General features: G+C 46.4%; 5 protein-coding genes and 2 long non-coding RNA genes across 45 annotated transcripts; 2 read left to right on the forward strand and 5 right to left on the reverse strand.

The window, feature by feature from the left end:
• Positions 1-831: 831 nt before the first annotated feature.
• Positions 832-30,388, reverse strand: GLTP (glycolipid transfer protein). The gene is made up of 5 exons (XM_055358998.2): positions 30,118-30,388; positions 8,574-8,632; positions 7,417-7,550; positions 5,508-5,658; positions 832-2,628 (listed from the first exon to the last, which is right to left on the reverse strand). The coding sequence occupies exons 1-5, from the start codon at positions 30,218-30,220 to the stop codon at positions 2,446-2,448; spliced, it is 630 nt and encodes a 209-aa protein (XP_055214973.1). The 5' UTR covers positions 30,221-30,388; the 3' UTR covers positions 832-2,445.
• Positions 30,389-30,734: 346 nt separating this feature from the next.
• LOC134756587 (uncharacterized) lies at positions 30,735-31,124 on the reverse strand. The gene is made up of 3 exons (XR_010129413.1): positions 31,099-31,124; positions 30,954-31,013; positions 30,735-30,846 (listed from the first exon to the last, which is right to left on the reverse strand). It is a non-coding gene; the product is annotated as an uncharacterized lncRNA (long non-coding RNA).
• Positions 31,125-51,845: 20,721 nt separating this feature from the next.
• TCHP (trichoplein keratin filament binding) lies at positions 51,846-70,143 on the forward strand. 10 transcript variants are annotated; one of them, XM_055359016.2, is made up of 14 exons: positions 52,504-52,695; positions 54,031-54,217; positions 55,308-55,495; positions 56,217-56,427; positions 57,017-57,073; positions 58,859-58,927; positions 59,816-59,989; positions 60,880-60,992; positions 61,165-61,231; positions 63,353-63,525; positions 65,259-65,340; positions 66,685-66,870; positions 67,490-67,633; positions 68,678-70,143. In XM_055359016.2, the coding sequence occupies exons 3-14, from the start codon at positions 55,308-55,310 to the stop codon at positions 68,708-68,710; spliced, it is 1,497 nt and encodes a 498-aa protein (XP_055214991.1). In that variant the 5' UTR covers positions 52,504-52,695; positions 54,031-54,217; the 3' UTR covers positions 68,711-70,143. The 10 variants fall into 10 exon arrangements, with proteins under 10 accessions (XP_004053922.2, XP_055214991.1, XP_055214990.1 ...); XM_055359015.2 differs by having other exon boundaries at positions 52,555-52,695; positions 68,095-70,143; XM_055359017.2 differs by lacking the exon at positions 52,504-52,695 and adding an exon at positions 52,797-53,329.
• Positions 70,144-81,818: 11,675 nt separating this feature from the next.
• GIT2 (GIT ArfGAP 2) lies at positions 81,819-152,191 on the reverse strand. 23 transcript variants are annotated; one of them, XM_063694313.1, is made up of 20 exons: positions 152,000-152,191; positions 143,631-143,764; positions 141,695-141,807; positions 140,974-141,079; positions 135,631-135,717; positions 135,396-135,526; positions 132,971-133,065; positions 119,471-119,516; positions 117,543-117,591; positions 113,665-113,737; positions 113,330-113,427; positions 111,900-112,011; positions 105,149-105,291; positions 103,226-103,375; positions 99,313-99,561; positions 97,320-97,409; positions 91,224-91,306; positions 90,439-90,627; positions 86,051-86,114; positions 81,819-85,221 (listed from the first exon to the last, which is right to left on the reverse strand). In XM_063694313.1, the coding sequence occupies exons 3-20, from the start codon at positions 141,805-141,807 to the stop codon at positions 85,009-85,011; spliced, it is 2,091 nt and encodes a 696-aa protein (XP_063550383.1). In that variant the 5' UTR covers positions 143,631-143,764; positions 152,000-152,191; the 3' UTR covers positions 81,819-85,008. The 23 variants fall into 23 exon arrangements, with proteins under 23 accessions (XP_063550383.1, XP_063550382.1, XP_018894452.1 ...); XM_063694312.1 differs by having other exon boundaries at positions 117,543-117,594; XM_019038907.4 differs by lacking the exon at positions 152,000-152,191 and adding an exon at positions 148,209-148,425 and having other exon boundaries at positions 117,543-117,594.
• Positions 151,234-191,513, forward strand: ANKRD13A (ankyrin repeat domain 13A). Of its 6 annotated transcripts, none has more exons than XM_004053877.5 (15): positions 151,234-151,832; positions 164,039-164,171; positions 165,156-165,280; positions 168,420-168,465; positions 170,382-170,525; positions 171,175-171,364; positions 176,081-176,147; positions 177,780-177,861; positions 179,744-179,805; positions 180,551-180,681; positions 181,517-181,674; positions 182,685-182,798; positions 185,834-185,994; positions 188,354-188,421; positions 189,451-191,513. In XM_004053877.5, exons 1-15 carry the CDS (start codon positions 151,737-151,739, stop codon positions 189,644-189,646), a joined length of 1,773 nt encoding a protein of 590 aa, XP_004053925.1. In that variant the 5' UTR covers positions 151,234-151,736; the 3' UTR covers positions 189,647-191,513. The 6 variants fall into 6 exon arrangements, with proteins under 6 accessions (XP_004053925.1, XP_063550392.1, XP_055214994.1 ...); XM_063694322.1 differs by having other exon boundaries at positions 151,267-151,367; positions 180,548-180,681; XM_055359019.2 differs by having other exon boundaries at positions 151,455-151,832; positions 180,548-180,681.
• A 1,609-nt stretch (positions 191,514-193,122) lies between these two features.
• On the reverse strand, positions 193,123-203,493 carry C10H12orf76 (chromosome 10 C12orf76 homolog). Its single transcript, XM_019039046.4, has 2 exons — positions 200,455-203,493; positions 193,123-194,409 (listed from the first exon to the last, which is right to left on the reverse strand). Exons 1-2 carry the CDS (start codon positions 200,699-200,701, stop codon positions 194,324-194,326), a joined length of 333 nt encoding a protein of 110 aa, XP_018894591.2. The 5' UTR covers positions 200,702-203,493; the 3' UTR covers positions 193,123-194,323.
• Positions 203,494-204,989: 1,496 nt separating this feature from the next.
• LOC101138289 (uncharacterized) lies at positions 204,990-219,339 on the reverse strand. Of its 3 annotated transcripts, none has more exons than XR_010129415.1 (5): positions 219,205-219,339; positions 217,469-217,642; positions 210,603-210,778; positions 208,725-208,870; positions 204,990-207,432 (listed from the first exon to the last, which is right to left on the reverse strand). It is a non-coding gene; the product is annotated as an uncharacterized lncRNA (long non-coding RNA). The 3 variants fall into 3 exon arrangements; XR_010129414.1 differs by lacking the exon at positions 219,205-219,339 and adding an exon at positions 218,368-219,060; XR_010129416.1 differs by lacking the exons at positions 210,603-210,778; positions 219,205-219,339 and adding an exon at positions 218,368-219,060.
• Positions 219,340-275,249: the final 55,910 nt, after the last annotated feature.

The following is a 275,249-nucleotide window of genomic DNA, read 5'->3' on the forward strand; positions in this document are numbered from 1 at the left end:
GTTGTTCCCCTTCCTGTGTCCATGTGTTCTCATTGTTCAACTCCCACTTATGAGTGACAACATGCAGTGTTTGGTTTTCTGTTCCTGTGTTAGTTTGCTGAGAATGGTGGCTTCCAGCTTTATCCATGTCCCTGCAAAGGACATGAACTCATTCTTTTTTTATGGCTACAGAAACCCAAGATTTTTTTTTTTTTTTTTTTTTTGAGATGGAGTCTCGCTCTTATCAGCCAGGCTGGAGTGCAATGGTGCGATCTTGGCTCAGTGCAAGCTCTGCCTCCCGGTTCCAAGCAATTCTCCTGCCTCAGCCTCTGAAGTAGCTGGGATTACAGGCACCCGCCACCACGCCTGGCTAATTTTTGTATTTTTAGTAGAGATGGGGTTTTACCATGTTGGCCAGGCTGGTCTCGAACTCCTGACATCAAGTGATCCACCCACCTCGGCCTCCCAAAATGCTGGGATTACAGAAGTGAGCCACGGCACCCTGCCGAAACCCAAGATTCTTATGTGAAATTCCTGTTTCTCCATGCAGCAACCAGTTCTGTTTTTTAAGACCATGGAGGCCAGGCCTGGTGCGGTGGCTCATGCCTGTAATCCCAACCCTTTGGGAGGCTGAGGCAAGAGGATTGCTTGAGGCCAGGAGATTGAGACCAGCCTGGGCAACATAGCAAGACCCCAATCTCTACAAAAACATTTAAAAATAATAAATAAATAAAATTTTAAAACCATGGAGGCCAGAAAATACATTCTTGGTAGGATTTGTAAGGGTCCCCAGTTGTAACTTCTGATGCAGGAAAGAAAAAAAAAATCAAGAACCAATACAGTGCACAGATGTGATTCCAAAATAGAGATTTATTTATTAAGGATTATTTAGTTTCTGCATAAAAATCTCCAATTGTTCCTCATTGGGTTTTTTCTTTTAAAACACACATCAACTCTTTTGGGGTTGCTTTGTTTGCCCCAGCACTTTAAAAAATACAGCTCTTTTTAGCGCCAGGAAGAACAGTTAAGGTTAAGGCAGTGAGGCGTTTTCTTGGATCTTAGCAGCTGAAGGGTTCATCTCTCCCCGTCAAGAGAATACACACGGTAGGTAGTTTCTTAGGTTGGAAAATCTGTCCCTGAAGGAAATAATTCTGCAGAAGAATGCAAACGGAGTCATCTATGGTCAATTGTTTGTGCCCTATAGCTTTGAAAGAAACGCCTCTTGGTCATCAAGGGCTTGCTGGTTGGTTTCAGCTGTAAAACAACAACAACAACAACAACAAAAAACAACCAGAAAAAAGAAAACAAACAAAAAAATCTGTCTAGTGAGACAGAAAGAGCAGGGTTTATAATAGTGCTGTGAGGCTGGGCTGTGCAAACCACATGAGAATACACACCAGTTTGCTTTTTAAAAAAATCCCACATAGGGGCCCTGCATAATTTTAAATCAAACTCTTTATAGTCCTTAAAATAACAATACAGCGAGAGCCTCATAAGGTCACGTGCTTTTTTCCTTTTTTTTTTTTTTTTTTTTTGAGACAGAGTTTCGCTTTTGTTGCCCAGGCTGGAATGCAGTGGCGCGATCTCGGCTACTGTAACCTCCACCTCCCAGGTTCTAGCGATTCTCCTGCCTCAGCCTCCCAAGAAGATGGGATTACAGGCGTGCGCTACCATGCCTGGCTAATTCTATATTTTTAGTAGAGATAGGGTTTCACCATGTTGGTCAGGCTGATCTCAAACCCTGACCTCAAGTGATCCACCCACCTCTTTTTTTTTTTGAGACAGAGTTTCGCTCTTGTTGCCCAGGCTGGAGTGCAATGGTGCGATCTCAGCTCACTGCAACCTCCACCTCCCGGGTTCAAGTGATTCTCCTGCCTCAGCCTCCTGAGTAGCTGGAACTACAGGCGTGCGCCACCATGCCCAGCTAATTTTTTATATTTTTAGTAGCAATGGGGTTTCACCATGTTGGCCAGGCTGGTCTCAAACTCCCGACCTCAGGTGATCCACCTGCCTCAGCCTCCCAAAGTGCTGGGATTACAGGCATGAGCCACGGCGCCCAGCCATCTTGTGCTTATTTTTAAAGCGAGGTGGATGACACCATTCCCCCAGAGCTGTGTTCCTCATTGGCAACAAAACAAAACCAAAAAACCCTAGGACTTGACTCATTAGAAGTGTTAATCAATTTTTACCACGCTGAAATGAAGGTATAAAGTCAGTCTGTGCTGTCATGAAATTCCAAGGAGATTTGGAAGTAAGATCATTATTTACTGGTCCTTTAGAATAGACCAAAAAAAAAAAAAAAAGACTTAAAAAACGAGGGCTGTCCCCTGCAGACTCTGGTAGGACCCTGGGCTGCTCTGGGGGACGCAGGCCAGGGGCAGCTCACCGACTTGATTCACAGTGATTCTGGTTTGCCTGTTTCTCCATGTGGCCACGAGTCGGGGACGTGTCCAGCAGTGGGCATGCTTACACCTTGTAGTTAAGCTCAGCGTTCATCTGGGTGTACATCTCATAGATGACATCGATGGTCGCTGTGTAGTTGACTAGGAAGAGGCGGATCTTCTCCAGGCACTCCTCCTCCGTCACATTCTGCCCCTTGGAGAGCGCTTTCAGGAAGTCAGACTTATAGGGTGCTGCGTACAGTGCTGCCTTGAGACAGGCAAGAAGGGAGGTAGGCACAGCGTTAGCGGGGGCTGAGGAGCCAGGCCAGCAGGCCAGGGTTCTGGGAGGGGTCTTCCCTGGGTCTGTGCTGGACAGGGGGTTGTGCTATTTGAGGTGTTGGAAGGGAAAGGAAAAGGGAGGTGTATTTTGAGCGACAGCAGGAAGGACATCAGCTTTCGGGACAGACAAGCCTAGATGCAAATGCCAGTCTGGGCCATCAACTAGCTGTGAGCCTGAGCAAGTCAGTTAGCCTCTCTGAGCTTCAGTTTCCTCATCTGCAAAATGGGGATAATGGCTGCCACCTAATCGGGTTGCTTTTATAAGGATTAGGGGGCTTGTACAAAGTGCTCAGCACAGCACCAGGCATACAGTAGGCACTCAGCACAACACCAGGCACACAGTAGGTGTTCAGCATGGGTGAGTCTCTTCCCTCTGGGTTCCCTGCTCCAGAAAAGGTGAACTGCTCCTTCGGAAAACCCACTTTCTGAGTTGGAGAGACGACTGCTAAATATGCTGTGGTCTCTCTTTTGTCCTTAGGGGGGCGATACTTCCCTAAATTTCAGAGCTGCTCTCATACTTGAAAAGTACAGAGAATTCAAAATTCACAGAATTTCAGAGCCAGAAGAAAAAAGGTACAACTAGATAAAAAGCTTAGGCTAGCCAAGCGCGGTGGCTCATGCCTGTAATCCCAGCACTTTGGGAGGCCGAGGTGGGCAGATCACAAGATCAGGAGTTCGAGACCAGCCTGGCCAATATGATAAAACTCCATCTCTACTAAAAATACAAAAATTAGCCAGGTGTGGTGGCTGGCATCTGTAGTCCCAGCTACTCGGGAGGCTGAGGCAGGAGAATTGCTTGAACCCGGGAGGCAGAGGTTGCAGTGAGCTGAGATCACGCCACTGCACTGCAGCCTGGGTGACAGAGCGAGACTCCGTTTCAAAAAAAAAAAAAAAAAAAGTTTAGGCCATGAGTTTGATAGGATGAGGAAAGTATAAATATTATTTTTAAAATTTTTTTAGACATAATCTCACTCTGTCCTCCAGGCTGGAGTCAGTGGCGTGATCTTGGTTCACTGCAACCTCCGCTTACTGGGTTCAAGTGATTCTCCTGCCTCAACCTCCCGAGTAGCTGGGACTACAGGTGCCCGCCACCATGCCCAGCTAATTTTTTGTATTTTTAGTAGAGATGGTGTTTTACTATATTGGCCAGGCTGATCTCCAACCTGACCTCAGGTGATCCACCTGCCTTGGCCTCCCAAAGTGCTGGGATTACAGGCATGAGCCACCGCGCCTGGCCAAATATTATTCTTTCATAATAAAAGCAGTAATAGCTAGGGTGGTGGCTCACACCTGTAATCCCAGCACTTTGGGAGGCCGAGGTGGGAGGATTGCTTTAAGCTCAGGAGTTCGAGACCAGCCTGGGCAACATGGTGAAATCTCGTCTCTACAAAAAATACAAAAATTAGCTAGGTGTTGGTGGCTCGCACCTGTAGTCCCAGCTACTCAAGACACTGAGGCTAGAGAATCGCTTGAGCCTGGGAAGTGGAGGTTGCGGTAAGCTAAGACTGTGCCACTGCACTCCAGCCTGGGCAACAGCGACAGAATGATACCCTGTCTCAAAAAAAAAAAAAAAAAAAAGTAATAGCTTTGATGTACTGAGTGTAAACCATGTGAACCATGTGTCAAGCACTTTATAGTGATTAATTCATTTAATTGTCACAATGACTCTGAGTAGTGCCTATTTTATACCCATTTGAAAGATGATATTGAGGCTCAGGGAGGTAGGATCACAGCCCCCCATTTCTGTGTTGTGTGACCTTGTCTGAGCGTCACTGTCCTCATCTGGGAAATGGAAGTGAGAACAGTGCCCACCTTGTGGTGCATCTGTGAAGATTACAATTCATGGGCAGCTGCCCTGGGCCAGGTACACAGGACACACTGTTACTACTGACGTGGTGGTTTGAGGATTTGTAGGGGCAATGCACTGTGGAGCTCTCGAGGGGCCCATGGGAATGGGCCCTGTCTACAGCTCTTCCGGGGTGGATGGCCCAGGGGCTGCCACGCATCTCACCCTATGACCAGCTCTTCCTCTCTGGAACCATACTGGCTTCTGCCCCAGCCTGCTTGCAGACTGTACCCCACAGGAACATTGAACAGGGCCCGTCAGCCCCTCGTTCTCATGGCCGCCAGGGTGGGCAGGCAGAGGGAGCTGCAGCAGAAAGGGTGGCCAGAACAGGCCGGGCAGGAACACGTGGGTGAGATGAGGGCAGCAAGCAGCAGGTGAAGGGCATGGCGCAGGGCAGCCGGAGGGCCTTCGCACGTCTCCTGAGCAGGGCTCTCTGCCTGGTGATCAACTGTAGGGCCCTCACCTAACCAGGCAGGTGCTGAAGCCTCACCTCCAGGAGCCCTGGCCAATGTCACCCCAACACAAGCCACCAAGAACCCAGAGGGCCGGTGTCCTTTCAGCAGATGCTCCCAGGGGAATGGGAGCTGAATTTGAGGGGTCGAATTTGAGGGGTAAATTTGAGGGGCCATCAGGCTGGGCCACTTTTGACCTGGGGTCCTCCAGGGCTTTCCCTGTGGTTTCTCGTCGCCCCACCATCAGGCCTTGCAGGCCAAGGCCCCTAAAGAGAAACACCGTGGAGTAGCTACAGTGACACCCGCTGCAGCTGTGAATGGGGCTGGCCAAGGGCACGGGAGGGGGACCTCTCAGTACACTAGCCTCACCCAAATAGATGAGGGAGCCCTTCCTGAGCCCGAGGGGGTAAACACAGCCTCACAGGCCAGGAGGCCTCGGCCAAGCAGGGGCAGAGTGGGGAGCAGAATCTGCAAGCTGGTGGTCCTTTGGGGCTCATGGGGGTGGCTCACCTGGAAGATCTTCTGCACGATCCAGCCGTGGTACTTCTTGAGGGCCATCTCGTAGGCCTTAGTGGCGTTGACACGGATGAGGTTGGGGTGGTTCTCGTCCCGCTCCCCGTCGCAGATGCTCTGGAGGAAGACCTGGATGAAGCGGAGGCCTCTGTGGCCCAGGGAGGAGAAGGTTCGTTAGGACCCTGCACAGCCCTGTCGTGAAAGACCCTGACGGACTCTGAATTTGCCACCTACTGTGAGCCAGGAACATGCACAACCCAGAGGGAGTGGTTATTCCCTAATCATCTTTCCCTTCTGCTTACAAGTAACGTGACCACTTGGCTCCATTGACTATCTCCCAAGCACCTTCTCTCCTCCAGGCCTGGTGCTGGCCCATGACAACAGTCACACTGGCTGTAAGATCCAGGAGGGGTGGGTCTGGGCCTGCCTTGTCCATTTCTGTGTCCACATGACCCCCACAGGCTGGAACATGGTAGGCAACCATCAGGCTTGAGGAATGAAGCCACAGTGCTGGCCCTCAAAGGGTTCGCGGACCACAGACTGTGGATACACCGGGCACACTGGCGAGACTGGCCCCGCGTGTACCAGGCTTCCCGCCTCCACTCCCCAGCCCTCAGCATCTTTCTAAGTCTGCTACGGTGCTCCTCTGCCTGAGACCTCCCTGAGCATCCTCCAATGGCCACTCGAGCTTTTCCTCAAGGGGCAGGGTGATGTTTTGAGAGCCAGGAGAAGCGGATGGGGTACAACAAGGAGTCCACATTGAAAATCTCACCAGGGCCAGCCCCTCAGCACACATCATCTCATCTCTTGCTTCCCTGGGGCCTGTGAGGCTGAGCTTGGCACAATCAGCCCATTTCACAAAGGAAAGCGCTGAGGCTCCCCTAGAAAGGCTCAGTCACAGGCCAGGATGTGAACCCTGCCTGCCTCACTGACCCCCAGCAGGCTCCTTCCTTTGCTGCCCCTCACTGTCCCACTGGGGTCCCCAGATGAGCTGCTCTGCTCCCTCCCTGCAGTGGGGTGGGGATCAAGTCAGGGTGGGGTGCTCTAAGGGGCAGGAGCACTGGGTTTAAGGGCTGAAGAGTCTGTAGCTGGTAGAGAACAGCATGAGTTCAAACTAGCCCATAGGATGTATTTGTGCGAATTAGAATTCCTCCTCACGGCCGGGCACGGTGCCTCACACCTGCCTCACACGGATCACTTGAGGCCAGGAGTTCGAGACCAGCCTGGCTAACATGGCGGGCTTGTCTCTACTAAAAATACAAAAATTAGCCAGGCATGGTGGTGCACACCTGTAATCCCAGCTATTCAGGAGGCTGAGGCAGGAGAATTGCTTGAACTTAGGAGGGGGAGGCTGCAGTGAGCTGAGATTGCGCCACTGCACTCCAGCCTGGGTAACAGAACGGGATTCTAAAAATAAAAAATAAAAGAATTCCTTCTCCTCAAGATGGTGTACTTCTACCAAGAAACTGTCATAACATACAAATCCACTTTGTACGCGTGACCAGCCCTAAACAGGACACCTTTGTGCAGTACGCAACCTGCATAACTGTGCTGGATGACATGGGCACGTGATTTGGCCTCCAGAAGCGCCAGCTGCCTCCTCTGTGAGATGCGAATAGCTACCACACTTAACTCACAGAATATGAAACCTAATCAGGTGTATAAAGAGCTTAGCACAACTCCCAGATCAGGGTGTGCTCATATACTGATGCGACTGGAACCAGGAAGCGTCACTGTCAGGCAAGCCCTGGCCATTGGGAGGCCTTTTCCCAGCCATTAACTAGCATCACACTGGAAGGGCTCGGAAGTGACCTTCCCAGCCTGAGCTGACACTGCGGAACAGTGACAGGTTTGCTTTCCCTCCTCTGCAGCACAGAGCCCAGGCCCTGCCACCTGAGCCCATCACCTTTTCAGCCACATCAGCGCCAGTGTGGCCCCTACTTTGGGCCACTCTGCTCCATACATTTCTTTCTCCACCTCCAGGATGTTCTGCAGGGTCCGGAACTTGGCTGGGTTGGTGTCGTACACAGCTTTGATTTTCTGAAATGGAGCACACAGGATTTCCCCTTGGGTAAGCTGCCCCCATAGACATCTGGCCCGCACGCTGGGTGAAAAGCACCCTACCGGCATCTCCCGCTCCTTCCTGCCCTCCAGGAACAGCAGGGATAAGACTTGTAACAATAACTATGACTGTTCACATGAGCCAGGATTTGCAAAATGCTTTACAGGCACTACCTTATATGATCCTGGTGGCAACCCTGATGTTGCTGTCATTATCCCATTTTACAGGCAGAGACACTGAGGCTCACAGAGGAGCACGGACTTGCCCAAGGTCACACAGTTGGTACAGAGTTCATGTTCTCCAGCCACTACTGACACTGCCTCAGACACCAAGTATCTGAAATTTTGCTTTGGTGGACAAGTGGAAATAGGTTCCAAGGATTCCAAGAAGTCCAGGAACGAAGGCCTCTGAGATGGAGCCAGGTAGGCCTGGGTCTGAATCCCAGCTCTGCCACGTACTTGCTTGTGACCTTAAGTGAGTCCTTCAACCCCTCTGAGTCTCAGCTTCCTCATCTGTAAAAAGGGGATAACACAGGACCAGCCTCAAAGGGCTGCTGGGATGAAGAAATGAGATCATGCAGTGTGTCCCAAGCCCTTGGCTGGGCCCTACGTGGATTCTCACAGGCAGTCTGTGGCTGGGGAGGCGGCATCAGGAACTACCAGGATTGGAGAAGGGGAAGGCCAGACCAGTGCTGACTGTAGACTTTGGAGCTTACTTACTTGGTGGGGATAGATGAAAGAACCAGCAGGTTCCTTCTCAGGGTCAACCCTTTAATTAGACTTTGGTTCCAGTCAGGCTAGACTGGTGACCAGACGGCAAGACTGTGGAGGAGGGCAGAGAATATTGAGCCCTGATTGGACAAGCTTGGGGCCCATCTTCCATGTCTCCATTCCCTTCCTTGGGGTGGGAAGCTTGCAGCTGGGACCATGATGCTGGTAACCCAGGTGGGCTTAGATTCCTGACGCAAGTCTTGGGCTGTGGCTGCCCGGCCAGGTACGTACCGTGATGTTGCCGCTTATGTCTGCCTTGATGGGAGTAAACACTGGGGACCCAAGGCAATCTGAGGACAAAATGAGAAGACAGATTGAGATTCGCAGCAAGAGTGATTTTTCAGGGCCACCGCAGGCCATGGGGACATGGAAGGGTGGATTACATGGTGTGTCCCGGGGAGAGCTGAGTTGTTCTGGATGTTACTAAGGCAGCATGGGCTTGGGTGCAGCCCCCAGCTCCGTTCTCTGAGCTTCCTGTTTCCTATCTGGCAAATGAGGCTACAGCACCAACCACAGAGGCATGGTGAAGATGGCTTGAAATAATCCAATCCTAAGACACACATTTGATTCATCTCTAGAATCAGAATGGTATTTGTTTGTTCTTTGAGGTTTATCTTGAGACAGGGTCTCGCTCTGTCACTCAGGCTGGAGCACAGTGGTGTGATAATAGCTGACCACAGCCTCGACCTCCTGGGTTCAAGCCATCCTCCCACCTCAGCCTCTGGAGTAGCTGGGAATACAGGCACGCACCATCATACCCGGCTAATTAAAAAAAATTTTTGGCCTGGTGCAGTGGCTCACGCCTGTAATCCCAGCACTTTGGGAGGCCGAGGCGGGTGGATCACTTGAAGTCAGGAGTTCAAGACCAGCCTGGTCAACATGGTGAAACCTTGTCTCTACTAATACACAAAAACTAGCTGGGCGTGCTGGCTTGTGCCTGTAATCCCAGCTACTCAGGAGGCTGAGGCAGGAAAATTGCTTGAACCCGGGAGGTGGAGGTTGTAGTGAGGGGAGATCACGCCACTACACTCCAGCCTGGGCAACAGAGCGAGACTCTGTCTCAAAAAAAAATTTTTTTTTTTGCACAGATCTTGATGATCAGGATCTTGTGTAGACCTAAGCTAATGTGTCTGTTTTTAACAAAAAAGATTTTTTTTAAAAAAGTACTTAACTTTTATAATAGAAAAAAGCTCATAGAATAAGGATATAAAGAATTTTTTTCTAGAGCTGTACAATGTGTTTTTTTTAATTGTATAAAACATTTAATTTATTGGTCTTTGGGGGAATTTGATGCATCACCACTATATTAGAACTGAGCCATTAATTTTGTAGCTTCATCAATATTAACTACTTTATTTTCATGATGCTGCTGAGGAATCAGTTCTTTCTACAGAGGTTCAAGAGAAAGTCCTTTTAAGAAGTGTGCAAATCTCGTATATTTATTAGATTGGTGCAAAAGCAATTGCAGTTTTTGAATACAAAAGCTTTATCTACTCTGTTGACTTTTTCATCATTCATAACGTTTAACTTTTTTTTCCCCGAGACGGAGTTTTGCTCCCCTTGCCCAAGCTGGAGTGCAATGGTGCAATCTCAGCTCACCGCAACCTCCGCCTCCCAGGTTCAAGCGATTCTCCCGCCTCAGCCTCCCGAGTAGCTGAGATTACAGGCACACGCCACCATGCCCAGCTAATTTTGTATTTTTAGTAGAGATGGGGTTTCACCATGTTGGTCAGCCTGGTCTCAAACTCCCAATCTCAGGTGATCCGCCCGCCTCAGCCTCCCAAAGTGCTGGGATTACAGGCGTGAGCCACTGTGCCCAGCCTCGTTTATCTTCTTAAGATTAGTGGTAACTGGTTTTGCTTTGTTGGTAGCCTTAAAGTGTTTTCAGCTGGCTATGTGAAATACACTCCTGGACTCCTGCCCTCTTAATTTGTTCTCGCCATTGTCTTCAATAGTAGCATGCACCTATGTGTGTTTTTAAAGACAGGGGCCTTTGGCAACTGAAGAAAGATAAATAAAAATAAATAAATGCATAAAATAAAGACAGGGTCTTGTTCTGGCACTCAAGCTGGAGTACAGTGGCAAGATCACAGCTCACTGCAGGCTTCAACTCCTGGACTCAAGCGATCCTCCTGCCTCAGCCTCCCAAAGTGCTGGGATTAGAGGGATACACCATCACACCCAGTAGAATGTTCTTAAATGGAGGCATTTTCCTTTCTTGGTGGGTTATAATATATCGGAGCATCATATAATAGGTAACACCTTGGAGATGATAAAATGTAGACCTGGAAACTGCCTGGCAGTGCCTAGAACTGCTGGGATCTGCTGAAATGTGAGCAGCCTGCTGCCTGCCTCTCCTCCTCTCCCTCTTTTGTCACCCCCATGGCAGGCTGTCACAGGACATCTTGCCCCTTACATGCAGGAAGTATGCAGGTTCTTTACTGAGCAGGCTCAATGTGGACTTTACCTTTGAGCCTGAAGACAGATTACCGGGCTTCCATGACACCTTTTCATTGTCCTTGTTGCGGTCCAGAAAAGTGAGCTCGCTAAGCCTGCTACAGAGCCCAGGGGACAAAGATCCCAGAGCAGGCTAGAGGCGGGTGCCAATCCCACGGGAGTGAAAGGCCAATACCCAGGAGGCCAGACAGGGACCTCAGTGTGGGCGCCAAGGGACCGCATGAGGGCAGAGGGCTAGGGGTGGAACTTCCTTAAGCCAAATTCCACCCAGGGTGACCCTGCACACCTGGCCAGCCATCTGGAACATTCTAATTGCAGCTATGAAAAGAGGTGCATGAGAGAAACAGCATTAAACATTTAAGGAAACAGCCCATAGCCCAATGGAAAGAAGGTGGGCTAGGGATTCAGCCAGACAGGGTGAGAATCCTGCACGACCACTCCCCAGCCAAGCAAGTCTCCTCGCCGCTGTGTGCCTCAGTTTCCTCTTGTGTCAAATGAGGCAATAATAGTACTTATTTCATATGCTTCTTTAAGAAATTAAAAATAAGGCACCGAGGCCAGGCGCAGTAGCTCACGCCTGTAATCCCAGCACTTTGGGAGGCCAAGGCGGGCGGATCACAAGGTCAGGAGTTTGAGACCAGCCTGGCCAACATGGTGAAACCTTATCTCTACTAAAAATACAAAAATTAGCCGGGCGTGGTAGCAGGCGCCTGTAGTTCCAGCTACCCAGGAGGCTGAGACAGGAAAATCGCCTGAACTTGGGAGGCAGAGGTTGCAATGAGCCGAGATTGTGCCACTGCACTCCAGCCTGGCGACAGAGCAAGACTCCACCTCAAAAAAAATAAGGCACCAAACACATGTAGCAGAGTGCCCGGTGAGTGGTGAACACTCAGTACCTGAACTTCAATCATTTTTATGACCTCATATCATTACTAGGGTCATGTGCTGTGACCCAGCAAATGACATCATCGTGGAAGCCACAGGATTCCCCAGAACCTCCATCGAGTGGGACTCATCCTTGACCTGTGCCCCTGCTGCTTTCTCTGTGCTTCCCTGTGAGGCCCCGCTAGGGCCAGGGCTGCCACCTTGACCTGCTGCAAGCTCCGGGCATGCTGTCGTCATGCTAGGCCACGAGCAGTCTCCTCTCGGCAACTGAGCCTCTTTCCAATGTCTGCAGAGGCAAATCTCCCAGCAAGGGGCCATGCTGGAGCCTTCCCTAGGGTGGCCACGTCAGAGGCTGCTCAGAGGTGCTGCGCCAGGGGTGCGGGCAAAGAATCCAGGGTGCTCTGGTCTCCCAGACAGGCCTGCCAAGCATCAATGGGGTGACGACTCCATGCCACCCTTTAACCTCACCTGACGGATCACTGACCTCTGCTGCGTGTAGAGGCCAGCCTGGGGAGGTCATGCCACTTGTTAGCCCTGGAAGGTGTTCTCTTCCAGCACTGCTACCACTGCCTCTCTGAAAGGACCATGCATGCTCAACTTACATAATAACGCCAGAGCCAAGATCCTCTTTCCTCCGCCAGTGACTACAGTGCTGCCAGGGGGTGCAAATTCCAACCCTCACAGGGGGCCAGGCAGGTGCCATGGATGGGCTACATGGGGACTGGCAAAACCCATGCAGACGTATGGCTGTTCCTCAGCTCCAGCTGACGGCTTTACATCCTCATCTTCCCAAAATGTATAATGAGCTGGACGTGGTGGCATGTACCTGTAGTCCCAGCTACTCAGGAGGCAGAGGTGGGAGGATTGCTCAAGCCCAGGAGTTCAAGGCTGCAGTGAGCTATGATTGTGTCACTGCACTCCAGCCTGCGCAACAGAGTGAGACTCCATCTCTAAAAAAAAATTAAAATGTGGGCCAGGCGCAGTGGCTCATGCCTGTAATCCCAGCACTTTGGAAGGCCGAGGCGGGTGGATCACCTGAGGTCAGGAGTTCAAGACCAGCCTGACCAACTTGGTGAAACCCCATCTCTAATAAAAATACAAAAATTAGCCAGGTGTGGTGGTGCATGTCTGTAATCCCAGCTACTGGGGAGGCTGAGCCAGGAGAATCACTTGAACCCAGGAGGCAGAGGTTGCAGTGAGCCGAGACTGCACCACTGCACTCCAGCCTGGGCAACAAGAGTGAAATTCCATCTCAAAAAAATAAATAAATAAAAAATAAAAATGCATAATGTCCAAAGGCTTACATTAGACTGATGGATGGATGGACAGAGATATGGATAGATAGGCACAGTAAAATATTAATGGTAACATCTAGATGATAGGTGTATGAGTACTATTTGCTGTAAAATTCTTTCAACTTTGCCACATGTTTGAATTTTCTCATAGAAAATACTGAAAAAAGTAATGTCAGGTTTTTTTTCTGCTCATAAAATCCTATTTCTTTTTCTACTTTTTCTTCCAAGTCTGTTTCACTGTTACAGTGATGATAGTCACATGTGTTACACCTTTGTTTTTTAAACCAACAATCTTGCCACCAGACTTGAGCTCTGAAGAGGGCAGGGACAAGGTTCCCTGCTATGCCCCCAGCACCCAGCAGATGCCTGACCCCAGTTGGTACTTGTATGTCATCTGTGGAATGAATGAATGAGTGAATGAATGGACTGTGGGAAACGTGGAATCTGTCAGCGTATTTCCCTGCCAGGCTCTCCATCTCTGCACCCTCCTATGGTTCAGACTGACCCAACACACTGGTTTTAAACACCTATCCAACCCAGATGACAGAGGATATGTGAAGGGACTTGGGCCTCAGTTCCCCTGTTTATAAAACGGAAATCCTTCTAGGATGTTCCTCTGCAGGGCTGCTGTGAGAGAAAGGTGTCACACGTGCAAAGTGAGGGCTCAAAGCACTGACCACGATTGTTTTTACTGCCACTGGCTGGTTTTCAACCAAAGCCTTCCAGTGAAGAAGAGATGACGGCAGGGCTTGATGACAAATCACCATCGACCATGGGTGGCTTATTAGCTTTTCTCAATGACTCGGGTCATTCAACATGCATTTCAGAGACGCAGAAAAATGTTATGCAGCATCCTTGTGCAGTTCTGAGCGGCCCTGCCCTGGTGGCAGGGAGAAAGGCTTTTTGTTTTGTGTTCTCCTGACCATGAGCTACGAGGGTCACGAGGCCGCCATGGTCAGCAGAAGCTGGGCCCCAACAGCAGCTGTTATTGTGTGTGCGGCTACCACACAGGGCCAGAGCTCCCGCTCAACAGTAGGGGAGGAATGTGGTGCCTCAAATGCACTTCTGGGGCTGAGAGCCTAGCAAAAGAGAGGGGAGGCGAGGCAGGGGCTGGGAACAAGACCCCAGACTCTACCTCCATGCTCTACCCACAGGGAGCCACCAGCAGGAAAGGCAGCTCTGCATGCATCTCTATGTTACATAAACAAGCACGCTGAAGTGGGTTTGGAAGCATCTGGAGGTGGGCTGCCTGCAATTAGCAGTGGCGTCAACCTGGGCAGTGGCACCGAAGCAGTGGCATCCACAGTCCTGGGTTTGAATCTCAGCTCTGGTGTGAGTTTGGCCAAGTGACTTAACCACTCCAGGTTCAGGCCCTTCGGTTTCTATAGACCAGAGGTGCTGTGCAAACAGGAAGTGCTCTGTATATGGTTGGGCTGAAGCCTGTTTCAACATCACCCACCCAAGGCTCTGGGCTTATGTTTGCCTTTGGTGCAGTCCAAGGACATCAAGTCACAGAAAAGCCAAATGACTTGCCCAGGTTACACTCCAGGGAGTGCCAGGAACTCAGACACAATTCCAGAGCCAAAGCTGCTTCCACTACACCCTTAACCTTTCTGTCTAGAATGTTACCATTCTTTGAACTCAAAGAATGTTTCTTTGAGGTCCTGTGAACTCAGAGAAAATAGGAAACCAGAAGACGATTTTAATTCCCAAGCATGTGGTGGCTTTTCTAATAGTTTATTTTATTTATTTATTTTTATTTATTTATTTATTTTTCTGAGGCAAGTCTCACTCCGTTGCCCAGGCTGGAGTGCAGTGGCGCAATCTAGGCTCACTGCAACCTCCGCCTCCCGGGTTCAAGTGATTCTCCTGCCTCAGCTCCCCAGAAGCTGGGATTACAGGCGTGTGCCACCGCACCCAGCCTCTAAGAGTTTAAATTCAAGCCTGCGCCTGCTCTGAATACAGCATGACATGTTTCTACCAGGCTCTCAAGCCTTCCCTTTCCTACAGAATGCAGCCTTAACCCCAAATTACCCTTCTTGTTTGACCAGTTTTGCAGTTACTCCAAACTTGTTTTTTTCAATTGTTGTCAGCAAACAGCCTCTTTGAAATGCCACCCAGAACCTGTCTGCCTGGAGGGAGGGAAGGGACTTGGAGGGTTTTCTAGTTCATGACCTTCAGGGAGAAAGGAAGCTGTCTTTTAAACATTTTTTATTTATTCTTCTTCTTCTTATTTTTTAATAGAGACAGGGTCAGGCCGAGCATGGTGGCTCACGCCTGTAATCCCAACACTTTGGGAGGCCGAGGCGGGTGGATCACCTGAGATCCGGAGTTCAAGGCCAGCCTGACCAACATGGTGAAACCCCATCTGTACTAAAAATACAAAAATTAGCTGGGCGTAGTGGTGCACATCTGTAATCCCAGCTACTTGGGAGGGTGAGGCAAGAGAATCACTTGAACCTGGGAGGCGGAGGTTACAGTGAATTGAGATTGCGCGTGAGATTCTGTCTGAAAAAAAAAAAAAAATAGAGACGGGGTCTTACTATTTTGCCCAGGCCAGTCTCAAACTCCTGGGCTCAAGTGATCTGCCCACCTTGGCCCCCTCAAAGTGCTGGGATTACAGGCGTGAGCCGCCATGCCTGGCCTGAAGCTGTCTTTAAAAAAAGAAAAATCAGATGTGGTCCCACCATCTTCTTTCACAGACCCAACTAGAGTGAGCAGATTCCAAATACAGTAAAGCCTTGGTTATCTGGAACAGCTGGCAAACGGCCCCTTCTGTTTAACGGAGAAGGCTTTTTCCAATGCACGCTACTCAACTCAGAAGGCACAAGGAAAGAAACCAATAAATCTAATTATAAAAAACAGAAACCTCCTATATGGGGGAGAGGAGAAATCCTACCACCAACCAAAGCCAAACAACTTGGGGGGCAGAGAGTAGAGAGTCTGTGTAACAAGCATAACAGAAAAAAGGCTAATATCCCTAATATGTAAACAGCTCTTACAAATCAGTAAGAATAAAACAACAGCCCTATAGAACAATGGGCAATTCACAATAGAAATGAAAAGATGCTTAATCTCAATAATAAAAAAAAAGTGAAATATTTTCCATCTACCATTTTTTTAAAAAAGAGTCTTGCTATATTGCCCAGGCTGGAGTGCAGTGGCCATTCACAGGTGCAATCCCTCTACTGATTAGCATGGGAATTTTGACCTGCTGTTTCTGACCTGGGCCAGTTCACACCTCTTTAAGCAACCTGGTGGTCCTCTTTGCATATTGATGCCAAACTTAGTGCAGACACCCAATCGGTGTAGCACACTACAGCCAAGAACTCTTGGGCTCAAGTGATCTTCCTGCCTCAGCTTCCTGAGTACCTGGGACTACAGGTGTGCACCACTGTGCCTGGCTCTCAAATATGAATATACCATCAGCATTCTAGTTCAGCCATCCTGGATGGAACTCATCAAAATGTAACACAAATGTCACTGCTTTCATAGTGGAAGCCATTCGTAGCTTTCTAAACAGGGCCATCATCAAAAATACGAGTTATGATAAAGATGTAGCCCAGAAATGTCACTGGTCCCCTCAAACCGTCACTAAATGACTCTAGATGGTGTGCCTTTAGGCTTTTAGGACAACTAGACAGACAGCTTTGTGTATTTTTTTTTTTTTTTTGAGACAGGGTATCACTGTGTTGCCCAGGCTGGAATGCAGTGGCACAATCATGGCTCATTGTAGTCTGGAACTCCTGGTCTCAAGCAATCCTCCCACCTCAGCCTCCAGAGTAGTTGGGACTACAGATGTGCACCACCATGCTGGGCTAATTTTTTTTTTTTTTTTTTACTTTTTATAGAGACTGGGACTCACTATACCATTGCCCAGGCTGGTCTTGAACTCCTGGGCTCAAGCAATCCTCTAGCCTCGGCCTCCCAAAGTGCTAGGATTACAGGCATGAGCCACTGTACCTGGCCAACTTTGTGTATTTTTTAAAAACTCCTGTTGATGGTTGACAGCTACTTTTTCCTGCAGTGCTTCAATTATTTATTATTCTTTTTTTTTTGAGACAGAGTCTCACTCTATAGCCCAAGCTGGAGTGCAGTGGAGCAATCTCGGCTCACTGCAACCTCCGCCTCCCAAGCTTAAGCAATTCTCGTGCCTCAGCCTCCCGAGTAGCTGGGACTACAGGCGCACGCCACCATGCCAGGCCAATTTTTTTTTATTTTAGTAGAGACAGGGTTTCACCATGTTGCCCAGGGTGGTCTCAAACTCCTGAGCTCAAGCGATCCACCCACCTCGGCTTCCCAAAGTGCTGGAATTACAGGCGTGAGCTACCGTGCCCAGGCAAATTCTTATAGATACTTAAATACCAAATAGCCACCAGAATCAGAATCTCCTGCAAAGAGAAGGTATGCACCAATGAGGGGTTTCATGCATGGCCTCTGGGACAATTCTGACTAGACAAGGGCTATCTGGGGCCTCCTGCCTGGATCTCTGCCACAGTTCAGATGGGTGACATTGCCCAGAAAGCAGAATTCCCTGTAAGCCAGCAGTGACCATATGCTACACAGAATCACACTAATTTCTTTTTTTTCTTTTGAGATGGGGTCTCATTGTATCACCCAGGCTGGGGTATAGTGGCACAATCACAGCTCACTGCAGCTTTTTCTTTTTCTTTTTTTTTTTGAGACGGAGTCTCGCTCTGTCGCCCAGGCTGGAGTGCAGTGACGCGATCTCAGCTCACTGCAGCTCCGCCTTCTGTGTTCATGCCATTCTCCTGCCTCGGCTTCCTGAGTAGCTGGGACTACAGGTGCCTGCCACCACGCCCGGCTAATTTTTTGTATTTTTAGTAGAGACAGGGTTTCACCGTGTTAGCCAGGATGGTCTCGATCTCCTGACCTCGTGATCCGCCCGCTTTGGCCTCCCAAAGTGCTGAGATTACAGGCGTGAGCCACCGCGCCTGGCCTCACTGCAGCTTTGACCTCCCAGGCTCAAGTGATCCTCCAGCCTTAGTCTCTGGAGTAGCTGAGACTACAGACACATGTCACTATGACCAGCTAATTTTTTGTTTTTAATTTTTTATAGAGATGGGGACTCACTTTGTTGCCCAGGCTGGTCTTGAACTCCTGGCCACAAGTGATCCTCCCGCCTTGGCCTCCCAAAGCACTGGAATTACAGGCAGCAGCCACTGTACCCGACCTCATTTCCTCTTTTTCTGGCCTCAAGAGAGTTGGACAGTACTGGTCGTTATGCTCTTAGCAAGACCACAGCATATACCTGGAAGTTGCCATCCAAGCTGCCTCTCCATGCCTGCCTCTTCAAACAGCCATCTCTTACAACATGGGATGTTCCTGACACTGAGTAACAAGGTGACCAAATTGCCCTGCCCTGGCCTACCCTCTCGTTTCATCTCAAGAACAATGTTCAGGAAAAAAAAGGACTCTTTGAGATGCACAGCTTGCTTCACTTTCAGCCTGTGTGATTCAGGACAGAACACACCTAACCCAATTCATAAACAGTCATTTCCAGAAAGGAAGAACAGGATGCCCGTGTCGTGATGCTACAAGCCTGGTGTGGGGAGGTTCTATTGCAAATTCAATGGTTTTTTTCATAGCTGGATAATAAAGTTCAGTTGTTAAACACATGAGGCAGATTAACTTTATAGGTCTTGGGTTACAAGGATCATAATGTAAGACACTCAAATTACAGCTGATGGAGATGAATCATTTATTAATCTGGGGGTGCGGGTTGTCATGGCTCTGCTTACAATAAGGCCTATTTTTAAGGATACGAGCCTTGAGATTACCTACATTTCTAAAACAGGTTCCTGCTCTGAGTCTACTACCTAAAGAGGAAAGAATGTTTACAAAACAATTCAAAATACTTCTTTAAAAACTTCACCCCCGGGCCAGGCACAGTGGCTTACGCCTGTAATCCCAGCACTTTGGGAGGCCAAGGCGGGTGGATCACTTGAGGCCAGGAGTTCAAAATTAGCCTGGCCAACATAGTGTGAACCCGTTTCTACTAAAAATACAAAAATGAGTCGGGCATGGTGGTGCACGTCTGTAATCCAAGTTTCTCGGGAGGCTGAGGCAGGAGAATCACTTGAACCGAGGAGGGGGAGGTTACAGTGAACCAAGATTGATTGCGCCACTGCACTCCAGCCTGGGCAACAGATTAAGACTCTACCTCAAAAAAAAAAAAAAAAAAAAGAAAGAAAGAAAAAGAAAAAAAGAAAAACTTCACCCTCATGACATGCCAACTATTTGTCCTATAATTGCTCCTGGTTCAGGAAAAACCAGTCTTGAACTAAGAATGATGCAGTTGGGAAAATTCTTTTTTTTTTTTTTTTTTTTTTTGAGACGGAGTCTCACTCTGTCGCCAGGCTGGAGTGCAGTGGCCTGATCTCGGCTCACTGCAATCTCCGACTTCCGGTTTCAAGCGATTCCCCGGCCTCAGCCTCCCGAGTATCTGAGACTATAGGCAAGCACCACCGCACCCAGCTAATTTTTTTTTTTTTTTTGTATTTTAGTAGAGACGGGGTGTCACCATGTTGGCCAGGATGGTCTTGATCTCCTGACCTTGTGATCCACCTGCCTCGGCCTCCCAAAGTGCTGGGATTACAGGTGTGAGCCACCACACTCAACTGGGAAAACTATTATCATTATTTTGAGACTCTCGCTCTGTTGCCCAGGCTGGAGTGCAGTGGCGCGATCTCGGCTCACTGCAACCTCCGCCTCCCAGGTTCACACCATTCTCCTGCCTCAGCCTCCTGAGTAGCTTGTGCCACCATGCCTGGCTAATTTTTGTATTTTTAAAAGAGACAAGGTTTCGCCATATCTTGAACTCCTGACCTCAAGAGATCTGCCTGCCTGGGCCTCCCAAAGTGCTGGGGTTACAGGCATGAGCCACCGCACTCGGCAAGTTTCCTCATTTTTAAAATGAGGCTCATAATGGACCCTTCTTCAAAGGGTTGCTGTGAGGCTTAAATAAAGTTGTATAAATAAAGGCCTAAGCACAGTTTCTGGTACCTAGTAAGTGCTCAGTGAAAAGGAAGGTATTAGGCTGGGCACCATGGCTCAGGCCTGTAATCCCAGCACTTTGGGAGGCTGTAGCGGACAAATCACCTGAGGTCAGGAGTTCAAGACCAGCCTGGCCAACATGGTGAAACCCCATCTCTACTAAAAATACAAAAATTAACTGGGTGTGGTGGTGTGTGCCTATAATTCCAGCTACTTGGGAGGCTGAGGTAAGATAATTGCTTGAACCTGGGGGGAGGGTGGAGGTTGTAGTGAGCTGAGATCATGCCACTGCACTCCAGCCTTGGTGACAGAGCAAGACTCTGTCTCAAAAAAAAAAAAATAAAATAAAATAAAAAGAAGGTATTATCATTTATGCTTATTATTATAAATTATATCATCATCACCTTTCCCAACAGACAAAGCTTTTCTTTAGAGAGGAAATCCAGAAAAAAATTATTCCAATGATTAAGAAATCAAAGCAGAAGGAGAGGAAGGAAGGGAGGAGGGAAAAAAAGAATTATTGACTCATTGATTGATTGTTAGGGGTAAAATTAGCAGAAATCTCCCCATCATAAAATAATGACTTCAAATGTATTCCAGACCATTAAGACAGAGATCTCAGAAGGGAGTGAAGTAAGGAACTTGGAGGAACAGCAAGGCAGAAAATGAATCATTTCTGAACACAGGGAAGTGTGAGTTGACTGCCTAACTGCCAGGGTGGAAAGCAGAGGCTTCTAGAAGACCCTGGAGAGGGCTGATCCACTGCAATGACTTTGAAAAGCTCAGATACAGTTAACACTCTAGCAAGAACCACAAAAAAGGCCTCCATATAAGTACCACTGTAAGTACGTAATAAAAGGAGTTAACATTCACTCTGGCAGGTTTTTACTGAAACAATGAAACCTAAGACTAGGACCCAACATTTCCATTCTTTTTTTTTTTTTTTTTTTTTTCTGAGACGGAGTCTCGCTCTGTCCCAGGCTGGAGTAGTGGCGTGATCTCGGCTCACTGTAACCTCTGCCTCCTGGGTCAAGCGATTCTCCTGCCTCAGTCTTCAGAGTAGCTGGGATTACAGGATTGCGCCACCACACCCGGCCAATTTTTTTTTATATTTTTAGTAGAGACAGGATTTTACCATGTTGGCCAGGCTGGTCTCAAACTCCTGACCTCGTGATCTGCCCGCCTCAGCCTCCCAAAGTGTTGGGATTATAGGCATGAGCCACTGCGCCCGGCCCCAATATTTCCATTCTAAGAAGCTCATTGAAATAATCACATTGTCATGCCAGCCGGGAACTTCCTATCATTTCCCCTCCTCCCCTACAAGGGACATTTCTGCCCTAGAGATGACTTCCAACGTCTTCCTGTTTCCTGATGTGGTGTTGGTCTCCCCTGTTACAGGGCTAGACCTGCTGCAAAGTCCTGTGGACCACTTCCTACCTTCATGACCTGATCAAATCGCTTCACCTCCCTGCACATTGGTTTCCTCTTCTGGAAAATGGTGCCAAATTCCTCCTAAGTTCATCATGAGGATTAGAAATGAGTTACTGCCTAATTCAATGGCATATCCTGGGAGCCACTCAAAATAGAGATGACGCTAGTTATGATCACGGTCATACGTTATATTTTATAAAGCCCTTTGTCATGAATTCCTCCCATTCCTTTTCACGTGGATATAGGCTGGGCGCCCACGCTGCAGAAGCCCATTGGTGGGTCCTGGGAGGGCCTGACTTCTGCCCCAAGGGATTCACAGTGGAGGGCTGTCCCTCCAAGCATCCCTGTGCAGCAGAGGAGGGGCAAGATGAGTTAGCAAGCAACTGTAGTCTCTCCCCTCCTACTCAATCCTCGTCCTTCTGGCAGCAGAGAGGCCAGACCTCAGGCTCTGACCTCAAGGGCCAGATTTTTCTGAACACAAAGATCTAATCACCACCATCCCAGGACCGGGTGGGCGGGTGCCACTGGTCTGTATGTACTCTGGCCTTTGGACATTATAAAGGAGGCTGCTGGAGCAATTGTCAGACTTAAGCAGCCATGCAGCTGGCTCTGTGCCCTGGCAGTCATTCACCAAGTCAGGCATTGATTTTGGTGCTCCTGCCCGGACTCTCCACATCTTTCCACAGGTAGGATGGACGGCCCTAGACCTTTAGGAAGTGGGCCTTTTGCCACACAGCTGTTGGGAAATGGAGCTGCCAAAAAGAAGCCACCTCGGGGCCTCTCAAGCTCAGGCTGGCTCAGATGGATGCCAGTCTCCGTGTTTCCTTCCACTCATCTGTCCACGGTGTTCAGAGCATGGATGTCAGAGGAAGAGAATCAGACTCAAAGTGACTTCTCCCCTCTGAGCCTCAAAAACAGGCGACTCATGGGCTGTTACACACATGGACAGAAAAACACAATAGGGCCCTCCATAGCCCTCCTTCCAGATTGTTCTCTGGCCAGGTGGGATCAAGAGTGGGACCCACCAGCACGGCACCAGCACACAGCAGCTGTTCCTGAAGGCTAAGAAAGCCTCACTTACTACTTGCAAATGCATCTCCGAAGTCTGCCAGCAGTTTCAAAATTGTACAGCTATTGCAGAAAGTGTCTCTCTGGCTTCTTCCTCCAACAAGACATTATTTGTTTCATCTTCTCAGGGTCCCTCCCAGGCACACAATCTAAATCCCATTCCTCTAGAATCCAGCTCTCAACAGTCAATCAAAATGATAACTCACCTGCTATATTAGGAGGGTTAATACAGTTTCTTGTCTTTCTTGGGATATTCTTCACCAACCTTGTCCAACCCGCAGACCGCAGGCTGCATGTGGCCCAGGACCGCTTTGAATGTGGCCCAATACAAATTCATAAACTTTCTTAAAACATTATGAGATTTGAGTTTTGTTTTGTTTTGTTTTTTAGCTCATCAGCTATCATTAGCATTAGTGTATTTCATGTGTGGCCCAAGACAATTCTTCCAGTGTGGCCCTGGGAATCCAAAAAATTGTACACCCCTGTTCTATACAAAACCAAAAATAAACAGGTATTAGCATTAACTTTAAATTAAAAAAAAAAAAGCAGAAAATATTGCAAGGCTGTGGTAGGTGGTCCCAAATCTCAGAGGATGCCTGTTGCAGTGGGGGAGCTTCTAACTCACAGATCAAGGGGTACAGGTGGGGCTGGTTCCCAGTTAGCCTGATGTCCCAGATGAAGGAAAAGCCAGAGCTGAGGCTGGGCGCGGTAGCTCACGCCTGTAATCCCAGCACTTTGGGAGGCCGACGTGGGTGGATCATGAGGTCAGGAGTTCAAGACTAGCCTGGCCAGCATGGTGAAATCCTGTCTCTAGTGAAAATACAAAAAATTAGCCAGGCATGGTGGTGCACATCTGTAATCCCAGCTACTGGGGAGGCTGAGCCAGGAGAATCACTTGAACCCAGGACGCAGAGGTTGCAGTGAGCCAAGATCGTGCCACTGCACTCCAGCCTGGGCAATAGAGCAAGACTCTGTCTCAAAAAAAAAAAAAAAAAAAAAAAAAAGCAATAGTTGAGCGCCGTGGCACACGCCTATAATCCCAACTACTCATGAGGCTGAGGCAGGAGGATCACTTGAGCCCAGGAGCTGGAGGCTGCAGTGAGCTGTGATCACCCCACTGCATGCCAGTCTGGGCGATGAAACAAGACCTTGTCTCTTAAACAAAACACACACACACACACACACAACCAGCCAACTTGTTTGGGGCTTTTCCCACAAGACGATTTCAACACTCCAGTCATTTTCTAATTTACATTCAAATAAACAGGAGTTATGGACCAGCTTGGCGGGTGTTTATGAGTTACACACCTCGGAGCAAACCTGCATGTCTGGTCTGTGGCACCCACACCACTTGTCATGTGGACAAGTCACCATGGTGCCAGCAGAACCACTGGAATTCCTCAAGTACCCAACCAGGCTGGCTCCACTGGAGGTCTTCTCCTTTGCCAGAGAGAAAGCCAGGACAGCAGGCATGACAGCAAGAGCACCACATAAGGAGTCCAGAGGACTGAGTTCTAGTCTGGTGCATAAGAAGTCCAGAGGCCCAAGTTCTAGTCTGGCTTTACTGGTCACTCACTGGCTGTGTGACCCTGAGCAAGTCACCTAACCTCTCTGGCCTCGGTTTCTTTGGCTGTAAAATAAGATAAATCTCTGATTCTAGGCTGCCACTGCCACCCTCCCCCAAAATGGAACAAGCACTGAACCAAAAGTGATGGAAAACCACTCTTTCTGGGTTCACTCTAGGACTATTTAATGCATGCCGGATACCTAGAAGGCCACATTCCACAGACATCCGTTTAATTAAGGTAAGAGGCATGAAGAAAAATCAACCCCAGAATTTGGATCTCAAGAACCGAGAGGTAATGAAGAATCATTACCTTCAGCTCTTCCGTCTCTAGACTCTCCCTAAACAGTGAGAGCAAATAGGTATCATCTCATGCAGCACTCTAACTGACCTGGAGTGGCTGTGTTAATAAAGATGCCGAGGCTGTGTTTAGGCTCAAAGGGGAAAACAGCATCATCATTGATTAATGATGTCTGCCACAAGTACAGGCTATGAGGGGGTTATGTATTTTAATTTAGTCATGTATCTTATTTTAGTTTAGTTTAGTTGATTTATTTTGAGACGGAGTCTCACTCTGCTGCCCAGGCTGAAGTACAGTGGTGCAATCTCGGCTCACTGCAACCTCCGCCTCCCAGGTTCGAGGGATTCTTCTGTTCTGCCTCAGCCTCCCGAGTAGTTGGGATTACAGGAGAATGCTAAAATGCCCGACCAATTTTTTTTGTATTTTTAGTACAGACGGAGTTTCTCCATGTTGGTCAGGCTTGTTTCCAACTCCTGACCTCAGGTGATCTGCCCGCCTCAGCCTCCCAAAGTGTTGGGATTACAGGTGTGAGCCACCATGCCTGGCCTACTCATGTATTTTAATTTGGAAAGAGAGAGAAGGGCCCAGCATCTTCAACAAGAACCCAGAAGAATGAGAATGGAATGAAAAGCAGTCATTCAGGGAACAGTACTAGCACCGAGTGTTACACACTGAAATAACTCAGAGTCACAGAATATGATAGGGTCCATGGGAGTCTAAGAGAGTTAGGAGAGACGTTCTGGATAAGGTAACTCCTTAAGGATAAGTAGAACCCAGACAGGCAAAAGGAGGGAGGTGGGCTGAAGAGTAGAGTGGTCCACCAGGCAGAGGGGCTGATGTGGGGAAGCTCTGGAGGCAAGAGTATGACAATACTGCCATGTGTGGGGCTACAAACCATTCACAAAGGCTAAAGCACAGGTTTCAAGCTGGGATGAAAGGGAACCACAGAGGCTTCTAGACAGGGAATGTCAAGAACTAGATGATACCTAAGTCTCCATGCCCCTGCCCTCCCATTGTTAATGCTTTAGAACAGCCACAAAATTGACCTTCAAAATGAGAAAGGAGACCTCCCAGAAGTCAGTCTTGCAAACTGATCAGTCAGGAAAGATCTGATTACTGGGTCAAGGTAGAGAGAGAAGATAAACAAAGGGCTGGCCTCTAAGTGGATGTAGTAAAACCTGTACAACTGGGAGATTCCAATTGGAGATAAGGAGGAAGGGCAGGCCCAAGATATGGATGCGCTAAATCAGGCAGGCAGGAGGCTGGCCCGCAGCCAGTGCCCACTGAATGAAGCAAGCCCAACTAATGCTGTCACAAACCACACCTAACAAAGGTTTAAGAAATGTGGCTGCTCTAACAGGTTAAAGCACTCTTCAACTCAGCAGTTTCACTTCTAAAAATGAGAAATAACCAAAGGAGTGCACAAATAATTGAATACAAGGATGTTCACTGCAGCACTGTCTACCAGAGCCCAACATAAGAAGCAATGTGAATGTCCAACAGTAGGGGATTGGTTTAATAAATTGTACCACATTGAGATGATACAATCGGCCAGGTGTGGTGGCTCACACCTGTAATCCCAGCCCTTTGGGAGGCTGAGGCGGACAGATCACTTGAGGTCAGGAGTTCAAGAACAGCCTGGCCGAAATGGTAAAACCCCATCTCTACTAAAAATACACAAGTTAGCTGGGCATAGAGTCATGTGCCTGTAATCCCAGCTACTTGGGAGGCCGAGGCACGAGGATCACTTGAACCCAGGAGGTGGAGGTTGCTATGAGCCGAGATCATGCCACTGCACTCCAGCCTGGGCAATATAACAAGATCCCCATCTCTACAAAAATAAAAATTTAAAAATTAGCTAAGCATGGTGGCACATGCCTGTAGTTCTAGCTGCTCAGGAAGCTGAAGTGGGAAGATCGCTTGAGCTCAGGAGTTCACATCACTGCACCACTCCAGCCTGGGTGACATAGCAAGACAGAAAGAAAAACAGAAAAGAAAGAAAGAGGGAGGGAGGGAAGAAAGGAAGGAAGAAAAGAAAGGAAAGGAAGGAAGGAAAGAGAAAGAGGAAGGAAGGGAGGAAGAGAGGAAGGGAAGAAGGGAGGGAGGGGGAGGGAGGGAAGAAAAGAAAGAAGGAAAGGAAGGAAAGAAAGAAAGAGGAAGGAAGGAAAAGGAAGAAAGAAAAGGAAAGACAGAAAAGGACTGACATGAAAAGATGGTTATGCTATATTGTTGGGTAGAAAAAAGCAGGTTATACTTATTTGTTTATTTATTTATTTGAGACAGGGTCTCACTCTGTCAACCAGTAATCAGCAAGAAATAGGCTTTATGTAGATTTTCTTTCTTTCTTTCTTTCTTTTTTTGAGACAGGATCTTGCTGTGTCACCCAAGCTGGAGTACAGAGGCATAATCTCAGCTCACTGCAACTTAGGCATCCCAAGCTCAAGTGATCTTCCCACCTCAGCCTCCTGCGTAGCCGGAACTACAGGTGTGCATCTCAACACCCAGCTAATTTTCTGTACTTTTGGTAGAGACAGGGTTTCGCCATGTTGCCCAGGCTGGTCTCAAACTCCTGACCTCAAGAGATCCGCCCACCTTGGCCTCCCAAAGTACTGGGATTACAGGCGTGAGCCACCGTACCAGCCCATACTTTTTTTTCCCCAAAAAGACCGATGTAAATGAGTTTGGAAGGAAAATATTGTGAAATCCCAGCAGAGATTCTTTCTTCAAAACTCAACCTCAAATATTGTCAGACAATTGAGTGAACTAATCTACATAGAGTACTTAGCACATAGTAAGGGCTCAGTGAGTGACAGGGAAATTTTTATATATCATTTGTATTTGCTCAGTTTTCCTCCAATTGACAGATCTTCCTTGCAGAATTAAATACTTTTTAAAAACACAGCTTTTGGCTCTTAGTCATATTTATATCTAGAGCTATGGTTCTCAGAGGTGATTTTGCCTCCCTGGGGATAGTTTAGGTTGTCACAATCTGGGGAGGGGGGTGCTACTGGCGTCTGGTAGGTAGAGGCCAGGGATGCTGCTAAACATCTTACAATGCACAGGACAGCCCCACCACCACAAAGAATGATCCAGCTCCAAATGTTGGCAAGTGCCACGGTGGAAAATCCCTGACTTGGAGGAAACTGTAGCTGCAAGGCGTTTCACACTCCTGGTGTCCCTCTCCCCAGAGCAGCTCCATTCAAGAGACACACACACCACCCAGATCATCCTGGTGACCAGATGCTCCCAAGATCTAGAAAAAGCCCCTGCATCACAGCTGACAAATGATCTTGATCAGACGTCCCAGAGAAAAGTCACTCGTGGAAGAATCCTCCTAAAGCTTAAGTCTTCAACCTTCAGAAGCAATTCTCCTCCCCCCACAGAAGAGAATAATGGTTCAAATGAACTATCACTTTTTTTTTCTTTAGAGTCCTAAGAATTAGCCTCTTTGGTGAACAGTAAACAGCTCTGGTGGGCAGAGGGCCCTGTGGTGGTTAACCCATTGTGGACCAACCCCACTGCGGCTTCTGTATAAATGGTACTTCTGTCAACAGATGTGACACCCCACAGCACAGGGATTGCAACAAAGACAAGGGTCCTTTGAGACCAAGGAAAGGGAGGAGGAGATGCTCTTTAGCCCTGGCACCAGATGACTGCTGGCTCTGGCTTGCCACCTCCCTCTTTCCTCCAAAACCAGCCAGATAATTGCATCAAATGATGATACCCCCAAATACAGAACGGATGTGCAACCTCGCTGAAAATAAGGAAAGAAAAAGCCACAGAGTTTAACCTGGGGTTTCTCCATCTTTGACACTGCTCATGTTTGGGGCTGGATCATTCTTTGTTGTGGCAGGACTGTTCTGTGCACTGTAGGATATTGAGCAGCTCCCTGGCCTCTACTCACAAGACACCCCGTGCCCCATCCCCCAACTCAGTTGCGACAAAAATGCCTCCAGGCATTGTCAGATGTCCCCTAAGGTGCAAAACTGCCCTCAGTTGAGAACCACTGGCTTAAATGGATTCTGAATCCCTGTCCAGGGCAAGCTGGCTCTGACTTGGAACTATTCCTGGAACCAAAGAGGAAACAAGCAAGCAAAAAAAAAAAAAAACAACCAACAACATCACAAAATTGAACAACTTTTCAATGCTAGAGCTGGTTCGCTCCCAAGTCCCCACCTGGAGAGTCAGTATTATCTCAAGACTGTGACACTGATAATAAGAAAGTTTTGTGCATTCAGCAGTATTGACTGAGCATCTGCTATGTGCCAGGCACTGTTCTGGGCACTGGGGACACAGAGTGGATGTAAAAAACCAAGCCCTTGCTCTCAGATTGCTTACCCAGGTCTGGGAATCATACACACCAGACAACTGCACTCCCTCAAACACCGATTAATCACTCTAGCAAGGAACCAAAACTGGATTCAGGAACTTATAAACACACCCTGTACAGTGAAGACCTATTTGGCACTTACGGCCTCGGTACTTTACACACACCACCTCATCGACTCCTCACAGCTGGCCTAGGAGATCAGCATCCCTGTTTCACAACTGGGGACACTGAGTCTCAAGAGGTGAAGGAGGGCAACTATAGCCTCCAGGTAACCACAACCATCCCAGAGCTCAGGACACTGTGGGAACTACCACCCCCAACAAGCCTTCATTGCCCACTAAGTCGGACTGTCTTAAGGTCTCTTGTCTTTGGGTTTCAGGTGGACTCTGCCCTGGGGGCTGGTATCTTCCTGCAAGGCCACCAAGTGAACCAGCAGGGCAGGACAGAGCCCACATGGAGAAGAATAGAGGCTCAGGTTGCACCCTTTACCCGGGACCCAAAAGGCAAAGGGCAGGGGCAGTTGTGCTGGCTTCTAGTTCCCATTTTCCATCTGGGGCCTTGGCTGGACTGGGCTAGGCTGAGGGAGTGGGGGAAGAGGGTCTGAAAGTGGACCGCCTTCCCAATGCGCCCAGGAACTTCCACACGACATACAGGGGAGGGGCTTCCTCTCGTAGAGCCCAAACTGAGGGAGGAATTGGTGCCAAGCTCTGTATGTCTGATGTCACCTCACAAAACAGCTCCCCCGACAACCCTCACCCCTGTCCTAAAAGGAGGAAAAACTTTAGGTGGTTTCCCCTAGAAAGAGGCCCTGGAGTTTTGCAACTCCATCTTCAAAACCCTCTCCTTGTCCCCGCCTCACCAGGCTTCCTACCCTTGGAGGGGGAGATGGGAGTCTTTGATCTGGAATGGGCGAATTCTGAGGGAAGAAGGAAGGGTTCGTAGGTCCCATGAGGGAGAGGCTGGAAGCGTTTAAAGAGAAGGCTTATGAAATGGGGGGATTCATTGTAAGGGGAGCGAGTTGAGAGCCATCAGAAAGCGCCAGGGATGAAGGACTTTGGGGAAGAAGGGACTGGAGGCTTTAGGGGAGATGGTGGATTACAGAATGCCTAAGGGAGATGGAAGATCATCCGTGTTGGGGGCACGGATGATCGGGGGCATTTGGGGGATATGTAGGACTGCGAGGTGTCTAGGGAGAGGGAGGATTTGGGGAGGACAGGCAGGATGTGACATGTTTAGAGCGGAGAGGACTTGGGAGTGGTCCGGGAAAGGGAGAATTTAGGGTGAGTGGAGGGAAAGAGGATCTTGGGTGCCTGGGGAAACAGTACTTAGGGGTGTCTAGGGCAGAGATGGTTAGGGGATGCTCGGGGGAAGGAGGATTCGGGTGCGCGTGGGGCTGCGGGCTGCCTCCCCCCTCCATTCCGGCTCACCGAAGAAGGGCGGCAGGTGGGACACCGCCTCGAGGAAGGGCCCGGTCTCGATCTGCTTGTCCGCGGGCAGCGGCTTCAGCAAGTGTTCGGCCAGCAGCGCCATTTCGGGGTCGAGGCCCGCGGTGATGCCCCAGCCGGCGCCGCGGGCGTCGACACCGCCCCCCCGGCCGCCGCCGTCAGCGCCGGGGCCGTCACAGCCGCCCGCCGCAGGCTCCGGGGACGCCAGCGTCGCCACTTCCGCCCGCACGGCGCCCTCGTAGCCGAGCGCTCAGCGCCGCCCGCCGGCCGAGCGCCTAAGCTGCCGGGCGCGCCGCCCCGCCCCCGCTCACCGGCTCCCAATCCGCGCCCGCCGCCGAGGTCTCCGCGCCCCCATTGGCCCGGGGGCCGGCCGGGGGCGGGACGCAGAGGAGGCGCGCCGGTTTATGGGTCCCGGAGGGCCCAAGTGAGCCGCTCCCAGGTGAGTCTTCCCCAGGTGGGCCTCCCGCCGCCCCCGGTTTGGCCCCCCAATCCGGGCGGGCCGGCTCGGGCCAGGTCACAGCTCACAACCCGCCCACCAGCTCGGGTTACAGCCCCACCCAGCCAACGCTCCCCAGGACCCCCGTTTCCCCCAAAATTGTCCCCCAGTAACCCCAAGTGACCTGGGTGGACACTGCTCTCCTGTTGGTCACGGTTCTCTTTCGCTACAACCGACGAGGACGCTCGATTGCTTGATTCTTGGTCTTCAATGACCTGTTGAACACGGCTGAAGTCACAGTCTAACTCAGCCACTGCCCTGCTGGACAACTCCTGCTTCCCGAAATCTGGGGTCCAGTCTGCCCTCAACAGTCTGATGTTACCTGTTGTGAGGCAGAAAAATAGGGCCTGGAGTCAGGGAACATAAGGCTGACGTCGTAGACCTAAATCAAAAAGCACCTTAGCAATGACAGGAATGTGAACGGCTTTGCAACTTCACTTCATCCTCTCCATTCACTCCCTTTACACTTTGTAACTTCACATTCATCCTCTCCATTTACACAGACCACACACTCCAAGAAACATCCTCTCCATTTATACTTTGTAACTTCACATTCATCCTCTCCCTTTACATAGATCACACACCAAGTAACATCCTCTCCATTTGCAATAGGGCACATTCTGAGTAAATGACTCTGTGACTTCACTTCATTCTCTTCATTTACATAGAATATTCACCAAGTAACCAATGGGAAACCTCTAGAGTATTGAGACCCTAGAAAATTCTGTAAGCAGAGCTCTTGAGCCTCTACGCTCAAGCCTGCTCCCACACTGTGGGGTGGACTTTTCGTTCTCAGTAAATCCTTGCTTTTGCTTTCCTTGCTTCGTTTGTGTGTTTTGTCCAAGACACCAAGTACCTGGACACCTTCTACTGGTAACAGCTGGAGCCAGCCCAGTTAATACCAATTCAACCACAACCTGGACACTTGTTTCCCAAACCTAATGTCTCTCCAACAGCCCAGGGTCCAGCTTCTCACACCTTGAATCACAAGTCATCTCAGCCACAACCCACCTAGATGCTTATGTCCTAAACCCAATGCCCAGCTTATGCAAAAATCTAACACACCATTGTCGAGAGCCTCTTATTCATTCCAGAATAAACATTTGCCATCCTTCCCACCCCTCCCCCACCCTCCGCCACTATGTGTCATGCACTGCACTGGGCACTGAGGATAAAGTGAATGATACAGCAAAATCCCTGCCCTTGTGGAGCTGACAACCTGGTTGGGAACACAACACAATGCCATACACAAATTGGTAAGACAACTTCAGACACTGATGAGTATGTGAAGAAAATAAAACAGTGTAGTGATGGAGGATGACTGAAGCCTGTTGGCTGAGATCGGATGTGGGGGTTTGGGAGCAGTACCTCTGAAGAGATGATATTTGAGCTGAGACCTAGAGGAGAAGTAGGATAGAGCCAGGTCAAAGACTTGGGGTGTGAGTCTGGCCAACATGGTGAAACCCCATCTCTACTAACAAATACAAAAGTTAGCTGGGTGTGGTGGCAGGAGCCTGTAATCCCAGCTACTCAGGAGGCTGAGGCAGGGAGAATTACTTGAACCAGGGAGGTGGAGGTTGCAGTGAGCCAAGACCGTGCCATTGCACTCCAGCCAGAGCGAGCGAGACTCCATCTAAAAAAAAAAAAAAAAAGACTTGGGGTGTGAGGCACATGAGCAAAAGCCTTAAGGTAACAAAGAGCTTAGTGTGGTGCAAGGAATCGGGGGGCCAGGGGAGGAAATGGGAATGGGTAAGTGAGGGCAAGAGTGAGTAGGGTGATAGGAGTTGAGGTCAGGGAGGTGAGCAGAGGCTGGAGTATATTGGGGCAGGAAGGGAGTGGTGAAGAGTTTGGATTTTTTTTTTTTTTTTTTTTTGAGATGGAGTCTCACTCTGTCACCCAGGCTGGAGTACAGTGGTGGTGCAATCTCGGCTCACTGCAACCTCTGCCTCCCGGGTTCAGGCAATTCTCTGCCTCAGCCTCCCAAGTAGCTGGGATTACAGGCATTCGCCACCATGCCTGGCTAATTTTTTTGTATTTTTAGTAGAGATGGGCTTTCACCATGTTGGCCGGGCTGGTCTCAAACTCCTGACCTTGTGATCCGCCCGCCTCAGCCTCCCAAAGTTCTGGGATTACAGGTGTGAACCACCGCGCCTGGCCAAGAGTTTGGATTTCATGTTAAAGGCAATAAGAAATCACTAGTGCATTTCTGCTGAATCTTATAGAATGTTTTCTTTTTTTTCTTTTCTTTTTTTTTTTTTTTGAGAGACAGGATCTCACTCTGTAGCCAAAGGCTAGAGTGGTGTGATCACAGCTCCCTGCAGCCTCAAACTTCTGGGCTCAAGGGATTCTCCCGCCTCAGTCTCTCAAGTACCTGGGACTACAGGAACATGCCAACATGCTACCCTATTTTTTTTTTTTTTTTGTAAAGATGGGGTCTTGCTATGTTTCCCAGCCTGGTTTTGAACCCGTGGGCTCAAGCGATCCTCCCACCTTGGCTTCCCAAAGTGCTAGGATTATAGGTGTGAACCATTGTGCCCAGCCTGAATGTTTTAATCTTTCAGAGGGCAGGTGAGAGAAGAGGTTGTTTCAAACCATGACCCAGGTAGAATCAGGAAGTGAGAGGGGCTGGGGAAGATAAAGCTAACATCAACTCTTGCTCATACCCAGACCCTGACATGCTCCATCAAGTCAGATCTCCTACTGATAGGATCCCAAGCCATCAACTATGCTTGTTCCCACCCCACCCAACCTCACTACCTCGAGCATCCTATGATACCATCTCCTTGAAGCCTCACTGCCCCGCTCCGCACCCTGTCCTAGTGCCAGAACCCCACCCACCTGTCAGACGCCTCCATCAATTCCACACAGAGATTGCACCCTATGTGGGGACCTCTGGCATCAGACAACACCCTGATTTCTCAACACTTTCCATTCCAAACAAACCATTCAGACACTATGGCTGATTCAAGAAGCACCTTGCCATAGAACATAGGCTTGATGCACTGAGATAGTTCATTGCTCTGAGATAATGGAGCATCTTGAAAGTTCATCCATCCATTCATCTACCCCTTCATCAATCCAAAAAATATGATTAGTGCCTGGCCTAGGGTGGATTTTTGCTTTCCCGTAGCTTGTGACAGGGGCCAGGCTAGTAGCATAAATGGGTGCTGTGGGCTGAGTGTGACACAATGAGGAGTGGTGGAGACTTTGGAGAACTGGGAGCCACATAGCCCATCAAAAGGGCACTATTAGTCATGCATCATGGCAAGTGCTTGTAGTCCCAGCTATGTGGAAGGCTGCAGTGGGAGGACCCCTTGATCCCAGGAGTTGGAGGCTGCAGTGAGGTGATTGTGCTACTGCTCTCCAGCCTGGGTAACAAAATGAGAAAAAATCTTTTTTTTTTTTTTTTTTTGAGAAGGAGTCTCATTCTGTCACCCAGGCTGGAGTGCAGTGGCACAATCTCAGCTCACTACAAGCTCCGCCTTCCGGGTTCACGCCATTCTCCTGCCTCAGCGTCCCGAGTAGCTGGGACTACAGGCGCCCGCCACCACACCCGGCTAATTTGTTTGATTTTTAGTAGAGACAGGTTTCACCGTGTTAGCCAGGGTGGTCTGGATCTCCTGACCTCATGATCCGCCTGCCTCAGCCTCTCAAAGTGCTGGGATTTCAAGCATAAGCCACTGCACCCAGCCGAATCCATCTCTTAAAATTAAAAAATAAATAAACAAATAAATGGAACTATCAGGCTCTTCACCTGACTACTCATCCCCCAGAGCTGCTAGCTTTTCCAGTTCTTCAAGGGAAACCAGAAAACTAGATCCGTAGGTAAAAATTGCTTGATTTTTAAATGTTGGCAACTAACTCGAATTTGTTAAGAACAAGATGTCAGCCACACAAAGCATTTTTTCTTCTTTTTCTTTGACACAATCTCAAACTCACAGAAAAGTTACAACTACAGTCACAAGGTTTCCTTCCTGAACCATCTGAGCATAAGTTGCTGAAACAATGCCCGATCACCCTAAACACCTGAACGTGTATTTCCTCCAAACAAGGACGCTCTCCTGCAGAATCACAGTACATCCATCCATGCAGGAAATTCACCCTGATGTACTGCTACCACCTAATCCTCAGACCTTATTCAAGGTTTGCCATTTGTCCCAGTAATGTCCTTTGTTTTTGTTTTTGTTTTTTGGGACGGAGTCTCACTCTGTCGCCTAGGCTGGAGTGCAGTGCTACGATCTTGGCTCACTGCAACCTCCGCCTCCCGGGTTCAAGCGATTCTCCTGCCTCAGCCTCCCGGGTAGCTGGGATTACAGGCACCTGCCACCACACCCTGTTAACTTTTTATATTTTTGGTAGAGATGGGGTTTCACCATGTTGGCCAGGCTGGTCTCGAACTCCTGACCTCAGGTGATCCTCCCGCCTCGGCCTCCCAGAGTGCTGGGATTACAGGCGTAAACCACCGAGCCCAGCCCCAGGACAGTAACTTTGTGGAATATCCCTCATTTTGGTTTTGTCTGATGTTTCTTTATGATTGGATTCAAGTTGTACATCTTAATACTAGAAGCAGCTATAGATTTTGTGTGTCACAAACTATCACAGAAGTGATGCTCTATCCTTCTCATTGTGTCATAACAGATGACACAGTGATTTTTATTTGTCCTATTATTGAAAATCTGATGGTTTTTTTTTTTTTTTTTTTTTGAGACGGAGTCTCGCTCTGTCGCCCAGGCTGGAGTGCAGTGGCACAATCTCGGCTCACTGCAAGCTCCGCCTTCCAGGTTCGCGCCATTCTCCTGCCTCAGCCTCCCGTATGGCTGGGACTACAGGCGCCCACCATCACACCCAGCTAATTTTTTGTATTTTTAGTACAGACAGGGTTTCACCGTGTTAGCCAGGATGGTCTTGATCTCCTGACTTCCTGATCCGCCCTCCTCGGCCTCCCAAAGTACTGTGATTACAAGCGTGAGACACCGCACCCCGCTTTTTTTTTTTTTTAAGAGGCACAGTCTTGCTCTGTTGCTCAGGCTGGCATGCAGTGGTGCGATCATAGCTCACTGCGGCCTTGAACTCCTGAACTCAAGAAATCTTCCCACCTCAGCCTCCTGAGTAACTGGGACTACGGGTGTGTGCCTATTATTGCAGGTCTTAACTTTGATCATTTGAATAAGGTGTCTTCACTCTTCTCCACTGTAAAGCTATTCTCTTCCTCTTTGAAATTAACAAATACTTCACAGGGAGGCATTAGGTAAAGTAAATATCTCTTCACTCATAAAACCTTCCATTTATTTATTTACATCAGTGGGGACTTGTGATTCCATGGGTTACAATCCATTACTATTTATTTATTTATTCATTTTTAGACAGAGTCTTGCTCTGTCGCCCAGGCTGGAGTGGAATGGTGCAATCTCGGCTCACTAAAACCTCTACCTCCCAGGTTCAATCGATTCTTCTGCCTCAGCCTCTTGAGTAGCTGGGATTACAGGCGTCTGCCACCACGCCCAGCTAATTTTTGTATTTTTAGTAGAAACAGGGTTTCACCATGTTGGCCAGGCTGGTCTCGAACTCCTGACCTCAGGTGATCGACCCACCTCAGCCTCCCAAAGTGCTGGGATTACAGGCGTAAGCCACCATGCCCGGCCTATTATTATTTATTTAGTGGCTCAAATTGTCCAAGATTTGGCCAGTGAAAGCCCCTCCAAGCTAGCTTCTGTGTGTTTCTGTCATGTCCCCATCATTAAGTCCTTCCTTACTCGCTAGCACAAGATATTCCAAGCTTATCTTGTACTTTCCCTGCCCTGGTCTCCAAACCAGCCATTTCTCCAAAAAGCCCTGGTTCTTTTCGGTGGGCAATGGTATTTCGAAACCAAGATCTAGATGTGCTTTTTGTTTTTTGGGAGATTTTTTTGTTTGTTTTTTGTTTTTTGTTTTGAGACAGAGTCTTGCTCTGTTGCCCAGGCTGGAGTGCAATGGCATAATCTTGGCTCACTGCACCCTCCACCTCCCGGGTTCAAGCAATTTTCCTGCCTCAGCCTCCTGAGTAGCTGGGATTATAGGTGTGCACCGCCACGCCCGGCTAATTTTTGTATTTTTAGTAGAGACGGAGTTTCACCATGTTGGTCAGGCTGGTCTCGAACTCCTGACCTCGTGCTCCACCCGCCTCAGCCTCCCAAAGTGTTGGGATTACAGGCGTGAGCCACTGCGCCCGGCCTAGATGTGCTTATTGTTATTGGGGTGTCCCTTCTCCTAGATTCACTCAGTTTTATATGCACACATACACATTCATGTCTATGTTTATCTATATTTGTTCCTATAGTCTTCTATCCGTATTGAAAACCATAGTTTTGGCCGGGTGCAGCAGCTCAAGCCTGTAATCCCAGCACTTTGGGAGGCCAAGGTGGGTGGATCACCAGGTCAAGAGATCAAGACCATCCTGGCCAACATGGTGAAACTCTGTCTCTACTAAAAATATAAAAATTAGCTGGGTGTGGTGGTGCACGCCTGTAATCCCAGCTACTCGGGAGGCTGAGGCAGGAGAATCGCTTGAACACAGGAGGCAGAGGTTGCAGTGAGCTGAGATCACACCGCTGCACTCCAGCCTGGTGACAGAGCAAGGCTCTGTCTCAAAAAAAAAAAAAAAAGAAAAGAAAAGAAAAGAAAAGAAAAAAAGAAAGAAAAAAGAAAACCATGGTTTTTCACCCTGATAGATCCAATTCTAATTTGTCTCTATGGGGTTAATTCTACTTTTCTCCCTTTTCTTGTTTGTAGTTCCCTTCGCCTGCAGTGAGAAACCTGGTGTTCTCCTTGTTTTTTCCTCATTTGATCAATCCCCAATAGGTTACAACTTCCTATCATTGCTGCCACTCCCTCCCCAGCAAGGATGCCCCTCATGCCGTGCTCACGCTTCTGTAGCCCCTGCCAGTCTGCCTTTCCATGAGGATGCCCTCCTCACTTGCTGAGCTCTGGCCACCCCCTCCCCATGCAGACCCTTTCTTATTCCATTTGGGATCTGACACCCACCTTTGTTGTTTTTGTTGTTTAGAAACGGAATCTCACTCTGTTGCCCAGACTGGAGTGCAGTGGCATGATCACAGCTCACTGCAGCCTCTACCTCTTGGGCTCCAACGATCCTCCTGCCTCAGACTCCCAAGTCGCTGGGACCACAGTCATGCATCACCATGCCTGGATAATTTTTAAATTTTTTGTTAAGACAGGGTCTCGCTATGTTGCCTAGGCTGGCCTCGAACTCTTGGCCTCAAGCAATCCTCCCGCCTCAGCCTCCCCAGGCACTGGGATTACAGGTGTGAGCCACTGCACTCAGCCTGACACCCCTCTTTGGACCAGCATGTACCCTCCCCAGTGCCCCCCATTACTGACATTTACCTTGCTGGGACCCACCTATTGGCTTTTGGATTGAATTGTTCAAGAATAGAAGGGCGAGGAAGAGAGAAAACAGGGTGGGGGAGAGGTGGGAAGGAAAAGGGGAAGAGCCACAGAAACCTTCGGCAAGTTGGCTTTGGCTATGGGCCATCAGTTTCTCCCCTTAGCTTCTCGTAGTGTCAGGGAAATACTACCAGGCACAGAGGAGCCGCCTCATCTTTTTGGATTGTTGGGTCACTGTACTTCTCCATGAGTTGCAAACCCTCTCTGCAATTAATCTGTAGGACCAGCTTGACCAATGGAGTTGTAATGTTTGGAATCAACTCAGTGTGGGTGAGGTGTTCACTTTGCAAAGTTTCGTCATTTTCCTAAACCAGCTCCACCCAGTGTTAATAACATCTTCCCCAACTGAATCATCAAATCCTTGTTACACAGGCCGTCTTTCCCCCAGCGGTGTCTGTTGGGATGGGCGAAGTAGGCTGAGTTCGTGGTCTTGCTGACATTTTATCCAATAAACGCACCTTCTTTATTGCAGCATAGTAATAATAATAATGACAGCTAACATTTATTGAATACTTACTATGTTTAAAGCTCAACACTTCTACTTTCTAGCTGTGTGGCCTTGAGCAAGTCACTTCCTGTGTCAGTTTCCTATGGCTGCTTGATGATTTAAAACAATCAAAATGTATTCTCTCACAGTTCTAAAGGCCAGAAGTCCAAAATTAGTATCACTAGGGCAAAATCAAGGTGTTGTCTAGAACACACTCTCTCCGAAGGCTCTGAGCTGGGCACGGTGGTACGTGCCTGTAATCTTAGTTACTTGGGAGGCTGAGGTGGGAGGACTCCTTGAGTCAAGGAGTTTGAGACCAGCCTGGGCAACATAGCAAGGTCCTGTCACCAAAAAAAAAAAAAAGACTGGGCATGGTATCTCACACCTGTAATCCCAGGACTTTCAGAGGATGAGGAGGGAGGATTGCTTGAGCTCAGGAGTTTGAAACCAGCCTGGGCAACATAGCAAGACCTCATCTCTACAAAATTAAAATTAAAAGACGACTCTGGGCTGGGCACGGTGGCTCACACCTGTAATCCCAGCACTTTGGGAGGCCGAGGCAGGCAGATCACGAGGTCGGTAGATCGAGACCATCCTGGCTAACACGGTGAAACCCCATCTCTACTAAAAATACAAAAAATTAGTCGGGTGTGGTGGCGGGTGCCTGTAGTCCCAGCTGCTCAGGAAGCTGAGGCAGGAGAATGGCATGAACCCAGGAGGCAGAGCTTGCAGTGAGCCTGCTGCACTGCACTCCAGCCTGGGTGACAGAGCGAGACTCCATCTCAAAAAAAAAAAAAAAAAAAGACGACTCTGGAAGAAAATCTATTCTTGCCTCTTCCAGCCTCTGGTGGCTCTAGGCATTCCTGTCTCACTCCAGCCTCTGCCTCCATCTTCATGTGAGCTTCTCCTGTGTGTGTGTGTAAAGTCTTCCCTCTGTTGTTTCATCTGTAAAGTTAGGACAGTAGCAATGCTAACTCCCTGTCAGGGCTGATGTGAGGTTTCAATGGGTTAATGTAGATAGAGCAGTTTGCATGCTGGCAGGCAGGCGGCCCTCGATGAATGGTGTGGCTATTATGAATCGATTTACGGAGTTATTTCTACCCAGGACTGGCAATTGTGGGGATAATTGATTCCAGTGATGTCACCTCCCCCACTGCCAGGTTTTCAGCAGGACTAAATGTGCCAAATGGGCTTTGTTGAGCCAACTCCTCTGGGTGTTAAGAGCCACCGTGCCAATTCTCCTTGCTGTTTCTCGGGGCCCGTCTGCTGCCTCTCCCTAATTAATGTGAAGGCGCACCCGCCAACAGGCCCACTTGCTGTCATCCCAGGAAACACCCAAGTGGGATACAGCCAAGTTTTGGACATTTTTTCAGTTACTGGATAAAAATAGTATTTTGGTCATTTAAACAGCACAGAGAAGAGGGGGAATGCCACCTTGTCCTCCATCTACAGGGGCAGCCTCAGGGGCTGAGAGGGCCTGGCCTTTGTAGTCTCACATGGATAAACTGTTCTAAGGAAGCCTGACTGTGTCACAATCCTAAGACAGTGTCATAGCACACTACCATTGTCATTAAATTGAAGAAACATAAAAATGAACCAACCTGTGCAACACAAAAGACCTCATCTCTACAAAAAAAAAAAAAAAAGTTAGCTGGGCATGGGGGCGCATGTGCCTGTGGTCCCAGCTACTCAGGAGGCTGAGGCCAGAGGATTGCTTAAGCCCAGGAGATAGAGGCTGCAGTGAGCCATGATTGTGCCACTGCACTGCAGCCTGGGTGAGAGAGCAAGACCCTGTCCCAAAAAGAAAGAGAGAGCAAGCCAACCTTTTTCTTTTTTCTTTTTTTGGAGACAGGATCTCACTCTGTCACCCAGGCTGGAGTGCAGTGGCATGACCTCCGCTCACTGCAACCTCTGCTTCCCGGGTTCAAGCGATTCTCCCACCTCAGCCTCCCGAGTAGCTGGGACTACAGGTGCATGCCACGACGCCCAGCTAATTTTTGTATTTTTAGTAGAGACCGGCTTTCACCACATTGGCCAGGCTGGTGTTGAACTCCTGACCTCAGGTGATCCGCCTGTCTCGGCCTCCTAACGTGCTGTGATTACAGGCATGAGCCACCGTGCCCAGCTGACCTTTTTCATTCCATTCAGTTCCGCAATCACTACTGGAACTTTTCTCTCAGACCAGGCTTTGCCAGGCAATGTGGGGTCAAAGATGGAGCTCTCTCAAGGAGCTCACAGACTGGTGTTAATGGCAATGAATCATGTATGAATCTGAGCATTCAAAAATGAGGACAGGCGTTAGCCCACAGCCTCTGCCTGGCGATAACGAGTCCGGGTAATGGTTTTGAACCCCTAGGGTATTTGTTCCTTTCTTCTCTTATTAACTTCCCTGGGTGAAAATGTTTTGAATACGGAAAACGAAACAAATCACATTGGAATTTGTACCTCTATGGTAAACTACCTGTACAGTTTTGATTCCATGGGAACACTTAGGTTTAACTTTGAAGCAAAATCTAAAGACCAAAGTTCCTCACTGAATTAATTTTATAGTAAGCACAGTTTAAACATCCTTCTCTATAGGAAAATTGTAACTTTCGCTTATTTTTATTGGTACTTCTAATGCTGTGTAGTTGAGTGAGTAAATGTGCTATAGTCAATTCTAACTAAAGGAGAAGATATAGTAATAGGCTTTCTTAATATTTCCTTTTTTTTTTTGAGACAGAGTCTCACTCACTCTGTCGCTCAGGCTGGAGTGCAGTGGTACAATCTCCCCACTCACAGCAACCTCCGCCTCCCAGGTTCAAGCAATTCTGCTGCCTCAGCCTCCCAAGTAGCTGGGATTACAGGTGCGCAACACCATACCTGGCTAATTTTTGGGGTTTTTTTTAGTGGAGACGGGTTTCACCATGTTGGCCAGGATGGTCTTGAATTCCTGACCTCAAGTGATCCACCCGCCTTGGCTTCCCAAAGTGCTGGGTTTATAGGCGTAAGCCACTGTGCCCAGCCCCAATATTTGCTTTTTTTTTTGAGACAAAGTTTTGCTCTTGTCGCCCAGGCTGGAGTGCACTGGCGAGATCTTGGCTAGGCTCACTGAAAACTCTGCCTCTCAGGTTCAAATGATTCTCCTGCCTCAGCCTCCTGAGTAGCTGGGATTACAGGCGTGCACCACCATGCTCTGCTAATTTCTGTATTTTTAGTAGAGACGGGGTTTCACCATATTGGCCAAGCTGGTTACCAACTCCTGACCTCAGGTGATCCACCCGCCTCAGCAAGTAGAAACCTTGTCTCAAGGTTTCTACTCAAGGTTTCAGTAGAACCTTACTCAAGGTTTCAGTAGAACCTTACTCAAGGTTTCAGTAGAACCTTACTCAAGGTTTCAGTAGAACCTTACTCAAGGTTTCAGTAGAAACCTTGTCTGTACTGAAAATACAAAAATTAGCTGGGCATGGTGGCGCATGCCTGTAGTCCCAGCTACCCAGGAGACTGAGGCATGAGAATTGCTTGAACCCAGGAGGTGGAGGTTGCAGTGACCTGAGATTGTGCCATTGCACTCCAGCCTGGACAACAGAGCAAGATACCATCTCAAAAAAAAATCATTTATTTAATGCTTCAATGAAAGCTATGGAAGAAAAATACAGTATGTCCTGACACCAAGTGACCTGGTCAGAGGGAATCAGGAGGGCTTCTCCAAGGAAGGGACATTTACACTGGGATCCTGAAGTCTGAGTAGGAGTTAGCAGAGGGGAAGGGTCTTCCAGACAGAGGGAATAGCATAGCGGGAAAGGTGGTGGTGAGAGATAAAGAAATGACCAGTGTGGCCAGTGATGTCAGCAGGGGACCAGACCAAGCTGGGCCCAGTGGTATGGGCTTCATGCCAAGGGAAATGGGGAACCATGGAAGGTTCAAGGCTGAGCAGATGATGGAACTGCTCTGATATAGTCTACCAGTCATTTTGAACTTTGGGACTTAGGAAGTAGAGGCTGTCTGTCATCCAGGAATGGCCAGTGGGTGCTGTGGGCAGGAAAGTCACAGAAAACACAGGACTGACCTGATGCCCCATTTTGGTGGACTGTGCCCCATACCTGACACCCCAGCAGAAGGGAATTGGTGCAGGATTTGGGATGGGAACCCTGATGCACTGTAAAGACCACATCAGAGTGCTCTGCCCAACTACTCTAAGCCTCAGTGGGGTTACTCTAACTCATACTCCTAGAGACACTGTGAGGATGAAGGTGGTCACCCAGGAACAGGACAATCAAGTTTCAGTAACTGGTAAGCAGGTGTTGGCTGAGTCTCCTCCTCTTTGTGGCTTCAGTTTCTGCCTCTATACATAGAGTCTACCAGCTGCTTTCACTATCACGCTGGCTCTGCCACTTACCTCATTTAGGCACACACTCTCCATTTCTGAGCCCCCATTTCCTCCTCTATAAAGCAAGGGCTTTGGGTGGGGTGAGCTTCAGCAAGCTGGAACCTGTGGTCGTAAATTGTGAACATCAGGCCGGGCGCAGTGGCTTATGCCTGTAATCCCAGCACTTTGGGAGGCTGAGGTGGGTGGATCACCTGAGGTCAGGAGTTCAAGACCAGCCTTGCCAACATGGTGAAACATGGTCTCTACTAAAAATACAAAATTAACTGGGTGTGGTGGTGCATGCCTGTAATCCCAGCTACTCAGGAGACTGAGACACGAGAATCGCTTGCACCTGGGAGGCAGAGGTTGCATTAAGCTGAGATCTGCACCATTGCACTCCAGCCTGGGCAACAAGAGTGAAACTCCTTCTCAAAAAAAAAAAAATTGTGAGCATCAGATCCAGCAGGGCATCTTGTCACCAAGGATTGCTCTTGGGCCCAGTCCCCAGAGAGAACTCTAGCTCTGGGGAGGAAGTTGGATGTTTATCATGTGTCTTTCACAGGATCCTTCTTTATGCTGGTGGCTTGCCTAATGCCAAAGTGTCCCATGACCCATGACCAGGTGTCCTTCTCCCAGGAAACATGTTGAGATCGGCCGATGCCCTTGTGGCTCTTGTTTCACCTATATCCAGTTTATTCCAAAGAAGACAGCCACTCTCTAGGAGAGCCTGACCGGGAGGGGTGAGCACTGGGTTCAGGTGTGTTGGTCGAGTGAAACACAGAGGGAGCAACTCAACAAAAATAGCAGAAGCAGTTTATTACTCACAGATCCAGAGAGCAGCGAGCAGGGTTTGCATAGCCAATGGAAATGGGAAGCTATCTGGGACATGTGTGCTTAACCAGTGGGGACAGAGACAGACAGAGAAATATGGGCTAAAGACTTTATTGGAGGCCAGGCACGGTGGCTCACGCCTGTAATTCCAGGACTTTGGGAGGTTGAGGCACGTGGATTACTTGAGGTCAGAAGTTCAAGACCAGCCTGGCCACTATGGTGAAATGCCATCTCTACTAAAAATACAAACATTAGCCAGGCATGGTGGCAGGTGCCTATAATCTCAGCTACTCAGGGAGGCTGAAGCAGGAGAATCGCTTGAACCCACGAGGTGGAGGTTGCAGTGAGCCAAGATTACACCACTGTACTCTAGCCTGGGCAACAGAGTGAGACTCAGTCTTAAAAAAAAAAAAAAAAAAAAAAAAAATGGCTCTCCCTCTCCCTCTCCCCCTCCCTCTCCCCTCTTTCCACGGTCTCCCTCTGATGCCGAGCCGAAGCTGGACGGTACTGCTGCCATCTCAGCTCACTGCAACCTCCCTGCCTGATTCTCCTGCCTCAGCCTGCCGAGTGCCTGCGATTGCAGGCGCGCGCCGCCCCGCCTGACTGGTTTTCGTATTTTTTTGGTGGAGACGGGGTTTCGCTGCATTGGCCGGGCTGGTCTCCAGCTCCTAACCGCGAGTGATCTGCCAGCCTCGGCCTCCCGAGGTGCCGGGATTGCAGACAGAGTCTGGTTAACTCAGTGCTCAATGGTGCCCAGGCTGGAGTGTAGTGGCGTGATCTTGGCCCGCTACAACCACCTCCCAGCCGCCTGCCTTGGCCTCCCAAAGTGCCGAGATTGCAGCCTCTGCCCGGCTGCCGCCCCGTCTGGGAAGTGAGGAGCGTCTCCGCCTGGCCGCCCATCGTCCGGGATGTGAGGAGCCCCTCTGCCTGGCTGCCCAGTCTGGAAAGTGAGGAGCCCCTCTGCCTGGCTGCCCAGTCTGGAAAGTGAGGAGCCTCTCTGCCCGGCCGCCATCCCATCTAGGAAACAAGGAGCGCCTCTTCCCGGCCGCCATCACATCTGGGAAGTGAGGAGCGGCTCTGCCTGGCCGCCCATCATCTGAGATGTGGGGAGCACCTCTGCCCTGCCGCCCCGTCCAGGATGTGAGGAGCGTCTCTGCCCGGCCGCCCCGTCTGAGAAGTGAGGAGACCCTCTGCCTGGCAACCGCCCCGCCGGAGAAGTGAGGAGCCCCTCCGCCCGGCAGCCACCCCGCCCGAGAAGTGAGGAGCCCCTCCGCCCGGCAGCCACCCCGTCTGGGAAGTGAGGAGCATCTCCGCCCGGCAGCCACCTCCTCCGGGAGGGAGGTGGGGGGGTCAGCCCCCCGCCCGGCCAGCCGCCCCGTCCGGCCAGCCGCCCCGTCCAGGAGGGAGGTGGGGGGGTTAGCCCACCGCCCAGCCTGCCGCCCTGTCCAGGAGGGAGGTGGGGGTTCGGCCCCCCGCCTGGCCGGCCACCCGGTCCGAGAGGTGAGGGGCGCCTCTGCCCGGCCGCCCCTACTGGGAAGCGAGGAGCCCCTCTGATCGGCCAGCCGCTCCGTCCGGGAGGGAGGTGGGGGGGTCAACCCCCCGCCCGGCCAGCCGCCCCGTCCGGGAGGGAGGTGGGGGGGTCAGCCCCCCGCCCGGCCAGCCGCCCCGTCCGGGAGGGAGGTGGGGGGTTAGCCCCCCGCCTGGCCAGCCGCCCCGTCCGGGAGGTGAGGGGCGCCTCTGCCCGGCCGCCCCTACTGGGAAGTGAGGAGCCCCTCTGCCCGGCCAGCCGCTCCGTCCGGGAGGGAGGTGGTGGGGGTCAGCCCCCGCCCGGCCAGCCGCCCTGTCCGGGAGGGAGGTGGGGGGGGGTCAGCCCCCCGCCCGGCCAGCCGCCCCGTCCGGGAGGGAGGTGGGGGGGTCAGCCCCCCGCCCGGCCAGCCGCCCCGTCCGGGAGGGAGGTGGGGGGGTCAGCCCACCGCCCAGCTTGCCGCCCTGTCCGGGAGGGAGGTGGGGGTTCGGCCCCCCGCCTGGCCAGCCGCCCCATCCGGGAGGTGAGGGGCGCCTCTGCCCGGTCGCCCCTACTGGGAAGTGAGGAGCCCCTCTGCCCGGCCAGCCGCCCCGTCCGGGAGGTGAGGGGCACCTCTGCCCAGCCGCCCCTACTGGGAAGTGAGGAGCCCCTCTGCCCGGCCACCACCCCGTCTTGGAGGTGTACCCAACAGCTCATTGAGAACGGGTCATGATGACAATGGCGGTTTTGTGGAATGGAAAGGGGGGAAAGGTGGGGAAAAGATTGAGAAATTGGATGGTTGCCGTGTCTGTGTGGAAAGAGGTAGACATGGGAGACTTTTCATTTTGTTCTGTACTAAGAAAAAATTCTTCTGCCTTGGGATCCTGTTGATCTGTGACCCTACCCCCAACCCTGTGCTCTCTGAAACATGTGCTGTATCCACTCAGGGTTGAATGGATTAAGGGCGGTGCAAGATGTGCTTTGTTAAACAGATGCTTGAAGGCAGCATGCTCGTTAAGAGCCATCACCACTCCCTAATCTCAAGTACCCAGGGACACAAACACTGCGGAAGGCCGCAGGGTCCTCTGCCTAGGAAAACCAGAGAACTTTGTTCACTTGCTTATCTGCCGACCTTCCCTCCACTATTGTCCTGTAACCCTGCCAAATCCCCCTCTGCGAGAAACACCCAAGAATGATCAATAAAAAAAAAAAAAAAGAAAAAAAAAATGTAATCTCAGCACTTTGGGAGGCCGAGGCGGGCGGATCACGAGATCAGGAGATCAAGACCATCCTGGTTAACACGGTGAAACACTGTCTCTATTAAAAAATACCAAAAAATTAGCCAGGCGTGGTGGTGGGCACCTGTAATCCCAGCTACTGAGGAGGCTGAGGCAGGAGAATGGTGTGAACCCGGGAAGCCGAGCTTGCAGTGAGCCACCAAGATTGTGCCACTGCACTCCAGCCTGGGCAACAGAGCAAGACTCCGTCTCAAAAAAAAAAAAAAAGGCCGGGTGCAGTGGCTCATGGCTGTAATCCCAGCACTTTGGGAGGCCGAGGTGGGCAGATCACCTGAGGTCAGAAGTTCAATACCAGCCTGACCAACATGGAGAAACCCCATCTCTACTAAAAATACAAAATTAGTTGGGCGTAGTGGTGCATGCATGTAATCCCAGGTATTTGGGAGGCTGAGGCAGGAGAATCGCTTAAACCCAGGAGGCAGAGGTTGCAGTGAGCCAAGATCGCGCCATTGCACTCCAGCCTGGGCAACAAGAGCGAAACTCTGTCCCAAAAAAAAAAAAAAAAGACTTTGTTGGAGTCCAGGGCATTCCCCTAGCAGGTTTCCCTCAGGGAGTTCTAATTGTTGGGTTTAGAGCTAGTGGGCATGTGTTCCAGGAGGTCACACTGTGACTGGGACTGGTCACTGCAGCATGACTGTGCCATCCAGGCAGGGGGTGGGGTCGGGGGGTGAGTCGAGTAGTTTGTATTCAGCTGTCCCATAGGGAGGGGGTCAGCAGGAGGCGGTTGCATAAGACAGATACCTGGGTTGACCACCTTGAGGAACTGGGAGGAGGTGGAGAATGGACTATGTCAAGGGTTGACTGAGACCTGCTTTTTATATGAGAAAGTCTAAAATGTTCAAAATGGTTGCCCAGGCAACATAAAATTACAGGAATTCACTACGGTTCCCCAGCTGAAGTAATGGTATGGTTCAAGGTTCAAGAATTACTTTTTTTTTTTTTTTTTTTCAGAGACAGTGTCTCAATTCTCTCACCCTGGCTGCAGTGCAGTGGCTCAATGATGGCTCACTGCAACCTCGACTTCCCAGGCTCAAGCAATCCTCCCACTTCCACGTCCCAGGTAGCTGGGACCACAGGTGTGCACCATCACACCCGATTAATAAAAAAAAAAATTTGGGTGGAGATGGGGGGGGTCTCTCTATATTGCCAGGCTGGTCTTAAAACGCCTGGGTTCAAGCGATCCTCCTCGGCCTCCCAAACAAAGCGCTGGGATTACAGGTGTGAATGACCTCACCTGACCCCATTGTTATTTTTTTAAAACACAAAGCTGGGGCTCTGAGAAGCAGCCTAGTAGCCCCAGGGTCTTTGAGCACACCTGTCTACTTCTGCGGTCTTGTCTTCAGGTGGGGTGGGGTGTGAAGCAAGAAGCTGGAGTGGTTGGTGTTGAAATGTCATACCTTCACAATGGTACCTGCTAATTAAATGATGGCATTGTGCGGCTTCCAGTACTGTCATGTTTCATCTAATGGAGAGCGGCTCCCATAGCGTCACCCCCTCTCCCCGTTCTTGTTTTCTTCTCCCATGCTAGGATACCTAAAATCACAAGTCCTGGAGCAGCTCCAACCTGCGGGTTCCTACCGGGGCTTTCCCTCTCAGCCCCCTGCACGCCATAGTCATTGACCTGCCATTGAATATTTCATATTGCCAAATTCTTTGTATGTTCACATTTGCAGGCCTCTTTTTTTTTGAGATGGAGTCTCACTCTGTTGCCCAGGTTAGAGTGCAGTGGCATGATTTCGGCTCACTGCAACCTCTACCTCCCAGGTTCAAGTGATTCTCCTGCTTCAGTCTCCTGAGTAGCTGGGACTACAGGCGCGCACTACCACACCTGGCTAATTTTTGTATTTTTGGTGGAGATGGGGTTTCACCATGTTGCCCAGGCTGGTCTTGAACTCCTGACCTCAAGTGATCCACCCGCCTTGGCCTCCCAGAGTGCTGGCATTACAGGCGTGAGCCACTGTGCCCGGCCGCAGGCCTCTTTTAAGAGCTACATTTGCAAGCCACAAGCTCCCAGAAAAACACACTGAAGAGGGATTCACAGTCTCAGAGGTTTGTTGTAAATCCTGGCTTTTATAGTCTTTGCTGTGTGACTTCAAGAGAGTTGATTCACCTCTCTGAGCCTCAGCGCCCTCATCTGCAAAATGGGGGCAGGAACAAGCTCCTCCCAGGTTGGAGGGAGGCTTAAATGAGATAATATATCTTAAAGCACCTGGCACATAGCAGGTGTTCAAGAAATGCTCGTTCCTTTTCTTCTTTTTGCTTTCTCATAACACCATAGATTCCTTTTTCCTTTGGAGGAGAAGAAGGTACTCAAAATAGGGGATCCATTCACTTTTTCATTCTCAACACAAATATTGATTGAGGCCGGGCACGGTGGTTCATGCCTGTAATCCCAGCACTTTGGGAGGTTGATGCCTGAGGTCAGGAGTTCAAGACCAGCCTGGGCAACATGGCAAAACCCCAACTCTACTGAAAAAAAAATACAAAAATTAGCCGGACGTGGTGGCGGGCACCTGTAATCCCAGCTACTTAAGAGGCTGAGGCAGGAGAATTGCTTGAACCTGGGAGGCAGAGGCTGCAGTGAGCCAAGTTCGTGCCACTGCACTCCATCAGCCTGGGTGATAGAGTGAGACTCTGTCTCAAAAATATATATAGATAGATATAGATATATAGATAGATAGATAGAGTGCTTATCACATACAAGGCATAGCATGGGGACTGCAGCAAGGAACACGATGATCCCTGCTCTTGTGTTGCAGCAAGAGGGCTTAGGCACCGGGATCAGGCAGAACTGGTTTCAAATCATGGCTCAACCACCTATCAGCTGCGGCTCCTCAGGCAAGCCATGCCACCTTTTTGAGGCTTAGTGTAAGCAATTCTAAAATGGGGGCAATAAGATATCTCATAGAATGCCCAAGAGGAGCAAAGGAAAAGGTACTTGTAAAGTTGCTTAATAGCGACAGCCAGCAGCTGTGTAATCAAGAGGTTCAGAGTTGAACTGTGGGGGCCGGTGAGGATGTCTGGCCAGCAAAAGAGAATGGAGGCTGTAATCTGGGGACTTCAGGCTTCCAGGATCAGGCCACCTAGGAATGGTTGCCCTCCGGCATGCTGGTCAAGCCCTAAGCCCTAAAGTTCTGCTAGTGGAGCTTATCTGGTCATTATACAGATGAGGAAACTGAGGCCCAGAGAGTGGAAAGGCCTTGCCCAAGAGGCACAAAATCAGGATCAGGTCTCCCTTCCCTTGCCCCAACTCACATATTTCTTTTTCTTTTCTTTTCTTTCTTTTTTTTTTTTTTTTTTTTTTTTTTGAGACAGGGACTCCCTCTGTTGCCCAGGCTGGAGTTCAGCGGTCAGATCTCGGCTCACTGCAACCTCTGCCTCCTGGGTTCAAGTGATTCTCATGCCTCAGCCTCCCGAGCTGGGATTACAAGCGCATGCCACCACACCTGGCTAATTTTTGTATTTTTAGTAGAGACAAGGTTTCGCCACGTTGGTCAGGCTGGTATTGAACTCCTGACCTCAAATGATCCACCTGCCTCAGCCTCCCAAAATACTAGGATTACAGGTGTGAGCCACCACGCCTGGTCCAATTCATGTGTTTATGAAGTTCCTGTCGACAGACATTTATGTGTTGGTCTCCTTTGTTGGGTGGGCATCTCTGCTGAGTGACTGCAGTGGGCTGCTGCCACCCCTCTGCACTGGGGACACAACATGAAAGAGTGGCCATGAATTTGCCCAAGGGGGTAGGGATTAATGGGAGGGAAACTTGAGGACTCTTATGCACGCAGTGGGACAGACCCTGATTAAACGGGTGCCAACTAAAGGGGGATGTGAAGGAAGGCTCAAGTTTGGGCTCACCTGGGATGCACTGGATGCTCTACTCCTGGGCATGCTCCATTTATTCTCACACGGGCAACCCTAGAAAGCTGCACTATTTTTTGTTTTGCTTTGTTTTTTGAGACAGAGTCTTGCTCTGTTGCCCAGGCTAGAGTGCAGTGGCATGATCTTGGCTCACTGCAACCCCCGTCTCCTCGGTTGAGGCGATTCTCCTGCCTTGGCCTCCCAAGTAGCTGGGACTACAGGTGCCTGCCACCAAGCCCAGCTAATTTTTATATTTTTAGTAGAGACGGGGGTTTCACCGTGTGGCCAGGCTGGTCTGAAGCTCCTGACCTCAAGAGATCTGCCAGCCTTGGCCTCCCAAAGAGCTGGGATTACAGGCATGAGCCACCAGGCCCAGCCTGAAAGTTGCACTATTTTTACTCTCATTCCATGGACTAGGAAGCTGAGGCACAGACAGATGAAGTGACCTGCCCAAGACTACACCAGCATGGTATAGCTTGAAACCTGGGCGTTCTGATTGTAGAGACCATGTTTTGAGACAGGGTCTCGCTCTGTCACTCAGGCTGGAGTGCAATGGTGTGATCACGGCTCACTGCAGCCTCCTTGTCCTGAGCTCAAGTGATCCTCCCACCTCAGCCTCCCAAGTTGCTAGGGCTATAGGTGTGCACCACCACAGCCTGCTAATTTTATTTATTTATTTATGTATATATTTATTTAATTTGGAGATGGAGTCTCACTTTGTCACCCAGGCTGGAGTGCAGCAGCGCAATCTTGGCTCACTGCAACCTCTGCCTCCCAGGTTCAAGCGATTCTCCTGCCTCAGCCTCCCCAGTAGCTGGGAGTACAAGCATCTGCCATCATGCCCGGCTAATTTTTGTATTTTTAGTAGAGACGGGGTTTCATCATGTTGGCCAGGCTGGTCTTCAACTCCTGACCTCAGGTGATCCACCCTCCTCGGCCTCCCAAAGTGCTGGGATTACAGGCGTAAGCCACTCAACCCAGCTGAGGCCATGATGCTGCATCCAGGAAAAACAGAGATGAATAAAGAATGGAGAAATGAAGGGAAGAAGAAATGAAAGAATGGGAAAATGAAAGAAAAGAGAACAAACAAGTATTTTTCTTCATTTTCTTTTTAATGGAATAGTTGGTATGTAATACTTGTAGCACACGTGAGTTATAAAACATACTAATAGAATGAACACTTTTGAACTCACCACCAATATAAGACTATAATAGAAAGTTATCGGCCGGGTGCAGTGGCTCACTCCTGTAATCCTAGCACTTTGGGAGCCTGAGGCAGGCGCATCACGAGGTCAGGAGATCGAGACCATCCTGACCAATATGGTGAAACCCCATCTCTACTAAAATACAAAAAATTAGCTGGGCGTGGTGGCGTGCGCCTGTAGTCTCAGCTACTCGGTAGGCTGAGGCAGGGTAATCGCTTGAACCGTGAGGCGGAGGTTGCAGTGAGCCGAGATCACGCCACTGCACTCCAGCCTGGCGACAGAGCAAGACTCCGTCTCAAAAAAATTAAAAAGTTACCAATAACTTCCATCTACTTATGCCAGCAGGCCTCTGCCCAAGTTGTACATTGAACACACCTGGGGAATTTTGGAAAACACTGATACTGTCAGATGGGATTTGGGGTTTGGTTTGGGCATCTGGATTTTTTAAAGGTATCTGGATTTTTTCTTCTTTTTTTTGAGACAGTGTCTGGCTCTGTCACCCAGGCTGGAGTGCAGTGGCACAGTCATGGCTCACGGCAGCCTTGATCTCCTGGGCTCAAGTGATCCTCCCGCCTCAGTCTCCCGAGTAGCTGGGACCACAAGTCCCACCATGCCCGGTTAAGTTTAAAAAATTTTTTAGAGACAGGAGTCCCTCTGTGTTGCCCAGGCTGGTATCTGGTGATTCTCACGCGCAGCCAGGTTTGAGGACCACTGACTTATATTCTCTTCCCCCTGGTTTCCACCTTCACCTTCACGTGATGGTAACCACCATCCTGAAATACGTGTAGTGCACGGACGGATTCTTTGCCTCCAAGCTTCCCTATTTCAAGGAGTAGCGACGTTTGCTATTTATCTCCCGCTGGCCACGACGGGGCACCAGAGAAAAACACATGCTCTCTACGCGCTGAAGGAGGCTTGGCCGTTGCGACGCTCCGTCGTCGGGCTCGTTGCCGGCGCAAACAGGGAGGAAACTGCCGGCGTTGCTGTAGCGCGTCTGGGAATTACACCGGGGGACTGGCCGGCCCGCTTCGTGCCTGCGGGAAGTCGGGCCGGGGCACTCTTCGGAAACTCCGAGCCTCAGAGAAATGTGAGTCGGGGGGTTGGACTAGGCCGGATCCGGCGTTAGGACGGGGGCCCGCAGGCGGCCCGCGCGGGCGGGAACCGGGGCGGCAGTCAGCGGGCGCGAGCTCAGGGCGCCTCCGGGGTCCTCACTCCGCTCCCCACGCGCTGTGACCCCATTTGTTGCACGTGCATGTTCAGGTTGAGAGAGGGATGCGACGTGTTCGGGGAGCAGCCCACCTTGTGGGTGGCCAATCCGGGACGGGAATCTTAAACTTTTGACTCTTGGTGCAAAGACTGATCCACTGGCGGCTTTACGGGAGCGGGAAAAAAGTATGTGAAGCTTGCCACGGTCTCGAGACCGAGGTCACACGTTAGCAGCCCGCCGGCTACATTTGGACCATAAGACGCAGAGTGTTTGCCCCCAAACCTGGAGGACCTCCAGAATGAGATTCTTGGCGTGCACCAGGCCTTTTCGCTCATTCAACAGGCGTTCCTACCCAGGCACTGCATCGACCCTGCACTTGAGGACAGCTTTTGGGTCAGGGGAATTGGTGCCTGGAGTGAGACTGCTTTCTGCTTTCAAGGCTCCAGCTGTATCCCTACATTGCTCAGGCAATTCCTCTCTCTAGGTCTCAGCTTCTTCATCTGCAAGATGAAAGGTCTGTCCTCCATGGTAGCCCAACATACTTCCGAGTGTTATTATCAGGCTAGGCCCCTCCCCGGGGACTGCCAGAGCCAGGGCAGGTTGGTCCCAACAGGTAGCCCCTTGCAGCAGAGAGAGCCTGGGCTCTGGTCTCAGACGGACATGAATTAGGAACCCAGCTTGTTTATTTCCTTTACTTCCTGGCTCTGTGATCCTGAGCAAATCACTTTGTAATGCCTAACGTTGTTTTTACTAACCTTGTTTTTTAATGCCTAACCTTGTTTTTACTAAGCTTGCTTTTAGACTCTTTTTTCCCCTTAATCACCTAGCCTTGTTTCCACGTGAATAAGCTCTCCCTTAGCTGAGAAAGCCGGATGAACTCCATCTGGCTCCCTCATTTACAAGACATGAAGGACTCCTTACCCACCCCTTTCCTCAAGGAGTTAACTTGTGTAAGCAGAATCTCAACATATCAAAGAGTCCAATTAACTGATAAGGTACTGAAACAAGCAATGTACGAAGTTCCCAGGATTTTGCTCAAAAGATAACACCATAAAACCTTGAGTTTGTGTCGGGCAGAGCACCCATATCTAACATTTTATGAAAGATTTAGAGCCCCTGCACCTGGAACTGTTGTTTCTCTGTAACCGTTTGTCTTTTCATTGTTTCTCTGTGACTATTTGTCCTTTTAATTTTTGCATGTTTTTACTTATGTAGAATTGTTGCATCTGAGCTCCCCTCCCCTTCCTAAACCAAAGTATAAAGGAAAATCAAGCCTCTTCCTCGGGCCGAGAGAATTTATTAGCCGTCTCTTGGCCACTGGCTAAATAAAGGACTCTTAATTTCGTCTCAAAGTGTGGCGTTTCTCTAACTCGCTCGGGTACAACAACTTTACCTCTTCAACGTAAGTTTCCTTACCTGCCAAATAGCGAGGTGATTGTAAGAATGAAAAGAAGTCATATGTATTGAGTGCTTGGCACATACATGTGTTCCTTACATTATTGTCTCTGTTTAAGCAGAGCATAAATGCCCCCAATGTGCCTAGTCTAGGAATCTTAGGACAATCCCTGTGTCTGTCTGTTGTGTCCCTGGTGATGGCTGGCCCATAGCTGGGTGCATGCAGTCCAGAATTTTTGATGTTTTTGTTTTTTTGAGACAGAGTCTCACTGTCACCCAGGCTGAGTGCAGTGGCGCTATCATGGCTCGCTGCAGCCGTGACCTCCTGGGCTCAAGCAATCCTCCTGCCTCAGCCTCCTGAGTAGCTGGGACTACAGGCGCACCACCACTCCTGGCTAATTTTTGATTTTTTATAGAGATGAGTCTCATGATGTGGCTGGTCTCCAACTCCCGGCCTCAAGTGATCCTCCTGCCTCAGCCACCCAAAGTGTTGGGATTACAGGCATGAGCCACTGTGTGGCTAAGGTTTATTTGTTTTGTTTTGTTGTGTTTTGAGATGGAGTCTTGCACTGTCGCCTAGGCTGGAGTGCAGTGGGACAATCTTGGTTCACTGCAACCTCCACCTCCTGGATTCAAGTGACTCTTCTGCCTCAGCCTCCCAAGGAGCTGGGATTACAAACGCCCACCAGCATGCCTGGCTAATTTTTTGTATTTTTAGTAGAGACAGGGGTTTCACTATGTTGGCGCAGCTGGTCTCGAACTCCTGACCTCGTGATCTGCCCACCTTGGCCTCCCAAAGTGCTGGGATTACAGGCGTGAGCCACGGCAAATTTAAATTGATAATTTGCAGCACTAGTGGCAGATCATTTTAAAAAATGCTGGTGCCTGGGCCCTACTAAGTTTTTTTGATTGAATTAGTTTGGAGTGGGGCTCAGACACGGTTTTTGTTTTTTTGTTTTTTTTGTTTTTTAAAGTTCCACCAGTTGATTTCACTGTGCAGCCAAGGGGTGGTGACCACTCGTTAAAGGGATGAGGCCAAGCTGGTGAGGGTTCCTGGGATTTGCAGTGGCTCACTTTCCTCCCATTCCTGTTCTCAGATGGCGCTCCCGACGCTGCCGTCCTACTGGTGCAGCCAGCAGCGCCTGAATCAGCAGCTAGCACGACAGCGAGAGCAGGAGGCCCGGCTTCGGCAGCAGTGGGAGCAGAACAGCCGTTACTTCAGGATGTCTGACATCTGCAGCTCCAAACAGGCAGAATGGAGCTCTAAAACCTCCTACCAGCGGAGGTAATTGTGCGGTAACTGCCGACTGGATGGAAGTGGGGGCCACTTGGTGGTCAGGGGATGAGGCCTTAAGGATTTAGGGAGCATAGGATTTGCCAGGCAGTATGAATTACCTGCATGGTGATGTTTTTCCAGCTGGAAATGGAAAAAAAGATCATCAGTGCAGCCATACATTGGCATTGAAAAAGATAAAATGATGCAGAAGCATATGATAGAATTTGGAAGCCTGGTTGTAACCCCATATCCCCAGAGACAGCCACAGTTAACAGTCTGGCACATATCCTTCCATGCTGTTTCCCATTGGTATTTGTGCTTAAATACACACACACAAAGCTACTTTTATAGAAATACGTGTAAAAACATGGAGGCCAAAAGCATAGGCTTTTGAAGTCAGACCTAGATGGAAATCCTGACCGTGTCTCTTGCTGAATGTATGAGCTTTGGTTTCCTCATCAATCAAGTGGGGCTACAGCAGACCTATGCTGTAGGATTTATGTGATGGGTAATATATACATTATTTATACATTTATACATTTTCTTTTTGCAAAAAACAAGATTTTCTCTTACACATACTATTCTGTGACCTGCTGTCTCTGCTTTGGCTGGGGACACATTCCTGTGTCGTCATGACACATCTACCTCAGCCTCTTTTACCGACAGCAGAGCAGAGCACGTTGCCTGTGGCTGTAGCATGATTGATTCAGGCAGGACCCCTCTCACCCAGCATGCATGCCTATCAGCGGGAGAAGATGAAGGAGGAGAAGAGGAGGAGTCTGGAGGCCCGAAGGGAAAAGCTCAGGCAGCTCATGCAGGAGGAGCAGGACCTGCTGGCCAGAGAACTGGAGGAGCTGAGGCTGAGCATGAACTTGCAGGAAAGAAGAATCCGGGAGCAGCACGGGAAGCTGAAATCAGCCAGAGAAGAGCAGAGGAAACTGGTAACTCCCCAGAGGGCTTCAGGAGGCTGTGGAGCAGGAGTGTTCCCAGCCCGAGTGTGTCGTACATGTAGGATCATTCCTGGGTGCTCCGGTCTGATGAGATGCCAGTTAACTCCAGAGCAAGCAGGAAGAGAGCTTAGGTCCTTGTGCAGGGACTGGGTTTTGGATCAGTTAGCTGTAGTCTCTTTAGCCCCTTCAATCATTACATCTGAGTGCTTTTCCTTTCTTCCAGTTCTGTGGGTCCACAGAGATCTGGGACTAGTCTATTTTACCTTCCAAAGTAGTTATGTGAAACAGTGAGCCCTAATCTGTGCTTTTCAGCCTGCTGTATTATTTTGAGACCCCCTAGATAGGACCTCTGTGTAGCATCAGATTTTGGCCCCCTTTTGTCATCATTGCAAGAGTCACTTGGTAGTGCCGTGTGGTTCTCAGAGCTGTGCATGTGAAGCATGAGGGTTTGAACAGTGGGTGCAGTGGCGGTGTGAAGGGAGGCACTCATAGCCTAAGCTGACTTCCACTGTGTGTCATCCAAAATGTGAATGGATTTGAAAAATGACATCAGGCTTTCCATTTTGTGTTTTCTTGATAGATTGCTGAACAACTTTTGTACGAACACTGGAAAAAGAACAACCCGAAACTTCGAGAGGTGAAAATCAGAGATCTCCATTGATTTACCTAAGTAGATGAAATCATGTTTCCAGACACTTTTTTTTTTGAACACGTATCTTGTACTGGGTTGAAACAGAGGAGGGAACCTTGAGCCACCTGAAAAGAGCTCCAGGCAGAAGATCTGGCACAGGCTACACTGAGCGGCTCATTCGGTTGTTGAACAAATGTTGATTGAACCTCTGCTGCCTGGTCTGCCAGGTGCGGGCATGGAGATTAGACATGGTTTCTGCTCATTAGCTTGTGTCCAGCGTGGGAGACAGTGGGTAGCTCATTACAGGGCAGGATGCAGGGTGCTGGGCCAGCCTGAGAGGATGAGCATGGGCCAGCGCACTCAACTCTGGAGGGGTTGGGGAGGCTTCCCAGAGGAGTTCCTGGGGTGGAAGAGTTTGAAGGGATGTATGTGTGTAGAGGTGAGGAAAGGATGTTCTAGGTTGATGTGACTGTGAGAACCAGGCTTGAGACTCGAGAACAGAGCGAGCCCTGGGAGCTGAAAGTGTCTGGGTGAGGCTAGGATGTCAGATAGTGAGGGAGAACCCCAAGAAATGACGCTGGCGAGGCAGAGGGTGCCAGACATCGGAAGAGCTTGTGTGACCTTCCTCCAAAGGGGCTGGGGGCAGCATACAGGATCCCAGCTGCATTTCAGAGAGACTCCTCTGGTAGCAATGTGCCGGCCGACAGGGAGGGGTGCTGCGACAGCCCAGCCGGGGGTTGGTGAAGGCCTGAACTGGGCTGGCAGGGGAGGGGGTGGCCTCTTGGCTTGGGGGCCTTGTTCAGTGGAGATTTGGCTGCAGGGAGATCATCCCTCACTGTTATTCATTTATTTTCAACTTACAGTTTTTATATACATTTGGTGCCTTCATGTTATTCATAGTTACATTTAGAAATCGCCAGGCACTAAATAATGGAACATCTGGTGCTTTTGTGCAGTTTGCACTAATCTGTGGGAGGACTCCTTAGCCCTGTTGGCTTCAGTGGAATCATCCAGAGCCGTTAAATCAGAAAAGTTTATTCAGAACATTCAAGTTAATTGCCTATGTTCACAGCTGTAAGTTGGGAAAGATTATTTTAAAACTTTTTTATAGAGATGGGGTCTCCCTATGTTGCTCAGGCTAGTCTCAAACCTGAGCTCAAGTGATCCTCCCACCTCAGCCTCCCGAGTAGCTGAGACTACAGGTGGGCGCCACCATATCCAGCTAATTTTATAAACAGTTTCCCAAACAAAAGATTTGGATTGAATGTTGTGATCCATTTTCTAATCCAGGAGATTCTCTGCGCTCAAATCTCTAACAATCCTAAACTTGTTGCACCTACTGGTGCATCACTTGATACAGGGAGTACGTAGTCCATCTGCTTTGCAGAGGAAACTTCGGGGAGCCAGGCACAGGGTTGAGTCTTCTCACTCAGCTGTCTCCCAGGGCCTGGCATGCAGTAGATCAACCCAAGGTGGCCTTTGAAATTGTATTTCCATTTCAGCGTCCAGCCCAACCCTAGGGCTAGTGGGAGGGAAGTCTCTGTTACTTTGTACCAGCTCAAAAGATTGGTGTAGGAGTGCCTGGTCCTTTGGTCTTCTGATTGACATGCATTCACACTATACATGTTGAAGTCACCCCACGCTGTCTACTAGACGCATGTGCCACTGAGTCCCCATGAAGGGAAGTCATGGCCACGTTCCAGCAGGTGGCACAGAGGGCAGCAGCACACTGTCCCCACAGTGCCCATCTGTCCGGTGAGGAAATTCACATCGTCCCCTTTCCATCCTCAGATGGAGCTGGACCTTCACCAGAAGCATGTCGTAAACTCTTGGGAAACGCAGAAAGAAGAAAAAAAACAGGTGTGGTATATGGCTCTGGGAATAGCCGCGTATTCTGCTGTGCAAGACTGTTCACGTCTTTGCATTCATTTACCGTTTTCAGCATCAGTGACTCCAGTTAAGGAGTATAGTGTACTCTTTTCTTAGTTTACTTGACACATGTGAAAACTGAATGTTTGCTCTTACATATACCAGAATCCTATGTGATAATTCCCAGGGCAGAATAAGGCCAGGTGACCAGGGCTGGGAGGTGGCACATACAGCATGCATCTTATTTTTTTCTTTTGGAGGCAGGGTCTTGCTCTGTCACCCAGGCTGGTGTGCAGTGGCGCGACTCACAGCTCACTGCAGCCTCGACTGGCTGGGCTCAAGCAGTCCTCCTAACTCAGCCTCCCGAGTAGCTAGGACCACAGATATGCACCACTGCGCCCAGCTAATTTTTTAATTTTTGTAGAGATGGGGTCTTGCTCTGTTGCTCAGGCTGGTCTGGCCTCCTGGCCTTAAACGCTTCTCCCACCTCGGCCTCCCAAAGTGCTGGGATTACAGGCGTGGGCCACAGGGTCCAGCTAGAACATGTGTCTTTAAGGGCATTTTTGTCTCTCTTTTGATGAAATCTGCATCATAAACTCGCAGCCCTGGCTTACTGTAGCCCCTTTGGGGTTAAGCTTCCACACCTCTGTGCACTGGTCGCTTTGCTGCCTGGTTCATTTTAGAAAGTGTTTTGTTGAGTGGGGAGGAAACCCAACATTATTGAGTCCCTCCCTGACTTGGCCTCTGAGGGCGTTGTCATTTGGGATTCAGGCAGGATCTGCCTGGGCCCTGTGGCCTGCAGAACGGCGGCAGGAAGCTAGGTTTTTGTTGGCTTACGGTACAGATATTGACCTCCTGTGTTCATTTGGTCCCTTGTAGCAAGAAGCCACCGCAGAGCAAGAGAACAAACGGTATGAAAACAAATATGAAAGGGCCCGAAGGGAGGCACTAGAACGGATGAAAGCCGAAGAGGAGAGGAGGCAGCTGGAGGACAAGCTCCAGGCCGAGGCACTGCTGCAACAGATGGAGGAGCTGAAGCTGAAGGAGGTGGAGGTGGGCACAAGCCCCTCTCAGCCGTGACCTCCTCCACAGCTGCTCGTTAGCATGAGATGGGCACTTGAGAGGCCGCCCTAAGAAGAGGCCATAGCAGGGCTGAGATTCTGCAAAGGGCGGCAGCAGCCGGGTTCTCCCTCTCACATGCATCCCCATCTGCCGTGTGCTTTCCCATCCTCCTCATTTGCGTGCCTGAATTCCAGAACATTAACGACATGGAGCCAGTAGCTGTTCTCTTAGAGGTGGTTAGCGGCCTGCTGTTGGAGAACCTTCTTAGAATCTGGATTTTCCAGTGCACTGAGTAGACACAGTTTAATCGGGTGGTCTAGCACCCAGCTCTCCGTGGGGAGCAGGTTTCGGGTCTCGAGGCATAACTGAGGGTTTTTGGTCCAGGGGCTGTTTTTGGAGAACATGGCACAGTTTCCTTGAAAGAGTTAGATCTTTCTATTTAGAAGAGGGAGGCCCATGCTCCTGTGACCTTGCTTCCCCTTGCCCAGGCCGTGATTTAGCAACTACATTCTTAGTGCCTACTGCTTATTCTAGGTGCTGAGCACTGGGTTGGGAACTAGAGATAGAGCCTGACCAAGGCCCACAGTCCTGACCTCCTGGTGGGGGCTGTGTCAGGTGGAGGACAGTTGTTAAGTTACAGTAAGAGTGGACCGGTACAGGATCCTGTGGGAGTTTAGAGTTCAGGGCTCAGAAAGGCCCTTGCAGGAAATGGCTCAGAGGGGATTGGATGAGTAAGTGAGTGGTGGGAGGGGATCGTGACCACCTGCATGGCCAGGCCTCTGTTGGTGTAGTGTCTGCGAAAAATGGAGATGGAGAATGAAGGAAGATCTGATTCCCACGATCTCAGATCTCAGTCGAGCTTACTCTCATCATCACCACAGGCGACCAAACTAAAGAAGGAGCAGGAGAATCTGTTGAAGCAGCGGTGGGAGCTAGAGAAGCTGGAGGAAGAGCGAAAGCAGATGGAAACCTTCCGGCAGAAGGCAGAGCTGGGGTGTGTGTCAGAAGGGCCCCCCACTCTTCCCAGGCGGGTGGGCCTCTTGCTTTTTCAGACTTGCATTCATGTTGCTGAAACCATAAAGGAGACAGCCTGGTCAGCAGTTATCTAACTTCTATTTAATTCTTTCTGAGATACTGAAGGCAGCCCACATTTGATTCTCCTTCAGGCGTTTCTTGAGACATCAGTATAACGCTCAACTCAGCAGACGCACACAGCAGATCCAAGAGGAGCTGGTAAGTCTGAAGAGACAGCCTGACATCTTTCTTAGCCTCTTTTGAAAAAAAGGCCTTCCATTGCTTAGTATACGAGTGCATTCTCGTAAGAATGAAGACAGTGAGGGGTTGGGGGGAAGGGGAGATGTTGGTCAAAGGATACATCCCTTGGTTGGGAGATCTGGGAGTAGTGTCCATCATGTTGATCATAGCTGATGATACCATATTGTATTCTTGAAATTTGCTAAGAGAGCCAATCTTAAGTGTTGTCACCATGAAAACCAACTGTGAGGTGATGGATATGTTAATTAGCTTGACCGTAAGGATCCTTTCCCAGTGTCTGTGTATACATAGATGGATAGATACAGGTATCAAAACATCAAATTATTTTTCAGTAACTGTGTTACTTAAAGAACAGCACAACACAAAGAGATCACCCCCTTGACCAGCACCTGCAATCTCTGTCTATCCCCAGAGGTGTCTGTTTAGTTCACATCTTTCTAGATGTATTTACATACAGAGAGGTGGAGGTTTTTGTTTTTGTATTTAAATCTAATTGAGGTTGCATTCCTCAGCATCTTCAATTAACACTAAATCTCTTAATTTTTAAAAAGATCGGCCAGGTGCGGTGGCTCCCGCCTATAATCCCAGCACTTTGAGAGGCCAAGGCAGGCGGATCACCTGAGGTCAGGAGTTTGAGGCCAGCCTGAATGACATGGTGAAACCCCATCTCTACTAAAAATACAAAAACTAGCTGGGCATGGCCGGGTGTGGTGGCTCACACCTGTAATCCCAGCACTTTGGGAGGCCGAGGCGGGCGGATCACCTGAGGTCAGGAGTTTGAGACCAGCCTGGCCAACGTGGTGTAACCCTGTCTCTACTAAAAAATACAAAAATTAGCCGGATGTGGTGGCAGGTGCCTTAATCCCAGCTACTTGGGAGGCAGAGACAGAAGAATCATTTGAACCTGGTAGGTGGAGGTTGCAATAAGCTGAGATCAAGCCGTTGCACTCAAGCCTGGGGGACAAGAGTGAGACTTCTCTCAAAACAAGAACAACAACAACAAAAACTAGCCAGGCATGGTGGTGCACGCCTGTAATCCCAGATACTCGGGGGGCTGAGACAGGAGAATTGCTTGAACCCAGGAGGTGGAGGTTGCAGTGAGCCGAGATTGCACCACTGCACTCAAGCCTGGGCAACAGAGTGAGACTCTGTCTCAAAAAAACAAAAAAAGGTCATTATGCTTAGATTGAACCTGTTCTTTTCAGATAGCTCCTTTGTATTCCTAAGTACTTTGATGAGCTCCCTTGAAGTGAGGGGGACAGACCTAAGCTGCCCTTCCCATCCCTGCCCACTGCGGTCAGGGCAGGACATGGGGCGCAGTGGCACGGTTGGTCCTGGTGTGCAGCTGTTTTTTATGGGGTCTTGCTCTGTTGTCCAGGCTGGATTGCAGTGGTGCAATCACGGCTCACTGCAGCCTCAACCTGCCAGGCTCAAGCCATCCTGCCACCTCAGCCTCTCGAGTAGCTGGGACCATAGGTGTACATCACAATGCTTTGTAGAGATGGGGTCTTGCTACATTGCCCAGGCTGGTCTTGAACTCCTAGGCCCAAGTGATCCTCCCACCTCAGCCTCCCAAATTGCTGGGATTGCATGCATGAGCCCCAGTGCCCAGCCTCCTGCATTATTTTAATGCTTCAATTATGTCGATGTACATAGTAGCTAATTCCCCACCAAGGAGCATTTTGGTTGTTTCTGGTTTTTCCCTCTTACCTAAAAGCTGCAACGAGTGTTTTGCACTTTTGTGTCACTGTGGTCTTTGTTCTTATAAGTGGGATTTTTGCCAAGTTGTATTCCAAAAAGTTGTGCAACCAGGTGTGTCCAAGGGCATGTGGTGGTGGCTGGGTCTCCCTTTAGCCAGAGAGAAGCTCCTAGGCCTGTGCAGTGTCTGAACCACCCCTCGTGATTATCCCCGGTCTGTTCCAGAAATAATCCAGGATCTTCCCATCTCTGTCTTGAGAACACTGTGTAGAATCACGAATGTCTACGTAGAAAGGAAAGGGAGGGCAGGCCCCTCTGTAGGCTCTCACTGCAGAAGGGCTCTGTCCAGCCCAGCCACATGCCGCCTTCTGCTTCCTCTAGGAGGCAGACAGGCGGATCCTGCAGGCCCTCCTCGAGAAGGAGGATGAGAGCCAGCGCCTCCACCTGGCCAGGCGGGAGCAGGTCATGGCCGATGTGGCCTGGATGAAGCAGGCCATTGAGGAGCAGCTGCAGCTGGAGCGGGCGCGGGAGGCAGAGCTGCAGATGCTGCTGAGGTGAGTGGCAGCTGCTGACTGGGCTGGATGCTCCTGGCCTCAACTCTGATACCTTGAAATGCCCCATGGGTCACCTGTTACTGAAATATCTATTGGCTGGGCGTGGAGGCTCACACCTGTAATCCCAGCACTTTGAGAGGCCGAGGCAGGTGGATCGCTTGAGCCTAGGAATTTGAGATCAGCCTGGGCAACATGACAAAACTCCAGGCTCTACCAAAAATACACAAATTGGCCAGGCGTGGTTGTTCATACCTGTAGTTCCAACTACTCGGGAGGCTAAGTGGGAGGATCACTTGAGCCCAGGAGGTTGGGGCTCCGATTAGCCATGACTACACCACTGCACTCCAGCCTGGGTGACAGAACGAGACTCTGTCTCCAAAAAAAAAAAAAAAAAAAGAAGAAGAAGAGATAGCTGTGTATGTTGTCCATCATTCCTGAGGAGCACATCTTCATAATGGACCTGGCCTCTGGGGGTGTTTCCCTTGTATTATCTGAGGTGGAAATCATTAAGGTTTAAAGTAACGATGTGTTCATCTGAAATCTTAGAGGTTTAGAAGGAAATTCTTTTTTTTTTTTTTTTGAGATGGAGTCTTGCTGTGTCACCCAGGCTGGAGTGCAGTGGCATGATCTCGGCTGACTGCAATCTCTGCCTCAGCCTCCCGAGTAGCTGGGATTACAGGCGCCCGCCACCACACCCGGCTACTTTTTGTATTTTTAGTAGAGATGGGGTTTCACCATCTTGGCCAGGCTGGTCTTGAACTCCTGACCTTGTGATCCGCCAGCGTTGGCCTCCCAAAGTGCTGGGATTACAGGCGTGAGCCACTATGCCCAGCCAGAAGGAAGTTCTTATAGAGATGTTGAATGCTGCTTACATCTATAAAACTGAGTTTGGGTCCTAAAGACTAAACTAGTAGATTGAAATCATCGAATAATAAGTAGCATACATTGAGCACTTACTGCATGCTGGACACTGTGCCAAGTGCTTTACAGGCCTCATCTTACTGAGTCCTGACATCCAGCCAAGTGGTGGCTTGTGAGACCCGGAGACTTGAAGAGGTCACTCCGTCCAGGGTGAGCTATCAGTGACACAGGCATGTGGTGGCAGGGTTCAGGCACAGGCAGCGCCCTCCTCCTCTCCATGTTCTGATGGTTTCATTCATCTCTGTGTTAAATAGCCACAGTGTAAGTCATCCCAATTCCTTTTTATAAGGAGATGGGGTATTAAAAGGGTAACTTAAAATACTTCCAACAGGGCCAGGCACGGTGGCTCACGCTTCTAATCTCAGCACTTTAGGAGGCCAAAGCAGGTAGATCACTTGAGGTCAGGAGTTCAAGACCAGCCTGACCAACATGGTGAAACGCCGTCTCTACTAAAAATACAGTAATTGGCCAGACATGGTGGCACACGCCTGTAATCCCAGCTACTCAGGAGACTGAGGTACTAGAATCGATTGAACCTGGGAGGTGGAGGTTGCAGTGAGCCGAGATCGCACCACTGCACTCTAGCCTGGGCAACAGAGCAAGACCCATCTCAAAAATAAAAAAATAAAAAACTTCCAACAGTACTTTCCGTGGATGCTGTCCTTAATTGTAATCTTTTCAAAGTGCGTGTGGATGTTTATCTGCAGTGTGGTCCTGCAGAAGCCATGTGCCCTGCAGCCCTGTCTGTTCCGTAGCTCGCTTCCTGCCAGGGCGGGGAGGAGCCTGCTGTCATCCCTTTTGTGTTTGCCCAGGGAGGAGGCCAAGGAGATGTGGGAAAAGAGAGAGGCAGAGTGGGCCCGAGAGCGCAGCGCACGGGACAGACTGATGAGCGAGGTAATCCCAGCTGCGGCGATGTGGACCGGCTGTTGGGTCCTGGGCAGGTGTCTGGAAGTCCATGGTCAGTCACCCTGCCAGATGCTCTGGGAACAGAGTCTTCTCTGGTCATTTTAAGTGGGCTTTAAAAATCATTGAAAAAGTAATATGAGCTTAGTAGAAAAGAATTCAGAAGTACAGAAAGTAGAAATGGAAAAAAGTCCCCCAGAGCCCATCCTGTATGCAGCCGTAGCCCATCTTCCGTCTGCTCTTCTGTTTCTATGCCTGACATTTTTTCTACATGTATTTCTTACTGTCTTGTGCTATTTGGCTTCAAGCGTTGTGACATGCTGTTACATCTTTATAAACAGCATGTCGGGCTGTATCACAGACTGTCCTCTGTCACCCGCTGCCTTTCCATTCCCTCTTATGGGTGTGCTGTGTTGTTCTACTTGCAGAGAGCCTCTTGGTGCCTGAGGCTCTTCCCACACGTTTCCCCCCTCGGGGTAGACGACAGCCGTGACCTGGAAGACATAACTGCTGTCCTGGTCAGCGTGTACACTGTGCGTGGAAGACATACCCCAACCGCAGGGAAATCTGGGAGGAGAAGAGAGAGTGTTATCCATGGGCTGAAAGCTGTTGTAAAGTGGTTTCAAATGAGAAACTCTACGTTGTGTCTGGTAGTACGCTGTATTTTGGAATCCACAGGAAATCAGGTCGTGATTGGTGATGTTTTGCTCTTGTAAATACCAATAATTCTCCAGTGCCTTTTGATTTTCCTCATTTAAATTTCCCTCCTGATGGCAGCCACTTTCTGTTCCCCCCAGCCCTGCAGCCTAACTGTTGAGAGTGTCAGGTGGTTTTCTGCTCCTGACTGTGGCCTGGGCTGGAGTTCAGATGTCACACGGCTCTGGGGCCAGGTCTCAAACACAGCAGGTTCAAAAGGTTAGAGGATCACCCCAGCGCCACCTCTGGTCATCTGTGTGGCTTGTGGCTCTCTTGTTTTTGGAACCCGCTGATAGGAGGGAGACTCACCTTGTTGCTGCAAGGTTTCTGTGCCCCCGGGGAGAGAGCTCCATCCCCATCTCCTTTGATTTCTTTGGCACTCAGCTGTCTCTCCATAGTACACAGTCTGGATACATTTTGTGTGTCTTGGGGTGCGAGGGAAACGTTTCTTGTATACTGGCAAGCGTGGCCGACATTGTGAGAGCAAATCCTGTCATCTGGCTCTGCCTCTGCGTACCTGGGCCTGAGGCCCAAGGATGAGGCTGGGCCTTGCTGTGGCTGCAGCCTGTCCAAGGCTTGTAGAACTAGGATCTGTTAGGGTCAACCTCAAAGCTGCCCTTTTCTTTCTGCTGAGGTTAGGTTCTGACAGGGAGACAACAGCAAATACAAGAGAAGATTGAGCAGAACCGACGGGCACAAGAGGAATCCCTGAAACACAGGGAGCAACTTATTCGAAATCTTGAGGAGGCGAGAGAGTCGGCTCGTCGCGAGAAAGAGGAGAGTGAAAAGCTGAAATCGGCTAGGAAGCAAGAGCTGGAAGCCCAGGTAGGGCTGAGCCCGAGGGCGGGAGGCACCAGGCCTGCCGGGTTCTCTGCATCATCATGGGACAGGGTTCAGAGGCCCTGGACTGCCTGGCAGGGCTTGCGCACGTTTGAGAGCACAGTGCTCCCGTTTCCATCCCAGCTGCAGTCCTCATCCTCTTGACTGTGGCTTCTTTCCCTCCACATCCTCCATGTCGTGTGGGTGAGGCCGGCACTGCTGTCTGTTCTCTTTACTCTGTCTGCTTCTGCAAGCAGTTGGCTTACCGGGGGCCATAGTTCTCTCTTCATTTCAGTCCCTGATACATAAGACAGAACAGTCCTCCAAACACCTGGCCACAGGCCGAGCTTTTCACGAGGTACACGCCACGCATATGTATAGCCTCTCCAGCTGTCCATGAGGTACACGCCACGCATACAGCCTCTCCAGCTTTCTATGAGGTACACACCATGCATACAGCCTTTCAAGTCCTGCATGCTCCCTTGCATTCCTTGGCACGTGCATTGCTGTTGCTCAGCTGGATTCTCCAGTCTGGGTAGGGCCGCAGGCTTACCTTCCTCATCAGAGGCAGGGCTCTGCCCTGTGGGCCTTGTCTTGGGGTGGTGACTTTGCTCTTGGCACTCAGGTTGCAGAGCGCCGGCTGCAGGCATGGGAAGCAGACCAGCAGGAGGAGGAGGAAGAGGAGGAGGCCCGGCGGGTCGAGCAGCTCTCAGATGCCCTGATGCAGCAGGAGGCGGAGACTATGGCCGAGCAGGGCTACCGGCCTAAGGTAGGAAGTCTGCCAGGATATAGGCCAACACCGGCAAGACAGACTCTGCCCAGCCCCTGCTCCCCTGGGCCTGCTCATCGCCCCGCGCTGGGGTCTGCTCTCCGGCCGTCCGGGTTATTCCTTGTTCCTCTTCTCTTGTATTCCTCTCTTCCCTGACCAGCAGGGAGCCCTGACACAGGGGCTGTTCCATTCCTTGGTTGGGCCTCAAACCTTGAAGTGATTTTGCTCTGGCCTTGCCTACTAAGCTGCATGCCTGTCCACCCTCTTAGGTCAATCTAAGAAGAGCTGTGGCCACAGCTGCTGAGAGGGGTCAGAGCAGTAGATCTAGGCCTCAACTGTTGAGACAGCAAAGCCTGATGAACAAGAGACCAGTCCTCCTCCTCACCTCCCCTCCCTCCCTCCTGTGGGTGTCCTCTTCCTCCCCTCCCTCCCGTGTGTGTATCTGTTTCTCTGCCTCTCAGTGTCTTTGTTCCCGGACCTGTCTGCACAGCACCGTGGGGAGCACAGAGAAGCAAATGCTGCCTTCCCTGCTCTGAGGAAGCTGATGACTGAAGCACCTCCACTGCTGGCTTGTCCCCTCTGCCCTCCTTTACCTAGGGCCACCCTGGCCACCCAGTGCCTAGAGTGCATTCCCCAGGACACATGCTGCAGAATGAGGGCTGGCTCCCTTGTGGTCAGATGACACTGGGAAACTGAGTGAAACATAATTAGAGCAGGTGCTGCGTTTGCCATAGGCCACTCGCCCTCAAACACTGACTGTCACAGTCGCAGGGAACAGCATTTTCTAAACCCGCTTGGCCGTGGATCAGTGAGAGTGTCAGGGTCAGGGTTTCACAGATCATATGTGAAAGTGTTTCTTAGGGCTAGTACTCAAAACCAAAAAGATATCAAGTGCCTCATTTATGGCTTAGGGTCAGATTTTTTCAGCTGGAAATGAAACAGCCATTTATATTGTTCTTTTAGCTTGTAGTTAAAACAAGGCTAATTCCTCATGCTGCAGATACTGCTGATCTGATCACTCTTATGTTTTCTTTCTTTTCTCAGCCTTACGGACATCCAAAAATTGCTTGGAACTGACTTCATGGGTACCATAAGTACAGAGAACAAGGGATGCTGAGGCTTCTGATCCCAGCCGCCAGGCAGTTTTACAGGGCTCTGTTACAGTAAGTGCCCGGGGCACTGTCAGATGGCTCAGCAGTGCCTGCTCAGGTTCATAATTGAAGCATCCAGTGTTTGGCCAGACATTAAGGTGTCGTGAGAGTCCCTTTCATGCCTTTCTTACCCAAGCAAGGGTCTTTGATGGGCACATGTTTACAGCGCTGCCGCATAGTCTTGTAATATATTAACAGTCACATCAACTGAAGGTCAATACTAAGAGCCACAGGTTGTACCTGTGATGGGGCATGTGGTTTCCTGTTGTCTCACCTTTAATTGTCAACCTCCAGTGTTGACTCTAGAAATATGAGGAAAGCTTTTCAGTTTTTAAAATTGCCATTTAAATTTAGTCTATTAAAAACAAGCCTAGAGGTCTTGGTGCAGTTGATTTCAGAGTTTATTAATTTAGTGGTCCCAAAAGTATTACATCTTTTATATTCTGGAAGAAAAGAACTGTGAACAAATTAGAACCCCGGAACACTCTGACGTCCATGGACGCATTCCAGAAAAGTGGCAAGAGATGAATCTTTCCTCCTCCAGGAAGCATTTTGGTAGAATTTCCATAGAGCATTGTCTGTGAGTGAATGATCCCAACATGTATGTTACCAAGCCCCAAAACGAACTTCAAACTGGGTGTGGTGGCACGTGCCTTTAGTCCCAGCTACCCAGGAGGCTGCGGCAAGAGGATTGCTTGAGCCCAGGAGTTCGAGTCCAACCTGGGCAAAAGAGTGAGACCCCATCTCTAAAACCAAAAAGGTGCCTTAGAAGGTCACCTGGTTGGCTAACCTTTTAAAGGCAGGGGCACGTAGGACACATTGGGAATGTCTTGGCTACACGTAGCCTTCTGGGATATATGTGCCCAGAGGGAGAAGCACTGAGCCTGAAGAAACTAGATGAGTCTCAGAACCACAGACCGGCCAGAAATCTCTCCCACCATTATATCAGCGTGATACAGGTCTACATTCATTTCTACAAACAGGAACAAGTTCCTTGCAGCAATAATATTATTTTATGACTTGTATTTTTACTATACTCTTCCTCTGAGGTTTAGTTTTCATCACATTATGTTCAAGATTCCATATCTCCGTAAATTACAGCTAATTACAGGGCATTGTTCCATGATTATTAAAAATCAGAGTTTATTAAAAATCCTGAGTCTCAAGGGCTGTCTTACCTTTCACTTCCACTGTCCTGTAGAAACAGATCAAGCTGCAAACCACGTCCTTCATCTGTTGTTCATTTTCTTGCAACTCTTTGACTCTGATCCCCTGAGCGGCACATTCATCACGCATGCTCTCTGTTGCGTTCCCCATTTCAGATGTCCAGTAATGGTGAAATAAAATCCTGCTTCGAGAGCATGGCTTCCCGGCTTTGTTACGGATTTTCTGATAGACTGCCATTAAGTGCATTGTTGGTGACAGGCTTTTTACTGATTTAATCCACATCTCCCACATACAGGCTTGGCTATTTTCTATGACTGATCACGTTTTATAGGTTATATTCATTTTTCTTAGGAAAGTAGTTTCTCCCTTCTTTTGATTGGAACCACAGTGAACTGAGTTTAAACCTTTTTTTTGAAACACAGCTTTGTTCTGTCACCCAGGCTGGAGTGTAGCAGTGCAATCTCAGCTCACTGCAACCTCCACCTCCCAGGTTCAAGTGATCCTCCCACTTCAGCCGCCCCAGTAGCTGGAACTACAGGTGTGTGCCACCAGGCCTGGCTAATTTAGTAGAGATAGGGCTCTTGCCATGTTGCCCAAGCTGGTCTCGAACTCCTGGGCTCAAGTGATCCGCCTATCTCAGCCTCTGAAAGTGCTAGGATTACAGGCATGAGCCACTGTTCCTGGCCTGAATTTTTTTTTTTTTTTTTTTTTTTTTGATACAGAGTCTCACTCTTGTTGCCCAGGCTGGCGTGCAATGGTGTGATCTCGTCTCACCGCAATCTCCGCCTCCCGGGTTCAAGTGGTTCTCCTGCCTCTGCCTCCCGAGTAGTTGGGATTACAGGCGTGAGCCACCACGCCTGGCCAGTTTTGTATTTTTAGTGGAGACAGGGTTTCTCCATGTTGGCCAGGCTGATCTCGAACTCCTGATCTCAAGTGATCCACCTTCCTCCTCTGTCTCCCAAAGTGCTGGGATTATAGGCGTGAGCCACCACGCCCAGCCTAATTTTTTGTTTTTGAAGCCTGGTGGTAATCATTAGCATTAAAATTATGTTACACTGGTTCACTGCCCTAATTAAATGTTTCTGCTCTACACTGGTCCAAAATAATTTGTTTTCTAAACTTAAAGTTTCCACTGTCTTACTATTTCTACTGTGGCCCATACACCTCTGGGCCCAGGGTATTTGCATTTTGTATTTTTATTGTGTTGTAGTTACAGATACATATATGGGTTTTATTGTTGCTAAGCACCTTTTTCTACTGACTCGAAATGAGTGGTTTCTAGATTATTCTTTGGCAGTTTCTTCTACAAAGGTCCATTCCTTTGGTACAGATGGTGCTGAAACCACTGCTAGGAAATGCTTCTTGCGCTGTTATAGAAGTGATGACTTGGCTGGGCGCAGTGGCTCACGCCTGTAATCCCAACACTTTGGGAGGCCGAGGCAGGCAGATCACGAGGTCAGGAGATCGAGACCATCCTGGCCAACATAGTGAAACCCCGTCTCTACTAAAATACAAAAGATTAGCTGGGCATGGTGGCGCTTGCCTGTAGTCCCAGCTACTCGGGAGGCTGAGGCAGGGGAATAACTTGAACCGGGAGGCGGGGGTTGCAGTGAGCCGAGATCATGCCACTGCATTCCAGCCTGGATGACAGAGCGAGACTCCGTCTCAAAAAAAAAAAAAACCTCGCTTTCTGCTCCTCGTTTAGCACACGTTCTCTCTAGGGACGGTACTAGGCCTGGGAAGTCCCAGCTGACCATGAACAGTGACAAGAGTCAGACGCTCGAATCGGACACATGGATGAGCAGACGTCACTGGCAGACAGCCAGTTGTCACTCATGGGGCTGAAGAGATGTTTGTGCAATATGTACAGTCTATACATCCATATTTATGGATACGACTTTTTCATCTGGGTTTTTAGGTAGTTTTTGGTGTTCATAAAATATAGAGCAATCATTTAAAAGATATTGTAAAGCCTTTAAAAACACTGGCCTTAGCAGTTCTTGATGACCTCGACTAAATTCAGCCATGAAGCTCTGTGGAGTTGGATTTTAGGAAACTGATTTTACATTGTAATGTCTTCTTTTTAGAGGGATGTTTATGCCTTAGTATCACTCAAAACACAGTATCTACCTCAAAGGATACATGCATGGTTTTTTCTGCAGGTAGCTGGAGTTTTTTACTGCTGTAAGAAACTGATTGTATACATTCACTATCGTTCGTTTGTTCATTGTCACTTGTTTAGTTTCCAGTTTTTTCTATTAAAATGGAGTTGCTGGAATCCTCTATGCACGTAACTTCTAGTTCAGGTATTCTAGGTGATCTCCAGCAAAATGACTAGAAAGGGGCCACTTTCCATATTACAGCCATCAGGATCATGATGGAAAAGCCTGGATTTATGTCAGGGTACTGCTTGACGCTGCCCTAGCGCTTTTCTTCTCATTTTCTCCCAATTAACTGCTCTAGACACTGCAGCTCCCTTTCTTCATTTCCCCACAACACTCCCTCTTCCATTTCCATATGGAAATGCTTATAGTAGGAGGCTGGCGGGCGGGGATCCCCCACGTGAGGGTGCTCAAGCTGTGCGGCACTGTGGTTCGTGCCGCTGACTCCTGGCTCCTGAGACAAACCAAGCATCTGGACCTAAGCAGCTGGGCCACCGATGCTGGCTTCCAGTTCACATGTACAGCTCTTCTTGATCCATCGGGGTTGCTGATACACATGGGGTTCTGTGGATACTTTGCAGTTACTGTGGCCTCTGCTGGTCATAATGGAGCAGTGCTAGTTTTCTGGGCCCAGGCCTCACCACACAGGCCCTCCTAGGTGATGTGAGCCAGGCCTCTGCCATCCTCACGTCAGTAACTCCTGGCTCTGCAGCTCTAGTCCAGACTCTGATGTCCCTACCTCTTTGACATCTCCACGGTGTCTCAAAGGTGCCTCAAGCTCAGCATAGCCAAGACGAATGAGTGATCTCCCCCAAACCCCCATCAGAAAAAAACCCCAGATGCATCTGGCCCTTCTCCAGTGTTCTCAGATAAGCGCCTGGTGATGCCATCTATCCTGCCAGTTGATTATGCCTTAGACCGAGGGCACCGGGTCCTGGTGGCCTCCTGAACCTTTGGCCATCCACTTTGCTCTTTAATGTCCACCCTTCATGTCACCGAGCCAGCCCATTTTTTTCTTCATCGTACAGTCAGAGATCATTTACAAATAAACACCTGAAATGAGAACCGTTCACCTTCTTCAGTGGCCGCTCACTGCACTTAGTACCAAGAGCCAAATCCTTTCCTGGCCTACAAGGCCCTGTCCTGACCGGCCCTGCAGAGCTTTCCTGAAATGTACTGCTCTGCCTTCTGGCCCAGAAGATAGAAATACCAGATTGGTACAAAGATGTTGCTCACAGCATTAGTATGGTAACAGAGACCGATAACCTAGGCATCTAACACCAAGAGGCTGTTTGAGCTTGGGATGTTATGCAGTGAATTAAAGTGGAGTGGAAAACAAAGTTATGGAGAAATGTTCTGCCACATTAAAAAGTTAAGGCCAGCACTTTGGAGGCCGAGGCAGGAAGATTGCTTGAGCCCAGGAGTTTGAGATCAGCCTGGCAACACAGTGGGACCCTGTCTAAAAAAAAAAAAAAAAAAAAAAATAGGCATGGTGGTTCACACCTGTAGTCCCAGCTACTTGGGAGGCTGAGGCAGGAGGATCACTTGAGCCCTGGAGGTTGAGGCTGCAGTGAGCTATGATTGTGCCACTTGCAACGTAGCCTAGGTGACAAAGGGAAACCCTTTCACTAAAATAAAAGATCTGTGGTATATTCATTCAACGAATACAACATTGACATTGAAAATGAACTAGGCTGGGCACGGTGGCTCACGCCTGTAATCGCAGCTACTTGGGAGGCTGAGGCAGGAGAATCACTTGAACTCGGGAGGCGAGGTTGTGGTGAGCTGAGGTTGCACCATTGCACTCCAACCTAGGCAACAAGAGCGAAACTCTATCTCAAAAAAGAAAAAAAGAGAAAAGAAAATGAACTAGCTACACACATTGACCTAGTTGAATCTTGCAACATTAAGGGAAAGAATTCATCAGTAGGGTTCTGTTTGCATGTTCAAAACCAGTCAGAACCCTAAGCTGTGACCTAGGGATGCACACAAAGGTTTGGTTCAGCTAAACACAAGGAAGTGATAGGCACCAAAGTCTAAGGGAAAGAGGGACCCTGTGCCACCCAGGCTCTATTCCTCTAAGCCTCCTCCTAAGGCAAGGAGAGGACCACACAGGAAGCAGCCTTCCCAGGGGCCTCCCTCCTCTGACACTCCCAGGAAGGAGGACCGGGAGGAGATGGGAGCCCCCGAGTATCTGCTCCATACCTCCCTCCCGCCACACCACTGCCAGGGTTGCAGCCAGGGTTGAGAGAAAGGCACTGTTCTGTTTCTTAACCTGGTGGTAGTTACACAGGTAGCCACTTTATAATTGCACATAGATGCATCAGACATATTTCTTTGTTTATAGGTCACAATAAGAGAGAGACTGAGAGAACATTTGAGTCAAGTGTGAGGGGAAGAACAGCCTGCAGCCCACACTGGCCCGGGTTCTAGTCCTGATGCCCACTACTTAGTGGCTGGGTGACCCTCCTGGCCCAGTTCTGTGAAATGTGGAGAAGGGAGATGTGAAGATGTGAAAAGATAGAGTAAGGAAGCATGGAGCTCAGGCCAGGCATGGTGGCTCATACCTGTAATCCCAGCACTTACGGAGGCTGAGGCAGGTGGATCACCTGAGGTCAGGAGTTTGAGACCAGCCTGACCAATATGGCAAAGCCCCATCTCTACTAAAAATACAAAAATTAGAGGCCGGGCACGGTGGCTCACACCTGTAATCCCAGCACTTTGGGAGGCTGAGGTGGGCGGATCACCTGAGGTCAGGAGTTCGAGACCAGCCTGGCCAACATGGAGAAACCCCATCTCTACTAAAAATACCAAAAAATAGCCAGGCATGGTGGTGCATGCCTGTAATTCCAGCTACTTGGGAGGCTGAGGCAGGAGAATTGCTTGAACCCGGGAGTTGGAGGTTACAGTGAGCCGAGATCAAGCCATTGCACCCCACCCTGGGCAACAAGAGCAAAACTCCGTCTCAAAAAAAAAGCATGGAGCTCAGAAGGCCCTACTGTTTCTGCCAATAGGATGCTGCCCCAAGGAATCCACCTGCCTGGGGTGGAACTGGCCATGGCTCTGCCTTTGGACTGGACTTGGGCAGGATTTCCATTGCTTCCAGCAGAAGCAGGTCAACTCCTGGCTGTGCACCTCATTCCCCAGCACTCCCTGGACTGGGAGACTCTCCCTCAACTCTGGGGATGGGGTGAACCGGCCTGTGCCATGCCCTGAAGGGAGACTTCTTCCAGCAGCACGCACAGGGCCGCTCCTTTCAGAAGGGCCGCTGTGGGGGAAGTCATTGTGCTTGTGAATGAGGCTCCTTGAATCATTCCAGCAGTGGAACTGGGCAGCGTCCTCCACACAGAGTTCAGAGTCTTACCTGAGCAGTGGTTACTGAAGATCTCAATTTGAAACAAACAGAAAAGACAAGAAATATTTGTGGCAGAAGTAAGGAATTGAAAGATAAAATACAAACCCGGCCACCCAGGCTCTATTCCTGTGAGCCTCCTCCCAAGGCGAGGAGAGGACCACACAGTAAGCAGCCTCCCCAGAGGCCTCCCTGCTCCGACCCTCCCAGGAAAGAGGACTGGGAGGAGATGGGAGCCCCCAAGTCTCTGCTCCACACCTCCCTCCCACCACACCCCTGCCAGGGTCGCAGCCATTCCTCACCCTCTCCTGGTTCCAGAAGGCCTGTCGTCCTTGGCCTGGATGTCCACCTGTGCCAGTCGAGCCCTGCGGTTAAGAGCACAGGCTCAGTGCTCTCACTTGCTCCAACATGAACTGGGCTCCAAGGGCCGAGCCTTGGTTTCTTTATCTGCAAAATGGGGGTAGTTTTAATTCCTACTTGGGGAGCCTGCTTTCATAACTGACTGGGAAATGCCCAGAGCACTTAGCCCAGTGGCTGCTCGGAGTGCAGGTGTCAGCTCAGCCCCTCTGGTCTGAAAGCAACAGGCCGGGCTGGGGAAGAACCTGAAGTGGGGTCCTGGGAAGGGGTGGCGGGAAGAGGGAAGCAGAGAGCAGTTTGCATCCCCGGGCCCAGAGGGGAGGACAATTTGCATCTCCTGGCTCGGAGGGGAGGGCCAAGGTACCACTCAGGCCTGGGGATGCAAATTGCAAAACCAAGTTAGACTTCAAAACGCCCCCATGAAGGGCCAGGCACGGTGGCTCACGCCTGTAATCCCAACACTTTGGGAAGCCAAGGTGGGAGGATCACCTGAGGCCAGATAATCGAGACCAGCCGGGCCAACATGGCGAAACCCATCTCTATGAAAAATACAAAAATTAGCCTGGTGCGGTGGCACGTGCCTGTAATCCCAGCCACTCAGGAGGCTGAGGCAGGAGAATTGCTTGAGCCTGGAAGGTAGAGGTTGCAGTGAGCTGAGATCGCGCCACTGCACTCTAGCCTAGGTGACAGAGTGATTTAAAAAAAGTAATATGAAAAAGATGACAGCCGAGCGCAGTGGCTCACGCCTGTAATCCCAGCACTTTGGGAGGCCAAGGTGGGTGGATCACCTGAGGTCGGGAGTTTGAGACCAGCCTGGCCAACATAGTGAAATCCCATCTCTACTAAAAATACAAAATTAGCTGAGCATGGTGATTCATGCCTGTAATACCAGCTACTCAGGAGGCAGAGTCAGAATAATCGCTTGAACCTGGGAGGCGGAGGTTGCAAGCCAAGATCGCACCATTGCACTGCAGCCTGGGAAATGAGAGCAAAACTCCACCTCAAAAAAAAAAAAAAAAAAGAAGAAAGAAAGAAAAGAAAGAAAAAGATGAATTGCTAAACAGTGTTGGAGCAAGTGGATAGTCATCTTGGAAAATAATAAAGTGGAATCCCTCCCTACCTTTAAAAAAAAAAGAAAAAAAAGCACTCCTGTATGTAAAGTGTTCTGGGAGAGATGGGGCTTACAGGACTAAGCCAGGCCAAGAGGCCAGGGCTAGGTGAATGGGATTCTGAAGGGAAGGGCAGTGGAGAGCCAGGCCCAAGGGGGCCTGTGGGATGATGCAAAGGAGGGGGAAGATGAGCCCCAAGAAGGGAAGGTGGGGGTTGTGTGAGAAGAGGGACTTTAGAGAAGGAGACGTGGTCTTTGGTGAGAAGCCTCCTTTGGGAGAGAAATGAGGCTGAGAAGTTCTGAGCAGGTTTGAGTGGTTTGAGGAACTGGAGATATAGCAGCTGGGGAGCTGTGAGCCCAGCAGGGGCCTGGGTGTGGGGCAGGACGGACGGTGGGGCAGATGGGAGGATGAGGCGAGGGTCCAGGCCAGCCTCTTCTCATCTCCAGCACCCCTCCCTCCCACAGCTGGAACCACCGGGCCTGGACTGGAGTTCTGGCTCCTGGTTCCATGGCTGGCTAGCAGACGCTGGGACCCCCAGAGTCCATAGACCACAGGGACCTGTTTCTGGGCAACCTCACGTGCCCGGCCTGCTGGACAGCGAGCAGCTCCTCAGATGGTCGCCGAGTGCACTTCTGCCCTATCAGCTTCAGGGGATGGAGACTGCTGCGGTCACAGTGTTGTGAGCAAGGGGACAGGCGCTCAGACAGTCCTTCCAGTCAGCCATTCAACAAACGCTAGAGAGGTCCAGGCGCCAGGGACTCAGCCTCCTGCTCGAGGGCCTCTAGGCTGTGAGGGCACCAGCTGTCAGGGCTGTGAAAGTTATCTGTTTACATAGCCTGTTGCGCACCTGCCCCCCCATATCTAGACTCATGGGGAGGAGCCTTTGAGGCGCTGCAGTGCAGCCAGCCCAGCAGTCCCAGCTCCACGTGGAGCTCACCTTCCCTGACTCCATTAGTTTTTTTTTTTTTGAACCAAAGTCTCCCTCTGTCGCCCAGGCTGGAGTGCAGTGGCGCGATCTCAGCTCACTGCAACCTCTGCCTCCCAGGTTCAAGCGATTCTCCTGCCTCAGCCTCGCGAGTAGCTGGGATTACAGGAGCCTGCCACCACACCTGGCTAATTTTTGTATTTTTAGTAGAGACAGGGTTTCACCATGTTGGCCAGGCCGGTCTCAAACTTCTGACCTCAGGTAATCCACCCGCCTCGGCCTCCCAAAGTGCTAGGATTACAGGCATGAGCCACCGCGCCTGGCCCCGACTCCATTGTTGATGGTAGTGGCTGCTGCCATTATGCCAGCTGCAGCAGGGAAGCACAGCTGGGGCTGCACACTCCATGGAGCCACTAGGAGCCTTACCCCTTCTGGCTTGGGATGGGAGCTCTCCGTGCCTCTGCAGCCACCAAAACTGCAGCTGCAGACCCAGGCCTCCCGCTCCAGGAGGGTGGGGCTACTGCCGCCCAAACTGCAGTTGTGGATTTGAGCCTCCTTGTGCTCTTGGGTTCTTGGGGGATCCAGAAGAGGCAGGATCTGCCCTCCTGGGTACAGCTGCAGCCACTGGACCTATGACTGCAGACCTGAGCCTCCCGCTCCATGAAGCAGGCAGGAGCTGGGGACAATCGGGAACCCTTCCTCTTCTCAGTTGGTGGGGCGGGAGCTCCCGGGTGCAGCTGTGGCCGCCCTCCCAGGTGCGGGACCTGGGTGTCTCTGCAGCCTGCATCCTCGGGTGCCCCAGAAAGGACCCCCCAGTCTCTGCAGGCTCAGGGGTGTCTGTTCCCACTGCCTGGCCTCTCTCAGCTCCCAGCACCCTCTCCCATCTCAGAGCAGGGTTGGGGCCAAGCCCTGGGGCCATGAATGGCAGCAGGAGGCAGACAGTCCTGGGTGGGAGTGGGCAGGGTCCCCAGTAAGGCCTCACCTACAGGCCAGGGAGGGCCTGAAGGCTGGGGGCCAGGCTGCCAGTCCTGCAGACCTGAGTGGGGACTTGTGGTACCTCTTACGGGCCTGCCCATGGCCACCCATGGACCAGTTGGCAGGCACTTCCTCCCCCTGTGGTCCATAAAAGCCCTGGGCTCAGCCAGAGTAGACCAGAGGATGGAGAGGGCAGAGAGATGATGACGGGACAACCAGCTGCAGAGAGGAGTGCTCTCTCTGCTGACAGCTGCAGATGATGGGACGACCAGTTGCAGAGAGGAGTAGTACCCTTTCCCCTGAGAGCTGCAGAGACAACCTGCTGGTAGAGAGGAGCTACCCTCTCTACTGAGAGCTTCAGAGACCTGCAGAGACGTCCGAATGACTTGCCTGTGGAGAGGAGCCACCCTCTCCAAGGCCTCCTCTCTGCTGACAGCTGAACACTTGACGGGACAACCTGCCTACAGAGAGGAGCTGTTCTAACACTAAATAAAAATCTTTGGCCATTCATGGTGGCTCACGCCTGTAATCCCAGCACTTTGGGAGGCTGAGGTGGGTGGATCACGAGGTCAGGAGATCGAGACCAGCCTGACCAACATGGTGAAACCCCGTCTCTACTAAAAACACAAAAATTAGCTGGGCATGGTGGCACGTGCCTGTAATCCCAGCTACTCAGGAGGCTGAGGCAGGAAAATCGCTTGAACCCGGGAGGCGGAGGTTGCAGTGAGCCGAGACTGCGCCGCTGCACTCCAGCCTGGGCAACAGAGCGAGACTCTGTCTCAAAAAAAAAAAAAGAAAAAAAAAGTCTTCACCCTCCACTTGTCTGCGTACCTCATTCTTCCAGGATGCAGGACAACAAGAACTCAGGCAAAGGCACTGGCCAGATATTTCCAGCCAGAAAAATCGACACCCCAGAGATCTTGTAACATTGTGACTCCGCCGGAGGCTGGGAAGCGCACCCTGGTGGTGAAGAGGAGTAAGGAGCGTGACAGCAACTGACACACTCTCTCCTTGGATGTGAGGCTCGGCCTCCTGGGCTGTAAACATCCTTATCTGAAAAATGGGAAGAAACCACTCACTTCATCCGGCTGTAGTGAGGATGAAATGAATGAACATGTGTCAAGAACTCAGCACAGGCCAGGCGTGGTGGCTCACGCCTGTAATCCTAGCACTTTGGGAGGCCGAGGCAGACAGATCATGAAGTCAGGAGTTGGAGACCAGCCTGGCCAACATAGTGAAACCCCGTCTCTACTAAAAAAAAAAAAAAAAAATACAAAAAAATTAGCTGGGCATGGTGGCACGCACCTGTAGTTCCAGCTACTCAGGAGACTGAGGCAGGAGAATTGCTTGAACCCGGGAGGTAGAGGTTGTGGTGAGCTGAGATCACGCTGCTACGGTCCAGCCTGTCTCAAAAAAGAAAAAAAAAAAAGAACTCAGCACAGTGCCTGGCACAGAGGAAATGTCAGCTAAAATTATAATGATGACTTCACATGACTCTCCTACACTAAAACATGTTTAAAAGCAGAAGCCAAGGAGCTGTGTGGTGGGAAAGGCCTGGAAACAGTCTACAGCAGAGCTTCGCAGAGTGTGGTCCCTGGAACCTGTTAGAAATGCCTACTCCTGGGCCCCACCCCAGAGCTGCTGAACCAGACTGTGGGGACCCGGCTTGGTGAGCCCGCCAGGGTTCCAGGTCTGCTGCTGGCTCTTTTGAGCCTCCTTGCCTGAGGAGGTTGCTCTGGGTGTGAGCTGTGTGAGACACTGGTCCTAAGCCTGCACAGACGTCCCCTGAACAAGCAGGATCACAGCGAGGACGTGGCATCTTTCCGACTTCTCACTTGGAAAAGTACCCGTGGTGCTCAGGCCCTACCCCACCCTTCTTCCATTTGGGAGAAGAGTCCCAAGTCACCTAACCAGAGGACAATCACTGGTGACCATGGGCAGCCCTGATGAACCCCCATGCAAACCTATACCAGCTCCCCCTAGGAACCTGCACAGGGGGCCTTTCTCTGAAAATAAAATAAGACCAGTGGTTTTAAGACACTGAGCTCATTCCAGGACCCCATCACCTGTTAGGAAGAAGGGAGGGCATCTGTGCTGGGCTGGCTTTCACTGCATTAAAAAAATTAAACTTAGGGGCCAGGCACAGTGGCTCACATCTGTAATCCCAGCAGTTTGGGAAGCCGAGGCGGGTGGATCACTTGAGGCCAGGAGTTCGCACCGGCCTGGGTAACATGGTGAAACCCCATATCTAAAAATACAAAAAATTAGCCAGGGGTGGTGGTGCATGCCTGTAATCCCAGCTACTTGGGAGGCTGAGGCACGAGAATCGCTTGAACCTAGGAGATGGAGGTTGCAGTGAGCTGAGATCACACCACTGCACTCCAGCCTGGGTGACAGAGTGAGATCCTCTCTCCAAAAGAAAAAGAAGTTAAACTTAGGGAATAAATATATTATGATAAGATGCATGGAACTAGTATCTTGATGCAGCGTTCAAAGAAAGCTATTTGCTCTGGGTGCCATGGCTCACACCTGTAATCCCAGCACTTTGGGAGGCCGATGCGGGCAGATCACCTCAGGTTGGGAGTTCAAGACCAGCCTGACCAACATGGTGAAACCCTGTCTCTACTAAAAATACAAAATTAGCCGGGTGGGGTGGTGCATGCCTGTAATCCCAGCTACTTCTGAGGCTGAGGTAGGAGAATCACTTGAACCTGGGAGGCGGAGGTTGCGGTGAGCCGAGATCGCGTCGAGCCGAGATCGCGTCATTGCACTCCAGCCCGGGCAACAAGAGTGAAACTCCATCTCAAAAAAAAAAAAAAGCTATTTGCTAAGCACAGAGGAAGAAAAAGATAGTCATTACTGTAAAACTGCGGAGCCCCAAAGCATATGAAACACTGCATCTCACTAATGATGGTGTTTTGGGAGAACTTCCTCAGACCTTTTACAGAGTATCTGGAAACATCAACTCATTGATGGGGAGCACAGCATTACCACAAAAACACTTGTAGAGCCTGTTTATTGCATAACTAGCAGGCACAAATTCCAAAACGATTTTACAACACTTAAAGGGCACAATAATTACAGGAATAGAATGTACAATAAAAACTACAGAATAATGAGTGACAGGGATCAAACACATTGGAATAAAAGGCATCTCAGTTTTCCTGTGCAGCATTTTCTTTTCTAGGAACACATGTTACCTTCAACCAGGACAAGGAAAGAAAGAAAATTATACTATTGGAAAGCTCATGGGTGCCACTGAGGACAAAAACAGGCGAGTTTTGCTCTTGGTTCTGCAACTGAATCACTTGAGAAGCCGTGCACAGCTCCCGAGTTGTGCGTTTAGAATTCTGATTACATGAAATGCTGTGTTTGATCTTTGGGCCCAATTCACTGTTCTTTGGCAAATAAGAACTATTTGCATTCCAAGGCAGATGACGATTTCTGTGAAAGGAGCTTAGAGGTACAGCTGTTTCCTTCTGTTCAGTCAAGTGCCAGTTTCATAAAGTGCACCTCTGCCCTATCAGCTTTGGGGGAAGGGTGGCATATGGGAAGGAAGGGATCATTGAGAATACAGGGTAAAAAAGAACGATGTTACCGAAGGTAGACATTGCTAGTGCAAGGTACGGAATCCATGTGCAAAAGGTGGCTGGAACAAATGTTCAGATAAGGTGCGATTTGCCAACAGGAGCAGAGAACTCTGACACCAGATCTCAGATGAGGCCAAGGAAATGCGCGGGGCACATACAGAGAGGACGACCTGCAGCCCTCCAATGGCCACATCATTCCACCGGGGAACTTGTTTGGAGTTTTGGCACCGTGGGCTAACCGAGCACTCTTCTGACATATTCTTACAACTGGAAATGCTTTGTTGGTCCCCATGTTCCTTGACTTTCTCTAGGGCCATAAAGGCAACATCTTCTATTGCAGGTCCTCAAACATTCCAAGGAAAACACTGCTTCACCTCCTGCAGACAGCTCATTTCCCAGAAGCCTCTACAGAAGCCCGTCCTCCCTGGGACAGCAGGGGCAGGGGTTTGCAAGAAAAAGGAGGGTCAGCTAAGGACAAGAAGCCTGCAGAAAAGGCTATCAGATGGCGCCTGAACTTAAGGTAGGAGGCCCCCTTCTAGAAGGCATCCCGGGAGCATCCAACAGCAATGTGGCACTTAGGGCTGTGGGACAAACAAGTGGAAGAGTCTTTTGGAGACGTGGACCCTTTTCCCATGCTACTCACAGTGTAGCAAAATGTGACAAAAGCATCCACACACGGTGACTTAGTAAAGCAAGCACCGTCGGGGTGCTACTTTCATGACAGCATACGGTCAAGCTATAAAGGTGTGCATCAATCAGTCCTGTGAAAATAGAAGCTTAGTTATTAGCATGTATTGAGGCAACTTGTACTTTGATTCTTGTGTCTTCTTCACATGTGTGAATGACCACTATGGGACAGAACATATGGTTAAAAACAGGAGCGACAGCAACGTAACACACAGGGTTGGCCGGCTCCATTACGGGTAAGACTCAGAGGCTGCTCCAGGTATGTCCGGGGAAGCCAGGCCCTCACACTGCACAGCTTACAGGGCCCTGGGGTGGGGGCTGTGAGCTGGCAGCCTAGAGGACACAGCTCACCTGCACATGGTCTCTGAAAGTGTTCAAACTGGTTGCCAACATTTATAAATGGAGAGATGGCACCAAAAAACATCTAGGCTTCTTGTCTCTTGAAAAATCAAAGCTGTGGCCACCCTAGGCCCACTTTTCCACAAGGCAACAGGCGTGGAGCTGGGGGCTACTGCCCCTACTGGGTAGGCCGTGGGCTCCCCATAGTCTCCTCTGCCCTGCTGCCGTGTACCTGGCTCCCTTCACTCATCCACATCAGCAGCCCTAGGCCAGGGTCTGAACCACACACACAGAATGGCTGCAGTAAGCAGGAACGGGAAGAGCTTTCACATTCAGAACAAGAAGGGGCTTTTTAGTAACTAAAAAACAATCTGAGCATGTTCCAGCACTTCAACCTTACTCTTTCAGAGCTTTGGGGTAGCAGGCAGCCAGCTAGAGCACACTCTCTAAGGAACTCTTGAAAGTTGATGTCTAATTTTTAAGTACTCATGAGGTGATGGAGGAGAAACTAACTCAGATGACTGCGATACGATACATCTTCCCTTATAAGAAGTCCTTAAAGATGATGAAAAATGTGAAGCAACTCATGTGAGAAAGCTGTAAGTGGTCAGAGAAGCAAGCTGACTTTTGGATGAAGGGTACAACACAATGTCAGGGAGTAGGTGATGTCTTTTCCCTATAGTTCATGGTAGTGATACCTAAATGGGTGGCACAAAATGAGTTCTGGCTTGTTAGACTGATGCTTCTCTTTGCTGCAGGTTTTGAACAAACTGTCTGGCTTACAGGGGTGAGGGAGAGCACCTGACAATGGGTGGTGATGTGTGTGGAGCTCCTACCCTGAACATGGCTTCATGAGATGTCCTGCGGTGGGTCAATGCTTTATCTCATTCCATGGAGCCTTCAAGATGACAAGAAAATATCAAGAGATAGGAGCTTGAGATAACAACATTAAATAACAGAACATGTAACAGGGTAAAACACTGAGAAGAAATGGACCAATTCATTGTTTCCTCCCAAGAGAGACTGTGACACTAGTTTTAAAAAGCGGCAAAGTCCTTTCTCTACATACATGCTTGGAGATACCCCAAACTTAGAGATTCTGAAGTAGGCCAGGAAATTCACTTATTGCACGGTGCTTGGCAGGGAACAAATGACATTGATTTTTTTTTTTTTTTAACTGAACTCTCTCAAGAAAATGTTTTATGAAAAATTTCATTTACAGTTTTAGCCATAGGCAGGGAGTTTTAAGGGATGGAAAAGTTTTCACAAACTTTAGACAATGAAACTATACTTTTGGATGTATGTGATCAACTCAACAGTTGTTGACAACACAACCGAACATCAGAAACTAAACCAGCAAATAGGCACAAAATAAGGCAAGTGGGTTAAATAGTTGAAAATTGGTTAGAAAACATGCAAAAATAATACTGAGTTTTCTTTTAAAAAGTTTTAAACCGTCATTAAATGTTTCTTTTTGTAGAAATCTGAAGAGTTCTGCGTCTGAATTTGAAATTGGACTTTATAAAGCCTAGAAAACAGAGGAGGCGGTGCCCTGCCCTTGTCAGTTGTTGTTCTCTTTGGTGGTGATGGTAACCAGCTGCTTGGCAGCCTTGGCGATGTCATACGCACACTGGATGACCTGCTGCGTGACCAGCTGAACGTCTGTGGGTGAGCCGGGGTCCCCTGGGAGGGTCTTCTTGCACTCTGACTGCAGTCGGTAGGCACTGGACGTCAGTAAACGAAGGGAAGTCCTCACCATATCAGACTTGGGTTTCTAAAAGGAAAAAGACAGCCGTTTACCCTGAACTGCAAGGCAGACATCCAAAAGCAGGGGACAAACATTCTTCTAAAGCAAACCAAGCTGCTCCCCAGAGTGAAAGGCGGTTTGGTCCTGCCCTTTCTCAAAGGGGTGCTTCACACACTCCAAGCTTTGCAGCCCACAGCGTAAGAGATGCTGAAATATTCTGATTCAAAGGTCAAAGTGCATGCGGGGTAATTTTAGTAGTATGTGGTATTTTGAGGTAGTTTTTGAAAAATATTAATCCACGTGGGTAAAATATTCCAGAAAATCCTATAAATTTTAAAATTTGCCTTTTAGCACGACTTGTATATCCTTGTCTTATTAAATCAACATTCATGCAGAACAAAAATATTTCAAAGCTCTATACGACTGCATATTTTATTTTATTTTACTTTTTTTGAGACTGAGTTTCACTCTTGTTGCCCAGGCTGGAGCGCAATGGCACGATCTTGACTCACCGCAACCTCCGCCTCCTGGGTTCAAGCGATTCTCCTGCCTCAGCCTCCTGAGTAGCTGGGATTACAGGCATGCACCACCACGCCTGACTAATTTTGTATTTTTAGTAGAGACAGGGTCTCTCCATGTTGGTCAGGCTGGCCTCGAACTCCCGACCTCAGGTGATCTGCCTGTCTCGGCCTCCCAAAGTGCTGGGGTTACAGGCGTGAGCCACCACACCCGGCCTCGACTGCATATTTTAAAACTGCATGTGCTACAAAAAAGCTAATGTAATATATAGGTCATAAAGAAATTTCTTGCTGTTCATTTAAAAGGATTTAAACCAAGTGAGTAGGAAGTGACTTACTTTGGGGAATAATGCTGCCATTTCTGTAACAGCTACGTGTATCCTCTCTGAGCAGGGAATATAACTGCAAGAATATTGAAGAAGTTATTCAATGACAGTAAAAATGATTCGGAGGCAAAGAGTACTCAAGTGCTAGAAAAGATTCTGTTTACATTCCCTTCATGAAGGGGCTGAGGCTGCAGCCAGCCGTGCATCCCACACCACCAGAGGGCACATGGTCATAAAGCAGGACTCTCATTGCTTCCTAAAAGTTCAGTCTGATGAAAAGTCTCCAGGTATGAAATATGGCAACATACACTCTTGGTCAGGTGAGGCCACACAACAGTACAGAAACATAATTCACCCCTCCTCACGTCAGTCATTTACTTCTCATGTGTTTCATCGTCCCAATTTCTAGAAAGAGAAAGGACCTCCATGCAAAAGGCCACAGAAGTGAAAAATAAAGGACTGAAAAAATTCCTTAAAATTAGAATTGGAGTCTCTCAAGTAGCTGGAACTTCAGGCATGCACCGCCATGCCTGGCTGATTTTTAAATTTTTTTTTGTAGAGGAGTCCCACTATGTCGCCCAGCCTTGTGTTGAACTCCTGGATTCAAGTGAATCTCTTGCCTCAGCCTCCAAAGTGCTGGGGTTACAGGTGTGAGCCACGGTGTCCAGCCCTTTCCCCATTTTTTAAACCATGAAGTTGGCTTCTGAATAGATTGTCATAAGCAACTTATGTACTTCACCTTCGTAACAAATCTAGTTTCAAAACTATTATAATTAAAACTGTCGGCCGGGCGCAGTGGCTCACGCCTGTAATCCCAGCACTTTGGGAGGCCAAGGCGGGCGGATCACCTGAGGTCAGGAGTTTGAGACCAGCCTGAACGACATGGTGAAATCCCGTCTCTACTAAAAATACAAAAAAATTAGCTGGGCATTGTGGCGCATGCCTGTAATCCCAGCTACTCAGGAGGCTGAAGCAGGAGAATCGCTTGAACCCGGGAGGCAGAGGTTGCAGTGAGCCAAGATTGTGCCACTGCACTCCAGCCTAGGGGATAAAAGCGAGACTCCGTCTAAAAAAAAAAAAAAAGACTGCCTACATTTTAAATTAAACCATTACATTTCAAGAAAATGGTTTATAATATCCAAAAATGCCTTCATAGGAAATCCTGACTTCTACCTTTGTGAGCAATTAGAATCACAAACCATTTAATAACAAAAATTCCAACATATATGGAGTTATTTAACTTGTAAATATGACGGGGCAACAACCTATCTGGTCACACAGATTTCAGAAAGAGAAAAAAGCAATGTCCACAGCCGTCACATGTATCATGCATACTAATAAACTGTGTGTCTGTTAATATCACAGTGACTGAGAACCACACTGAAGTTTTCTGTTTTTGTTTTTTTTTTTGAGATGGAGTCTCGCTCTGTCGCTCAGGCTGGAGTGCAGTGGTGCAATCTCGGCTCACTGCAACCTCCGCCTCCTGGCTTCTCCGCCTCCCGGCTTCAAGCAATTCTCCTGCCTCAGCCTCTCGAGTAGCTGGGATTACAGGCTTGCGCCACCACACCCGGCTAATTTTTGTATTTTTAGTAGAGATGGGGTTTCACCATGTTGGTCAGGCTGGTCTTGAACTCCTGACTGATCCACCCGCCTCGGCCTCCCAAAGTGTTGGGATTACAGGCGTGAGCCACCGCGCCCAGCCAGTGAAGAGTTTTATATTTTGTTGGTTATGGTTTCATTTTTGAGAAATACGATTCACCCTTTCCTCCTGCTACACAGAGAAGGAATCTTTCCTAAGGCTATCTCTCAAAAGCTCACTCATTATGAACTATTTGGGGAAGTCCTAGACAAGATAGAAAAGCAAGCACACCCAGATTAATGAGGAAGCCCTCCTCCTCTAACAGGAGTCCACATTCACAACTTCACATTGGTATCTTTCCTCAAAAAGGTTTTCGTGCATAATATGTCATAATCCCTGAATTGTATGTGTGCCTGTGTGAGGGCAGGAGTGAGGCTGGAGGCCCAGGAGACAAGACCAGACTTCAGGAAGGTCAGGGGCTGGGGTTGCTTACATGGATCAAGAGGAGAAAACAAGAGAAAAAGGCATGGGTTTAATTCGTACAATTCAAGATTATAAATAAAAGCATCTTGGGTATCTAAGTATCCAGAAATTTTAATAGAGCATTGAACAATTTATGAAATATAAATTCTCTAGACTAATTATGGTTTTAAACCAAAAGAATGAGCTAATGATTAAAATCTCTGCATAATTCTCTCATGGTCTTAAAAAAAAAAGGAAATCAGATCATTATATGTGTTGTTGAATGGATTTGTAAATTTTAAACAAAGAAAGGAAAAAAAAAAGAAATTTCCCAAATTGTACCAAGCACCATATTGCATCTTTGAAGTAGAAATGGCCTCAGGGCAGATATTTGTATTTTTGACAAAGACAGCAATATAAGGCAAGCACATTTTAGTTTGAAATACAAGCACAGCACTTCTGAACTAGAGGAAATGAAAAGCAAAGCACATTGACAAATGGGGTCACGGTGCTCGGGAAGGAAGTGTTATTGAATCATGATTACATTAAATGCTGTCAAAAACTTTGGCCAAGCACGGTGGCTCACGCCTGTAATCTCAGCACTTTGAGAGGCTGAGGCGGGTAGATCACTTGAGATCAGGAGTTCGAGACCAGCCTGGCCAACATGGTGAAACTCTGTCTCTACTAAAAATACAAAAAAATTAGCCGGGCATGGTGGTGTGCACCTGTAATCCCAGCTACTTGGGAAGCTGAGGCAGGAGGATCGCTTGAGCCAAGGAGGCGGAGGTTGCAGTGAGCAAGATCGTGCCACTGCTCTCCAGCCTGGGTGACAGAGCAAGACTCTGTCTCAAAAAAAAAAAAAAAAACTCTGTACTTTGGAAAGCCACGGGACACTTTGCTTTCTGTAATCAAATATGAAGTCACTCACTGCCAAGACTATGGTCCTGAGCAAAGTGAGTGTGCTTGTAACCCGTGGGGTCCCAAAGGCGTGGTATGAAGAGAATGCCTGGGAAAGGAGGGAGGAGGAAGCCAAATAATTAGACAGTTTTTATCGAAGGAGGCTTAAAAGTTATGCATGTTTCTCTTTTTCTCTGAGGAGCTTCCAGCAGTCCCTCCAGAAGACTAACTCTTATCTTTCAATAAACATGGATTATTCCCTTCTTTCCTAGTGGGAAATAAGGACACTGGGAGATGTGTGAGCCATATAAAAAAGGGTACAGAAAGGGGAGGTTGGCCCAGTAGTGCCAGGACTACAAAAGGGAATACAAAGGCCCAGATTCATGTCTGTGTGGAAGAAGAAAACAGAAGAGTAAACAGCACATCATCCCTTGAATACTTTTTGCTCGTGCAAGGCGTGAAGAAAGTTCTTCACTGAAGTCCTAAACTTTGCTGACCTAATGAAAAGGATGAGATTTTTCTTGGGTTTGACTGAACTCTGCTGGTTTAGCTAATGTTTTATGAGTGTCTATATCCTGCCAACCATGGGAAGCTAGGATGTTACCCCAAGCAGTTCGCAACTCACCGGAAGTTCTCAGAGAATTCTCTCTCAAAGAACAAAAGGCTAAGTTGGAGCAAGAGCCAGTGCCTTCCTCAGGGTAAGAATTAACCACAGGACGTGCTTCTAGTTAGAGTAAACAGCCTCCCCTCTCATGTGCAGAGATGGATTTGGGTGATGATGAGATCAACTTTATTTATTTTGAGACAGTTTTGCTATTGTTGCCCAGGCTGGAGTGCAGTGGCATGATCTTGGCTCGCTGCAACCTCTGCCTCCAGGGTTCCAGAAATTCTCCTGCCTCAGCCTCCTGAATAGCTGGGACTACAGACACATGCCACCATGCTCAGCTAATGTTTGTGTTTTTCATAGACACAGGGTTTCACCATATTGGTCAGACTGGTCTCGAACTCCTGACCTCAGGTGATCCACCTGCTTCGGCCTCCCAAAGTGCCAGGATTACAGGTGTGAGCCACTGTGCCCAGCCCAGGATACCTTTTGTGTCAGCGGCCTTGTCCTTAGCCAGGCCAGGGTATAGCCATGGCCAGAAGCCAGGTGTAAGGTAGCCCCTTTCCCCCTCCACCTAGAACTAGCATTGTCACCACCCTAACTATGCCGCAATCCTGTTTCTAGAGGCATTTATTTTGGGAGCTTCATAACAAGATGAAAAAAAAGAAAATACCATGTAAATCAAACAAGACAAAGCAAACCAAAACTGACATTGTTCTTAAGCCTGTTATGTAGACTTGTTTTCAATGACCTTGAAGTCAGCATGCTGGGAACAGCTGCCATTAGGAACATGGGCATCATCCCTTTCTGGGCGCATAACTCATGCTCTCCCAAAGCAGGGTCTTCAATCCTGCTTACCTGTCATGTTTATTTTCTTGGGCTGCTCTTAAGAGCTCCTGTATGTTTTTGGTGATCTGTTCAGTCTTCCTGATGACATCTTCGGTGCTAGGGAGAGTGGGGCTTGGGGCCACATGGGGTTCTGCTGTGTCTGGTACCAAGCCATCACCTGGCCACACCATACTTCTTTGCCGTCCCTTTCGGCTTGACCTGTGAACATTAAAGATGCAGTTAAATACAGCAGGTGCTTATCAGCTGCCCCTCTGCTTCTAGGAGCCACTTTGTTTGCATTGGCTAAATGCATGAGCAGGCTGGTCTCGTCATTTCCTTTATCCTGTCTAGCAGGAGACTCATGGTAAGGCTCTAAAATCGGCTATTTCACTCTACCATAGGGCTGGAAGTGTTGACTCTCACAGGAAGGGTGAAGGAGGGGAAAAGGGAGGGAAATACCTGGAGCGGGGAGGGTGTTTGTTTATAAAGCCATCCCCAGGTGGGCCAACTCCTTGGGTACAAATGCAGAATGTAACCTAATGTTGTCTTCATGATGAAGTGGGGTAATGACTTTAAACACACTACAGACAGCTAGAGACACATAACATGCTGGTACAAAGAAAAAGGCCTTTCGGCAACAATGTGAGATGACAAGACATGTAAACTATGAGCATATGCTTGAATACTTTAAGACTTTATGAGTCTGAAAATAGAGAAAAGAGGTGTGTGTGGTGAACTGCTTCTGCTGGCCCAGGCCTGCCAGGTCTCTGGCCCTGGGGAGCCCCTCCCCTGGCACGCTCGTCCTGTGCATGTACCCCATGCCATCTGGCTCCATGTCGTTGGGAGTGTTGTCGTAGTCACTCTCAGGTGTGCTGTTCTGCTTCTCCAGCCTGGATGCCTACAAGAAAGAAGAGGGACCCTCATGAGTTTGTAACATGAGACCCTTCTCAGGAGTCTTCCCCAGGAATTGTTACCTGTTAGGCTACTGGCCTTCACATCCCAAATCTCATTTGGGACAGGGGACAACTCTCTAGTGAAAATTTAGTAAAAGATGAATATTGGATCCAGAAATGGCCTCTTTCCTTCTTTGCACCATTTTCTTCTTAGCTCAGTGGCCACTTACTAATCAGATCCTTAGTACAAACTAACAGACATGCAAGGCAACACATCCTCATTTAGTTCTCAAATTTATAACATAATGAGATGCAGTTAAAATACAAGCAGGGTATGGTGGCTCACACCTGTAATCCCTGTATTTTGGGAGGCTGAGGCAGGACGATTGCTTAAGGCTAGGAGTATGAGACCAGCCTGGGCAACATTTAAAAAATAAATTAAATAAATAAATAAATAAATAAATAAATAAATAAATAAATAAATCAGCCAGGCATGGTAGCATGAACCTGTAGTCCCAGCTCCTCAGGAGGCTGAGGGAGGACTGCTTGAGCCCAGGAGTTCAAGGTTGCATTGAGCCATGATCGCACCACTGTACTCCAGCCTGGGAAACAGAGTAAGATAAGACCCTGTCTCAGAAACAAACAAAAAAAAACATGCCAGCACTTATATGACCACAGACTCAGCACTGGAAGCCACCTTCAGATTATCTGATTGAACCCCATATGAGAAAATGAAGGGCCAAAAAAGCTGGGTGGCCCACCAAAGGCCACAAAGTCTGCAGAAAAACAGGACCAAGCACCAGGTCTTCTGCCTCCTGCTACCTCCAATATTTCATGCCTGGGCTCAAATCTACCCCTTAAAATGTAAAGATTTGGTGCAACTGTGGTGATCAAAAATGGGATACAGATTCAAAAGAGGAATCCTAAAAATGTTTTGAACAAATGGCAGCACTGCTAAATACACTATCTTCTAGGGTGACGAAATTTGAAGGGGACTTTATTCCTTCGAAGGGGACTACGTTCTGAGTATTTCATGAACGTTATTTTCCTTATTTATTTCACCCATAATGCTTGAGAACTTCTCTGGAACAGAGATCAGTGGAGGCTAATTTAAAACCTAAACCACTTACCTTATAAAATACAAGTGTGAGCTATTTCTAGCTTTACTCCTTGAATTTCATCCAAGTTAATCAAAACATGTGACTAAGGAGTTTTATTGATGCTGCAATAAAATGTGGCTAAGGACACAGATGTAAACTAAGAGCTTTGTTTAAACATATGGAAACCCTGTAGCTTCATCCAAAAGAGTGGCTACTTTTGAGTAAGTTGGTTTAAGAAGGTCTACATGGCCAGGTGCGGTGGCTCACACCTGTAATCCCAGCATGTTGGGAGGCCGAGGTGGGCAGATCACTTGAGGCCAGGAATTTGAGGCCAGCCTAGGCAACATGGTGAAACGTCATCTCTACTAAAAGTACAAAAATTAGCTGGGTGTGGTAGTGCACACCTGCAGTTCAGCTACTCGGGAGGCTGAGGTGAGATGATCTCTTGAGCCTAGGAGGCGGAGGTTGCAGTGAGATGAGATCGTACTACTGCACTCCAGCCTGGGTGACAGAGCTAGACCCTAACTCAAAAAACAAAACAAAACAAAACAAAACAAAATAAAACAAAACCAAAAAGAAAAAGAAAAAAAAACCCCACAAAACTCTACATAAAGCCTGTCACTCCTTACTGATAACACCTGGTGGGTACAGGCAAGGCAGCCGGACCCACGTGGAGGAGCCCCCCTTATTCACACCACACTTTGTTTGCTATCCCCATACACTCTTCTGCTCCCAGGGCGCATGTTCTCTTCTCTGTCGGCTGAGGTCTTCCATCCACACCTCCACGCATGCTGTTTAGTTCCCAGCTGCTCAAATACAAGACACTTGCTGTGGGCTCCTAAAATTCACTATGAACTCGTGCAACCTGCAGCCACTCAAATCCATCTGGCAAATGATTAAACGTTGGCTTGGAGCCATATGGGGAGTCTGTAAAGCTAATTTCTGTAGAATCTACAACTTTGATGATCCCTTTGTTTATATCTCCTACCAATAAGTAGTTCTGCTTCTCTTGCTGCCTTGTTTTGATCTGGCTTTATGAACAGTCAGTGAGTTTGGCTGCTAGAAGTCTATAGCAGGAAGATCATGGGCAAGCACTGTGGTCTTCCAGAGATGAGCTTAGAAAATGAAAAAGAAAGAAGAAAAACCCAAAACCCTTCTTATCTTTCACAGGGAATGCCTAACTTTTTTCTTTTTTTTTTTTTTTTGAGATTGAGTTTCACTCTTGTTGCCTGTGGAGTGCAATGGCATAAGCTAGGCTCACTGCAACCTCCGCCTCCCAGGTTCAAGCAATTCTCCTGCCTCAGTCCCCTGAGTAGCTGGGATTACAGGCATGCACCACCACACCGAGCTAATTTTGTATTTTTAGTAGAGATGGGCTTTCACCATGTTGGTTAGGCTGGTCTCAAACTCCTGACCTCAGGTGATTTTCCCGCCTCAGCCTCCAAAAGTGCTGAGATTATAGGTGTGAGCCACCTCACCCTGCCAATTTTTTTTCTTTTTTTTTTTTTGAGACAGGGTCTCACTCTGTCGCCTAGGCTAAGTGCAGTGGTACAATCTCGGCTCACTGCAGCCTCGACCTCCCAGACTCAAGCGATTCTCCCACCTCAGCTTCCTGAGCAGCTGGGACCACAGGCCCGTGCCACCACGCTCGGCTAATTTTGTACTTTTTTGTGGAGACAAGGTCTCACTATGTTGCCCAGCCTGGTCTTGAACTCCTGAGCTCAAGTGATCCTCCAACTTTGGCCTCCCAAAGTGCTGGGATTATAGGTGTTAGCCACCACACCTGGCCCCAACTAACTTTTAAGTTTTATTTTGTTTTTTATATATACACCCACACAGAGGTGTGTGTGTGTATACATATACACATATATGAATAGATAAAAACTTGCATTTACGTAATTATACTGAAAAATTTGCCCAGAGCTGCTCCAGTGGAAAACAAACTAGAAACAGAATTAAACCCAGAAAATTCTACATTTTTATAATGAATCTTTTTTATTTATTTATCTGGAGACAGAGTCTTGCTCTGTCGCCCAGGCTGGAGTGCAGTGGTGCAATCCTGGATCACTGTAACTTCTGCCTCGGCCTCCCAGGTGCAAGCGATTCTCCTGCCTAAGCCTCCCAAGTAGCTGGGACTACAGGCACCCACCGCCACACCTGGCTAATTTTTTGTATTTTAATAGAGACAGGGTTTCACTGTGTTGCCCAGGATGGTCTCAAACTACCGAGCTCAGGCAATCCACCTGCCTCGGCTTCCCAAAGTGCTAGGATTAGAGGCGTGAGCCACCATGTCCGGCCTTTATAATGAATCTTTTTGCCTTCCCTGATGAAAATGTGATAAATCGCAAATCAAATGCATTACCCTCAATGATCAAAAGTACCAAGTTTCATTTAAACATTTTAGAAGAGTAGTGACTCATATACCTAATAAATGCATTTGGTAAATGTTTTTTCAAGTATGGAGAACAACATATAGCAGCAACCACCCAGGAAATCAGTTACTTACACGTTAGTTAAGTCCTTCCATCGTTGTCAACAAAAGCATATGTACAGAATTTCAGTGTGGCCAGCATTTAATTGTATCAAAATTATTATAAACATGCAGAGCCAAAAGCTATTGGTTAAGAGTGCTGCTCTCTCAAAGCTGTTAATAGGAAGGTTACCTTATAGCTGGTGCTGGTTCAATGTTTAATAGGTTTGCAGTTTTCTCTGAATAAAGACACGCCATAAAAATCTAAACTCATGATGAAGCTGTCAGGAACAATCAGGGTGATCAGTTTAAATGATTTTTGTACAAAACTCTGTCTCAGCAAGCAGTCCTTGCAATGATTTTTAAGGCTACCATACAAATTAAAAAACAAAAATTTCACAGTAGACAAAAGAGGTTTGACTTACAAAATTTCTAATGAGATATTTAATCACTGTCTAACTGTCCTTTAGTTGTATCTGGGCTATTTTAATGAAACATTACAGTTCAATTTCAGAACTGCTCAGGAGACTTTTTTTTTTTAAGACAATCTCACTCTGTCGCCCAGGCTGGAGTGCAGTGGTGCAATCTCGGCTTACTGCAACCTCCACTTCCCAGGTTCAAGGGATTCTTGATTCTCGTGCCTCAGCCTTCCAAGTATCTGGGATTACAGGCATGCGCCACCACCCGCCGCTAATTTTTGTATTTTTAGTAGAGACGGGTTTTGCCATGTTGGCCAGGCTGGTCTCAAATTCCTGGGCTCAAGTGATCCACCCACCTTGGCCTCCCAAAGTGCTGGGATTACAGGCATGAGCCAGTGCACCCAGCCGAGACTTTAAGTACAATGTACCAAGAATTCTTTTTTTTTTTTTTAGTACAGTAATTCCTTTTTTTTTGAGACAGGGCCTCACTGTGTTGTCCAGGCTGGAGTGCAATGGCACAATCATGGCTCACTGCAGCCTCGATCTCTCATGGTGGGCTCAAGTGATCCTCCCATCTCAGCCTCCCAAGTACCTGGGACTACAGGTGCACATCAACACACCCGGATAATTTTTTATATTTTTTATAGGGATGGGATTTCGCCATGTTGCTGAGGCTGGTCTTGAACTCCTGGGCTCAAGCAATCCACCCGCCTAGGCCTCCCAAAGTGTGTGAGTCACTGCACTCGGCTGAGAATTCTTAATAGACTGAAAGTGAATTGAAGAATTCCAAAAGGGTCAGGGCATGGTGGCGCATGCCTGTAGGCCTAGCTACTCAGAAGCCTGAAGTGGGAGGACTGCTTGAGCCCAGGAGTTTGAGGCTGCAGTACGCTATGACCATGCCTGTAAATAGCTACTGTACTACAGATTGGGCAACATGAGACTCTGTCTCTAAAAAATAAAAAATAAAAAAACGAATCCTGAAAGGGCCTTGGTAATCCATATGCCACTGGAACTAGGAAAGAAAGGCTCTCCATAATTCCTAGGTGTGGAGGGAATGGCAAAGGCCCAGTGCAAACCCCACCTTGCCTGTAAAGGTGGTCCCTTACCCACAGCCACCTTCCTCCTCTTACCTTACATTACCCTTCCATTAAAAAAGAGATGGAGCCAGAACTGGGACGTGGATTTTCAAAGCCTGTGCTCTTTCCACGGCTTTCCCAGGTTGCGGTCACGTACCACTCTTTATGCATGAAAGTATTTTTTAATTGACAGTGCCTTTGGGAGCAGGGGCTGTGCCAGCTAAGTCCTTAGGACCCTTTCATTGACTTACCAAAACGCTGTGTATGGAGGAGGTGCTCAATACTTACTGCCTGACTACTCTAAAAGGGGCTTACCTGAATCATGCGCTGCTATTGAGACCATAAATTATACACCAGTAGGTGAGGTTTAACCAACCCGTACAAGTGAACAGCTTTAGGTTAACAGCTGCTTGCATAGCTCCAATGCCACAAGGTGTTACAATTCTGATTCAAGATGCAGGGACTTGTAAACCTTGGTTTATCAGCACTTGTGGTGCTGACATAAAATGTGTCACAGGTTAAAAAAAAAAAAAGGCATGACATTTTAGTACTTCAGCGAGTCCACATACAGCAGTTTCAATCTGACAACTGGAGCCCTGAACAAATTGAACAAATTTGGCCTATTATAATATCTAACCAGCAGCCAGCTAATTTTCTGGTTGTTTAAAAAAACAGTTTGCTCAGAATAAATGCTGTAGGGTGATTTGCAAACTTTGTTAAATATGATGTGAACATGAGCAGTATGGGGTTAGAGAAAGGGAGGCGCCCTCGATGGGTGAGCGTGCATGTGCACAAGTGTGAGCCTGATGCACTGTGAGAAACCAGGAGGAAGTGCTGCCTCATGCAGGACGGAAGGGCAGTTAGCGAGGGACAGGAGGGCCAGAGCCCAAGCACAAAGCGCCCAGGAGCTCGGCCCCTCCTCCAGAGAGCAGACCATTCAGAATGTACTTAACCCTTCGGGCGCTTTCGTCCCTCGACCAGGAAAGTGTGGAGGGGAAGGAAGGCAGAGATGAAGAGGAGGTCACAAGTGCACTCCTCCCGATCTGGAATGGGAAAGAGAAACACACTCGGGAAAATACAAAACAAACCAAAAACCTAACACCTTGCCAGCTTCAGTAAAAGAATCCTGGAACACCACACATTATGTGACGTGAGTGCTGCAATCTCAGTGGCCACCAGTGACAGGACCCCAGAGATGCTTAAACCTTTGGTGAAACACCTCCTGGAAATTACTCTGAATTTAATAAGGCTGCTTTTCCATAAGGGAAATACCTAACATAATTTGTCAAACTTGTCAATAATTTTTTAATGGATACTATGAAATGCATATTTGTTTTTCAATCAGGACTGATGTGAAATGAGAAACTAAAAATGATTCTAAGTTGCTATACGCTATCAATCTAATTTTTAGTACAATTACAGTGCCTTCCTGATATATCTTTATATTCTAATTTTTTCTAAAATAAGAAAGTACACTGAAAAATAACAAAGCTGCTTTTCCTAAATTTTGTCTTCAGCTATACAAAAATAAGATTCTTAACTTAGGGTGGGCGCGGTAGCTCACACCTGTAATCCTAGCACTTTGGGAGGCTGAGGCGGGCGGATTGCCTGAGCTCAGGAGTTTGAGACCAGCCTGGGCAACATGATGAAACCCCGTCTCTACTAAAACACAAAAAAATTAGCCAGGCACAGGACCATGTGCCTGTAGTCCCAGCTACTCAGGAGGCTGAGGCAGGAGAACTGCTTGAACCCAGGAGGTAAAGGTTGCAGTGAGCTGAGATCACACCACTGCACTCCAGCCTGGGTGACAGAGCGAGACTCCGTCTCAAAAAAAAAGATTCTTAACTTAGTTCAATGGCATTCCCATTACATCAAATGTATCAAATCAATTGCCTTAGAATGTTAAACCCAAATATCTTAAAAAGAATCTGAGATAACAGACTCCCAATTATAGTAAAACAATATTGTAATTTTACCACACTGAAAATTGACAAAATTAAACTAGGGTTTAATTTACGAAACCATGTCCTTGCTTTGCATCTACCTTGAGAATTTTTTTGGAAACTCCCATAAAATTTGACTGAAGAAATAATAAACTTTGACACTCAAAAAGACAAATACTACTCTCTGAAAAAGCATCACATGAAAAAGTTTAAATGTAACATCTTGGCAAAACACATATTTTTATAATAAAGTAATCCAGAAGAAATATATTTGAAAACCTTATAACACAGTATGTATCCCAGTGCAAAATAAGATTGTAAGAACCCTGCTGCAGAACACAATCTCTGGAATTCAGCGCTTCTAAGACTGATGTAGAGTATTACATTTCCTTTTCTGAGACAACAAAGCCACACTTCCCCACCACGGGGGGAGGAGCAGGATGCAGAAGCGAACCTAGCAGGCACACTGAGCACACATGGAGAGGCTGCGGAGGCCTGGAGCCTTCCAGCCTTGCCTGGGTACCTGGGCCACAGACTCAAGGCCACCTGCTTGAGGAGGAGCTGAAAAGACGTCTTGGATTCTAAGGGCTCCAGTACTTAAAGGGGCACATCCCTGTCTAGCTCCAAGAAGGCAACACTTCCTTCTGAGAGTGAACTTTATGATTTATTTTTGTTTTTGGAAGTGAAGAAGGAAGGAAGCTTTACCAAAAAAAGTTCCAACACTGGCTGGTTGAGAAATAATCATGGATGTGGGGGAGAAAAAAGCATCAGTTCGGGCAAGAGCCAGAATCCCCAACTTGGTTAGGAAACCATCAGCCCATGGCCCTGTGTGCTTGTGGGAATATCGCAAGCATCTGTGGACATGTTAATACAGCAAACACAATGGTAACTCTCTTAGTCCAATTTGGCAAAGCAGAGGTGTGGGGACCTGAGGTTCAGAAGAGGGAACAGAGTAGTCAGGCTGCATAGAGTGAACAGCAGAAGCGCCAGTGGTGTTACTTACGTGCGCGGGGAAGGGCTGGAGTCTCGTCCTGCTCTCTTCGGGGCGGCTCGCTTCTCCCATTGGGAGATACGGTTTCTGACCTGATCCGGTCTCGTACATGGACATGGGCCTACTGCCCCGGGCAGACGGACGTCTCTTTAAGGAAGAGTGGTTGGAAGTGTCTGTGTACTCAGAACCAGTTTGCACCTGATATACATTGGTTGTGGCCTGTTTCCTGAGGTTCGAATTTTCACTCTGGAGTGTTTGAAGCTGAAAGAAATGTTTGGCAGTGGGACTGTGTTTTTTTACAGCAAGCAGAAAAAGCAAACACCAAGTAAATGAATACAACTACCAGCTTTAAACAATAAGGACAGTAACAGCTAGCCGGGCTGAAAGTAAAAAGCCAATACAAACAAGGACCCTTTCTTCTGGATTGGGTGAAACACAATCAACTCCCTTCATCACGTAAGCAAATTAAATAGCTTCATTTCTGAATGCGGAAAAGTTGTGGTTTGGACTTCCTCAAAACAAAATGTCTAACCACTTAAAAATTTGTCATGGTGGGGCTGGGAAATGTTTGCAGGCAAGCTGTACACTGGATTATTCTAAGGCTGTTTCAAGCAAGAGTTCGAGATCATTAAAACATCATTTAGATAACTTGCTTTTCAAATGAGCCCTGAGCAATTTGCAAAGGCCAAAAATGACAGCAGACACCATGGAAGCAGCACAAAGATGACTAGGGTTGCTTTGCAAAGCAAGAAAGACAGAAGTTCAGCTTATGAAAAATCAGATCGCCTATTGCTTTCCAAAAAGCCAACAAGAAAAATTATGATCAACAAGTTTTTATTACATAATACTCTTGATATTCCAAACAATTCAGCACTTTGTAAAAAAAAAAAAAAGAAAAAAGAGAAAACCAGATCATGGTAAGTTTGCTATATTAACATATCACGAAGAAAACTGGAAACCTATTGATCTATGGAATTGACATCTTCGCATGGATGCTCCACGCAGCACGTTTGCTTCCGTCTGGTGAGTGATCATCTTTCGGCCAGGGCTGGAATATTTGGCCTTTCTCTCCTTTGGCTTTGTCACCCAAAAAACACGACCTCAGTGGTGTCAGCTTTGAACATGCTAATCTGCCTGGCACCACCCCATTTTAGAGACTGTCACTTGGAGGCCCTGAATGCTCCTTCCATTCCTCACATGCAGGCTGCTCCATGGTGCTGGATGGATTAGAGTTAAGGGGTCAGCAGGGAATCGTGTTACTCTTTGGCATCTGGCATTTTAAACACCATTCACCACGTCCATTCTGCGCAGGGTCCTTCCCTTCTGGTGCGCCTTCATCTTCCATGGACATTTTATAAGCTGGGTGTGGTGTGAGTTCAGCTGTCTACTCTTTGACAGAGATTGTAAAATCTGACCAAATTCCCCACCACTGCCAAGGTTTAAGTCCACAAGCAACTGTTTGCACCAGAAGATCATTACTTTTTCAGTAGCAAACCCATTCAATGTTAGGAGTTACTTTCAATTTTTATTTAGAAAGCACCAATCTGTGAAAAATACACCAATAGTAGTTGCTCCTCTTCATTAATTAGCATCTTTTCCAAGCAACTGTTAAATGTGAAAGATCAGATACAAATCATGCTACTTTGTCAACTTTATGTATATTAAAAACTTTACCCAACTTTGAAATATAATCAATACATCTTTGCTAAATAAACAAATTCCATATACTTTATATTAATCATGCCAAACTGCTGTGAAAGTGTGACTTACTGCCTCTTCCACAAAAAGACCACTCATTCTGTTTCCTTGAAGAGCAAGCCATTAGAGAATGATAGAATGCTTTTATATCACAAAGGCTGGCAGGGTATAGCTCATATCTGCAATTCCCTTTCCAGGGAAAGAACAGCTGCAAAGCAGCTGACAAAGCAGCCCTGAACATTTCTACATTCCAGGATACAGACAGGCATGAAGTGCCTGTTGAAACTATTCATTAGAGAACCCAGGGCCTAGAGTGAAATGGTCAAGGTTCAAGGACTGAGGTGTGTAACTGACACAGGTCCCTCAATGGGGCACTGGTGCATGTGATCATGTGTTTGTCTGTATAAAAAGCCTCTGTGGCAGTTATTTAGTTAAGGCCTTGAAATCTGAAACTTTATCCTAACACTTTTCATGCCTGGATTTTGTCTGAATGTGTTCTCATGAGCACAAGTTCTTGGTTTCAATTTTTAAAAATGTTAGTACTCTGTATTTAGAGAGATGTCTTCACATAAATTTTAATGATGTTTATCGTAATAAGAACCAGGCTACACTTTTTTATTTGGAAGGAGTATAAGGGAAAATAAAAAGTTATAGACAATTCAATAGTTTCAGAAATCAAAAGCACTTCTAAGAATTGATGAGATAATCAATAAGCAAAAGCAAATAATTTCACTTTGCATTTCTCAAAGAAGCTCAAGACATTTGCTTTCAGAGATAATGAGGCTCTCTCTGGTGATTTCCAAAAATACTAAAAGAAGCATTGTTAGATTTTAAAAGGTGATGTGCAGCAGACTGATTTACAGTGGCAAAATCAGCATGTTTCAGAAATAGTCACCTGGTCAAAATTATTAGTCCAATTAATGGAACAAACTATAACCCACTAAATAAAATATATTCCAAAGAAGGCAAAGAAAATACAGGTCCTGTATGTTATGACAAAGGGGCTCTCGGTCTGTCTCGTTTACAGCTGCACGGCAGCCCTAGACAGGGCTGGGAGACACAGAACAAGTGTCTGTTCGTTTAAGGCTAGCTGATCTTAAGCATTCTTCATTCCCTGCTACTATAGGCATTAGAGCCATTTATTTCAAAAAGTCTCAAAAATGCTCTAGAAGTCAACATCGAAAGAATCCTAGGCCAAACCCCAGGCAAAAGTGCACAGCAATTTCCTTCCCTAGTAAATAGAGGGGCATGGGCCCCTTTTTAGTTCTTCCACCTTCCTTTAGGAAGCAGTACTGAAAAGAGTCCAGGCACACATGGAGTGTACCACGTCCTCAGGTCTTGAAAATGATTTGAAAACCTTACTTCTCAAATGACAGCCTAAAGACATAGATTATATATTTCATTTTGTTTCTGGTTAAGTAAAGTGTCCAAATCTCATTTTAGAGCTGAATGATGAGTGATACCCACAAAGTCATGGGCAAAATTTGCAATTTTTCGAATTCCCTTACTTAGCCTTCTCATAAAGAGTTGCATACACAATCCCCCTCCTACTAAGGGTATTCCTTGCTACCATCAACCACACTCCTTTTAGGGATTAATATATTCACACGGTTCTGATTCTCTCAAAAGGTAATGAATGAGAAAATGCTGAGCAAATGAGATTGTTTTTTACCAGTGTGCAGCTCTTCCTGGTACAAATGAAATGTTTTTTCTTATTTTTTGAGAACCTACTCTGTGGCAGGCCCTCCTGTAGGCTCTGGGGATAATACAAGTTAGTAGTAAAAACTGGTGAGCAATAAGGTGGGGATGTGGGATAGGGCTGCCAGGGTGGGAGCAGGGTTTGAATGCTGATAAACATGCCCCTGCCCAGGGCTCTCATTGGCTCTGTCTCCATGGTGTGATCATCCTTCCCTAGCAATGGGAAGAATCACATCCATGGAGCCCCATCCAGGTTTCCAGGAAGCACAGAATAGTGCAAGGGTTATTCTAATGGGCACAAATGCTTAAATAGATGTTAGGTTTCTCCTACCTGGGGAACTTACTCTGGATATATTTCATTTTAAATATCCAAATACATCCTGCTTCAAAAAGACAACTTGGCCCAAAGATTTCTAAGGCTGTTACAATAACTGTTTTTCTTTCCTCGGACCACATCACAGTGCCTGAGATTCTTCCTTGTACTATGGGATTAAAGCGTCAACCGTCCTGGCATTTATTAACATGTTACCTTTTTCTGCATAATTCTCAGCTCGTCACTCAAGTTGTTATTCACCTTCATTAGCTGCTGTATCTTGGCCTCAGAAGCCACTAGAGCGTTTTTGACCTCCATAAATTCCTGTACAGTGACTGGTCCATCTGATAAATCTGAATCTAGGCTCTAAAAATAAATTGGGAAAACGTTCACAATCTGAGATGACGAGAACATTAAAGACTAACAGCTCAAGAATTTCAAATTCTGACCAAGCCAGCTGAATTGCAAAGTTAGTCAAACCAAATCAAGGCCTCTGAGAGTAATGCAAAACTAAAACATAAAAGTAGGGTCACTATCCTATTTAAAAAATTTGAAAGTCAGTATTTTCTAATAGAACAGGCAGTGAGGCTACACATCTATGCTGACAATGAATGTCTAAGGAGGTCTGTCCTGTCTTGTAAGCCTTTCTCTCGTTCACTCTTGTTTTGTTTTTATTCATTCTTTCATTAATTCATTCATTCCAACATTTTCATTGAACATTAGGCAGTGTTCTAGGTGCTTGGGATATATTAGAAAAGAGACAAAGATTCCTGCTTCCATGGTGTTTATATTCCAACAGCATGAGAGAGTATATATATTGCATGATTGAGGGTGATGAGTGCTGTGGGAAAAGATAAGACAGAGCAGGGTAGGGGGCTGCATGTTAAGCGGGGAGCTGGGGTAAGCCTGTGAGTGGGTGAGAGGTGAGCAGAGGCCCAGGAGGTGAGGGGATGAGTCACATGAATCTGGAGGAAGAACATTCCAGCCTGCAGTGGAGCTCAGCTAGAGGGAGCAGGTGTGTGGGATGGATTGGGCAGGAGGCCAGGTGGTTGACAGAGGGCCTGGTCACAGAGGGTCTTGGAATGACCTCGGCTCTCACTGAGTGACCAGGTGGCTTCCGGTAAGTCTGCGCAGGGGTGTCCCCTGCATCTGCTAATGACGCCATCTTTCTCACAGTCGTGGGCCGAAGAACTCCAAACAAATCTTCTATAAGTCTATCTCCCCACTTCAACCTTCCGACTTATTGCCAAGACTTTTCTATTCTACCTTCCTATTCATCCATTCTCAAATGATTGCCAAGCCCCTCTGTGGGTGTGTCCTGGGGGTCAGCAGAGGGTGCACAGCCTGGGGTCCTGCCGCCCTCTCCCCCAGCTCACACTCTGGTGCTGAGGTCTCTCCCACCCGCACCATCCTAGCATGGGTCCTTGGGTGGCCTGCATCAGCTCCAGTATGGATCTCTCCCTCCACTCTCTAACCCACCAGAAGAGTCCTCCCCAGACATGGCATCCTGGGCTCTGCACTGCCTGTGAGGCCCACTCTCTTCCGTCGGGTGTCATACCCCTCCTGCTGCAGCTTCGAGTCCCAACCTTTTTAGGCTGTCCCTATGCATGACCAGCTTCCCCTTAGATGCCCTGGTTTCACTTTCTTTCTGACTCCTCCACATGCCCCAATCCCAAGCATCCCTTGAGGCGCATCTTAAGAGCTGTCCTATGACACAGCCCTACCTGATGCTCCCAGCCATAGGTTCTCTCTCTGCTCACTCCCTCAGCCTGTGTGTGCTTCGTATGACACACATCACTTTGTGCCTTCTCCTGCAGTTCTCTCTCTCCTAGGCAATGAGAGCCTCACAGGAAAGGGACGAGGCCTCATTCAGGAGAGTAATATCCAGAGAAGTCACTCAGTAAACACTTGTTGAATGAATAAAACACACCAATCACTCCTCACAAGTTTTATAAAGTCTCAACTGCAGCAGGGCTGTGATGCAGGGACAAGGATCCCTATTTTAATACCATTTAACCTTGTTTCACCTTTGCTTGGCCTGAGCTAGTAACAAACCCAACCTCACTGCACAGCAGCTTTGGCAGGGCTAGCCCTCAGCTGATGCGTGCTTGCCCTTCCATGGGACGCATGGCCTCTCACCTTCTGCCGGTTTGTTTTGCTTGCAGTGGTTTCCAAATCTGTGTCTTCGTCTGATGCCACACTGTCATAGTCGGGCTGATCGTTGTCTTGACTCTCAACGCTGTGCTGGTTATTGATGGTTTTCAGTATGAGCTCCACATTGTCTATCAATAAAAGCAAACAACTTTACTTCAGGCTTAAAACATTGCTTTTCTTCCAAAAAACTATGGAGAGGATTTTTTGGTTTAGCCATTTAAAGGACTTAAAGGACTGAATGCTGTGCTCTTGCCTGTAATCCCAGCATTCTAGGAGGCCAAGGAGGAGAACTGCTTGAGGCCAGGAGTTTGAGACCTACCTAGGCAACACAATGAGACTCCATCCCTACACAATAATTTAAAAATTATCCAGGCCTGGTGTCACAGGCCTGTAGTCCCAGCTACTAGCTACTCAGGAGGCTAAGACAGGAGGATTGCTTGAGCCCAGGAGATTGAGGCTGCAGTGAACCATGACTGCACCACTGTACTCCAGCCTGGGCATCAGAGTGAGGCCCTGTCTCTAAGAGCAAAAACAAAGACAAAAACAAAATGAACAAGGACTGAAAGAAAATGACAGAAATGGCAATGTTATATTCACACCAATACAGAGATAACAGAAAAAGTTTTCAACCAGGTGGACAGCTACATAAGAGACTCCAGCATTCCTCTCATCTACCTGCCAAATATGGGCAAATTAAACAGATGGCTTAGGAAGGAACTGCTCAGATAAAGAAGGCAGGTTCCCAAGTTTCTAGAGATAGAGCCTAGCTCCAGGTCATAAAGATAAGGCTGTAGGTAATGGAAGATAAACTGTAATTCTATGAATACCTATAACATATTTACAAGGTAATGTCAATCAAAACAGAAAGCAAATTGTTAAACTGGAGCCAGAACCTAGGCACTCAAAGAATAGAAGCATCGGGCCAGGCGCGGTGGCTCACGCCTGTAATCCCAGCACTTTGGGAGGCTGAGGCGGGCGGATCACGAGGTCAGGAGATCGAAACCATCCTGGTTAACATGGTGAAACCCCGTCTCTAATAAAAATACAAAAAATTAGCCGGGTGTGGTGGCGGGCGCCTATAGTCCCAGCTACTCGGGAGGCTGAGGCAGGAGAATGGCATGAACCTGCTTGCAGTGAGCCAAGATCACGCCACTGCACTCCAACCTGGGCGACAGAGCAAGACTCCGTCTCAAAAAAAAAAAAAAAAGAATAGAAACATTGGCATTTAGTCAATTACCTGCATCTCAGTGACAGAAAGAGATAGAGGAGAATGAATCAAACAAATACACATGTGCATGTTACAGGGAGTGTCTATTCCATAGGGAGCAGGGATTATTCTAGAGGATCTAATACACTTTGAACAAAAGATTTCACAAACTACCCAAGTCTCTCTGATTTCTTTCAGGCAACTCAAACTCTGACTTCTAACATTGTTTCCCAGAGATGTTGAGGAAACAATGGATGGATGATATCTGGGTGATGAATTGTGGTTATTTAAAAGGACTAGGTCCTAGCTGGGCGCAGGGGCTCACATCCGTAATCCCAGCACTTTGGGAGGCTGAGGCAGATGGATCACTTGAGGTCACGAGTTCGAGACCAGCCTGGCCAACATGGCAAAACCCCATCCCTACTAAAAATACAAAAATTAGCTGGGCGTGGTGGTGCACATCTGTAATCCCAGCTACTTGGGAGGCTGAGGCAGGAGAATCGCTTGAACCTAGAAGGTGGAGGTTGCAGTGAGCCGAGACTACGCCACTGCACTCCAGCACGGATGACAGCGAGACTCTGTCTCAAAAAAAAAAAATAATAATAATAAAGGATAGGTCCTATTTTAACTGTTTAAATATTTTAAAACACATAAATATAATTACAGAATAGTCAATATATTCAATTTAGAAACTAATGAACAAGTAAGATAATCACTTATAGCCATTGTTATTTGTTGATCTATTTCTAGGTTTTTCTCTGAGCACTTATAGCCACACACAGTCAATTCTTGTTATGCTTGGTAGTTATGTTCTTTTCTTTTTTTGAGACAGAGTCTCACTCTGTTGCCCAGGCTGGAGTGCAGTGGCATGATCTTGGCTCACTGCAAACTCTGCCTCCCGGGTTCATGCCATTCTCCTGCCTCAGCCTCCTGAGTAGCTAGGACTACAAGCGCCCGCCACCACACCCAGCTAATTTTTTTGTATTTTTTAGTAGAGACGGGGTTTCACCGTGTTAGCCAGGAAGGTCTCGATCTTCTGACCTCGTGATCTGCCCACCTCAGCCTCCCAAAGTGCTGGGATTACAGGTGTGAGCCACCGCACCCAGCCTCTTGGTAGTTATATTCTAAAAAGTTGCTGTGACTTGGCCAATATTAGATCAGTGCTTCTGGGGTTATCAACCAATCAATATATAACCTTGTTCTACGTGTGTTTCTGTTTAAAGATACCTTATTTAATACATAGTATTGATTCATTAACATTGAACTCATGGCCAACGGCACTATAAATCATGCCTGAATGATGCTTATTTAACACACATTTCTCCGTAGGGCACATCACAGCCTTCTTGCACTTAGAAACACTAGACAGCACTTCAGGACTATGCTTGGGGGCCACTTTTTTTCTTTTTTTATTGAGACAGGGTCTCGCTATGTCACCCAGGCTGGAGTGCACTGGCATATAATCATAGCTCACTATAGCTTCTAACTCTTGGGCTCAAGTGATCCTCCTGCCTCAGCCTCCTGAGTATGTAGGACTACAGACACATGCCAACACACCTAGATAATTTTTAAATTTTTTGGTAAAGATGGGGCCTTGCTATGTTGTTCAGGTGTGCACTTTTTTTTTTTTTTGAGATGGAGTCACTCTGTCATCCAGGCTGGAGTGCAGTGGCACGATCTCAGCTCACTGCAACCTCCGCCTCCTGGGTTCAAGTGATTCTCCTGCCTCAGCCTCCTGAGTAACTGGGATTACAGGCACGCATCACCATGCCTGGCTAATTTTTCTTGTATTTTTAGTAGAGACAGAGTTTCACCATGTTGGTCAGGCTGGTCTCGAACTCCTGACCTCGTGATCAGCCCACCTCAGCCTCCCAAAGTGCTAGGATTACAGGCGTGAGCCACCGCGTCTGGCCAAGGAGACACTTTTGAGATAGGGTCACCCATGCTAGGGTGCAGACGTGATCATGGCTCACTGCAGCCTCAATCTCCTGGGCACTCAATTGATCCTGGGCGGGAGGGGGCCATTTTAAAACAGTGAAATGACCAATGAAAAGTACACAAATATGACTAACATGGCACTAAATAGACCACAGACACTTGTTTATAGCATGAGTGCAGAAACAAGAAGTCAAGGAGTCTCCTCCCTGTTCAATCTCAGCTGGAAACATGTGCTTTTGGTGACTCAATTTTTTTCTCTGCTCTGTACATTTCTTACAGTGACCTTGAAAATGCTGTATTAATTTTGAGGTCACAAATTTTAGCAAGTAGATGAATTTGTAAATATGGGATGTGCACATGAGGATCAATTGTGTATTTATATTTACATGTAGTATACTCACTTGTACACATATATTTACATAAATATGTTTTCCTTACAAAACTGGGGTTATACAAAACCTTTTAAAAACTTTATTACTTGGCCAGGTATGGTGGCTCATGCCTGTAATCCCAGCACTTTGGGAGGCTGAGGTGGGCAGATCGCTTAAGGCTGGGAATTCGAGAATAGCCTGGCCAACATGGAGAAACCCCGTCTCTACTAAAAAATACAAAAATTAGCTGGGTGTGGTGGTGCACACCTGTAATCCCAGCTACTCAGGAGGCTAAGGCACAAGAATCACTTGAGCCTGGGTGGCAGAGGTTGCAGTGAGCCAAGATCGCGCCACTGCACTCCAGCCTGGGCGACAGAGTGAGACTCGTCTCAAAAAAAAAAACAAAACAAAATCAAACTTTATTACTTTGTCTCATATAATTACTACTATAGTATAAATGTTTCTTCCCTCCAAATCTCATGTTGAAATGTGATCCTCAATGTTGGAGGGGAGGACTAAAGGGAGGTGTTTGGGTCATGGGGGTGGATCCTTTATGAACTGATCAATGCCCTCCCTTTGTAGTGAGTTCTTGCTCTATTAGTTCCTGCTAGGACCTGGTTATTGAAAAGAGCCTGGCACCTCCCTCCTCGCTCTCTTGCTTCCTCTCTCACCGTGTGATCTCTGCACATGTAGCACCCCTTCACCTTCCATGAGTGGAAGCAGCCTGAGGTTCTCACCAGATGCCCAATCCTCCAGTCAGCAGAATCATTAGCCAAATAAACCTTTTTTCTTTACGAACTACCCAGTCTCAGGTATTCTTTTATAGCCACAGAAAAGGGACTAAGACAATTACATATTCTTTTAAAAAAAGATAAGTATGTATTTTTTTTTTTTTTTTTGAGACGGAGTCTTGCTCTGTCGCCCAGGCTAGAGTGCAGTGGCGCGATCTTGGCTCACTGCAAGCTCCACCTCCCGGGTTCACGCCATTCTCCTGCCTCAGCCTCCCGAGTAGCTGGGACCACAGGCATCTGCCACCATGCCCAGCTAATTTTTTGTATTTTTAGTAGAGACAGGATTTCACCGTGTTAGCCAGGATGGTCTCGATCTCCTGAACTCGTGATCCGCCTGCCTTGGCCTCCCAAAGTGCAGTATGTACTATTTTAAAATGTGACTAATTGTTCCTCTTTATTACTTAGTTGCTTCTAATGTTTGTGTTGTTCTACATATAACATCTCTGATGATTTCCCTTCAGTTAATACCTAAGAATGGAATTATCAAATCAAAGAGCAGGTATTTTTTAAGACTTTGTTTTTTAAGTTAAAATTTTTTTTTTTTTTGAAACGGAGTATTGCTGTCACTCAGGCTGGAGTGCAGTGGCACAATCTTGGCTCACTGCAAGCTCTGCCTCCCAGGTTCACGCCATTCTCCTGCCTCAGCCTCCTGAGTAGCTGGGACTATAGGTGCCCACCACCATGCCTGGCTAATTTTTTGTAGTTTTAGTAGAGACGGGGTTTCACCATGTTAGCCAGGATGGTCTCAATCTCCTGACCTCATGATCTGCCCACCTCAGCCTCCCAAAGTGCTGGGATTACAGGTGTGAGCCACCGTGCCTGGCCCCCAATTTTTTTTTTTTGAGACAGAGTCTCACTCTGTTGCTCAGGTTAGAGTGCAGTGGTGTGATCTCGGCTCACTGCAACCTCTGTCTCCCAGGTTCATGCAATTCTCCTGCCTCAGTCTCCTGAGTAGCTGGGATTATAGGCGCGTGCCACCACGCCCAGCTAATTTTTTTGTATTTTTAGTAGAGATGGATTTCACCATGTTGGCCAGGCTGATCTCGAACTCCTGACCTCAAATGATCTGTCCGCCTCAGCCTCTCAAAGTGCTGGGATTACAGGCGTAAGGCACCACACCCAGGCCATTTTAAGACTTTAAACTTATCCAAAGACTCTTGTCACTGTGCCTTCACCAAAATTTAATAAACCTTTTCAGAACTTCCTTATTCCTGGTTGAACAGATAAAATCAAATTCCTGAACAGGAAAGAAGAACGAATGAGTTGTTGTCAGTTAATGATTACTGTCTTTGGGGAATGTGATACTGACTGAAAACTTAATTTTTATGGTACATATTTCTTTTGCTTAAATGACTTACAATGAAAAACGTCTAATTTCTATAATTAGAAAAAACCAATATGGATACAATAATAGGGCTGGAGAGGAAGGACATTCCTAAGCATGCAGACAGGACCTGGGCTACTGAACTAGACTCAACAGGGCACCGGTGAAACAGATGCTCAGAGCTCTCCTTATAATTGTATATCACAGTAATTCTCACTGAAGACATTTAAAGTTTATGGCAACAAATTTTAATTATGTTGAACTCAGTTTTGTAGGTAAGCAACAGCAGATATTATGCAGTTTCAATCAGGGAGAGTTTTTCCTTTTTTTTTTTTTTTTTTTTGAGACGGAGTCTTGCTCTGTCACTCAGGCTGGAGTGCAGTGGTGCAATCTCGGCTCACTGCAACCTCCGCCTCCCAGGTTCAAGTGATTCTCCTGCCTCAGCCTCCTGGGTAGCTGGGATTACAGGCGCCCGCCACCATGCCTTGCTAATTTTTGTATTTTTAGTAGAGAAGTAGTTTCACCATGTTGGCCAGGCTGGTCTCGAACTCCTGACGTCAGGTGATCCACCCGCCTTCGGCCTCCCAAAGTGCTGGTATTACAGGTGTGAGCCACCACGCCCGGCCAAGAAGAGTTTATTTTCTTATGTCCTTTAACAAGATCTAAGCCAGAGTTTTGGGTTAATTTCAGGATGCAATTTTACAGGGTAGGTTAAGTGTCCCAAAACAAAACAGAAATCATATATAAGATAAATATGTGTAGCAGTTAATAACTTTGAAATATAGTTAATTCATCAGGGCTCAGACAGGTAAACTATTTATCACAATATACTACCAATAAAACTTACAGGGGTTGGGGCTGAGGGGAGGGAACCTAGAGGACAGCTCAATAGGTGCGGCAAACCACCATGGCACACGTATACCTACGTAACAAGCCTGCACATTCTGCACAGGTATCCCGGAACTTAAAGTAAAAAAACAAACAAAAAACCAAAAACCTATAGAACTGTCATGTTGATGACTGCTTTAATTAGTTTATAACTTTAACACCTGAGTCAAATTTAGAGGGCCAAAAAATGCAAGTGTTTGGAGGTTTGAGCAGTTACCTTTTGAACCCGAGAGAGAACTGCCCTGCTGTCTCCTCTTGGCGTCACTGAGAATGTCAATGACCAGCGTGGCAAACTCATGGGCGTTGAACCGAGCTAACTTCTGTCTGCCCTAAAGGTGGGAAAATAATTGGAAATATTTCCCAGTGTAAAAATATATACATAAATAGTCACATAAAACTAGTCAGACTATTGACAGACTTCTGCAAATACTTTCTTCTGGCATGATCAAAGTACAATTAATCCCAGCCATAATCAAACCAAGTTAATGCTTGTTTTCCATATGAACAGTTTAAAACCATTTATATAAGAGAATTTCATAACAAATGTTATGGCATTTCTCACATATGCATTGTTCTCACAGTGCAGGTCTATTTTGGTAAGCAAAAATAAAATGGGTCTACTGAATGCTTTTCTTCTATTAATGCTTCAGTTTGGAAGTAGACCCAGTAATAATAAATTAATTTTGAGGGGAATTTTTAAATTTTAAGTTAAGGCCGGGCGCAGTGGCTCACGCCTGTAATCCCAGAACCTTGGGAGGCTGAGGCGGGAGGATCACTTGAGGTCAGGACTTTGTACAAAAATTAGCCAGGCATGGTGGCAGGTGCCTGTAATCCTAGCTACTTGGGGAGGCTGAGGCAAGAGAATCGCTTGGGTCCGGGAGGTGGAGGTTGCAGTGAGCTGAGATGGTGCCACTGCACTCTAGCCTGGACAACACAGCAAGACTCCGTCTCAAAAAAAAAAAAATTTTAAGTTAAACAAAATCATAGTCTAGATATTCCCTATCCTTATATATAGCTGCTAATTATAAAGACTAAAACACCTTCATAATTCATTCAACATTTCTCCTCTTGATGGATGTGTTAGCTGTTTTTAATGCTCTATTGTATACAGTGGTGCTTTGATGAAAATCATGTGCATAAATCTATTTTTATTTTATTAGAGCATATTCTCAAATGAGGAATTCCCATGTAAAAGGATGTACTTAATTTTGAGGCTTCTGAAACTGGTAAACAAATTGCTTTTCTAACATCTACAGCAATTTAAAGTTCTATCTGTTGCAAGAGAAAGCTCAGCTTACCACATCCTTACCGGTCTGGAGTATCCTTTATTATATATTTTATTAATTTGACTGATAAAACTTGCACTAATGCTTTTAAGTTGCTTTCTTAGATTACTGACAAGGTTAAACATTTCTTCACATTTGTAAGCCATTTATATTTCTTCTGTGAATTGTTTCATATTCTTTCCCAGTCATTTATTTATAGTCTATTGTTTTTCTTATCAATTTGGGGATTGTGTGTGTGTATATGTATAAAGGATATTAAATTTTAATCAATCAAAACATTTAGAATAGTTTTCCTGGGAAAAATGAAACATGACATCAGCCATTCCCCAACTACTATTCCTTTCCAAACTGAGCCACTTGCCTGATTTCGTGTTGATGAGTACTCAGGATTGACCGGAAGAAAGGGGACGACCGTTGTCTCAGTTACCAGGGCGCTGTGGTTTTGCGTGGCAAGCCAGACTAGTCAGAGGAAAGAGCCAGAGACAAACCTCATCACGCCTGTGTGCCACTGCTCCTGGGAGGCACAGCTCACGCACTACGAGGGGAAACACACTCTGAAGCCAACACACGCAAAGGCAAACGTCGACACTCGCACCATCAGGACAGCAGAAATTGGACTAGTAAAACACTGAGCCTGGCAGCTTTTCACTGCCCACTGATAACAGAAACTTATTAGATAAAGCCACATCAAGTCACCTGCATCCGTCTCTCGCCTGTCAACTTCATCGTACACATCCATGGCAAGTTCTTCAAACAAATGATTACTTAGCTGAAAATAAAAAATATCAGGAACACAAGGGACAACGATTAACACCAGGAGGATGAGAGGGAACTGCGACTTAGTCACCCTTTTATTGCCTACGTCTTATCCAATGCCAGTGCTTGGTACATACCCACTGTTAAACAGACATAACATTTTCAAAATCGTACAGGGCCTCTAGAAATGTCTGCCAACCACAGCAATTTCACTACTTTATGACACAGACAGAGCTGCTGCTATTAAGGAGCTAAGAGGCATCTAAAGTGCATCATCTCAGAAGTAGGTTCCAGTTCTCTACTCTTCTTGTGATATCATCCTGTAAGCCTCCTTTTCTGCACTTGAAAGTGCTTATCAGTTCCCCAAAGTATAAGGGATCCTATACCCTTGCAAAAACAGCCAGGCTCAGTGGTGCACACCTATAATCCCAGCACTTTGGGAGACTGAGGCAGGTGGATTGCTTAAGCCCAGGAGTTCGAGACCGGCCTGGGCAACATGGTGAAACCCTGCCTCTACAGAAAATACAAAAACTAGCTGGGCGTGGTGGTGCACACTTGTAGTGCCAACTACTCAGGAGGCTGAGGCAGGAGGATCACTTCAGCCCAGGATATCAAGGCTGCAGTGAGCCAAGATCACACCACTGCACTCCAGGCTGGGTGACAGAGTGAGACCCTATCTCAAAAAAAAAAAAAGAAAAGCAAAAGACATGCTGTTTTGCGAGGATAAAATGTGCCCTTGCACAAAAACGTGACCCAGACCTCAGCTGAGTTTCTTTGCTCTCTTTCTCAGTAGCAGTCCTACTGCTTCAGTCTCCAGAAGGAAGCTTCCTACCAAAGCACAGCCTGACTCTTCAGCACACAACAACCACCTCACAGCCTGCAGTGCCTCCCTGGGCACATGGAGGATAATTGAGGTCTTCCTGGCCCAGATGAGGTTAAGCCTCTTCTGGGGTGGCTCCGCCTCTCTCTGCACTTTCTGCCTCATGAAACACCTTGACACGTGGTAGTTGTGACTCTTAAACTGTCTGACATCTGCTTTGGGAGGGCAGATGCTGAATCTGTTATATTCCCTATTGGGTTCCTTACATCCACACATGGTACCTCACACTTTAAAAGGGGCCAGAAAAGAGGCACTGGCTGGCCAGAAGGGATTTAATGCAGCAATTTAAAATGCTGGCTACAGGCTGGGTGTGGTGGCTCATGCCTATAATCCCAACACTTTGGGAGGCAGAGGCAGGAAGATCACTCACTTGAGCCTGGGAGTTCAAGGCTGCAGTGAGCCACGATGGCACCACTGCACGCCAGCCTGGGTGACGGAGTGAGACCTTGTCTCGAAAAAAAAAAAAAACAAGTGCTGGTTACAGAGACCTCATAGGAACATGTTAAAATGGGTACCATATATTACTGAGTGAAAAAAGCAGGTTATAAACGTCTACAATTATGATTAAGTTCCAGTTTTAAAAAAAGATATGCATATAAAATAAGAACTGAAAGAAATGTACCAAAATATTGAGCCTGACTCCATTAAGAGTATAGCAATGAGGATGGTCCCCTTTCTCTATTTTCCAAATCTTCCCAAATGTGGTCGCACTATAATTAAAAACAAACCCAGAGAGCCTGTTGCTAGACAAGATGTTGAAGGATTGGGAGCTTGACTTTGCTTCATAAATATCTAGTTTCTTCCTCCATGGGACTACAAGCTAATGTTATTATTACTAGCAACAACTACAATGGCCAACGCTGATTATGGGCTTATATCCCAGGCACTGTGCTAACAGTATCATATTTCACTTATAACACCTCTATGAAAACAGGAACTACTATTGTCCCATTTTTAAGACAAGAAAACTGAGGCAGAGAAGATAGTAGCTTGCCTAAAGTCACAAAACTAGTGACAGACCTGAGATCCAAGTTTACATCTTCGAAAATGCTAACATTTACTCATTCAAGGAATACATTAGCCTTTGTTATATTTCTCTCAGTTCTTCATCAGGAGGGAGGGAAGGAAAAGAGAAAGGAAAGAAAGGATGAAGGGAGGAAGAGAGGGAGGACAGGAGGAGGATACTGGAGGATAAACACTGACCTGGCGCTGATAAGATGGTCACCTGTGAGGAGGAGACCACAGGGTGAGGGTCAACAAGTAATGGTGGCAGCCCATTCTGAGCAGTTCTGGTCGGCAGCCCCTGCAGGATCCTTATCTCCCTCTTCTATGAGAGGATGCCAAGGCACAGGGAGGCTAGGAAGCTTGGCAGGGCTGAGATATGTACTGACCAGTCTGACCCAGAGCTGCAGCTCTTGAGAGCTATACGAGACTCTGTTCCAGGTCTTTACTTCATGCCTGCCACGTGCTAGAGATATTACAAGCATAATCTCAGCTTTCATGCAGCTTCCAGTGAAGCAAATGTAGGATAGTCTAAGAAAATGTGGGTTTTTATCTAGGTTTGAATTATTTATAATAAAATTTACTTACAGATTGTAATTAAAAGGAAATCACACAATATTTAGTGCTATCTGACTCCAAAGCTTATCATCTTGATCATCTTAGTTTACAACTTTCTTAAGGCAATAAAACACAAAGACACACAAAACTGTAGATACAGAACACAGAGACACCAAACAAATTGCATAAAACACATTTATTTCATAATACAGTTAAATACTAGTAAGGATAAATTCATTTAATGTAATATTTAATACTATTATATGAAGTTTTAGTAAAGGGTCTTCTGTGAAAACAGAAATGAGGAGAAAGTCATAAATGAGGGAAGCTGCAATGTCAGAGTCAGGCTTTGGGAAAGCCGCTACCTACACTGGTCAGATTTCAGGTCCTTGAATCAGAGAGATGGAAGCTGGGAAAGGCAAACGCTGTAGGCAAACGAGGATTCCTGGAAGAGGACTTGAATGTGCAGCTTATGGCCTCAGAGCGTGTTAATCTAAAGACACATACACACACACACACACACACACATGGAACCAGATGGGAAGCAGGGCAATCTCTGAAAGGTGAGAGCTGAATGATGCTCTTACAGGTTACAAAAAGAAGTTAAGAATCTTGGTTCTGATCCAAAGAGCAATGGGAACAGCTGAGGAGTATACTTTGGTGGTTAAAGTGGAGAGAAGTGCCCTGGTGAGGCTTCATGTGAGAGAACTAGACAAAGAGAAGTCAATCCCAGAGAAGTAGATTTCCCAGGGCCTTGAGGCCTTGGGCCCTTAGGCCTTTCCTAAGGCTGAGGTGGGCAGTCTGGAAGAAAGACACAGGCTAAAGGGAGGTTGTGGCGCAGAGCCGGCAAACTCTGAGCACACACGTGGGCCAAGACCACCAGCTTTTAACAGCAGAAATTTAAAAAGCACTGATGAATGGCATGGGATGGGAAAGAGGGTTACAATATGGCTGGATCCAAATGGCAGCCAGTGAATCTATGGGACTCGCCACCATTTCAGCATTATCATTTACCAGCTCTAGAACCCTACGTGGCTAAGTCACCCCAAGAACGCGTGCCCTACTTACTCATGACACTGAGAGGAACTAGGGAACTCTCCTGAGGAGAACAACTGCCTAATGCCAAAGGTGCCATCTGCACTTGTTACATGATAGAGAAAAATGAGATTATCTGAAGCAGAACCAATGAACTGAATATACTGAACTTAATAGTCCTTGTGGCCGTCACTGCTGTATACTCAACAGTCTGCTTCTAGTTTAACAAATAAATGTATGAAATAAAGTCATCAGACGCAATAGGTAACCTGCATTGAGAGTAGGTATCAGCAGGGTGCACTGATTCTCATACTAGAGAAAACCAGTACAGAGAAATACTCACAGATTGAAGTTTCTTCTTAGCAGCTTTTGCCAATTCAGACAAATCCAGGCTGCTAAGAAAACATACAAAGCTAATAAGCAAATAAATAAAGCCAGACTTGTGAACTCTGTAAAGTTTAAGACACCCGAGAGATAAAAATATTAATTACAGTTCATGGACCATGTTAGAACCAAGCATTCTACAGCCCAATAGAGTCAGTGAGGAGCTCTAAACAGAACAATCTGGTGAAAGTAACTCCTTCTGAACTACCACAATCATGTAAGTGTTAAAGAGGAAAAAAAAATCGTCCACCAACTAAACGACAAAAGCTATTGCCAGGTTACCTTCCAGGCCCTTATGTGAGGAGTCACAATTTTTGAAGTATTAAAAAAAAAGCATGATATAAGAAAATATGTCGGGCTCGATGGCTCCCGCCTATAATCCCAGCACGTTGGGAGGCCGAGGTGGGAGGATCACAAGGTGAGGGTTGTTTTTTTTTTTTTTGAGATGGAGTCTCACTCTGTCACCCAGGCTGGAGTGCAGTGGCGCAATCTCAGCTCACTGCAATCTCTGCCACCAGGGTTTAAGCAATTCTCCTGCCTCAGCCTCCAGAGTAGCTGGGATTACAGGCGCACGCCACTGTGCCTGGCTAATTTTTGTATTTTTAGTAGAGACAGGGTTTCACCATCTTGGCCAGGCTGGTCTCGAACTCCTGACCTCGTGATCCACCCGCCTCGGCCTCTCAAAGTGCTGGGATTACAGGTGTGAGCCACTGCGCCTGGTGAGGTCAGGGGTTTGAGACCAGCCTGGCCAACATGGTGAAACCCCATCTCTACTAAAATTACAAAAAATTAGCCTGGTGTGGTGGCACGCACCCATAGCCCCAGCAACTCGGGAGGCGGAGACAGGAGAATTGCTTGAACCTGGGAGGTGGAGGTTGCCGTAAGCCTAGACTGCACCATTGCACTCCAGTCTGGGCGACAGAGCAAGACTCTGTCTCAAAAAAAAAAAAAAAAAAAGAAAGAAAAGAAAATACAAGGCCAGATGTAGTTGCTCGTAGGGAGGCCAGGGCAGGTGGATTGCTTGAGTCCCAGAGTTTGCAACCAGCCTGGGTAACATAGCAAGACCCTGTCTCTACCAAAGCAAAAAAAAAAAAAAAAAAAAAAAAAACAAAAAGGGAAGATGTAAAAGATCGGGATGGCAAGATTATATCTGGAATAGCAGTTAGTCATTTCATAAACTCTTGACAGTTTCCGTGCAAAGGTAACTTGCAAAACAAGGGTTTAAGGATCATTCCTGTAGCAAAGAACTCATCTGCTCTTATAGACCAGGGGTCAGCAAAATTATGGCCTTCTTTTTGTTCAGTTGAGCTAGGAATGGTTTTTACGTTTTAAAATGTTTGGGGGCAAAAAGAAAAAACAATATTTCATAACGTGAAAACTATTTGAAATTCAAATTTCAGTGTCCAGAAATAAAATTTCACTGGAATAGACACACCCATTCATTTATAGAGTGTCCACAGATGCTTTCATCTACAACAGTAGAGTTAAGCTGTTGCGAAAGCGGCCATATTACCCACAAAGTCTAAAATATCTATTAATTGGCCCTTGAGAAGAAAAGTCTGCCAACCCCTGTCATAGATAATGTAATCTCCTATAATACAGAAGTATTCTGTAAATAAATAAATACAAAATACTGTCACAACTGGCTAAAACAGTGACAATATCACTGGTTTCAATTTTCCTATTAGTAAAATTGCTACTTGTGTTCTTTGAAACTTAAGTTTTATATAGTGGTTTACTTACAGCCGTCTTATTTCCAAATGGTAGAGCCATAAAAGAGAAAAATGTATGGGCTTTGTTAAACACAAAATATAATATACTTAAACATAATACAACCAAGGAAATATTAGCGATAGACAAAACTAACTGGTATTTCAATGAGCTTACCTGTCTGCCATTTGAGGTATTATAAAGTGCTGTCCATTTTTGTGATCTGAAACAGAAACCAAGTCAAAGTTTTGTTCATAGAAATGTTGATAAGATCTGTAAAGGAACATCACCATTATTTCCTCAAACTAAGTTTTGCTATTAGTATTTGTGCATAATGACGAGTCATGTTGTTAGACTAGCTAAAAATTCCTGAAGACCCAGCTAGTAGTAAGGCTCATAGCCTTGTTTTTTTCTGGTACAAAGGTCCAGGCATCATTTAGCAGAAACCTATGCTCACCCCAGTCCTTACGATTAGTTTGCCCTCAGTGTAACTGACGATCTTTGGCCATGGAAAGTATGCTGAGGGAGCTGAATCAGCTCACAGCAGGTGTCCATCAGCCCACGGTGTGGGACAGTGGATGAGCTCTAGGCCTTGCTCAAATGAATCTATTAGTATAAAACAGTCAGGGCTGGGACAGGTGGCCTTTGCAGATCCAGACAGGGACTCCATCTGCAAGGAAGCTTACTGACTCAGCCCTAATCTAGCTCCTGGAGAACACTGATCCATGTGCCAACGAATAACGCCACTATCAGCACTCCTATGTAGGTTTTTCTTTAACATAAGTCTATCTTTCTTCTGGGTAAAGACCCAGGAGTAGAAATGCTGGGTTATATGGTAAATGTATGTTTAACTTGGTAAGAAACTGCCAGACCTTTTCCCTTGAGTAGCGCTATCACTTTGTTTTCCAAACAGCAATGTGTGAGAGTTATAGTTGCTTCCTGTCTTTCCCAGCACCTGTACTTTCAGTTTTTGTTTTTAAAAGTTTAATCATTCTAATAGGTATGCTGTGGCATCTCATTGTGCTAATGACTAATCATGCCACGCTTGTCTTCATGTGATTTTTTTTTTTTGCCATCCCATATCTTGTCTTTGCCCAGTTTTTACTGGGTTGTTTTCTTACTGTTGAGTTTTAATTTTAATTAATTAACTTATTTATTTATTTGAGACAGAGTTTCACTCTTGTTGCCCAGGCTGGAGTGCAATGGTGCAATCTCGGCTCACCGCAACCTCCGCCTCCTGGGTTCAAGCGATTCTTCTGCCTCAGCTTCCTGAGTAGCTGGGATTACAGGCATGCGCCACCACACCCGACTAATTTTGTTTTTTCAGTAAAGATGGGGTTTCTCCATGTTGGTCAGGCTGGTCTTGAACTCCTGACCTCAGGTGATCTGCCCGCGTCGGCCTCCCAAAGTGCTGGGATTACAGGGGTGAGCCACTGTGCCCAGCTTATTTATTTATTTTGAGTAAGGGTCTCACTCTGCCCCCCATGGCTGGAGTGCAGTGGCATGGATCTCGGCTCGCTGGCAACCTCCACCTCCTGGGTTCAAGCGATTCTCATGCCTCAACCACCTGAGTAGCTGGGACTACAGGTGTGCACTGCTACACCCGGCTAATTTTTTTATATTTTTAGTAGAAACAGGGTTTTGCCACATTGCCTAGGCTGGTCTCAAACTCCTGGGCTCAGGTAATCCACCTGCCTAGGCCTCCCAACGTGCTGAGATTACAGGCGTGAGCCACCGTGCTTGGCCTGAGTTTTTAAAATTCTTTGAATATTCTAAATATGAGTAATTTGCTGGATATGTGATTTCCAAATACCTGTATTTTCTCCCAGTCTGTTGCTGGTCTTTTCACTTTCCTAACTAGTTTTCTCAGAACAAAACTTTCCTTTTTTTTTTTTTTTTTTGAGATGGAGTTTTGTTCTTGTTGCCCAGGCTAGAGTGCAATGGTGCAAACTGGCTCATTGCAACCTCTGCCTCCCGGGTTCAAGCAATTCTCCTGCCTCAGCCTCCCAAGTAGCTGGGATTACAGGCATGCACCACCATGCCTGGCTAACTTTTTGTATTTAGTAGAGACGCAGTTTCACCATGTTAGTCAGGTTGGTCTTGAACTTCTGACCTCTGGTGATCCACCTGCCTTGGCCTCCCAAAGTGCTGGGATTACAGGCGTGAGCCACTGCACCTGGCCAAAAATTTTCAATTTTGATGAAGTATAATTTATCAATATTTTATTTTATGCATTGAGTTTTGGTGTTATATTTAAGAAGTTTCTTTTTCCCCCTTGCAGAGGCAATGTCTTGCTCTGTCACCCAGGCTGGAGTACAGTGGCATAGTCATAGCTCACTGCAGCCTCGACTTCCTGGGCTCAAGTGATCCTCCTACTTCAGCCTCCCAAAGTACTAGGATTACAGGCGTGAGCCACCATACTCAGCTGATAGCTAAAAGCTTTCATCCAAGATCACAAAGATTTTCTCTTATGTTTTCTTTTTTTTTTTTTTGAGACGCGGTCTCACTCTGTCGCCCAGGCTGGAGTGCAGTGGTGTGATCTCAGCTCGCTATAACCTCCGCTTCCTGGATTCAAGCGATTCTCCTGCCTTAGCCTCCTGAGTAGCTGGGACTACAGGCATTCACCACCATGCCTGGCTAATTTTTGTATTTTTAGTAGAGATGGGGTTTCACTATGTTGGCCAGGCTAGCCTCAAACTCCTGACCTCAGGTGATCCACCTGCCTTGACCTCCCAGAGTGCTGGGATTACAGGCGTGAGCCACCGTGCCCGGACCTCTTACGTTTTCTTCTAGAAGTTTTACAGTGTCAGGTTTTACATTTAGATCTATGATCCTTTCTAGTTTCGGGGTAAGGTGTGAGGTTTAGGTTGAAGTTCACTTTCCTGCACATGGATGTCCGGTTGTCCCAATGCATTAAAGAGACTATCCTGGGGCGGGTGCAGTGGCTCATGCCTGTAATCCCAGCACTTTGGGAGGCCGATGCAGGCAGTTCACGAGGTCAGGCGACCAACACCATCCTGACTAACACGGTGAAACCCCATCTCTACTAAAAATACAAAAAATTACCTGGGTGTGGTAGAGTGCGCCTGTAGTCCCAGCTACTCGGGAGGCTGAGGCAGAAGAATCACTTGAACCCGGGAGGCCGAGGTTGCAGTGAGCCAAGATCCCACCACTGCACTCCAGCCTGGGTGACAGAGCGAGACTCTGTCTTAAAAAAACAGAAAAAAAACAAATCAACAACAAAAAACTATCCTTCCTCCACCACTGAACTGATTACCTTTGCACTTCTGACAAAAATCAATTGAACATATTTGTGTGGATCTATCTCTGGATTCTCTATACTGTTTCAGTGGTCTATATGTCTATCTCTTCATCGATATCACAGTCTTGAGAACTGTACAGCTTCATAGCAATTCTGAAAAATTGGGTGCTGTACTTCCTTCCACATTATTCTTCTGCAAAATTGTCTGGGCTACTCCAGTTCCTTCACCCTTCCATTTGAATTTTTAAATTATTATTATTATTTTTGGAAATGAGGTCTCACTCTGTTGCCAAGGCTAGAGTGCAGCGGCACGATCATGGCTCACTGCAGCCTCAACCTCCTGGGCTCAGGTGATCTTCCCACATCAGCCTCCTGAGTAGGTGAGACCACAGGCATGCACCATCACACATGGCTAATTTATTATTTGTAGAGATGAGGTCTCACCATGCTGCCCAGGATAGTCTCAAACTCCTGGGCTCAAGTAGTCCTCCCGCCTTGGCCTCCCAAAGTGCTGGGATTACAGGCGTAAGCCACTATACCTGGCCTCCATTTGAATTTTAAAATCAGCATGTCTATGTCTAATAAAAAATCCTCAATTGAAGTAAATTTATACATTTATTAACTTGTGGAGAACTGACATGTTATTGAGTCTTCATATCCATAAGCACAGTACATCTCTCCACTTATACAGGTCTTCATTGATTTCTTTCATCAGCAGTTTTTGGCATATAGATACTACATGTATTGTGTATTTCATTAGATTTATACCTAAGTATTTAATTTGGAGCTTTTTAATTTTTTTGAGACAGAGTCCCACTCTGTCGCTCAGGCTGGAGTGCAGTGGCGAGATCTCAGGCTTACTGCAACCTCTACCTCACAGGTTCAAGCGATTCTCCTAACTCAGCCTCCCGAATAGCTGGGACTACAGGCGCCCACCACCATGCCCAGCTAATTTTTGTATTTTTAGTAGAGACAGGGCTTCCCCATGTTAACCAGGCTAGTATCGAACTCGACCTCAGGTGACCCACCCCCGTCTGCCTCCCAAAGTGCTGGGATTATAGGTGTGAGCCACTGTGCCCAGCCAATTTGGAGCTTTTATTACTGGTATTGTTTTTCCAGATTCAGTTTCCAATTGCTCACTGCTAGTCTAAAGAAATGTGATGGATTTTTGGCAGGGTGCGGTGGCTCACACCTGTAATCCCAGCACTTTGGGAGGCCAAGGCGGGTGGATCACCTGAGGTCAGGAGTTCCAGACCAGCCTGGCCAACATGGCGAAACCCTGTCTCTACTGAAAATACAAAAAATTAGCCAGGCATGGTGGGGGGCACCTGTAATCTCAGCTACTTGGGAGGCTGAGGCAGGAGAATTGCTTGAACCTGGGAGGCGGAGGTTGCAGTGAGCTGAGATCACACCACTGCACTCCAGCCTGGGTGACAGAGCAAGACTATCTCAAAAAAAGGAAAAAAAAAAACATATATATATGGATTTTTGGCTGTTGACCTTGTATTCTTGCAATCTTGTTTAACTCAAGGTTCTGGAAACCTTTTTGTAGGTTCCTTGTGATTTTCTACGTAGAAATCATCTCATTTGAATGGGGACAGTTTGATTTCTTCCTTTTCAATCTGTATGCCTTTTATTTATTTTTCTTGCCTCTTGGCACTGGTTAGGATTTCCAGTGTGATGCAGAAGAGAAATGGTAAGAGTGGACACCCTAGTCTTTCTCCCAATTTGAAAGCAAACACAGTCTTTCATCATTAAATAGATACTGTTTATCAGATCAAGGAAGTCTCATCTATTCCTAGTTTGCTAAGAGTTTTTTAAAAACATGAATGGATGTTGAAGTTTGTTGAATGCTTCTTCTGCATCAACTGATATGATTACATAGTTTTTCATTTTTACTGTTAACTTGATAGATTACATTAACTGATTTTTTTTTTTTTTTTTGAGACACAGTCTCGCTCTGTCGCCCAGGCGGGTGTGCAATGGCTCAATCTCAGCTCACTGCAACCTCTGCTTCCCGGGTTCTAAGTGATTCTCCTGCCTCAGCCTCCCAAGTAGCTACATGCATGCACCACCATGCCCAGTTAATTTTGTATTTTTAGTAGAGACAGGGTTTCACCATGTTGGCCAGGCTGGTCTCAAACTCCCGACCTCAGGTGATCCACCCACCTTGGCCTCCCAAAGTGCCGGGATTACAGGCGTGAGCCACCGCACCTGGCCTGATTTTCAAATATTAAATCAGTCTTGCCTATCTGAAAATCCCACTTGGTTATGTTGCATTTTTCTCTATTTTTTTTGAGACAGGGTCTCACTCTGTCACCCAGACTAGAGTACAGTGGTGCAAACACAGCTCACTGCAGCCTTGACCTCCTGGGCTCAAGCAATCCTCTCACCTCAGCCTCCAGAGTAACTGGGACTACAGGCACGTGCCATCAGGCTAGGCTGATTTTTTTGTTGTTGCAGTTTTGTAGATGGGGTCTTGCTATGTTGCCCAGGCTGGTCACAAACTCTTGGCCTCAAGCAATCCTCCTACTTTGGCCTTTCAAAGTGTTGTGATTACCACTGTGAGCCACTATGCCTGGTCTGTATTACTATTATTATTATTATTATTATTATTATTATTATTATTAGAGATGGAGTCTGACTCTGTCGCCCAGGCTGGAGTGCAGTTGCACAATCTCAGCTCACTGCAACCTCTGCCTCCCAGGTTTAAGCAATTTTCCTGCCTCAGCCTCCCAAGTAGCTGGGATAACAGGCGCCCACCATCATGCCCAGCTAATTTTTGTATTTTTAGTAGAGACGGAGTTTCACCATGTTGGCCAGGCTGGTCTCTAACTCCCCACCTCAAATGATCTATCTGCCTCAGCCTCCCAAAGTGCTGGGATTACAGGCATGAGCCATCGCACCCGGTCTGCTTTGTATTTCTTTTTAATTATCCTTCAATGTCTGTGGGGTTTATAGTGACAACTCCATCTGTACGCTCTCCTTTTTGTCAGTATTGCCAGACATTTATGAGTTTTACTAATCCTTCTGAAAAACCAGCTTTGGTTTCATTGATTTTTCGCTACTGTTTCCTTCTTTCAGTTTCATTGATTTTTCGCTACTGTTTCCTTCTTTCAGTTTCATTGATTTCTGCTCTTTACTATTTGCTGCCTTCTGTTTGGTTCAGGTTTATTTTGCTCTTTTTTTTTTTTTAAAGTTTCTTAAGGGAGGAGCTTAGATTAATAATTTGAGGCTAGGCGCGGTGTCTCACGCCTGTAATCCCAGCACTTTGGGAGGCTGAGGCAGGCAGATCATTTGAGGTGGGGAGTTAGAGACCAGCCTGGCCAACATGGTAAAACTCCATCTCTACTAAAAATACAAAAATGTGCCAGGCATGGTGCTGCATGCCTGTAATCCCAGTTCCTCAGGAGGCTGAGGCAGGAGAATCACTTGAACCCGGGAGGGAGAGGTTGCAGTGAGCCAAGATCGCATCACTGCACTCCAGCCTGGGTGACAGAGCAAGACACCGTCTCAAAAAATAATGATGAGAATGATTTGAGACCTTTCTTCTTTTCTAAGGTAAGAATTTAATACTATAAAGTTTCCTCTAAGCATTGCTTTGGCTGCATCCCAGAAATTCTGATATGCTGCATTTTCATTTTCATTCAGTGGAAAATATTTTTTCCCTTAAGACTTCCTCTTAGATCGATGGATTAGTTAGAAGTGTGTTGTTCAGGGCCGGGCACGGTGGCTCACACGTGTAATCTCAGCACTGTGGGAGGCTAAGGTGGGTGGATCACCTGAGGCCAGGAGTTCGAGACCAGCCTGGTCAACATGGTGAAACCCCATCTCTACTAAAAATACAAAAATTAGCTGGGTGTGGTAGCACGCGCCTGTAATCCCAGTACTAGGGAGGCTGAGACAGGAGAATTGCTTGAACCCAGGAGGCAGAGGTTGCAGCAAGCCAAGATTGCGCCACTGCACTCCAGCCTGGGCAACAGCGCGAGGTTCTGTTTCCAAAAAAAAGCAGCATGTTGTTCAACTTCCAAGCACTTGGGTATTCTCCAGTTTTATTTGTATTACCTATCTGTAGCTTAATACTATTATGGTCTGAAAATATACTTTATAGAATTTTAATTCTTTTAGATTTGCTAAGGTTTGTCTTATGACCCAGGATATGGTCTATCTGGGTGTATGTTCAATATGTACTTGAAAAGAATGTGTATTCTAGTGTTGTCAGGTAGAAGAGTCTAAACATCAACTATATCTAGTTGGGTTTTGGTCTGGTTTAGTTCTATATCCTTACTGATTTTCTATCTACTAGTTCTATCTATTACTAAAAGATGAGTGTAGAGTCTCCAACAATAATTGTAGATTTGACCTTCTCTCCTTTTAGTTCTATCAAAGTTTGCTTCATGTATTTTGAAGGTCTGTTGCTGGATGTGTACACATTTAGAACTATTATGCCTTCTTGATGAATTGACTCATTTATGATAATATTATGTCCCTCTCTATCCGTGCTAATATTCCTTCCTCTGAAGTCTACTTTGTCTGATATTAATATGGCCACCCTAGCTTTCTTTTCCTGAGCCTTCACATGGTATATCTTTTTATACTTTTGATTTTTAACTTATTACCTATATTGTTATATTTAAAATGGGTTTCTTGTAGACAGTATATATTAGGCCTTATGGTTTTTTGTTTATTTCTTGAGGCAGGGTCTTGCTCTGTTGCCCAGGCTGGAGAGCAGTGGCATGATCAGCACTCACTGCAGACTTGACCTCCTGAGCTCAAGTGATCCTCCCACCTCAGCCCCTCCTGAGTAGCTGAGACTATGGGCATGCACCACCATGCCTGGCTGCTTTCTATAAAATTTTTTGTAGTGAAAGGATCTTGCTCTGTTGCTCGGGCTGGTCTCAAACTCCTATGCTTAAGCGATTAGGAGAATTGCTTCAGGCTCCCTGAAGTGTTGGGATTACAGGTGTGAGCCATAGCTCCCAGCCCCTTTTGTTTTTTAATCCATTCTGAGAATCTCTGTTTTTCATTGATGTGTTTGGGTCATTAACATTTAATGTAATTATTGATATGTACGGATTTAAGTCTATAATGTTATTATTTATTTTCTATTTGGTCCTTAGTTTTTTGTTCTCCCCCTCCTCTCTTTTGAATATTTTGAATCAAAATATCTTTTGATGATTTGAGTAATTTTTAATACTCCATTTTCATTTACCTCTAGCGTTTTTGATCACATATCTTTGTAGTCTTTTTTTTTTTTTTTTTCAGATGGAGTCTCACTCTATCACCCAGGCTGGAGTGCAGTGGCATGATCTCGGCTCACTGCAACCTCTGCCTCCCGGGTTCAAGCAATTCTCCTGCCTCAGCCTCCCAAGTAGCTAGGACTACAGGCGCGTACCACCATGCCTAGCTAATTTTTGTATTTTTAGAAGAGACGGGGTTTCACCATGTTGGCCAGGATGGTCTCAATCTCTTGACCTCATGATCTGCCCACCTCAGCCTCCCAAAGTGCTGGGATTACAGGCGTGAGCCACCGTGCCTGGCTTGTAGTCTTCTTTCAGTGGTTATGGTAGAAATTACTATACATACACACACACACACACACAACTTTTCACAGTCTACTTAGAAATCCTATTTTACATTTCCAGTAGAAGGTAGAAATCTTACCATTATATTTTTTACCTTATCCCCTTTTATATTATAGTTGTCAAATATATTACACTGATATATGCTGAAAACCCTACTAGATAATTTTTTTTTTTTTTTTTTTTTGAGACGGAGTCTCACTCTGTCGCCCAGGTTGGAGTGCAGTGGTGCAATCTCGGCTCACTACAAGCTCTGCCTCCCGGGTTCACGCCATCCTCCTGCCTCAGCCTCCCGAGTAGCTGGGACTACAGGCGCCCACCACCACGCCCGGCTAATTTTTTGTATTTGTAGTAGAGACGGGGTTTCATCATGTTAGCCAGGATGGTTTTGATCTCCTGACCTCGTGATCTGCCCACCTCGGCCTCCCAAAGTGCTGGGATTACGGGTGTGAGCCCAGCGTTTTTTTTTTGTTTTTTGTTTTTTTTTTTTGAGATGGAGTCTCCCTGTCGCCCAGGCAGGAGTGCAGTGGCACGATCTCGGCTCACTGTAACCTTTGCCTCCTAGGTTCAAGTGGTTCTCCTGCCTCAGCCTCCTGAGTAGCTGGGTTTACAGGCATGTGCCACCATGCCCGGTTAATTTTTGTAGTTTTAGTAGAGACAGGGTTTCACCATGTTGGTCAGGCTGGTCTCAAACTCCTGACCTCAGGTGATCCGCCTGCCTCGACCTGCCAAAGTGCTGGGATTACAGGCTTGAGCTACTACACCTGGCTGACAATGTTATAGCTTTAAGATATGTATGACAATTTCAACTTTTTGTTTGTTTCTTGAGACAGGGTCTTACTCTGCCACATCTTTAACATTTCTGTTGTTTTTCTTTCATTCCTAAAGTTCCAAGATTCCCTCTGGCATCATTTCCCTTCCACCCAAAGAACTTTCTCTAGCATTTCTGTTAAAGTAAAGAATAATTCTTTTTTTTCCTGTTAGAATGTCCTTATTTTGCCTTCATTCCAAAGGTTATTTTCATTGGATATAGAGTTCTGGGTTCACAGCTCTTTTCTTTTAGCACTTTAAAAGTATTGTTTCTACCATCACAAAGAAGATGAGAAAAAATAATAATAATAAAAAAGGAGCAGTGGCTCATGCCTGTAATCCTATCACATTGGGAGGCCCAGGTGGGTGGATTACTTGAGCTCAGGAATTCAAGACCAGCCTGGGCAACATGGTGAAACCCCATCTCTACAAAAAATACAAAAGTTATCTGGGCACAGTGGCACACACCTGTAGTCCCAGCTACTGTGGATGCTGAGGTGGGAGGATCACTTGAGCTCAAGAGGTTGAGCTTTCAGTGAGTCGAGATCACGCCACTGCACTTCAGCCTAGGCGATGGAGTGAGACCCTGTCTCAAAATAATAATAATAATAATAAAAGTATTATTCTGGCCGGGTGAGGTGGCTCATGCCTGCAGTCCCAGCCCTTTGGGAAGCCGAGGTGGGTGGATCACGAGGTCGGGAGTTCGAGACCAACCTGGCCAACATGGTGAAACCCCATCTCTACTAAATATGCAAAAATTAGCTGGGCATGGTGGCAGGCACGTGTAATCCCAGCTACTCAGGAGGCTGAGGCAAGAGAATCGCTTGAACCTGGGAGGCGGAGGTTGCAGTGAGCCAAGATTGCACCACTGCACTCCAGCCTGGGCAACAGAGAGAGACTCCATCTCAAACAAACAAACAAAGTATTATTTCATTTCCTTCTCATCTCTATGGTTTCTGATAAGAAATCCACAATCATTCAAATCACTGTTTTTCTATATATGTTATGTGTCACTTTTTCCTGGCTGCTTTCAAGATGTTTTCTTCAACTTTAGTTTTCAACAGTTTGATTTTGATGTGTCTCAACTGTGGACTTGAGTTTATCTTCTTTGGAATTTCCTAAGTTTCTTGAATCTGTAAGTTTATGTCTTTCACCAAATTTAGAGGTTTTTTTTTTTTTTTTTTTTTTGAGACGGAGTTTCGCTCTGTTGCCCAGGTTGGAGTGCAGTGGCTCAATCTGGGCTCACTGCAACCTCTACCTCCCAGGTTCAAGTGATTCTTGTGCCTCAGCTACCTGAGTAGCTGGGATTACAGGTGCGCACCAACATGCCCGGCTACTTTTTGTATCTTTAGTAGAGATGGGGTTTCACCATGTTGGCCAGGCTGGTCTCAAACTCCCAACCTCAAACGATCTGCCTGCCTCGGCCTCCCAAAGTGCTGGGATTACAGGTGTGAGCCATTGAGCCTGTCCCAAACTTAGAGGGTTTTTTTGGCCAATATTTCTTCAAATACGTTTTCTGCACACACCACTCTTTCTCATCTCTTATTGGGAATCCAATGACATAAATGTCAGACATTTTAGTATTTTCCCACAGGTCCCTGAGACTCTGTTCAGTCTTTTCTTCCTACTCTTTTTTCCTCTCTGTTGCTTAAACCAGGTAATTTCTAGTGATCTGTTTTCAATTCATTGACTTTCTCTGTCATCTCTATTCTTCTATTAAGCCCATCCAGTGAGTTTTAAATTTTTAGTGTTTGTATTTTTCAGTTCTAATATTCCTATTTGGTTCTCTTCTGTATCTTCTATTTCTCTGATGGGACTTTCTATATTCCTGTTTGTTTCAAGAATGTTTGCTTTTACTTCTTATAGCATGGTCTTACTAGCTGCTTTAAAATCTTTGTCTGATAACGCCAACATTTGTGTCATCTTGGGGTTGGCATCTGTTGGCTGCCTTCCCTGGCAAGTACATGAGAATTACTCAGATTTCAAGTCATTATGGATGATATCCTAGACACTGTGAATGTTTTGTTATGAGACTCTGGGTCTTCTTTAAACTTTATGCAAAAATGTTAATATTTTTGTCTTAGCAGGCAACTGACCAGGTGAGGTTCTGCCTCCTGGGCAGATGGTGAGAGAATAGAGAGAAAAAGACAAGCAATCAGGATCCCCCCTCATCCCCTTGCTCAGAGATTTAGGAACCTGTGCTGCCACTGCTGCTGCTGCTATTGCAGCCACAGGCTTGCCTAGGGGCTGGATGGGAGAGATCAGAAAAAGGAAGGAGGAGGAGGAAAAAACCCCAGGGGAATCTCCTTCCTCTCTGTCCTGTAGAAGTCCCATTTCCTGCTCTTTAACCAGAAAAAGGCTTTTTTTTTTTTTTTTTTTTTGAGATGGAGTATCATTCTGTCACCCAGGCTGGAGTGCAGTGGCGCAATCTTGGCTCACTGCAACCTCTGCCTCCTGGGTTCAAGCAATTCTGCCTCAGCCTCCCGAGTAGCTGGGACTATAGGCGCCTGCCACCATGCCCAGCTAATTTTTTTGTATTTTTAGTAGAGACAGGGTTTCACCATGTTGGCCAGGATGATCTGGATCTCCCGACCTCGTGATCCGCCCACCTCAGCCTCCCAAAGTGCTGGGATTACAGGCGTGAGCCACCGCACCCCGCAGAAAAAGGCTTTTTTGCACTCATTATGTACCTCCAGGTTTCAGGCTGTCATTGAAGTCCTATCAGAAGTAAGACAAACAGGACACTCACCACCAGCTGATGACACTTTGAGTTCCCTAATCTACCAACCAGGATTTACTTTTCAGAGTCTTTAGCTAGCTACTCCAAGCATTTGATCCAGGTCTGTTAGTTCTATTTTGCAGGAGACACGGTGGGGTGTGCTTACTCCATCTCACCCAGAACTGAAACTACACCAGAGGCTCTTAACTCTATCGTACAACCAGGATGGAGAATCACTGCATACATGTATGTGTTGGCCAATATTTTCTTTAAAGGGCCAAATAGTAAATATTTTAGGCTTTGTGGCCATCTGGCCTGTTGCAATGACTTAACCTATTCAACTCTGCTGTTGTTATGTGAAAGCAGCCATACACAAGGTATAAATAATTGGGCGTGGCTTTCTTGCAATAAAACTTTATTCATTTATTTTTTAGAGAGATGGGGGTCTTGCTTTGTCACTGCACCCAGGCTGGAGTGCAGTGGCACAATCATAGCTCACTGCCACCCTGAATTCCTGGGCTCAAGTCCCAGCCTCCCAAGTACGTGGGACTACAGGCGCACACCACCATGCCTGGCTGACTTTTTAAAAAACTTTTTTGTGGAGACGGAGTCTCACCCCTCTTGCCCAGGCTACTTTCGAATTCCTAGGTGCAAGCAGTCTTTCTGCCTCGGCCTCCCAAAGTGCTAGGATTACAGACACGACCCGTTGCACCCGGCAGAAGCTTTATTTATTTATTTATTTATTTATTTTTATTTATTTATTTTGAGACAGAGTCTGACTCTGTCACCTAGGCTGAAGTGCAGTGGCACGATACAAAACTTTGTTTAATAAAACAAGTAACTGGCTAGATTTGGGCTACAAACCATGGTTTGCTGACCCCTGTTCCCTATCACAAATAGCCAAGTTGGCTTTGGCAAAGTTTACTTCTGGACTTTTTTTCCATTCCTTAAGAAGAATTTTTCAAATAACTACAAAGGTTATTGCTTTGCTCCTACATTCCTAGTCCCACCATGTTCAAGAACTGTGGTACCCATTCAATTTTGCTTTGATTATTCAATCTGATTCTTGAAATAGTCATTTCTCTAGAGCTACTAAAAATGAAAAATCTAAGGAGTTTTGTCCAACTTTATATCTTTTACGTGTAACTGACAATTCTGTAGTTATCCTTTCAAATTAAAAGCCATATGTACAGCTTTATCAGTGATATGTTACAGCAGAGGAGTAATAACAAATAGTGTCCCAACTTGTTTTTCTAGAACCTTCCCAACTGGAGATGTGAAACAGTCATTCTCCATCCACTCACCTGGTTTCCTGCCACAGAGATAGAAGGCTAGTCTGTCCGTTAGCTCATACTGTATTTCCACGAGGCGCTCTGCCAGCTCATGGTGCCCTCCTTGCCTACCAAGAGAAAACAAAGTACCATTTATATTGCTCACTATTCACTGACTTTAAAATGGAGTACAAAGACGTCTCCTGAGACACCTGAGCAGTTTATCACACAAGACTTTTGAGAATCATCAACCTTCTTGTGGTAGGTAGATTTCTGAAGTCTACTTTGCATCCCACTTTTATAAACTGTTTTCACCATCTGAACTATCCCCTTTCCTTTATTAAGGCACAAAATAGAATATTTAATAAGAAATTCAAAGACTTATGAGAGGGAAAGATACAGAATGACTTAATTTAATGAGGTAAAAAAATGAAATTAATCAATGGTTTACGGTAGAAGTTCTCAAAAATTAACTAGCGCGTTTCTAGAAATATACCATGTGCAGGCCCCACCCTTGGAAATTCTGAATCAATGGGGACAGGATGGGGCCAGGGGCCAATATGTTGAAGAAGGTCCTTCCCCTAGGTGATGCTGATGCAGCCAGTCTGACTCTGGATAAGAGTCTAGTAACCACTTCAAAGGCTTCAAATCAGTGAGAGACACGCCAACCTAACGCACAGCTCACGCCTGCAGCTACTTCTGCCTCCTTATCTTCAATTTGCACAACAGAAAATATTAAGTTTACCTTTCAACATCCATGAAATAAATACTTACGCTGCTTAGAATCCTTTCAGCAACAAGGATACAAATTATATTGAGATTATTATATGCAAGGTACAAGTGCGAAAATTCCAAGGTAAGTGATAATAAGTATCATTTACCCAGGGCTCTCGTCCAAGATCAAGTATATTTTGTGGTTTTTGTCCTTAAAAGTAATGGCAAAAACTGCAATTACTTTTGCACCAACCTGATAGTTTCAGCCAGTTTCTCTCCCCACCATTCAAGGCACTCACAACACCCTCCAACCTACCACACAGCTTTGATTTGTGAGAGGCACATCTTATTTTCATTTTTTAGTATCTGTGAAATCAGGAAATATCCTACAATTGATGATACACCATAATTTAATTGGCTGAGCTCTTTTCTTTTTTAGTGCTCTGTGAAATAATGAAGCACCGTGCAATACTGTACTCCTGCTGTTATTCCCAGACCCACTCTGTTCTTTCCAGTCAGGTCTCCTGCTGTGCTGAACACACTTTGTCCCTCCCTGCCTCCTGATCTTGACTCCTGCCTTTCCTCTTACCTGGAATGCTTCAGCTCTCCCTTCACACATTCAAATCCAACCCATTCTTCAAGACCAGCTGAAGAAATTTCTTAAATGATTTGGACCACAATGAAGAAACCCTATATATGCTTTTTAAGACCAATTATCTATTTTGGCAATGAATCCCATATGGTCTTGCCTCCTTGAACTTTCAGGCATTTATGAATCATCTTTTCCAAGAGAGTAAATTCTGGGAAGGCAGAGTTTTGTTATTCGCCCATTTTATCCTCTGTGGAGCAGAGTATTGTGCTTCACAGTTAATAAAAGTACTTTGGAAAAAGAAGGAAAGATGATCTTTGGCCATTTAAACGATATTCAAGACTAACCTATATATTTATTTTTCAAGGACTTTATTAATAAAGAAAAATTTAAAGAATTTTACAGTGAGCACCTTTTTTTTTTTTTTTTTTTTTTTTTTTTGAGACAGAGTCTTGCCCTGTTACCCAGATTGGAGTGCAGTGGCATGGTCTCGGCTCACAGCAACCTCTGCCTCCCAGGTTCAAGTGATTCTCCTGCCTCAGCCTCCCGGGTAGCGGGATTACAGGTGCCTGCCACCATGCCCAGCCAATTTTTTTTTTTTTATTTTTGGTAGAGACAGGGTTTCAGCATGCTGGCCAGGCTGATCTCGAACTTCTGGCCTCAAGTAACCCACCCGCCTTGGACCCTCAAAGTGCTGGGATTACAGGTGTGAGCCACCATGCCTGGCCTAGAGTGAGCACTTAGATGTCTACTACCCAAACCTTACAATTAACTTTTTACTATACTTGTTTAATCACATATCTATGTATATATTTGCTTTTAAGTTCAAGCAATAACTAAGAGTATTAAAAAACAGAAGAGTACATTCTGTAATTCTTGATACTTGATTTGGAGTCTGACTACAGCTCAAACATCACTGTGTTATAAAGGATCAAGTAAAAGACTGGAAGCTTAGCACACTGGTTCATGACTCTAGCCTTCCTCAACTTTGCCAGGCTGAGCTTATATGCATTTTAAATGTCTTCATCTGTAAAATAAAATAACGTACATCTTTAAAGGGGTTCAATATCAACATATACAACTTAGCTACTTAACAAGGAATCACACCCAACAAAAAAATCCCAGAGAGAAGTAGTGAGAATCTAGGTCTCTTACCTTGCATAATCAACGGGAGTTTTCCCACTAGAATCCTGTGTGCCTGGGTCTGCTCCATATACTGCCAATAATTCAGCCTGTAAAATCTGCCCTGCTTTGGAGGCAACATGGAGTGGGGTGTTTCCTTTTTCCTAAGAATCATTAATAAAAAGTAGGCAAAAGAGCACATTAAATAAAGGCTACATGAACACAACTCACTTAGTTTCAATATCTGAAGCAATTCATGTTTTCTTACAGGATGAAAGAAGTTGGCTTGTGCTCCTAAAGATAACAGTCTCAAACAGGTTTCAAGATTCCCTGTTCTCACGCTCGAATGGAGTTGCTGAAAAACGCAGAAACAAAAAAGGAATCGTGGTTAGAGGTGTAAAGAATGATGTCCTAGGGCAGCTGATAGACCATTTTAATATATGTTACATCAGTAACGCATAATCTTTATTTGTCTCGGTAAAGTGCATGGACCAGTCTCTCCTTTGCCAGTCACAACTGTCCCTGGGCTGTAAGGTGGGGTGAGACCACTTTACTGATAAGGAAACTAGGGCTTTGAAGGCTGACTTGCCCAAATGCATGACTTATCTAAGAAGTGGCACAACCAGAACCTGAGTGAGAGGCAGGACTGTGTGAAGAGGTGACTATGCGTGGCTCTGACATATGACAGACCTGAATTTCAAACTATACCCACTTCAAGCTGTGTGGCCTGGAGAAAGGGCTTTAAGCAATCTGAACCTCACTTTCCTCATCTCAAAAATGTCAACAATGGCCAGATGCAGTGGCTCATGCCTGTAATCCCAACACTTTGGGGGGTTGAGGTGGGAGGATCATTTGAGCCCAGGAGTTTGAGACCAGCCTGGGCCACATAGCAAGACTCTGGCTCTACAAAAAATACAAAAATTAGTTGGGTGTGGTGGCATGCGCACCTGTAGTCCCAGCTACTAAGGAGGCTGAGGTGGGAAGATCACCTGAGCCTGGGCAGTGGAGGCTGCAGTGAGCTGTGATCATGCCACTGCACTCCAGCCTCGGTGACAGAGCAAGGCCCTGTCTCAAAAAAAAAATTAAAAAAAGGTGGCATTTTTCTTTTTAGAAAGGGTCTCGCTTGCTCTGTCATCCAGGCTGGAGTGCAGTGGAGTGATCATGGCTCACTGCAGCCTCAGTATCCTGGGCTCAAGCAATCCTTCCACCTCAGCCTCCCAAACAGCTGGGACTACAGGCGCCGGCCACCATGCCCTGCTAATTTTTTATTTTTCAATACAGATGAGGTCTCACTATGTTGCTCAGGCTGGTCTCAAACTTACGAGCTGAAGTGATCCTCCCACCTTGGCCTCCCAAAGTGTTGGGATTACAGGCATGAGCTACCATGCCCGGCCCTATTCACAGGGTTATTATAAGGATTTAGTGATATAATAAAGTGCTCAAAGAATACAAATGCTATAATAACAATTATTATTAGTTGTTACTGTAATTAGGGCTTTAGGACTTCAAATTCTACACTGTGTAAGCTACAGGATCCTGCCTTATACAATACCCTCTCTACCACATTATTCTTGGCCTGTATAATATGCTTTAATAAAGTCTTTCAGGGTAGGAAAAGGCCCGTGATATACCGAATTCTGTACTACTGCAGAAAAGCTCTTATACAGTCAGAAGATGAGCTGCCTTCCTTCAAATCTAACCTAGAATTGTCCAAGATGCAGTAACCCTTATCACAGGAATGAAGAAATCTACTCTAACATCTATTTCTAAGTCTTGTTTAATTTTTTAAATAGTTTTTTTGTTTTTTAAACACAGGGTCTCGTTATGTTGCCCAGGCAGGACTGAACTCCTTGGCTCAAGCAACCCTTCCACCTCAGCCTCCCAAGTAGCTAGTATTACAGGCATGTGCCACTGTGCCTAATTTTTTAAAACTCTGGCAAGGAAAAAAAAAAAACAAAAAACCCAACACATACCAAGTCTTATTAATCAATGGAAGTAGCTAGTATATGCATTTCTATGCAAAATTTCAAATTCTGAATTCTTCAGCCAGATTCTGCTGGGGATTAAAAAAGGGGGGGAAAAAAAGGCCAGATGTGGTGGCTCACGCCTGTAATCCCAGCACTTTGGGAGGCCAAGGCAGGCAGACTGCTTAAGCCCAAGAATTTGAGACCAGTATGGACAACATGGTGAAACCCCATCTCTCCAAAAAGTCAAAAACTGGCCAGGCGCAGTGGCTCATGCCTGTAATCCCAGTACTTTGGGAGGCCGAGGCAGGCAGATCACTTGAGGTCAGGAGTTCAAGACCAGCCTGGCCAACATGGTGAAACCCTGTCTCTACTAAAAATACAAAAAAAATTAGCCGGGCATGGTGGCGGGCCCTTGTAATCCAAGCTACTCAGGAGGCTGAGGCGGGTGAATCGCTTAAACCCAGGAGGTGGAAGTTGCAGTGAGCTGAGATCGTGCCACTGCACTCCAGCCTGGGTGACAGAGACTCTATCTAAAAAAAACAAAAACAAAACACACACACACACACACACACACGCACACATTAGCCAGGCTTGGTGGCACATGCCTGTGATCCCAGCCACTTGAGAGGCTGAGGTGGGAGAATCATTTGAGACTAGGGAGGTTGAGGGTGCAGTCAGCCATGATTGTGCCATGACACTCCAGCCTGGGCAACAGAGTGAGACTCTGTCGTTTAGCCTGGAGTGCCATGGCATGATCTCAGCTCACTGCAACCTTCGTCTCCCCAGTTCAAGAGATTCACAGCTGAATTCTACCAGACATACAAAGAAGAACATCCTACTAAAATTATTCCAAACAATCAAAGAGGAGAGGCTCCTCCCTAACTCATTCTGTGAAGCCAACATCAGCCTGATACCAAAATCTGGCAAAGACACAACAAAAAAGGAAAACTTCAGGCCAAAATCCATGATGAACACAGATTTTTAAAAAAACTCTTAACAAAATATTAGCAAACCAAATCCAGTAGCACATCAAAAGTTAATCCACCATGGCTGGGCGCAGTGGCTCAGGCCTGTAGTCCCAGCACTTTGGGAAGCTGAAACAGGCGGATCACAAGGTTAGGAGTTCAAGACCAGCCTGGCCAACGTGGTGAAACCCCGTCTCTACTAAAGATACAAAAAAATGGCCGGGCGTGGTGGCTTACGCCTGTAATCCCAGCACTTTGGGAGGCCGAGGTGGGCGGATCACGAGGTCAGGAAATCGGGACCATCCTGGTTAACAGAGTAAAACCTCGTCTCTACTAAAAATACAAAAAAATTAGCCGGGTGCGGTGGCAGACGCCTGTAGTCCCAGCTACTCAGGAGGCTGAGGCAGGAGAATGGCATGAACCCGGGAGGCGGAGCTTGCAGTGAGCCAAGATTGCGCCACTGCACTCCAGCCTGGGTCACAGAGCAAGACTCCGTCTCAAAAACAAACAAACAAACAAACAAAAAACAAAAGATTAGCTGGGCCTGGTGGCACGTGCCTGTAATCCCAGCTACTTGGGAGGCTGAGGCAGGAGAATCACTTGAACCTGGGAGGCGGAGGTTGCAGTGAGCCGAGATCATGCCATTGCACTACAGCCTGGACTACAGAGCGAGACTCTGTCTCAAAAAAATAAAAAATAAAAATAAAAATAAAAAAATTAACCCATCATGATCAAGTAGGCTTTTTTGCTGAGATTCAAGGCTGGCTCAACATACACAAATCAATAAATGCAATTTGCCACATAAATAGAAGTAAAAGCAGGCCAGGCGCGGTGGCTCCTGCCTGTAATCCCAGTACTTTGGGAGGCCGAGGCGGGAGGATCACGAGGTCAGGAGATTGAGACCATCCTGGCTAACATGGTGAAACCCTGTCTCTACTAAAAATAACAAAAAAAAATTAGCCGGGTGTGGTGGTGGGCACCTGTAGTCCCAGCTACTTGGGAGGCTGAGGCAGGAGAATGGCATGAACCTGGGAGGCAGAACTTGCAGTGAGCTGAGATCGCACCACTGCACTCCAGCTTGGGCGACTGAAGAAGACTCTATCTCAAAAATAAATAAAAATAAATAAATAAATAAATAGAAGCAAAAGTAAAAACCACATGATCATCTCAATAGATGCAGAAAATGTTTTCTTTTTTTGAGACAGGGTCTTGCTCTGTCGTCCAAGCTGGAGTGCCATGGTGTAATCTCAGCTCACTGCAACCTCCACCTCCTGGGCTCAAGTCATCCTCCCACCTCAGCCTCCCAGGTAGCTGGGACTACAGGCACGGCCACCATACCCGGCTAAAATTGTTATATTCTTTGTAGAGACAGGGTTTCGCCATGTTGCCCAGGCTGGTCTTGAACTTCTGAGCTCAAGTGATCTGCCAGTCTCAGTCTCCCAAAGTGCTGGGATTACAGGCGTGAGCCATCGCGCCCGGCCAAAAAGTAATAAAAAAAGTTCTGAATAAGTCAGTCCTCATGCTCTGTGTGAGTAAGCATTTATCCAAGGCAGCGCTTTGAAAATATGCACATTTCTTACAGCATCTCTCAAAAACATGCGAAGGCCCACATAAAGAAAACCACCTCACTCGTTTTACAAGTATCATAAACCATTCTGTGTACTATAGCTTTGAGTCACACATTACTTTCTGAAGATCATACTTACTGTTCAACCTGGAAACCTGAAGAAGTCCCCTTCCTTTAGTACTTTTTCTAGTCCTTATTAAAAAGAAACAATTGTCCTATAAACTTTCTAGTCCCTTCTAGAAACAACTCTGAGATGGTTCCTATTTCAAAGTTAAACAAACAAAAAACTTATCAAAATATAATTTAAAAGCCATATTGGAAAAACACAAATAGCCTTCCAGAGACTTACTTTTCCTCTTTGCCCTGAACCTCCACTATATGAATGGCTGCCATTTGAATTCAGATTAAAGACGAAACCAACTGACAAAAAAGCTATTAATTAATTAATGTGCAGAAATGAGTTTTTGTTTTTCTTTCTTTAAAAACTTTTTTCAGCCTGGGCAACATAGCAAGAACCCGTCTCTACAAAAAATAAAAAATATTAGCTGGGTATGGTAATGCGCCTGTAGTTCCAGCTACTCGGGAGGCTGAGGTGGAAGGATTGCTAGAGCCTGGATGGTCAAGGCTGCAGTGAACTGTGATTGCACCACTGCACTCCAGCCTGGGCAACAAAGCAAGACCCTGTCTCAAAAAAAACAAACGAAAAACAAAAAAACCCTGGCCGGGTGCAGTGGCTCATGCTTGCAATCCCAACACTAGGAGGCCGAGGCAGACGAATCACCTGAGCTCAGGAGTTCGAGACCAGCCTGGCCAGCATGGCGAAACCCCGTCTCTACTAAAAATACACAAATTAGCTGGGCATGGTGGCATGCGCCTGTAATCCCAGCTACCTAGGAGGCTGAGGCAGGAGAATCACTGGAACCCGGGAGGCAGAGGCTGCAGGGAGCCAAGATCGCGCCACTGTACTCCCGCCTGGGTGACAGAGACTCTGTCTCAAAAAAAAAAAAAAAAAAAAAAAAAAGCCCACAACCAGACTTTTTTTTTGTTTTTTCAAATAAAACAATATGCTGTCTCAGCCCGCTCTTTTAGGGATTTTAAAAGGTGTGACCCACCTTGCTAAGATCTTTGGCAGTCACACTATCGTCATCCCGGCAGGGCAAGCGATGGACGAACGCTAACATCTGATACTTGGCTCTGATGAATTCCGCTTTATTGGGACTGGTTCAAAAACAAAAAAGAAAACAGTTCACTCGTTCAGATACAACAATCCCCATTCTTTGTACTGTAAAAAGAAGAGGAAGTGACCCACATCCCCCATTTGAGAATAAAATGAACAATGCTCAAGTAAGTTTCAGCAAGGTTTAAGACCTGCAGTTTGAAAACATACATTAGTTATTATAATGGCTGGAACTCCAGAGTACCCGCTTTTTATAGTAGTCCTCTTCTCTGTGTAATTGTCTGAACTGATTTAGCAACTTTGGGAGAAAGCAGCATTTAGTCCCATCTTATAAGTGAGGCAACAGGCAGACGGGTGCCCAGACCTAGATTTCTGGTCTGATCACCTCTTATTTGAGTATAAGTTTAAATCTGATTACAGACTCCAAGCCATGGTTTCCAACTGAGGAAGCCACTTACTCCTGCTGGGTGGCCATGCTAAACAGATGGTCCTGCCCCACCCCATTCTGCATTTCTAATAGCAAAGAACCTGATGCACAACTAGGGTAACCCCCTCCTCTGCTGCCCTTGTGGAGACTGACCAAAAATAGCTGCACTCCTTTCAGTGGGCCCCATTTGTTATGAAGAAATAAAAGTATTTATAAACATTCCACTCACTGTACTTTATCCTGTGGATTAGCTTTACGTCTTCCACTCATAATAGACGCAGGGTCCAGCAAAGAATGCTCCCATATAGAGTTAGCACCGTTATTATACAAGGTCTCAACCATCTAAAACCAAGGAGGATGACATAAGACTTTAATTTCTTTTCACAAATATTCAATGGGGATCAGTGACTGAACAGAGTAAACAAAGTCCTGTTATAAACACTCATTCGTTAGGAATATCATTCATATCACTGTTTTCTGATTTGAGAATGAGAAAGATGATCAATCTATATGCAGGATTCAGCTTTGACTAGTAGGATAGTTAAATACCTAAAGTGTGACTGAACAGTTCTTATTCTGTATGAAAGAAAAAAAAGTACTCTGACACCTTAGAGCAGGGTTTCCCAAACCTAATTAAACACTATTTTCAACATTCTTAACGACCCATGTACTGTCTATATTATTCACTTAATATTTGTCTTTAAAGCCACTTACTTTTAAAAACAACTACAGTTTGATGTGCTAGTTATAGCTTTCCCATACACAGTAAAATAATGTAACCATTAAAAAAAACATGTATTACCTACATCTGTCTTGAATACCACTGGTGGTTCCACATTTGGGGAATTGTTGCTTTAGGGTCAACCCTGGCATTCTAAACAACTCATCTCTGGACTTTACTGAGATTCTGTACTACAATCTGGCTTTGCAAACACAGACAGACCTGAGAGCAGTAAACAGCCCCTTTCACATGAGCGTGAGTGGTTAGAAACTTCTAAGCAAAAGTTAGTAATAAATCATATCTCCAAATTTCATTTTAAGGCATGACTCCTAAAACAGCCCCATCTGTTTTTTTACAGCAGTGTAGTTATTTTCACATCAGAGATACAAACCCGCTTGTTTTGGCTCCTTGGTTCACACAGGCAAGTTTAAGATTCAGTGCAGCTGTCACAGATTCAGTGAAATGTGTAATCAAGACAAATGAAGGCAAAACACACACTTAACCTTGAGTTCCAAGAGAACTTGAAGAATGTGTACCCCAGGATAGAAGTAAAGGTGACATGACATTGGACTCCAAATAAAACAAAGAACTCATTTAACAGGGTATTCTACATGCAATCAAAACATATTAATTTAATTTGGTCTCTCTGACTAGTAACAAGAGCTTTAAGAAAACTTAAAATGTTTCAGAAGTTTCTGAGGAATCCCAGCCCATGCTGCTATCAAAGCAGAAAAACATGTTCTAAAAATATTAGCAGGTACTCAGGAATAAGTACATTAAAGAAAAGATTCTCAGGCAGTAGCCTTCAGAAACATTCACTATCATGCATAGAAAAGATGGACTACTGGCCGGGCGTGGTGGCTCACACCTGCAATCCCAGCACTTTAAGAGGTTGAGGTGTGGATCACTTGAGTTCAGGAGTTCGAGACCAGCCTGGCCAACATGGTGAAACCCCTTCTCTACTAAAAATACAAAAATCGGCCGGGCATGATGGCGGGTGCCTGTAATCCCAGCTACTCGGAGGCTGAGGCAGGAGAATCGCTTGAACCCGGGAGGCGGAGGTTGCAGTGAGCTGAGATCACGCCACTGCACTCCAGCCTGGATGACAGAGTGAGAGTCCATCTCAAAAAAAAAAAAAAAAAAAATTTCCGATGACAGTCTAGAAAGTCAACAGAGCAACAGTACCAAGATATTTTAATGACTATTCATCTATCTACCTATAATTGAGCTTTTTGAACAAGATTTATGTCAAGTAGGAAGAAAAGTCTTTACTGAATTCAATACAGATAATATTTGTAAATAGCATTGATGGGCATGCCATCTCTATTCAATTATGAAACAGTTTTGTCTTATGGAAGAAGTACACCAGGAGAAATTTTAGTTATTAACATGATGAGCCCTAAAATGTAAATTACCAACTGTCAGGAGAATTCTTATCCTTTACCTGAAGCAGTGTTGGAGGCCATGGTGTGTGTTTCAGATGTCTCACTTGGGAGATATGGCGCCCTAGACTCCGATGGACACTGCAGCACTCATCACATAAAAACGTTCCCCTATTTACTGATGCCCAGGAAGGATCTGGAAAGAGAGTGAAATCTCAGTGGCAGGGATACCAGCAGGTTGCTATACCGCCAGATGGCAAAAGATGACTGAGGTTTGGTTTGTCAGAAAAAGGAGACATTTTTGTTTCAGTGTGCTCATCAATGCATCAGGCTGGTCATCTTGTCGGATGGTATGACCTACCTTGGCTGATTAGGTACAATGTTAATTGAGACTAAAAACACCAGTGGGAGCCTTGGGTAAACAGTTATCTTCTTTCTGGTTCAGGGCCACAGTTTGTAGCCCTAATGTGGATCTACCATTTCAGATGCATGCTTTTTCATTCAAGCTAAGAAAGCAAATTGAGAGGGTACAGATGAATGATTTTGGATCCATCTCCATAAAAATCAAGATAATACTTTTTTTTTTTTTTTTTTTTTTTTTTTGAGATGGAGTCTCACTCTGTCACCCAGGCTGGAGTACAGAGGCACAATCTTGGCTCACTGCAACCTCTATCTCCCAGATTCAAGCAATTCTCCTGCTTCAGCCTCCAGAGTAGCTGGGATTACAGGCATGCACCACCATGCCCGGCTAATTTTTGTATTTTTAGCTGAGACAGGGATTCATCATGTTGGTCAGGTTGGTCTCAAACTCCTGACCTCAGGTGATCCGCCCACCTCGGCCTCCCAAAGTGCTGAGATTACAGGCGTGAGCCACTGTGCCCGGCCAAGATAATATAATTTTGACAGTGAATTATGCAGATAGCATTTTCTGCAGTAAGTGTTGTAAAGACTGCTGTCCTAATTCACTGCTATGAATCAACATGTCAATATGCTTAGCAGAAAGCTGCGAGTTACAGAATCATAAAATCACTCAGCTGCTATGGTTCTGAGGACAGGGAAACCTGGCCTCTTCCATTAGGAAATGTTCTATCATGTCCATGAACTGGTTTTTTTGTTTGTTTGTTTGTTTGTTTGTTTTGAGACAGAGTCTCACTCTGTCCCCTAGGATGGAGTGCAGTGGCGCAATCTCGGCTCACTGCAACTTCTGCCTCCAGGGTTCAAGCAATTCTCCTGCCTCAGCCTCCCGAGTAGCTGGAATTACATGTGTGTGCCACCAGCTCGGCTAATTTTTGTTATTTTTAGTACAAACGAGGTTTCACCATGTTGGCCAGACTGGTCTCAAACTCCTGACCTCAGGTGATCCACTCACCTCGACCTCCTAAAGTGCTGGGATTACAGGCTTGAGCCACTGTGCCCAGCCAATTAATTGTTTTATATAAACTACCAAGTCCAATCTTGCAACTGATCTGAAAAAAAAAAAGAAGTTGCAATAACAGCAGCTTCACAGAGGCAAAGATGTAAAATAAAAATGAATAATATTTTTAGTGTGTGTATAATACTTTTTTCCCTTTAAAGTCATAGAGCTTCATTAGCTGTCCTTTGAAACAAGGGATAATTTCATACTTGGCAAGCAGGATGGATCTGGGTAAGTAAACTGAATACCTAGAAACCTCAAATAAAGAAAGAGCTACACTTCGTCAGACTCACAATGGGGTGACAATAGGTGCCACTTAAGCTGCCTGGTCAAAGGGTTACATTTAAAAATTCTTCAATGTCCACAAAAATCTCTAAAATGCATGTACACCATCTTTACCATTTTTTAAGAGTTTATTCAAACCCTTTCAAACCATATAATGAAAAGTTATGGGCTTTCAATCAAAGACGAATCCTGGGAGCCAGTGAGTATGGTGGTTAAGAGGGTTGGCTCTAGAGACAAGCAGTTCAGGGTTTGAACCCCAACTCTGCCACTTCTTGCACAATGATCTCAGACAAGTTACTTGAGTGTTTTCACCATGGTTCAAATGAGAACAACAACAAATCTTGGGATAGTAAGGATATAGAGAATAAGTGAAGTACCTCACACATAGTAAAGTAGTAATGTTGTTATATCTTTTCTAAATTATTTTCTCAGTATTCAGATATTTTCTAGACGTGAAATTCATGATCACTGGACAAAGTTTTTGATGGAAAATACTTAAAACATTGAACATTTCATGTGACCACTCTACTACTGTACTGAAAATCTCCATGGAGTTTTCAAGTAATTGAACTCAGAGTGTGATGTATTTGAAATGAACCAGATTCATTAAAAAAAAAAAAAAAAGAATATTTAAGAAGATGTGATCATGGTTAAATGTTTGCATAAAATAAAACAGAATCAAAATAATTCAATTTAGTATAACTCTGTCGCTATTACTATATCATCCTAAAAAGCAGAGATTGGAAATGTCCAGATGAAGGAGCTCTACAAAGATGCATTAACAACACTGCTTCCTGCAGTATAGTACTGACACTAATGGCAAAAAAAAAAAAAAAAAAAAAAAAGACTGTTTTGAAGCATAGCTTTGGTTTTCACTTATTCAGAGGATTTGCAGTATTCTTTTTTTAGCAAGTATTTAACACATATTAATTAAGACAAGTATTCGACTAACCACTTTAGCATCCTGGATCAGAATCCCATGGAAAGAATATCAGAATGTTAACATAGTAAAATAAAAATGTTTGTATGAATGAGATTGGGTAAAACCCTTTAAGTTCATCTGGAGCCAGGGCTCCAGGGACACCACAAATGAACTTCAAAAATGTTTGTGACTCCCCCAGACAAATCTTAGGTGAATTCGTTCACGTGCATTTTAGGGGAGAAGGCCTTAGCATTCATCAGAATCTCAAAGGGGTCCCTAACCCCACAGGTAATTCTCTCAGTAGGGCTGTGCAGAAAAGGCAGCACAAATTCCCAGCTGCTCAATTTCACAGAATATTTCAAGGTAGCCTAATTATATTCAAAACAGGAAGGAAGTGACTCAAGTCTCTGCAGATTAGGCGTATGAGACAACAACTAAAGCGATACAATGGAAGAGAAAATGTTCTGAAATGCACAAAATGCTGCAAAAGTATATTTAGGATCGCAATGGAGGAACAATTTTGCTTTGCCCCGTACCCTATCAAGAAGCAAAACAATATGCATTCCAAGAGGAAGTTAGAAGCTAGACACATGTGAATCAAATACATCACAGTAAGTTCAACTGAAAATAGGCAAGAAAATAAGGAAGTGGAACAAATAACATTTTTAGAGAAAACGATGGAGTTTGTATAACTCACACTAACTTGGTTTAGAAAACACTTCTTTTTAAACTCCTCCATACCCCCTCCCTATCTTCAAAGGAAACTGGTAACACCTGCACTGTACGGGCCATAAAACAACCACATGAGGTTTGAGTTATCACAGTTCTATTTACAATCGGTCTCCACTTCCAAATGACAAGCTTAAGATCAGAACAGTTGCAAAGCCAGTGGTGTTCAATGATTTAATTAAGATTGTTTATCGGACACTATTGTGCCAAGAAAGCCATGTTACCTTCGAATTAACTCAAAGCTAATACATCCAAGCACCTAAAACAGCATGTAATAATCTATCCAGAGACCTGACAATTCAGTTGCAATTGCTAAGACACACTTGATCTCTAAATGTGAATATTATGTATGAACAGTTATGCATCATTATGAAGGAATGGCTTTAGCGTTTCAATGCCCCTACATTGCTGGTGATTTTGCGTTTGTTTCCGTTGTAATCAACGTATGATTTAGATAGTCAAATATAGCTTGAAGGGACTACAAGGGTTCTACTGTAGACAGCATAATGCAGAAAAGAAAAGCCTTAGATGATATGATTCTACGAGTATTCATTGAATCTTCCTCACCACTAAGCGTGATACTCCCGATTATCCTCATCGAAAAAAATGAGGAAATCAAGCAAGTGACCAAGTGAAGTCACCAGCCCAAGGTCATCCAGAAGCAAAATCTAGTTTGAACCCAGGCCGTTCAGATCCTCAAACTTGAGACAAGCACTGCCTCCTAAGTGCTGGTTGTGTTTGGAAGACCCCGATCTCCTGGCAATTCTCCCGGGCAGAGTAGCTGTCGGATGTCAGCAGCGGGGAAGTCATCTACGGGGACCCTCTGGCGAGTCTCAGGGAGTGTCATCCTCCCCGGGCAGGACACCCAGGCGGAGAAAGGGTCTAGTGGGAGGTGACACCTGCAGCCTCTGGAGGCTGCAGCCGGGAGGACGCTCACATTTTACTTCTGTAATTGGCTTTCCTGTGGATTGCCCAAGCCCCTTCCTGTTGGGGGAGCAGCCCTGGCCCCCGTCACCTCCCCAGTTGGCCTAGGACGGAGGGAACGGGAGGGAACGAGAGGGAAGGGAGGGCCGCGAGGGACGGGGAGGGCGGCGGCCCCCTGCCCGCCCGGCTCTGACAGGCCCGGGACGGTTCCCACCCCAAGGCCGCCCAGGGATCTCTTCGTTGCGACCCTAGCCGCGGGTTGCGGACGCTTGGCCGCGGGATGCAGCCTGACCTGAGGGGGCGGCCCCGGGGTAGGGGTCCGGGCCAGAAAAGCAGAGGGGAGCGGGCCCGGCCGGTGCGACTCACCCGGCCCGCTGCAGTCAGCGCACACCTCGCTGCTCCGGAGCCGTTTCGACATGGCTCCCACCTCCCACCTGCGGGGAACTAGAGGCCGGGGGACAGCAAAGGCGGCGGCGGCGGCGGCGCTTCCGCTCTAACGGGTCCCAGCGGCGGCGGCGCTGACGGCGGCGCCTCTCCCCTCAGTGCCTTGCAGCCTTGGCACAGCACGCACGCGCGGGGAGGTACCCTTCTGCGAGTGTCAGGTCATGTGACCGGAAAAGGCACGCTGCCTTGTCGCCATCTTGAGTGAGGGCAGGAGACTGCCCGAGTATCATCTGTCCTACCTTTAAATATTGAATTTGGGTCTTCTTCTCTGGCAGAGATTCCACTCGTCCCAACTGATTAATACCAGGGGAAGTAGCAATATCTTGTGATGAGAACCCTGCAGCCACAACCTTCCTGAGGCAATCAATGGTCAAGTTCATTCATTCATTCCTTGATTCAACAAATGTTTATCAAGCACTTACCATGTTTTATATACTGTCCCAGCCACTGGAGAAACAGCAGTGAGCAAAGACTGAATTTCTAGTCCTTATGAAGCTTGCATTTTACTGGGGTAAAGTAAAATAAGAATATATTATATGATTCCAGGCTGGGCGTGGTGGCTCACTCTTGTAATCTCAACACTTTGGAAGGCTGAGGCACGCGGATCACTTGAGGCAGGAGTTCGAGACCAGCCTGGGCAATATGGTGAAACCCCCATCTCTACTAAAAATACAAAAATTGGCCGGGCGCGGTGGCTCACGCCTGTAATCCCAGCACTTTGGGAGGCCGAGGCGGGTGGATCACGAGGTCAGGAGTTCAAGACCAGCCTGGCCAACATGGTGAAACCCCGTCTCTACTAAAAATACAAAAATTAGCCGGGCACAGTGGCAGGCGCCTGTAATCTCAGTTACTTGGGAGGCTGAGGCAGGAGCTTGAACCCAGGGGGTGGAGGTTGCAGTGAGCTGAGATCACGCCATTGCACTCCAGCCTGGGCGACAGAGTGAGACTCCGTCTCAAAAAAAAAAAAAAAAAAAAAAAAAAAAAAAATTAGCCGGGCGTGGTGGCGCATGCCTGTAATCCTAGATACTCAGGAGGCTGAGGCATGAGAATCGCTTGAGCCTGGGAGGTGGACATTGCAGTGAGCAGAGATCGCGTCACTGCACTCCAGCCTGGGTGACAGAGCGAGACTGTTTCAAAAACAACTTCAACAACAACAACAAAAATAACAAAAAAGAATATATTAGATGATTCCTTAGGCTTCAGTTTTAATCTCATGTTCAAAATTAAGATAATGCATTGTTTACTTCTAGTCCACGATTTGTTTTTGTATGGCTTGCTACTTAAGAATGATTTTTACATTTTTAAAGGGTTGCGAGATGAAAATGAAGGAGAAGAGAGAGAGGGAAAGAAAGAAAAAGAGGAAGAAGAATATGCGACAAAACTTGTATGTGACCAGCAAAGTTAAACATTCATTTTGGCTAAGGACAGATGGAATAAATTATGGGAAAAATGTGATACACCTACTGGATAGTAACCCCTCAGTAAATAGTAGCTCCCATAATTATGGATATTGCTATTATTTTCTAATTACTGTTTTTCTTCATATGCGTGGAATTTGAGAATAACAATAGCTAACATGGGATAATTTACAAAATGGTGTGAGATAAACACAATGAAATGAGGTGAATCAGTGTGAAGGAGAAAGGAGATGTGACCCTAATACCAATGATTACTTATTGTCTGTCTTACATATAAACACAGCTATGATTTCCATTCAGCAAATATTGAATGCCTGTTGTTAGCCAGGTACTATTTTGGTTTTAGATACTCTGGTAAGCAAAACGATGTGGTTCCTGTCATTATGGGGTTTTCTGATTAATGAGATAGGGAGATTTTCAATAAACATGGCATGAAGAAGAAGAAGAAGAAGGTTAAGTTGCAAAAGGCATCTGAAAGAATGAGAAGTGCTGGAAGAGGCCTCAGAAGCACTGGTCTTGAGTCCATCTCTACAGTGTGATAAATGTGTGATGGAGGAATAATCACAGAATTCCCACGCATTCCATGGTTAGAGTCTCCAGGTGCCATCCTGGTGCTCCTGCATCCTGTTTTGGTTTAACAACTCACAAATCTTCTGGGCTCCACATCTGTGGAGAATGGATTAGGTTGGGATTCTTGAACAGCTGTTGTTGCAGGCATCTGAAGAGCTGGATGTGCATACACTCAGAGGGCAGAGGGAATGTTTTCACAATGCATTAAATAGCTTCATCCAGCTATGTGGTCTAGTTGTAGACAGCTGAGCTGAAGCAGCAGCAGAAAGTTCAAGCCCATGAGTAGCTAGCTGTAAGTTGATTTGGTTCTTCATTGAGTCAAGGAGGCATAGTGCCTGAAACTCAAAGAATAAACTTCGTATTCGCAGACTGTGGTCAAATATGTATATTATTTATCAGTCCTTTCAGCCATAACCTCAAATCCAAAAAGCTAGCTTAAAAATGACATTCATACATGGACTAAATCACCACCACAGTTAGCTATTGAATCATAACCCGGTTCGGAGTTCAAATAGAAGCGGTTCTCAACTGAGGACGATTTTTCTCCCCGAGACGACATTTGGCAATATCTGGAGAGACATGTTTTGGGGAGTGCTACTGGCATTGAGTGGGGAGAAAGACCAGGGAAACTGCTCAGCATCCTACAAAGGACCGGACAACCCCCACACAAAAACTGCCCAGTTCAATATGTGCCGAGGTTGAGAAATCATGAAGTAGAAATATCCCCTTTTATGCAAATACTGTATTTGAAGCCACTTCGCCAGGGTTTAGCGTTCCTCCTTCAAAAATTGTCCGGTGTTGCCCACTTCCAAAATGGCTTTTGACCCGTCGTGGAAGCATCTGTCCTGCTCCAAAAAGGCTGCAAGGGTGTCGGCAGCTGGAATGGTTTGGTCCGGGGCTCAGTTGTCACCCCCTGACTGCAGAGCCAATGGAAGAGGCCCAGTTGTGGACCGAACCACATGGGGCTACTGGAGCAGGGGGAAAGAAGCTGGGGACAGGTAGACGGAACTTTCCGCGTGGAGATCTTTGGCCAAGAGAATGAGCCTCAGCTCTGTTCTGTGGGCTGCACTGAGTTTCTCGGTGTGAGCTGGAGGTGGGTGCAATGGCGCGGACCCCGGACCCGGTGCCCAAGGTCGCCTATCCCCGCCGCGGCATGCGGTGGTTCGCTCTCCGCACTTCCCTGTTTGGGGCAGTTAGGTCCGCAGAAGTCTGTCCGCGAGCTGTCAGCGCGGGCGGGAACGCCGCGGGGCGCGGGGTGGGCGCGGCCGACCTGGTCCTTGAGCCGGCCGGCGACCCCGGACCTCCCGCGCGCCCCGCACCCGACCGGCTCAGCCGGCCGGCAGCGTAACACGCCCTACGCTCGCTTGCTCGCCGGCCTCAGGGCAGGCAGGCGGGCGCGGGAGACCCCGCCGGGGCCGAGACTTGGGGCGGGCGACGAGGACCCGGTTACGGCCTCCTCGCCATGTCCTCCGCCTGCGACGCCGGCGACCACTACCACCTGCACCTCCTAGTCTGGAAAAACGACTACCGGCAGCTCGAGAAGGAGCTGCAGGGCCAGGTGAGGGGCGGGGCGGGGGTCCGTCTCCCGGTGGGGACTTCGGGGAATCGGGGGTCGTTTCGCCTCCCTGAGCCCATTTCCAGCCCTCTGTCCCCGGGATCCCCAGACCGCTTCCACTTTGCAGGTGTGGGACAGTCCTAATAATAGGACACGTATCGAGTGCTTACCGTGCGACGGGCTTTTTAAATATCTTCTCTCTTCACCTTTCCAATAACGCTGGAGGGTAGGTGCTGTTACTTTTCCACTGGACAGAGAAGGAAACAGGTCCTCAGACGCTACGTGCCTTGTGCGAGGCCGCCCCGCTGATAAATGCCAAGTCGGGATTTTCACTCGGGCCGGCTGGCTCCGGAATGCACCGTCTTAACCATTTTTAGGTTCTGCTGCCTCAAAGACGTAAGAATAGCACACTCTCCTTGTTGTAAGGAAGGGCTTGGTTGGTTTTGGAGTCCAGGTTCTAACTCGCCCTGTGACCTTGGGCAAGGCATTTTCCCTCTCTGGCCGACGTTAACTTAGCTGTAGAATGAGGATGTTGGTGCTGGGGCAGAACCCAATACTTGACTCTATTGATAGGTCGGGGTGAGGTCCAGGTGCCGCATTTTAACAAACTCCCCAGGGAGGCTGATACCTAGCAAAGTTTGAGAATCACTGGTTCTCAGGCTCCTTAAAATCCCTTCCTGTTCTAAAGTGCTTTGATGCTTTAATCTTTTCATTATTGCTATCTCTTTAAAGCAGTAGTGCTCTCAGTTGGAGGTGATTTTGCACCCACGACCCCCCGGGGACATTTGGCAATGTATGGGACATTTTTGGTTGTTGAAAGTGGGGAGTGGGTGCTTCTGGTAGTGGGTAGAAGCCAGTTATGCTGCTCAACATCCTACAATGGCCAAGACAGCCCCCCGCGACTAAGACTTCTCCGGCCCCCAAAGCCAATAGCGTCTTGGTTGAGAAACTCTGCTTTTCTTTCTTTCCTTCTTTTTTTTTTTTTTGAGACTGAGTTTCGCTCTTGTTGCCCAGGCTGGAGTGCAATGGTGCGATCTCGGCTCACTGCAACCTCCGCCTCCTGGGTTCAAGCGATTCTTCTGCCTCAGCCCCCCAAGTAGCTGAGATTACAGGGATGCACCACCACGCCCGGCTAATTTTGTATTTTTAGTAGAGATGGGGTTTCTCCATGTTGGTCAGGCTGGTCTCAAACTCCCGACCTCAGGTGATCCGCCCGCCTCAGCCTCCCAAAGTGCTGGGATTACAGGTGTGAGCCACCACGCCCGGCCGAGAAACTCTGCTTTTAAAGTCTCCCAACAATTCTGGGAGGTATTGGTGCCCTCAAGTTTCAAGCTAACAAACTTAGCAGTTAGGATGAGGATTTGTGATTACCCCTGAAATCTAGTATGGTTGTTCTTGTTGACTTCATACATTTTATCCAGTGTCTTACAGACCTGGTTTTTGAATGGCTCAAAATTGGTGCTATAATTGTCAAGAAATTGTAGAGGAAGAGGAGGATTGTTTGTCTTATGGTTGACAAAAATTGAGACAGGTTAGCATTACTCCATTTGGTGAATGGGTGCTGCAAGCTGTGTGCTTGCAACCTGCCATATTTAAGGTGGTTGAGCCCTCACCGAAAGTCCAAAATTACCCTCTTTTCTTTTCTGTTTCTTTTTTTTTTTCTTTTTGAGATGGAGTCTCGCTCTGTCATTCAGACTGGAGTGCAGTGGCGCGATCTCAGGTCACTGCAACCTTCGCCTCCCGGGTTCCAGCGATTCTCCTGCCTCAGCCTCCTGAGTAGCTGGGATTACAGGCTAATTTTTGTATTTTTAGTGGAGGTGGTATTTTGTCGTGTTGGCCATGCTGGTTTCAACCCCTGGCCTCAAGCAATCCGCCCGCCTCTACCTCCCAAAGTGCTGGGATTACAGGCATGAGCCACTGTGGCCGGCCTTTTTTCATTTAAAAAGAATTCCAGATACGGTAAACTTTTGTGAGAGTCATCGTTCTTAATTAGATGACAGACCAAGTATTTAAGAGTTAAGGAGATATGACACATGCCCTCAGACTAAATGATTCACCATTAGGCATTTTAGTATACTGATCATTTAATTCCTTTTCTATTACTAGACATGGTACAGAGGTAAAAACTGTAAGACTCAGCTAGGACACTTTAAAAATGACCAGTTTTGGTTTTTAGGCATCTACTTCTTGTGGTGCCCAGGCTGGTCTTGAACTCTTGTACTCAAGTGATCTGCCCGCCTCAGCCTCCCAAAATGCTGGGATTACAGGCGTGAGCCACTGTGCCTTGCCCAAATCCTGTATTCTTAACCCCTACTATACTTCTTTCAGTAAAAATGACTTCATTTCAAGATTATGGAGAATAAATAAGGAAGATAATGGACCTGAAAGTGCAGGCATATGGTAATTGGAAACAATATTTACTAGTAGCTGCTGCTATTATAATTATCATTTGTAAACCTGGGGATTGAGCTTCTTTGCTCTATATTCCAGTTTTTCTGCAAGGAAGATGTATTGATTGCGTAATTAAAAACAAAAAATTCTTAAGTCCGGGCATGGTGGCTCACGCCTGGAATCTCAGCATTTTGGGAGGCTGAGGCAGGCAGATCACCTGAGGTCAGGAGTTCGAGACCAGCCTGACCAACATGGTGAAACCCCGTCTCTACTAAAAATACAAAAATAGCTGGGTGTGGTGGCACGTGCCTGTAATCCCAGCTACTCAGGAGGTTGAGGCAGGAGAATCGCTTGAATCCAGGAGGCTGAGGTTGCAGTGAGCCAAGATCGTGCCACTGCACTCCAGGCTGGGAGACAGAGCAAGGCTCCGACTCAAAAAACAAAAAAAACCCAAAAAATTCTTATCACCCCAGCAATAAAGTGGCTGTTTCCCTTAATGTTTTGTTTGCTGGTGAGTTTCTGCTGTCAGTTTCCTCATTCCCTCTATCACCTGATTGAGACTTGGAGCATGTATACTGATAGCGGTAAGAATTTTTTTCCAGGTTTTTTGTTCCTGTTCCAGGAACAGCAACACAAGAAAGAATCAAGTTTATCCAGATGAAGAGGATAAGCACATGTTTCTGTGTGTGTGAGCCAGCCCCAATCCCACTGTCTCACTAATAGCAGGCAGTTGTGTAACTATGCCAACTACCAGATTGTTTCAGGCCTTAATTTGATCAGCAGAGGCATTTAATAAAGTGCCTCTTAACCCATCAGCTCATTAATATTCAGTGGGGCCTTGAAGTTGGTTGCTGAAGTTGAAACTGTGTTCTGCTTATGTCGTTTGCCACTTAGCTAAAGAAGTCTGTTAAACTTCTTTGGCCTTCTTACTGATGCTGAGACATGAACACTTAAGGGGACAGATGCAAAGGTGAGTCAGTGTACCTTAGACAGGGTTGGAAAACCTGGGTTGTGTGAGGTGGAGGGTGGCAAATGAGGCCTGACTCTAGAGCCAGGCTCCCTGTTTAGGAAGCCAGCAGGTGAAAAGTATAGCACCTAGGTAAGAGGAGGACATTCCTGGGGTTCTCACTCCAGCCTGGGGCAGGCCAGGTGAGGCCCCGGGCACAGATTCAAATCGTTGAGCCATGGGCTAGGCATCCAAGATGAAGAGCCTAGAGCCTGCTCTCCGCATGTGCCCCCTTGGTCATCGGGGGTTCAAGCTCACCTTAGGAAACTGGCCTCAAGATTCCTGTTCCCACTGACTCAGCGTGGCGGCCACACAGGACCAGGATGGTCTGAGAGTGAAGAGGAGTGAGGGTGGTTGTCTGTGTTGAGAGAGAGGAGGACTAGCCAGCAGACTCTTGCTGGAGTCCCCCTAAAGGTGACAGTGAGTTTATGAAGCACTTCCTGCATGCCAGGTACCAAGGCACAGGGGAACTGATAATTCACCTGAGGCTAGTGGGCAAGCTGGAAGGGGTGTCCAGTTGTCTGGTTCTGCAGCCTGGCCTCAGAGCTCGGCAGGAGGATGGCAAGAGAGTAAAGAGGGCTTTTGATTGAGGAGGCTGAGGTGGGGTCAGTGCTTGAGGACAGGAGTTCAAGACCAGCCTGGCCAATATAGTAAGACTCTGTCTCCTTAAAAAAACATTTTTTTTGGCTGGGCACGGTGGCTCACGCCTGTACTCCCAGCTCTTTGGGAGGCCAAGGCAGGTGAATCATGAGGTCAGGAGTTCAAGACTAGTCTGGCCAACATAGTGAAACCCCATCTTTGCTAAAAATATGAAAAATTAGCCGGGCATGGTGGCGGTTACCTGTAATCCCAGCTACTTGGGAGGCTGAGGTGGGAGAATCGCTTGAACCGGGGAGGCAGAGGTTGCAGTGAGCCAAAATCGCACCATTGCACTCTAGCCCCGGCAACAGTATGAGACTCCATCTCAAAAAAAAAATAAATTTTTTTTAAGGCTTTTGAGCAAGAAAAGTGGATGGGCTGAAATGAGCAAATAGGAAGGAAACTCCTAGTTAAAGGAGGATGGGTATTTTTATTTGGGTATAGCTCATGGCTAAAGAAACTTAAAAGAAAAACCTAAATGATCAGTTTCGAAAGTGAATTCTAGCCGGGCGTGGTGGCTTAGGCCTGTAATCCTAGCACTTTGGGAGGCCGAGGTGGGCGGATCACCTGAGGTCAGGAGTTCGAGACCAACCTGACCAACACGGAGAAACCCCGTCTCTACTAAAAATACAAAATTAGCCAGGCGTGGTGGTGCATGCCTGTAATCCCAGCTACCCGGGAGGCTGAGGCAGGAGAATTGCTTGAACCTGGGAGGCAGAGGTTGCAGTGAGCCAAGATCTCAGTGAGCTGAGATTGCACCATTGTGCTCCAGCCTGGGCAACAAGAGGGAGACTCTGTCTCAAAAGAAAAAGTAAATTCCAGCTAAATTCTGAAAGTCCTTGTTCTCTGAACTCATATTATTAGTTGAAGATTCTAAGCCCCACTATTAACTGTAATGCAATTTGAGCAAATCCCTTTTAGGGAGAAAGTGACAGCTATATGAAACTACATAGTGTGGGCGTATGATAATAACAGGTAACTCTTCTCAGCACTTACTGTGGTGTCAAGCACCGTGCTAAGTTAAGGACTTTCCCCTTGTAAGAACTGTAAGGTAGGTTTTTTTTATTGTTCAGTTTTACAAGCGAGCAAACTGAAGCTCAGGAGGAATTAAGCAACTTGTCAAACAGTACATGAGAGATTCGTTTTATGTATTATGTATAAACATATACACATTGATTTTTTTCGAAAGATTTTTATTGCGATATAGTTCACTTATATAATCTACATTTAAAGGTTATTCAATGGTTTTTAGTATATCTGCTGAGTTATGCAACTATCACTACTGTCAAATTTCAGAATTTTTTTTTCTTTTTCTTTCTTTTTTTTTTTTTTTTTTTTCTTGTTTTTGAGACAGGGTCTCACTCTCTTGCCTAGGCTGGCACCATCACAGCTCACTGCACCCTTGACCTTCTGGGCTTAAGCAATCCTCCCACCTCAGCCTCCCAAATAGCTAGGACTGCAAGCAAGCACTACCACGCTTGGCTAATTTTTAAAGATTTTTTTGTAGAGAAAATGTGTCCCTATGTTGCCCAGACTGGGCTCAAGCAGTCCTCCTGCCTTGGCCTGCCAAAGTGCTGAGATTACAGGTGTTAGCCACTGCACCCACCCTGTAATATTTTCCTGACCCGAAAAAGAAACCCCATACCTGTAGCAGTCACTCCTCATTTCTCCCCAACCCCTCCAGCCCAGGCAACCTGCTAACCTACTTCCTGTCTCTAGATTTGCCTATTCTGGACATTTCATATAAATAGAATCATATGTGGCCTTTTGTTTCTTCTTTTACTTAGCATAATGTTTTGGAGGTTCATCTACGTTGTGGCATGTTTCAGGTACTTAATTCCTTTTTATCACTGAATATATTCCATTGCATGGATGTACTATGTTTGTTAGACAAAAATGTTTCTCCATTTGTCAGTTGATGGACATTTGGGTTGTCGCCACTTTTTGGCTATTATGAGTAACGCTGCTGTGTGTATTTATGTATATGTTTTTGTGGGTTTCTTTTTTTTTGAGACAGCTTGCTTTGTTGCCCAGGCTGGAGTGCAGTGGCATGATCTCAGCTCTCTGCAGCCTCTGCCTCCTGGGTTTAAGCGATTCTCCTGTCTCAGCCTCCCTAGTAGCTGGGATTACAGGTGTGCACCACCACGCCTGGCTAATTTTTGTATTTTTAGTAGAGATGGGGTTTCACCATGTTGGCCAGGCTGGTCTTGAACTCCTGACCTCAAGTGATCAGCCCACCTTGGCCTCCCAAAGTTCTGGGATTACAGGCGTGAGCCACCGCACCCAGCCCCATGTATAAGTTTTTGTATGGGTATATGTTTTCATTTATCTTGGGTATATACCTTGGAGAGGAATTGCTGGGTCATGTAGTTACTCTATGTTTTAACTTTTTGAGGAACTGCCCGCAATTTTTCAAAGTGGCTGCACTATTTTACATTTCCACCAGCAGTGTATGAGGTTCCAGTTTCTTCACATCCTTGTCAACACTTGGTATTATCTGTTGTTTTGTTTGTACGCATCCTAGTGGGTGTGAAGTGGCATCTCATTGTGGTTTTGATTCGCATTTCTCTTATGATTAATGATGTTGAGCATCTTTTCATGTGCTTATTGGCAATTTGTGTATCTTCCTTGGAGAAATGTCATCTCAAATCCTTTGCCCATTTAAAAATTGAGTTATTTGACTTGTTGAGTTGTAAAGGTTCTTTGCATATTCTGGATAGTAGGCCCTTATCAGTATGTGATTTGCAAATATTTTCTCCCATTCCATGGGTTGTCTTTTTTTTTTTGAGATGGAGTTTCGCTCTTGTTGCCCAGGCTGCAGTGCAATGGTGTGATCTCGGCTTACCACAACCTCCGCCTCCCAGGTTCAAGCAATTTTCCTGCCTCAGCCTCCCCGGTAGCTGGGATTACAGGCATGAGCCACCATGCCTGGCTAATTTTGTATTTTTAGTAGAGATGGAGTTTCTCTATGTTGATCAGGCTGATCTCAAACTCCCTACCTCAGGTGATCCTCCCGCCTTGGCCTCCCGAAGTGCTGGGATTATAGGGATGAGCCAATGAGCTCAGCCAAAATTTTGTTCTTTTGCATGTAGATATTCAGTTGTTCAAGCGGCACTTGTTGAAAGGACAGTTCTTTCCCAATGAATTATTTTGGCACCCTTGTTGAAAATCAATTGACCATAAATGTGTGGGTTTATTTCTGGACTCTAAATTGTATTCCATTGACCTGTATGTCTGTCCTTATGCCAGTACCACGTTTCTTGATTGCTGTAGCTTTGTGTAGTACATTTTGAAATTGGCAAGCGTGAAATGTGAGTCCTCAGACCTCTCTCTTCAAGGTGGCTATTCTAGGTTTCTTGCATTTCCACATGAATTCTAAGATCAGCTTGTCAATGTCAGCAAAAAGCCAGCTGAGATTTTGATAGGAGTTGAATTGAATCTATACCTCAGTTTGGAGAGTTTTGTCATTTTAACAATACTGTCTTTTAAACCATGAGCATAAGGATGTTTTTCAATTTATTTAGGTCTTCTTTAATTTTGTGAGTTTTTTTTGTTTGTTTGTTTTTTTGAGATGGAGTTTTTACTATTGTTGCCCAGGCTGGAGTTCAATGGCCTAATCTTGGCTCACTGCAACCTCCGTCTCCCAGGTTCAAGCGATTCTCCTGCCTCAGCCTCCCAAGTAGCTGGGATTACAGACATGTGCCACCACGCCCGGCTAATTTTGTATTTTTAGTAGAGGTGGGGTTTCTCCATGTTGGTCAGGCTGGTCTCAAACTCCCGACCTCAGGTGATCCGCCCACCTCAGCCTCCCCAAGTGCTGGGATTACAGGTGTGAGCCACCACACCAGGCCAGATCTTCTTTAATTTTTTTTAAACAATGTTTTATGGTTTAAGAGTATGTAAGTTTTATATTTATTGTGTCATATTTATTCCTAAATGTTTTATTTTTTGATGCTATTATAGATGGAATTGTTTTCTTAATTTCATTTTTAAGTTGCTCATTACAAGTATATAGAAATATAATTGATTAGTTATTGATCTTGTGTCCTGAAACCTTGCTGAACTCATTTAATAGTTCTAATAGTTTTTTGGTGGATTCCTTAGGATTTTATACACAAGATCATGTCATCTTCCTTTCCATTCTGGATGCTTTTTATTTATTTTTCTTGCCCAGTTGCCATGACTAGAATCTCTAGTACAATGTTGACTAGATATGGTGAAAGAGGACATCCTCATCTTGTTCCTCATCTTAGAGGGGAAGCATCCAGTCTTTCACCATTAACTATGATGTTAGTTGTGGGTTTTTTAGAAATGCTTTTTGAGGAAGTTTCCTTTTATTCCTAGTATGTTGAGAGTTTTGGTTTTTTTCTTTTAATCATGAAGGGATGTTGGAGTTTTGTCAGATGTTTTTGCTGCAGCTGTTGAGATGATCGTGTATTTTGTTTTATCCTATGATATGGTGTAATACGTTAATTGACTATCTGAAGTTATACCATTCTTATATTTGTAGGATAAGTCTCAGTTGGTCATAGTATATAATACCCTTTTTATATGTTGCTGAATTTAGTTTGCCAGTATATCGTTGAGGATTTTTGCATCTATATCATAAGAGATATTAGTGTGTGGTTTTCTTTTCTTATGATGCATTTGTCATCAGGATAATAGTGGGTTCATAAAATGAATTGGAAAGTTTTCCTTCTTCATCTATTTATTGGAAAAGTTTGTGAAAGATTGGTATTAATTCTTTAAATGTTTAATAGCATTCACCAGTGAAGTCCAGGCATGGTGGCTCATGCCTCTAATCCCAGCACTTTGGGAGGCTGAGGTGGGCAGATCACATGAGGTTAGGAGTTCAAGACCAGCCTGGCCAACATGGCAAAACCCCAATTTTACTAAAAATACATAAATTAGCCAGGTGTGGTGGCGGGCACCTGTAATCCCAGCTACTCAGGAGGCTGAGGCACAAGAATCACTTGAACCTGGGAGGCGGAGGTTGCAGTGAGCTGAGATTGTGCCACTATACTCCAGCCTGGGCGACAGAGCGAGACTCAGTCTAAACAAAAAAAAAAAAAACCCATCTGGGCCTGCATTTTTTTGGTGGGCAGTTTTAAAATTACTAATTCAATCTCTTGTTATAAACTTATTCAGATTTTCGGTTTCTTTTTGAGTCAGTTTTGCTAGTTTGCATTTCTGTAGGGATTTATCTTGTTCATCTAAGTTGTCTAATTTGTTGGCATACAGTTGTTCATAGTCTTCTTTTATTTTATTTTATTTTTTGAGACGAAATTTTACTCTTGTTGCCCAGGCTGGAGTGCAATGGCACAATCTCGGCTCACCACAACCTCCGCCTCCCGGGTTCAAGCAATTCTCCTGCCTCAGCCTCCTGAGTAGCTGGGGCTACAGGCATGCGCCACCACGCGCGGCTAATTTTGTATTTTTAGTAGAGACGGGGTTTCTCCATGTTGGTCAGGCTGGTCTCGAACTCCCGACCTCTAGTGATCCACCCGCCTCGGCCTCTCAAAGTGTTGGGATTACAGGCATGAGCCACTGCACCCGGCCCATAGTTTTCTTTTATAATCCTTTTTATTTCTGTACAGTTGCTAATATTCCATCTTTAATTCCTGATTTTAGTAAGTTAAGTCTTCTCTCTTTTTTCCCTGGTCTATCTAACTAAATGTTCGTCAATGTTGTTGACATTTTCCAAGAACCAACTTTTGGTTTTGTTGATTTTCTCTGTTGTTTTCTCTTCTCTATTTTACTCATTCCCCCTCTACTCTTTATGCACTTATTGTTTTAAAATCACACTGTCATTATAATACAATTACAGCATTTTTTTTCGACTGCCTCTTCCGATGAGAGAGATGCAGGAAGGTCTGAAGAGTTACAATTATCCAAGAAATGTGTGCTGCTCTGTGGCTTATCCATAGGTGCTCCTCTGTGGTCCAAAGTAGAAAAAAAGTTAACATCGTAATGTATTTGGCTTTTATTTTGTACATCATCTCTAACTGTTGCCCAGGAGTTTGAGTGTTTTTTGTTTGTTGTTTTGTTTTGTTTTGTTTTTGAGACGGAGTCTCGCTCTGTCACCCAGGCTGGAATGCAATGGCACAATCTCAGCTCACTGCAACCTCCGCCTCCCAGGTTCAAGCGATTCTCCTGCCTCAGCTTCCCCAGTAGCTGGGACAATATAGGCACTCACCACCTCGCCTGGCTAATTTTTGTATTTTTAGTAGAGATAGGGTTTCACCATTTTGGTCAAGTTGGTCTCGAACTCCTGACCTCAGGTGATCCACCCACCTCGGCCTCCCGAAGTGCTGGGATTACAGGCATGAGCCACCGCGCCTGGCTGAGTTTGAGTGTTAATCCTTACTCTGTGCTTTTAGTTTTGCTCTGGGGTGTGAATTGTAGTAAGTAGTTTCCCCTTTCCCATGATAAACATTTTTACACACCTCCCCTGTGGCAGGTAGTATGCTAAACCTAGCACCTTTCATTTAGATTGAATTTGTTAGGTAAGAAAATACTTAGTTTATGTAATAGACGTGTAGGAAGATAATGAGTTCGCTAATTATTTCTTTCCTGCTAAACTTCAACTGAATTCATAGTTCATAAGTTCATCGTCTTGTTACTTTTAAGAAAATATTTAATGCAAGTTAGAGACTAGGGTAAGAGAATCTAGAAGATATTAATATGACTTGGATCCTACCCTTTGGAATTCTCCATCTCTTTGGTGCGATGGACAAGTCATAACCTTGGGAAGAGTCAGGGAATCATGGGAGGTGTGTGGACTGGGCTTCAGGAGACAGGAAGGTATTTTAGCACCGGGGGAACACTGAGGCCTGGGATTGGTCCAGGAGGATTTATGTTCAGCTAGCAGATGTCTTCAACCACGTCCCTTATTCCTCAATAAGAGTTATCTTCACTGTATAATAGCCATGACATAGTTTTCGCAAAACAGGGAGGTTTGATAGCTATTGGATTGTGGTGGTTTACCCATGATCCTGCTTCACTTTCCTAAGTGGCACTTTCTGTGTATCTTCAGAGACTGCAGGGGTAGTTAGTACCTGAATAACAGCATCTTAAATCAAAATAAAGCACATTTTCTAAGATGTATTATGGCATTTAAAAAGTTTTTACAGGCTGGGCATGGTGGCTCAATGCCTTTAATCCCAGCTACTAGGGAGGCTGATATGGGAGGATCACTTGAGTCCAAGAGATCAAGGCTGCAGTAAGCTGTGATCACACCACTGCATACCAGCCTGGGTGACAGGGTGAGACCTTGTTTAAAAGAAAAAAAAAAAAGGTTGTACTTTCCAAAAGTCCATGGCAGTTTGTTGTATTCTTGGAAGAACTTTCAGAGTCACATTTTTTAGGCAGTGCCCAGGCATTGAGACTTAGCTCACACTAGAGAAATTGCTGTGTGGCTCTGGACAGGCGGTGCAGGTGCCAAAAGGGGGGCGAGAGTGGCAGAATAGGAACGAAGAGGTAAGAGCCAGGTGTGCATGTCTAGCATGGGGAAAAAAACCCTTGATGGGATGGATGGAAGTGACGCATGTGCACTTGCCTATTTCTCTGTGAGTAGATCCGCATACGTGCCCGGCAGATCATGCTTGCGGTCTGAAGGACCCACAGATGCTGCTGGAGTTTATGTGCTACTTCAAGGCACGTGGAACTCAATACACAATAATTAGAGTGGTGTTTTGGTGGGAATCCAGCTAGAGAATGTAATTTTATTCTGACCCAAATTATCTGTGCTTTCAGTTTTGATTAAGGTCCTGTACTTCCTGTTCTAGACTTGAAGCTGATATGTGCTTGAGAAATCCCCCATGTTCAGTGTTGTCCGGTGATTGCATTTCATGAAAGCTCCTGGCCTTATTTAGACTTAATTTGAGTGCTGTTGAGAGCTTAAAGTTGTGTTGGATGATCTGGGGCCTGTTGCCAACATTTATTAGGCACTTAACTTTATAGAAAAAGGAATTCAGTAACTATCACCTTCATATATAATCCCCAAATTCATATTTTAACTGTGCCCAAATGCAAACATACCTTCTTACATGTGTTGCTCTAATTAATGCATAAATATGTTTTCTATTTTTTGTACTTGAAATATCTGTCAAACACATTTCCCTATTTTAATGTAATACATCCAATTATGTAAATGCCAGTGTTTCCTTCACAGAATGTGGAGGCTGTGGACCCACGAGGTCGAACATTATTGCATCTTGCTGTTTCCTTGGGACATTTGGAATCTGCTCGAGTCTTACTCCGACATAAAGCAGATGTGACAAAAGAAAATCGCCAGGGATGGACAGGTAAGTATACTTTTACAATAATTTAAAGTCCGTCTGAGCACCATGGTGAAACCCTGTCTCTACAAAAAAATATGAAAATTAGCCAGGTGCGGTGGTGCATGTCTGTAGTACCAGCTACTCAGGAGGCTGAGGGGGTAGGATCACCTGAGCCCGGAGAGGTTGACACTGCAGTGAACTGTGATTGCGTCACTGCACTCCACCCTGGGCAATAGAGCGAGAACTTTTCTCAAAAAAAAGGTCATTCATTTTAGTTTCTGTTTCTGAATAAAGGCCAGTCTCAATCATACTTTTCCTTGGAGTCATCTTTATCTTAAGATTTCTCTCTCGGGACAAGGGATGGGGACAAGGAAATGGGAGCCCAGGATGATGCAGGTTGCATCCCAGGCCAGAAACCCTCGGTAGAGAATGACTCCTCATCCAGAAACAGCTCTCAGTGCAAACTTCTTCCACCATACATGAATGTGGAGGCCAGTTTTCCCCTGAGGAATATGGTTACCTCCATTGAATCCATCAAAATAGGCAAAAATCAAAAATAATTGTGGCTAAAAGTAGCCTCTTCCTGGGAAATCCTGTCATTTCACTTGTTTGTAAGCTCTTCTACCATTGGCCAGAGTAATTTTGTGTTGACTGAGCAGGGATACTGTAGGCCAAGCCCTGCCTGCCAGGTCTACATATAACCAGTTACATGTTGTGTGATCGTATAGTTAAAGCCAACTGTCTAAACACGTTATCAGGATTTCGGAACCAGTGGTAAGAATAGGGGTCGAGAGAGGTGGAAGGGGTTTGATCAAGGTGCTAAGGGTACTCTATGTTTTTTACTCAGTGAAGAGCTAGCAATCAGAAGTCATGATCATCCTGGTAAGGTTGGACTGCAGCCCTTTTCTTCTGAAGAAAATACTGGTCTTTGATCTAGATACTTTTTCAGCCTGGTTTTGGAATTTGTCAGAAAGTATGAGAATTAAATTTCACCCTTTTGTTTTCTAGTTTTACATGAGGCTGTGAGCACTGGCGATCCTGAGATGGTGTACACAGTTCTCCAACATCGAGACTACCACAACACATCCATGGCCCTTGAGGGAGTTCCTGAGCTGCTCCAAAAAATTCTCGAGGTATCCATGAAAATGTGGCCAGGCCATAATCTGAGCTAAATGCTGATACAATTACTGGAGACACAGTTTGACATCCTTGTGTGCCTTCCTAAAGAGTTTTCTGATTCGTGAATATGAAGTACTCAATACCAATCACATTATTCCTTGCCCTTCTAATTTGTGGAAATGTGAGTTCTTTTACAAATTACACTTCTAAGTCACTGGGCTTACCCTTTTAAGTACTATTTAAAAATTATAATTTAGCCAGGCATAGTGGCTCATGCCTATATTCCCACCACTTTGGGAGGCTGAGGCAGGAGGATTTGCTGAAGCCCAGGAGTTTGAGACCAGCCTGCGCAACAAACAAAGCAAGACTCTGTCTCTAAAAAAAAAAAATTAGCAGGGCATGGTAGTGCATATCTGTAGTCTGAGCTACTTGGGAGGCTGAGGTAGGATGATCGCTTGAACCCAGAAGGTTGAGGCTGCAGTGAGCCACCCCTGAGTGAGGGTGCAGTGATCACACCCCTGCACTCCAGTCTGGGTGACAGAGCAAGACCTAAAATAATAATAAATATAATAATATAATAATAAATGATAATAAAGTAAAAATTAGAACTTAAGGAAAACGGACATCAAACAGTTAATTTGTTTAGGTGCCTCTTTTCTTGAAAGTAGCCTCCTGAGCATCAGTAATCTTAGGAAAGTTGTGATAGGTATCACTTACTATGCAGGGATTTTCAGATTCTGTTAAGGCTCAGAGGTCCGTGTGTAACTTCTCCTTGCCAGGCTTGTCACTTCAGCTATTAGTATTTCGAGACCTTTAGTCCATTGCCCTGATTCATTTATAGAGAAAAATTAATAGCTCTATCGAGAAAAGGAACAACTTTATTATAAATAAGACAATCAGCTGGGTGTGGTGGCTCACGCCTATAATGCCAGCACTTTGGGAGGCTGAGGTGGGTGGATCACGAGGTCAGGAGACCGAGACCATCCTGACTAACACGGTGAAACCCCATCTCTACTAAAAATACAAAAAATTAGCCGGGCGTGGTGGCGGGCGCCTGTAGTCCCAGCTACTCAGGAGGCTGAGGCAGGAGAATGGCGTGAACCTGGGAGGCGGAGCTTGCAGTGAGCCGAGATTGCACCACTGCACTCCAGCCTGGGTGACAGAGCGAGACTCCATCTCAAAAAAAAAAAAAAAAAATTAGTATCAAGGATTTTAATTTTTTTACTCATATTGGTCCATTGCGATGGACTGCACTGAATTGTATTCTTTGCTTCAAGTTATAGAGAGCCCATAAATGACCTGCGTACTTAGTGGCTCCAGAAGCTGTCATTGATGTCTTGTCTTTCAACAGTATCTCCTTATAACATACATCAGCCTTTCTTACCACCTGTCTCTTGGAGATTGTCTTTGCTCATCATTGGAATGCTGGCAGATTTTACTCCAGGGTAGATTCTTGGCCCTCCTGCCCTGTGCTTTGGTAAAAATCATGGCAAAGCCTTGCAAGTGTGTAGGAATAGGAAGAACACCTGGAATTTCTAGCATTTCTCTTCTTTTTTTTTTTTTTTTTTTTTTTGAGACAGAGTCTCGCTCTGTAGCCCAGGCTGGAGTGCAGTGGCGCGATCTTGGCTCACTGCAAGCTCCACCTCCCGGGTTCACGCCATTCTCCTGCCTCAGCCTCCCGAGTAGCTGGGACTACAGGCGCCCACCACCGCGCCCGGCTAATTTTTTTTTTTGTATTTTTAGTAGAGACGGGGTTTCACCATGGTCTCGATCTCCTGACCTCGTGATCCGCCCGCCTCGGCCTCCCAAAGTGCTGGGATTACAGGCGTGAGCCACTGCGCCCGGCCGCATTTCTCTTCTGGAAGGGTAACTTTTAGATTTCTGAATCTTTAGGAACTTACAGGAATGGTAGTAAGAAAATAATCCTAAACAGGGCTGCTGTGGTGGTTTAAAACTTCAGAAAGCCAAATTCTACATGTTTCAGAGGAAAGTGGAGAAAAATGTTATGTTAACTGGAGGGAAAATCAACTTCCTGAGGAAGTGAAGTCTAGCAACCTCTTTCGGTTTCACAGAGTAGTTCAATAAATAGGAAGCACTTGCCAGCACACAAACCTTTTACAGTCAAGTTGCTCATTGAATGGATGGAATTGACATTCCCTGCCCTTTGCCTAGAATAGGTGGTTACCCACATTTGCTTGGCAGTGCTTAAGCCCATCTTCCCAGGTTCATCTTTCTCTTACTGTTAGGAACCTGACTGGAACCCTGAATCAGGTTTGACTTTTATCCCCCTCCAATCCTCTTATTCTCTTGCTTTCTGTTCACTTTCTTTCTTGATTTTTTGAGATGGGGTCTCACTCTGTTGCCCAGGCTGGAATAGTGCTATCTCGGCTCACGGCAACCTCTGCCTCCCAGGTTCAAGCGATTCTTCTGCCTCAGCCTCCCCAGTAGCTAGGATTACAGGCGTGTGCCACCATGCCGAGCTAATTTTTGTATTTATAGTGGAGATGGGGTTTCACCATATTGGCCAGGCTGGTCTCGAACTCCTGACCTTAACTGATCCACCCGCCTCAGCCTCCCAAAATGCTGGGATTACAGGCATGAGTGAGCCACTGTGCCCGGCCATCTGTTCACTTTCTTAACGTCTAGACATATTTTATATCAAGGTAAAATAACACTCTAATAAAATAAGTAATGGGCTTACACTTGTTTTTTCTTTCTTTCTTTTTTTTTTTCATACAGTATCTCGCTCTGTTGCCCAGGCTGGAGTGTAGTGGTGCAATCTTGGCTCTCTGCAGCCTCCACCTCCTGGCCTCAAGCAATCCTCCCACCTCAGCCTCCTGAGTAGCTAGGACTAGAGCGAGCCACCATAGCCAGCTACTTTCTGTATTTTTTGTGGAGACAGGGTTTTGCCATGTTGTCCAGGCTGGTCTCAAACTCCTGAGCGCAAGTGACCACCCGCCTCAGCCTCCCAAACTGCTGGGATTACTGGCATGAGCCACCTCACCCGGCTAGGGGCTTACATTTTATTTCTTCTTATTTTCTCTTTTCTTTTTTTTTTTTAACCCAGGGTTTTTAAGAACCCTGTTAACCCCTGCTTATGTTGTGTTGATAGTGCCAAGGGTAATCTGTTTTAAACCTTTGTCTGCCCTTCAGGCTCCGGATTTCTATGTGCAGATGAAATGGGAATTCACCAGCTGGGGTGAGTGGCTGTGGGCTTGTTATTTATTTCTCTTTCTAACTTTACTTAGCCCGCGTGTAGGTTTATTTTTCCTTTGTAAAAGTTACATGTATTTTTTTTTAGTCAAGGAAATACATAGTGAAGAATAAGGAAAAATAATCACCGATAGTCCCATTTAAACACACCTGTTAATGCTTTGGGTGTTTTTCATCCAGTCTTCCCCGCCATGCATAGGACTTTTCCTCCCAGGCATTCATGAAGGTAGTATATAGACAATTTCATTTCCTCCTTTTGTCATTTATAGCCGACATCTATGTTATTAGTTTTAAAATGTCACTTTATTTTTATTTTTTATTTTATTTTTATTTTTATTTTTTTGAGACAGAGTCTCACTCTGTTGCCCAGGCTGGAGTGCAGTGGCACGACCTTGGCTCACCGTAATCCTCATCTCCCAGATTCAAGCGATTCTCATGCCTCAGCTTCCTGAGTAGCTGGGATTACAGGTGCGTGCCACTGTGCCCAGCTAATTTTTGTATTTTTAGTAGAGAGTGGGGTTTCACCGTGTTAGCCAGGCTGGTCTCAAACTCCTGATCTCAGGTGATCCACCCACCCTAGCCCCCCAAAGTGCTGGGATTACAGGCATGAGCTACCATGCCCAGCCTAATTTTTGTATTTTTAGTAGAGATGGGGTTTCATTATGTTGGCCAGGCTGGTCTCGAACTCCTGTCCTCAGCTGATCCACCTGCCCCAGCCCCCCAAATTGCTGGGATTACAGGCATGAGCCACTGCACCCAGCCCAAAATGTCACTTTAAATTGCTAGAATTTTAATAAGTAGATTTACCATAATTTACTAATTTCCTTATGTGGTTTAGCTTGATTCTTTTAAACTTGTTATTCTAAACAAGACGAGGTGAATATTGGAATAGCTTATTTTTTTTTTTTAACAAAATGGATATATTTCTCTAAAGTATTACATAGGCAGTTGACTGACAGTATATTTCCATAGATGTTCTACTTTCATTTCTTGTAGATAAATTAACGATAACTCCTAACTTACAGGGTTTCAGCTGTTTCCATTTCCAGACTTCCCTTTCAGGCAAGAAGTCATATTTGTATGAAACGTTTAAATGACATAAAAGTACGTAAAAGAATAGAACTTCAGATTGTTTTGAGAAATGAAATTTTTTTCTAATGCACATAGTCACTCTTATTTCAGGTTTTGTTAAAAAGTGGCATACTTAGGCCGGATGCGGTGGCTCATGCCTGTAATCCCAGCACTTTCGGAGGCTGAGGTGGGAAGATCACCTGAGGTCAGGAGTTGAAGACCAGCCTGGCCAACATGGTGAAACCCCGTCTCTACAAAAATACAAAAATTAGCCAGGCATGATGGTGGGTGCCTGTAATCCCAGCTACTCGGGAAGCTAAGGCAGGAGAATCGCTTGAACCTGGGAGGCGGAGGTTGCAGTGAGCCAAGATTGCGCCACTGCACTCCAGCATGGGCGACGGGGTGAGACTCCATCTCAAAAAAAAAAAAGAAGTGGCATACTTTAGACATTTGATACTCTGAATGGTGGATATGACAATATGGTAGGCCACAGCCATATGGCAAGAGTTGCATATGTGAGTGAGGAAGGCCAGATGTACAGACCTTATATAGTGGGGACAGACCCCACTATAAATTGGGGCTCATTTCGGGATCAAGAATACTCTTGGGAAATTTATTTAGACTTTTTTTCTGGTGAATGGAATGGAAGGTTCATTTTTATTTTTCAAGAGTGATTTCCTGTATGGTAAATATGAGAGCCAAGAAGTCCGTTGTTTGATGGTCACCATCCTGCCACTCCCCTCCTTTTATTAAATCAGAATCCTGATTTCCTGGCCTAGGTATTCTGCTTGGCCCTTGAGTTTTTCTCAGTAGTACACTTCTCTCCTCCAGTGCCCTTGGTTTCTAGAATATGCCCGAATGATGTCTGTCGCATCTGGAAAAGTGGTGCCAAACTGCGCGTCGATATCACATTGCTGGGATTTGAAAACATGAGCTGGATAAGAGGGAGGCGTAGTTTTATATTTAAGGGAGAAGGTGAGTGACTTCTCTTGTAGTAATCACTGCTCAAGCAAAATTACAGGGTGATTTTTAACCAAGAAAATGCTTTCACATTCATGTGACTTTTCTGTCTGATCCTTCCTAGGGCATGTTTTTTTGGTTATTCTTATTAATTATTCAGCTCTCCATCCCTGTCTTCGTTCTTGTCTGGCTAGTTCTCCTTCATGTGTCCTTTACCACCCAGCAGTTACCCTTGTGATGTGTCTGCTTCACTTTCCTGAGCCTTTGAGCACAGGCCTTCTGTGTGTGTCTCTGTATAACCCTCCATAATCAGGCATGAGAAATGGCATTGCTCACCCAGTGTTGTGCATACATAATTTCTGTGAATTCTGTAATAATATATTTTATAAAGGACATTGATGGAATATATTGCTAATAAGAATGCAAATTATTTTAAAAATTCCGCATCTTTGGGGAAGATGGCTCAGAGCTTCCTATGTGTTGTGGAAAGCTGGTCAGATAATCCCTGTGCAAATAGGTAGTCGATAATCAGTACACTGTAGGTTTTACCAGATAGCACCTGGGAGGACACACATGAAAGATGATACATTTTAACATACGAAGCTTCCTTGTTTTTGCATCTTCCCTACTTTGCACTTAGTTATACCTTTGTTTCCATTAATAGACAACTGGGCAGAGTTAATGGAAGTCAACCATGATGACAAGGTGGTCACCACCGAACGCTTCGACCTTTCCCAAGAAATGGAGCGCCTCACTCTGGACTTGATGAAGCCAAAAAGCAGGGAAGTTGAGCGGCGGCTCACAAGCCCTGTCATTAACACCAGCCTCGATACTAAAAATATTGCTTTTGAAAGGTACAAATTTAGACTCTAAATTTTAATGTCTAATCCCCATGCTGCCATCTTGAGTGACATGTATGTATTAATTGGAAATTATGGATGGATTGGGCTTTTTCTAATATGACATAATAAACACTAGTGGGTTTTAAGATTGATCTCTAACCAGTAGAAATTGTAGCTGACACTCGACACCATCCATCATTTTTACAGTTAAGTCTTAGAAGACTTAACCAACATGAAGAGTATGAAGAAATGTCTTCCTTTTCTTTTATGTCTTTTATGTGCCCTTTCTAGTGGATTTTACTTGAATCCTATTTTTGTCTTAGTGTTTATAGATCCACAATACTCAGTCCCAGACCACAGAGCGTGGAGTTTCTGGAGGTTAGAATTGACTCAGTACTGAGTTCAGTTGTACTGATATTGGTCAGTCAGATTCACACTTACTATATAGTTAAATGTTTGTTTGTTTGTTTGTTTGTTTGTTTAACCCACCTGTGAGGTTTAATAGTTTAGAGCAAGAATCTGGAGGGGATTCAGTTCTGTTCCAGACTCATAAAGAATTCTCCAGAGAGGTCTGTGCCTTGGTTAATCCAGATGAGGACACCATCACTGGTCATGTGCCTCTGGGCCACATGGAGGGCATGGGGGGGCCTTTGAGTAGAGGCTGTCAAAGCTGTTCGCTTGTTTCTACAGTGGAGACCACTGACCCGAGGGAGTCCTAAGAGCACTGATAGTATTTGCCTAGGATGTCACATCCAGCTTTCTGCAAGCCAAAGTAGATTAGCCTGAGAAAATGGACACTATTATCCTGATAGTATTTGCCTAGGATGTCACATCCAGCTCTCTGCAAGTCAAAGTAGCTTAGCCTGAGAAAATGGACACTATTATCCTTATAGTATTTGCCTAGAATGCCACATCCAGCTCTCTGCAAGCCTAAGTAGCTTACCCTAAGAAAATGGACACTATTATCCTGGACTTAGGCCTTCTTTTCTCTTGATGAATATAACAACTGTCCTCTCATTATATTTTTCTTTTCTTTCTAGTATAAAATTGGTTAATAAATGTGTTTAGTCAAGCATAAAACTTGTTAAGTATCCTTTTCTTCTAATTTAGATTGAGCTGTGGAATTAGGACATCTGTTTGTAATAGAAGAAGAAACCAGTGTGTCCAGGGCTGCTGCTAGGGCAGGAGGGTGGCATCCCTGGAGGCAGGGTCAGTCCTCTTCTGCCAGCCTCCTTGCACTGGCCTGGCCAGTTGACATTCATGGTCTTTCAGGGACAGCAAAATTTAGGGACTGACTGGCTTTCCCTGGGAGGGTCTTGGAAAGACATTTCCAGGCTTCCGCATACCCCTCTGCAGACAGGGAGGCCCCTTCAGCTTAGGGCTCTGTTCATAACCCCAGAAGGCAGAGGAGGCTGCCTTTTCTGCCACTGTTCATCCGTAGGGATGAGAGGGGGAGGAACTGAGTGCCATCAGCAGGGCTCCTAAATAACTGTGCGACTTTGGGCAAGTGGCCTCATCTCTCCAGTTTTCTGTTTCCTTAGCTGAAAGAAATAATGGAGTGAATCTGGAGATGAAGTCTCCAAAGTCTGTGACTCTTAAGATGTCTTGAGAAGAGACATTGTTCCCCATATTGTTCAACAGTAGAGTTGCCAGAGTCATTGTTTGTTGAAGTGCGATTTATGAAGAGAGGGTGACGATTCCTGGCTGTTACCCCACTGAGTATAAATGGGAAATGATAGCATATTCCATTTGTACCGAGGACTAAGGCACATTTTGTATTTTTGTGCCCACAGGGTTTTCAGAGTGCTCAAGCTAACTCTTTTGCAACTGACAGTGTGTAGCTGAGAGAGAATTTTTGGAAGACAGCTGCTTTGTTTTAATGGTGCTCAGAATTAAATGTGTGCTTGTCGTGCATTGAGCAAGAATTGAGCCACTCCTTAGGATTGATACCAGCTACGAAAAGAATATAGCTGCTCTTGAATGTGAGGTTTGTTGGTATAAAAAGTGTGTGAATTTACTTCTGATCAGAGGTGTGAGTATTCATTTGATTGAATTTGGAAGGTGTGGCCTTCTCTCATTTTCTTTTCTTTCTTTCTTTTCTTTTTTCTTTCTTTTTTTTTTTTTTTTTTTGAGATGGAGTCTCGCTCTGTCGCCCAGGCTGGAGTGCAATGGCACGATCTTGGCTCATTGCAACCTCCGCCTACCGGGTTCAAGCAATTCTCCCATTTTAGCCTCCCGAGGAGCTGGGATTATAGGCACCCTCCATCATGCCCAGCTAATTTTTGTATTTTTGTAGAGGCGGGGTTTCACCACGTTGGCCAGGCTGGTCTTGAATTCCTGGCCTCAGGTGATCCGCCTACTTTGGCCTCCCAAAGTTCTGGGATTACAGGCATGAGCCACGGCACCCGGCCCCCTCTCTCATTTTTTGATGGTCACTTTTCCACTTTTTTCTAATCTGTTAATCAGAGCTTATGTGTGCAAATTAATACCCTGCCCTGATGAATTTTTGGCCTGCAGTATATACACTGTGGTTGCAGTTTGAATTTTTCCCTTTTCTGAAAGATTATGCTTTGCCCACCTCAAACAAAATATTCCCTGCCACCTTCATAGCCTTTCTCCTGATTGTGTAGCAACCACCAAGACACAGTGCCTGTGAAGTGGCCTTTGGTATGGTCTCAGTGGAGACAGGCAGAGGTGAAAATGGCACGAGAGGGAAGCCAGGTGTTCTATCATCTTCGGATGCTTTTGCATGCAAAGTTACCAAGGGCCACAGAGTTATTAGGAAATTAAAATTTAAAACAGGGTATGAACATTGGGTTGAATAACTAAACTGCTTCCAAGAGTGGAAATGCTGAGCTGGGCGTGCTGGCTCACGCCTGTAATTCCAGCACTTTGGGAGGCTGAGGCGGGTGGATCACGAGGTCGGGAGATCGAGACCATCCTGGCTAACACGGTGAAACCCCATATCTACTAAAAATATAAAAAGTTAGCCAGACGTGGTGGCAGGCGCCTATAGTCCCAGCTACTTGGAAGGCTGAGGCAGGAGAATGGCGTGAACCCAGGAGGCGGAGCTTTCGGTGAGCTGAGATTGCACCACTGCACTCCAGCCTGGGTGACAGTGTAAGAGTCCATCTCAAAAAAAAAAAAAGAGTGCAAATGCTTAGGGCAGTAGAGGCAGGATTGCCGAAGGAGCAGAGGTAGCCCAGTGAGGAGCTTGGTGGTTCCTTGGGAGAAAAGCATAGCGCCGTCTTCCCAGCGTGCATGAAGGGTGAGGTGGAGCAGACGTAATCATCTTTCCATCCATCAGAAGAGTCTGTGCCAGAAAACAGTGACTTCCTGTGGCAAGACATCAAGTGACTTAAGCAAACAAGGAACTGAGGATTGAAGGAAAAAGGCTATCTCGATTTTCTGGTATTGATGATAAAAGGGGATTGTGGCTTATTAATCAGTTGAGTCTGGTTCCTTACCTTCTGCTCCTGTGACTGTTATCTTGTTTCTGAAGTGTCAATTGGAGATAGCATTTGGTATAATACTTTTAGGATTCCTCTGTTTCCATCCACGGGTTGTGCTGTCCTAATTGTAGACAACTAGTAGGAAAATGGGAGCTCTGATCCCTCCTGTTCTGATGGGCTAAAATAGACACGTAAACTCATTATACCATCTGGACTAATTTCATTGACCAAATCCCATTAGAAGAAAAGCACACTATTTGGAAACAAAATGCTAATAACCGCATATGTTCTTTGTAACATGGCTAACCTGCTGCTGTTCCCTGAGCTTCCTGCATGACATCCCAACCCACTCAGTGGTCAGAGCAGAAGTCAGGCTGTTGCCCTAGCCAGGGCCAAGAGGAGCTGGGATGTGATGTCCTAGACAAAGGGTAGGGCTGGTCAGGGATCCCCTGTGAGAGGGAGCGTTTCCCAGGGCAAGCTGCTTTGAAAAAGAATCGGAGCCTCCTGGCTGCTTTTGGTTCCTAAATACATTTTTTTTCAGGAGTATGTTGAGTTGAATAACTGAGATTTTGGGCATATTACCAATGCTGCATCTGCCACTGGAATGCTGGGCTACTTTAAAAGGAGTTCCACAGAGATGGAATTAACAGCTGGGCTAAAAAAAATCTGTTTTTCACATCCTTTCCCCTGCTGCACCAAACCTGCCCAAACATGTGACTCAGCCATTTTGCAGGCCTAATGGCATCTCCAAGCAGCTCACCACAGTGATGAGTTCCTGGCCCACCTGCTCTTTTGTAAGGAGCAGGATGGTCTGTGCCTCATTGTTCTAAGAATTCCTCGACTGAGATGTGGCTACTTGTGGAGATCCCACCATTGACATGCATGTCCCCAGTTAAGATGACCCAGATAAATGCTCTGACCTGGTTACCACCTCGTGGCAAGCCCTTGGATGCTGGTCATCTTCAGTCACTTCTTTGGGACTGCTGTCCAATAAATGTCACCACCTTTGTCCTCAATGCTGGCAGTTTTGTAAAGAAGCCAAGATTGGAGGCTTTCTATGCCTGGGGTGAGGCAAATTGATTAATAACTGTGGGAGGAGGGTGGAGGGTGCATAAGCCATCTGTCATTGCTAACCGCCTCCTGTGGACAATAGGACCATGATTTCCAAGTGTCCTTCACTAACTTAAGCTGGGGGGGAAAAACTATAAAGGCTACAGATATAAATCTGAATGGCATATTGTACATGTAGAAATTTGTGGTGTTCACTTTTTATCAGAACTAAATCCGGATTCTGGGGCTGGAGGACAGATAAAGCAGAAGTTGTTAATGGTTACGAAGCAAAGGTAAAAGGAAACTCTTAAAATAAGATTTAATATAGCTATTTAGCTTCTATGCAAATGAGGAATCTGTTCCCATTTTTTTCATGCATCTGTGCCATGGAGATGCTCTGGGGAATGAGAACTGTCTTAATGTGTCTGTCACTTGGATGTTTGATTTTGTCTTATTTGACTTTCAGAAAATGGGATAGCATGCCCTGAGGAGGTCTGTAGCTATGCTAAAGAGAAACAATATGGTAGAGAAATGAGTACAGGTACCAGTTGTTCTGGTAGGAATGACAAGCTAGTCATTTCCTTAATTATTTAAAAAAAAAAAAAAAAGGAAGAGGAAGGATTAGACTTCACATGTGTTCAAATGTTGTGTAGTAGCTTTTGAGTCTCTTTTTTGTTAAATCAGCTTAATTGTAATCAGCAGGCTCACAGCCCATTTGCATGACATCAGTGCATTTAAAACATAGTTGTAATAGTGGAGACGATTGTTGATCCAGTCATCTGGCATTTTGTCAGCTGGAAAGCTGTTTCCTGGCCTTTCAGTCCCTCAGTACAACAGGGATTGATGGCTTTTGGTGTTGGAGCCCAGTGCTGCAGGGTCCTCTGGTGGCCTCTGAGTGAGCAAAGAAAGGCTTACGTCATGCTCAGCAAGATACGTTTAGAAGCACTTGTCATAGTGCTGAGTGTGTTTTCTGCAGCTTTGAATGTTGGGGCTCCTCACGTGGCATATAGAGAGAATTCTTTGTTAACTGTTATGTTTGATTTTCTAGACCACCATATTCCCCAGTTATCCTTGATAACAGAGCATTTGCTCTGGCAGTTACAATAATTTTTGTCAGTGCACAGGATGCCTTTTAAATAGTGACTTGCTGGTTTTCTCTATAGCTCATAAGTCTGTAGAGAACCTTGTGTTCATACCTTTCTCTTCTGCCCAGCAGATGGCTGTCTGAGTCATACTAGTATTACAAGACTACCAGCAGAGGCTGGGTGTAGTGGCTCATGCCTGTAATCCCAGCACTTTGGGAGGCCCAAGTAGGCAGATCATTTGAGGCCAGGATTTTGAGACCAGCCTGGCCAACATGGTGAAACCCCATCTCTACTAAAAATACAAAAATTAACCAGTCATGGTAGCACATGCCTGTAATCCCAGCTACTCTGGAGGCTGAGGCACGAGAATCGCTTGAACCCAGGAGGCGGAGGCTGCAGTGAGCAGAGATCACGCCACTGCACTCCAGCCTGGGCAACAGAGGGAGACTCTGTCTCAAAAAAAAAAAAAAAAAATAACCAACAGAAGTACAGGATCCTGGTTTGGGTACCTTAGTTTAATAGAAACCCAGGTGGAAACCTAGATTGCAGGGCATTTGTTTGAGACTATTTAGCCACAGCAGGGCAAGCAGGAAGATGCAGCCTGTCACTGCTAACTCCTTAGTATTAAAACTGTCAAACATGGGAGGTAACTGCTGATGCATTTTTCAGTTGATTGTTTATATACTTTCTCTGAAGGATCCTAATGATAGTTAACCATTTCTCATTTTTATTTTGCTGGATTGTTTTCTGTTTTTCGCTTCAGCATTCTTGCTTTTGCTGTGCTTACTTTTGGAGTTTTGATTCCCTGTGTCACTGTTTTCTTTCGCATACACCTCTCAGGTTTACACAGTAAACAATGTGAATGTGATCACCAAAATACGCACAGAACATCTGACCGAGGAGGAAAAAAAGAGGTATAAAGGTAATCACCACCACCCTCCCACCTCCTGTTTTGTTGTTATTTTTTAAGCCTTGAGGGAACTCTTTGTTGGCTCTGTTAAGTTTAGGGTTAATGTGATTGGGATGTGTTAAACCTAACCCTAACTTCTTCTCTCTCTTTTTTTTTTTTTTTTTTTTTGAGGCAAAGTCTCGCCCTGTCACCCAGGCTGGAGTGCAATGTCACGACCTTGGCTCACTGCAACCTCTGCCTCCTGGGTTCAAGTGATTCTCCTGCCTCAGCCTCCTGAGTAGCTGGGATTACAAGCACCCGCCACCACGCCCGGCTAATTTTTTGTGTTTTCAGTAGAGACGGGGTTTCACCATGTTGGCCAGACTGGTCTCGAACTCCTGACATCAGGTGATCCTCACCCACCTCGGCCTCCGAAAGTGCTGAGATTACAGGTGTGAGCCACCGTGCCTGGCCCCTGACTTCTTTTTTTATAAAAATTTCTGGCCAGGCACGGTGGCTCATGCTTGTAATCCCAACGCTTTGGGAGGCCAATGTGGGCGAGTCACCTGAGGTCGGGAATTCAAGACCAGCCTGACCAACATGGAGAAACCCCATCTCTACTAAAAAAAAATACAAAATTAGCTGGGTGTGGTGGCCCATGGCTGTAATCCCAGCTACTCAGGAGGCTGAGGCAGGAGAATCACTTGAACCTGGCAGGCGGAGGTTTTGGTGAGCTGAGATCGTGCCATTGCACTCCAGCCTGGGCAACAAGAGTGAAACTCCATCTCAAAAAAAAAAAAAAATTTCCTGGCTGAGCACGGTGGCTCACACCTGTAATCCCAACACTTTGGGAGGCCAAGGTGGGCAGATCACTTGAGGCCAGGAGTTTGAGACCAGCCTGGCCAATATGGTGAAACCCTATCTTTACTAAAAATACAAAAATTAACCAGGCGTGGTGGCGCACTCCTGTAGTCTCAGCTACTGGGGAGGCTGAGGCAGGAGAATCGCTTGAACCCCAGAGGTGGAGGTTGCTGTGAGCCAAGATTGTCCCACTGCACTCCAGCCTGGGTGACAGAGCTAGACTCCGTCTCAAAACAAAGAAAAAGGAAAGAAAATTTCCTTAGTCTGACTCATTCTTGGAGGTGTTCCCCATAGTTGGCCTCAGCTGTAATTAAAGCTATTCGTGAGGGCTTGTTTATGTGTTATCAAGAACAATTGTTGAATTCAGCCAAAAAAGGAGATAAGGACATTTGAGAATATTTATCATTGGAATGAATGATTTAGTCCAAACTATTGTGATGAAAGATTTAGACAGAACTTGGGGTCCGAGCAAAAACATTGCATGTGGTTGCCACATCCCAGCCCCACCCCAGCCCCACCAGTTCTATGGCCTTGTGAAATTACTTCTGCTCTGTGCCTTAGTTCCTCAGCAGTGAAATGCAGGTGATACCCAACCTTCCTTAGAGTTATTGAGAGGATTAGATGAGTTACGACGTGGAAGCCTTTAGAATGGTGCCTGCAGTATGTGGTAAGCATGCAGTAATTGTTCACCAGCACCACCACCACCATTGCCATTACTCCACTTTGACAGATGAGGGAACTGAGGCCCAGAACATATGGGTAGCGAGTGGCCAAGGTGGGGTTGGAATCCAGGTCTGGCTCACTCCAAAATCCAGACTCTTCCCATTATTCTGCTTTAATTCTTACAACTGTTTATCTAGTTTAGAGATCCTCATGAAAAGCACCCTATAAAGGATAAATTAGTTTATGGTTATTGTGAATGATTTGATCAGCCAGTCTGTAATTGCATTTCCTAATGAGGTAGCTTGGACCAGAAACTTTAATGAAGATCTTTTTTTTATAGCCACAAGTGAGATATAATATTAGACTTTAAACTCCCCCCTCCTCCCCGTAGCGGACAGGAACCCGCTGGAATCTTTGCTGGGAACTGTGGAACACCAATTTGGTGCACAAGGGGTAAGTTGAAGCAATGAGCTTTCATTGCAGTTAGATGAAAGGAAACAACTTGTCTGTGTCTGGGATGGCATTTACTGGATCCTGAACAGCCCACTCTGTGTAAAGGCCAAAGATACCCCCAAGCTGGAATTTGAGATACTCTTTTGGAAGAGAATTAGATGAGTGACTCTTTGAAAATAAATAAGGATTTTAGGGGAGGGGTAGTGATTATAGAAATCAGGTGCTTTCCCTCTTATCCATTATAAACGAGGGGCCTCTTTATAGAAATGGAACTTAAAAAGGATTCAGGACTTTATATTGCAACAGAGCACCTTAACAAATATTTTCTTACTTGATGCTCACAGTAACTATATGAACTTGGTACAGTGGATGTCCCTGCAGGTCAGAAAAATGAAATTACCTTTCCACTATCAAAGCTAGACAGGGAAACAGCTAGAACTTCAACTCCAAGTCTTCCAAGTCTCATGCACTTTCAGATATTTCTTTCTTTTTTTCTTTGTTATAATCAGGAGATAAAAATGTAAAGGAGAGTAGAGAAATATTTTAAAATGAAGAAATCCATTACACTTCCCGTGTAGTTTGGTGATACCCTCATAGATTTTCTTGTTCCATGCAAAAAAGTTAGTGAATAGAACTTCCCGGTCTTTAGCTGGTTAACACGTCCACCTCAGACACTGAGTGCCACAGGCCTTCACTTGTGAACACCATTTGGCATTTCTGACTCTCCTGAGTTCTGGCTCAGCAGGACCTCACCACGGAATGTGCTACTGCAAACAACCCCACAGCCATCACACCTGACGAGTACTTCAATGAAGAGTTTGATCTGAAAGACAGGGACATTGGAAGGCCGAAAGAGCTGACGATTAGAACACAGAAGTAAGAGAGGTTCAGCTGCCATTTTCAACCTATGTATTTTTCAGAAATTGTGCTGTTTTATGGTGTTATGTTGGATCATTCCACTGCCCTCCCCACCACCCTTATTTTTTTTTCAGACGGAGTCTCGCTCTGTCGCCTAGGCTGGAGTGCAGTGGCACGAACTCGGCTCACTGCAACCTCTGCCTCCCAGGTTCAAGCGGTTCTCCTGCCTCAGCCTCCTGAGTAGCTGGGACTACAGGCGCGTGCCACCACGCCCAGCTAATTTTTGTATTTTTAGTAGAGATAGGGTTTCACCATATTGGTCAGGCTGGTCTCGAACTCCTGACCTTGTGATCCGCCCGCCTGGGCCTCCCAAACTGCTGGGATTACAGGCATGAGCCACTGCGCCCAGCCTCCTCTGCCCCTTTTTATAAAAAATAATTTTAAAATTACTTTGCCATGAAAGCTAACAGTTGATTGTCCATGTTATTAGCTCTTTTCCAAATAGAATCTAGATTGGATGTAAGAATTCCTTTCTTTTTTTATTGCTAACCAGCTTCAGCTGATCAAATTCAAATGAAACTGTTCCACCCGCTATCATTTCTTCATGCTTGCTGTCAATTAAGGCTTTGATCGTGGCAGGCTGTCATGCAGGTCGCTTGCCTTTATTGCCAGATTTTAGGGTGATGTGAATTCCTTGTGGCCCTAGACATTTGACCTTTAATAGGTCTGAATTAAGAGATGACTGGGCAGAGTGTGGAGTAAGGCTGCTGTTGTCTAGCCTACTGCATAGCAGTAATCTCCTTTTCCCATCTGGTGGAGATGACCTCAGTCTTTTCTTGGTTGAATTCTGCAGGTTTAAAGCAATGTTGTGGATGTGTGAAGAGTTTCCCCTCTCTCTGGTGGAGCAGGTCATTCCCATCATTGACCTAATGGCTCGAACGAGTGCTCATTTTGCAAGACTGAGAGATTTCATCAAATTGGAATTCCCACCTGGATTTCCTGTCAAAATAGGTACTGCTAAATAAACTTCCGCAACACTTGGAGGTTCTGCCCATGTTTTGTGGGTGGCAGCATGTGGGTGGCAGGATGCTTCAGGGAACTGGAGTGCTTTAGGTCAAAGTAGCTTATAGACATAATAGAGGAGGTCAGAGTTCTCCTGTGGTTTGATTTAAAGAAGTGTTATGATTGGTGGTTCATTTTGTGTATCAAAGTCAAGAGATCTCCAACCATCATTTCTATTTGCAAATGGTGCTGACAGATATAAAAAGGCATAAAAACATGACACAGTCATTGTTTTAATGTCAAACCTTAATTCAGTGAGACTTCAAATTAGATAATTATTTGAGGAAGACAGTTGACACCAAGATCCTTTGATATGTAAATATGATCTACGTCCCAAGCTAGTATGCATAATGCTATATATGTATATATCATACATACTACTCATGAAGAGTATTAATTTTGGATAGTTGTATGTTCATGATACTTGAACCCTGGCTTGATCACTTACTCACTGTGATCTAGGAGAAAATACGTAACTCATTTTCTCTTTTTTTTTTTTGAGATGGAGTCTCGCTCTGTTGCCCAGGCTGGAATGAAGTGGCATGATCTTGGCTCACTGCAACCTCTGCCTCCTGGGTTCAAGCAATTTTCCTGCCTCAGCCTCCTAAGTAGCTGGGATTATAGGCATGCACCACCACGCCCAGCTAATTTTTGTATTTTTAGTAGAGATGGGGTTTTATCATGTTGGTTAGGCTGGTCTCGAACTCCTGACCTCAGGTGATCAGCCCGCCTTGGCCTCCCAAAGTGCTGGGATTACAGGTGTAAGCCACCGCGCCTGACCAAAAATACATAACTCTCAATCTCAGTTTTCCCATCTGTGTATTGGGAAGGGTTGTTATGAGGCTTAAATAAAATTATACTTATCAAAGTACTTGGCATAGTAAGCACTTAGTAAATGATAACTATTATTGTTATTCTCAGTAAAGTTTACTTATAAAAGTTTTTATTTTGTTTGTTAGAAATTCCCTTGTTTCATGTCTTAAATGCACGGATTACATTTGGAAATGTTAATGGCTGTAGCACTGCCGAAGAATCTGTATCTCAAAATGTGGAAGGGACCCAGGCTGATTCAGGTAAAAAAATAAATAAATAAAAAGTTTAGTTTTGTTATTTAAAAAAAAATTTATGGCCGGACGTGGTGGCTTATGCCTGTAATCCCAGCACTTTGGGAGGCCGAGGTGGGCGGATCGCCTGAGGTCGGGAGTTTGAGACCAGCCTGACCAACATGGAGAAACCCTGTCTCTACTAATAATACAAAAATTAGCCGGGTGTGGTGGCGCATGCCTGTAATCCCAGCTACTCGGGAGGCTGAGGCAGGAGAATCGCTTGAACTGGGGGAGAGGCGGGGGGACGGAGGTTGCTGTGAGCCGAGATTGTACCATTGCACTCCAGCCTGGGCAACAAGAGCAAAACTACATCTCAAAAAAAAAAAATTATAATTCAGTCATCATATTCATAATTCACTCTGAAGCTGGAATATCTGAGGGAGTAGATGTCTGTGTTGGATGAAAGAAAATTTCAGATTTAGTTTAGATTAAGCAAAAAAAAACTTGTAGAATATATATGATCCTAGTTATATTAAAAAGACAGGATCTTCTTAAAAATCAGCTTTATTGAGGTGTAATGTACATACAATAAAATGCTCTCATTTTAAGTGTGACGGTTCAGTGCATTTTTTTTTTTTCTCAGATTCTCACTCTGTCACCTAGGCTGGCATGCAGTGGCACAATCTCTGCTCACTGCAGCCTCTGCCTCCCAGGCTCAAGCGATTTTCTTGCCTAGTCTCCCAAGTAGCTGGGAATACAGGTGCGTGCCACCATGCCTGGCTGATTTTTGTATTTTTATTAGAGACTGGGTTTCACCATGTTGGCTAAGCTGGTCTGGAACTCCTGACCTCAAGTGATCCACCCACTTCGGCCTCCCAAAGTGCTGGTGTGAGCCACCATACCCAGCCACATTTTGACAAATGTATGCATCTGTGTAACCACCACCATAGTCAAGATAGACAGCATTTCCATATGCCCCCAAATTTCCTTACACTCCTTTGCCATCAATACAATTCATGATTTTAGATGCAATTGTAAATGGACTTATTTTCTTAATTTCATTTCCAGTTACTAGTATATAGAAATATAATTGAGTTTTGTATTTTGACCTTGAATCGTTTTTAAAATTTTTTTAATATTTTTTTTCTTACACAATTGCATGGCCAGGATTGACCTTGTTTATCTTGTAACATGGCTGAATTTACTTGTCTTACACTTTTTTGTAGATTTCTTAGAATTTCTTACATATATGGTCATGTTGTCTATTAATAAAGAAAATTTTACTTTTTCCTTTCTAATCTTTAAGCTTTTCATTTCTTTTTCTTGACTTATTGGACTGGCTAGGACATCTAGTACAATGTTGAGTAAGAGTGGTAGGAATGGCTCTCGTTGTCTTGTTCCTGGTTCTAGGGGAGGAAGGATTGTTGTGCCATTAGGTATGATGTTAGCTGTGTAGGTTTTTTGTAAATGCCCCTTATTAGTTGGAGGACATTATTCTCTTATATTTCTAGTTTGCTGAGAGTTATTACCATTTTTAAGTATTGATTTTTGTGAGATGCGTTTTCTGCAACTATCACGATGGTCCTATGTTTCTCCCCTGTAGTCTACCAGTAGGAGGAATTAAAAGATAGCATTTTAATGTATATAAATTAAGACTTCAAATAAAAACAATTGAACTCGACAATAATATACAACTTTACATTCCCATGTAGCAACAAAGTTGGGTGAGATGTGTTCATGAGGGTGTGCAGCTAAGGAACACTCATGTACTCTTGGCTGGAAGAGGAGATTGGTATAGTTCCTTGAATAAAACATTCGGCATTACTGTATAAACTGAAGATGTGGATGACCTAGCAATTCCTAGATGTGTACTCTAAAGAAAGTTATGCACATGAGCATCTGGAGACCCCAGTACTGGGCAGCAGCATCCATTCATAACAGCAGAAACCTGGAAACGACCCAAATGTCCCAAGATGGTAGAATGCGCTATTGTGCTCTATTAATACAACAGAATAACATATAGTATTGAAAATAAAAATTTATAGCTATGTGCGTCAAAACTGTTGAATTTCAAAAGCATAATGTTGAATGAAGAAAATCCAATCTGAAGAATAAATTCCGCATGATTCCATTTATGTCGAGTTCACAAACAGGCTAATACAAACTATTAGGATGATATACATGTGGCAAACTCCAGAGAGGAGCTAGGCAGTGTAAACAACTATTCTGAATTATGTATTTACCTCTGGAGAGGAAGAAGGGAATATTGTTAACAAGGGATGTGCCCGCAGTATGGTATTGATAGTGTTTTTTTCTCTTTTTTTTTTTTTTTTTGAGACAGAGTCTTACTCTGTCACCCAGGCTGGAGTGCAGTGGCGTGATCTCGGCTCACTGCAAGCTCCGCCTCCCAGGTTCACGCCATTCTCCTGCCTCAGCCTCCTGAGTAACTGGGACTACAGGTGCCTGCCACCACGCCCAGCTAATTTTTTTTTTTTTTTGTATTTTTAGTAGAGACGGGGTTTCACCATGTTAGCCAAGATGGTCTCGATCTCCTGACCTTGTGATCTGCCCGCCTCAGCCTCCCAAAGTGCTGGGACTACAGGCGTGAGCCACGGCGCCCGGCAGTTATTGATAGTGTTCTGTGTCTTAGGCTAGGTGAAGGGCACACAGGCATTTGTTTTATTATTATCATTTTTAAGTGTTCAGATATTTTATATATACTATCTTTTATATATTTACCATATATCTTCCTGCAAAAGGAAGAAACACATTGGTGTGACTGCGTATATGTTTAGGGGGAGAAATCTGCGTTTTCATTTTATAGTCTTGTGTATTTTTTTATGACTGTGTTCGTTGTTTCCACTAAAATCAAGGAAAAAGAAAAAAGCTGTATTCTGTCACTTTTTTCTGTCATGCTTCCTGAGAATCTCTCATATAATAGTAAGCCTTGATTGTTATAATTTTGAGCCTTTCTTTTTTTTCTAATGTAAAACATTTTTGCAAAAAATTGGAGTGGAAATGTAATGAACTCAGACACTGGACGGTTGCCTTTTGTGTTTCAGCTTCCCACATCACAAACTTTGAGGTTGATCAATCTGTGTTTGAAATTCCTGAATCTTACTATGTTCAAGACAATGGCAGAAATGTGCATTTGCAAGATGAAGATTACGAGATAATGCAGTTTGCCATCCAGCAAAGTCTGCTGGAGTCCAGCAGGAGCCAGGTGTGTTTATCAGAATATTCTAATGGCAGGGCATGGGAGGTCTTACCCTCTGGGTTAGCCTCAGTGTTTGGCTAATCTGAAAGATTTATTCTAAATATCAAGTTTGACACATTCATGGTATTTGCATAGGTTATACTTTGTGCATCTGGTCTTCTTACAAAAGCTTGTTATGTAAGAGACCATCTACATAATCCCAGTCAGCACCATTCACAAGATGTCTTCAGGCAGACTTTCCTTTTCCTCATATTCACGCACATAGCTTGTAATTCTCTACTTTTTGAGATGTGCTTCATCATTTTCTAGCACTGAAGCAGTATCATATTTTTCCTGAAGGATTACCTGTGTGTCAGTAGTCTCGGATGAAGGTAGTGAAGTGGATTTGAATCCCACTTCCTCCACAAAGGGTACCATCTCCCTAAACTCTCTCTGGGTCTCTAGTGAAACAGAAAATGAAGGACAGGACAGACCTGTGTAAGCAGTAGGCTTTGTGTGTGTGTGTGTGTGTGTGTGTGTGTGTGTGTGTGTGTGCGTGTGTGTGTGTGTGTGTGTGTGTGACTCTATGTTGCCCAAGTTGGAGTGCAGTGGCTGTTCCCCGGCATGATCATATTGCACCCTCAAACTCCTGGGTTCAAGAGATCCTCGTACCTCGGCCTCCCAAGTAGCTGGGACTAAAGTCATGCACCACTGTGCCCAGTAGAACAGTTGCCTTTTATTGTCATATCTGGTTCTCCCTCCATGCCTCATCTACCTGGGACAGTCCAAGGCTTGAGGTCCTCCTCCCCTAACATCAACTCCTTCCATCTCCTTCCTTCTGTGGCTCCTGGCTCTACTAGGGTAGGGTCTGGTTTGCCTCCAGCACCCTCTGGTGTGTCCTGGGTTCCTGCAGTCCATTTATTTGTTAATTGGCTTTTTCTTCCATTCTTCATTCAGATATTTGCAGAGTACCTTCTTTGTGCCAGGCTCTGTGCCAGGTGCTGGGAATTCTCTGGGAAGCAGCCCCTGCCCTCACAGGGCTGCTGCTTTGAGAACAGTGCTCACACTCCAGCGTCCTCACTGGTTCAAGCTTATGGCTTTCTGGTTCTATTCCTGAGTCTTAGTGCTTGTGTAATGTGAGTCTACCTCCTCCACTTCCCCCTGCCACCACCATGGCCCCATTCCCAGACCCATTCAGTTTTCCGAGCCAGACCCCAAAGCAAGCATGTTCCCTTTGGGAGGCATCCTGGGAGAAGACCCCTGCACATCACCATCAGCCTGGTATGCTTTTCCTTTCCCTATGTAAGTGAGCTTAGCTCCCCCTGCCAGCTCCCAAGTAGCTTCATAAACCTTGTTGACCATAAGTTTTAACAAGGGGAGTAGCCAAAGTCAAAGACTACCAGTATTGAATTGTGTCTTCTAATCTTGCCCTAGAAGAATTACTGGCTGGGTGCAGTGGCTCATGCCTATAATCCCAGCACTTTGGGAAGCCAAGATGGGAGGACTGATTGAGCCCAGGAGTCTGAGACCAGCCTGGGCAACATAGTGAGATCCTATATCTACCAAATTTTTTTTTTTTTTTAGTTTTTGAGGCAGAGTCTCACTCTTTTGCTCAGGCTGCAGTGCAGGGGCACAATATTGGCTCACTGCAGCCTCTGCCTCCCAAGTTCAAGTGATTATCATGCCTCATCCCCCCCTCCGAGTAGCTGGGATTACAGGTGCGCACCACCAGACCCAGCTAATTTTTGTGTTTTTAGTAGAGACGGGGTTTCACCATGTTGTCCAGGCTGATCCCAAACTCCAGACCTCAAGTGATCCACCAGCCTTGCCCTCCCAAAGTGTTGGGATTAGAGGTGTGAGCCACCATGCCTAGCCTCTACCAAAAATTTTTAAAAGCCAAGTATGGTGGTGTGCACCTGTATTCCCAACTAGTCAGGAGGCTTAGGTGGGAGGATTTCTTGTGCCCGGGGGTCAAGCCTGCAGTGAGCTACGATCACATCACTACCCTTGAGCCTGGACAACAGAGTGCGACCCTGTCTCTAAAAAAACAAAAACCTGCTTTGGTCACTTGAACTTTGCCCAAGGTCAGCTGTGTTTTTGCTTTTCGTTGTGTATATCTTCCATGTGGGTTAGCTGTATTTAAGAGACTGATTTTGTACAAAGGATGAGAAGGTTGTGGCTGTGAGTTAGGCTGTGGCATGTTACTACCTCCCACTTAGGTGTTGTTTTTGAGGTAACCCAAGTCCCTGTTAGCTTTTCACACAGCACTATTGATAATGGTCATGGAAAGACTTTTAATTTGGTTCTTGCTGCCATCGTTTCCTTACCAGAATGGCACCAATTTCTCCTAAGACGTATTCATGTCTATCACATTTGTCTTTGCCAGGAACTTTCAGGACCAGCTTCGAATGGAGGGATCAGCCAGACAAACACCTATGACGCCCAGTATGAGAGGTGATTGACTGACGTGACTCTGGAATAAACCAGGGTGAACACAGGCCTGGACACAGGCGAGCAGACGTGTGGCACTGTGCATTTGGTCCTCAGGCAGATGTATGGTGCCACATACTGGCAGGAAAGACTAGAAAAAGTAGGCCGGGAGCGGTGGCTCACGCCTATAATCCCAGCATTTTGGGAGGCCGAGGCAGGCGGATCACGAGGTCAGGAGATTGAGACCATCCTGGCTAACACAGTGAAACCCTGTCTCTCCTAAAAAAAATACAAAAAATTAGCCGGGCATGGTGCCGGGCACCTGTAGTCTCAGCTACTCGGGAGGCTGAGGCAGGAGAATGGCAAACCCAGGAGGCGGAGCTTGCAGTGAGCCGAGATTGCGCCACTGCACTCCAGCCTGGGCGACAGAGCGAGACTCCGTCTCAAAAAAAAAAAAGACTAAAGTGTTGGCTCTCTTGCTTCCTCTTGTGGCAGTTACTTATAATAATTCTAGACTCTTGATAGCAAGTTTCCAGGAATGGGTGATAGAATTGCTGACTGGTTCACAGGTCAGTGCCATTGGGGGAAAGGTACTGAGTCAGTTTTTTCTGATTGGTTTGATCTTCTATGAATGATGTATGATCACAGGGCCTAGATGTCCTCAGTGGGAAGTTTATATAATTGTAAAGATAAGGAAGTTTGGAGGAACAGCTCCAGAGATTACGGGAAAAACCGCGAGGATTCATTTTACGAAGACTTATACTTAAGGTGTCTATGAGAGCCTGTTGATGAAGAACCTGAGTTTGCTTTAAAACAGATCCAAGTTCAATTCCCAGCCCTATCACTTACTGGTTGGGTGGCCTTGGGCAAGAGTGTGGGGTTTCTCACCCGTATACAGCACCTACACCGCCAGTTATGTGGGATTAAATGGCATCATGCATATTAAATGCCTGGCACAGTGTGCCCTTGGTAAGCGGTTAAGAAATGTAGTTACTGCTGCCACCATGATGATGATAGTGGTGACTCTCCCTTTTTATCTGTTTTCCAACCCAGGGCCATCCAGGAGAGCCTCCTCACCAGCACAGAAGGCCTGTGCCCCAGCGCCCTGAGCGAGACAAGCCGTTTTGATAATGACTTGCAGCTAGCCATGGAGCTCTCTGCCAAAGAGCTGGAGGAATGGGAGCTCCGGCTCCAGGAGGAAGAGGCTGAGCTCCAGCAAGTCTTACAGCTGTCACTCACTGACAAATAGACCTTTCAGCCTGTGAGCCTCTGCACAAAGCAGAGGCTGTGGGCTGTCACAGATGCTGTGTCAACCAGGGCCCTAGGGCTGAGGGCCTGCACCTTGCGTGCATGCAGCAGGCAACAACTGCCCCTTCTTTATGCAGAGGTGCAGAACCAGGGACTCCTGGGCCCATCCAGGCCGCTCCCTGGGGTGGAGAAGGGACCAGGGATTGCAGGCCCCATCTCCAGGCTAAGGGGAGGAGAGCATCATCACTTTCCATTAGCTGTATTGGCTTGCAGGTCACATTTTTACTACCAGCTTTAGACAAAACCCCAATCCCCGCAGGTTTGTAGATAAATTTTTATCAAGGAGTGATAACAAGACAAGTTATTGCAGAGTCAGGGTGCTTTTATATATGAGAGCAGCAGCCGCCTTTGTAAAGTGTGGTCTATGAGAATTGGAGACACTTCTTTACTGTTCACCAAAGAAATGGGTAATCTGTGCTGATCTCCTTATTTTTACCTTTTTACAGGGTTTCTAGGACATTGTCATTATTCTTCCTCCATCTCTATCTGATTCCATTCCTTCCACACCCAGCTATAGAGGAGATATAGAATCTATTTTAGATTATTGTTAACTATTTGCATCAAATTAAGATACACAAATGGCCATGGATGTTGCCTTAGCCTTAAACATTACTAATAGTTTCACATCACCTCACTGCACGCATGGAAGGATCTGATTTGAATTTGTAAAGGCAATTCTTTTGAGAGCAGGATTCTCCAGGCTAAATCAAAGGCAGCTAATCCTGTCCCTGAAGGAGCAGCTAGGGGAACCTGAGGCTTGTTCTTGAAGTGGGCAAGCTGGCCAAAATATTGGAACACACAGAACCAAACCAGGTGTGTTCTACACCTGCATGAGTGAAGGATTTCCACGTAGACACCTAAGAAGAGCCCGCATGCCCTAGACTCACTCCAGAGGAAGGATTGATTTGCAACCAGAAAGGGAGCTGAAAACCACGGAGCTCCATGGCTCTTCATTCAAAAGGGAAAATGATTCCACGTTGCTTTTTAGAGTTCAAATCAACATCTTTCTGGATAAATCTATTTTTTAACAATCTTTTTATTATTTGTAAAAGATATAAAAACAACTCCCATCAGTAGCAATACAAGGTTATACATTTTAACCAGATTTTCTCAGGCCTTTTTTGGATACCTTTAGTAGTTAACTCTCTTTTGTCAAACCCTCTTGTAAATAACCATCGCACAACATACAGAACCCTGGGGAATACAGCCAAGGGCACTGCTCACTGTGGCCCGTGTATTCATTCCCACAGGCTGCACTGAAATAACCTGGTAAACAACACCCTCCTCCATTTTGCGTCTATTTCTTCTGTTGTGCTTCTTTGGGGATAGGAAGAGAAACATAACTACTGTTCCAGGTAATGTCTGTATCATACAGTTAGTGTTGCCAGTGAAACGTTCCCAGATACAAAGAATTGTGCTTTTAATTCCATTTCACAATCTGCTTTTTTTTTTTTTTTTTTGTCATTGTCTGACCAAAATTCCTTCTGCACACGAGGCCAGTATAGGCAACGTCACATTTGTTTCAAATATGCAGTGTGGCATTTTGTTTACTTTGCATTTACTGTGAGCAAAGATACTTCTTGGAATGGCTGCAGTGAGGCCGTGTCATTGGCTCACAAAGGTGACTCATAGGTAATTTCTGTGTTTGCATTCCGCTGCTCTGCTCCCTAAGGTCCTTGACTTTCTCCCCAGGAATTCACTTAAAAAGGGACTGAGCATTGTGTCAACCTGTTGCAGTGTTTTTCATGTATGTGTTCACTCTAAAAATGCAAATAAAGACTGCTTCCTTAGAGGGTGCTCATACAAAATTCCAGTCTTTGAGTCTTTTTCCTTTTCAGTTTTTTCTAGTCACTGGATGTACCCACACTTCCTGTTATGTATGTCAGTAGAACATTAGAATGCCTCACTTTGCTCAGTTCATCACTGCAAAGGTGGCATGCTCCTCCCAGCCTTCCTGCCTAGGTTAACAAGCCCCATGCTGCTTGTTTCAAATGGCAACTAAAAGCAAGCCAGTATTGGGCTGTTCTGACACCTCTGTGGTCCTCCTGGAGGGGAACTGGCTCTTGTGGGGTAAGGGAAGCCCAGCCAACATCAAAGCTCTGCATCAATGCTATCCCTTGAAGCCAACTGCTTTGTGAGGCTGTTCCTAGAAGTCCAGATGATAAGGCTTCCAAACTCTTCCTATATCTAAATAAGCTGGTATTAAAAACAACAAAGGCAGTGGCCAGTAGAAATGTATGGGTTCCAGAAATGAGGCTGTATTTCTGGGAAGATGTAAAGGAGCTGCTTTGCTTTTAGGGGAAAGTAGATATCAATACTTTGAAGCCACAAGGACACTATGAAGAAAACCATTACTCTTTCAGGTCAAGAGGTGCAATGACTATGGATTATTTAAAAACTGAAAAGCTAAGCTTGAGTGGCCCAATATCAGCAGGAAGTGGTTTTTTTTGTTTGTTTGTTTGTTTTCCTGAGACGGAGTTTCGCTCTTGTTGCCCTGGCTGGAGTGCAATGGCGCGATCTTGGCTCACTGCAACCTCTGCCTCCCGGGTTCAAGCGATTCTCCTGCCTCAGCCTCCTGAGTAGCTGGGATTACAGGCGTGAGCCACAGCACCAGGCCAGAAACTTTAATTGAGCAACTTCTGCACGTTAGACACTGCTAGGAACTAAGTTCCTAAGGCACTCTGCTCTATAAACAAGCTTGTCACATTACATAAACGTGGCATGTCGAGGAAGTGGAAGTCTGCTCTAAATAATGACAGGAAAGGGAAACTGCCATAACTGCCAGCTTGGTCACAGTCTCCTGCTGACCACAAATGACATCAAGGAAGATGAACTGGATGTGGAGATTTCAAGTGATTCAGTGGTACAGTGAGTGATGAAGTTCAAAGTACCACCTAGGCCTCTGTTTAGAAATATGTGTAGGTTTAAGCCTGAGGTCCAGGTGGAAAAAAATACAACATGCTGATATGACTCCATAGCCACTAAATCATAGGCAGCACTAGGAGACTTTTATCTCAACTTTAGGCCAGGCGCAGTGGCTCACGCCTGTAATCCCAGCACTTTGGGAGGCCAAGGCAGGTGGATCACCTGAGGTCAGGAGTTTGAGACCAGCCTGGCCAACATGGTGAAACCCCATCTCTACTAAAAATACAAAAAAATTAGCCAGGCATGGTGGCTCATGCCTGTAATCCTGGCTACTCTGGAGGCTGAGGCAGGAGAATCACTTGAACCCGGGAGGTGGAGGTTGCAGTGAGCCAACAATGCACCATTGCACTCTAGCCTGGGCAACAGGAACCAAACTCCGTCTCAAAAAAAGAAATTTCACTTCACAGACCTTCTTTAAGTGATTAGATCAAATTCAGACACACACCTGCATTTCAAACACTTGGGAAATAAATGGTGGAGTAAAACAATATATAGGATTTTACTTTAGCTTTAATTGACGTTTTGCTCAAAAGCAAAGAACAGTGAACATTTCAATGGTTCAATGTTACAAGATTACAAACAAAATCCTTACACAGTTACAGTATCCTACTTCGGTTACTTCACATTAAATGCAGGTTGTTAAAATCAGTGCTGTGCTTGAACACAAGATAAGCATTTCAATTTAATAACAAAATTAAATTTAGCACCTTGAAATAAATATTGACAGCAGCTTTATAAGTATGAAAGTATCATTTCAATAGGAGGAAAAAATCCAGTTCACCAACAGTGGAAACTAATAGCAGCATTTTCAAAGCTGAGATGAAATTTGTGTAAACACACACTGGCCCGCACAGTGGACATGCACTTCTGTTGGCTGGGCCCTCCCCACCCAGGGATGAACAGAGTGCCCACTGAGCCTTTTACATTCCAAATCTGGAAAGCTGCCTCAAGTTTCAGACCGTGGGCTAGAAAGACTCAAATGCAGGGCAAGGGAGATCAATGCGTTTAAGCAGGATGGGGTCCTTTTTGTAATAGGCCAACCTAGTAACATTTCCAGTCCAACTTCAGAGCATTCCAGGCCAAAGGTGCATATAGTAACAGGTCTACCTGATGTGACCCTGACTTCAGGGGGAGCACCTGAGTGCAGGGCAGGATGCAGGTGAGGAACGAGGGCCCAAGATCCCCACAGCTGACACCACTTTGCAACCAGCGCATTCTAGGCCAACTCAGGTGAGATTAAAAAAAAAAAAATCTGTGATTCTTAACCCACTGTAACCAAATGGTTCTTAAATAGGGAATGTCTGCATGGTAAGTCTCCTTCTTAATAACATTTTCAAGCATTAATGATGAGTTCTTTACAGTGTGGTTCTTACAGGCACTCACAAGGTTACCATGTTTTCTTTCTCATGAACACTCCATCTTTACACTGACCTTTGGAGCTTTCAGGTCTTACTTTTAACAAGTACAGTCAGAAACACTGAGAAGCGGACTCAGGGGCCAATTATTTGCGCTACAGTGTTAGGAAAAAATAATGTCTAGTACATGTTTTCTTCTAATTCATTTAGCGTTTACCAACTGTCCAGACCAAAGGTCATTTCCAAGTAGGAAAGTTTTGGTTCCAACTTCTCCACTGGCCTGTGTGCAACACAACTTATCCTATTCCCAAATACTCATTGAAGAACTTGTCTGGCTGTCACCGACGCCGAATGGGCTTGTAGACACAAAATGCCATAAGGATGACAGTCACCAGCAGGATGCTGAAAATGGTTCCCATCAACACTGCAAAGGGAAAACAGGTTACTTCCTAATGGCAGCTCCAGGTTAGGCAATTCATCCACTCACTGCCAATGATTTATCAAATGCCACTTGCTGCCAGGCACTATGTCAAGTGCTGTGCAAACAGATGTAAACAGATCCTCTCTCCAGTTGTCTCTACGTATAGTTGGGGGAGAAACAGATGAGAGCATTTCACATAGCTTGATATACCGTAAAAAAAAAAAAAAAACAGTAACATGCTAGGGATGGAGACAGGGTGGGCAGCAAGAAGGGGGGATGGTCAGGAAGCATCCGAGGAGGAGACTCACAAACTAAGACAGGCCGAGTGTGGTGGCTCGTGTAATCTCAGCACTTTGGGAGGCCTAGGTGGGTGGATCACTTGAGGTCAGGAGTTCGAGACTAGCCTGACCAACATGGTGAAACCCCGTCTTTACTAAAAATACAAAAATTGGCCAGGTGTGGTGGCATCCGCCAGCTACTCAGGAGGCTACTCCTGAGCTACTCAGCTACTCAGGAGGCTACTCCTGAGCTACTCAGCTACTCAGGAGGCTACTCCTGAGCTACTCAGCTACTCAGGAGGCTACTCCTGAGCTACTCAGCTACTCAGGAGGCTGAGGCAGGAGAATCGCTTGAACCCGAGAGGCGGAGGTTACACTGAGCCGAGACTGCGCCACTAAGTGACAGAATGAAACTCCATCTCAAAAAAAAAACAACAAAAAAGCTGAGACCTTACGAGTGAGGCTCTGCAGGGAGCATGCTGCAGGCCCACAGATCAGCTAAGGAAGGGCCTTGAGGCCAGTATAAGCCCAACACACTCAGTGAACAGAAGGGAGGCAACCAGGCAAGGAGTGCAGGAAGAGAGGCAGGAAATCAGGCCAGAGAGGAAGGCTGGGGCTGGTCTGTGCAAGGCCTTGGAGACCATGAAGGAAACACGGATTTTAAGTTTAAAGAGAAGCCACTAGGGGGCTGTAGGCAAAGGAATGACATCATCTGATTTAGTCGGAAAAAAAAAAAAAAAGATTCCTCTGGCTTTTGTGTGGAGAATTGTTCGACTATAGGGGAGCAAGAGAGCAGGATGCCCAACTATGCCTTTAAAGCCATTAATAAAAACCTGGAGATTCAATAAAGTATTTCAGTCTCAAGATGAGTCTTGACAGGGCCTTTTGAGCAACAAAGCAACTAACTCACAAATCTGCTATGTTTGGCCGGGTGCGGTGGCTCATGCCTGTAATCCCAGCACTTTGGGAGGCCGAGGCGGGCGGATCACAAGGTCAGGAGTTCGAGACCAGCCTGGCCAATATGGTGAAACCATGTCTCTACTAAAAATACAAAAAAATTTAGCCAGGTGTGGTGGTGTGCGCCTGTAGTCCCAGCTACTCAGGAGGCTGAGGCAGGAGAATTGCTTGAACCCAGGAGGCAGAGGTTGCAGTGAGCCAAGATTATACCACTGCACTCCAGCCTGGGCAATAGAGGGAGACTCTGTCTCAAAAAAAAAAAAAAAACGGTTACGTTTTTAAGACTAAATTTCACATCTGAAATTTTCAAGGTGCTCAGGTGAGAAATGGGAACTACAACTGATTACTCAAGTTGAGCCCTGGTGATACAGGATAAAGACCTGGGCTTTAAACTACTACATAACAAAAAAGAAAAAATAAATAAAGAAAAAAATAAACTAGCGTAACCAGCAACCTGTCAGAGGTTTATTCAATAGCAGCAGTGATACGCAATCTTGTTTCTGTGACTATCTCAGCGATCTTGGGAAGCATTCAAAACAAGCAAATGTACACTGATGTGTGTTTGTAGGGATGTGGGCCCATCCCAGGTTCCAGCTAGGGCCTAACCATGGTTGTTCTTCAGTCTCATTACTGTTCCTTTGAAAAAACACAATTTAGCCAGGCAAGGTGGCTCATGCCTATAATCCCAGCACTTTGGGGGGCCAAGGCAGGCAGATCACGAGGTCAGGAGTTCGAGACCAGCCTGGCCAACATGGTGAAACCCCATCTCTACTAAAAATACAAAAATTAGCCGGACATGGTGGCGGGCACCTGTAATCCCAGCTACTCAGGGGGCTGAGGCAGGAGAATCGCTTGAACCCCAGAGGCAGAGGTTGCAGCAAGCCGAGATCGCACCATTGCACTCCAGCCTGGGCGACAGAGACTCTGTCAAAAAAAAGAAAACAAAACAAAAGAAAAACCAAGATTTGACCATAGTTTTATTTAAATCAGTAACTTTGTAGTATCTGTGATCCCCCACACACACATCCTCCACGCTTAAACCGGTTATTATTTTAAAATCGACTATACAGAAAAATCAGGCCAGGTGCGGTGGCTCACGCCTGTAATCCCAGCACTTTGGGAGGCCAAGGCAAGCAGATCACCTGAAGTCGGGAGTTCGAGACCAGCCTGACCAACATGGAGAAACCCTGTCTCTACTGAAAATACAAAATTAGCTGGGAGTGGTGGTGCATGCCTGTAATCCCAGCTACTTGGGAGGCTGAGGCAGGAGAATTTCTTGAACCCGGGAGGCGGGGGTTGCAGTGAGCCGAGATCACGCCACTGCACTCCAGCCTGGGCAACAAGAGCGAAACTCCGTCTCAAAAAAAAAAAAAAAAAGAAAGAAAAGAAAATTCATCTTTTTTTGGTGAGTGAGGGGGAAGAAGGAAGGAGAAGGTGACAAAGACAGCATGTCATAACTCCAAAGGCCAGAAGTAATTTTAAGATCTTTGTCAAACAAAATCTCCAACCTACGTGAACTAAATGTCATGTCTTAAAATAGCCCTTGTTAACTGAATACCTGCCCTAATTTTCAAAAGTCCTGAATTCTGAGTTTCTATGGTTTGGACTACAATTGGACTTAAAGTTGTCTTATTCCATTTAAGACCATTTTCTTGCATCTCGCATTTTGGAAGAACTCTAAACCATTTTCTTGCATCTCACATTTTGGAAGAACTCTAAAAAAAATTTAAAACTCCCAGCTGTGCGCAGCGGCTCAAGCCTGTAATCCCAGTGAGAGGTCAAGGCGGGTGGATCACAAGATCAGGAGACTGAGACCACTCTGGCTAACACGGTGAAACCCCGTCTCTACTAAATATACAAAAATTAGCTGGGCATGGTGGCGGGCACCTGTAATCCCAGCTACTCGGGAGGCTGAGGCAGGAGAATCACCTGAACCAGGGAGTCGGGGGTTGCAGTGAGCCAAGATCGCGCCACTGCACTCCAGCCTGGCAACAGAGCGAGACTCCATCTCAAAAAAATAAAAAATAAAAAACTTAAAACTCCCAAAGCAGGAATGCAGAAGATTGGAATTGGGGAATGGAAATCTACCTTTAAAAAATAAAAAAGGCCAGGCGCAGTGGCTCACACCTGTAATGCCAGCACTTTGGGAGGCCGAGATGGGCAGATCACTTGAGATCAAGACTTCGAGACAAGCCTGGCCAACATGGAGAAACCCCCTCTGTACCAAAATTACAAACATTAGCCAGGCACGGTGGTGGGTGCCTGTAATCCCAGCTACTTGGGAGGCTGAGGCAAGAGAATCACTCGAACCTGGGCGGTGGAGGTTGCAGTGAACCAAGATCATGCCATTGCACTCCAGAATGGGCAACAGAGTGACACTCCATATAAAAAAATATAATAAAAATAAAATTTAAAAAGGAGCTTAAAACCATGAGTTGTTAGGTACACAATGGCCATGCATTTGGGGCCTGATCAATCCTCCCAGTCGTCATCTTTTCACTTCTCCCTACACTTTGCATGCAGTGACAGTTGCCTGAATTGCAGGCCCAGGCAGAACCTTAAAAGAATGTTTTAGGGCGGGCGTGGTGGCTCACACCTGTAATCCCAGCACTTTGGGAGGCCACAGTGGGCAGTTCATGAGGTCAAGAGATCGAGACCATCCTGGCCAACATGGTGAAACCCCATCTCTACTAAAAATACAAAAATTACCTGGGCGTGGTGGCACACGCCTGTGGTCCCAGCTACTCAATAGGCTGAGGCAGGATAATTGCTTGAACCCAGGAGGCGGAGGTTGCAGTGAGCTGAGACCGCACCACTGCACTCCAGCCTTGGCAACAAGAGCAAAACTCCATCTCAAAAAAATAAATAAATACCAACTGTATGGAACTGTCTAGGACAGCATTTCTCAAACTATCTATGGCAAAGGAGTAGTTTTTATAATTTCTAGTCTGTCCCAGACCACTACATAGCCCTACTGTGCATGACTAATAACCAGTTCCCTTCATCTGCAAAGCATTCCAGTTCAGAGACACCTAGAACTGGTCTCTAAGTGCTTGGATGTTGCAACAATGTCAAACTGTTAAGTTTCTAAACACTCTCAATTTCTGTAGTCATCTCTTTGCAGATAACATAGTTTGCAGACTCACACTGGTCTGCAGACTACCCTTTGAGTAGTACTGTTCCACAGCAGTGGGTATCCAATGGGGATTTGGCGTCCCGTGGACATTTGGCAATGTCTGAAGAGATTTTGACTATCTTGATTAGGAGTAGGGGGTGCTACTGGTATCTAAAGGCTGGGGATGCCACTAAACTTCTTACAGTGTTTAGGATAGCCCCCCCACTGCCCCTCGCCCCCTGAAATCATTTATCCAACATGTCGTAATATCCAGGTTGAGAAACCCTGTTTTGAAGGATCGAGTGGGATAATGTGTGGAAACTATTTAGTAGAGTGCTAGGTACACAGTAAGTCGTCAACACATGGCAGACACTGAGTTCATGTAGAGTCAAGATAATCCAAAATGATACTAATAGCCACTTTGTAGATATACAGATGTACCAAGGAGATACAGTGGGAAGGGAAGACTTTGGCGAGGGGCAGATTTATTGTGAAGTTTGCCAAGCTTTAAGTTCCAGAACTCCTTCCAAAGCCAAAGCCATAGCCATGCACACACACGTATTTATGCAGCGTGTGTGTGTGTTGAAGACATCCTCCCACAACTCATGTTTCAAGCCCCCAAACAGGTTCTAGTATTGGCCTCATCATTTCCTAGCTATGTAACTTTGGGCAAATAACTTCACTTCTCTGAGTTTCATTTTCCTTATCTGAAAAATAGAGCTGCAACATCAGGTGCGGTGGCTCACACTTGTAATCCCAACACTTTGGGAGGCCGAGGCAGGAGGATTGCTTGAGCCCAAGAGTTCGAGACCCCCACCTCTACAAAAAGTAAACAACAACAACAACAAAATGAGCCAGGCGTGGTGGTGCATGCCTGTAGTCCCAGCTACTCGCCCGGGATGCTGAGGTGGGAGGATCACTTAAACCCAGGAGGCCGAGGCTGCAGTGAGCCAAGATCGTGCCACAGCACTCCAGCCTGGGTGACAGAGGAGACACTATTGTAAAAGAAAAAAAAAAGGGCTGCAAACCGTACGTTTCTCATTAAGTTATTGTAAGGCTCAAATGAATTCGCGTATACAAAGTGCGTAGCACAAGACGTGGGATGTAAGAAATGCTCAAAAACTGTTATCATTTTTGCAATAAATACTGGCTCCTCTGGGAAAGAAGAGGGGTGGGGTAAATGATGTGCTTTGTTGCCTAGCCTGAGCCCACATAGCCAGAGAGGAGAGGACCCAGAATAGAACCCAGAATGAGACCCAGGTCTCTCGATTGCAGTTCATTCATGGGCAAGCAGTACATATTGAGAGCTTACTGGACACCATGCCAGGCTCGAGACCAGCCTGGCCAACGTAGTGAAACCCCATCTCTACTAAAAATACAAAAATTAGCCAGGTGTGGTGGTGTGCGCCTGTAATCCCAGCTACTCGGCAGGCTGAGGCAGGAGAATTGCTTGAACCTGGGAGGCGAAGGTTCTGGCACATACTGAGCACTTGCTGAGAGGTAAAGCTCAGGCCTTCTGCCCCATGCTTTTAGAAAGGGAGTCTCGGGGCCCCGAGGGGCCTCACCCCTCACTCACCCCCCGCACTCACCCATCTCCCCACTCTATCCCCTGTCCGCTCCGTACATGCCCGGCTCCAGCACCCAGAGCAGTGAAAGCTCAGGCACTACCCGCCGCCCGCCAGCCCGAGGGCCGCTCACCCAGGTTCTGCCCTCGCAGCACCGCGTACGGCCGGCTCCGCTCCAGCGGATCCACGGGGCTCGGGGCCTCTGCCTCCCCCACCAGGAGGCTGCAGAGGCCAAGGCACAGCCACGGTAACGCTGGACGCAGCATCTTCCCCAGCCCTGCAGAAGCAGAGAGGCCACTTCCGTCGCAAACCCTGCCTCTGTCTCCTCCCAGGTTTCTCTGCGTCGCTGCCACCGCCCTTAGGGCGTGCGTCATTGCCATGGTAACTGTGCGTCCTGGTCTAAGTTCCGCTTCTGCCTAAGATTTGTTCCGGATTAACGTTCCTCAATAACTAATGTTTCCCCCGGACCAACTTTCCGTTCAGATCAACTTTCCGTCTGTGCCAACGTTCGCCGCGATTACCGTTCTGCTGTGGTTAGCGTTCCCTCATCCATTGGGGTCCAGGTCTTGTAGGTCCATTTGGGGCCTATTGAAGATTTTTTACGAATCCATGCGTTTTCTTATTAAACCTTCATTACGGGCCTGGAAAATAGATACTGTGTTTCTATAGTACAAATGCCGTCTTCTCAGGGAGCCCTTGCCCAGACATCCTTTTCTAAAATTGCAACCTTCCCTTTCCCTTAATGTACATTCTCCCTACCTTCGTTCTCTTCCATTCCCCCCATTCACTTTAGACTCATCACCATTTACCTTATACATTTAACGTACATTTGATTATTTTCTGAGGACCTGCTTCGCCCTAGCATATAAAGTCCACGAACACAGCAATTTTGTTCTTGCTCTCTGCTCTGTCCCAGAGACCGAGGGGAGAGAGAGACCCTCTCATTTTGTTTTATATTGTTTTATACTCAGTACCTGTTTTAAGAAGAAACAACAAGGAAGTAAAACCAAAGACGGGCAGCCCAGCGCCAGGCCCGAAACCAGGCCTGGGCCTGCCTGGCCTAAACCCAGTTTCATGTGTGTGAAGAGACCACCAAACAGGCTTTGTGTGAGCAACATGGCTGTTTATTTCACCTGGGTGCAGGCGGGCTGAGTCCGAAAAGAGAGTCAGCAAAGGGTGGTGGATTATCATTAGTTCTTACAGGTTTTGGGATAGGCGGTGAAGTTAAGAGCAATGTTTTGCGGGCAGGGGTGGATCTCACAAAGTACATTCTCAAGGGTAGGGAGAATTACAAAGAACCTTCTTAAGGTTGGGGGAGATTACAAAGTACCTTAAGGGTGGGAGAGATTACAAAGTACCTTAAGGGTGGGGGGAGATTACAAAGTACATTGATCAGTTAGGGTGGGGCAGAAACAAATCACAATGGTGGAATGTTATCAGTTAAGGCTATTTTTACTTCTTTTGTGGATCTTCAGTTACTTCAGGCCATCTGGATATATACGTGCAAGTCACAGGGGATGCGATGGCTTGGCTTGGGCTCAGAGGCCTCACACCCAGTAGCTAAAAATCAACTCATAACTTAGAAACCGATGTTATTCATAGATTCCAGACATTGTATAGAAGAACGTTGTGAAACTCCCTGCCCTGTTCTGTTTCTCTCTTACCACTGGTGCATGCAGCCCCTGTCACGTACCACCTACTTGCTCAAATCAATCACGACCCTTTCATGTGAAATCTTTAGTGCTGTGAGGAGCCCTTAAAAGGGACAGAAATTGTGCATTCGGGGAGCTCGGATTTTAAGGCAGTAGCTTGCCGATGCTCCCAGCTGAATAAAGCCCTTCCTTCTACAACTCGGTGTCTGAGAGGTTTTGTCTGCGGCTCGTCCTGCTACAAGACTAGAAGAGTAGCATATTATATTCAGTAACTGTTTGCTGAATACATGAGGGAATTGAGCTAAGTGTTTGGCCCAACGCTGCACACACAAAGTGGCAGAGCTAGAATTTGACCCAAGCATAGTTTTGAATCTGGAGGCTTTATCACCTCACACATTGCCTTACCTCCTGAAGGTTTGATTTGTAGTGGGATTGGTATCATTTACCTCACAATGGATGTGCAATACAAATGTCAGAGGCATGTGAACCAGAGCAACTCCATCTTAAATAGGAGCTGGGTAAAATGAGGCTGAAACCTACTGGGCTGAATTCCCAGACGGTTAAGGCATTCTAAATCACAGGATGATATAGGAGGTCAGCACAAAATACAGGTCATAAAGACCTTGCTGATAAAACAGGTTGCAGTAAAGGAGCCTGCTATAAACCACCAAAACCAAAATGGTGACAAGAGTGACCTCTGGTCGTCCTCACTGCTACACTCCCAGCAGTGCCATGACAGTTTACAAATGCCATGGTAATGTCAGGAAGTTACCCTATATGGTCTAAAAGGGGGAGGCATGAATAATCCACCCCTCGTTTAGCGTATCATCAAGAAATAATCATAAAAATGCCTAACCAGCAGCCCTCGGGGCTGCTCTGTCTATGGAGTAGCCATTCTTTTATTCCACTACTTTATTAATAAACTTGCTTTCACTTTGCACTGTGGACTTGCCCTGAATTCTTTCTTGCGCTAGATCCAAGAACCCCCTCTTGGGATCTGGATCGGGACCCTTTTCCTGTAACGTATTTCTGGCAACCACAGAAGGGACTATAGTGCAGAAACCTGACCCAATGGCTACCTTTGGGTAAGTGTTGGGGTCCGTTAAAACTACCAGGTGTTCACCTGCAAAGGGAAGGTGTAATCTGCCATGTTAAAGACACTGTGCACCAACTTCTTCATTTCTTTCTCCACGATCTCCTCTTTCACTTCTGCTGTCCTTTTCACCTTGCTGTGCACAGAACTGATGACAGGCTCTTTCCACTGGTACAGCTTGCCACTCACCAGAGCAAAGCTAAATGGCAGGCACAGGAAAGCATCAATGGGAGGCATAGCACAGTGGGGTGGGAGGCAGGCTCTGCAGGCCACTTCCGTTCCAATCCTAGCTCTGCTGCATGACTTGCTTCCGTGTGACTCGTTTTCCCTCTCTGCACAATGGGAAGCATAGTCATACCTGCCTCATGAATTGTGAGGATCAAATGATATATGTCTGCAAACTCCTTTGCCCAGTATCTGGCACATACTGAGCACTTGCTATAGGAAAGCTGCTGCCCCCAATCTCATTTTTTTTTTAAATGGAGTCTCGCTCTGTCACCCAGGCTGGAGTGCAGTGCAAGCTCCGCCTCCTAGGTTCATGCCATTCTCCTGCCTCAGCCTCCCAAGTAGCTGGGACTACAGGTGCCCGCCACCACGCCTGGCTAATTTTTTGTATTTTTTTTGGTAGAGACGGAGTTTCACCGTGTTGGCTAGGATGGTCTCAATCTCCTGACCTCGTGATCCACCCGCCTTGGCCTCCCAAAGTGCTGGGATTACAGGCGTGAGCCACCGTGCCCGGCCTTCTTTTTTTTTTTTTTTTTTTTTTGAGACGGAGTCTCGCTCTGTTGCCCAGGCTGGAGTGTAGTGGCACAATCATAGCTCACTGCAGCCTCCAACTCCTCAGCTCAAGTTGATCCTCCCACCTCAGCCTCCTGAGTAGCTGGAACTACAGGTGTGTACCACCACGCCCGGCTAATTTCTATTATTTTTTCTAGAAACAGGGGTCTCTTTATGTTGCCCAGGCTGGTCTCGAACTCTTGGCCTCAAGCAATTCTCCACCTCAGCCTCCCAAAATGTTGTGGTTACAGGTGTGAGCCACCACACCAGGCTGCAGGAGCTACTCTTTATTGGGCACTTAATACGTGCCAAGTGCTCTACATGCAACATCCCCTTTAATCCTCACAACAGTAGGAGATAGTTACTGTGATTGATTACACGCATGTGCCATCGCATCCAGCCTAAAGGGTTTGTTTTAAATGCTTTGTTTACTCATTCAGTTTATTTATTTAGTCCCTTCTCTCTGCCCAGCTGCTGAATGATATTAGCAAGTCTAAGATGATGGCTGCCCTGTATGAGCTGACCTTGGGAAGCCGAGACAGAGTGGGCCAAGACTCAGCCCCAGCTGTTCTCCACCTTGGCTATGTAACCACCCAGGGAGCTTTCAAAATTGCAGCTCCCCAGATCCATCCCTGGAGACTATGATTTCGTGAGTCTGGGGAGTTATCCAGATACCTATATATTTGTTAAAAGTTCATGGCTGGGCGCAGTGGCTCACGCCTGTATTCCCAGCACTTTGGGAGGCCAAGGTGGGCGGATCACAAGGTCAGGAGATCAAGACCATCGTGGCCAACATGGCGAAACCCTGTCTCTACTAATAATAGGAAAATTACCTGGGCGTGGTGACACATGCCAGCTACTCAGGAGGCTGAGGCAGGAGAATCACTTGAAGTCAGGAGGTGAAGGTTGCAGTAAGCCAATATCGTGCCACTGTACTCCAGCCTGATGACAGAGCTAGACTGTCTCAAAAAAAAAAAAAAAAGTTCCCAGGTGAGACTGGGCACGGTGGCTCACGCCTGTAATCCCAGCACCTTGGGAGGCCGAGGTGGGTGGATCACTCAAGACCAGAAGTTCGAGACCAGCCTGGCCAACATGGTGAAACTCCATCTCTACTAAAAATACAAAAATTAGCCAGGTTTGGTGGTGTGCACCTATAATCCCAGCTACTCCGGAGGCTGAGGCAGGAGAATTGCTTGAACCTGGGAGGCAAAGGTTGCAGTGAGCCGAGATTGCACCACTGCACTCCAATCTGGGCCACAGAGCAAGACTCTGGCTTGGGGGAAAAAAAAAAAAAAAGTTCCCAGCTGATTCTAATGCATAGCCAGGGCTGAGGACCACTGGGAGGCTCCTGAAAAGACAGCTCATATTTGTCAATAGCAAGTACATTTGAAGAAGAGCATTCCTCATGACCCAGCAATAAAACTCTTATATACGTGCCCTAGAGAAACTCTTGTACATGTGCCGGAGTTATGGGCAAGAATGCTTCTGCAGCATTGCTTGTAAGAGGGAAAGCAAGACATAACCTAAATGTTCTCAAACAATAAATGGATAAATTGTTGGATTCATACAATGGGATGCTTTGGGCCAGGCGCGGTGGCTCATGCCTGTAATCCCAGTACTTTGGGAGGCTGAAGCAGGGGAATTGCTTGAGCCCAGGAGTTTGAGACCAGCCTGGACAACAGGACAAAACCCTGTCTTGACGAAAAATACAAAAATTAGCTGGGTGTGGTGGCACGAGCCTGTAGAGATGGAGGCCAAGGTGGGAGGATTGCTTGGGCCCAGGAGGTCAAGGCTATGGTAAGCTGTGATTGCACCCCTGCACTCCAGCCTGGGTGACAGACCAAGAACCTGTCTCAAAAAAAATAATAAAATAAAATAATTTTAAAAATGGGATGCTTTGGAGCAGTGAAAATGAATTAACTAGAGCTGTGCATATCAACATGGAAATAACCTAACATTGAAAAAACAAAGCAAGCTGCAGTGTGATATAAAGTTTAGAGAAATCCAAAGCCACACCATGTACTCACAACTACCTATTCGTGAATGTGCATAGCAGCACTATTCACATAACCCAAATGTTCATCTATGGATGAATGGATAGGCAAAATGTGGTCTATCCATTCAATGAGATATTATTCAGCCATAAAAAAGGAACAGAGTACTCATACATGCTATTACATCGATGAACCTTGAAAACATTATGTCTGCTACCTCAGAGAGGCTAGTCACAAAAGGCCACACATATTGTTTGACTCCATTTATATGAAATACCCAGAATAGGTAAATCCATAGAGACAGAGAGTAGATTGGTAGTTGCAGGGGACAGAGGGAGGGAGAAATGGCGAGTGACTACTAATAGGCATGGGGTGTCCTTTTGGGGTGATGAAAATGATCTGGAACTAGATGTGGTGGTTGCACACCTCTCTGAAATGCCACTGAACTGTTCATGTTTACAGTGGTTTTGTGTTATATGAATTTCACCCCAATAAAAAAGTAAAAATTATATTTTTTACATATGTAGACATATATGTGTTTAGAAATATAAAAACAAACAAGGGAATGACAAATGTCAAATTCAGGATTTCGTTTAGAGATGGAGTCTTGCTGTGTTGCTGAGGCTGGAACGCAGTGGCTATTTCACAGGTGCAGTCACAGCACACTACAGCCACAAACTCCTGGGCTCAAGAGATCCTCCAGTCTCAGCCTCCCGAATAGGTGGGACTGCAGGTGCAGCCACTGTGCCCGACTGCAGGGTGTTTATAAAGGGAAAGGTCAGAGAATGAGATGAAGGATGAGTTTGCAGGGAGCAAAACTGGATTAGTAATGCTTTATTTGTTAAATTGGATGGTGGTATGTGGGTGTTACATTATTCACAATACATTTTAGTATTTCTATAGCATTTATTTAAAAAGAAAGATTGTCAAGAAAGATGTTGAGCTAAGAGGTAAGAGATCCAGATTTGAGGCCTAATCAGCATATATGAGACGAAGCTTTTTTTTTTTTTTTTTTGAGACAGAGTCTCCCTCTGTCACCCTGGCTGGAGTGCAGTGGCACTATCTCTGCTCACCGCAACCTCCATCTCCTGGGTTCAAGCAATTCTCCTGCCTCAGCCTCCCTAGTAGCTGGTATTACAGGCATGCGCTGCCACACCCAGCTAATTTTGTATTTTTAGTAGAGACAGGGTTTCACCATGTTGGCCAGGCTGGTCTCGAACTCCTGACTTCAGGTGATCCACCCACCTCGGCCTCCCAAAGTGTTGGGATTACAGGCGTGAGTCACCGTGCCTGGCAGAGACAGAGGTATTAAATAGAATTGTAACTGCTCAAAGGGTTCACCTTGCCTGCTGCCTAGACAGAGCCGATTCATCAAGACAGGGGAATTGCAATAGAAGAAGAGTAATTCATGCACAGCCAGCTGTGGGGGAGACCGGAGTTTTATTATTACTCAAATCTGTCTCCCCTAGCAATCAGGGAATGGAGTTTTTAAGGATAACTTGATGGGTTGGGGGAAGCCAGTGTGCCAGGAGTGCTGATTGGTCAGAGATGAAATCATAGGGAGTCGAAGCTGTCTTCTTGTGCTGAGTCAGTTCCTGAGAAGGGGCCACAAGATCAGATGAGTCAGTTTACTGAGCTGATCCATCAAGTGCAGGGTCTGCAAAATATCTCAAGCACTGATCTTAGGAGCAGTTTAGGGAGGGTCAGAATCTTGTAGCCTCCAGTTGCATGACTCCTAAACCATCCCAACTACTTGGGAGGCTGAGGCAGGAAAATCGTTTGAACCTGGGAGGTAGAGATTGCAGTGAGCTGAGATTGTGCCATTGCACTCCAGCCTGGGCAACAGAGCCAGACTCCATCTCAAAAAAAAAAAAAAAAAGTTTCAGTGCTGTGTCAAAGAAAAAAAAGAGGGAATGAAATCCAGTTTGCACACTTTACCTGTAGGAGGGGAATACTGTGATCACGAAAGTGAGTTTGTGGTGTCCTCCCTTCGGAAAGAAAGTACTAATGACCATCCCAGAAATACTATCCCGACCTTGCTTGGTGACTAAAGCAAGCCATGTCACCCTTCCAGGTGTTAGGTTTAATCCCTGAATGAACAGAGAACTCTCAGCCTCCCTAACCCCAATGACCTTTTTGCTCTAAGAGGCTATAATTTTATGCATTCTACAGAAGGCAAAGCTGCTGGTGCCTGGAGCTAACAGGGGTGTGAAGAAGCTGAGGATTTTACTGGGCCGGGGAGGATGGGTAAATTTTGGGGGTGTGGTGGTGCATGCCTATAGTCACAGCTACTCATTAGGTGGAGGTGGGAGGATCCCTTGAGCCCAGAGTTCAAGACCAGCCTGGGCAACACAGTAAGACTCCAGTCTCTTAAAAAGAAGAAAAAGAGGAAAGCTGGAAAGAGTCTGGGAGGTAGAAGAGAACTAATGGGAGAGAAGTTAGGGCCATTGATATGGTTTGGCTGTGTTCCCACCCAAATCTCATCTTGAATTGTAGCTCCCATAATTCCCACATGTTGTAGGAGGGACCTGGTGGTAGATAGTGACTAAGTCTTATGAGATCTGATGGTTTTATAAGAGGTTTCCCCTTTTGCTTGGCTCTTAGTCACTTGTTGCCTGCCACCACGTAAGACGTGCCTTTCACTTTCCACCATGATTATGAGGCCTTCCCAGCCATGTGGAACTGTGAGTCCATTAAACCTCTTTTCTTTGTAAATTACCTACTCTCGGATATGTCTTTATTAGCAGCATGAGAACAGACAAATACATCCATCAAGGGGCACTCACAGGCAAGTCTGGGTGAGGAGGAGCCCTGGAGTGGCAGGGAAATAAGGATGGAGGGTGAGGTTGAGCCCATGGAACCCTCAGGCTGCTTGTGCTGGACTCACCAGATGGAGACGAAGGTGTCCACCATAAAGTTGTTCTTCAGAGTCCCAATCCACATGCTCTGAATATAAGTGACTTTCACAGACTTACATTGGCTTCGCAGGTAGGATGGGCCCCATGCCAGCACAGTTAGATTGTTCTTCAAGCTCTGCAGGGAGGATGTGCCTTTCAGCAAAGTTCCTCTCACCCTTACAGCTCCTAAGGTTCCAGAGCAAAAGTAACACCAAAGGGCTGAGCCTCCAAAGTGAACTGCCCTCATATCCCTTAGCTCATGACCAACCCAGGGCCAACAGACATCTTCATGGACCCCTAAAGAACAGTGGCGCCGGGCACTGTGCCTGCAGTGCAGCACGGAGAAGCTGAGCATGCAGCCTCTGCTTCTCTTTTTTAAAATCCCGAGAGGAGAATCTAATCAAGTCCATCCCTGGTCCACTAGGCCATGGTGGGGGCTCAGCAAGGGTTGAGGACCCAAGAGATGCTCTGAGAAGAAAATGGGGGAGAGCCAGCACCCCCAAGGCAAGTTAAATCCCGATTATATTAGTTTCTGTAACAAATTACCACTAACTTAGTGGCTTTCAACAACACTGATGTATTCTTTTCCACTTTTGGGGGTTAGATTCCTAAAGTCAGTCTAACAGGGTAAAAATCAAGGGCTAAAAAGAAAAAATATAAATTAAGATCCCAGCTGGGCGCAGTGACTCACGCCTGTAATCCCAGCACTTTCGGAGGCCAAGGCAGGTGGATCACTCGAGGTCAGGAGTTTGAGACCAGCTTGCCCAACATGGCAAAACCCCGTCTTTACTAAAAATACAAAAATTAGCCAGGCACAGTGGTGGGCGCCTATAATCCCAGCTACTCGGGAGGCTGAGGTGGGAGAATCATTTGAACCCATGAGGCAGGGATTGCAGTGAGCCAAGATCACGCCATTGCAAACTCCAGCCTGAGTGACAGAGCGAGACTCAGTCTCAAAAAAAAAAAAAAAGAAGATCCCAGCACAAATCACTCAGGCAATCATTGTTGAAACTTTTGAGTGTCTTCTAGATATCTCTTTATGTCCACACCTAGACACACAAATAGATATACTGATGTTACAAATGTGGCCACACTACAGGCTGCAGGCTGTTTTGTAACTTGCTCTTTTTACTCAATAATATGTTATTAATTCTTTCTATGACAGTAAAGATATCTGTGATAAAGATAGATCTATGATACACAATCATTTTCAGTGGCTAAAGAGTATCTTAGTGATTGAATATATGAAACTGCCCATTTTGGCAGGTCATGGTGCCTCACGCCTGTAATCCCAGCACTTTGGGAGGCCAAGGCGGGCAGAGCAGATCACTTGAGGCCAGGAGTTCAAGACCAGGCTGGCCAACATGGCGGAAACCCTGTCTCTACTAAAAATGCAAAAATTATCCAGTTGTGGTGGTGCATGCTTGTAATCCCAGCTACTTGGGAGGCTGAGGCAGGAGAATCACTTGAACCTGGAAGGCGGAGGTTGCAGTGAGCCGAAATCATGCCACTGCACTGCACTTCAGCCTGGGCAACAAAGTGAGACTCTGTCTCCAAAAAAAAGAAAAGAAAGAACTGCCCATTTTGTAGGCCATAGCTATAGAATACAGGCTGTTCCATATGGCTCAAGCTAAGAGGTACATTGTGATAATTTGCCAGTCAGTCTCTGGGATAGATATTTAACTGTAACTTTTGTTCAATTTTCCCAATTATAAACAATTTTTGGTAACCCTAATATGTCCTTACCATGTGCCAACCACTCTTCTAAGTCTATTTTGCTGACATATATTAACTTTTGCAATTCTTACTCCCCCCCACCAAAAAAATGAAAACAAAAACCAACTCTATAAGGAAGGTGCTAGTATTACCTCCACCTAATAGCTGAACAAACTGTGGTATGAATGAAGCGAGAAGCTTGTCCAAGGTCACATGGTAAATAGCAGCGCCAGCTCTGAACGCAGCCATCTGGCTCCACAGCCTCAGCTCTCTTAAATGCTATGGTAAATGGAATTCTTTTTCCAATTTCCTTTTCAAATGTTCCTTGCTGGTGTAAAAAAAAATGCGCACACACAATTAATTTTTGTGTGTTGATCTTGTTCCTTGCGACTTTACTGAATTGGTTAATTAGCTCTATCTAATAGTTTTCTTGTGAATTCTTCGGGATTCTCCATATATGGGATTGTGCCATCTGTGACTAAAGATAGTTTTACTTCATTCTTTGCCATCTGGATGCCTTTTATTGCTTTTCTTGTCTAATTGCTCTGGCTAGAACTTCCAGTACAATGTTGAACAGCAGCGGTGAAAGCGGGCATCCTCGTCCTGTTCCTGATCTCAGGAAGAATGCACTCAGGCTATGCTCCTAACAACTGTGCTCACTGTCTGTCCACCCCACATTCATGTTGCCAGAAATCCCTGCACAAGCTTCTTCGCACACCTAAGGCATTAAGTCTGTAGGACTTCTGGGTCAAAGGGTGTGCACATTTTCTATCTGAGTTCATTTTCCTAAATCATAAATGCTTGAACCATTTCATGCTTCCATCACCAAAGCAAGAGTGTGTACACTGCCTCTTAAGAGGGGCTTGACAAACAAGAGGTGTGAACTTGGTTGAGACAGTTGAGGGTCTGGTCGCCAGGCTGAGAGCACATGGCCTGTAGGATGGGGGCTGTGAGTTTGAAGAAGAGGAGAGACATAGTAGCAGTGTGCAGCCATTTGAAGAGGGACACAAGGCAAAACTCTAAGCAAAGGTGAAAGTTACAGGGGGAAAGATTTTGGCTCATTTTCTCAGGAAGAAAAGTGACAGGGCAGTCCCAGAGCAGAACAAGCTTTCCTTGTGGTTACTGATGGTGATGGTGAGGAAGATGATGAAGATAATTTTCATTTACCACATCAACTTCCCTTTCTCTCCTGTCCCCTTTCCATCTGCACTTAACATCATTTCTCTACTAAAAATACAAAATTAGCCAGGCATGGTGGCGCATGCCTGTTTTCCCAGCTACTCGGAAAGCTGAGGCAGGAGAACAGCTTGAACCCCAGAGGCGGAGGTTGCGGTGAGCCGAGATCATCCCATTACACTCCAGCCTGTGCAACAAGAGTGAAACTCTGTCTCCAAAATACCCCCCATTCAATCCCACAGTCTCCTACCACCACTCCATGCCTCTCTTCTTCATAGCCAAGTCCCCTGAAAGAGTGAGTCATCATATCCATTTCTGCATCTCCATTCACTCCTCCACCCACTCCAGTCTGGCTCCCACCTCCATCCCTTCTCTAAAGCCTCTCTTGCCAAGTAAACAACAACGTCATTGTCACTAAATCCAATAGACACACCACATAGCTGATCTTCCTGGAACTCTCAGCACCAGTTGACACTGTGACCATGCCCCACCTCCCTCACCTCCTTCCCTTAGCTTGCAGGAATCCACCTTTGCCTGACTTTCATTGGATCTCTGTGGCTACTCCTTCTCAGAATCCTTTGGGGACTTCGGCACTCCCACCCCTTAAAGGTTAGCACTTCTCCGGGGTCGGTTCTAGGCCCTCTTGCTTTCTCATCTACTTCTTCTCTTGCTGGTGAGTTGCAGCTTCTTCCATGGTTCTAGTTCCCATCTATATGCTGGTGATATAGAAACCTACATCTCAGGCCGGGCGCAGTGGTTCATGCCTGAAATCCCAGCACTTTGGGAGGCTGAGGTGGGCGGATCACCTGAGGCCAGGAGTTCGAGACCAGCCTGCCCAACATGGTGAAACCCCATCTCTACTAAAAATACAAAATTAGCCAGGTGTGGTGGTGGGCACCTGTAATCCCAGCTACTCAGGAGGCTGAGACAGGAGAATCACTTGAGCCTGGGAGGTGGAGGCTGCAGTGAGCTAAGATCGCACAACTGCCCTCATATCTCTTAGCTCATTGCAATAGAGGAAGAGTAATTCATGCAGAGCCAGCTCTGTGGGGGAGACCGGAGACTCTGACTCAAAAAAAAAAAAAAAAAAAAGAAACCTACATCTCAGCTCCAGATTCATATATCCAACCACCTATTCAACATCTACATGTATATGTTCCATGAACACTTCAAACTCAATGCCTTCAGTTCTGACCTCATCTTCCACCCCAAATTGGCTCTTTCTCCTGCATTTCCTATCCCAGCAAGTTACTCCAGCACCTATCAGTTGTCCAAGCCAGAAACATGGCACACTCCTTGACTCATTCTCTCCCTCTTTCCCCCTCACCCATTCAGTTGCCAAATCCTACTGTTTTACCTTTCTAATATTGCTCGAAGTCATCTAATTCTCTCCTCTGCCTCTATTACCTCCTCAGTCCAGGTCACCATCAGCTTTCCTATCTGGACAACCCAATAGTCTCCTAAATGGTCTCCTTTCCTCCAGTCTTACCCTGTCCCCTCCACTCTCTATACTGCACACTGCATACTTTTTTTTTTTTTTTTTTTTTGAAACAGAGTCTTACTCTGTCACCCAGGCTGGAGTGCAGCAGCAAGATCTTGGCTCACCGCAACCTCTGCTGCCCGGGTTCAAGTGATTCTCCTGCCTCAGCCTCCCGAGTAGCTGGGATTACAGGCATCTGCCACCACACTCAGCTAATTTTTGTAGTTTTTAGTAGAGACGGGGTTTCACCATCTTGGCCAGGCTGGCCTTGAACTCCTGACCTCGTGATCCACCCGCCTCAGCCTCCCAAAGTGCTGGGATTACAGGTGTAAGCCACCACTCCCAGCCTACACTGCATACTTTAATGAGAGCATGGACTATGGTGTGAGATGCTTAGGTTCAATCTCAGCTCTACCACTTACTGGCTACACGACCTTGGACAAGTGACTTAACCTTTCTGAGTCATTGTTTCTTCTTCTGTAATAAGAGGATATTAGGGCCCGGCGTGGTGGCTCATGCCTGTAACCCCAGCACTTTGGGAGGCCGAGGTGGGTGGATCATTTGAAGTCAGGAGTTCGAGACCAGTTTGGCCAACGTGGTAAGACCCCCTCTCTACTAAAACTACAAAAATTAGCTGGGCGTGGTGGCACACGCCTGTAATCCCAGCTACTTAGGAAGCTGAGGTAGGAGAATCGTTTGAACCCAGGAAGCAGAGGTTGCAGTGAGCCAAGATCGTGCCACTCCACTCCAGCCTGGGTGACTGAGTGAGACTCCATCTCCCAAAAAAGAAGATATTAGTATTGTATTCGGCAGGGTTTCCAGTTTTAAACAACAGAATTTACTCTGCTGAATTTAAGAAGAAAGATTGTCCATGAAAGACAAATCTATAGAGGCATAGAGTAGATTCATGGTTGCCTGGGTTGAGCAACCATGGGGAGAGAGTGGGAGTGGGGAGTGACTGTTAATGGGTATGAGGGCTCTTACTAGGCTGATGAAATGTTCTAAAACTGGATCACGGTAATGGTTGAACAACTTGGTAAATTTACTTAAAGTCATTGAAATGTGTATTTAAAATGGGTGATTTTATGATATGTAAGTTATACCTCAATAAAGTTGAGAAAAATATAGAAAAAAAGAGATTTTTTGTTTTTGAGACAGGGTCTCACTCTGTCGCCTAGGCTGGAGTCTAGTGGCATAAACATGACTCACTGCAGCCTCAACCTCCCAGGATCAAGCGATCCTCCCACCTCAGCCTCCCCAGTAGCTGGAACTACAGGCGTGCACCACCATGCCCAGCTAATATTTTTTTTTTTTGGAGATGGGATCTCACTTTGTTGCTCAGCTGTTCTCAACTGGTCTCAAACTCCTGGGCTCAAGCAATCCTCCCATCTCAGCCTCCCAAAGTGCTGGGATTATAGGGGTGAACCCCTGCAGCTGGCTGAATAAAGAGATTTTTTTTTTTAGAGTCTCGCTCTGCTGCCCAGGCTGGAGTGCAGTGGTATGTCTCAGCTCACTGCAACCTCCGCCTCCCAGGTTCAAGTGATTCTCCTGCCTCAGGCGCCTGAGTAGCTGGGATTACATGCACCCGCCACCACACCCAGCTAATTTTTGTATTTTTAGTAGACACAGGGTTTCACCATGTTGGCCAGGATGGTCTTGAACTCCTGACCTCAAGTGATCCGCCCGCCTCAGCCTCCCAAAGTGCTGGGGTTACAGGCATGAGCCACCACACCCAGCCCCCCTTTTTTAATTTAATTTTTAAAATTGTCTCAATATTTTTATTTATTTTTTATTGTTTTGAGACCAAGTTTTGCTCTCATCACCCAGGGTGGGGTGCAGTGGTGCAATCTCAGCTCACTGCAACTGCTGCCTCCTGGGGTCAAGCGATTTTCCTGCCTCTGCCTCTGAGTAGCTGGGATTACAGGTGCCTACCACTACGCCTGGCTAATTTTTGTATTTTTTTTTTAGTAGAGATGGGGTTTTACCATGTTGGTCAGGCTGGTCTCAAACTCTGGACCTCAAGTGATCCACTCGCCTTGGCCTCCCAAAGTGCTGGGATTACAGGTATGAGCCACCACGCCTGGTGAGGGATTTTTATTTTTATTTATTTATTTATTTATTTATTTATTTATTGAGACCGAGTTTTGCTCTTGTTGCCCAGGCTGGAGTGCAATGGTGTGATCTCAGCTCACTGCAATGCCCGCCTCCCAGGTTCAAGCGATTCTCCAGCCTCAGGCTCCCAAGTATTAGCCAGGCATGATGACGGGTGCCTATAATCCCAGCTACCTGGGAGGCTGAGACAGGAGAATTGCCTGAACCCAGGAGGCAGAGGTTGCTGTGAGCCAAGATCATGCCACTGCAGTCCAGCCTGGGCAACACAGCGAGACTCTGTCTCAAAACAAACAAACAAACAAACAAACAAACCAACCAACCAACCAATGAGCTTGGAAGTGACTTTTCCCCAGAGTCTCCAGACAACTCAGCCCGCTGATGCCTTGATTTAGGCCTGTGGGACTGTGTTAGTTTCCACTGCTGTGTAACAAATAGAAACTCATACAGCCTCAGACAATCCTCATTCCATAGGGGAGCTAGCAGTCTGCAGAGGAACAGAGTGGGGCCCTCTAAGGCGTGGGGTCCAGGGAAAGGGATCCCCTATTGTATGGGTCAAAGGGCAATACTTCCCTCTATTCCTGAATTTGAATTCTGCTCATACCCAGCATCCCATGTGATTCCTTGTGTATGGAAGTGTTGCCTGGGGCATATGTTTGGAAAGCTTGGGTCTCATACTGTGTCCTAGCTGCAAGGGAACCTGGGACATTCAGTTGTGACATGTATTAGGGAGTGGAACTCAAAATACAGAGAGTTCCCCAAACATGTTGTGGCCGTTCAGGTCATGATCAACCACTCTGACAACCAATATTATAGGATTATGTAGGAGGATCAAATAGGCCAATACATGTCACATGCTAAGAATGGAACCCAGCACATGCTAAGACCTCAGCAGCACTCAGTAGCTGTTATATTTCAAGCAAAATAATGTCTTTAAAATGAAAATAGCGTAAAACCTTTCATGTTTGAATATTTTCTACTAAGATGCTGGGGTTTGGGGGGACAGCTCTCCATGCTTTCTCAGTGCCCCTCAGATGCAGCTCAAGGTGCTCCACGATCTCGCCCCTGCTAGCTTCCCCTGCCCCACCTTGGCCTCGCCTTCTCGGCCACTGTACACGCCAGTTGCGGGCCTGTGAAGAAGCCAGACAAATTGCTCCTACCTCTTCTCAACACTGTGCTACCCACGCAGGAGGGCTGAGAGGGTCCAGTGCAGGGTGGGAGGCTGGGCTGGGGCAGTATCCCCAGTGGCCTGTGGGTGCAGGAGAGAAGCCTCCATCCTTGCCCCTCAAAACAAGAAAACCAGATACCAAGGCAGCTTTTCATAAGGCTATAGCCATTCATTTGAAAAAACCATACTTATCTTTTGAGATAATGTGCTTTCAGCTATTTGGGTGTTTTGGTGTTAGACATGAACAAAGGGATGAAGATAGATGGTAGTAGGCAGGTGTTTAATTGCTTGCCTGAGATCCTTTATTTATTTATTGTTATTTTTATTATATATGTATACATATATGTGTGTGTGTATATGTGCATATATATATACATATAAAATATATATATATATACACATTTTTTTTTTTTTGAGACTGAGTCTCGCTGTATCACCCAGGCTGGAGTGCAGTGGTGCAATCTTGGCTCGCTGCAACCTCCGCCTCCTGGATTCAAGCAATTTTTGTGCCTCAGCCTCCCGAGTAGCTGGGATTACAGGCACCTGCCACCACGCCCAGCTAATTTTTGTATTTTTAGTAGAGACGGGGTTTTGAGATATTGGCCAGGCTGGTCTCGAACTCTTGACCTCAGGTGATCTGCCCGCCTTGGCCTCTCAAAGTGCGGGATTACTGGAGTGAGCTACCGTGCCCACTCCTTGATCTCTCCTCAAGTTAGTAAAAGGCATCATCAATCCCTCAGGAATCCGGAGCCATCCTTCACCTCCTATCAAATCCACCAGTTCTGCCTCCAAAACACATCCCAGCTTTGTCCACATCTCTCTGGCTCCACCATCCCGTTCCAGCCCAAGTCTCCATCCCTTGCATCTGGTGACTCCAGCAACCTTCTCACTGGTCCCTCACTGTCATTCTGGTCCCACCACACTCTATGCTCTGCACAGTGGCCCATGAGAGCTTCTAGAAACATGAGTCAGATGGTTTCACTTCTCTGCATAATACTTTTCAGTGGCTTCCCATGGCACTGAAAATCAAATTCCAACTCTTCCGCTGTCCTGCCCCCTGCTCTGGCTCTACCCTCCTCTCTTACCAGGTTCTGGAACATGCTGTCCTTGCTGTTCCTCTTTTGTGCTTCCAGATCTTTGCATTTACTGTTCTCTTGGTCCCGTGTATCACGTGGCTGGATTCTTCTCCTCCTATGGGGTCACCTCCAGAACTGGGTCATCTCTGACCTTCTGACCTCCCCCTCAAGCTCTCATATCACCTAGGTGTCAAGGGTGGGATGAGAATGTGGCAGACCTCATGTTTCTATTTCCCCGAAGATGGTCAGGGGCAGGCCGGGCGCGGTAGCTCACACTTTGGGAGGCCAAGGCAGGCGGATCACTTGAGGCCAGGAGTTCAAGACCAGCCTGGCCAACATGGCGAAGCCCTATCTCTACTAAAATTACAAAAATAGCCTGGTGTGGTGGCACACGCCTGTAGTCCCATCTACTCGGGAGGCTGAGGCAGAATCACGTGAATCCAGGAGGCAGGGGTTGCAGTGAGCCAAGATCATGTCACTGCACTCCAGCCTAGGTGACAAAGCAAGACTCCATCTAAAAAAAAACGGCTGGGCGCGGTGGCTCACGCCTGTAATCCCAGCACTTTGGGAGGCCGAGGCCAGCCGATCACCTGAGGTCGGGAGTTTGAGACCAGCCTGACCAACGTGGAGAAACCCCATCTCTACTAAAAATACAAAATTAGTAGGGCGTGGTGGCGCATGCCTGTAATCCCAGCTAACTCGGGAGGCTGAAGCAAGAGAATCGCTTGAACCCGGGAGGCGGAGGTTGCGGTGAGCCAAGATCGTGCCATTTCACTTCAGCCTGGGCAACAAGAGCAAAACTCTGTCTCAAAAAAGAAAAAAAAAAATCGGGAGCAGAGGGGCCACGCTTGAGTTGGATTTGCTCCTCCTGGTGTCTGGTGCCTCCCCGACCTCCGTGCTGGGCTCACTTCTATTCAGCTGGAGGAGGCCCAGACCCACAGGTGTGTGGCCACCCACTGGGAAACAGGTGTCCAGCCAGGAGCTCCATTTTAATAGCCACGAACTGGTACAGCAACACCATCTCCATGGCGACGGCCAGCCTGGGACCACGAATGACAACACAGGCTCACTGTTGGCCCCAGTAGAGGCTAACTGGGCAGAGGAGAAGCAGCAGCTGTGAGTGGAGTTTGTTCTCCCGTCCCTCTCTCAACCTTCCCTAGTCTGTGGCCATTGGAAAAGCTTCTGTGAGGACTGGTCTCCAGGGAAGAGGGAAACCTTCCCAAGAGAATGCAACCATCTTTTATTCCTTTGCTTACAATCTTCCCATGGCTTCTCAACTCACTCGGAATAAAATCTAAAGAATTCTTCTAGGTGGTGCCATCGTAAGCGGCTTGGTTTAAGCAATAGCTTGGTGGTCACAGAAACCAAATAGTAGTTAAGTACCAAGGTGAGCTGGCAGCCTCCGTGGGCCAAGTCGCACATCCCAAATGAGCAGGGCTTCTGGTGGGACTGAGGAAGGAACCAAGGTAAGAATAGGAGCTCAACAATTACCTAGATAGAGTCTCCACAGCCCAGATAAGCCAGGACTAGAGAAGTAGACTTCAGAAATCCCTGGAATTTCTGGCTTTTGGGAAGACCTTGTAACAGATCACTGTATTTTGTCTGCCTACCCTCCTCACTTCCTTTTCCCATTTTGTCTGGTAACAGGATCTTCCTTCCTAAGGAAAATCCACTGGATGTGGTTCAGTAGGGCTCACACTGCTCCCTCATCTTCTCGAACTCCAGACCTCAGGTGATCCACCCACCTCGGCCTCTCAAAGTATTGGGATTACAGGCGTGAGCCACTGCACCCGGCCGGCTCAATCATCTTCTCCCTATTTCCTGCCACAGGAACCGGCACATGACCCAGACTGGCCAATGGGATGACACCTTGGCCCAGGCAGTGATTGGTTCAGGGATGGATATGTAATTCACACCCAACCAATCAGAGTCTTTCCTGGGACTTTCCTAACAGAGCATCAGGAAAGACTTGTTTGCTCCTCTGAGGTTGCTAAGAAGAGAATGTAAGGATTTCTTGCTACATAGCTGTTCAAGAAGGAAGCCAAAGGCCGGGTGCGGTGGCTCACGCCTGTAATCCCAGCACTTTGGGAGGCTGAGGCAGGCAGATCACCTGAGGTCGGGAGTTTGAGACCAGCCTGACCAACATGGTTAAACCCTGTCTCTACTAAAAATACAAAAAATTAGCTGGGCGTGGTGGGGCATGCCAGCTACTCAGGAGGCTGAGGCAGGAGAATCATTTGAACCCGGGAGGCAGAGGTTGTGGCGAGCCAAGATCGAGCCATTGCACTCCAGCCTAGGCAACAAGAGGGAAACTCCGTCTCAAAAAAGAGAAGAAGAAGAAGGAGAAGGAGAAGGAGAAGGAGAAGAAGAAGAAAGAAGGAAGCCAAATAGAAGCAAATGGAACCAAGACGTAGGGAGAGAGATCCTATCTGATGACATAGTGTGAACCCTTATCTTCATCCATGTCCAAGGACAGCACGGTCTCTTCAACTGCCCAGTTACATGATTCAATAAATTCCCCCTTGAGGCTTTGTGGTTAACGTAACCTGGGTTTCTGTCACTTACTGCCCAAACAATCCTGGCTAACATAGACCTGCTTAGCATCCTATCTACATAAACCTGCAATGCTAACTCCTCTTGTAGCTGCATCCCTGCCTCTGACTCCAGATCTGAACTTAGTTGTGAGAATAGAAGAAGCTGGACAGCTTCTTGTTTAATTTCCCCCGATAACCAGTCCCCAATTTCTATCCCAGTTGCAGTAACTGAGGCCCTGTCTCCTTATTCTGGCTCTTCATCCTTCCAGCCCCAGTAGGGACAGCTGGCCAAAACCTGTCACTTGCTACTGTAACCTGAACATTGCTCTAGCCTGTCTGGATTGCCACCTATGGTCCGCACCAGTCCTACTTGGTGCAAACTACTTCCGCCAGTCCCTACATCCCATTGGTATACCTGCTACACAGATGGCTAAGTCATGGTTACATAAACTTAAGGCTTCACACTGCAACTTAAGGCAGCATTTCCCAAGCTGTGTACTGTGAGACTCCATTTGGTGAGATGATAATAGATAGTCCATTAACAAAGAGGAAAAAAGCAAACTGGCAATAGTTTTTTCTTCAATTTTATATTTTAAAATATAAACTGTGGAGAAACATTTTACATGGAGGTTATCTTCTAAAGACGGCACTTCAGATAAAAATCATGGCTCACTGCCAGGCACAGGTGCCTCACGCCTGTAATCCCAGCATTTTGGGAGGCCAAGGTGGGCGGATCACAAGGTCAGGAGATCGTGACCATCCTGGCTAACATGGTGAAACCCTGTCTCTACTAAAATTACAAAAAATTAGCCGGGCATGGTGGCGGGCGCCTGTAGTCCCAGCTACCCGGGAGGCTGAGACAGGAGAATGGCCTGAACCCGGGAGGCGGAGCTTGCAATGAGCCGAGATCACATCACCGCACTCCAGCCTGGGCGACACAGCGAGACTCCGTCTCAAAACAAACAAACAAACAAACAAACAAACCCATGGCTTATCAAAATTGCCTTTTAAACCCTTAAATTGTACACATAGCACAGCAAACAACTCCTTCTTCCCAGTGGGTCCACTGGAGCCAATTTCTAGCTCCCGAACAAGTTGCTGTTTTTACAGTTTTGCTCCAGGTGAAGGTGAAGGAATTGGCTTATTTTAGGGGTCATGTGGCTGAAAATTATGTACCTAGATTTAAAGGCAGAGCAGCAAGATGCTCACTCTGTGAGAAGCACATGAGAACAGAGAATGATGGAGGGAACCCCAGATGCAAGTATCCCATCTCACACTTACTCCAGGGAACCCAGTTGCTGAATAATTGTACTAGTTATAGTATTCTCTCTCTCCATGTCCCCATGGAACATGTATAACTGAATTTGAGGGAGTTAAATACATGTAAGTTATGATTTCATCATGTGAAAGAAAAATATTCATCATTATAAGGTGTTCTCATAGTAATGTTTTTATATATACAATGATCTGCTTTTAAAAAATTGTAGCTGGGCACGGTGGCTCACACTGTAATGCCAGCACTTTGGGAGGCCAAGATGGATGGACCGCTTGAGCTCAGGAGTTCAAGACCAGCCTGGACAACATGGTGAAACCCCGTCTCTACCAAAAATACAAAAAAATTAGCTGGGTGTGGTGGTTCCAGCTACTCAGGAGGTTGAGGTGGGAAGACTGCTTGAACCTGGGAAGCAGAGCTTGCAGTGAGCCGAGATCATGCCACTGCACTCCAGCCTAGGTGACAGAGTAAGACCCCATCTCAAAAAAAAAAAGAAAAAGAAAAAGAAAAGAAAAGAAATTGTAGGCCAGGAGCGGTGGTTCACACCTATAATCCCAGCACTTTGGGAGGCCAAGATAGGAGGATTGCCTGAGGCCAGGAGTTTGAGCCCAGCCTGGGCAACATAAGGAAAGCCCTGTCTCTACAAAAACAATAAAAAATTAGCCAGGCGTCATGGCATGTGCCTATGGTCCCAGCTACTTGGGAGGATGAGGCAGGAGGATCACATGAGCCTGAGAAGTTGGGGCTGCAGTGAGCTGTGATCACGCCACTGCACTCCAGCCTAGTGACATAGTGAGACCGTCTCTCACTTTTTAGAGAAAAAAGTAAGAAAGAAAGAAATTGTATGCTGGGCCCAGGAATGTCAGGAAGTCCCATCACCTGCTACATGGAATTATGACATGTAATCTCTGTATTAATGCAGAAGGGGGCATTTACTAATTATGCTCTTTTCCATTGGTCCTATGATAGCTGGTCTAAGTAATATGTCTTGTTTTCTATTTCAGAATGTTTTGTTTTGTTTTTGTTTTTGTTTTTGAGATGGAGTCTTGCTCTGTCATTCAGGCTGGAATGAAGTGGCATGATCTCAGCTCACTGCAACCTCCACCTCCCAGATTCAAGCAATTCTTGTGCCTCAGCTTACCGAGTAGCTGGAATTATGGACACACACTACCACGCCCAACTAGCTTTTGTATTTTTAGTAAAGACGGAGTTCCACCATGTTGGCCAGGCTGGTCTCAAACTCCTGACCTTAGGTGATTTGCCTGCCTTGGCCTCCCAAAGTGCTGGGATTACAGGCATGAGCCACCATGCCTGACCCAGTGTATATGTTTATCATTCAATATTTGTTGAGTAGTAAAAATAGGAATCAAATAATGATAATCCTAATGATAGCATTATTAAAAATAAAAACTAACGCTTAATAAGGGCTTGCTATGTGCCATATATTTCTTGAACAACTTTGCATTTATTAGTTCATTTAATATTCCTAACAATTCTCCCCATTTTACAGATGAGGAAACCAAGGCTCAAAGAGGTGAAGGATTTTAGAATCCACATTTCCAGATCTCAAATTCCAAACTTGGACATGGTTACTTTGAGGGTCAAAGGAGAGGATGTATATAAAAATACATACCTGTATTTTGTATACAAATATATATATATAATACATTCAAAAAGATTATTTTAAAACATGGATTCCAGTTATGGAGCTCTTATTCTATGTCAATCATCATGATAAGGGCTTCTCATGCCTTTTTTTTTGTTTAATTGTCACAACCCTATGAACAGATGCAGAAACAGAGGCTCAGAGAAGTTAATGACTTGGCCAAGAAGACACAGCCAGTATTATAAAATAAGTTGCCTTGACTCTTAGTAAACTACACTGCCACCCTCTATAAATATAGGTTGTCATCATCATCATCATCATCATCAACATCATCATCATCATCACAGAGAATAAGAGGCAGTCACTCTCAGGGAAATGCAAATCAGAACCACAATGAACTACCACTGCACACCCACTAGCATGGCTATAATTAAAAAGACAGACAATAACAAGAGTTGGTGAGGATGTGGAGAAACTGGACCCCTCATACTCTGCTGGTGGGAATGTAAAAGGGTGCAGCCGCTGTGAAATTCAGCTCCACAGTTCCTCCAAGGGTGAAACATAGTTAACATATGACCCAGCGATTCCACTCTTAGGTACATATTCAAGAGAAATGAGAATATATATCCACATAAAACCTTGTACACGATGTTTATGGAAGCATTATTCATGATAGCCAAAACAGAGAAACAACCAAAATGTCCATCAGTGGATGAATGGATACATAAAAGTGTTCCATCCATGCAATGGAATATTACTCAGCCATAAAAAGGAATGAAGTATCAGCCAGGTATGGTGGCTCACGCCTGTAATCCTAATACTTTGGGAGGCTGAGGTGGGAGGATTGCATGAGTCCTGGAGTTTGAGACCAACCTGGGCAACATAATGAGACCCCAAATCTGAAAAAAAAAAAAGTGATGAAGTATCAACATGTTACAACAGCTACAACATGGATGAGCACCGAAAACACGCTAAGTGAAAAAAAGCCAGCCACAAAGGACCACATATTGTGTGAGTCCATTTACATGAAATGTCCAGAATAGGTAAATCATAGAGGCAGAAAGCAGATTCATGGGTGGGAAGGAGGGGGAATGGTGTTGGAAATGATGGCAAAGGAGTGTGGTTTTTTTTTTTTTTTTTTGAGTTGATGAAAATATTCTCAAATTGATTGTGGGGATGCTTGCACAACTCTGTGAATAATCTGAAAACCATTAAATTGTACCCTTAAATGGTGAATTGCGTGGTGTACAGTTTCTTTTAGAAAAAACAAAAACCGGCCAGGCACGGTGGCTCACGCCTGTAATCCCAGCACTTTGGAAGGCTGAGGCAGGTGGATCACATGAGGTCAGGAGTTCTAGACCAGCCTGGCCAACATGGCGAAACCCCGTTTCTACTAAAAATACAAAAATTAGCTGGGCTTGGTGGCAGGCACCTGTAATCCCAGCTACTTGGTGGCGGGGGAGGATAGCGTGTGGGCAGGCGGAGGCAGGCGAATCTCCTGAACCCAGGAGGCAGAGGTTGCAGTGAGCCAAGATCACACTGTCACACTCCAGCCTGGGGTACAAGAGCGAGACTTCATCTCAAAAAAAAAAAAAAAAGAAAAGAAAAGAAAAGAAAAAGAAAAAAACCAAAGGCAGGGCCTTCCTGATGTTGGTGACCTGAAGTTAAAATACATTTATAAACCTGGTCCTATTCTTCCCAAGCACGGTGACTCAAATGCCAGCCTGATCGCCAGGAGTGTCCTGAGATCCTTGCCTCCTCCCTGGGAATCCAGGATGTTGCCCTGCGCTTTCCCACCTTCCCCAGGCACACCCTGCCCTGCTCTCCCTGGCGGGCCTGGAGTAGATCAGAAATGAATCCCGCTCGCCTTCCATGGCTTCTCTCTGCTGCAGCCTGGCACCGTCTCCTCTTGCCTGATGCTGCTTCCTCCCTCCCGCCCGGTTTGCTGTGAAAGCACGTCCAAATTTGAAAACCATGTGAGATTCAGAATGTGCACCTGAAGCTGCCCCCTGGGGCTTTCTGTGCTGTCAACCACTGCAGAGATCTGGGGTCCTCCCTGCATCCCACTTACCTAACGTAGGAAAAGACGATCACGTGGAAGAACTTAATGGTGCCATAATTCATGCTTTGGATCCGGGTGACTTTGTCTCATACAGGAAAACATCACTGCAGCTGCAGCAGGCTGGCACGGTTACAGCCTCCCTCCCTGCGCGGGGCTGGACCAGGGCTCAACTCTCCCAGATGGGGCCACAGCAAGCCCCCTCCCAGTAACTGCAAAATGAAACACACTGATTTTTAGCGGGAGCCTTTAACTTTGAGCTCTTCCAATGACTGTGGAGTGGGGGCGGGCCCTGGCAGTTGCCCCAGATGTGACTGCGATAAACAAGAAGGGCCAAGTCCTAAGGGCCTGGTTGGCAGATGACCTCGCCCCAGCTGGCCTCCCCCAGATGCCTACACAAAGATGGTATTCAGAGGATGGGCATTTTTAGAATTCTCCTTTTTTCCCCCTTTCCTTTCGCTTTTTTGGACTCATTTCTGTTGGGAAAAGGGGGCAGCCCTGCAAATGTCACAAGACCCAGAGCTTCGATTGTACCTCAGAAAAGGGCTGAGATCTTTCCATTGCCTCAAGCCCCACTCAGAGATTGATTCATTCATTTCTACAACCCTTTATTCAGCCCCTGATGTATAGGAGCTCTGGGTAAATAAAGGTCTCCCCTTCTTCTTCTACCAGCCCTTATAATATTCTGGTCTGCAGCTACCAGCCCTTATCATATTCTGGTCTGCAGTTGGTGGGGAAAATCAGATTTGCAGGAGTGGGGATGCTAGGGGTGGAGGGGTTTTATTTATCTGCAGGATCTTTCTCGCTTGACCCTCTGAGTTACTCTCCACCCTGCTCTGTGCCCCGGAAGTTCGACCCATGACCTAGATCAATCAGCCCAAGATCACCAGGGACCAAGTGGCAGCCCAACAAAGCTAGGTTTATTGATCTATTCCGTGAGGGACGCCACCCACCAGATGAGCCTCAGGACATCACCAAACAGTGGAAGACAGCGATTTATTACAGGATTCCGAGGAAAGTTGAGTTTAGATAAAATCTAAATGAAGTCATGTTTTGATAGACTCAAAGCAAAGCAGGCTTGTACAAAGCAGTCAACCTCAAATCTGGATTGCAAAGGGGACCCAGGGCCCTGTTTTCTTGGAAGCAACAAAGCTAAGAGAAATGTCAAATGTGTCCAGAAACTCTTTATCTGAATCTCTGCTCCTAAGTTGTAAATTGAGGCTGCTTCTCTGTGTCAAGATGACTTAGATCCTCCAGGCAAAATTGGAATATTTCAATCTTAGTCACATAATTTCAAACAGCAAACTTTCTGATGGTCTGTGATTTTAAAGGACAATGTTTCAGCAGTCACTCAAAGACGGGGGTGGGGTAATATTATAACTTTACAGCTACAAAGAAATATTGTTTCCTGTTATCTTTGCAGCCGACTTGATCCATTTCTGTTACTCCAGTCTGCTAAGTGGCCAGGTAGATTTTTACTTTTCCAGTCTGAGCTAATTTGTACATTCCCACCCACACTAACTGTATCAGGACCCCCCTTCCCAACCCCCCACCCCCGACCCCTGGCTTCCGGTTCAGGAGACTGGAGAGCAGTGAGGATGGATGTGACTCCAGGCCCTACCCTTCTCAGCTGCATATAGGCGGGGCTTCTGGGCACTACTCCCTCCTTTAGTCCTGAGAGTGGTAAGGGTTCCCCACTCTTGCCAGCCCCAGGCAGCTCACTATCCCTTATTGCTTTTTCTTTTCTTTTCTTTTCTTTTTTTTGAGATGGAGTCTCGCTCTGTCGCCCAGGCTGGAGTGCAGTGGCACAATCTCGGCTCACTGCAAGCTCCGTCTCCCGGTTCATGCCGTTCTCCCGCCTCAGTCTCCCAAGTAGCTGGGACTACAGGCGTCCACTACCATGCCCAGCTAATTTTGTTTTTATATTTTCAGTAGAGACGGGGTTTCTCCGTGTTAGCCAGGATGGTCTTGATCTCCTGATCTTGTGATCCATCTGCCTCGGCCTCCCAAACTGCTGGGATTACAGGCGTGAGCCACTGCGCTCCCCCCACCACCTTATTGCTTTTTCTTAACTCTGCCCACACCTCTGTAAATGGTCCCATCATTAGTTACCCCACTTGAGTATACCATTGCTTTCCCACCAGGAATCTGAGTGATACAGTCATCTTCATCTGTAAAAAGAGAAGATTCACAGGTAGAGCCTGATGCTTAGAACATCGGCCTGGCGGTGCAGGGTGGCTCACACCTGTAATCCCAGCACATTGGGAGGCCAAGATGAGCAGATCACTTTAGGTCAGGAGTTCCAGACCAGCCTGGCCAACATGGCGAAACCCCATCTCTACTGAAAATACAAAAATTAGCCAGACATGGTGTCAGGCACCTGTAATCCCAGCTACTCGGGAGGCTGAGGGAAGAGAGTTGCTTGAACCCAGGAGGCAGAGGTTGCAGTGAGCTAACATCACGCCACTGCACTCCAGCCAGGGCAACAGCAAAACTCCCTCTAAAAAAAAAAAAAAAAAAAAAGAACACTGGCTGTAGGGAACTAATGGCCTGACTTCCAATCCTGGTTTCACATCTTACCAGCTCTGTGACCTTGGACAGCTCTGTTCATTTTATTCATTCACTTATTCATTCATTCATTCCCAAGAGCACCAGGAATAGTGGATATAGCAGTGGACAGGCAGACAAGTCAAATGTCCATCCACTGACAAATGAATCCACAAAAGGGTGTCTGTCCATAAAAGGGAATATTATTCATCCTTAAAAAGGAATGAAGCACTGACCCATGCTTCAACATGAATGAGCCTTTAAAACATTACACTAAGTGAAATAAGCCAAATGCAAAAGGACACCCTTTTTTTTTTTTTTTTTGAGATGGAGTCTCACTCTGTCGCCAGGCTGGAGTGTAGTGGCGCAATCTCAGCTCACTGCAACCTCCGCCTCCCGGGTTCAAGTGATTCTCCTCTCTCAGCCTCCTGAGTAGCTGGGACTACAGGCGTGCACCTCCACACCCAACTAATTTCTGTATTTTTAGTAGAAACGGGGCTTCACCATGTTGGCCAGGACGGTCTCAATCTCTTGACCTCGTGATCTGCCCTCCTCGGCCTCCCAAAGTGCTGGAATTATAGGCGTGAGCCACCATGCCTGGCCAGGATACTTCTTTTATGACTCTATTTATAGGAAATGTCCAGAATAGACAAATCACTTCAGTGTTGCTCTTGCTACCACTCTAAGACATCTATTTTCTTGTCTTTCTTTTGTTTGTTTGTTTGTGACGGAGTCTCATTCTGTCGCCCAGGCTGGAGTGCAGTGGCATGATCTCAGCTTACTGCCATCTCTGCCTCCTGGGTTCAAGAGATTCCCCTACCCCAGCCTCCCAAGCAGCTGAGATTACAGGCACACACCAGCGTGCCCAGATAATTTTTGTGTTTTTAGTAGAGACAAGGTTTCACCATGTTGGCCAGGCTGGTCTCAAACTCCTGGCCTCAAACGATCCGCCCACCTCGGCCTCCCAAAATGCTGGGATTACAGGTGTGAGCCACTGCGCCTGGCCTATTTGTCTTTCTGCTGAGCTCTTGCACTGATCCCTCACGCTCTCCCCTCTCTACTCCTTCAGCCCTTGTCCTCTATTTCACCATTGCCACCTCCACCACTCCATGGATTCTGTTCTCAATGAGGTTACCAAAGACTTCTCAGTAGCCAGACTCTGTTGATATATTTTAGTCCTTATTTTACTTGATCTGTTGGATGCATTCAACACCACTGACCACTTTCTGCTTCTTGGAGCAGTTTTTTCCCTTGGTTTCCATGACTCTCCTGGGTCCCATGTTCTCCTGGTTTCTCATTTGTACCTCTATGACTCTTTATCTTATCTTTCTTTTTTAAAAATAATTTAATTTATTTATTTTAGAGACTGGGTCTTGCTCTGTCACCCAGGCTGGAGCGCAGTGGCATGATCATAGTTCACTGCCGCCTCAAACTTCTGGGCTCCAGCGATCCTCCTGCCACAGCCTCCTGAATAGCTGGGACCACAGGCACATGCCACCAAGCCTGACCATTTTTTTTTTAATTTTGTAGAGATAGGGTATTGCTATGTTACCCAGGCTGGTCTCAAACTCCTGGCCTCAAGTGATCCTCCTGCCTCAGCCTCCCAAAGTACTGGGATTACGGGCATGAGCCACTGCGTCCGACCTTTGTCTTAAGTTTCTCTGGCTCTCTTCTCCCTGTAAATTTCAGTTCCAACAAATTGTCTCTCAGCACTTTTTATGTTCCTATCTGGATAGGACAGGTTATGCTCAAATAAGAAAGCACTCTCAGAGTCTCATGGCTTATAACAGTGATGATTTAATTCTCACCCACACTACATGTCCATCATGGATCTCCCAGAAGGTTCTACTCTCTGTAGTCACTCAGAGATCAAGGCTAACAGAACAACCACTGTCTTGAACTCTTTAATGAGAACTATGGAGAGTCTCACAGTAGCAATTAAATGTTCCGACCTCGTGATGGAAAGAATATAAAGTTACCAAAAAAAAAAAAAAAAAAAAAAAGCTCTGACCTAGAAATTCACTCACTTCTACTCATTACTCATTGGTCAAAACTAATCACTTAGTCCTATCCAACCACTAGGGAACCAGGAAATGCAGTTCCCGCATATATCCCCCATGTATCCAGAAACTGCAGAAGCAGAAATATTTGGTGAACAGTGCTAATGACTATTGCATCTTCTCCCTGGGAAATTTCATCCACACACATTGTTTTAAGAATAATCAAATGCTAAATGCGAAGCAGGTGGGAGGAGGGGGTATATATGTATATTATATGTTTAATTATGCACGGAATATAACTGGAAACAGGATCTACTATATAATTTGCAAGGCCCAGTGCAAAATGAAAATGTGAAGTCCCTTATTTAAAAGTTAAATATTTCAAAATGGTGACAGCAAAGCGTTAAACAAATTCAGATTCCTTCTAAGTGTGGGTCCCTATATGACTGCACAAGTCCCATGCCCATGAAGCTAGCACATCTGGAAGGCTATACAAGGTGGTCTCTGGCAAGCGAGCTGGGGCTGGGGGAATTAGTTGGTGTTTGACGATTTATTTATCACCCTGCTTGTATCTGAACTTTTTCTACCATATGCGTTCATTACTTTTTTTTTTTTTGAGACAGAGTTTCACTCTTGTTGCCCAGGCTGGAGTGCCATGGCGCGATCTAGGCTCACCGCAACCTCTGCCTCCCGGGTTCAAGCGATTCTCCTGCCTCAGCCTCCCGAGTAGTTGGGATTACAGGCATGCACCACCATGCCCGGCTAATTTTTTGTATTTTTAGTAGAGACGGGGTTTCTCCATGTTGGTCAGGCTGGTCTCAAACTCCCGACCTCAGGTAAGCCACTGCGCCCGGCCTGCGTTCATTACTTTTTAAATCACCGAACGCTAAATCTGTATCTCCAGACCATATCTGAATTCTGTGCATAGTCTATGAATCTATGAACCTATATAACCCACAGACACTTCAAGTCACATCTTCAAAATGAAACGCTTTCCCACAAAACAGTGCAAGTAAGGACTAATGAGAGGAGAGAGTGGAGACAGGCATGGACTATTTTTTCTATAGGCTTGGCTAGGAGGAAAAAGAGAGGTAAGAGGCCGGGTGCTGTGGCTCATGCCTGTAATCCCAGCACTTTGGGAGGCCGAGGCGAGTGGATCACCTGAGATCAGGAGTTCAAGACCAGCCTGGCCAACACGGCAAAACCTGTCTCTACTAAAAATGCAAAAATTAGCCGGGTGTGATGGCGCCCACCTGTAACCCCCACTACTCGGAAGGGTGAGATGGAAGAATCACTTGAACCTAGGAGGTGAAAGTTGCACTGAGCCGAGATCGCGCCACTGCACTCCAGCCTGGGTGACAGAGCGAGACTCCGTCTAAAAAAAGAAAGAAAGAGAGTAAGAATGGTCTTTAATGGAGTCATGGGAAAATGTGTGTGTGTTGCAAGGATGTAGAGAAGATGGAACCGTTTGAGCCATTCAAAGATTTTGATAGACTAAGTGGGATGTTGAGAATGGTGGTCTCTGTTTCTTTGTGGAGTAGGAAGCCACGTGTGAAGAAATGGGGATTGGGGATTGAATGGTGGATTTCTTAGTCATGTGTGTGTATGTGTTTACAATTTACAGAAAATCAGGTGACATTCTTCAGCAGAAAAGGGAGGTTTTTCTGAGGAAACACTTATCTCACAGAGCTCAAGTGCAGGAAATGTGGCCCAACCTCATGAGAACCTATTAATAGAATCAGAAACTAAACTGTCCTGAGCTGAAGTTGCTCTTTCAGTTTGAAACTGCGTGGGCCCGCCTCTGTTTGTCTCTCTGTGCGCCCATTGTGAGTCTCTGTAAACAATGGATTCCTCTGTTTCTCCCAGGGCACGTGGTCCAACACTGCCTTCAAGGTTAGGTGTCCACAGTTCGAGTGCAAGCCCAGATCCACTATCCAGTTCCGGAATTCAAGGGGAATGATTGGCCTAGTTATTTATCCCTAGTCCAATCAGCTATGGTTGTGGGCGGAGCCACAAACAAACATGGCGTCAAGCGCTGACGTCCAGGAAGGGAGAAGAGAGGGAGAAAGGAGGAAGAAGAAAAGGAAGGAGCGAGAGAGAGAGAAAGAACAGAGAGAGCTCTCAGAGAATAGAGGCTAGGGGACTGCTGATTAAATACCCCAATTCCCTCAGGTGGGACAGCACTGAGGCAGGTCTAGGCAGTCTCCAGAGGGTCCTAGTGGGACAGAGCCCAGATGCCCACAGCGGTGACCTGCCCTTCCTTTTTTAATTCCACCCCCCTCCGCTCCCACCCCCGAGATGGAGTCTCGCTCTGTCGCCCCGGTTGCAGTGCAGCAGCGCCATCTCGGCTCACTGCAACCTTCACCTCTCGGGTTCAAACGATTCTCCTGCCTCAGCCTCCCCGAGTAGGTGGGGATTACAGGTGCCCTCCACCACGCCCGGCTAATTTTTGTATTTTTAGTAGAGACAAGGTTTTTCACTATGTTGGCCAGGCTGTTCACGAACTCCTGACCTCAAGTGATCCAACCACCTTAACCTCCCAAAGTGCTGGAATTACAGGCGTGAGCCACCACGCCTGGTCGTGACCTGCTCTTTAGTGCTTCCTGTGTCGACTGCCTTCCCTTCCCTGCCTCCCTTCCCCATGCCTCTTCCTGGGTCACCTCCCAACAAACTACATTCACCTGAACCTCGTCCAGCCGTTATGTGCTGGTGTTAAGGAGTCTGTCTGGAATTTTCCCTGAGAGCAATAAGTGGGTTTATAAACAAGGGTGTGGCATGATCTCATTTGCAACTCAGAGCACTCTGGCTGCACCCTGGAAAATGGGCAGAAAGGGCAAGAGTGGAGACAGGGTCCTGCCCAGGGAAAGGGTACAGTGACATGGAGGGGGACTGAATACAGCTCCCTAAAGGACACCAACATCAAGGAGACTAAGCTGAGGCACTAGGGAGGAGAGGAAGACCAGGAGACAGTGAGTATCCAGAGGCCACGGGATGAACACTTCACAAATAAGCCGGTGGCCAAGGAGATATTAAGAGCGATGGTAAAGCTGTGTAATTAAAGCCGCTCTAGTAAGGGACCTGACAGATAAATTACTGGAACAGAATGGAGTCGAGTATTAAACATGATGATAGGTGGAACCCGGGTGTGGTGGCTCACACCTGTAATCCCAGCACTTTGGGCAGCCAAAGCAGCAGGATTGCTTGAGCCCAGGAGTTCAAGATCATCCTGGGCAACAGAGGGAGACCTTGTCTCTACAAGATATAAAAATAAATCAGCCAGTGGTGGTGCACGCCTATGGTCTCAGCCACTCGGGAGGCTGAGGTGGGAGGATCGCTTGAGCCCGGAAGGTCAAGGCTGCAGTGAGCCATGTTCATGCCACTGCACTCCAGCCTGGGCAACAGAGTGAGACTCTGTATGCAAAAAAAAAAAAAGAAAAAAAAAAAGTAGGAACTTAGTGTGTGATAAAAACATTTAAATCAAGGGAGAAATAAATTCCTCCAGATAGGATCTTTAAACAATTGGCTACTCATTTAGGGGAGGTCCGAGGGAGAGGAAAATGTACCCACACTTTACAGATTTGAAAAGATGTGTAACTTTTCAAAATATAAAGTGATAGAACTGTCATAGGTAAACTGAGTCCTTTCCTTATTTTATATCACTTGCAAAGAAAGAACACCCAAATTGGAAAAAAAAAAAAAAGGCCAGCTGGATTTATTCTCTGGCCAGAGAAGGAGAAGGAGTGACCTCTCACTCCAGAAACACCTCCTCCTCCCCAAGCTGTGGAAAGCTGGAGAATTTTAAAGACTTAGATATGGGGTGGAAAGGTTTGTAAGTCTGTGCAGGGAGGAACTTTAGATGCGCAGGCACAAACCATAAACATGTCTCTTCATACGATGCATGGTCAGAAAATAGTAATTTTCTTCTATGGGTGGGGATTTTAGTATTATAATAATAAGTTAATGATCTAAAGATAACAAGGAGTCCCTGATTCTGGTTTGCTCTGGTTTCCAGCAGGCCTTACCTTCCTCTGATAATTGGCGAAACATTTTGAAGCTCCCAGGGCATCTGGAGTCCTTGTAAACTAGCATACCTAGAGGTAAAGAGACTGAAAGAAACTGTTTAAGAAATGACATAGAGCTTTTGCAGTTATCGACCACTTAAGAAAATAATGAATATTCAGCTGTTTTGCTCTCTCAGCTATTTCTCCAGGACTGCCCCAACAAGAGTCTCCAAAAGTGAGCAAAATCAGCTACACAAAATGGGACATGCAAGTTACCATTCTATTTGTATTGCACACATTTTGCATTAAAGATAGAAAATGCAAACAAAGATAACTGGACACCCTTTGAAATTACTCAACTGATGATGACACCTCACTCTCGTCTACCTGGCTGGTGTTCCATACTTCTTCCCAGACTCTGTGAACATGTCTGGCTTTGCAGCAGGGCTTTGCAGCCACGATACAAGGCTTTTCTTCTTTTTTTCTTTTTTTTCTTGAGATGGAGTCTCGCTCTGTCGCCCAGGCTGGAGTGCAGTGGCACAGTCTCGGCTCACTACAAGCTCTGCCTCACAGGTTCACGCCATTCTCCTGCCTCAGCCTCCTAAGTAGCTGGGACTACAGGCACCCGCCACCATGCCCGGCTAATTTTTTTGTTTATTTTTAGTAGAGACGGGGTTTCACCGTGTTAGCCAGGATGGTCTTGATCTCCTGACCTCGTGATCCGCCCAAAGTGCTGGGATTACAGGCGTGAACCACCGCGCCCGGCCAAGGCTTTTCTTCTCTGTCGGGTGTGCAATGTTCCAGCCATGGTTCACTGTGGTTTCTTGCTTGATAACTGCCATCACTAAAACAACATGTCAAAGCAATATTATTTTCCTCTGTATTTCTCCAGGGCTATTTCTCAGTGAATGTGCCTTTTTAACTCTCTCTTGCTTCCTTCTCATCACCTAATTCAGAATTCTTTTTCTTTTCAGACCGAGTTTCGTTCTTGTTGCCCATGGGAGTGGAGTGCAATGTCTCAGCTCACTGCAACCCCTGCCTCCTGGGTTCAAGTGATTCTCCTGCCTCAGCCTCTCAAGTAGCTGGGATTATAGGAAGGCACTACCACGCCTGGCTAATTTTGTATTTTTAGTAGAGACGAGGTTTCTCCATGTTGGTCAGGCTGGCTCGAACTCCCGACCTCAGGTGATCCGCCTGCCGCGGCCTCCCAAAATGCTGGGATTATAGTCATGAGCCACTGTGCCTGGCCCAGAATTCTTAAAATAAGTTGATCAAGAGTCTATTGCCTAGTGATGTCAGAGGGTTAGCAGAAACCCCCGTGCCTTGGTATCTAAAAATGTTTTTCTTTTAGTTATGCTAAACTGGTGCTGCCTAATAGGGTGGCTACTCACCCCATGTGGCTACTTCAATTTAAATTAATTAAAATGAAATAAAATTTAAAATTCACTTCTTCAGTTGTACAAACCATATTTCAATAGCCACATGTAGCTAATGGCTACCATATTGAACAGCAAAGACATACAGAACTTGCCTACCATTGTAGAAAGTTCAACTGGACAGTGCTACAACATCTGTGGGATAGAGGAAAAGGTGAGTTTAGTTGCAAATAAGCAAGTAAGGTAAGGGTAGTCCCAATCAGATAGATGGCATCTATTTTGTGTGAAGTCTTGTGCTCACGCCCATAGTCCCAGCTACTTGGGAGGTGGAGGTGGGAGGATCACTTGAGGCCAGGATTTTGAGACCAGCCTGGACAACATAGCAAAATAAAAATAAAAAATATTTTCTTTTTCTTTTTCTTTTTTTTTTTTTTCTTTTTTTTGGAGACACAGTTTCGCTCTTGTTGCCCAGGCTGGAGTGCAGTGGTGCGATCTCGGCTTACTGCAACCTCTACCTCCCGGGTTCAAGCAATTCTTCTGCCTCAGCTTCCCAAGTAGCTGGGATTATAGGCGTGTGCCAACATATTCAGCTACTTTTGTATTTTTAGTAGAGATGGGGTTTCACCATGTTGGCCAGGCTGGCCTTGAACTCTTGACCTCAAGTGATCCACCCGCCTCGGCCTCCCAAAGTGCTGGGATTACAGGCGTGAGCCATGAGATGGAGTCTTGCTCTGTCGCTCAGCCTGGAGTGCAGTGTGGCAAGATCTTGGGTCACTGCAACCTCCACCTCCTGGGTTCAAGGGATTCTCCTGCCTCAGCCTCCTTAGTAGCTGGGATTACAGGCGTGCACCACCACCCCCAGCTAATTTTTGTATTTTTTTTAGTAGAGACAGGGTTTCACCATGATGGCCAGGCTGGTCTCGAACTCCTGAGTTCAACACAAATATTGAAATAGGAGGCAGGGTAGTCCCAGCCACTTGGGAGGCTGAGGTAGGAGGATCACCTTGAACTCAGGAGGTCAAGACTGCAGTAAGCCATGATTGTACCACTTCACCCCAGTCTGGGCAACAGAGTAAGACCCTGTCTCAAAAAAAAAAAAAAAGAAAAAGAAAGAGAGAAAGAAAGAAAAAGAAGGAAGGAAGGAAGGAAAGGAAGGAAGGAAGGATGGAAGGAAGGAGGGAAAGAAAAGAAAAGAAAAAGAAATAGGAGGCAGAGTTGTCTGATGAGAATGAGAGGGAAGGCAAGAGGGTGGGAAGTGGGATGAGTGTCGAGAAGATTCAAAATAGTTGCTATGGTGAACGGGAGGAGAGCGCCAACAGGGAAAACAGGAATTCCCGGGTGGTGGTAAGAATTAGAGACCATGAATTTGTTATTGCCAGCAGTCTAGGTGGCAGATTATGGGAGCAACCTGGGGCCTTCCCATCAACAGGAACGGCCTTCCACCTCCACACCCAGCAACCCACCAGGACTTGCCAAGTGGTTCACATAATTTTAAGGTATGTCATCATTGGTGTCTACTGTTTGTTATGGTGTCAACATGTGTTACTGGGACTGTAACTAGACAGGCCCAAGATACAGCAGCAAAAGGCTGATTCTGTTGCTCTGCCCATAGATCACCCTTTCCTGGGACTTGCATCCCCTGTCAGGCCACAACACAGGGCAGAAAGCTTTTCTTTGTCCCCTGACTCAACTCAGCCACTGGGAATGACTTGGTTCACTCAGCTTAATCTGGATATACCTACCCTACCTTCTTATAAATGCTGGGTTTATTTAAACCTCAAGATCTCCCCTCTATTCCTCTCTACCCAAGCTGAATACCCATGCTATCCTTGGGAAATTAAAAAAATATCTGTTTCCTAGTCAAGATAGCTGGCCATTTTACATAACAACCCAGGTCTTCTGCAACCCTAAACAAAGGCTGGAGATAGATGAGGAAAACTAAGGCTTTCCTAATGGTGGATGGTAGAGAGACGTCTGAGGTTTCTGGAGGACTGAGGACCTATTGTCTTCTCCACCAGTCTAACCAGAACAGGTGTAAACAGGATGGAAGGAAATTTACATTGATCCAGGACTGGGCTTTTGCCACAAGTTGCAAATTATGTTATTTAGGGTGCTTTTGTCTGAAAGTAGCAGAATGCCTGACTCAAGCTGGCTTAAATATGAAATAAATTATTATTTCATGTACTAGGATATCCTGGGGCAAGATAAGCTTCAGAGTGGGTTGATTTAGTGGCTTGACAACATAGTCAAGGATCTGGGTTCTTTCTGTCTCTCTGTACTGCCACCCTTGTTGTTGGGTTCGTCCTCAGAAAGAAAGATAATCAATTCTTTTGTCTCTTTCATGGGAAAATCTTTCCCAGAGTCCCTTTCGTCCCACCTCACTCTACCCTCTAGTGCTAGAAGTGAGTCACATGCCTGTTCCTCTCCTGACAAAAGACAGGGAATGACCATGACCTGCTTGGACCAACCATCTGGGTTGGAATGGATGTCGGGGAGTCATTCACAACATCCATGCCTGGATATAGCAAAGATCATGGAATCTAGGCTGGATGGGAAAGGAATTGGAGGAAGGAGGGTCCTGAGAGGGAGAAAGTGGAAGGGCCAAGGGATTCTGTAGTTCAAAGAACTGCTAAGCTGGAATGATCAAAAGAACGAAGGTGCAAGCCTGTGATCAGAGAAATGTGAGACTTTAGAGGAAGAATTTTTCCAGGAGAAACCAAGGTCCAGGACATGGTCCAGGGAGATGGTGGCTAAAGCAGAGTGGAGGTGAAGGTCATTGGAATAAGAAGGGACAGAAGCTGAGGGGCCAGGAGTTCGGCCAGGTCCTGGGTCATTAAAGTCTCCAGTATGGCAGTAGGAACTGGGGTGAGAAGGATAAGCCAGTTGCCAAAGCCCTTTGAGAATAAGGGTTGATTGGTTGGTTGACTGATTGATGAGTAGGCATCATCAATGAGAGGGCACAGAAGGTGGTACAGCCAGATGCCAGGAGCCTCAGCACTTACTCAAGATGGAGGACTATGCATCTAGTAATAGAGGTGTGGAGGACAGAGGACACCATGGGGTTGGGAGAAGGACCACCATTCCCTGGTAAGGGCTTCAAGGACTGTCAGGGAAGAGCCAGGGCTTACTTAGGGCAGGAAGTAGAGGGAACTGTTTGTGCAAAGGTCATGACCTTAAAAATAAAGAGCACGCCCCACTCTTCCTTTACTCCATCTCACAGGCTGGAATGAGAATCTGTAAGTGAGCCACCTTTGACCCAGAATTTGGGAACTCATACTCCCCACTTGCTAGTTGGTAATAGAAGCACGCTTGAAACAATCCTTCCCACGTGTCCATTAATCCCGAGAGCTTGTCAGTCTCAGGGGTGTAGCAGACACTCTTAGTTGCCCATTCAAAATTCATTCTAAGTGGGGCATGGGAGCTCATGCCTGAAATCCCAGCACTTTGGGAGGCAGGAGGATCCCTCGAGCCCAGGAGTTCAAGATCAGCCTGGGCAACATAGTGAGACCCCTTTTCTCTACAAAAAATAGAAAATATAGCCAAGTGGAGGCAGGGCGTGGTGGCTCATGCCTGTAATCCCAGCACTTTGGGAGGCTGAGGTAGGTGGATCACCTGAGGCCAGGAGTTTGAGACCAGCCTGGCCAACATGGCCAAACTCTGTCCCTACTAAAAATACAAAAAATTAGTTGGGTGTGGTGGTGGGCGCCTGTAATTCCAGCTACTCGGGAGGCTGAGGCAGGAGAATCGCTTGAACCCGGGAGTTCTAGACAGGTCTCACTGTATCAGCCCAGGCTGATCTCGAACTCCTGAGCTCAAGCAATCCTCCCATCTCAGCCTCCCAAAGTGCTGAGATTACAGGTCTGAGCCAGTAGGCCCGGCCCCTACATCTTTCTTTAGAAGCCCCACAACAAATTTCCTCTTGTGTTTCATAGCCATGCACTTGTTTTCATACCCATTCACTGCAGAGGCTGCAGTGAGTCGAGATTGCACCACTGCACTCTAGCCTGGGTGACAGAGCGAGACTCTATCTCAAACAAAAAAAAAAGAAAAAGCAAAAATAGCCAGGTATGGTGGCGTGCGCCTATGGTCCCAGCTACTCTGGAAGCTGGGTGGCAGTTGGTGGGGGATCATTTGAGCCCAGGAGGTGGAGGCTGCAGTGAGTGCTGAGTGAGACCCCCTCTATAAACAAACAAACAAACAAACCATTCTATTTTCCTTGTTAACAGAATCCCCAATTTTATTCAGATTTTAAACTCTTGAGAAAGACAACATCATCCCCAATTCAGGAATATCATGTTAGTCCCATTCTACTTGTGGGTGACTGGTGTAGGAATGGGTATGAAAACAAGTGCATGGCTATGAAACACAAGAGGAAATTTGTTGTGGGGCTTCTAAAGAAAGATGTAGGGGCCGGGCCTACCGGCTCAGACCTGTAATCTCAGCACTTTGGGAGGCTGAGGTGGGAGGATTGCTTGAGCTCAGGAGTTTGAGATCATTCTGGGCTGATACAGTGAGACCTGTCTATAAAAAATTTTTAAATTAGCCAGGCATGGTGGTGCATGCCTGTTGTCTCAGCTACTTGGGAGGCTGAGGTGGGAGGATCACTTGAGTGCAGGAGTCAAGGTTGCAATCAGCTATGAACACATCACTGCACTCCAGCCTGTCTGACAGACTGAGATCCTGTCAAGGAAGGAAGGAGGGAGGGACAGAGGAAAGGAAGGAAAGAAGGCAAGAAGGCAGGAAGGAAGGAAAGAAGGAAGGAGTCACTCCTAAGAAACAGATGCGAGAAGAGATGGTCTCTCTGAAATGACATGCTCTGGATGGCAGAGCAGAATGATGGTAAGAACTTGGTTCGAACAATTGACTTAACTAAGTCAGGAGCTACCCTACTTTGGGACTTCTTTTTTTATTTTTTATTTTTATTTTTTGAGACAGAGTCTCGCTCTCTTGCCCAGGCCGGAGTGCAGCGGCACAATCTCGGCTCACTGGGGATCATGCTGCTATAAACATGGTTCTGCAAATTCCTGTTCATGTTTCTGCTTTCGATTCTTTGGAGATATAGCCAGTAGTAGAATTGCTGGGTCTTGTGGTAATTCTATATTTAAGTTTTTGAGGAAACAAGGTTTTTTTGGGTTTTTTTTTTTTTTTTGAGACAAAGTCTAGTTCTGTAGCCCAGGCTGGAGTGCAGAGGCGTGATCTTGGCTCACTGCAACCTCTGCGTCCCAGGTTCAAGCGATTCTCATGCCTCAGCCTCCTGAGTAGCTGGGATTACAGGAGTGTGCCACCACACCTGGCTAATTTTTGTATTTTTGGTAGAGATGGGGTTTTGCCATGTTGGCCAGGCTGGTCTCGAACTCCTGACCTTAAGCAATCCGCCCGCCTTGGCCTCCCAAAGTTCTTGGATTATAGGTGTGAGCCACTGTGCCTGGCCAAGTTTTGTTTTTTCTTTTTTCTTCTTTTAACACAGAGCATTTCTTGTGTGTTTTTATGTAATCTACCCAGATAACCACCTGTGCCTGACAGCATCTCCTTTTTAACCCAAAAGCTGAATACATCGCCCTTGGAAGGAGAAATACCTTCCTTGCATCAGCAAGTCACCATCTCTCTTGCTAAAGCAGAGGTAAAAATTTTTAATTTAATTCCAACAGGGCATTTTGCTACAGAGCATAGAGAGGGGAAGCAGAGTAAAGTTATGCTGAATAGTTGGACATTTAGGACATGAGACAAAAAGCAGAAGCAGAGAGACCAAGAGAAGGAAGAGAGGAACTGAATGTGGGACTTCAGCATGAAGATTCCCTAGAGTGGTCTTCAATGGAGAGTTCCTCCCTAGTCCTGGACTCCAGGAAGCCTGACTCATTTATGACATCTCCTCTTGTTTTCTACGAGATCTCGTCTTCGTATTTCTCTCTGAGCATCTGTATACTAAGCCCTCAGTGTGTGACCGTCTATTCCTCACAATCAAACGAACACAGCTAAAACACAGTCTCATTCCCTCAGCCCCCACCAAACTGACAGCACCTTCATGTCAATGATATTGACTCACTTGGGCCCATTCTGTTGACCCAGTGACGCGGCATTCATCAGAGTAGTTGTCTCGATCCAGCTGAAGAGCTCCAAGTCAAATGGAGAAGCCAATGGAATGGGTAGGAAGTGGGATTGTCACCAGGCTGGGGCATGGAGATGGTGACATGGGATAAAGTAGGTACAGCAAACAGGACGTGAGGGCCAGAACCGACAGGCAGGTCAGGAGGATGAGCTCAGGATCTCTGGAGGCCCCAAGAAGAAGGGGTAGGGACAGCACCCTGGCTCTGCTCACCTGCAGGAAGAGGAGAGGGGATGGTGGTAGAGTCTGTGATTGAAGATCTGTGTACTTCTCCCTGCCCATGCATAGCTCTTACCAAAACTCCCTCTTTTCACTGGCCTTTTTATCCAGTCATACCAAATTTCCCTTGGCTCTCACTCGCTCTCTCGCTTTTTTTCATACCCACCCCCATTTCTCTTATGCCTGGAACAGTCTCCCACTTAGCATCTGCCTGCCCAGTTCTTTGCCTTCCTTTACAACTCCACCTACCACTTAGCTTCTCTGATTAAGTGAAAGTTGAATAATTATACTTCTTTCCCCAAAACACATCTCTGAAATCCCAAACATCCCTGAGGTCGCGATCTGTGAAGAAAGGTCTCTGATTGACTAATTTTCATTAAGGGAATTCAATGAGATGACTAATCATAAGCACCACGCCTGGCACCTAATAATGTTTAGTGAACTGAAGCTATTAATTAACAATGATATGTCATTAATAATAATAAAATAGTAATAGGATATAAGCTCTTATAAGACAAGGACAGTGGCTACTCTATGCCCAGGTTCAGTAATCCAATATTCAAATATTTAATTATAGCAGAGATTGATAGGCTTTTCTGCCATGCCCAACTTCCCCCTCTAGCTCAACCTGAAATCAACAGACCTTCATATCCATAGCTGTGGCTTATTGTACCAGGGTGAACATCTGCCCAGGAGAGCCAGACTATTAGCTGGCCAGTGGTCAATTGGGACCTCTCTATTGAGAATATGAGCCAGGCACAGTGGCTCATGCCTGCAATCCCAGCACTTTTGGGAGGCCAAGGCAGGAGGATCTCGAGTCCAGGAGTTCAAGACCAGCCTGGGCAACACAGCAAGACCCCATCTCTAAAAAAATAAAATAAAAAAGATTTTAAATTAGCCAGGCATGGTAGTGTGTGCTTGTAGCCCCGCTACTTGGGAGGCTGAGGTCGGAAGATTGCTTGAGCCAGGAGTTTATTTGCAGAGACGAGGTTATCCTATGTTGCCCAGGCTGGTCTCAAACTCCTGGGCTCAAGCAATCCTCCCACCTTGGCCTCCCAGAGTGGTGGGAAAGCAAACATGAGCCACCACACCCAGCCCCAGCTCTGCCATCTGTATGGTGTTACCCTCATCAGCATGGTCCTAAGTGTTTCCCACCAGAACTCAATTCTAAACAGAAGGCTGGAAGAAAAAGGAAAGGAGAAAGAAAGGGCATGTTCCTCCCTTGAAGGGCATGATCTATCACTGCCACTTGCTGGTCATTGGCCGGAGCTTAGTCATGCGGTCACACCTACCTGCAGTAGAAGGTGGGAAATGCAGTCCTTATTCTGTTGACCATGTTCCCCACCGAAAATCAGGACAACCAAATTGAGGACAACCAAGAATTCCTGCCACCAGTACAAATGAAACAGTCCTCTGACCTGGAGCTGAATGACTAGCCTGTCCTACACGTGGAAAGAACTCTGGGTTCCCAGGGGATCTGGGCGGCTATGAAACGTATAACATAGCTCAGCCAGGAAAAAGCTCCCAGAAGAGAATTTATTGTCTGGGAATGTACAGGCAAAAAATGACCATTCTGCATTTTTCCGGGGGAAAGAGGCCCAACCAACCTCATGTGGTTTGTTCTGTCCAGCTTGGCACTGACAGAGGCTGGTGGGGGCTAGGGGAGGGTCTGAAAGTTCAGGATCTCAGGTATGAACTATTGCTCTGACCAGGTGCTAGGTTGTGTCCTGTGGGAATGTGCTGGGTCCCTAGATGACCTCAGAGGTCACTGATTTCACAAGATCCACAAAAATTCAATATTCAAATATTTAACTGTCGCAGAGATGGATAGATTTTTTTCTGCCATGCCCAACCTCCCCCTCTAGCTCAACCTGAACACAACAGACCTTCATATCTATAGCTGTGGCTTATTGGACCAGGGTGGACAGGGTGGATCAGCCTTCCCTGATCCACCAGCTGAAAGAGAGTCATGCTCTCCTCTGAGGCTCCACCATACCTGGAATAGACATCTCTTGGTAGCACCATGCTTCCTATGTTTTCAGTTGATATGGCTTAGGTCAAGCTGTCCCCATCCACAAGTCCCAGGGGTGGGTCCAGGACACAGTCCTAGACAATCAAAGCATCATTTTCTCCTGGCTACTGTGCTTTGTTCAAGAGCAGGCACATGATTCAGGTTGGTCTAATATGAGTCTTGGAATTTTGGCTAAAATCATTGAAAAAGTGGTGCTCTTTGAGCTGGAGTTGCTAAGCTGGCAGGTTATGTGCCTAAAGCTCTTGGTGGCCATCATGCCAGCAGGGAATGAAGTTGACTTAGAGGAAACCAGAGGGAAATGATGGAGGGATTTCTGACGACATCATTTGAACACGCTGATCAAGCCATACCTGCAACCTCGACTAGATTTAGGTACCATTAACCTCCCTTTATTGCTTAAGCCAATTGGGGCAGGCATGCCTATCACTTTTTCACTTTTGACCAAAAGTCTTGGCTAATCTAGCATCTATGTGTCCCTTCATAACATAGCTTCTCACTTTGTAGCTGATGTTGCAATTATTCCTGAGCACATTTCATGGATCCTCTTTGGCTATGAGAAATTTTTTTTTTTTTTTTTGAGACGGAGTCTCACTCTGTCGCCTAGGCTGGAATGCAGTGGTGTGATCTCAGGTCACTGCAACCTCTGCCTTCCGGGTTCAAGCGATTCTCCTGCCTCAGCCTCCCAAGTAGCTGGGACTACAGGTGCATGCCACCACGCCTGGCTAATTTTTGTATTTTTGTAGAGACAGGGTTTCACCACGTTGGCCAAGCTGGTCTCAAACTCCTGACCTCAAGTGATCTGTCTGCCTTGGCCTCCCAAAGTGCTGGGAGTACAGGCATGAGCCACCATGCCCAGCTGACTATGAGATCTTGAAACCAGAATTCCTCCTGGGTGCCAGGCACAACTCAGATGTTTGGGAAATACTTGGTGAATGAGTGGATAGATCGATGGATGGATGGATGGATGGACTGATGGATGGAAATAATTAAGATAATACATGTTCCTCCAGAACGTCAAGTCCCCAAATTGCAGCCTATGCTTCTCCAGGCCTTTCTCAGAATCTTTGCCCCATCCTTGTGTTCATTCATCCAGGCAATACATGTTTATTGATCACTGTGATGTGTGAGGCTCTGTGCCAGGGAATGTGTGGTGCAGTGGTGCAGAGCCTGTGCTCTGGAGTCATATGGACCTGGATTTGAACCCCATCTCTGCCGCTTTAATCTTCATGTGACCCTGGACAACTTGCTTAACATCTCTGAACCTTGATTTCTTCATATATAAAATGAGCGTTAGTGGTATTTTCTCTGTAGACTTGTTGTGAGAATAACCAAGATAAAATGACCACTTACTATGTGCCCTTTACAAATGTTAGCTGTAATTATGCTCTTGCCTTCCAATTTAACTAGCTAGATAGGTAGGCAAGTAGAGAGGGAGAGAGAGAGAGGAAACAGCAAACATAAATGCGTTTTTTTTTCTCTGTCTGATAATTTGTGGAAAATATACTTGTCTAGATCAGTGATTCTCAACTAGGGGTGACTGTGTGCCCCAAGGATGTTTGGCAATGTCTGGAGACATTTTAGTTGTCATGACTGAGGGAGTGCTACTGGCATCTACAGCCAGAGTTGCTGCTAAAATATAGGACAATCCCCGTGACAAAGAAATGTCTGGTCCCAGTATGCACAGTGGCTGGGACAGGCATAGTGGCTCATACCTGTAATCCCAGCACTTTAGGAGGCCGATGCAGGAGGATTACTTGAGCCCAGGAGTTCAAAACCAGCTTAGGCAATATGGGGAGACTCTATCTCTACAGAAAATACAAAAAAATTAGCCGGGCATGGTGGTGTGTGCCTGTAGTCACAGCTACTTGAGAGGCTGAGGCGGGAAGATAGCTTCAGCCCAGGAGGTTGAGGCTGCAGTGAGCCATGATCGTGTACTGCACTCCAGCCTGGGCCATAGAGTGAAACCCTGTCTCAAAAACAACAAAAACAAACAAAAAACAAAACAAAACAAAAGTCCACAGTGCCTAGGCTGAGAAATCCTGGTCTATAATGCATTGACATCTTTGAAATCAAGTACCACAGTCCAAGGTACATAGTAGGTGCTCAGTGAATGTTTGACAACCACATGAATGAATGAATCAATCAATCAATCACAGAATGAATGAATCACTGAATGAATGAATGATTATATAGTTCATTTGTCATTTGGCTGAGTGCCTGGGACGGGCTGCATCTGAGCAGCTGTTCAGTAAATGGTTATTGACAAGTTCCTGTAAACATCCCCCTCCGAAGCAGTTGGGGAGCAAGATCCTGGCGGGTGAACGCCCAGCCTCACAGCCATGGTTCCAGGTCATGATAAACTGCTGTGGGAAGCCACAGAGCAGACAGCTTATCACACATTGTGATGGATTCATTGTCTTCTCTTGTGGCCGCCTTTATCTCAAACTCTCAGCAGAGAAGGATATAAAGGGGCTGAGCTGAGCGAGAGCCTGTGGATGCTGCTCTTTAGGAAAAGAAGGGGAAAATCAGCCCAGACTGGGGATCATCATTAACAGGAGCCCGTTAGAATTAGAGATGGGAGTGCGGATGGTGGTGGGACTCTCTTCATCCCCACACCCCATCTAATTCATTTATTCAACAAATATTTATTGAGTACCAGAGACTCTTTGGGGATACGTGAATTAATAAAACAGACAAAACCCCTACCCTGTTGGAATTTATATTTTAAAGAAGCAGGATGAACAATGGACACATAAGTCGGACATACTGTATATGAGGAGCCCTGTACACTAGGAGAAAAATCAGGCAGGGAGAGAAGATAAGGCGCGTTTGGGGTTGAGCTTTTCCATTGAGGTGAAATTCACATAACATGAAATTAACCATTTAAAAGTGAACAATTTGCTGGTGCGGGGGCTCAGGCCTATAATCCCAGTACTTTGGGAGGCTGGGACAGGAGGATTGCTTGATCCCACGAGTTGGAGACCAACTGGGCAACATGACAAGACACCATCTCTATTTTTGTTACTGTTTGTTTGTCTGTTTGTTTTGAGACCAAGTCTCACTCTGTTACCCAGGCTGGAGTACAGGCGTGATCTCGGCTCACTGCAACCTTTACCTCCTGGATTCAAGTGATTCTCGTGCCTCAGCCTCCCGAGTAGCTGGGACTACAGGCATGAGCCACCACACTCGGCTAATTTTTGTATTTTTTTAGTAGAGACAGAGTTTCACCAGAGTTCAAGTCCAGGCTGGTCTCCAACTCCTGACCTCAGGTGATCCACCTGCCTCGGCCTCCCAAAGTGTTGGGATTACAGATGTGTGCCACCGTGCCCAGCCTCTATTTTTTTTTTTAAGTGAACAATTTAGTGGCATTTAGTTCATTCACAATGTTGTGCAACCACTATCTCTGTCTAGTTCCAAAACATTCTCATCGTCCCAGAAGGAAACCCCATACCCATTAAGGAGTCCCTCTCCATTCCCCCTTCCTCCAGCCCCTGGTAACCACCAGTTTTCTTTCTCTGTATGGATTTGTCTGTTTTTGGATATTTCACATAAATGGCATCATACACTATGTGGCCTTCTGTCACTAGCTCCTTTCACAAGAAGCTCACCTTGTTTTCAAGATTTATTCATGTTGTAGCATGTGCCTTTCATTCCTTTTTATGGCTGAACAAAATTGAATTGCATGGATAGACCACATTTTGTTAATTCATTCATCTGTTTAGGGACATCTGAGTTGTTTCCATCTTTGGCTATTGTAAATAGTGCTACTATGAACATTCAGGTTACAAGTATCTGTTTGAGGCTGGGTGCAGTGGCTCATGCCTGTAGTCCCAGCACTTTGGGAGGCTGAGATGGATGGATCACTTGAGGTCAGGAGTTCGAGACTAGCCTGGCCAACACAGTGAAACTCCATCTCTACTAAAAATTAAAAAATAAAAATAAAAAAGCTTGTGTTTGAATCCCTGTTTCCAATTCTTTTGGGTAAAAACCTAAGAGTGGAACTGCTGTGTCATATGGTAATTCTATGTTTAACTTTTTGAGGGATGGCCAAACTGTTTTCTACAGCAGCAGCATCATTTTACATTCCTATCAGTGATATACAAAGGTTCCAATGTCTTTATCTTCTCACCAATACTTGTTATTTTTGAGAGAGAGTCTCGCTCTGTCACCCAGGCTGGAGTGCAGTGGTGCGATCTCAGCTCACTGCAACCTCCACCTCCCGGATTCAAGTGATTATCATGTCTCCTGAGTAGCTGGGATTACAGAGACCTGCCACCATGCCCAGCTACTTTTTGTATTTTTAGTAGAGACCAGGTTTCGCCATGTTGGCCAGGCTGTCTTGAACTCCTGACCTCAGGTGATCTGCCCACCTTGGCCTCCCAAAGTTCTGGGATTATAGGCATAAGCCACTGCATCTGGCCTCCATTTTAAAACTAATAATCGACCTAGTGAAATGAAGTTGTATGTCATGTGGTTTTGGTTGGCGTTTCCCTAATACAAATTATTATGTGGTATGCATCTTTTCATGTGGTCATTGGCCATGTGTATATCTTCTTAGATAAATGTCTATTCAAGTCCTTTGCTCATGTGTGACTTGGGTTGTCTTTTTGTCATTGAGTTAGAAGCATGGGGATTTATTTATTTATTTATTTATTTATTTATTTATTTATTATTTTTGAAACAGAGTCTTGCTCTTGTCGCCCAGGCTGGAGTGCAGTGGCGCGATCTCGGCTAACTGTAACCTCCACCTCCCGGGTTCAAGTGATTCTCCTGCCTCAGCCTCCTGAGTAGCTGGGATTACAGGCGCCTGCCACCACAGCTGGCTAATTTTTGTACTTTTAGTAGAGACAGGGTTTCACCATGTTGGCCAGGCTGGTCTCGAACTCCTGACTTCAGGTGATCCACCCACCTTGGCCTCCCAAAGTGCTCCCAAATTACAGGCTTGAGCCACCGTGCCCGGCCTTATTTATTTATTTTTTGAGACAAGGTCTCACTCTATCACCCAGGCTGGAGTGCAGTGGCACAATCATGGCTCACTGCAGCCTCAACCTCCTTGGCTCAAGCAATCCTCCCACCTCAGTCTCTTGTGTAACTGGGACCACAAGCATGTACCACCACACCAGGCTAATTTTTGTATTTTCTATAGAGCCCAGGTTTTATCATGTTGCCCAGGCTGGTCTCAAACTCCTGGTCTCAAGTGTTCTTCCTGCCTCAGCCTCCCAAAGTGCTAGGATTAATAGTTGTGAGCCATGATGCCCAGCCTAAACTTTTAAATAGGGTGATCAGAAAAGATCTCCCTAAGATGATGACTTTTAAGTGAAGACCTTAAGAAGGTGAGAGGGTGAGCCAAGGAGATAACTGGGAAGAGCATTCCAGGCAGAGAGGACAGCAAATACAAAGATCCTGAGGCAAATCACTTTCATTTGTCTGTAACTCTGTTTTCCTGTCTGCAAATGGGGAGGAATAAGACCATGAAGCATCCCATCAAATGCTGGCAAATTATCAACACCTGGGCTCGCCCACTGCTCTTGCTCTTAAGCAAGATACTTAATGAATGTCTCAGAGCTTCAATTTGCTCACCTGTAAAATGGTGATAATAACTGTACCAATCTCACAGTGTTGTCAGGAGAATTAAAAGACATATGCTTTGCCAGGGCCTGGCACACAGTAGTGTTCACAAATGTAGGGTTTGAACCCAGACTAGGAGGACTTCCAGTCCTGAGGGGTGATCATAGCTCACTGCAGCCTCGACTCCCCAGGCTCAATAATCCTCCCACCTCAGCCTCTCAAGTAGCTGGGACTACAGGGAATCTGCCACCATGCCCAGCTAATTTTTGTATTTTTTGTAGAGACAAGTTTCACCATGTTTCCTAGGCTGGTCTCAAACTCTTAGGGTCAAGTGATGTGCCTGCCTTGGCCTCCCAAAGTGCTAGGATTACAGGCATCAGCCACCATGCCTGGCCTCTCTTTTCTTTTTTTCAGACAGAGTTTCGTTCTTGTTACCCAGACTGGAGTGCAATGGTGCGATCTCGGCTCACTGCTACCTCCACCTCCTGGATTCAAGCGATTCTGCTGCCTCAACCTCCCGAGTAGCTGGGATTACAGGCATGTGCCACGATGCCTGGCTAATTTTGTATTTTCAGTAGAGACTGGGTTTCTCCATGTTGGTCAGGCTGGTCTCGAACCCCCGGCCTCAGGTGATATGCCCGCCTCAACCTCCCAAAGTGCTGGGATTACAGGCCTGAGCCACTGCGCCCAGCTTTGCTTTGCTTCTCCCCTCCCGTTCCCTCCCCTGCTCCTCTCCCCTCCCTTTCCTCTTCCTTTCCTCTTTCTTTTCTTTTCTTTTGAGTTAGAGTCTCACTCTGTTGCCCAGGCTGGAATGCAGTGGCACAATCATGGCTCACTGCAGCCTTGAACTCATGTGCTCAAGCGATCCTCCTGCCTCAGCCTCCCAAGTTGGGATTACAGGCATGAGCCACTGCACTTGGCTCAGTTCCCCTCATTTCTGTGAGAGAGTCTAACGGGTTTCATGGTGGGGAAGCCTGTGGTCCATCCTGACTGCCTCCCTATGTTTTCCCCTATCTATGTTTTTAAAAGCATAATTTAACCAGCCTGGCCAACATGGTGAAACCCCATCTCTACTAAAAATGCAAAAAATTAGCCGGGTGTAGTGGCGGGCACCTGTAATCCCAGCTACTCAGGAGGCTGAGACAGAAGAGGTTCAAGTGAGCCGAGATTGCACCATTGCACTCCAGCCTGGGCAACGAGAGAGAAACTCCATCTCAAACAAAAAAAAAATAAATAAATAAAGCATACTTACTTAGATTCTAACATCAAGCAGGGAGATTAGAGTCTGAATCCCAGCTTTCACCGAATGACCTTGGGCAAATGTCTTAACCTCTTTGAACTCATTTCTTCATCTGTGCCTCAATATTGTGGACAGGATTCAAGATCATATTGTGTCAATAGGAGAATTAACAGAGATAACGCAAGTGAGTATCACCAGCACGTGACAGGTGCTCAAAAAAAAAGTATTCCTGGTCAGACACGGTGGCTCACGACTGTAATCCCAGCACTTTGGGAGGCCGAGGCGGGTGGATCATCTGAGGTCAGAAGTTCAAGACCAGCCTGACCAACATGGAGAAACCCCGTCTCTACTAAAAATACAAAATTAGCCGGGGTGGTGGCGCATGCCTGTAATCCCAGCTATTCAGGGAGGCTGAGGCAGGAGAATCACTTGAACCCGGGAGGCGGAGGTTGCAGTAAGCCGAGATCATGCCATTGCACTCCAGCCTGGGCAACAAGGGTGAAACTCCGTCTCAAAAAAAAAAAAAAAAAAAAAAAAGTCTTCCCTCCACTATGGCTTCATCGTGTGTCTGCCCAGCAAATACGATTCGGGGCAATCAAAAAACACAAGATTATTTTAAATAGATCATCTTCAACACAAATTACCACAGTGTTTTGCTTTGTTTTGTTTTTTGGTGGCGAACAGATTGTGGGCCTTGGGGGGGGTCTCAAGTGAGTGCTCAGATCCCAGCTTCTGTGCTTTATTGGCTGTTGGACCTCCGGCGAGTGTCTTAACCTGTCCGAGCTTTAGTTTCCTGGCCTAACTTACAAAGTAGTTGTAAGAATCCAAGATAATTTTCGTAAAGTACCTAGCACCCAAGAGGACTTTGGGCCTTATGGGGCCGCAGGTAGTTATCCAGCTATGAAAAAAAGGACAAAAGGCCAGGCGCAGTGGCTCATGCCAGTAATTCCAGCACTTTGGGAGGCCGAGGCGGGTGGATCACTTGAGGTCAGGAGTTCGAGACCAGCCTGACCAACATGGCAAAAACCCGTCTCTACTAAAAATACAAAAATTAACCAGGCGTGGTGGCACACGCCTGTAATCCCAGCTACTCTGGAGGCTGAGGCAGAATAACTTGAACCCAGGAGGCGGAGGTTGCAGTGAGCTGATATCACGCCACTGCACTCCAGCCTGGGTGACACAGCCAGACTCTGTCTCAAAAAAAAAAAAAAAAAAGGACAAGAAACCCGAGCAGTTTGGGTGGCAAAGGAAGACCAGGAGAGAGAAATTCCAATCAGGCTATTTAGAAATGCCATGCAGAGCTGGGCACAGTGGCTCACACTTGTAATCCCAACACTTTGGGAGGCTGAGGCGGGCAAATCACAAGGTCAGGAGTTCGATTCCAGCCTGGCCAATATGGTGAAACCCCATCTCTACTAAAAATACAAAAATTAGCCAGGCATGGTGGCGGGCGCCTGTAATCCCAGCTACTCGGGAGGCTGAGGCAGAAGAATTGCTTGAACCTGGGAGGCAGAGGTTGCAGTGCGCCGAGATCATGCCACTGCACGCCAGCCTGGGCAACAGAGCAAGACTCTGTCTCAAAAAAAAAAAAAAAAAAGAAAAGAAAGAAATGCTGTGCAGAGCCTAGTGAGAGTGAAATCAAAATCAACGAGTTTCCAGCCTTATTTTTCTCCCTCTAGAAAGAGCTAGGGATCAGGAATCTCAAATTTGGACTTCACTTTGTCCAAAGCTAACTCTGTGCCCTTGAGCAAATCTCTTCCCCTCTCTGTGCCTCAGTTTTCCAGGAATCCCTTTGTAAAGACCCTTTCCTCTCTGAAACCATGGTGGTACTGCTATTGACCAGCAGAGGGCAGTGATGCACCAACATTCTCTATGGATCTGCGTTGCTTTTGTCTGGCCTTGGACAAGAACATTTAAATAATTAGTTAGTGGTCTGTGTCACTCTTTTTCAAAGAGCCTTATTTTATCCTCAGCGCATAGTCAGAACAAGGTCTTGCCACAGTGCACAGATGAGGAAGTAGAGCCTCAGAAGCATAAGAAACTTAACTGGTAATTTTGGTCACACCACATCCTAAATTTAGACTATCAGAATGGTATGAACACATTGCTGTATGTCTGGGCTGCATGGCATCGATAATCCATTACCTGCTTTATGGTTCATGAAGCACTTTCTGATCCTCAATATCAGAATTCTCATCTTATTCTCCTCCAGTTTACAGGTGAGCAAACAGTGGCCTCTAGAGGTTATGTCATTTGGCTTAGCATTTTCTTGTTCTTTTTTTTCTCCAGGTGTTTTTTTGTTTGTTTGATTGTTTGTTTGTTTTGAGACAGAGTCTTGCTCTGACACCTAGGCTGGAGTGCAGTGGCGCAATCTCGGCTCAGTGCAACCTCCACCTCCTGGGTTCAAGCTATTCTTATGCCTCAGCCTCCTGAGTAGGTGGGACTACAGGCAAGAGCCACCATGCCCGGCTAATTTTTGTATTTTTAGTAGAGACAAGGTTTCACCATGTTGGCCAGGCTGGTCTCAAACTCCTGACATCAGTTGATACACCTGCCTCAGCCTCCCAAAATGCTGGGATTACAGGCGTGAGCCACCAAGCCCCGCCTCTTCAGGTTTTATTTATTTATTTTAGCAACAGGGTCTCACTATGTTGCCCAGGCTGGCCTCGAACTCCTGGCTTCAAGTGATCCTCCCATCTTGGCCTCCCAAGTAACTGGGATTTACAGCAGTGAGCCACTGCACCCGGCACTAGCATATTCACAATCAGCTCCATCTTACAGACTGGTTGACTCCCAGAAATATTAGCTTAACAACAACAGAACCTGGCGTTCTGCAGTTTTTATGTGATGAAATGTAGTGAGTGAGTTCTCATCCAAATATTGCTCCTTGTTTTGGAAAAGGAATTAAGCCCCTTTCCCTGTCTCAGCAGCCACACCATTATTAGCAATCCCATAAGAAACTGGAATAGCTTTACATAGACAGTGGTTCTCAAAAAGGACTATCAAATGACACACCTGTCCCCAACTCCAGATTCTGATATCCACACCCCAAACATCCAATCACTGGTTTTGATGGTCTTTTGATGGTGTTGTTTGTTTGTTGTTATAGTTTTTGTTTTTGTTTTGAGATGGAGTCTCGCTCTGTCGCCCAGGCTGGAGTGCAGTGGCACGATCTCAGCTCACTGAAACCTCCACCTCCCAGATTCAAGTGATTCTTCTGCCTCAGCCTCCCGAGTAGCTGGACTACAGGAGTGCACTACCATAAATTTTTTTTTTTTTTTAGACAGAATTTTGCTCGTGTCACCCAGGCTAGAGTGCAGTGGCACGATCTCAGCTCACTGCAACCTCCGCCTCCCAGGTTCAAGAGATTCTCCTGCCTCAGCCTCCCGAGTAGCTGGGATTACAGGCGCCCACCACCATGCCTGGCTAATTTTTGTATTTTTAGTAGAGACAGGGGTTTCACCATATTGGCCAGGCTGGTCTGGAACTCCTGACCTCAGGTGATCTTCCCACCACAGCCTCCCAAAGTACTGGGATTACAGGTGTGAGCCACCGCACTCGGCCTTGTTTGTTGTTTTGATCTGTTTGTGTGTGCTATGTCATCAACAGACTCCTGGGCTGGATAAGATGCTGTAACAGAAAAGTGCAACTCAAATTAGCTTAAACACGTAAACACTAAGAAAATTTCCACCTCACCTAACAAGTAAACTGCAAGGTAGCAAAGGTAGCTACTAAACAACATCAGCAGCTTCTCTCCATTTTTTCACCTCATCACGATGGGCAAAAGTGCCCTTTAGTGTGAGTCCCCCTCATGGATACAAGATGGCAACTGCATTCCCAAGCATGGCAGCCACAGGGCAACACCCAAAGGAAGATAAAAGGCCTCTTCCTTGTGTCTCTTTATAAAAAGAACTACCCACCCCAGCTGATTTGCTCTCACATCTCATTGGCCAGAAATGGATCACATGGCCCTGCCTAAACCAATCACTAGCCAGGGAATGAGATTGACATGAAGGCTTAGGCCTCTGGATCTCAACCAGCGGTGATTTTATCCTGGAGGGGACATTTGGTACTGTCTGCTCACATTTTTGATTGCCACAACTGAGGGCAGGATACTACTAGCACCTACTGAGTAGAGGCCAGGGATGCTGCTAAAATCTTACGATGCAGGACAGCCCCGCAGCAAAGAATTATTTGGCCTTTTAAAAAAGAGTTTTTCTTTCTCTTCTTAGGTATAGACTACCACGTAAACTGTGATTTGAAATATTGCTACTACTTGGCTCTCCCTACATCAGATTTTCATTTAAGTGGATTCCTCTGTAGTATTTCTCCTCTTCCTTCTCCTCCTTGAATCTCCCCAGTCTTTCCTTTTATAAAGTTGTTGAACCAATATCCTATTTAAAATTGTGTTTTGGGGGTAGCTGTCTTTATTACTGTCACTGTCTTATAAAACCAGAGATGACATATTTGTAAACAGAGCTTGAGAAATGAACGAGGCCCAGTGGAAGCAGAAAATTTGATGAGATTAGATTTTTTGTGAGACAGGGGTCTCGCTATGTTGCCCAGGCTGGTCTTGAACTCCTGGCTTCAAGCAATCCTTTTACCTTGGCCTTCCAAAGTGCTGGGAATCCGTGCGTGAGCCACTGCACCTGGCCTTACCTGGCCTTACCTGGCCTAAAATGTCAGCAGTGTTGAAGTTGAGAAACCCTGGCATAGACCGATTCACTAGAGGATTCTTTCTCTACTGCAGGACTTGGGGCTGGTATCTGCCCTCCATGAAGCACATAACTACAAGGAGGAGGGAGGACACCACACAAAATTGAGGTTCAGAGAATTTGAAAGAAGAACTTGGCGGGGGCTGGCTTTTGGGAAGGGGACCAACAGTCTCTGTTCTAAGCCCTGATGCTGTGAAGTTAGCTCCCAGCAGGCTCTAAGGAGTTCTGACACCGTGTGCCCTGCTGCTGGGAGTTAGGAATAGCACAGAATCAACACTTGGCCCTTGCCCTCACATTGCTTATAGGCCAGCTGTTTAAGCCAGACTGGCGTTACTTCCTTTTTGCTATTATCGTTTATAGTGTTTCTTCATGGTAGAAAATACAGAAAGGAATACGGAAACAAAGCCAGAATCGCTCATACTCCTACCACTCAGAGAGAGCCACACTAACATTTTGTTTCCTTTCAAACTTGGTACTGTTTTCTAATTATCGCAATTCACACAAATTATCTCCTCATTCTTTCATTCAGTCCACAGCTATAGAGCTGAGTGCTGGTGTGTGCGGTTCAGATTCTCACTGCACTGAGAGTACCCAGAAGAACAAGTTCACTGGAGTTCAGAGCAGTTGGATGTGGGAGACTTGACTTGGGCAACCTGAATGGAGAAAGAGGGAATAAGGATGGCTTCCACAGAGCAGAAGGGCCTGCACCAGGAAGATTGCAGGTATTGTAGATATCTGGTTCTTTGACTTATTCAGCATTCATTCCTCACTTCTTTTTTTTTCCTTTTTCTTTTCTTTTTTTTTTTTAAATGGAGTCTCGCTCTGTCACCCAGGCTTGAGTGCAGTGGTGAGATCTCGTTTTACTGCAACCTCCACCTCCGGGGTTCAAGTGATTCTCGTGCCTCAGCCTCCCAAGTAGCTGGGAAGGCGTGCGCCACCAGGCCTGGCTAATTTTTGAATTTTTAGTAGAGACGGGGTTTCACCATATTGGCCAGGCTGGTCTTAAACTCCTGACCTCAGGTGACCCGCCCACTTCGGCCTCCGAAACTGCTGGGATTAAAGGCGTGAGCTACCGTTCCGGCCTCATTCCCCACTTCTGAGAAGAGCACCTGGCTTTCCTTTGGAGGAGTCATTCCTTCCCCACCATCAGCCCTCAGCTCCTGCTTGGGTGCAGCTAACCCTACCCCTCGGTTCCAGGTGGTCACATGACCCAACTCTGGTCAATCCCTCCCACCAGTGATTGGCTCACAGCTGGGCACATGACTAGATCAGGCCAATCAAGACCAAGGAGACTCTGTTCCATCTGTGGGGCCTGCCTAGAAAGGGAAGCTCTCTCTCTATTGGATTTGGAGCTATTAGGATGAAGCCTGGAGCTGCTGGTGGCTGCTTTTCTATCAGGAGCAGAGAGAGGATACTGGGAAATAAAGCCAACAAGGTAAAGGGAAGAGCTGAGAGATGGAGGAAGTGTGACCACCCCGAGGGAAACCTTGGAGCTTCTCCAGCCAGTTGTATTGAAGTCCATGGATGGCTTCTACGGATTTCCAGTTACGTAATCGAATCAATTGCCTTTTTTGGCTTAAGCCAGTTTCAGTTAACTTTCTGTCTTTTGCAACTGAAAGTTCAGACATACTTTGTTTCCTAGAGTAATGGAAAAAATGGAGTCAGAGGCAAGAAGGACTTTGCTCTGCCATTAACCAGCTGTGTCCTTGGGTAAAATCACTTCATCTTCCAGATTGAATTCTCTAGAATGAAGGAAATAATACGTTCCTCTTGGGTGGCTGGAAGAATTGAATGACCTCCTATGGCTGGCAGTGCTTTGTGAACGTGAAGGGAAATATAAATGCAAGGAGTTCTTATAAATGGCAGGGATAATTTTAGGAAAGAGGTTTCAGACGAGCTTAAAAGAATGGCGGGCTCCAAGGTAAACTCAGATGCTGTAGCAACCAGGTGGTGATGGAAGCCTGTTAAGTGGTGGCAGGTATAAGGAAGATCAGGGGCCTTTCTGGTCTACTCTTTCCTTTTCTCTTTGATACATTTGTGAGACAAAGGAATATTACTGTAAGAAAAATGGCAGCACAAACATGATGATCACCATCAACTGACACTGGCTTTAGGATCAGAGACAATAGGGAGTGGTGGGGACTGTGGCAGACTGGACAGTTCATGTCCCATTGTAAGCAAGCAGGCTTCCTCAGCTCCAGCCAATCTATGCCACACAGTATGGCCAGATTTGCTAATTTTTCTTTTCTTTTTTTTTTAATAGAAAAGTGGGAAATATCTTTTAATGTTTGAGTATTTTCTTAAAATTTTCCTTTTTTTTTTTTCTTTTTGAGACAGAATCTTCCTCTGTTGCCCAGGCTGGAATGCAGTGCCATGATCTCACCTCACTGCAACCTCTGCCTCCTGGGTTCAAGCGATTCTCCTGCCTCAGCCTCCCAAGTAGCTGGGACCACAGGCACACGCCACCACACCTGGCTAATTTTTTTGTGTTTTTAGTAGAGACGGGGTTTCACCATATTGGCCAGTCTGGGCTCGAACTCCTGACCTCAAGTGATCTGCCCGCCTTGGCCTCCCAAAGTACAAGGATTACAGGTGTGAGCTACCACACCTGGCCAGATTTAACATTTTTTTGACTTAACACAATAATATAATAAAGGAATATGGCTCCCTTATTAACATAAATATAGTTTAAAAATATTCTTTTCATGAAGTTAACTGTGTTTATTTAGCCATTTTCTTAGCTTTTGCCATCATGGTTCTTGGAGAATTTTTTCTGTAATTGCTGCAGTGAGCTTGGAGATCACAGATGTATATAATTTAAATATTACTTCCTCAGGTTTATTCTTAGAAGTAGTATTACCAAATCAAAAGTTCTCAACATTTCTCAGGGTACTGCAATTTTTACATTGCATATCAAAACTGTTGTTACTGAAATCTGCATTCCTTTCATCAGTTCACAGAAATATGCAATCACAGACATCTTTAGATCTATGTCCAGCTGCGTTCATTTCACAAATTCAGAAATGAAGCCTAAAGATCTGAACCCAGAAGCCAGACCTCCAGACTGCCAGTCAGTTTCCTCCCCCATCCACTTTGATTTATTAAGCAGTTAGGCTGGCCCTTCCCGACCCTTCCTACACAGCGGCAGAGCTTTTGCTCCTCTACCCACTGGAATCTACACTGGTCCCAGCCCCTCATTCAACTCCCGTGGGACGCCAAGCAATACGGAGTTCGGAGTTTGAGAAGCACAGAAATCTCCTGAACCCCACCACGAGTCCACACTAGGCTGTGAGTCTACCACAGGGTCTCAAACCAGAAACTGGAAAAAGTAATTTTTTAAGGCAGCCTGGAAATCTAGATTTTTATGTAAAATGCCTCAATTTTATTTATTTATTTTATTTTATTTTATTTTTTGAGATAGAGTCTCTCTCTGTCGGCCAGGCTAGAATGCAATGGCACAATCTCGGCTCACTGCAACCTCCACCTCCCAGGTTCAAGTGATTTTCCTGCCTCAGCCACCCAAGTAGCTGGGACTACAGGCACATACCACCATGCCCTGCTAATTTTTATAATTTTAGAAGAGATGAAGTTTCACCATATTGTTCAGGCTGGTCTCGAACTCCTGACCTCAGGTGATCCACCCACCCCGGCCTACCAAAGTGCTGGGATTACAGGCGTGAACCACTGCGCCTGGCCAGAGACAGGGTTTCACCATGTTGGCCAGGCTGATCTTGAACTCCTGACCTCAGGTGATCTGCCTGCCTTGGCCTCCCAAAAATGCCTCAATTTTAAATGTTGGTTCTTTTTTAAAAATACTCTATGAGCCAAGTATAGCTTATCTATCTAATTTAGCTAGTTTGTGGTCCCCTGTGTAGGTGCAGAGATGGATCTTGGGAGAATGAGAGGGTGGCTGGCAGGGAGATGTCCTTACAAAAAACAAGAAACAAGGCAGAGGGTTCACATCCTCTTCTGAAAACAAATGTGTAGCAATTCCATAAACTTTCCTATACATTAAATCCTCACATCAACCCTGTGAGTTAGGGCAGGTTAACTCCATCATGCAAATGGGGAAACCAAGGCCGAGACACCAGCTAACCGGTAGCCCTTCAAGGCTGTGCTCTTTACTTCCTCACTGATGGAACTCAAGTCAGAGCTGACTTTGAAGATCACTAAGAAGCTCAAGACAATGCAAGGAAAATGAACACTTTTGCTTAAAGAAGGCCAACCTGGCTTTGTTCCCCACTGCACCACTGGTAGTCTCCTAAAAAGTGCACCACTTTTTAGTCTCCTTGCCTTAAGGTGAATGTAACCGATGGGCACCACTTTGATGATGTAGCAGCCATGTAGTGCACTGCTCACATCTCCCTCTAGAGAGTCTGCACGGCCGGGTGCAGTGGCTCATGCCTATAATCCCAGCACTTTGGGAGGCTGAAATCACTTGAGGATCACTTAAGTTCAGGAGATCGAGACCAGCCTGGCCAACATGATGAAACCCTGGCTCTACTAAAAAATACAAAAATTAGCCAGGCGTGGTGGCATGCGTCTGTGGTCCCAGCTACTCAGGAGGCTGAGGCATGAGAATCACTTGAACCCAGGAGGTTGAGGCTGCGGTGAGCTGTGATCATGTCACTGCATTCCAGCCTGAGTGACAGAGTGAGACCTTGTCTTAAAAAAAAAGAGAGAGAGAGTCTGCACGGAGAGCACAGTTGACTCACAGTCCTCATTCCCATTCCTCTGGATCCACCAAGTTCACGCCAAGGCCATATTTCCTCAGATGGCTCCTAGCCAATGACAGCACAGCGGGGGTGGTAGCACAGCCCCACTGCTGCTGACCTGAGATTCATCCTACCAGTGACTTTGTTCAGGAAGCCCTCATCAGTCCAGCCAAAACTTTCTGAGACCCGCATTGCTGTCTGCAGCTCCTCCTACTCACTCTTTCCTTTCCCGTCTCTTTCCCCAGGTGTTAGCCCAGCATCCCAGTCTGAAGACGTCCACCCTTTATCTTTCACAGGGTTCCCTTGATAAATCCCCTGCAAGTCTGAGCCTGTCCTGGCATCTGCTTCCCAGAGGATCCAAATTAACACAGATAACTTCCATTTTGTAGGATGAGATAATGAAGTCTACAACCATCCAAACTCAAAATCATCTGTTGTCAAGGAAATACAGTTTCACATTGCAGTGGTAAGGACCATGGGCTTTGGGTAGACCAGGGTGTGAGTCCTACCCACCAGCGGTATGACCTTTAGGAAATGTCTTAGCCCTCTCTGACCCTCTATTTCTTCATCCGTGGAATCAGTGATTCTTAACTGGGAACAATTTTGTTTCCTCGGGGACAGTTTGCAATGTCTGGAGACTTTTTTGGTTGTCACAACTAGGGGGAGGGGAATGGTTGCAGCTGGCACCTAGTTGGGTAGAAGGCCAGGGACACTGCTAAATATCCTACAATGCACAGAGCAGCCCCTCCATGACAAAGATTGTCTAGCCCAAAATATCCGTAGTGCAGAGGTTGGAAAACTCTGTGTTAAATGGGGATGATAATAGTAAGCTAACTCACAGAACTATTGTGAGGACTCAATGGGATCATGTGTTCAATATCCCTCGCCTTCCTTGTAAACTCCACAAGGGCAGGAACCAGATGATGTAGATCAATGTTCTGTATCATCAATGACTGGATCATAGAAGGCGCAAAGTAAATTATTAATTGTTGAAATATTTATCAAATGAGTGCAAATCAACAAATGCTAATTGTCATCATCATCGTCACCATTGCCATCTTTCCAGCCCCTGGCTCAGTGCCTGAGGCGTAACAGGTCCTCAATCTTTGTTGAATGAATGCATGAGAAATGAAGGATTATTTTACTCATTAACTACTAATCTGTGTGCTTTGGAGAGATATTGGAAACTCTTGAGAAATAGGCCTGGCCTTTTCCTTTTTATTTGCAACGAGGAATTTTGTTCGTCAAATAAATGACCTTAAAGGATTGAGACCGCTGCCAAGCCACAGAATCGGAGTCGAGAGGCCTGACTCAAGAGTCACGGAGAGGTTAGGACACACATCTTGCAGGGCTTAGGCAAAAAAGGAAAATGGGCCGGGCTTTGTGCGAACTTGCTGTGAAACAAGAGCTGTTTTCAGGGCTCAGGGACACGCTCTGTCCCATGTTCAATTTCTTCCATCTGTCTGGTATCTGACCTCTGCTGCCCTTTAAGCCATTGCCACATATTGTCTGCACACGTTCCCATATAAGGTGATCTCTCTCTCTCTCTTTCTCTTCCCTCTCCTCTCCTCTTTCTCGCCCCTTCTCTCTCTCTCTCTCTCTTTTCCTCTCCCTCTCTCCGGGTAGCAACACTGACTTCCTCCACCCTGTTCGCCCTCTCTCTGCCTTCCCTGGCAGACTCTGCTGTGAGGATGGATGGCTGGAGAGCAGGAAGGGGCAGGGGGCTGCCAAGGAATGTAACAGGTTTATTTTTGTTCAGGCTGCATTCTTTGCCCAGCCACTTGGGAATGTCACATGCCGATAAGACAGTGGGGGTGACTGGGATCTGTGGCTCAAATCTGCAACACCCCAGGTGTGAGCCATCGTCACAGAGTCGGGGAACTAAGGGTGGGAGGGGCAGGGACTCTGAGGTCATGGGACTCACCTGTTCCCACTGCCCTGTGTCTGACTCCTAGAAAGGCAAGTTTGGTCCTTCAGGGAAACAATTGCAGAAATTGAGATCCATAACCACCTAAGCCCATCTCTGGGCAAAATTCAACATCTACAGGAGAGTGGAGAAGAGCCAGGTGTCAGGGTGAAATTAACAGCTATGTGACCTTGGGCAAGTTGCCTGACGTCTCTGACTCTCAGTTTCCTTCTTTGTCAAAATAGTATCAGTGAATCTGTTCTCTACTATATGGTGAAAATACACTCACTGAGGGCAGGTATTATTGTCTATTTTGTTTCCTGTTGTTTCACCATCACCTCAAATAGTGCCTGGCACACAGTAGGTGCTCAAATATATGTTGAGTAAATTAAATGAGATAATGTTTTAAGTGCTCAGCACCCAAGAAATAAGAGCTGATTCAACAACACCCTACTCAATGACCACAGATATTTATTAAGCACCTCTTAACAGCCAGACCCTATTAGGTGCTGAGGACACAGCAGCAAATAGGACAGACAAGGCCCCTGCCCTCAGGGAACTTACATTTGAATGGCAGAGATCTATAATAAAATAAGCTAAGGTCAGAGAGTACTAAGGGCTATGAAAGAAATTTTTTTTTTGAGACGGAGTTTCACTCTTGTTGCCCAGGCTGGAGTGTAATGGCGTGATCTCTGGCTCACTGCAACCTCCGCCTCCTGGGTTCAAGCAATTCTCCTGCGTCAGCCTCCTGAGCAGCTGGGATTACAGGTATGTGCCACCACACCTGGCTAATTTTGTATTTTTAGTAGAGACGGGGTTTCTCCATGTTGGTCAGGGTGGTCTTGAACTCCCAACCTCAAGTGATCCGCCCACCTTGGCCTCCCAAAGTGCTGGGATTACAGGCGTGAGCCACCGCCCTTGGCTGAAATAAATTTTTTAAAGGATATAGAAGTGTGTTTTTCCAGCCTTTTGACTATGACTCACAGCAAGAGATATGTTTATCATGTGAACCAATGCGTACACATGCATGTTTATTAAAAGGGAAAAAACAACTGTGGTGGACTGTCTGCACCAACATCTGCCAACAACTTCTCCCATTCATAGAATGCACATGTTGCTCCCCCATCAAGAGGCGGAGTCAAGGCTGGGTGTGGTGGCTCATGCCTATAATCCCAGCACTTTGGGAGGCTGAGGAGGGTGGATTACTTGAGGTTAGGAATTTGAGACCAGCCTGGCCAACATGGTGAAAGCCCTGTCTCTACTAAAAATACAAAAATTAGCCAGGTGTGGTGGCACATGCTTGTAATCCCAGCTACCTGGGAGGCTGAGGCAGGAGAATCTCTTGAACCTGGGAGGTAGAAGTTGCAGTGAGCTGACATTGCACTACTGTACTCCAGCCTGGCTGACAGAGCAAGACTCCATCTCAGAAAGAAAAAGAAAAAGAAGTGGAGTCAAGACCCAGTGCAGAGGCTCACACCTATAAACCGAGCGGGAGGCCAAGGCTGGAGGATTGCTTGAGGCCAGGAGTTTGATACCCACCTGGGTAACATAGTGAACCTCCATCTCCACAAAAAAAAAAAAAAAAGAGGTGGAGCCAGCTTCCCCTTCCCTGTTTTTGTTATTTGTTTGTTTTAGAGACAGAGTCTCAGTCATTCAGGCTGGAGTGCAGTGGTATGATCAAACTCATTGAAGCCTTGAACTCCTAGGCTCAAGTGATCCTCCTGAAACTGGCCCAACACTCCCATACACTGTTCTTTTGGATAAACATAGACATTGACCCTTCTGCTATTAAAGCTGTATTTGTTTTATCTGAGGACCTTCAGGCCTCTCAAAAACAAGTACTGAAGCACTGAAACTCACCAGATCAGGGCATCAGATGCCTTCCTGCCCCTCCCTAGTTCTTGTTTTCCCGCATGTTGTTACATTTCTTCCCCGCTATATAAACTCCTAATTTTAGTAGGCCAGGGAGTTGGATTTGAGACTGAGCTCCCATCACTTCAGCTGCAGCACCCAATTAAAGCCTTCTTCCTTGGCAATACTTGTCCTGTCAGTGATTGGCTTTCTGTGTGGCAAGCAGCAGGACCTAGTCTGAACCCCTGGTGTTTTGGTAACACTCCTGCCTCAGCCTCCCGAGTAGGTAGGACTACAGGCATGCAGCACCACGCCAGCTGACATTTTCATTTTTTTGTAGAGTTGGGGTCTCACTATGTTGAGTTCAAACTCCTGGGCTCAAGCTGTCCTCCTGCCTCAGCTTCCCAAGGTACTGGGACTATAGGCATGAGCCACCACACCCAGCCTCTCCCTTCCCTTAAATCTGGGTGACTCTTGTGATTTGCTTTGGGCAATAGGATGCAGCGGAAACAACTTTGTGCCTTTTCTGGGCTTCAGCCTTAAAGGGACTGGCAGCTTCCACTTTTGTGCTCTTTGTACCCAGAACCATGAAAGGAAGCTCAGGTCAGACAACTGAATGATGAGAGGCCACAGGAGAAGGAGAGCTTCCATGTGAAGAAGTGGCCACCAACACTAACATCCAGATCCAAGAGGGATGCCACCTTGGATGTTCTAGCCCCACACGGACCTCCAGCTGGATTCAGCCATATGAGTGATCCCAGCAGATACCACATGGAGCAGAACCGCCCAGCTGAGCCCAGCTAATCCACAGACTTGTGGGAAAAAACGGTTGCATATCAATAAATTTGGAGTGGTTTATTAAGAAGCAAAAAATAGGCTGGGCATGGTGGCTCATGCCTATAATCCCAGCATTTTAGGAGGCCGAGGCAGGCAGATCAGTTGAGGTCAGGAGTTCCAGACCAGCCTGGACAACATGGCGAAACCCCCATCTCTACTAAAAATACAAAAAAGTTAGCTGGGCATGGTGGCTCGTGCCTGTAATCCCAGCTACTCGGGAGGTTGAGGCAGGAGACTTGCTGAACCAGGGAGGTGGAGGCTGCAGTGATCTGAGATTGCACCACTGCACTCCAGCCTGGGCCACAGAGGGAAACTCTGTCTCAAAAAAAAAAAAAAAAAAGTAAAAAAATTTCTGACACAGTAATATTTACCCTTATCCTTGTGTTGATATTTTCTGTTTTATTTCATTTCATTTTTTAAAATGTTAATTGAGATCCACTAAATTGATTTCCATTCCCTCTAATAGGCCATGACCAACAGTCTGAAGAGCACAGTGGTGGAGGGTGACTGGTGGGTTGGTTACTTTAAGTAAGAGGAACAGAAAAGACCTTGCTGGCTGGGCATGGTGTCCCATGCCTATAATCCCAGAGCTTTGGGAGGCCAAGGCAGGAGGATCGTTTGAGCCCAAGAGTTTGAGACTAGCCTGGGCAACATAGCGGGACCATGTTTCTACAAAAAATTAAAAATTAGCTGGGCATGGTGGTGGGTGTAGTCTCAGCTACTCAGGAGGTTGAGGAGGATCACTTGAGTTCAGGAGGTCGAGGCTGCAGTGAGCCATGATCATGCCACTGCACTCCAGCTTGGACGAGACCCTGTCTCAAAAAAAAAAAAAAAAAAAGAAAGAAAGAAAGAAGGAAAGAAAAGGGAGGAAAGAGAGAGAGGAAGGAAGGAAGGAAGGGAAGGACGGGAAGGAAGGGAATTTTTTTTTCCAAAAAAAAAAATATAATTGAGATGAGAGTCACATAACATAAAACCAACCATTTTAAAAGGAACAATTCCATGGTAATTAGTACATTAACATGTATCGTACAACCACCTCTGTCTATTTCCAGAACATTTTCATCACCTCAAAAGGAAATGCTTTTTTTTTTTTTTTTTTTTTTTTTTTGAGACAGAGTGTTGCTCTGTCACCCAGGCTGGAGTGCAGTAGTGCGATCTGGGCTCATTGTAACCTCCACCTCCTGGGTTCAAGCGATTCTTCTGCCTCAGCCTCCCGCGTAGCTGGGATTATGGGCCTGCACCACCGCACCTGGCTATTTTTTTGTACTTTTAGTAGAGACAGGGTTTTGCCATGTTGGCCAGGTTGGTCTTGAACTCCTGACCTCAAGTGATCTGCCCACCTTGGCCTCCCAAAATGCTGGGATTACAGGCGTGAGCCACTGTGCCCGGCCTCAAAAGGAAATTCTGTACCAATTAAGCACTTGCTTTGCATTCTCCCCTCTGCCTGGCCCCTGGCAACCACCAGTCCACATTCTGTCTCTAGGGATTTGCCTATTCTGAGTATTTCATATAACAGGAGTCATACAATGGGTGGCCTTTTGCATTTGGCTTGTTTTGCTCAGCACCATGTTTTTGAGGTTCATATATGCTATAGCATGGACCAGTACTTCATTTCTTTTTATGGCTGAATAATATTCTACTGTACGTATATACCACAGTTTGCTTATTCATTCACCCATTTGCCCATCATTTTGAGTCAATCATTTCATCTGTAGCACTCTCATAGACCTCGATTTGACGTCATCAGCCCCAGGAGGATGAGGTGGTCTTGGCAACATGAAAGACAAAGCCAGTTTGTGCCCTGCTGCTCTTGTCCCCTCCCACCAAACTTCTCCTGCATGATTCTCAGCTTCCTGATAGCCCAAAATGCAGCTCCACTGCCGGTTACCCTTAAATACTCCCCCTGAATTCTATAAATACACCAAACATTCAGTTGGGAAAAAAAGAAACTTGAAAGGCATCTGAAATGAAAATACACTTTTTTTCCCAGCATTGGCCAAGTGTTTTCTCTCCATCTTCCCCCTCTTTGATTTTGGGATAAGCGCTTGGATTTCAAACCATTAGCTATACCTGGGTGTGAGAAGAGCTTCCTTGGCAAAGCCCTTGTAGGCACAGAAGTCCAGGCACTGTGTTGATGTGGTCCCTCCCACACAGAAAATCCCTGTGCCTCCCACCTCAGCAGCCTGATTTATGGTTCTTTCGGTCTCTGCTGGGCCAGTTTGGAGCCAGTTTAGGAGGTTGATGAAAATGGCTTTGGAATCAGGCAGACCTATGTTTGAATCTTGGCTCAGCCAGCTACCAGCTCTGCGACCTTGGGCCTCTGTTAACTCTCTAGGTCTCAATTTCCTTAATCATAAAGTGGAAAAAAATAATACTGTGGCTGGGTGTGGTGGCTCACGCCTGTAATCCCAGCCTCTTGGGAGGCCAAGGCGGGAGAATTGCTTGAGCCCAGGAGTTCAAGACCAGCTTGGGCAACGTAGTGAGACCCTGTCTCTAAAGAAAAATGCAAAAATTAGCCAGGTATGGTGGTGCTCGCTTGTAGTCCCAGCTACTCAGGAGGCTGAGGCAGGAGGATCTCTTGAGCCCAGGAGGTTGAGGCTGCAGTGAGCCATGATCACACCACTGCACTCCAGCCTGGGTGACAAAGTGAGACTGTCTAAAAAAAGAAAAACAAAAAACTGTCATTGCAGACTTGTTGTGAAGATTAAATGAGATTATGTAGGTGCAGGCAGTGTGCCGAAATGAAATTAGGCCTAACTCACATAATGCCTAGAACTTCAGCTAGAAGAGAGAAGGGCAGCTTGGAAGACATGGGGCTGGATTCACTGACCCCACAAGGCCTGACTGTCCATCATTTTGATTGTGTAATTTTATCTATAAAGTCAGTCTGCCCCTCCGGATCCACATTGCTGTGGATTAAATTTTTAAAAAAATTTTTTTTGAGACAGAGTCTCACTCTGTCACCCAGGCTGGAGTGCAGTGGTGCAATCTTGGCTCATTGCAACCTCCATCTCCTGGGCTCAAGCGATTTTCATGCCTCAGCCTCCCAAGTAGCTGGGATTACAGGCAATGCCACCACACCCAGCTAATTTTTGTATTTTAGTAGAAACAGGGTTTCACCACGTTGGCCAGGCTGGTCTTGAACTCCTTACCTCAAGTGATCTGCCCACCTCAGCATCCCAAAGTTCTGGGATTACAGATGTGAGCCACCGTGCCCAGCCCCACTGTTGCCATCTTCCTCCCCCTCTTTGTCCAGGGAGGCGCATCTGCATGGACGACCTCAGGGGAGCTCCCTTTCCCTTTGGCTCTCTGTTGGGTTTAGCTAGTGAGGAGCCAAGCAAGAAGAGATCAGAGGGTAGGACAGTGGGATTGGGACTGGCTGCGTCAGAGGCTCTTGTTAGGCAACTGTCTCTGTAGGGCTGATCTGTCAGGCTTTTTGTGTTTGTCCTCTTCTCTTCCTGCTTCAGGCTTAGGGGCAGCAATGGCTGCCTTTGGTGCTGGTCTCTTGGTTGCCCTAAATGCTGTCCACACCTTTATAAATAGCCCTTTATTAAGCTATCCTCAATTGCCCAGAGTTTGCCATCTTTATCCTGCCGGGATGCTAACTAATACAGAAGTTATCAGTTTTAGTCCACGACTCAGATTTGCAGAAGGAAGGACATTGTTTTATAACCAACTGAAATCCAATTCTGAGCCCCCATTCTGCTAGGTTGGAGAGAAACGTAATCTTGTTTTGAGCATCCCCCCTCCCCCAACACACATCCTAGGGGATACCAAGTCCCTGGGCTCTTTTGCAGTGATGTAGCTTTGGGCAACACCTGCAGTCTTCTGTCAGTGGCCCACCCTAGTGACTGCTTGGTCACCCATCCTCCCAGGCTACAGGTCCTTTCAGGTCCAATAGCATTGATCCTTCCATGTCAGGCCTGAGACAAAGAAAGCTTTGGTCAGACTGGAAGGCACTGGACTTGTGGTGTGGCCTCCTTAGGTTATTTCTCCCTTCCCAGAAGCTGCTCTGGACTTATCAACTTGTGACCCTTCCCACTCTCCATAACATCTGTCTTTTCTCTTCTTACTCTTGTTTTGTCTCATTTTGTTTTGTTCTGTTTTGTGTTGTTTTGAGATAGGGTCTCCCTCTGTTGCCCAGGCTGAAGTGCAGTGGCACAATCCTGGCTCACTGCAGCCGCAACTTCCTAGGCTCAAGACATCCTCCAGCCTCAGCCTCCCCAGTAGCTGAGACTATAGGTGCACGCCACCATGCCTGGCTAACTTTTTATTTTTTATAGAGATAAGGGTCTCACTATGTTGCCCAGGCTGGTCTCGAACCCTTGGACTCAAGTGATCCTCCCACCTTGGTCTCCCAAAGTGCTGAAATTATAGGCCTCGACCTCCGCACCTGGCCCCATCTTACCCTTGAAGGAACCCCCCTCTCCACTCCCCGCCTGAGGACAACCAGTACAATTTCCCCTAAACACTTCAGTTCTTCACACGCCTACAGGGTCTGTAGGAAGTACAGATGTACTGGGCAAAGTACAGCTGGATTTTCAACCTGCAGAAGTCAAGACAATAAAAATTCTTTCAAGAGGACGGGAAACGAAGGGGTACACACATAAATTAAAATTTGAATAAATTCTGACACATATTTGAAGTATTTAGCAAAGTTCCTGACATATAGTAAGCACTCAATAAGTGATGATATAATGATAATTTCAGCCCACTAAGAATGTTAGGTGCATCCTGGCTAGGCACGGTGGCTCACACCTGTAATCTCAGCACTTTGGGAGGCCAAGGTGGGTGGCTCACTTGAGGTCAGGAGTTTGAGACCAGCCTGAGCAACATAGTGAGACCTCATCTCTAAAAAAAAAAAAAAAAAAATTAGCTGGATATGGTGGTGCCACCTGTAGTGTCAACTTTTTGGGAGGCTGAGGCTGGGAGGTACAGGCTGCAGTGAGTTATGATCACGCCTCTGCACTCCAGCGTGGGTGACAGAGTGACATCGTGTCACTGAAAAAAAAAAGTTAGATGCATCCTATATTTCAATCCATACTGATAACTAAGGAGTTAATATGAATTGCGTATTATTTTGGCTATTCTACATTGCCCATTAATCTCATCAGCAATTTCCAGTCTTTGTGAACCATAGCACATTTATAAATACAAAACCCATTTTATAAAAGCCATCTGAGAAAAATATAGTACCAGGCACACATTTAAGAAGACCTCTGGAATCTCATCCATTTAAGTTGAGTATTTCACATATTATTTATCTTTTTACCTTTTAAGAAAGCACATTCTGCTACTAAACATACCCACAAGATTAAATTGTCAGAACAGAGACAATTTAGGATATCTGCAAAATGCAATTCAGGTTTCCATTCAAATTTAATTTCTTTCGTCTCCAAGTAACCTGGATGGCAAAGGCATTAAATGACAATTAATGGATAACAGAATAACCCTCTTCTGAATTTGTTTCTGCGTCTGGGTCATTTTTCCCAGTTTTAAAAGAATGAGATAAAGTGGGCAGCCTGCAGAATAGCCCCAGATGGGATAGCATCTTGAATCCTGGCACTCGCTGAATACTCGTGCAGAATCCAGAAATATCTCATGGTCAAGATGAAAGGTCTAAATTTAATACCAAAAACAGAAAATTGGCTTGGCTTCCCTGTACTCTGCACAGGAAAGTTCTTGTTTGGAAGTTCTGAAATGAGAAGGGATTGGAGACATTATATTCATGGCCATCCTCAGATGTTTGTGGGGGATCCGGAGAGGTCTGCTGGGTTATCCCAAGACCTCGTTTGGCCCACAGTGGAAGACCACACTGAAGAAAGATAATTCGTGGAAGGAAATCAGGGAGAAGGTTCTCATTGATACAGATGCTCTCTGCCATGAGTGCAGGCTCATTCCTTCCTCTTCCGGTTTTTCTTATGCAGCTTTCCAGATTTACCAGCCTTCCCTGACCACCTGGTCTTCCCTGATCTACTGGTCTTGTTTGCATAGCATCTCTATCTCTGATAAGAGGATCCAGCACTTCCTTTGGGTTTGACACACTTCAGACCAATGAGAGTGGGCCCTGGAAATTTGCTGGAACTATTGGATTAAAAGTTCTACTTTTTTTCTTTTTCTTTTTTTTTTTATTTGAGACAGGATCTCACTCTCTCACCCAGGCTGGAATGCAGCAGTACGATCTCGGCTCACTGCAACCTCCGCCTCCTGGGTTCAGGCGATTCTCCTGCCTCAGCCTCCCAAGTAGCTGGGATTACAGGCACCTGCCACCACACCCAGCTAATTTTTGTATTTTTTTTGTAGAGACAGGGTTTTACCATGTTGGCCAGGCTGGTCTCGAACTGCTGACCTCAAGTGATCCTCCTGCCTTGGCCTCTTAAAGTGCTGGGATTACAGGCATGAGCCATTGTGCCCAGCCTAAATGTCTCTTTCTAAGAAGCTGGATTTGTCAGCCTCTTTTTTTCACTTCTCAGCTTCCTCAGACCTTGGGGGTAGGTTTGCATAGGCCTGCTCACCTCAAAACAACTTCACAATTACATGAGATAAAACCTCTTCTCTTTATTTTTTATCTTATAACTAAACTGAGGCTTGAAAAATACACTTTACCAGGAGTAATTTTCCCCCCTCTGAATAATCGGACCAAAGGTTCAAAACTGTGGATACCCCTTATTATCTACGCAGTTAAATCAGGAGATAAGAAGGGGCAGCTTCAAGTCTTTCTCACCTCCTCCTCACCTTGCCTCACCCTCTCCTCCACTGGAAGATGGTGAACATTTGAAGCCCATCCATGTAAGCAGCATCTTCTTATCAGATGGCTTCTGGTGAGAAACAGATTGGGAATTCTAGTGCTTTGGTAGCAAGGGATGAGTAGGTTTCAGTAACAGGTCCGTTATAACCAAAAACTACTAAAGGCTCCACATCTTGGGTCCTGTAATCTACAACCATGGGTACCCAACAGGCCAAAAATTAACAAAAATTGAAAGGAAGAGACACTGTAAAAATGAATCCTCTCTCCTGTCCTGCTGATGTATATACCCTGTCACCTGACCTAGGCAATGGAATCCTTATTCATAAGGGGGCGAAAGTGTGTATACAAATGTTCATAGCAGCATTATTCATAGTAGCAAAAAAGTGGAACCAACTCAAATGTCCAGGAATAGAAAATGCATAAAGAAAATGTGGTCTATCCATAGAATGGAATTATTTGGCAATAAAAGGGAATGACGGGCTGGGCATGGTGGCTCACACCTGTAATCCCAGCACTTTGGGAGGCTGAGGTGGGTGGATCACTTGAAGCTAGGAGTTCAAGACCAGCCTGGTCAACATGGCAAAACCCCGTATCAACTAAAAATACAAAAAATTAGCCAGGCGTGGTGGCGCACACCTGTAGTCCCAGCTACTCAGGAGGCTGAGGCAGGTGAATCGCTTGAACTCGGGAGGTTTGAACCCAGGAGGCAGTGGTTGCAGTGAGCCAAGATCATGCCACTGCACTCCAGCCTGGGAGACAGAGGGAGACTCCACCTTAAAAAACAACAACAACAACAACAACAACAACAACAAACAAAAAAACAAAAACGGGAATGATGTATTGATCCATGTTACTACATGGATGAATCTTAAAAACATTATATACTAAGCAAAAGAAGTCAGACACAAAAGATCACATTTTGTGTGATTTCATTTATATGAAATGTCCAGAAAAGGCCAATCCATAGAGATGGAAAATAAATTAGTGGTTGCCTAGGGCTGTGAAGTGGGGAGATTTTCATTGTGAGGGTGATGGCTGAAGGGTACAGGGTTTCTTTTTGGTGTAATAAAAATGTCCTGGGATTAGATAGTGGTGATGATTGCATAACTTTGTGAATATGCTAAAAGCCATTGAATTGTACACTTTTTTTTTTTTTTTTTTGAGACGGAGTCTCACTCTGTTTCCCAGGCTTGAGTGCAGTGATGTGATCTCGGCTCACTGCAACCTCTGCCTCCTGGGCTCAAGCGATTCTCCTGTCTCAGCTTCTTGAGTATCTGGGATTACAGATGCCCACCACCATGTGTGGCTAATTTTTTTTTTTTTTTTTTTTTTTTGGTATTTTTAGTAGAGACGGGATTTCCCCATATTGGCCAGGGTGGTCTCGAACTCCTGGCCTCAGGTGATCTGCCCGCCTCAGCCTCCCAAAGTGCTGGGATTACAGGCGTGAGCCACCATGCCCAGCCTGAATTGTACACTTTAAATGGGTGAATTGTATGTATGTGAATTATATCTTAATAGAGCTGTTTCAAAAAGAGAGTAAGGAAGGAGTGGGAAGCTTTCAGAAAGGCTGTCACATATGGCTGGAACTTCCCTCCCTCTATTAAAAATGTCAAATATAGTTCAGCCAAAAGGCATTGTTGGGAGCTTACAGAGAAGACTCAACATAGCATCTAAGGAGGAAAAAAAAAGGCTTCACGGGTAGCTCAGCTGGGAGGAGATCAGCAATGCCTCTGTTGTTGTGAAATTGTTGCTGAGAATTCCCTCTTAGACTCTTCAACGAATCCACCCAGGGTTTTATGTTAAATGAATCAGGCGGCTGGGCGCGGTGGCTCACACCTGTAATCCCAGCACTTTAGGAGGCTGAGACAGGAGAATTGCTTGAGCCCAGGAGGCGGAGGCTGCAGTGAGCCGAGATTGCGCCATTGCACTCCAGCCTGGGTGACAGAGTGAGACTCCATCTCCAAACACAAACACACACACACATACGCGCACGCGCACACACACACACACACAGAATCAGGGGGTGGTAGCTAATCTTCCTTTGGCCTCGGGGACCCAATATATGCAGTTCTCTCTTTTACTGTAAGTCGGAACATAAATTTTTCAATATACAGATTCCAGGAAGCATGCTGACTGGCTTCAAGTTCTTCCCCGTGTTCCAGAGCAACCATATTAAGCATAAAATCTATTCAAGTTTGAGTCCAAAGAGTGGATCCTCTTGCTTATTTGAATTTATACAGGATTGCAGTCTCATAACTGAAAGGTATAGTGTTTGTAGACCAGTGGCAACAGAGAGAGGAGGAACTAAAAGCTATTAGATAAACCACTCCTATCTAGGATTTCTATAGCCTATACCCATAAACCCTATAGAAAGTGCAAATCTAACCATCTTTTTTTTTCTTTTTTCTTTTCTTTACTTTTTTCTTTTTTCTTTTCTTTTTTTTTTTTTTTTGAGACAGAGTCTCACTCTGTTGCCCAGGCTGGAGTGCAATGGCATGATCTTGGCTCACTGCAACCTCTGCCTCCCAAGTTCAAGTGATTCTCCTGCCTCAGCCTCTCGCGTAGCTGGGATTACAGGCATGCACCACCACACCCAGCTAATTTTTGTATTTTTGATAGAGATGAGGTTTTACCTTGTTGGCCAGGCTGGTCTTGAACTCCTGACCTCAAGTGATCAGCCCATCTCAGCCTCCCAAAGTGCTGGGATTACAGGCATGAGCCATTGTGTCTGGCAAACCATCTTATTTTTAAAGTTTTATTCAAAAAATTCTTTTACTTCTTTTTTTTTTCTTTTTTCTTTTCTTTTTTTAAAGATGGGGTCTCACTATGTTGCTCAGGCTGGACTTGAACTCCTGGGCTAAGGCTGTCCTCCCACCTCAGCCTCCCAAAGTGCTGAGATTACAGGCATGAGCCACCATGTACATGCCTCATTTTTTTAAAAAGAAAAAACATAAATGTCTTCAGTGCTTCCCAATGTTGGGCACTGTTGTAATCACTTTACGTGTATCAACTCCCTTAATCCTCATGTCAACCCTATTGAGGAAGGTTTTATTATAGCCACATTTTACAGATGAGGAAAGTTTAGCAAGATAAAGAGAAGGTACACAATGGCAGATGCAGAATTCAAACCCAGGTAGCCAGGGATGTCTCCTAACACACCCAACAGGATCAATGAATTATATAATCCCTTCTACAAATCTTGTATTGTTTCTGTCAGTATTATGTAAGTTATTTAATTCTTTGAGGTTTTGAGTGTTGCTTTCCCTAATTGGTTGTGGGGTGGGGCCAGTTTTAGTTTCTCTCCAGGAGCCCTGCAGGGTACCTACGCTTGATATTTCAACAGTCAGAGGGCAGCCAACAAAGGGACTGGTCTTGGAATGTTGTGTTGCCTCTGCCTAAAACACTCTCCCTTTTCCTGTTTGGCTAATTTTTACTGATCCTTTTTTAGAGATGGAGGTCTCCTTCTGTTGCCCGGCCTGGAGTGCAATGGTGCCACCCCTGACCAATTTTTGCTTTTAATTTTTTGTAGAGAAAGGGTCTTGCTCTGTTACCCAGGCTGATCCTGAACTCCTGGGCTCAAAGTTATCTTGTTGCCTTGGCCTCTCAAAGTGCTGAGATTACAGGCGTGAGCCACGGTGCCAGGCCTAATTTTTACTGATCCTTAAACATCACTCCATTTGACAGAAACTTTCCTGATGGTATGGCCCCTTTGGCACCACCCTCCCCAAATAAACTTGAGGCCCTTAATCTGGGCTCCTAATCATTGGCTTCTTTTGTTACCGCATTTATCTCGATTGTATTGGTGTTGCCCCTTTAAAAATCTCTGCCGGCACTAGACTGTCAGCTCCATCAGGGCAGGGGCCAGGTAAGTCCTGCCCTTCTGCATTCCCAGCAGCCTGTACAGTACAGGGCATATAGGAAATGCCTAATACGTAATCTGTTATTTTTTGTTGTGGTAAGTCTGATGCTAAAGCTATAGTTGGTTTCTCCTATGCTGTTTGAGCAGGCAACTAAGTTTTCAAGGTATCAATAATTTGATTTTTTTTCCTTCTCTTTCTTTCATTGCCAGCTGATATCACTAAGTATCGTGGTCTCTAGTCTAATAGGGGTTGGTTCAAAATACCATTTGCCAACTAAGGTCTCCCACAAACCAGCTAGTGCAAATTCCAGTAGACTTTTAAACCTCATCAGTGACTGGGCACAAAGATCTCCCTGCCTCCTGCATGGGATGTGAACTCCATGAAGACCACAAGGAGGATTTAATTTATTTCTGCAGTCACCTAAAGAGAGCCCACTCAGAAGCCAAAGGAACATTAGGACACTTAGTTCTCCCACACCCCCTTTCAGGCTCTCAGCATACTCAAAACGTATTGGGTTTAAAAAAATTTAATTCCCAGTACAGGCAATGTGGCCCAGTAATGTGACACAGAAGCTGAAATCTCTATGATGAATGTGTCTTC

This window comes from Gorilla gorilla, chromosome 10 (assembly GCF_029281585.2).
Source record: "Gorilla gorilla gorilla isolate KB3781 chromosome 10, NHGRI_mGorGor1-v2.1_pri, whole genome shotgun sequence".
Classification (NCBI taxonomy): domain Eukaryota; kingdom Metazoa; phylum Chordata; class Mammalia; order Primates; family Hominidae; genus Gorilla; species Gorilla gorilla.

Excerpts from the sequence above, each read along its gene's own strand:
- GLTP (XM_055358998.2), bottom strand. The coding sequence starts at position 30,220 with ATGGCGCTGCTGGCCGAACACTTGCTGAAGCCGCTGCCCGCGGACAAG. Across the intron at positions 8,633-30,117 it reads CCACCTGCCGCCCTTCTTCG|ATTGCCTTGGGTCCCCAGTG; the intron begins GTGAGCCGGAAT and ends TTTTGTCCTCAG. Across the intron at positions 2,629-5,507 it reads TCGTGCAGAAGATCTTCCAG|GCAGCACTGTACGCAGCACC; the intron begins GTGAGCCACCCC and ends GCCTGTCTCAAG.
- TCHP (XM_063694309.1), top strand. The coding sequence starts at position 55,308 with ATGGCGCTCCCGACGCTGCCGTCCTACTGGTGCAGCCAGCAGCGCCTG. Across the intron at positions 57,074-58,858 it reads ACAACCCGAAACTTCGAGAG|ATGGAGCTGGACCTTCACCA; the intron begins GTGAAAATCAGA and ends TTCCATCCTCAG. Across the intron at positions 58,928-59,815 it reads AGAAAGAAGAAAAAAAACAG|CAAGAAGCCACCGCAGAGCA; the intron begins GTGTGGTATATG and ends GGTCCCTTGTAG.
- GIT2 (XM_019038907.4), bottom strand. The coding sequence starts at position 148,260 with ATGTCGAAACGGCTCCGGAGCAGCGAGGTGTGCGCTGACTGCAGCGGG. Across the intron at positions 135,527-135,630 it reads AAGCCAACTTCTTTCATCCT|GAAAAAGGAAACACCCCACT; the intron begins GTAAGAAAACAT and ends AATGATTCTTAG. Across the intron at positions 113,428-113,664 it reads CAGGCGAGAGACGGATGCAG|TCTGGCTTGCCACGCAAAAC; the intron begins GTGACTTGATGT and ends TCCTCTGACTAG.
- ANKRD13A (XM_055359019.2), top strand. The coding sequence starts at position 151,737 with ATGTCCTCCGCCTGCGACGCCGGCGACCACTACCACCTGCACCTCCTA. Across the intron at positions 151,833-164,038 it reads AGAAGGAGCTGCAGGGCCAG|AATGTGGAGGCTGTGGACCC; the intron begins GTGAGGGGCGGG and ends TTTCCTTCACAG. Across the intron at positions 168,466-170,381 it reads ATGGGAATTCACCAGCTGGG|TGCCCTTGGTTTCTAGAATA; the intron begins GTGAGTGGCTGT and ends TCTCTCCTCCAG.
- C10H12orf76 (XM_019039046.4), bottom strand. The coding sequence starts at position 200,701 with ATGGCAATGACGCACGCCCTAAGGGCGGTGGCAGCGACGCAGAGAAAC. Across the intron at positions 194,410-200,454 it reads GCTGCGAGGGCAGAACCTGG|TGTTGATGGGAACCATTTTC; the intron begins GTGAGCGGCCCT and ends TTCCCTTTGCAG.